The sequence below is a fragment of the Sebastes umbrosus genome, chromosome 2, assembly GCF_015220745.1.
Source record: "Sebastes umbrosus isolate fSebUmb1 chromosome 2, fSebUmb1.pri, whole genome shotgun sequence".
In the NCBI taxonomy this organism is placed as follows: Eukaryota; Metazoa; Chordata; class Actinopteri; order Perciformes; family Sebastidae; genus Sebastes; species Sebastes umbrosus.
The window spans coordinates 12,489,187-12,777,544 of NC_051270.1; the positions used below are offsets into that span (position 1 = coordinate 12,489,187).

At 40.4% G+C, this 288,358-nt stretch overlaps 16 protein-coding genes and 1 long non-coding RNA gene across 28 annotated transcripts in view; 6 read left to right on the plus strand and 11 right to left on the minus strand.

Moving 5' to 3' along the window:
• Positions 1–6,560: 6,560 nt before the first annotated feature.
• LOC119478831 (trans-1,2-dihydrobenzene-1,2-diol dehydrogenase-like) lies at positions 6,561–11,001 on the minus strand. The gene is made up of 7 exons (XM_037753837.1): positions 10,912–11,001; positions 10,674–10,785; positions 10,410–10,573; positions 9,445–9,697; positions 7,869–7,993; positions 7,522–7,672; positions 6,561–7,124 (listed from the first exon to the last, which is right to left on the minus strand). Exons 1-7 carry the CDS (start codon positions 10,999–11,001, stop codon positions 7,015–7,017), a joined length of 1,005 nt encoding a protein of 334 aa, XP_037609765.1. The 3' UTR covers positions 6,561–7,014.
• Positions 11,002–32,171: 21,170 nt separating this feature from the next.
• Positions 32,172–113,289, minus strand: hcn4 (hyperpolarization activated cyclic nucleotide-gated potassium channel 4). Of its 2 annotated transcripts, XM_037795582.1 has the most exons (9): positions 113,239–113,289; positions 109,630–109,670; positions 82,180–82,603; positions 68,509–68,670; positions 64,776–64,994; positions 50,601–50,747; positions 50,055–50,295; positions 39,225–39,389; positions 32,172–37,064 (listed from the first exon to the last, which is right to left on the minus strand). In XM_037795582.1, the coding sequence occupies exons 3-9, from the start codon at positions 82,582–82,584 to the stop codon at positions 34,747–34,749; spliced, it is 3,657 nt and encodes a 1,218-aa protein (XP_037651510.1). In that variant the 5' UTR covers positions 82,585–82,603; positions 109,630–109,670; positions 113,239–113,289; the 3' UTR covers positions 32,172–34,746. The 2 variants fall into 2 exon arrangements, with proteins under 2 accessions (XP_037651510.1, XP_037651504.1); XM_037795576.1 differs by lacking the exons at positions 109,630–109,670; positions 113,239–113,289 and adding an exon at positions 106,312–107,751.
• Positions 112,829–122,603, plus strand: rec114 (REC114 meiotic recombination protein). Of its 2 annotated transcripts, none has more exons than XM_037795642.1 (6): positions 112,829–113,016; positions 116,132–116,221; positions 119,639–119,722; positions 120,045–120,218; positions 121,324–121,389; positions 122,203–122,603. In XM_037795642.1, the coding sequence occupies exons 1-6, from the start codon at positions 112,936–112,938 to the stop codon at positions 122,365–122,367; spliced, it is 660 nt and encodes a 219-aa protein (XP_037651570.1). In that variant the 5' UTR covers positions 112,829–112,935; the 3' UTR covers positions 122,368–122,603. The 2 variants fall into 2 exon arrangements, with proteins under 2 accessions (XP_037651570.1, XP_037651562.1); XM_037795634.1 differs by having other exon boundaries at positions 112,831–113,016; positions 121,321–121,389.
• A 5-nt stretch (positions 122,604–122,608) lies between these two features.
• On the minus strand, positions 122,609–158,355 carry nptnb (neuroplastin b). Of its 5 annotated transcripts, XR_005210376.1 has the most exons (11): positions 157,711–158,355; positions 140,498–140,845; positions 134,818–134,992; positions 133,562–133,656; positions 132,175–132,222; positions 129,922–130,055; positions 129,507–129,780; positions 126,143–126,173; positions 124,013–124,034; positions 123,828–123,901; positions 122,609–123,735 (listed from the first exon to the last, which is right to left on the minus strand). XR_005210376.1 is itself a non-coding variant. In XM_037795600.1 (10 exons), exons 1-9 carry the CDS (start codon positions 157,790–157,792, stop codon positions 123,841–123,843), a joined length of 1,227 nt encoding a protein of 408 aa, XP_037651528.1. In that variant the 5' UTR covers positions 157,793–158,354; the 3' UTR covers positions 122,609–123,735; positions 123,828–123,840. The 5 variants fall into 5 exon arrangements, 4 of the variants coding, with proteins under 4 accessions (XP_037651528.1, XP_037651519.1, XP_037651548.1 ...); XM_037795600.1 differs by lacking the exon at positions 126,143–126,173 and having other exon boundaries at positions 124,013–124,022; positions 157,711–158,354; XM_037795591.1 differs by lacking the exon at positions 126,143–126,173 and having other exon boundaries at positions 157,711–158,353.
• A 1,691-nt stretch (positions 158,356–160,046) lies between these two features.
• On the minus strand, positions 160,047–171,997 carry LOC119479996 (UDP-glucuronosyltransferase 2C1-like). Of its 2 annotated transcripts, XM_037756063.1 has the most exons (2): positions 170,256–171,997; positions 160,047–161,697 (listed from the first exon to the last, which is right to left on the minus strand). In XM_037756063.1, exons 1-2 carry the CDS (start codon positions 171,760–171,762, stop codon positions 161,594–161,596), a joined length of 1,611 nt encoding a protein of 536 aa, XP_037611991.1. In that variant the 5' UTR covers positions 171,763–171,997; the 3' UTR covers positions 160,047–161,593. The 2 variants fall into 2 exon arrangements, with proteins under 2 accessions (XP_037611991.1, XP_037611983.1); XM_037756055.1 differs by lacking the exon at positions 160,047–161,697 and having other exon boundaries at positions 169,824–171,997.
• Positions 161,956–166,630, plus strand: LOC119480021 (calcium homeostasis modulator protein 6). Its single transcript, XM_037756087.1, has 2 exons — positions 161,956–163,144; positions 164,657–166,630. The coding sequence occupies exons 1-2, from the start codon at positions 162,680–162,682 to the stop codon at positions 164,807–164,809; spliced, it is 618 nt and encodes a 205-aa protein (XP_037612015.1). The 5' UTR covers positions 161,956–162,679; the 3' UTR covers positions 164,810–166,630.
• A 403-nt stretch (positions 171,998–172,400) lies between the features above and the next one.
• Positions 172,401–175,500, minus strand: LOC119480011 (UDP-glucuronosyltransferase 2A2-like). The gene is made up of 2 exons (XM_037756075.1): positions 175,435–175,500; positions 172,401–174,828 (listed from the first exon to the last, which is right to left on the minus strand). Exon 2 carries the CDS (start codon positions 174,809–174,811, stop codon positions 173,231–173,233), a length of 1,581 nt encoding a protein of 526 aa, XP_037612003.1. The 5' UTR covers positions 174,812–174,828; positions 175,435–175,500; the 3' UTR covers positions 172,401–173,230.
• A 3,203-nt stretch (positions 175,501–178,703) lies between these two features.
• LOC119500625 (UDP-glucuronosyltransferase 2A1-like) lies at positions 178,704–182,468 on the minus strand. The gene is made up of 2 exons (XM_037790460.1): positions 182,365–182,468; positions 178,704–180,430 (listed from the first exon to the last, which is right to left on the minus strand). The coding sequence occupies exon 2, from the start codon at positions 180,428–180,430 to the stop codon at positions 178,847–178,849; it is 1,584 nt and encodes a 527-aa protein (XP_037646388.1). The 5' UTR covers positions 182,365–182,468; the 3' UTR covers positions 178,704–178,846.
• A 496-nt stretch (positions 182,469–182,964) lies between these two features.
• LOC119481939 (UDP-glucuronosyltransferase 2A2-like) lies at positions 182,965–189,107 on the minus strand. Of its 2 annotated transcripts, none has more exons than XM_037759265.1 (2): positions 188,031–189,107; positions 182,965–185,392 (listed from the first exon to the last, which is right to left on the minus strand). In XM_037759265.1, the coding sequence occupies exon 2, from the start codon at positions 185,373–185,375 to the stop codon at positions 183,795–183,797; it is 1,581 nt and encodes a 526-aa protein (XP_037615193.1). In that variant the 5' UTR covers positions 185,376–185,392; positions 188,031–189,107; the 3' UTR covers positions 182,965–183,794. The 2 variants fall into 2 exon arrangements, with proteins under 2 accessions (XP_037615193.1, XP_037615186.1); XM_037759258.1 differs by lacking the exon at positions 188,031–189,107 and adding an exon at positions 185,999–186,070.
• Positions 189,108–189,411: 304 nt separating this feature from the next.
• LOC119480608 (UDP-glucuronosyltransferase 2A1-like) lies at positions 189,412–193,671 on the minus strand. Its single transcript, XM_037757056.1, has 2 exons — positions 192,904–193,671; positions 189,412–191,085 (listed from the first exon to the last, which is right to left on the minus strand). Exon 2 carries the CDS (start codon positions 191,083–191,085, stop codon positions 189,502–189,504), a length of 1,584 nt encoding a protein of 527 aa, XP_037612984.1. The 5' UTR covers positions 192,904–193,671; the 3' UTR covers positions 189,412–189,501.
• On the plus strand, positions 192,304–201,796 carry chrna5 (cholinergic receptor, nicotinic, alpha 5). Of its 3 annotated transcripts, none has more exons than XM_037757078.1 (11): positions 192,305–192,824; positions 192,931–192,992; positions 193,811–194,310; positions 194,397–194,530; positions 194,625–194,765; positions 197,714–197,865; positions 198,011–198,055; positions 199,497–199,606; positions 199,893–200,070; positions 200,148–200,834; positions 201,311–201,796. In XM_037757078.1, the coding sequence occupies exons 5-11, from the start codon at positions 194,675–194,677 to the stop codon at positions 201,467–201,469; spliced, it is 1,422 nt and encodes a 473-aa protein (XP_037613006.1). In that variant the 5' UTR covers positions 192,305–192,824; positions 192,931–192,992; positions 193,811–194,310; positions 194,397–194,530; positions 194,625–194,674; the 3' UTR covers positions 201,470–201,796. The 3 variants fall into 3 exon arrangements, with proteins under 3 accessions (XP_037613015.1, XP_037613006.1, XP_037612998.1); XM_037757070.1 differs by having other exon boundaries at positions 194,409–194,530; XM_037757087.1 differs by lacking the exon at positions 194,397–194,530 and having other exon boundaries at positions 192,304–192,824.
• Positions 201,797–203,829: 2,033 nt separating this feature from the next.
• Positions 203,830–205,653, plus strand: LOC119481446 (UDP-glucuronosyltransferase 2A1-like). The gene is made up of 2 exons (XM_037758346.1): positions 203,830–203,879; positions 204,044–205,653. The coding sequence occupies exon 2, from the start codon at positions 204,051–204,053 to the stop codon at positions 205,644–205,646; it is 1,596 nt and encodes a 531-aa protein (XP_037614274.1). The 5' UTR covers positions 203,830–203,879; positions 204,044–204,050; the 3' UTR covers positions 205,647–205,653.
• Positions 205,654–220,440: 14,787 nt separating this feature from the next.
• Positions 220,441–221,645, plus strand: LOC119481454 (UDP-glucuronosyltransferase 2A2-like). The gene is given in 2 exon segments (XM_037758358.1): positions 220,441–220,603; positions 220,606–221,645. Coding segments are annotated over 2 exon segments (1,035 nt in total). The 5' UTR covers positions 220,441–220,516; the 3' UTR covers positions 221,554–221,645.
• A 6,108-nt stretch (positions 221,646–227,753) lies between these two features.
• LOC119500605 lies at positions 227,754–229,109 on the minus strand. Its single transcript, XR_005209645.1, has 3 exons — positions 228,991–229,109; positions 228,867–228,902; positions 227,754–228,048 (listed from the first exon to the last, which is right to left on the minus strand). It is a non-coding gene; the product is annotated as an uncharacterized LOC119500605 (long non-coding RNA).
• A 1,013-nt stretch (positions 229,110–230,122) lies between these two features.
• LOC119500596 (neuronal acetylcholine receptor subunit alpha-3-like) lies at positions 230,123–239,868 on the minus strand. Its single transcript, XM_037790415.1, is given in 7 exon segments — positions 230,123–231,388; positions 232,184–232,760; positions 232,762–233,404; positions 233,739–233,848; positions 235,580–235,624; positions 239,069–239,207; positions 239,654–239,868. Coding segments are annotated over 7 exon segments (1,605 nt in total). The 5' UTR covers positions 239,734–239,868; the 3' UTR covers positions 230,123–231,377.
• Positions 239,869–243,142: 3,274 nt separating this feature from the next.
• chrnb4 (cholinergic receptor, nicotinic, beta 4 (neuronal)) lies at positions 243,143–252,885 on the minus strand. Its single transcript, XM_037790270.1, has 6 exons — positions 252,599–252,885; positions 248,969–249,114; positions 247,326–247,370; positions 246,992–247,101; positions 245,590–246,643; positions 243,143–244,159 (listed from the first exon to the last, which is right to left on the minus strand). Exons 1-6 carry the CDS (start codon positions 252,645–252,647, stop codon positions 243,995–243,997), a joined length of 1,569 nt encoding a protein of 522 aa, XP_037646198.1. The 5' UTR covers positions 252,648–252,885; the 3' UTR covers positions 243,143–243,994.
• Positions 252,886–275,708: 22,823 nt separating this feature from the next.
• ube2q1 (ubiquitin-conjugating enzyme E2Q family member 1) overlaps positions 275,709–288,358 on the plus strand; it is an 18,857-nt gene continuing 6,207 nt past the window's right edge. The window contains exons 1-11 of one of the 2 annotated variants that reach the window (XR_005203642.1): positions 275,709–276,569; positions 279,441–279,545; positions 283,365–283,487; positions 283,857–283,910; positions 284,308–284,448; positions 285,473–285,557; positions 286,296–286,356; positions 286,447–286,537; positions 286,633–286,691; positions 286,841–286,889; positions 287,031–287,139. Coding sequence is in view for 1 of the 2 variants with exons in the window: in XM_037746957.1 (XP_037602885.1) it covers positions 276,411–276,569; positions 279,441–279,545; positions 283,365–283,487; positions 283,857–283,910; positions 284,308–284,448; positions 285,473–285,557; positions 286,296–286,356; positions 286,447–286,537; positions 286,633–286,691; positions 286,841–286,889; positions 287,031–287,126 (1,023 nt within the window). In the remaining variant the exon portion in view is untranslated. The remainder of the gene's footprint in view (positions 276,570–279,440; positions 279,546–283,364; positions 283,488–283,856; positions 283,911–284,307; positions 284,449–285,472; positions 285,558–286,295; positions 286,357–286,446; positions 286,538–286,632; positions 286,692–286,840; positions 286,890–287,030; positions 287,140–288,358) is intronic. The other variant, XM_037746957.1, reaches the window with a different exon arrangement.

Here is a 288,358-nt window from a genome sequence, read left to right on the forward strand (position 1 = left end):
ATCACTTTTATTCACGTACCATACTTTGACTTTTATCACTTTTTTCGACATACTTAACTATGACTTTTTTCCGACGTACGATACTATGACTTTTTTAACACTTTTTTCAACATACTATACTATGACTTTTTTTTATCACTTTTTTCGACATACTATACTTTGACTTTTTTCCGACATACTATACCATTACTTTTTCTATCACTTTTTTCGACATACTATGACTTTTTTTTCGATATACTAAACTATTATTTTTTTCACTTTTTTCGACGTACTATACTATGACATTTTTTTCCCACTTTTTTTTACATACTATACTTTGACTTTTAATCACCTTTTTTGACATACTATACTATTACTTTTTTCCCACTTTTTTTTACATACTATACTTTGACTTTTAATCACCTTTTTTGACATACTATACTATTACTTTTTTACCACTTTTTTGACATACTATACTTTGACTTTTTTTCAATATACTACACTTTGACTTTTTTACCACTTTTTTCAACATACTACACTTTGACTATTTCTCAACATACTATACTATGACTTTTTAATCACTTTTTTCGACAACCTATACTATGACTTTTATTTAATTTTTTCAAAATACTATACTATGACCTTTTTTCCCACTTTTTTTATATACTATACTATGACTTTTTTTTACATACTATACTTTGACTTTTTAATCACTTTTTTGACATACTATACTATTACTTTTTTACCACTTTTTTCGACAGACTATGACTTTTTTATCACTTTTTTCGATGTACTATACTTTGACATTTTTACCACTTTGTTTGACATACTATACTATGACTTTTTTCCAACATACGATACTATGACTTTTTTATCACTTTTGTCGACATACTATACTATGATTTTTTTTCGATATACTACACTATTATTTTTGTACCACTTTTTACGACATACTATATAATGACTTTTTTACCACTTTTTTCAACATACTATACTATGACTTTTTTTTCAACATACTATTCTATTACTTTTTTACCACTTTATTCGACATACTATACTATGAATTTTTTTTCGATATACTAAACTATTATTTTTTTCACTTTTTTCGACGTACTTTACTATGACATTTTTTTCCCACTTTTTTTTACATACTATACTTTGACTTTTAATCACCTTTTTTGACATACTATACTATTACTTTTTTACCACTTTTTTGACATTCTATACTTTGACTTTTTTTCAATATACTACACTTTGACTTTTTTACCACTTTTTTCAACATACTACACTTTGACTATTTCTCAACATACTATACTATGACTTTTTAATCACTTTTTTCGACAACCTATACTATGACTTTTATTTAATTTTTTCAAAATACTATACTATGACCTTTTTTCCCACTTTTTTTATATACTATACTATGACTTTTTTTTACATACTATACTTTGACTTTTTAATCACTTTTTTGACATACTATACTATTACTTTTTTACCACTTTTTTTGACATACTATGACTTTTTTATCACTTTTTTCGATGTACTATACTTTGACATTTTTACCACTTTGTTTGACATACTATATTATGACTTTTTTTCAACATACTATACTTTGACTTTTTTTCGACATACTTAACTATGACTTTTTTCCGACATACGATACTATGACTTTTTTATCACTTTTTTCGACATACTATACTATGATTTTTTTTCGATATACTAAACTATTATTTTTGTACCACTTTTTACGACATACTATATAATTACTTTTTTACCACTTTTTTCAACATACTATACTATGACTTTTTTTTCAACATACTATTCTATTACTTTTTTACCACTTTATTCGACATACTATACTATGAATTTTTTTTCGATATACTAAACTATTATTTTTTTCACTTTTTTCGACGTACTATACTATGACATTTTTTTCCCACTTTTTTTTACATACTATACTTTGACTTTTAATCACCTTTTTTGACATACTATACTATTACTTTTTTACCACTTTTTTGACATTCTATACTTTGACTTTTTTTCAATATACTACACTTTGACTTTTTTACCACTTTTTTCAACATACTACACTTTGACTATTTCTCAACATACTATACTATGACTTTTTAATCACTTTTTTCGACAACCTATACTATGACTTTTATTTAATTTTTTCAAAATACTATACTATGACCTTTTTTCCCACTTTTTTTATATACTATACTATGACTTTTTTTTACATACTATACTTTGACTTTTTAATCACTTTTTTGACATACTATACTATTACTTTTTTACCACTTTTTTTGACATACTATGACTTTTTTATCACTTTTTTCGATGTACTATACTTTGACATTTTTACCACTTTGTTTGACATACTATATTATGACTTTTTTTCAACATACTATACTTTGACTTTTTTCCGACATACGATACTATGACTTTTTTATCACTTTTTTCGACATACTATACTATGATTTTTTTTCGATATACTAAACTATTATTTTTGTACCACTTTTTACGACATACTATATAATTACTTTTTTACCACTTTTTTCAACATACTATACTATGACTTTTTTTTCAACATACTATTCTATTACTTTTTTACCACTTTATTCGACATACTATACTATGAATTTTTTTTCGATATACTAAACTATTATTTTTTTCACTTTTTTCGACGTACTATACTATGACATTTTTTTCCCACTTTTTTTTATATACTATTCTGTAACTTTTTTTACATACTATACTTTGACTTTTTTTCGACATACTTAACTATGACTTTTTTCCGACATACGATACTATGACTTTTTTAACACTTTTTTTGACGTGCTATACTTTGACTTTTTTATCACTTTTTTCAACATACTATACTTCGACTTTTTTCCGACATACTAAACCATGACTTTTTTTATCACTTTTTTCGACATACTATGAATTTTTTTTCAATATACTAAACTATTATTTTTTTTATCACTTTTTTCGACGTACTTTACTATGACATTTTTTTCCCACTTTTTTTTATATACTATTCTATAACTTTTTTTACATACTATACTTTGACTTTTAATCACCTTTTTTTGACATACAATACTATGATTTTTTTTCGATATACTAAACTATTATTTTTTTATCACTTTTTTCGACATACTATACTATGATTTTTTTACCACTTTTTTCGACATACTATACTTTGACTGATGTCGAAAAAAGTCATAATATAGTATGTCGGAAAAAGTGGTAAAAAATGTAAAAGTGAAGTACGTTGAAAAAAATGATAAAAAAGTCATAGTATGGTATGTCGAAAAAGTGATAAAAAAGTCATAGTATAGTATGTCTGTGAGTCATGTACTGTGATTTTTTTTTTAAACTTTTTTCGACATGCTATACTATGACTTTTTTTCATAAAATTTTTCGACATACTATACTATGACTCGTTCTTGGCATACTATACTATGACTTTTTAATTAAATTCTTCGGCATAAATAATATACTATGGGTATTTTTTCATGAAATTTTTTTACATACTATGCTATGACTCTTTTTCAACATATTATATTATGACTTTTTTCGACCAACTATACTGTGACTTTTTTCATGAAATTTTTCGATATACTATACTATGACTTTATTCAACATCATACATATGACTTTTTGTCCAGAAATATTTCCACATACTATACTATGACTTTTTGGACATACTATACTATGACTTTTTTTCATGAAATCTTTCGACACACTACTATTATTTTTTTTCTACATACTATAATCTGACTTTTTTTCATGAAATTTGAATATACTGTAGTATGACTTTTTTCGACATACTATGCTATGACTTATTTTCGTGACATTTTTTGACATACTATAGTATGATTTTTGTTCGACATACTATACCATAACTTTTTTTCGAAAAACGATAAAAAACAGTTTGAGAAATTTTTCAACACAGTACACTATGACTTTATTTTCGATATATTATACTATGACTTTTTCGCTTGTTGAATAAATATCTGCAAAATGTCAACATTATTCATTAACCAAGCAAAACAGTAGGCAAAATAATGTTATTGCTTGAAAATGTGTCATTTTGCATCTATGGACTATATCCTGTATCAACAATGAGTTTTAAGTGGCCTAAAGTATGAGCCCAAAAGGTTGGAGAACAAGTATTAAATGAGCTATGTTCTTTGCTGACTCATAAAGGCCTTTCTCTGTCATAATCTTGAAAAGCCGACCGTGCAACCTAATTTTGTATGACGCTGTGAGCGTGAAGTTATCTTATCATGAGTTGAGTTGTATTCAGTGAAAGCCAAATTAACTGTCTGTTTCTTTTGTTTGTATATATTTTTGTTAGACGTGTAGCGTGGCACTGTAAATAAAACACCTTTTTTTTCCACAACCGGACAAAGTTTCCCGAGTCTGCTTCCTATACACACTAAGCCACTTTGGTCAGGCTTCCTAACATGGCTGATGAGCTAAATGTGTTTTACTGCAGGTTCAATAAGCCCACACTCACAACCCTCACCCGCTCTAACATCAAACAACCACCTACACCCTCTGCCACCCACTGACCCCCCACCTGCACTCAGGATCTGTGAAGAGGATGTGTGTCAGCTCTTTAAAAGCCCAGAGACACCAAGCCGACATCAAAGAACTAGCGACGATGAAGGCCGACTGTTCGCCTCACGTCGCCTTTGACTTGGCCAACAACTTACATTTGAACACGCTGCAAAGACTACAGTCGACGGCCAGTTAGCACGCTCGTTTGGTGCCTGCGTAAGAGGAAATAACGCTCCAAGCAGGCGATGATAATCTATATTCTTCATTCAAAAAGGGATACCGGAAGACTGAGGACGACAGATATACAAGCCGTCGTTATGATACGTACAGTACATGAAACAAAGTGCCTTTTGTCAACCTATTTCATACTACTCTCACTCACCATTTAGCTTCTATTCCAGATGCCCATGTTGTTCTGAAAATATCCGTGTATTGGAATGATCAAATGAGATAAAGATGAAAAATGAGAAGAGCCTTCTGTGTTTGCCCTCATAACTTTACTCACTTACTTGCTTCCGTTTGTCTTCTCGTGCACTGATTCGCTTAAAGCTGAACAGCCAGTGATTTCTCTCACAGACGAGCTCCGCTGCCGATTCCGAAAAACTTCTGACATGGGCAGACTAGAGCCGACGGTGCGGGACACACCGCAAAAACTAGGCCGACAGAGGCTCACCAACTGCCCCAAACTGTCCGACAGTGAATTATGCAGTCAACATGGGACTGCACTACATCCTGCAACACCTAGACTCCGCAGGGACATAATGCAAGGTTTGTGGACTTCAGCTTGGCGTTCAACACCATCATCCCAGACATTCTTCACTCCAAACTCACCCAGCTCACTGTCACCCAGCCTCCACCTGTCAGTGGATCACAAACTTCCTGCCAGACCAGAGGCAGCAGGTGAGGCTGGGGAAAATCACATCCAGCACCCGGACCATCAGCACTGGCACCCCCCAGGGATGTGTTCTCTCCCCACTGCTCTTGTCCCTTCGCCCTTCTCCCCTTACCAACGACTGCACCTCAGGAGACTCGTCTGTTAAACTCCTGAAATGAGACCGATAGATTGAGTTGCTATCAACAGTGGCACTTCTCTGCCACCGGGTGGAGGCACAGTATTATTTTTACTGTGTGACATTGCACAAAAATAACATGATGATTTTTTTCAAAAACGTGACCTCCAGATAGTGATAATTTTGACAAATATCACCTGAATGAAATACTTTTTCAATTTTGTTTTATATTATCTTATATCTTCTTTCTTCCCTACTTGTACTCAGAGGGGCAACTTTATTTATTGTAATTTTTTATATATTTTATAAAAATCTACTATGACTATAAAATATGTCTTGTTACCTTATTCTGTATTTTATTTTGATGTGAAAAGTTGTGTATCAAAATGAAACAGCCTTCTTGGTTCTAGTAAGAGCTGACATGTACAGGGACATTGTGTTAGGCCTGCTATCGTTATATTGCTTGAGGCAGAATGGTCCATTTATTTGACCTCTTCATTAAATCGGTAAATGCAATAGGTTAAAGTTGCGGCACAGAAACAGCACAAAATGTATAGAAAGAAATTGTTTATAATTTCTTCACAACTTTTTTTCTCTTCTTGAATAAATATCTGCTAAATGTCAGCATTATTCATTAACCAAGCAAAACAGTAGTCAAAATAACATTACCGCATGAAAATGTGTCATTTTGCATTCATGGACTATATCAGGTATCAACAATGAGTTTTTAGGAGACCTACAGTATGCCCTTTGCTGACTCATAAAGGCCTTTCTCTGTCCTAACCTTGAAAAGCAGACTGTGCAACCTATTTTTGTATGAAGAACGTGGGTCTATTTGTACACGGCTGCAAGGGTCAGACACGACGGAACACTTTGATTCAAATGTGCCACTCGAAGTCTCTTCTCTCCAGCGGATGATATTTGAAATGAAACAAGGCTTTCACAATCAATCCTTTATTGGATTCATCAATCACACACCCCACAGTGACAGCTGGGTTTGTCTTTAAAAGGCCTTGGACTTGATTACAGGACATTGTTGCTCTGTTTGTTTACATTGTGATTTATCTGGTTTAAGACATTTTTAATCTGACAGTATAAGTGTTTGTCCTGTACTGTATCATAAAGACATACAAGGCGTTTACTAGGTGACTCTAAGGTAGAATCTAGAGATCCAATGGGTCTATAAGATGCAAAAAAAGTAAATACAAAAACAGTAATAAATGTAACCAAGATTTGCATGTTCCAATAACTTGTAGATTGTATCTAATTCAGTGGCAGCTCACTATGTTATCCGAGTCACAGTTGCCTCAGTGACACTGCGTCTGCTCAGGCTTTGTCACACAGTGCCATGAGGGATCTGCTTATATCAAAGATCCAAAGCCTGCCCCGAGCAGCTCCCTTCTGTTCCATCTGAGTAGGTCTAAGTCAGGTGAAACAGCCCAGTTTTGAAGTGATGTCACTGACTGTCCTGGCTGAAGGCAACTCCCACCTGTTTCCTGATTTCATCCATGATCTCTGTCAGTAAGACAGAGTCTGCCAGAGGCATCCGTGGGCTCTCCTTAAGTCCTGCAGATGAAGAGGAGTTTGACAGGAAAAGCAGACTGACTGAAAGACACGTCTGTTTATAACCACAGTTAAATTATGCACATATTCACAATGAAGCATAAATTATGTCAAAGCAGGGATGTAAAGATTATGTAAATCCATATAGGAGGTAAAAACCAATAGGAGTGTAATACTGTTTAAGCTAGAGGACATTCCAAGGACTGATAACAGTATTGATTCTGAATCAATCTGATGAGTGCATTTGTGTATTCATGCAAATTCTCACAAGAACCTCCAGGAAAGCGACTGTTTTTCTTTCTTTCAAACTCACCTTATCTTTGAAACGGTGGTTTCGGCCGTTCAAACAACTTCCCCCCTTTGAAGACAAATACACAACTTTCCTTCTATCATGACCTACCTTTAAGCAGGCACTGCCTCACTTCCTCTGCCTCATAGCGAAGCCCAGTGCTGTTGGGGAAATACAGAGGGAGGCAGGGTTCAGGCAGAGGGTACTCCGTCTCCTTGTCGTTCACCACGAGCGCGGTGGGGCAGTGCATGGGGCAGAGAACCTGGAGGGCAAAGAGGAAATGCATTCTTGTATTAATCCAATCGCTCGAGTCGTAAATCATCAAATGCAGTGGATCCTTGTCTGAATACTTCAGTTTAATTAAATGTGAAAGCAATTAGCAGTGAACTCGGTTTTTGCGCGTCTCAATCATTTCTTAATTAAGTCAAATGTTCCTGTACAAGAGTAGCATAGCATACTTTAATGGAGCCCTTAGTGCCGCTGATGACAGCATCGTTCGGAAGTCGAGCAGCAATTGAACAGACGCAGAGGGCCATTCTGTTCCTGGAGAACTTCATCACCACAACCACTGACTCATCCACTCCTGTCAAACATTTGAATACGTAAATCATCAAAACATTGGTGGACAGCAATTGGATTAATGAATGGTATCAATACTGCAGTTGATATCAGTTAAATTGCCTTTCAAGGTTCCACTCAGTTCAGTACACTTCAGGTCATTTCAATACACTGCTCATTAATGCTTCAATTAGGTCAAATCACTTCAATTCTATACAGCTTTATACTGGCATGACCTGATAAAAACTAGGTCACAAAAACTTTTTATTTCCTGTATAGTTATTAAAGCTGCAGTGGGTAGAAATGGAGCAAATATGATTAAAAAAAGGTTATTTTATAAAACGGTCACTATATCCTGACAGTAGTGCATGAGAAGTAATCTGAAAAAAAAAAAAAAACACGTGCCCCTGTGTCCTCCGGTGCTCCTAATGGCATCTGCAAGATTTCACATACCGGAGGAAAACAACCAATCAGAGCCGAACTGGATCCTGCCGTCTCTGAGCAGCTGTCAATCACTCACGAATTCTGATAAATCAGTCAAACTAGGCAGCGCTGATCAAATATGAATCAATATTCTGTTACTGTAATGCCTATTTCTCGCCTCAAATGTTTTCAGAAATATCTTGTAGTGTACTGTTTAGCTGTAAAATAAAACAATTTGTGAACCGGCAACCATGTTGAGATCAGTTGAGGAAATACCAAGCTAAGCCAACCAGTCGGTGCAAACTTCTTCATTTTACAGCTTAACAGTACACTACAAGATGTTTCTGAAAACAGAAATAGGCATTACAGTAACAGAATATTGATTCATATTTGATCAGCGCTGCCTAGTTTGACCGTTTGATCGGAGTTTGCTAGTGATTGACAGCTGCCGCCGTTGAATGAACAGCCATTAGGAAAGCTCTCTCTCTGAAAAGTCTCCTGTCATGGTAGATTTTTTAAAGCCTGAAAATTATAGCCATGAGGAAGTCCTGATAAACACTTGAATTACAATATGCTGAAAGGTTATTATTGAATTTTTGCCCAATGATGCCAACAACATTCTGCCTACTGCAGGTTTAAATTGTCAAATTTGTTACAAAAAGGTAAGTAAAAGATAAGAAAATGCTCATTACATGTATAGTGTGATGTGACGTTCTTACACTAAAGGATATCTTGCTGTGAGACATGCAGTTACATATTCCCCAGTCAGTTTTACTGTATTACTGTATTCTCCAGGGAGGATTTGGATTAGTCTGACATTTTAAAGATAAGTCTGGGATTTTCTGTGTGTGAAGAATTCTTCCTGGAGGTGTTTACATTTTGGACAGTTCATTTAGAAAAAGTGATTCTCTGTCGTTTCTTGTGCATCACACTAGGGATTCTTGTGTTTTCATGGTTTCAATAGCCAGTTTGTGATCACTGATTCATGCAGTGTGGATAATGATACTAATCTACATCCCACCTCTGCTGCGTGACCTGTGTGCTGAATCATACCTGAGTCAAGCAGCACCCCTGTGGCCTGGATGGACTCCGGCCTCTCTCCATTGAACACCATCAGCACAAACTGCAGGCAGTACACTCCGATATCCAGCAGCGCGCCACCGCCCAGCTCTTTCTCTACCGAGCGGGGGATGTGGAGCTGTGGGGAGCCGAAGTACGCCTTTACCAGCTTCAACTCCCCTACCGCCTCCTCGGCCAGCAGCCTGCGTACCTCGCCGTGCACGGGGAAACAGCGGGACCAGATGGCCTGAGAGGGACAGAGCAGACAACCTAGCACCACTGCAACAGTAAACAACTTATACTGAAGGTTCACCTGAGCAGCTGTTTATTACCACAACTCTCCACTTCTTCCTCCACCACCCGTGAGTGCTGTGGCAGATGCGCTGGTCAAACATGACGTGACAAGATGTTTTTGCTGCACAATGAGTCATATATATTCCCAGGACATTCAGGGTTTTGCTTCCTACATTAATCTCCTGCATGTGCTTAATAAATCTGCACTCAGCGCCCTAAAATTCAATGGGAATTTGAACATACTTAGACCGCAATTACATCTGCTTTAATACTGTTTGTCACAGGTTAAAGTTATGAAGAGACATTTTGGGAAATATACTTATTTGCTTTCTTGCAGAGAGCTAGATGAGAAAATCAATACCACTCTCAAGGTATCTACATTCTCATCTAATTCTTGGCAGGAAAGCAAATAAGCCTGTTTCCCAAAATGCAAGGAAAATTCATTTAACAGCAACATAAACAAAACCTGTTTCTGCATTTTCTACATTTGCATTTCACAGGATACTAAAGGAGAAGATATCTGTGTGTTAAGATTATTACCTTCCAGTTTTAATTCCTAAACACACCTTCATTTTTGTTGTTGTGTTGACACCAAACCTGCACCTGCAATGACCCCCTACTGCCAGCAAGTGGCCCCTTGGCAAAGGTCTACATGAATGACTTACCTCCATCAGGAAGACATTGTTCTTCTTGGCTGCGGCGACGAGGTCTTTCACCTGTCCGGCGTTCATAGCGAAAGGTTTCTCGCACAGCACGTTCTTCCCGGCCTCGAGGAACAGCAGACCAACTCGCCAGTGCTCCGTGTGCAGCACTCCCACGTACACAATGTCTGTGAGCACACAGATGTTCCAGGCTCAGCTTCAAACGGCAACACCAACAAGCCATTATCTCTGCCTGTGCAGCCAGGCCGCTCACCGCTCTTAACTCACCAACGTCTGGGTCTCTAGCCAGCTCCTCATAGCTACCGTAAGCCTTAGGGACACCATGCCTCTTGGAAAACTCTTTGGCACGCTCCAAGCTCCTCGCTGCAACGACTGTTATCTGTGCGAAAGAGGGAAAAAACACACACATTCATCACAGTGTCGCTCTGTTGGCAGCTCTGTTCAGTCCAACGGAGACACCTCTGTGTGACAATGAAGATGTAGTAAGCTTGTTTGGATAGAGTACCTGGTGATCTCCAGGAGGCAGAGTCTTCATGGCCACGCTGAAATCGTGGCTGATTTTCCCCGCGCCACAGAGTCCCCATCGGGTTGCCATGTTGAATTGGATGGTAAGTGACAAATGAGCGGGATGGTGCTTCAGTAAAGATCTGAGCTGCTGGCGAGTTGTGACCTTGGGAGAGGTTGCACGTTCAGGGGAAGAAACGCACTAAAGTGTCATGCTTTAGAGCCAGCGGCACTTCAGCGACAAGGCTCTTGAATTTATATGCTGGGGAGGCAGGATGTGTCACCTTCCTTCTGCTCCCACCCTGAGGTAGAGGGTGCAACACACACACACACACACACACACACACACACACACACACACACATAAACTCACACAAATGCTGTGTTGTTGTTTTGTTGCTGATACAGGCCTTTCAATCCGGGCTGAAGTGGTTTGCACCAGTTATCTCTAACAATCTGTAACATGACTATCAGTGGGGCTTTCATCATTAACACGCTGAAAAGGGTAAAGTGCACAGTTTAATGTGTACCGGTCGAGGGCTCACCTAGCCCACAGATCAGCACTCTTCACAGTAATACAGGTCAAGTATTGGAACCAAGAGCTGCTTTGTTTCCCACTGAGAGAGGCACTGATTAGCCCGCGATGGTCCGCCAGCCGCACAGAAGCCAATGATTAAACCGGAGTCTCGTGGGAGTTGCTGGGATAAATAGATATGCTGGGTTCACAGAATGCTCATGGTGCCCACAGCAGGGCAATTTAACTGGCCAGTAAGCTGAGCCAGGATGACTATGGAAAAGCATCAGCTCAGTTGCCCTTGAGCTAAATATTATCCGTTTAGACAGACAGGCGGTTGTGTAAACTTCCTGCCACATGCTGCCAGTAGAGGACACTGTGTTGTCAGCGGAGTTTACTTTCTCTCTCTCTCTTGAGCTCTGAGGATTTGGCAGGGCTCATTGTGAGGAATTATATAAAGGTTTGCAAAATCAGGTGAACTAAGGAGAACACAGATGCACTCTGGAAAGTATCTGCCAGAGGTCATATCAGATTTGTTGAGTTTTTTGTACAGAAAAAACAAGGATTTTCATGTCAGGATAGTTACATTCTTTGTCAGTAATTCACCATATTTTAAACATATTTGTTGTAAATATATATGGGTAAATATATATGTACATATATTAATATTGCAATCAATTTTACCTACATTTTAGTTATTATCTTGTCCAATAATTCCATCCTTGAGTATATGATTTCTTTCCTCATTTCCTGCAGGTACTATACGGTGATTGGATTTACATGAGAACACAGTGTCAGTGTCAGCAACGTCATCATTATAAAACAAAAGGAATTTTATCAATGACTCTCCTCGCTGGCTGCTTTCCTTTTGTATTTCACTTCCAAATGAATTCTGGGAGCTGTGTGCCGTTGTCATAACAACAAGGTGCCAGCTGGGCAATTTGTATGCAAATGGCATTGGGCTTGGCCCGATATCCCTGTCTATACCACAGGACCTGGTTGCCATGGGAATGCCCAACACCTCCTTGAGTAATTTGTACTTTTTTCTTTTTTTACTTTAAGGACACAAGCAGCATTTCTCTGGCAGGACTACATGGTGACATCACCACAGGTGTTAAGAAAAGAGGTAAAAGTGTGAGGGAGGAGGTGTAACCTGACAGGGCAAGTGCAACTAGATTTTGAATTGGTGTGAAGCAATGAATTGGTTCTGTGCTGCCTGACTTGACTGCCAGCAGACAGGCAGCACACGGCACAGAGGCTCAGGTGGTCAGAGAAGGGAGTTCTGGACAGGACTCGGACAGGGTCGCCCCGGCAGACGTGCACTGGGACCCCGCCGCTCTCGCCCTCAGCTGAGCCATGGATGCCTACTTCTCAGCGGAGACTGAAAACTCAAAATGTACAGCCGAAAGCCTCCCTCCCTTTGAATGGGCTCAAGGTCATGAGGAGAACAAGCCGGTAAACTGATCGGTCTTTCAGTTTTAATGAAGAGTGGCTGAAGAGTGGATATCACAGGACGGAGTATGTTTGGGGCCCTGGGTTTCATGAGCCTGGCCCAGGGATGGAGGCGGATGGTCGGCTCCGGAAAGCGAACGGTGATGAGCCGAGTCATTCAGAAAGCTGGCATGCGGAAGGAAGCCAGCGCCTCATTAATTCAGCACGGTCAGGACGATTGCCTTCCACTCCTATCACTTCTCACTGTCTTCATTTGATTAAGAATTCATGCATCATCTCTTGCCTGCGTCCCTATTCCACCAGGACATGGAAGAATGGCATCCGATGGGTCATGTGGCCGGCGGTCACAACAGTTTCCTTTGAGGGGGTGGATCGTTTTGCCTGTGAAGGTGGTTGATCACAGCCGACAGTTTTGTTTCACACATTGTCACGTCATTTCATGTGTGTATCATGCTGTCAAAAAGACTCCCCTCCCCCCTATGTCATTGACAATGGCAATGTATCAATGTTACAATAAACACTCTAAATTATGTTATTGATCTTGTCTTGTAAAAAATATTATTTGGAAGGGAATAAAAGAGGGTTACAACCCAAACACTCAAAACTTGCAAATCAGTAGGATTCTTATAAAGCCAGTCTGTTATTTGATGTCGTTTAACTCTTTCTGAATTTAAAGTGGCAATAGGCAGTATATGTTTGGCATCATTGGGCAAAAATTCCATAATAACGTTTCAGCATATTGTAATCCAAGTGTTCTGAGAGATAACTAGACTACTGCCCCTCATCATAGCTCTGTTTTAGGCTTTAGAAAATCTAGCCTGTGATGGGAGACTTTGACCAATCACAGGTCATTTCATTGAGAGAGCATTCCTATTGGCTGTGCTCCGGTCATGTGACCAGAATTTGGCGTTCCTTTACCAGATTTCACAATGGCGGTGGCGTCATAAACTTTCTCATTTTACAGCTAGACCGTGAACCACAAGATGATTTTGAAAACATTTGAGGCGAGAAATAGGCATTAATGTAATATTGATTCATATTTGATCAGCGCGGCATAGTTTGACCGTTTGGTCGGAGTTTGTGAGTGATTGACAGCCGGCTCTCATAGACGCCAGCTGGATAGCGGACCTCAGATCAGGTCTGATTGGATGTTTTCCTCCGGTATGTGAAATCTTGCAGATGCCGTTAGGAGCACCAGAGGACACATGACTTTTTTCAGGTTACCTGTTTCATGTACTACTGTCACGATATAGCGACCGTTCTCACCTACTTCAGCTTTAACGGAATTATTGAACAAGCTACATTGTGGCTCTGCAACCCCAGTTACCATGTAACAGCTCCGTATTTCATCAGCAACTTCAAGTTAATGGGAAATAAAAAGGACCAGAGAGAGGCACCCTAATCCTATTTTGATTGATGCGGATATGCAGAGGGCTTTTCCCCCCTTCCTCCAGCTGTCAGTGTAAGTGAGAGCCATCTTGCTGCTTTGTATTTTTTTTTTTTAAAAGGGGGGAGAGGAACAGTATTGCAGCAGCAATGGGAGCACCATCATTCCTTCATCTCTGTCTCAAGGTCACTGCAGAGGAAGGCTGACAGGCTAGACAAGCGCCAGGAGGTGCCAGCCATTTTGAGGGGAGGTTGGGAGCTTGATGAATCCCACGGAGGGGAGAGGGAAGTGTGCAGCGAGGAGTAATAAGTCATTTTGTCAATGCTACAGCATGTTCTGATGTGTGGGCCGGGTTATTTTTTTTTCCATTAGAAAAAGTGTGATAGAGGGAGACTGAGAGGAGCGAGCAGAAATGGGAGCCTTTGAGCCGCCCAGCATTGTGCTGGCCCTTTGAGAGTCCTATCTTTGTCTGCAGCACACACACACTGGGAGGCTGAGCTGTGGAGCAAGAGCAGCCTGGACCAGAGCTGACTTAGCAGCCCTTCATCTGGATGCTAGTGCTGATAGGGAGGGGGGAGCAGGATGTAGAGAGAGTACAGACCGACATGGAGCTATTACAGCGAGTTACCGTTCTTCATTTCGACCCACTCTCCATGTGTTTTCATGGTTTTTGTCAGCCAAATCCCCATTTGCCATGGTGAGGCGTGTTTGGCTGAAAATGTAAGTGGACAGGAAAGACACATTAGGCAGCGTGTCAGCAGGCTGGTTATTATATGGTTGATAGTTTTATTCTAGTCAGTATTGTGCATTTAGTCCCTGATGCTTGGTTGCCTGTTGAAGGTCCAATTTTTGCACTGTTAATGGCACAGCGCAGAATAAGCTATCACTGGTACCAACTGGGCACATTGCTACCCAAATGCCCCTGAGCAATATGACCTAATCCTCACATCTGTGAACCAACACACTCCAAGCACATTCAAAATTTACTTTGCCAGGCTATTAAAAAGGCATTATCGGTCGCTTTAAGCACCATAAATGTGGGTCAATAGGGGCCTACTACACCAAATATTAGGTTATATCGTCTATTCACATGGTAGATCACCGAAATAAGGTATAGGTGTTGCTTTTACGTTTTGCTTTCACTTTTACAACGTAGTAGGCTCCTAATGTCCCACATCTATAGTGCTTATAGCGACCGATAATGCCTATTTAATGGCCTAATACCAGTCGAATTGGGTGAATCTTTATACATACAAACTAAGTAATACCAGTTATTTCTTACTCTGACCAAAGTTGCAGGAAGAAGTTCAAGGAGAATGGATTTACCAAGGTGACTTTTCAGGATTACGAATGTGCCAAAAATACTTCTCCTCTTTTCTATAATGTTTACACCTAATGGGGCTGAAAGAGGTTTTTCCAACCATCAAATAAAGCCCTTTGAGAGGAGGTTTTGCCCCTGTGGTGAATGTTTATTTCTGTTTGAGTGCTAAACAAGGTGTCTAGTCTATCAGTGCTGTTGTTCCACTGGAGTAAGTCCTATCTGTCTCCATTAACTGCAGCCTGAATCTAGGGAACATGGGACACACACTGTCTCTCTTTGTCTCACACACACACACAAAACCAAAAAGAAGTTGCGTCTCTATCCAAGTCCACTGCAACCCTATATCGGCTGGCTGAGATTGTGTGAGGCGATATGGAGTCCATCACGGAGCCCCTGCTGAGGTGAGAGTGGTAGACATGCCAGGAGCCAAGACATAGGGCAGATACCAAATTCTATCACCCAGCTGATAATGGCCATTATGGAGTGTAGATCCATCGCCTCCATGATGTTCTGCATGTCTCGAGGTGAAGCAGGATCAGGGATATGAACCCTATATATAAAGATAGACGATATGACAGCTCCACAAAAGTGAAGCCAAAACATCTCGATCGCCCCCTGGTGGCTGGCTGCAGTATAGGTCATAAATCCCACCCTCTCCATGTTAGCGGATGGGACATGGGCCAAACTAAAAAGTCAAAGTACACGTCAAATACATTTTCCCAAAGATGGTTTCTATCACGCTGATGTAAATTGTTAAAGTGTTCTTTTTTCTGATAAGTTGGTTTTAATTAGTTATTTAGATTAGTATATTAGATCTGGTTCCAAATGAGGTTAAAATCTCAGGATGGCAGCTCCCGTTTCTGGATATTTTGGCTTCACATCTGTACAGTGGGAGGAAGTGGAGACGCATCGTCCATCTATATACACAGTATACGGGTTATCCAGAGACATCAGACTGTGGTGTTGGATACAGAGCCGCAGCATTAGAGCTGCTATTAATGGCTTATTACAAATATTTAAGGTATTGATAAATGACTTATTAACTATTAATAAACCCATTAGTTACAACTTACCATTTGTAAAGAGCTACAAATAAGCCAAAAAAACAAAGACTCTTATGAGGATGTGCACCAGCCAAAAGTATTTTTCACAACCTGGCAACCCAAGCGTCCTCATTAAGGGCTTATTATGGATACATAAGGCATTGCCAAATAATTCATTAACCATTTATAAACCCACTATTTGAGAATTTATAAATGATGACTCATTGTTATTTGTACAACTCAAAAGTTGCTACTTTTTCCCCCCCATGAACATTTCCTCAGTACATGGTAAAACCTCCCTGAGCCCACTTCTTCTACAAAAACTGTTCACTGAAACCAATGTAGCTGCTTCACCCACCTTTTTGATTTCCCACTCCATCAGTGGTCTGTATCCCCCCTGTTGGCCAGCCACACTGGCTCCTCTGCGGGGAGGCCGAAGCCATTAAGCAGCCAACACACTCCGCTGCATCCCCCTGTTTAATTGCCCGATAGGGCTTGTGATATTTTTATCAGCCGTCCTGTGGCGGACGGCTGCCGGGAGGGGAGATGTGTGTGTGTCTTTATGTGTCATGCCTCGGTACACCTCTGACAAGAGAGCTGCCTGCTTGATGCAGGAAACCCGGGGCTTCTGTGCACCTGCATATCAAACTGTGTGACCCAGCCTCTCAGCCGTGACATAGCACAGAACGTCCATACCTAAATTCGGCTTTGGCTTTGACGCCTCATCATCACTGTGCTACAGATAATGAACCATGTGTTCAGCACTTTGGAGCTGAAGACATAAATTTCCCACATGCAGTTGTTCCTCCACTGTGACGATAGGAGGATGTTTTGTGAGGTTTAAAGGTAGCTCTGGAAAATATGGTGGATGGATTTATCACTCCAAGCTGCTATCGGTATCAGATATGCTGCTTTTTTCTTGCCTAGAGACTTTATATATAGATGCAGTAGAAAGGTTGCTCTGGCCCTCTCTCACATGCAAACACACACATGCACACAATGCTAGCACTTCCCTGCCGGCTGTTAGGTTTATCAACTGCATGCTCGTCCACAGTCAGAGTGATTTAGGGCTTCGGAGGGAGGTGAAGGGAGGAAGAAGTGTCGGTGGGCGAGCCAGAGAGAGAGACATCCTTATTGGAGCTCCGGAGCCTACTAACTGCCGACCAACATAAAACCAGGGGAAAACCAATTTTCTCATTTTTCCAGCTGAGTTTTTGGCAGGGGATTAGGAAGTGGATTTCACCTCTTTGAGTGCAAGCTCTGTCTCATGTGGGAATTATTGAATTCGTTCAGCAACTCCCTCAATGCGGTTTAAGACATTTCACTGCGGTCACTCCACACACTGATTGGATACAGCCAGTTAGTCACACTATCTCACACAGCAAGCACAATTTCTCCCAAAACAGGGTAAGTGTAAAACTCTGAATCCTTGGATAAATACATGAAAGAGTAATATGCACCACATTTCATTGTCAGTCATTGATTTTTCTTTACCATATTGTCTCAGTGGACAGCAATGTTAGCGATCTTAGACGACAAAATCAATTAGAATCCTAAGTTACTGTTGCTACACCTGTCAAGCTATCCTTTCTTGCATGGCACATATGCAGTTTACAATGTTAAGATTTTCCCACTCAAAAGCTGGCTTCTCGTTTCTAGCTGGTGACCCAAGACGTTCTCATCCCACCTCGTCAAATACTGACACTTTAACAGATCCCCGAATGCCGACGGCCGTGATTAAGGGTTGGTTGGTTTAAGTTGGTTTAAAAAGCTGTCTCCAGCAGACTTTCCAATGGTTCTAGCTGACTCGTTTTTATACAAGAATCTTGTGAAAGGGGTGTTAAATCTGCACTTGATGGCTACATACTGTACATGATATAATGTTATTTATGACTGAGGCAAAAGCTGCGTGTTCCAAACAAAAAGTCCAGCATCCTTACCAGTTAATGATCCATGTAGAAGACCGCTACAAAAAGAAAACAGAATTGTTATATTGCAGTGCAGAGACAGTTAGTCTTGGTATTATGAGTACAATAAGTAAAGATATAATAAATAAATGAATTAATTAATAAATAAATAAATAAATAAATAAATAAATAAATATCACTCTTCAGCTGCCTTCAAATGATAAGAAATTAGCTTTTCACTCACCATGAGGTAGGGCGCGGAGCTTTGGAGAGGCAAAGCGCAGCGCAAGTATAATACGCCATCAAAAAGTGTGCAAGGAACGGCATCCACTGCTTCTAGGCAACAACAACAGTTGCAGCTGTTATCTCATTGGTTGTGCTTTGAAAGGTCATGGCAACAGAGGTCAAAGTTTAAATCATTTTAACCTTGAGTGCAGCGCTGGGTGGCGATTTTGAGAAAAGCGCCACGCCAGGGGTTTGCTTCCACCTAGTCAGGTGGCGCCGCTCTCCCGACAGGAAAAAAAATGTCACAGCCAGCGCAGAGCGATTTTACCGCTGATCATGTGTAGGTGGAGGGATGGGTTTAGCGAATGGTCAATTGGGGCGAAAAGAAAACAGGAGATATAGAAAAACAACAAACACTTCTGACTCTTCTAATCATCACAACAGAAAGGAGCATGCTAATTCTCTAAATTACTTTGTGGTTGAGACAAAAATCATGAAATATTCAGAGTTTAACAGCCTCCTTTAATCCCGATGGCGTTGCCAGGATTAGAAAGGAAGCAGAACTGGGTGTTCAAAAACACCGCCTCTTTCTCTTCCTGTTCGTCCGTCTCTTCCTCACACTCTTCAGAGAACACACACACACACCTACAGCGCACTCACCGTGGCCACAGACACACTCCATCGCTCGCCCATCACCTCACAGGTCTTTTCCTCTCCCCTGCACAACTCTCTCACATCCTCCTCTTCCTCCCCCTTCCTACACTATCTCTACTCTGGGTTCTCTCCTCCCCCCCCCTTCCTCCATCCTTCTTATCACACACAATACACACATATTTGCACATACTGACATACTTGCAGCTACCTACACACACACTCAGAGGCACAGTCACACGTATAAGAAAACACACACATTCACACAATACAATTTCCCCCACTCCTCCCTCTTGTTGTTTTTTTCTCAGATTTGCTCTAGGGAAGTTGGCACCGTACTGTAACTGTCTATTGTATCCACTGCTGTGAGCTATGTGGTTACACGCTCACACATACGCAGACAGACAATTACATGCAATATAAATCTTGCACATTTTGCAAATAAAAAACGAATCCCTGTGAAACACCTGAGGAGGAAACATCAAAGGTACAATTGCTGAGAAGGATCCACCTCTGCTAATGAAAGTGAGTCATCCTTTACACAAATTAGCATCTGCTTCCTTCATGTTATATAAAGACTCTATAGCCTCTGTGAGACCGGCTTCATAGATGGCTGTTGGAAATGATACAGACAGGTAGATCAAGTTTTGTAGGAGATACCTGACTCTCAACCACGTCAGTTTTTTAGAAAAACGACAGAAAATACCCCAAAGCTGCATTATGTTTACGTTCAAGTGACATACTGTACGTCGGGAGCAAAGAGGAAGTTATGTGATAACGTTCTTCAGCCATAAATTCCACAGACTTTGACATAGGACACAACTGTTCATTTTCCTGTTTTCTACCGACACCCCGATCATTCCCTAACTTAAACAAAGTATCTGTGACCTCAACACTCCGTAGGCTACATCACTCTGGTGTTTGGCTCATATTTGTTTTTTACTTAACCCTTAGGGGAAATATCAAAAGTTATTTTTAATCTGTTATAAGGCAGAGTGAGTAACGTCTCCACAGGTACTTCACTGATCCCACATGTCTCCTTACATTAAGTAGCCTATTCCATGCTAATCTATGGAACACCTTTGATGGATAACAGGTGTATAAGTAGTGAATACTATATGACTAAATCAAGTAATGTATGCAGTAGTGAGATCACAGATGGGACTAGATGTTTCCTTAAAGTGGCTATAATCAATCAATCTCATCAAATGACAACGTAAAAACAATGAGACTATGTGAAGTGGCTTGTAATGACGAACCCGCAGAGAATAATCTTGCAAGTCTGCAGCTTTCCTCGGCTTTACAGAGCTTTGTAGCGAGTTTCAGCTAATTGTTCATCTGTCCGACCAACAACTTTATTGTTTTGGTTCACATTCATCGCTCGCATAGAGTAGATTTTTTGGCCGCAATAGGCAGCTGTTTTCAGCAAAGCTGCTAAAATCCAACCCTGTCTCATATAAAATTACGTTCCCATGCAACTAAACTGCATTCTCAATTACGTTTGTCGCAGATTATGGTTGCAGTTTTAAACAGTTTAAACACAGGGTTAACGTTGTAAACAAAACAGATAATGCAACAACACAACTTAAGTTTAGGCAACAAAACTACTGGGTTAGGTTTAGTAAAAACAAAAACAAAACATCATGATTTGGCTTAAAATTGATACGTAAATGAATGATGAACTGTGGTCTCCTGGGAGAAAGTCCTGTGTTTGTTTGACCCGTCCAACAACTCTCCCGCCCGCCTATCCGTCCGTAGTGGACTTTCTGGCTTGTTATACTCGTTATTATACCACGTAACTTTCAATAACGTCATTATTCCATGAAATTTTCTTTAACGGTCGCTCTCAATATACTGCATCACCTGCTCTGTGAGTTGCTCGTTGTACTACGTCACTTGCTGCGTGCGGCATTCCACGGACTATTTGTGATATGTCAAAGATAAACATAATCCGCAACAAAATACGTAATTGGGAATGCAGTTTAGTTGTATGGGAAAATAAGTTTTAGGAGACAAGGCTGCTAAAAACCCACAGCAGAGAGACACAATTAGTGACTAGCTGGTGAACATAGTGGAGCATTTAGCAGCTAAAGCCCCAGATATTTCCCTCAGGAGTGGGTGGTGACCAAAAACAGAGCTAAAAGATTGAATATTGGACTTAAATTCACAGGGTGGACAAGTTGGATGCTAAAGGTGCTCTGTAACTGCTGGATGTGTAAATAAGGAATTGTTTGCAATATGTCAATGTTGTGTTCACGACTTGTTTCAGCTACTCCAAAGTGACCTAAAGTATGCTATTGCAGGTTTAACCTTATTCAAGTAGTTATTTAAATGTAAACCATGATCTTTCCCGAACCAAGTCGTTTTTGTACCTAAACGTAACCAAACCTTAACCACAGCCGCGTAAGGTCAGTAAGTGGTTTATTTTTTGCAACAGTGATTTTGAAATGATATTGGGAAGCGCGGATTCGTTGCACATTTTATTTTCAATGAATACAACTTGAATATTCCTCAGTCAGTCACATGGTAGTTTTTTTTTATTTTTACACATGTAGCTCTCTCTGTTGTCAAGGAACTGACATAAATGGTACAACTTTGCAGTGCTGACAGGCAGGAGAGAATGGCAGCATCACCAAATGCCTGAATGACCTGCACATCTCCTAAAGCGCCGTGTGACTTGATTCTTTCTGAAGTCATATTGGCAAAAGCTCAGAAATCATTTCAAACTGCCCTTTGCAACGGCAGCCAAAAGAGGATTAGACCTGGTCAATAAGGAATGTCAATCAAGTCTAGGTGTTTCATAATTTAGACCATGTAGCCATTGTGTTAAACTTGATTAATTTTGCTCGAGGTCTCTCTTTTCTCACGCCTCTCATTCTCCTGTCTCCTCTGCCTCGCCTCCTTCCTCACCCACCCCTCTCCTCCTCCTCCTCCCACCACAGCCCTCTCTTTGTGAATGTGCAGCTGATTGTTCGACGGCCCTTTAAGCCATATGGTGAGCTCTATTTCTGACTCTTGAGTACTCCAGAGGTGGTCAGCAAGAGGGAATTTTTATGTTCCATAATGGGAAAAGAAATCATTCAGTGAAAGGCCTTTCAGGCTGCCATTGTACTAAGGTCTAACAATCACAGCTGATTCAGACTTCACTCAGTGCTGGTATATGTAACAGCTCTCCTGGGCTATATGACATAACATTACAGGCCACTTGACATAAGGAGGATCATCGCAATGTTGGCTGTGACTCGTTCGCCATCTGTTACCGTGTTGTTGAGAAACATTTTGTTTGTGGATTTGGTGCATGCACCAAGATGGCCACCGCAGGAACGCCTGTTGCATTGACGCAGTGGATTCCAGTCACATTTGATATGGGCCTGGAATCCACATACATTAATGGGCTGCATCCTCCCTTCCCCCAACCAGTAGGTAAGACATTCATTTGCAGGTGAGATGAAGCATGGAGGTCAGTAGTGTGACATTCAGTTCATTGGCTGGCTGACTCCAAAATTGCTCCTCTTCTCCGTTCCCCTCCGATAGTGCTTCTGCTGAGCAGACTCTTCTGCAAAGTTATAACTATGGGAGTCTGTAATGACACACCTTAATTACTGAACAATGGCTAGGTATAATTAAGCCTTTCTACCATGCACATGGTGGATGATAATTTGATTCTCCAGCTCTCACATCGACTTGATTTTAACCTACAACATATTGTGTTGCTAATATTTTTTTAGTTTTAGTCAAAATGATAAAAGGACAGTGTTTTTCTGATCTCTCTCAAGGCTGGAAGAGGAGCCATGGCAGGAACACAAGCCTACCACCACAGCCAATCAAGACGCTCCATTCTGAAGCCTGGCGACGGTTTAGTACAAGGCCATTTACTGTCAGAATTTAAACCCACATGATTTATGGTATGGCCGCCCTGGTCTGCTTTCTCTCCTTAGTTCAAAGGATGAGTCTGGCTGCAAAATGCTCAAGGGCACGGGCTAATATGATAAACAGGGAACAGAGACTGCAGGCTGGGGGTTGGGGGGGAGGTATCTGCACACTACAGTTTACCCTCACCCTGTGAAAAAGCAAGCGCTGGTGCATGTTGAGGGATGCAGCATCTCCGGGGAAGAGGGATGAGATCTTTTCCCCCCTATCAACTCTCACTGGGGGAGAGGATGAGGAGGAGGAGGAGGAGGAGGAGGAGGAGGAGGAGGAGGAAGAAGTGGAGGAGGATGGTATTGCAGGGATCACCAGTCATGGAGGATTACCATTGCTAAAAATAAGGAAATGGTATTTTCCTCTCTTTCAAATGAGTTCCTCTGGGTTTTTCTTTCTCTATTATTATTTTTAGAAGAGAGAGAGAGGGGGGTTTTATGAAATATGCAGGAATCATCCACTGAACGATACAGCATGCTAATATATTGAAATGTATTTGGTTTCTTTGCAAAATGCTGTTTGTTGTTCAGAGAAAACTATATCAGCTTACTGTTCAGCATTTTAAAAAACAACAGCACACTCTCCGTTAAATTGAAAGCCCGAAAATATCCACTGGATATATTTTACTCTCATGCCAGCAATCAGTTAAGCAGAGTAGGGGTCATATTTTGGAAATAGCGGATATCACATTTTGGAATTAATCTCTGCAATTCAATCTCAAGGGCCAATTCAATAAACAGTATTTAAACATTTTATGAGCACTGCAAGACGGATTTAAGCCTCCCTAGTCAGAAATAGGCAGCTAACTGTATCAGCCTCTGAGGGTTCGTCTGGAGGGGGGATTGGCTGTGCTTAGAAACAGACATTTAGGACGGACTGTTAACAGATGGCAGGGTGACAACTTGAGCTGCTGGTTCTTGTGTAGACGTATCACAGTGAGGTCGCAGCTCAAGGCAGCACATCATCACATCAAAGTCTGTCTCTCAGTTCCGATTAACACCCAGCAGATAACACGGAAATGGCCAAAAAAAGGTTAAGAAAACGAGTGGATTTTATGGGATATGCTTTCAATCTACATCACAGTATGAATACAATATGAACAGCAGTGGTAGAAGAGGTACTCAGATCCTTTACTTAAGTAAAACAACCAATATCACAATGTAAGAATAATCTATTACATGTAAACGTCCTTAATTTAAAATCCTAGTTTAAGCTGCAGTTGGTAACTTTGAGCAAATATGATAAAATGTCACTTTATCCTGACAGTAGTGCATGAGACAGATAATCTGTGGGAAAAAAAATCATGTTCCTCTGTGTCCTCCTGTGCTCCTAATAGAGAGGCAAAGTCCTGCTCTTCCGGTGGACCACCATGGGACCTTATTTCGTAAAAATATGAACGGTAGTCTACGTGCGAGAGACATATACATTTTTTTTGATCCCGTTTGAATTGCTCCATGAATCACACATATGACGTTTGTCAATTTAAAACATCATTTTGCAAGTCAAGAAAGTGGCAGTTTGTTGTAAAACTGTTGAAGTATCAGGGTGTGAAAATATGTCATTAGAAAGACTACACACCCAAAAGTTGCATAAGTGACGTCTCTCGCTGAAGCTACGATGCCTGGATGTACTCGCACGAGCATCAGGTCTCGCTTATTCTTTCTATTCCCGGCTGATAAAAAGACCAGGAGTCGCTGGATAAAACACATCAGCTAAGATAACGTGACATTTGTTAACTAGCTAGCTTGTTGGTGATGTATATTGTGCGAGACGAGAGATGTAGTTCACTGAGCGGTTTCACACAAAACTTAATGATACTACGACAAACCTACGACAAACTGTGACTTTCTTGACTTGTAAAATGATGTTTTCAATTGACAAAGTGTGATTCATGGCGCAATTCTGACGAGATCAAAAAAAATATTTTGGTCCCGTGGGTCCATCGGAAGGGGAGGGACTTTGCCTCTGTGACATTTGCAAGGTTCCACCACGCCTGAAGGAAAACAACCAATCAGAGCTGAGCAGTCTCTAGGGCAGCTGCCAATCATTGCTCGCAAAACTCGCAAACTCCGATCAAACGGTCAAACTAGGCAGCGCTGATCAAATATGAATCAAGATTCTGTTACTGTAATGCCTTTTTCTCACCTCAAATGTTTTCAGAAACATATTTTAGTGTACTGTTTAGCTGTAAAATTTGAAAGTTTGCACCTCCAGCCAGAGCAAAGATTCTCATTTTACAGCTACACAGTACATTCAAATGTGTGCCAACTTCGCACAGATTTTTTGTGAGGATTCACAACATTCCAAAAAACACTGGTTTAATCTTTCATTTCTACTTTAACAATACTGTATTTCATAATCTTATTTTTAATTAAAAATCCTAATATGAAAACTAACTAGAAGCCCCACTTGTCAAATAAATATAGTGGAGTAAAAAGTACAATATTTCCCTCTGAAATGTAGTGGTATAGTTGTATTAAGTAGAATAAGATGTAAATACTAAAGTACCTTGAAATTGTGCTTAAGTACTGTTAATGTACATGTTACTTTCCACCCCTGGAATATAGTGTTTCCTCCATGTCCATGTTACTCATGGACAAGGAAATCCAATTTGACAGGCGTGCATTCACCGCTGGGCTAATCACATTTCACATGTCTTCTCCTGATGATGGGAGCTATCAGCTTAGACCTTAGCAGCCTTTTATTTCGAACACTACCCCACACATAGTTCAGTCATTTTGTCAGCATTTGCCTCTACCTCTAAGTAGGGCACATATGGCCCATTTCTGACCATCATGATATTTCAGCAAGGGAGGGAAGGAGCGACCAGAGGACCTGGGCTTTTTGGGCGGGGGTTTGGCAGAGCAAGAGGCAGAGTGGGGACATCAGGTTGGCAACCTGTGGCCATCTTTCTGATGTTATCCATGCGTATGCTTTCATGAACTTAATCCCAGGAGGCATACACAAGTACACAAAGTCACCCACATGCATGGAAATACACATACACATTGATACAAAAAAAGAAAACTTTCAGCCATGCGAATCAAAAGCTGGAGCGTTGCAGAGTTGGCATTTGGACAAAATTTGTGAACAAACTGGCACATGTCAAAAGGCTTTGACGGCAGGGTTTTAGAGGAAAAAAATGCACTAATACGGATATGTGCGGTAGTTACTGTGTGTGTTTCTGAGTGCTCTGGGCCCTGGGCTGCCAAAAAATATAGTGCCAGCCAGCCAGCCAGGCCTGCATGCTACGAGCGTGAGAAGATGTGGGGAAAGTAGAAGCATGTTCCTTAAAAAACGAACTTAGAAATATAAAAGTCAGATAAAGAAAAAGAAAGGACGTGATAACAAGATAATGGCACTTTTTATGTACTGACTTTAAGTAACAACTCCACTTTTGATGCTCTGTAAGCTACAGATCTTAGACTTTCAAGACACTCAAGTTTCCCTGAAATCCACCCTAATCCCCATGTCCCTCTCAAATGCCATTATTAAAACATTTTAATTTATGTAAAAGTCGAGGCTTTCTCCCTCTTCCAGTGCCAGCGTGGAGTTGAAAGGGGCTATCTGGAAACACTTGAGACACACGCATATACAGTGCTTTAACCCCGAGGCCTGCAGGGTAATGGTAGGATTAATTACTGTTGAGTTTGACCCAAGGAGAACTAGAGCAGATTATCCCAGATGCTGCAGAGGAAGGCATTAGTGCTGGTCGTCCCTCTATGGCAGCAGAGAGACAGCCACCTCAAACCGCGAGGATGTCACTGTGACCTCGCTGATCTGCAAAAAAAAAAAACACACAGAGGCGGCATATACAGGAGGGCTCACGTGGCATCAGCAGCGGCGGCGGGCCATGCGGCGTTCACACCACGCTCCCGTGTGCTCTTTTGTCGCCGTCGGATGCCGAGTGGGCGACTGTAAGCCGGCTCCTTTGCTCTCAGCAGGCAGGCATCAGAGAAGGAGAATAATGTGTAATTACAATGGACAATCTAAAACAAAGCACTTCACTTTCAATGAGTTGCTCTTGGAGAAGGGAAGGTTACCTCAAGGGGGAATTCTAATGAAGCAGATGGCTGAGTGCTCACAGGGGCAGACGCAGACTGTCCTGCTTTTTTTTTTTTTCTGCCAACATTTCCAGTATTCTGAGGAGCTTCACCAGTCTCTTGACCGCTCATTGTGTGTGCAAGACGGAAGGGGAGAAAAAATCAACAAAATCACATTTTCCTGCACCCAGCTGCACACAGGTAGGCACAAAAAATAAACAATGCGGTCAGAATGCCCTAAAGAGGTGCACATATTGCACCGTGCTATGTCTGAGCGACTCTGTGAAGTGCAATTGAGAGCATGTTAACAGGGAGAAAAAAACACTCCAGGCAGGTGTTCCTTATATTTTATTCTATACCGTTTTATTTCATCCAGTATGTGTGCTTATCGACAAAGCAGTTTCTGCCTCACTCCTTTCACCGCCACACAAGCCACGGCTACTGTGGTGTGTGTGTGTGGTTGTCGTGTGAGTCAGTGCAATGTCCCCCCCGCAGGTACACATCCAGTCACACCATACCTGTACAGTTCCCTTATTGCTTTTTTTCCCCCCATAGTTCCCATGTTAAATGCAGAAAAAATAGATATCCATTGATCAATAGCAAAGCGGTCAAAATACTGTCCTCCCCAAAAGGTCGCGCGTGTCCTCGTAAGAAGTGTTGAACCAGTCACTGCCTTCACGAAAAAAAAAAAAGAAAAGGTTGAGCCTTCAGGTAGAAAGTCTTGGTGTGTAGCATCATGAAAAATGTCCCACTCCTGCGCCGCACCAAAGTAGAGAGATTATACAATGCAAATGACATGTTTCCTTAAAAAATCATGGACATGTTATTGACTCTGTACATACACACAATTTGGTGAAACATTGCTTATCATTGTCTGTTATGGTGATGATGACATCACTTATTAAGAGAGTCTAAAATAAATACAGAAATATAAATAGGTCCTATGGAAATATATAAATCTGTATAAGTAAGTCGACATTATGTTCCCAACATCAGATTAAGTGGAATTATAATACATACTTCAGCAAATGAAGGATAGCTTCGAGAGATTGTTAATGTAAACCTTCATCTCTCCAAATGTAGTATGAGCCTTTCTGTTCCCCCCCTTCAGACTAATCCAGTAAAGAGCAGCGTCACCTTTGGGATTTTCTGATCAGCTACAACCAGTAGACAAACATATGAAACCATGTATTTTTTTTAAGAGCCTAAAGCATCTAATTTGTATATTTGTTAGTTTACAGAACCATGTCAGATATGACATATGAACAAGCTGTAAAGTAGAATGAATCGATGACTTTATATTGACAAGCTACAAAGAGAGACACCTGCCTGCTAGCTGTGTCGTTACCCTGAAGGATCTTTAGGTGATACAGTCTCACTGTGAATTTAATGCTGCTGCATGGTGTCCCTAAACTGGGTCATATCCAGGTTACACTGCCCAACAGCTCACTTTGTGGTCAAAATAACATTACTGTCATGTTATTCCATCTCACTGGAGTGGCGGCAAAAGAGGTCAGTCGCATTAGACGCTACGATAAACACAACTTTTCACCACATATAGCAATCTTCCTATCATATCCAATCACTCTGAGGTACATTGTCACACGGAACACCTGATTCTGGTGCTTGTTGTACGAAATAAATTGAGCGTTAGTGGGAAGGGTGGGAGGGATTTGTGGTCATGAATGAATAACGAGGGCCTCGGAAAAAAAAAAAAAAACGCACGTGCTTTTTTCTCCCTGGAGAAATTGCAGGTTCGATTCCGCCGCTGCTACATCTAATCCTCAATCACAGCAAATGATTTCATTAGTGTGCATCGCTGATTCACCAACCCATATTCATGGGCGAGTAGGGCTGCACAAAGGGAGAGAGAGGCTAAGATTAGGCAGCGAAATTGGAAGTGCACCAAACAGAATCGGAGAATGCCGCTTTACGGATACAACCGTGAATTTGGAAATGATACCGAGGTGCCATGTGGAGCTCCACCAGAGCTCTGGTTACGCTGAAGCAACTTACAAACCTGCTGGCTGCTTCACAACACATCTGGCTAGTGCAAACAGCAGGGCCAGAGCCAGGCCTGGCCTCAGGCAGAGGGTAAGATTAATAACTTCTGCCAGACATTATGAATTTATATTCATTTTCCTTTTTTTTACCCCAAAACACACAGTCTCATTTTCAAGACTAGCTAGCCCTGACCTAGATTAGAATCAGATAAAACAGAGCAACCAATTCATACCAGTGCAAGATATTAAAATGAAACAATAACACGTAACAGGATCAAAACACAGACATGTCAGGTGCTTTTCCACGATTTCCTCTGAGCTGATTTTCTGACTAGCTTGGAGCGTTTGGACACAACGCTGGCAGCTGCCCTTCATTGCCATTTTCCTCTGTTGCTCTCACACAGCCGTTTTCTTTCCCATGTTTGGATGGGTGACACGGGGAGACATCATGAAAATAGTTCCCCCGCATGAGCGAGTGAGTCACAGTTGTTTTTCTTTATTCGCGTCTCTCAAAAGACACAAAGTTTCAAAGCCTCCTTATCTAATTCCCAGCTGATTCCTCTCAAAAACACTGTCTCTATACTACATTACGCTACATATGAGGCTGCAGCAAATAGTCTGGGAGGATGGAAATAGCAAATCCCCTTGAAGAATAAACATCGCTGTCAGGTGAAAATCTTGTTACTCCAATTTTCATGTCTTTACTCTGAATGAAGGATTACATGGTCTTCTGTGAGTTGAGAAAATGATTATGAAACCTCTTTTCATTTACGTTACATCATTTCAAAGCGGCACGGTCATCAATCAAAAACGTCTTTTTCTTAATTCCGTAAAAGACGTCAGTTTTCTTGCATAAAAAAAAAGATCAAGACGGGAGATTTTGCAAAGATGTCGGTCCAGATGAAACAGACGGGACATCATGCAGATTGTGTCAGCTCTCTAACTGACAGTGACAGATTCAGCTGATACACTGTGCGCCCACCCAACCCTCCCCTAAACCACTTATCTGTGATAATGGACCAGACTAAGTTCAGGCCAACTAATCAATCCCTGTCCAATGTCTATCTCTCCGTAAGCTATGACCTGTGCCTCCCTGTCCCACCCTCCTCCGACAGCATCCGGCCCCAGGCATCGACCCTGCCAGGCAGCGTGGGGGAACACACACACCAGCTGCAAGCTACATATCAATGCTCAAAGCTTTCCCTGATATCCGTCCAATCAATACCACACTGACAAACATCCACTAGCACTCAGGTACAATCATAAGGACGGGGGCGACATGCTACACGTCTCCCGAGAAACAGATACCCCATCAGCATGAGTACCCCATAGGGTGCCTGTCTACCTGTCTTCCCCGTCGCTATAAATCTTACTACGTCACTCCCTCAGTGCATCAATGTCTCTTCACATCTACACCTTTGTCTCGCTGACCGCCTTCAAACTGTTCTCCAACTCCACACCTTAATAAGGTCATATTGTGAGGGAAGATGGGGACTTTGTCCTGATGTGCGAGACACAGCAGTCTGTTTATTTATGTGCAGTGCAAGGCTAGCAGGTACAGGAAGACCAAGGTTTTAACACCTACACCGTGTGCAGACAAACAGTATTCTTCAGGTGAAACACTTCTATGTGTTTACTTACTATCATTTCTGTAGCTATGTCCCTCCCAACCCCTTAGCCCCTCTGGATGGTGGTCTTAAAGAGTCCTGGGCTTCCTACCACGAGGCGCAAGGCCAATGTGTTTCAGAGCCTCTCAGACAGCTGTTTACTGCAGATGTAGACACGGTGTTAAATGTGGGAGAGGTGAACAAAACACTGCTGTAGCCATTAGTAACGCCTGCTCCGTCTGTGGAGACAAGCATGAAAAGGTCATGCATATCCAGATGATAAAGCTATGATCCATTATTGATGTCACTTATGTAATCTAATTCAAGAGTAATTCTGTAATGATAAGCTAATCATAGAGTTCTTGCTGCGTCCACTTCCCCTCATTCCGCCTGGTTTAATCCTATGTCAGTTGTTTTTCTACATGATTAGTAACACAGATCATGCCTGGACTTACTGTATTGAGCTGTTGGTTTTGCGTGTACTAGCAAAATGAGGCATTTCTGATAGAAAGACAACAAAGCCATATGTTTACCATTGTTACCACTGATAATTTTTTTTGGACTGGAATGATCTTGACATCACGTAATAATGTCTACATTTGGCCAGTTATCCAAACAAAAATAAGAAAATACATAATCAAACAACACAATAGAGTGGTGCAGGGATGACGTATTTTTGAAGGCCAAACTGGAAGTTGGAATCGGCCTGGTTCCCTCGACAACAAGTAAATAGGATTTTTTTCATTGGGTTTTGGATTATTGCAGAAAATAAGCTCTGCGGCAAAGACACGTTTATGATACTTACACGTTTTGTTCTGTAAGATAATCTTCACAAATGAACACCACTTTTATGATTTTTGAAGAGTGAATGCAATCGCCAGAAGTTAAAAGCTAACGTTAGGCTATAAACAAACTACACCACGGTCGCAAAAAGCGCGAGTATACAGTACACAACGACGCTGCAAAGGCGGACATAATGTCGGCATTATGATGTTTTGTAGTCTCATTTAGCCACTTGTTAGCAACCGCCTTTTTAAAGACACGTAAAAGCTTCAAAATTCACGAGTGGGATGTTTACTCTTATATTTTATATTGTAGAACAAAATGTGAAAAATCTCTTAAGCTTGTGTTAACCACAGACCTTATATTAGGCATCTAACTAAAAACCCATTAAAAAAACCCATTGACTTCCAGACGAGGGAAGCGGAAGTGCTAAAATGCTAACTCATTTCTGGGTTTTAGGACTCATTCCTGCACCACTCTATACACCCTAAAATGTAACACTTAATCAAAAGTGTTGCTTAAAAAAACCCAGAAGATTAAAAGCTGTAGTTACAGTGCATGTTTTCATGTCTTCAACAAAAATCATACATTAAATCACTAATCATAACAGTGGTAAGAGCTGCTGGCTATATAAACTGGCCCGGCGGATCTGAAGGAAGTGGAAAATCAATTGGTCATAGATTAGCTTACTGCAAATTCAGTCGAGGATATTTTCAACAACATTAAATGCTCCGGGTAAAAAATAGAAATGTTGAATATTTCTCATTTTTGCCAGGAGCAGTATATATATGTCTTGTTGTTGTGTGCGTGTCTGTAAATGTGCATACGTGCAGCTGTGTGTCATGTCATGTGTATCGCTATACCTTATTATAGGGACTTCTGGGAGCTGTAATGAGGGGAGAGAGCGTGGTCACTGTGCACCTCTGTGTGGGAGTCCATGATAGCCTGCGAGGGTCAAGGGATTACAGACATGTCTTGTTAAATTAGGCTGCTGTGGCTGAGTGCTGTGACTGAGTTAGGGACTCAGCTGTCTGAGTGGGACCCGGGTCTGTCTTGGTGATGAGCTACAGACAAACATGTAGAAGCATATCACTGCTCCTCTCCTTGGGGAGTTTAGTGATACCTTCCTCCACTGTGTATTCAGTTTTTTCTTGACCACTGTGAAACTCTCTGGCAGTGCCACCAGATTCTGAATGAATACAAATCTTTGCTTTTTGACTGCAGCTAAATCTAGATGTGCTCCGTGTATGTATATTATATGAATCAGATCTCAATTTTCAGATTCAATCTTTCAATGATGTTGACAAAACTCAAACTAATGGTTGTCAAAGTCTTCCCTGCACCTTCATGCAAGCAATTTCTCTCAGAGTTACAGAAGCAGCGCAGCAATATAGCAATCCTTTATGGAGAACATGCAGTAAAGAGTGGGCTGTTTTAGGCAACATACTGAGTCGTATATCCAGATTGCCTCACAACAATTGAGTTGGTTCTGTGTCTTGCTAAAGGACACTTTGGCAGGAGAGAGGGCTGCTGATGAAAATGTCTGTCAAAGATATTTAACCAATGACCTTGCTTAGTTACAGAACAGTCTCTTAAGCTCCGGGGACACCGTGTCTTCAGTGCATCCACCACAGCTACAGTACTTACTTTTAGCAACACCAAATGTACATACATTCATCATCTCAAACTCAAGCACTGGCCTTCAATGAATGAGGAACCATGTCCATGTTGATCACATAGCAGCTACAGTAGAAGAAGTAATGCACAAATCAAATATCAAGTGGCATATTTCCGTTTCCAGCACTTTTCGGATATTTCAGCTTGTGTACTGTATATGTAATGCATTTGCTCAATGACTGAAAGTCTAGTTTTGGGGCTCGACTATTTTCGAAGTGCTACACAATGCAACACACAAGCTGTGGTTAATGGAAGTTCTAGGTTTTGTTCGAGAAAAAAAAAGGCAAACATCCTTTTGATCAGTCCAGGGAAAAGTCTTTTCTTGCATCCGACTGTTTCCACTGAACCACACACGTATTCTCACCAACACTCACACATTAACAGTTGCACACAGTCAGGAAGAAAAACAACACACGCTTTCTACACACATTAGCGGCATGAGCTTGGAAGACAAAGTGAGCTTGTTAGGACATGGTTGAGGACTCTGCAGAAAGCCAGTCGCTCACATACTGTTACGTCTCAGTATTGAAATGGAGGGTAGCTCGCTGAACCCCTATCCCCCTGCTTCAAAAAACAGTATTATAACGATAAAGTGGTATAAAATAAGGATTGACGGGCCGAGAGGAGGTGAATCATTACCCCACAGGAAAATACTTTTTTTTTTGGTTTCCTAAAATCTCTTCTCCATCTCTCATTAGGTTTTGAAAAGTTTATACAGAGGATAAATAAGTACAATCTAATAGATACATTTAAGGATCAACAATATGTGATCCTGTATGAGATGGTACAAGAGTCAGCCTGTCTCGAAGCATGTTCTTTTAGCTAAAAATGTAGATAATTTTTTTGAAACACACAAAAAGCATTTATACATGCAGGTATTAGTGCATAGGTTCCTGCAGAAAAAAGAGTATTATTGTGTAGTCCATTGAACTGTCTTCCCAAAACGTCACCAGATGAATTTGGCATAGTTATAGAAATAAAGATAATGACTTTAAATGGAGATCTTTTTTTCACACCCTCCTAGTCCCTTGATTAACTTATCATTTAAATATATCTCTATCTATGTACAGTATGTATGAATAAAAAAAAGAGGACAACGCATAAAACAAATATAGAGTATTCTAGAGATCCGAGTTACCCGGGAAAGTGTCTTTTTAAATCACAGTAATTTTTAAGATCTTGGTAAAAATGAGAGGTGGAACACAGTGAAGTCTGAAGACAGAAAGAAAAAGAAAGCCACACACGGAGATAGTTTGTGTGTGTGTTTCAGTTTGGAGGAGCACAGGAGGGTGTGATCAATCCTCACAAATTGGAAGGGAGTTTAGAGCGGACAGTTTGAGGTTCTAGATCTGATGAGTAGGCAGCAGAGGCCCTCCGTAGAGGCAAGGCCGGGGACGCCCCGGTGGACTGAGTCTGGTGAGGATGCCCCGGAGACGTCTGGATTGGAGGAGTCATGTGCCCTGGCACTGAGCTACAGGGTTTGGGCACAAGAGTGGGTGAGGAAAAGGGTGAGGGGTAATATCCGGTTTCCACAGAGGAGCAAGCAGTATGGTGGCCTAAGGTCTGGGCCACCTCCTGGGGCAGGGATGGGTGCGAGCTGGATAAAAGCTTTAGGTCCTCGGAAAAGCGGCCCAGCGGAGAATCTCTCCCTGCTGTGTGTGGCTGGCTGGGAAGCTGCGAAGGGAAAGAAGGTTGAGGCATGAGCAGAGAACTGTGGGATCCGGTGGCACTCGAGGGGTCGCTGTAGTGGAAAGTCCTGCCCGCCACTGGGCTTTGAACAGTAGGGCTGGGCGCCACCGGGGTAAGGCAGGGGGAGGCGTTTGCTGAACCATACTGGGCCAAGGAGGCCAGAGCAGACCTCTCCAGGGACATCTGGTGAGGCAGTAAGCCAGACTGGAGGCCTGCCAGGCTAAAATGGCTGAGGGAAGATGGGGAGCCCTCAGCAGGCTGCTGGCTGTGCTGTCCTCTGTTAGAGGATGGGGAGCCATGGGGAGGGGAAGGGAAGAGGTTTAAGCCACTGGTAGTCCTGCCTCCCCCAGCAAACTGCTGCAAAGGAGCCACTTGAGGAGGCTTGGGAGGTGGCTGGCTAAGGAGTAGCTGACCTGGCATTGGGCTGGACGAGCCGGTAGATATAGGACTCTGACAACGAGAGGAACTAAGAAGTCCAGCTGTAATTCCAGCAGAAGTTCCTCCTACAGGACAAGCTGTAGACCCTCCTATATGGCTGCCTACTGCCCCTCCTGATGTTCTACCAATATGCCCCCCAATCACCACTCCCCCTGGCCCACTCAAACCTCCAATACCTCCTATATGGCTAGTTGTGGATCCACCAACAATCCTTCCCAACAATCCTACAGGATTCCCTAATATGGAATCACCAGAAACGCTACCAAGCGTTCCCCCAGAGGCCCCCCCTGTCAATCCCCCAGAAACCACTCCCATTGATCCACCAGAAGCCCTCCCTAACGATCCTCCAGAGGTCGTCACTACCGGTGATTCTCCAGAAGACCCTCCCACTGATCCCCCAGAAGCTCTTCCTATTGATCCTCTAGAAGTCCCTCCTATTGATCTCCTGGCTGCATCTCCTATTGACCCACAGGTAATGCCCCCCGCTGATGCACCCGATGCCCCTCCTGCCACCCTGACACAAGCAGCACCCACTGATCCTTCAGATACCCCTACCAATGATTCCCCTGAGATCTCTACTATTGATCCACCAGTAGCTCCTCCCAACCCAAAGTGCCCCCCAGGCGGTAGCCCCGTCGTTCCAGTTGTAAAGTCCTCTCCAGCCCAAGCAGTGTCTCCTCCTGTGGCTCCTTCCACAGACCCTACGACCGCTCCACCTGAAGACCACCCTGTAGCACCACCACAGGCTCCAACTGCCCCTCCACTTATTCCTGACCCTGTGCTTCCACTTGTAGATCCTTGGTGGAAGAGGTTTGAGAGAGGTGGGGTGCTGGAGCGAAAGGGATGTTGATGCTGTGGTTGTGGGTGTAGCTGGGCCATGCTAGATGAAGGTGAATCAGAGGAAGAGTAAGGTCCGAAAGGGAAGGCAGAGGCCCCTCCTCCACTGGACCCAGAGCCAGCCCCACTAAGTCCACGCTGGCCTCCGCTACCTGAGGCCTGTTGGCTACAGCCAGTTGGCCCCATACCTGACGTCATGTGCAGGGCCCGAAAAGAGGCCAGCAATGGCATGTCCACCGCAGCGCGCAGTTTAGAGGGTGTGCTAGAGGGAGAGTCCCCAGCAGAGCCAGGTGTTCTGATGGGGGGAACAAATGTGGGGAACTTCTTAAACCGGCTGGAAGGGTCCTTTTGGGACCCCAGAAGAGAAACCGGGGGCCTGAAAAGAGTTTGTGGAAGGAGGGGATGGTGTGTCAGGGCAATGGCTACTGAGGTGGTGGCGGCTGCTGCCTGGAGAGGGGCCTGGATGAGCGGGGCCCAGATGACAGGGGTAGGTGAAGGAGGCGTCGGCGGTGGGGCGTTCTGGAAGAGGTGGGCGCAATGGGCTTGGTCCCTGTCGTGCTGCACAATCTGCTGGATGATCTCATTCTCCTGGTAGTTGAGTTCACCAGAGCTGAGGTCGTGGTCCACCTTGTGCTGCAGGATGGAGTTTTTCTTGCCTGTAAAAGCCCACACAAACACAAAAACAGACTCATAGCAAGTGACAGGTGAGAGAAGAAAGCGATGAAAGGAGAACGAGCATAAATCGTGTAGGCAGTTAGAACCAGGTTGACATTTGGGTGTACTCGAGTATCCACTATATTTTCCAACAACCCTTTCCAAAAGGAGAAGCTGGCACAGCTATGAAGGGAGAAAATAAAAATAAATAAAAGTGTACCTGAAAATCACAAGTTGGATAAAGGAAGGAAAAAAAGATTTAAGAAAGAGACTAGGGGGATGGAACAGAAGGGGAAAGACAAAGCATAAAAGAGCACAGAATAAGAGAAACAACAAAAGATAGGTGGGAGATAACTACCCGGAGACAGAAGCTCAGGATGACAGCCTAAAGTGTAGGCGGTGTATGTTTGACTAACTCTTACTGTGATTCCCTAGGTGACAGGGACAAAACATAAAGCAAACATTGTACCACATAATGCAGGTTCAGCCCGTGATAGAGTGTGAGCGGCTGAGATAATAGGTCAAGCCTTCAATTATCTCTTTGGTGTCATATTTTCTTTCCTGTTATTGGCTATTAATATCAAAGGGAAGCATCTTAAAATAAATTGTTCTAAAATACTACTAACTTCTGTGGGATAAGCCACCTTATGACACAAGACTAGAATTACCGCCTCACGGTTGTATGCCTCAGTCAGCCAGTCCAGTTGCAGTTTACATCCATGTCTGTCTATAATTTCATCACTTTATCATTTTAGACTTTTGTGTGAAATTGTCATAATTAGTGTATGTATTCTTGAGATACAGCCAAAAACGTTTTTTGTGAGGTCACAGTGACCTTGACCTTTGACCACCAAAATCGAATCAATTCATCCTTGAATCCAGGTGGATGTTTGTGCTTAATTTGAATAAATTCCCTCCAGGCGTTCCTGAGATATCATGTCCACAAGAATCGACCGGACAGTTCTTCTTTTTTTTCGGTTTTCCCTTTTTCACTTTCCACCCTACGACCACCCTGAAGTCTCTGTGAGCTGAGCCCAAGGTCAAAGAGACAAGTTGGAGTTGCGTCACTATGACAGGCATACTGACTGCTGACCCAACCTCCGAGAGAAATGTGTGTAACTCTGACCGCAAAGTCCATTATTCATTGTTGAATGGCCGAACTAGCGATGACAGGGTTAATTCACATGGCTGCCATTTTCAATTTGGCGCTAACAAAAGGCTGTGAAATCCGAAGATATTGTAAATGCAATTAGACCCAGATCAATCTCTCCATTTTCTGGTATGACTGGTGGCAGATTAGTAGAGATGTTTCATTGAGCTATTGTATCTACATCCAGCTTGACCCTGGCGCCACCTAACCCTTTATCACCTGCACACCCCCAATCACATTGTGCAAAGTCCATCAAGACACTAATTAATTTGTGGATCATTGCTGTGTGAGTGACTTAATTATGGAAGAAGGGGTGTACACGAGCATCGAGCCCGGGAGAAAGGACGTACGCAGGAGACCATCTCACAGAAACATCACTATCAGCCCACCACATCTTTTCAAAGCAGCCATTTTCTACAAAGAGACCCCCTGAAGCAATTTCTCTATCTTCCATTCTAAACATAGCTGAGGATAAAACAGAGCATGCTGTGATGGCTGAGTGATGATACAGGCGTGCCTTTCATTGTGAATTTTTCATCTACTCAGGCTGAGCCTGGGAACAGCGATGGATATGGAAAGAATATCAATTGTATGCGTAAGAGAAGTCACGCAGGGATTTCAGAACCAGAGCGCTATCTGCATGTTTATATGCAGATGACTTTGAAAGTAATTTCAGTCATTGAGTATCAGTGTGGACATTTTTTTTTTTACAACCCTAAAGTTTTGTCTGAGAGCTTTGGCTCTGGTTTGAAATATTTTTATTGGGCCATGCTGAAACTAAATAAATCAGAAACTAAAACAGAGATACATCCTCTCCTAACATATACACTCATTGATATGCTGACTTGGTAAATCAATATTAGTCATAGGCTTTATTTGCAAATATTAAAAATGCACACTGAAGGGTTGTTAAGGTTTCCATTTCATGTCCTCATAAAAGTTTGTGAAATGCAGTAATAAAAAGTCTTCATGATTTCCCTCTGAAATTGTTGTTTAAATTGAATTTCCTTACCAATACGGTCCAGCCTGTCCACGGCAACAGTCTCAAAGGCCCTTCTCATCATAGGATACTCCTCCAGCACCTCATTGAAGTTGTCCACAGACAGCGAGTACAGGCGACAGTACGTGTCTGCTCGGACACTCGCTGTCCTTCTGCCCCGCGTCAGCAAACAAATCTCTGCAACACAACACAGCAGACAAGAGACGGTAATGTAGTGGAGTTAAAACCCAGAGGCTCAGCTGTCTTTGAGTTTAACTGAAAATTAAAACAGTTATACCAGTTTATAACAGTCGATTTCTCTATCTGTAATTTAATCTTACCTCTTTCAACATATCCTAGCGAGTAGTGTTGTCAAAAAATATCGATACATATTGATACTGAATATTTGAAATGGTATCAATACTCATTTTCTACAGTATTCATATACACGGTACCAGCTGCGCTTACTGCTCTCTCTTCTCTCCAACAGCGAGTTGACACACACACACACACACGCTATTTATCTTTTAATAAAAATCCAAAATGTTATGGCCTCAATGTGGTCAATTTTTCCCTGTGGTATCAAAAATATTATTGAATATCAATATTTTTCATGGTATTGTATTGAAGTTAGAAATTCCAGTATCGTGACTACACTATACTAAAGAGTAGGATTATACAGCTTTATTATTTTCCGCAGCAGATGCTGTATGCTAAGTGACAAAGTAAAACACAATACACTTTCTAAGCAAAACGTGAACTCAAGAGTTTTTTTTGTTTTTTTTAGCATCAAGAGAAAATAACTTTTCTGTAATCCATCGTGCAGCACTTAATGCCATCTTCAGAGCTTAGAGGCCTGCCAGCCCTCCTCTGCCATGCCCACTCAGGACAAATAATGCTCCATTACACAAGCTGCACTGCTGTAGAGACCTGGCACAGAGACGGTGTGTGTGGGTGCAAGTCTGTCTGTATTGTATGCAGGTGTCACATGTGCATGCATGCACTATTCAAGCAGATGTGAGAGCCAGTGTCTGCACAGGGTGTTTGTGTGTGTGTGCACGTACACAAATGTATGTCAAAGTACTATATTTGTGTGCATGCATGATGCCAGTGTTTTATTCATGAGAGTAAAGCAGTATGGGAGAGGTACGGTATAGTGAAAATACAGGTTTTATATTCTATATATACTTTAAAATGTAAATGAATATACGTATATGAATGTACGGTTTGCATCTATAAATTGCTATATATTGTATGTATGTGTGTATTTATTTATATGGACAGGGGTTAGGGGATTTTGAAGTATGCATGTGTTGGTGTGCTATGTGTTCGTACACATTCCCTAATGCCTTTTCTCTTTAGCTTTCATCTCATCTTCCGCCCTCCCTTCCTGTGTTTGCCATCACACTCCCTCTTTCTCAGAAACCCATTTCCAGCTCATCTACACACACACATGCTCTCAATTCTCTCACAGAATGCACTTTCCTTCTCCCTCCGCCCCCCTGTAGCCTACATCAAATCAAAATTTTAAAAGAATTCTTCAACTTATCTCCAGAAATCTCATGCATAGTTTGACTCTCCACCATCACTGTCTCCATTGTCCCATTTCCCCTTTTGGATATTCATCTATAAAATGTTGGTGTTTGTGGGTTTTGCATTTACATTTCCTGACCGGCAGCCATACACACACACACACACAGCAAAAGCCTCCGTGTACAGTACGTCTGCTTTAATCAAAAACATGAGTAACCCTGTTTTTTTTGTGTACATTTTATATGTGGGTACGATGACATTGAGCTGCGTGTGGGTATGTGATAAAAAAACGATGCTGTCAATGAGCCTGGGTGTGTTAGGGGCTAGTAACAACCGTGGCCAATCACGACAGCTCCTCTCATCTCCTTTAAAAGCAGCGCTCATCAACATATTAAGAAATCTACACATTAATCTGGACAGTGTGACATTCATACTCAACCCATATGCATGATATTCATACTGTAGGCAAATGTTACGGAAACATCATAGTCCTGGTTGAATATTATAAAACGTGAAATGCCTTGAAAAACCAGATGGAAGATGAACCCTTGATTTTGTTCAACCACATCATGTTGTTCATCAGCCATAGGTTGACATCTATTGTATCCTAAGGACGTCACAGTTTTGTTGATTTTTTTCTGCATTAACTAGGGAGCTGTGTGAAACAGAAAGATAAAACTGGACAGTTTGATGTCAACATGAGCGTAGGAGTCTGTGTGGTTACTTTGCAGCAGCCTGGTGCCGTTTGATCAAAGTAGCCACTTGCAATTTGACAATGCACACCACTCACATTAGGAACTGCAGATGGAAAACTTTCTGTAAAGGATAGCCGTATCAGGCAGCTGCATGAGGAGATAATTAACTGAGAGGGAAAGCCTTTCAGTTAATTAGCCACAGCATGCTGGCTGTTGTCTATGACAGATGCTGGTAAGCACCAGATATTTAATCTTCACTCTGCCTTCCTAGCATGAAATAATCTGAATTAAAAAAACAAAAAATCTGTGTCCTGTACACGTAGAAGAAAGTGAAAAGACAATTAACACAAAAATAAAGAAAAAGTTGGACATCACAAAGATGACTGAAATCTTAGAATATATCACAGAAAATATAAACGCCTGGTCAACAGCCTTAAAATAAAAATATTTTGTCCACAGGTAAAAGAAAGTGAAAAGACAACACATGAACTATAGAGCTGATTAATCGATTGGTTGTCAACTATTAAATTAATCAGCAACTATTTTGATAATGGAGTAATCGGTTTGAGTATTTTTTTAAGGAAAAAAAAATCTAAATTCTCTGATTTCAGCTTCTTAAATGTTGATATTTTCTGGTTTCTTTACTCCTCCATGACAGTAAACAAACAAGACATTTGAGGATGTCATCTGGGAAACAATGATTGACATTTTTCATCATTTTCTGACATTTTATAGACCAAACAACAAATCGATTAACTGAGAAAATAATTTAAACGACAGATTAATCAACAATGAAAATAATCATTAATTGCAGCTCTAACATGAACCTATATGGAGGGACTGCAAAAACAACTCTCAATATGATTAAAGGCAATAAAAAAACACCAATAAACATGACCTCAAAAATTGCCTTAGAGCCGAGTGAACACAAAATAATGTCAACACTGCACGGTTCACATGCGTAGCATTCACTACACAGCGATTGCAATTAGATTGTATTGGACTTTACATTTTTCTGGTCACTGAGTGTGAAGTAGCTATAATTGTATGTGATGGTTTGAAAAATGAGATAGGTCAACGGATAAAGGGAGAATGCATGATTTGACAGCGCAGAGAATGAGGAATATGTACTCTGTACGAAGCGTAAGAGCAACCTTATGTGCAGTGTGTGTTACTGTTTGTGTGTGTGAGAGAGAGCATGGGTGAATGGACAATCGCCAAGTTAGCAAGAGAGCTGTGAGAGAGTAAAAATACCATGCTCTTCTGTTTGTGCATGTGTGTGTGTACCCTGTGTGTTTGCACAAGTGTTTGTGTGTGTGTACTGTAAGTGTGTGTTAGCGGGGCAGCCCTGGCTGCAGCCGTGGTGGGGTTCCATTTCCCGAAGCACTGCTCCAGTAATCCCCTCTGGAGAGGAGCATCACAGCTCTGTATTAAATCCTCTTGTCCCGTGGCTTTCTGGATGAAGCCCACACTGCCAAGATGAGGCGGTGAGCTGCAGTGAGCCCTCTGGCCTCGTCTAACTGTCTTTGCAGAGAGCAAGCGAAGCCCAGACACTTAGCGGTGCCATCTGAACTACAAGTGCGGGGAAAAAAAAAATCCATGGCAAGGTCCGGGTCTGGTGGAACCCGTTCCGAGCTCGACAATAAGAGATTAGCGGATATCTCTGAGTGCTGAGGGGCTAAATGCTGGCGGCTGCCCTCGAGCTCAATACTGTCCTGAATATCAGAAAATTAGGAGCCAAGTTAAATGTGACGTCAAAATGAGTGATGGCTTTTTTTGCTAAAAGTGGATTTACTGTAGTTGTAGAAAATATATATGATGATGATGATGATGATGTTTCACACAAAATGGTAAGTATTATTTTAGTATTATATATTTGGAAAAAAAAGAAAAACTGAAACAAATCCAAACTTACTTATCAAATTCTAGCTAACATTTAAGCAAAACATATTTTTGGAGAAATAATAATATAACAATAATTATAATAATAATTTCGGGTTTTGATTTCTCTCAGTTTTTCTATTTCTCTCCAAAAATACATTTACTATTTTTTATGAAATAGATCATATTTATTTTCTACTTATAGTAATATGTAAATGTAACAATGCAAAAAGTTTAATATTAAATAAATAAACAAGAAATTATGATTATGTATAAATTGTGTAAAATATATAAATTAACCAATAAATTGTTAAATAATTTAATGAATTATTAAAACTTAGCTCATTAATTAATTCAGTCATTTCATAAAATAAATACATTTCATAATGGAATTTGTTTTACCAGTGACACTTTTATTTCATGTTATTTTTCATGACAGTGGTGCTGTCATCACTCCTCAATTCAGCCAACCACACTACGCTGTTCAACACTTTTATGGCTGGTTCGTGAGTTACATTCAATTTATTTATGAATGCTCTACTCCCACTGCTTACTCACATCTGCTGTGACTCATCGCAATGCTCCCCAAATCCTGCATGAAATCACAGGACAGGCTTAGTTGGTGTAGCTCTGCCTGTATTCTGTAAGGGGGCGTTTGTTTCTCCTCAGACTGACTGCCGCTTCTACAATTACCCATTTTCTGTGTGGTCCTCACCAACAATGAGATGATTCATAATCAGCCTAAAATTGTGGGCTTTTGTCAGCTCAAATTAGCAAAGCTATAATATCGCACAAGATGAATGATTGGTTGTGAATTAAATGTCATCGTACCCACTATTTTTTCATTCTAAAAACAGCATTTAGGAAAAGAATGAGTAAAAACAAAGATGCAACTCTGAGAATAAACGTTTTAAGGTCTACTTGATAAGTCTCCCTGTCTCCCTGCTGTCCTGCTCTGCTTTGAATAGTTTATCTGGTTCAGCTGTGATTGTTCCCAAAAAGCGCTACAGACACAAAGATGCCCCACTTTCCAGGAGAAAAAGTACATCTGTGCACTAGAGGACGTAACCTCGCCATAGCCATGATGTGTTTCTTTTTCACATTTAAGAGACAATGCATTCATCAAAATTGAATGACACCAATTAAAATTGGATGCTGCTCAGGGAAAGGAGGACTACGACATCATGTGCTGTGACCTTAGTGAGGACACACACACACGGCTGCTCTTTTGTTGAATGGTGCAGCCCACGTGTCCTGGGCTCTTACTTGAAAGATGCTTCCCCCGAGTCCCACCAGCTCTTAAAGTAGAGAGCAGACTGCATGCCATGCAAGATGTCAGTGGGTGTGAATGTGTGTGTGAGAGAAAGCAAGAAAAGAAGACAAAATGAACAGTGCAAATGTGTGCATTACTGTCTTTACATTATGAATACCGCATGCTCACAGTGTAACGACATGTCTACATGTTGTACAGATAAATAGAGGGTCAAAATCTATGCTCTCTATATGACTTTTTATTGACTTTCGCTTGGCTACATCCGCACTGGGAGCAAAAAGCTGAGCAAAAACAGTCAATAAAAAAAAACAACTCATTATGAGGTAAATCTGGTGTAGCACTGATACAAACATCAGTGAAATGTTAAGCTCTGAAAATCATTAATGCCCAAGAGATACTTCTCTAAGAAAGACAGAGCATCAGAGAGTAAAGGGTTAAACTTATCCAGGTGTTCATTTTAGACAATGAACACATTGGTAACTGGAAGAAACTTGCCAAGTTAAAATGTAGGTATATACAGTAGGGGTGTTTGAAAATATCGATACACATGAATATCTGTGAATACTGAATACATGAATACTGTATTGATTCTCAAAAACTCTATCACATTTTTAATTAATAGTTTACAAGCTAAGATTCTTGGCAGACAGTGGCTCAGATTGCATAAAAAGTAGTGCTGTGATGTTGGCTGTAACAGGGACTGTGATAGATGCAAATGCAGATCCCACTGTTCTGATTGTATAGAAAAAAAAATGAAAACATTTTTACTCAGATCTGATGCATATGGTGGTGTTCTTTATACTATGACAGTTTTCCTAAAATTAGATTTTAAAAAAATCGCAATATATCTCCTTGCTTATAGTACCGCAATATACTGAATCAGAACCCCTGTATCATGATACGTATCGTATCGCCAGATACATAGCCCTAATAAACAGTAAATTCTGCTCAAGTTATCGCTGAAAAATAGCAAATGATAACTTGGTTTCCAACTACAGCTGGCCACACTGAGTATAATGTATGTAGAAAGGATGTAAGTGTGATAAAGATATTGAAAACAAACTACCCTAACGGCCAGGGTTTGGCAATATATTTTATGAAAATCGCTATACGTGCATGTGCAAATGGCTGCACCTGCAAACTCACTGTGCATCAACCTGAGTGAATGGAAATTCTGGCCTTTGAATGTGCTTTTAAATAAGCCTCAGTGTGCATGTATCTGCATGTGATTCTATGGGTGTACCTGCCTTCCTCTCTGCTTATAAGTGTGCATGGATGTGAATTAATGAGCATGAGCAGGACTGGTCCTGTGATGAAGTATCTGTGTCCTAAAGCCTGGTCTGGCAAAGCTCACCTGGGCTCTGAGTCCTGCTGTCAGCTCCCATCTCCCTCCCCGATGCTGCCCCCCGGCCCACGGAGAAGACCCTCTCTAACCTCTGAAACATCCGCAGTGGGCGGCCTTATTCCCCGTGACATGCCATGCTCACTCCCTCACAGCATTAGCATAGCTGAGCAACACCTTACGTTTGGCTAGCATGCACAGACAGTTCGGGGAAATCTGGTGTTTTTCTGCACCGTGGCTGATACCGAGGTCCCGTTTCATCTCATTGTCTCTTTGTTACCCCCTGAACTGAGGCTGGTTATGTTGGTGGAGGACAAAAGCTACAATAAAACAGCACTCAAGGACCAGAAGATGTTTGTATATGGATGCAAATCCAACATTTTTTGGTTTAATACACCTAAAATCACATAGGCATACTGTACTTTTCAAAATATAAACAATCAAAACAAATGCAAATTATTGACATTTTAGCCATTAATCCAGGTGAACCGTATACAAAATACAGAAATAGGCTCACGCATCTAATACGAATAAGCAAGCGAAGACACTACACCAACCTTATTAAAGCTTCTCAGGGTGATAAAAAGCAATCCTGGTGGTGTTCAACGAAGTCCTCAGTCGGGGTCATAAAAACACTGTTCACTTATTCCGACTTATTCTCCCTCGCATACATATAAGACTAGGAAAAAGCATCTTATAAAGGGTAAAAAGAAACTTCAATGTCTGAGCTGTAGCGTGGTTTGCAGAGGTCAAAGGGTATGGAATGAAATTGATGACACTTTAAAAATGTCTCTACAGTATCTGTGTCTGTTTGTAAAAAGAGCATGAAGGTTGTAACTACTGTATAATACGTGCACTTTTTCAAATCTAGACAACATGTTAGTATCTAAAATATGTTTATTATCCACTTAGTGTCTGGGCCCCTATTTTCAAGCTTCAGATTGCTTATCAGGGTGTCCCATTTCACATATCTCCATTATGTTTTATGATTGTACTTGCACCTTAACTGTGTTGTGAATAATCTAAATTGGACTGAACTGAACTGATGGCAACTCATATTCATGATGGAAAATGGTAATGTAATTGCTACTGTAAGTATTGCTTTGACCAGTAAATGATCAATTTTGATAAATATCCTCCTGCATTTCATTTTATTTTATCACATCTTTGTGCTATCCAGTAACACCCCAGGCTGTTACCCCAACAATAAATGGGCATCCAAATAAACAATAAACACCATACATACTTGTATGAATTTGTATAATGGTTTTGTGTATTATGTGGCATCCCATCTTATTCCCTATCTAGTAGACCACATTGCGTCCTTAGTGTTTGGATGACGCAGCCCAACAATTACTCACAACCTATTATGTCGTATCAAATCATACATTGTATCAAAACACGGCATTGTATCATCTTATTCTATCCAACCTGTCATGTTATATAAGGCTACTCTATATGTCATCATATCCCCCATTCTGTCACTCAGTCAACTTGCTGCAGTGCCTCGATCTTCAGCTGATGCTGCTCCAGAATAAGAGGTGCAGGGGTGTTAACTGGGTTAAGGACCGGGAGGATTACCTGGGCCTTTGCTGCTGCCAGGCTCTCTCACTGACTCACTCTGTCAGGGTGGCCATTTGGCAGCTCTATAGCACAGCCAGTCTGAGCTCTTGAGAGGGGAAACAAAGGTAAAAAAACAAAAAAACATAGTGAAAGACAGGGGAGATGTGAGGAGGAGTGTTATTTCCCTGACCCAGGTCTTCACAAGACTACGAATGAAGAGAGCACCATTCACAGAAAACTGGTCAGAGATTGAGATGTCACAGGAGATTGCAAACTGTGCAGTCAACTTACTTCACTCCTTACTCCCACTCTCTCTGACTCTGTTTCACTTTCCTCTTTTACCCCCACTCACAAAGCTGCTACAAGCACACTCACTCAGAGGCAAAGTGAGCCATCTTAGAGGTGCAATCAAAGGCAGCTTTTGATAAGCACCTCTGACTGGCATGTAGGGCCACCACAAGGTCACTGAGCTCTGCTCCAACCAAAGGAGAGGCGCAGTCTGCACTGGCAACACATCACTTTCTGCAGGCAACAAAGGATGAACTATAACAACACAATAACCTGCTCTGTCTGGGCACTGAGAGGGCAGCGGAGATGCTGTTCAGATAAGTGTTTCAATACTGGACTATAAGGAGAGAAAGAGGGAAGTGGAGGCGAGGGGTGGGGGGTGCATGTTTTCATTCTGAGCCCAGAGCAGTGTCCAGAGAGCGGGCTTGGCAGCGATCCATGTGTCCCTTGGCGTTAGTACTGCAGTCACATTACATTTCCCCTCTCCACTGGATCGCTGTGTGCCCAGCCGACGCTCCCATCCAGGACATGTCGTGTCCACTTTAGACTTTAGGCTCTCTGGCTCGAGCTAATCCAACAGCTAACAAACTGGAGCAGACTGCTGAGTATATAATTGAGTAAATAATTCAGGTCGTCTATGAATGAAAGAGTTACGGTGGTTTGATGAGATGTTGATGAGCGTATACGCATGCTGTACTATAAACGGGAGCCTGCTGACGCTGAGTGTGTTAGACAAAAAAAATGAAAGCTCCTCGACGACTGCTGCCGTACATTCACACGCTCACACATCCACATGCACGATAGAGAGAGTCAAAAGCTAGCAATCCACGTGGAGCAGGTCTTTGTGTTCTGCACATGACGTAAAAAAAAAATATTTATTGCTTTTGAATTCCTGCTTGTTGATACTGACAGCCACACTGAGATCCACATGTGCCACATACTCCCTGTGCTGATCCTGTACCAATTAATTTCATGAATGACTAACTCGTGTTTGGTAACAAACTCCCAGTGGCTCTGGGCTTACCTCACTGCCCCCCCAACCCCCAACCCCTCCAGAGGAGTGGCACTGCCAGGAATAGTCACGGGATAATGGAGTCAAAAGCCTTGTGCCTATAATGCGCAAGAGGGGAAAATAATTACTGATCCAAGGCTTAAGATTAAGGCGAGCAAGCCAGTTTCTGTCCCAAAACCAGTGCATTTGCACTTTTTGTGGGTTACACTACTCATGTTTACTCAAGGAAAAAAAAAAAAAGTCAAATGTAGATGCATTCACTCGAATGCGTCTAGAGTACACTCAGTTCAGCATCTTTGAGCGGCAAAGTGTCCAAGCTGTCGCGCAAACTGTGCCACCACTACCACGACTCCTGTGCTAGAAACTCGTCTACGAGCTCTCTTTGAATCTGAATTCTGCCTTGCCGAGGAGGGACCGAAGGATGGAACATTTTGGACAACATTTTATACAACACGGCCCCTGAAGCGGGCTGGGGCCATGTTGTCTGAAATGTTGATTAGTTTTGGCATGTGTAGAGATAGATTGCCTGCCATCCTTTCATTATTTCTCTGGAACTCCCCCGGAGAGAGGGCATGGAGATGGACTTGAGCAGGCAAGGCGTAATTAAACTTCCACAGGCGGGTCATGTGCTGTTAAACGCTTTGCCACCATTTCTCATTACTTAACAGTGTAGTCTAAATGATACGCTGTCACTGGGCAAATTAATTGGTATTTGGTGAGGGCAGTATGGCAGCATTGTCTCCTACATGTGTCATAGACTCTGTGGAACCATGAGAGGGCTACGCATTATCTGACCCCGATTAAGAACATAACACGAGTTAAGTACATAACAACTCTGGGCTATTGCGCAAGTCTTAAGCATCCATATAGTATGTAATTTCACAGCTTGCTCACCCCTTTGACCTTTGAATGCATATTTCTTAATTTGCGCTACAGCAAGTACGGCTTTCTTAATTTGGATTTGCCCTACATTTAAGAGACAGCTCATGATGTGAATTAAGGGAAAAGTCCTGCATAAACCATGAAACAGAATTTTAAGTGAGGTGACAAGCACTGCACAACATACCACTTCCTGCTCACGACCAGCTAATATCAGAGCCAGAATAGCACCATCCAAATGCCTCACAAATAATAATTCAAACCCAAGCCAACCTCTTAAGGTGCCGGTGGACAGCATTATTAATATTAAAACAGAGCAGATTTAAGCTCCTCAGGAAGATGTGTGTGTATGTGACCTTTGAGTTTGTGATTCTGGTGCAGCGCCAGCTCGTCTTACCTCCGAAGTAGGAGCCATCTGACAGCTTGGTCTCTTTATTGCCTTTGGTTAGTACGCTGGTAACCCCATGCTGTATGAAGTACATTGCCTTGCCGATGGTGCCCTCCCTGATGATATAATCCCCAGGCTGGAACACCTGAAACCTCAGCTTGGTGAGCATGGAGGTGACAAAGTTGGGGTCGGCGTTGGCAAACAGAGGCATGGACGCCACCAGCTTTCGACAGTTAAAGTTGATGATTTCCTGCGTGAGCACACAGAAAAAGCAGTTAGCAAGAACGGCAGAAAAGAGCTGGCGCTTTACAAACGGCATTGGCCTGTCACAATTTCAGACAAGAGGGATATTAGTGGAACAAAAGCAAGAATGTCAGCTGTGCAAACATTTGTTTTTGTTTTTCTGAGCTTCTCTCAGTTTTGCTCTTGTTTGGATTTGGCCTCAAGAAAAAAAAAACTGAACTGAACCGAGGGGGAATGTTAAGCAGTACACAAGCTTTTGAAAGCATCACATGTTTGTTCAGAAGATCCCCCGACAGGAAACACTCATCCCACCTCTCGGAGCGGCTCGTTCAGCTCCCCCAGGATGCTCTCCTCGTCGAACATCTTGCCCTGGTAACGGTGCTCGTAGTAGTCGTGGATTCTCTGCCTCATATCTGCCGGCAGCTTGTGGAAGGACATGTACTGCTCCACCTGTTTGTACTGCAGGGACACAGAGAGACACACGACAATCAGGTTACTCAAAGGCCATAGTGCCGTAGCACAGATACACAGCCACCGGGAACAGCTGGCACCGAGGTCACACACATACAAGGAAATGGAGACAGATACATACAGGCCATCCGGGCTCTTGCAGGTTACGCCCAACAAGATAGCACTTTTCCAGTCTTTGGTCATGCTTCTTACAGTCTGTAAGAAAGCAATCTGACATAATGTACTAACTCCATATTTGCTGTAAGCACATTAAATATTATTTGAACTATCGTATCGCCTCTCTACAGATATTGGAGAGTTTAGAGAGGTGTGATCATTAGTCATGCTGGTAATTCACTGGAGCTTGTAAAGCATTCACCATTGTGGCTAATCTGGATCTGGATTGCATCTGAAACATTCTCAGAGTAAAGTAAATGTATCACGTCAATATCCAGTTGGAGTTGTCAATTTCAACACTATATTAATATTCATTCAAATATTTTGCATCCACATATGGTACCTAATAATACATAAATCACATAACTGTATGCAGAATAATATAGTGTCTTAACTTAGTGTGTATCTGGAGGATACAGTACAAAGTAGAAAGTGGGAGAAAGAAGGAAAGGTATGATGTGATTACAAATCCAAATAATGCATTTAAACCAGTCACAGGAAAGAGAAAAGCACAGTCAGGAAAACAAGGCAACCACAGATGAAAGAAAAAAATAAGTGTCATTAGGACAATGTGCTTCAGACACTGATGGTGTGTGTCTGTGAGTGAATGCAGGTACTTATGTACGTGTGTGTAATTAAATGTGTCTGTGTGTGTGTGTATGCATGTGATTCTGAGGTTTAACATCATACATCACAACTAAATAATACTACGAAAAACAGAAATATGTTTGTATTATTATTTACATACAAAGCATACAAATGTAGGAAATGACTAATATGTACTGTAGGTGTGTCTTAGGCCCTGTTCAGACCTGGCATTAACATGTGTCCTAAGTGATCGGATTGCAAGTGGACAGCTTTAAATAGGTCTGTTTACACCTGGTATTAGAATGCGTCTCCACATGTGTCTCCAGTGACCACTTGTGATCACTTTCCCGATCTGTATGCAAATAAACATGTAGTAAACACATGACCCAACAGACCCGCGGATCCCAGCGGGACATCAGTTGAGTAGGCGATCCTTAATGTGGCCCAGGAAACATTTGCGTACACATTGCTAAAAGAATGTGGCCATTATGCGGCCCAGACCACCTCTGAATGTGGTCTGAAAGATCATATCTTAATGTGTCCTCTTCTTGAGTGCGTTCACACCTGTATTTAGAGCCGTCCACTTATGATCCGATCACTGAGGACGCATGTTAATACCAGGTCTTACTGTACATGTGTTGCAATTAGTATCAAACAAACATACAAACAAAGCCCTGTGGCTCTTCAAACACCACGTACACAAAAACACTTAATGCATTTACTGTATGTTTTACAGTGAAGACTGTGTGTGTCTGCACCCTCCAGTCTTTATGTTGCTTGTTAAAAATAAAAGTATTAAAATGCATTAGATGGCCTTTCATTGATGCTACGCTATAGGAAGCGGAGATTCAGATCAAAGCACGCTGAGTGCACCTCGGGAATAATAACAGGTAGAATCCTTGACCCTTGGTGAAAGAAAGAAAAAAAGAAGAAAAAAAGAAAGAAATTAACCATTCATAGGGCGACGCCGGAGGTGCTCTTTGATCACCATTTCTACACTGCTTACTGCCGACAGCCTTACCACTCAGCGACGTGGCTGACCTTAGATGTCTCCCTCTTTGTTATCCCACTCTACTACTCTAGTCGCCACTAATCTTGCAGGAGATCATCAAAAGGCCAATCTTTTGGAAATATAGCACAGTAAATAAAGACAGCTGTCTCATGCAAGTCAGATTGTTTTTTTTGTGAAAGCAGAAAAGCTGTCAGCCTTCCTGAAAATCAAGGGATGCGAGTAGAGTTGGAAAGCAACACATAGGAGGGTTAGAATCCAGTGTTATAAAACATGTAGGCAGGCTAAACTACAGTAAAACCACTTTGGAAAGAGTCTGATCAGGTGCCAACAACCCACTGACACCCTGCTGTGTTTTTAAAGCCTCTACAACGCTCAGTTTTGCAGCTGCATTGGTTTCTTTTTTTCTCTCCTCTTTGCCAAATTTAGATGGATTTTAGTTGTGTTTGACCGAGTCTGAGTCCCTCACAGACAAAGAAAACAGTCTGGAGTCAGTCTGTGCGTACAGATGATGCAGCTCCCTCGACTGTGCCCAGTTAGCTATAAACTGTTGCATGCCCCGGCTTGTAATAGGGATTTGTAATGCATTGTTAGCTGCACAAAGACAATCATAAACACAACAAGGTATACATACATATCTGCAAGTGCAAGGGTATATTGTGTCTATATGAAAACACGTGCACACACAGTCTACAACAATAAATGCTGCAGATAAGGCAGATTAGTTAAACTATCACACTGCATGTACTAAGACATTCCTCATCTGATATACTTAAAATATCCGTTCACCTCTTAGGAATGTCAAGTGAAATATTTGACAATTTATATGCGCAGATGCCGTGTAAAGTTAAATACTTGCAGAAGCGAGAATAAGATGTGGAAAGAAGCTTTTACATATCCGATCTCTGTGCGTCTGTGGAGAGATGGATGAGTTCTGTCATGGGGTAAGGGTTTGAGTCTTTATCCCCGCAATCCCTTTGGCATAAAATTGAGCATTTACTGATCTGATGATGAAATAGAATCCTCGCACAGAGAGGAAGTTTTGCTCCTCTACTCCGGGAGACAGAAAGCTCTAGAAAAACAATCACACACATCTCCAGCTGCAGCCCGATTGGCTGCAGAGTAGTGCGGCGAAGATCTGCGTGTGACGCCAGGGTGAAGATGACAGGTGTAACCCACATTCTGCATCTTGTCTAATGTCTTTATGTCTCCTGCATTAGACATGCCACAGCATGGCGCTCTGTTTCAAAGGATTATCATCTCCTTCAGAATGTCTTTTATTTATTTTTTTTACATTCATAAAAAAACAACCATTCATCCTCAGCTTTGCAGCATGTTACAATTTGATTCTCCCAGCATGAAAGGGCATTAGTCAAGTGAACAAATGCAAGATAATGTGCTTTTATATTGTTATGAGTACAACTGTACTGCATACAGTAGCTAATCACTGCTGAGTGTGAGAGGAGGAGCTGAAAGGGATGTAAAGACACCGACCATGGGGTGACGGCGCTCTCCTGATGCTGCAATGGGCTGATAACACCCCCCCCCTGTGATGGGGAATTATCTTATTGCTGCACAGCCGCCATCACACTGCCATCAGGAAGATCCCTGCTCTACTTGGCTAAATCAAATCATAGTCAGTATTAAGGAGGTAACCATTTCACCATCAGCCTCCCTCGCTGCACTCTGAAAACCAGGGGGGTTCAGGCTGCAGGGGGGCTGTTCACAATGTAGGAGCAGCTGATGAGATCCATAGGACTGATGCTTTATTTCGACATTTTGGGAAATACGCTAAATCGTAAAAGATTAATACCTCTTTTATATCCGTATGGTATTGACGAGCAACCTGTTAACTTAGCACAGGGGGAAACACTAGTCTGGCTTTGTCCAAAGGTAACAAATCTGCCTACAAGCACATCAGCAAAGTATGGCAATCTCACACTTTTGGTTTTAACAGTGCAACATTTGGCTGTTGATGACGACTTTTGATGTTGAATTTCGATATTTAAATGTATTAGCATAATTGAAGGCATTCACACAATGCTGCCTTATTCCAAATGTTTTGTCCTTTACATGGCACAGAGCCATGTAAAGGAACAGTGTGTAACATGTTTGGGGATCTTTTAGCAGAAATGGAATATAATATTCATAACTACGTTACATTATCGTAATCTAAGAATCATTGTGTTTCCGATAGCTTAGAATGAGCCCTTCATATCTGCATAGGGAGCGGGTCATCTTCACGGAGTCCGCCATGTTACTCCGCCATGTTTCTACAGTAACCACATAATGAACAAACCAAACACTGTCTCTAGAGAGAGCCTTTTGTGTTTTTACGTTACCTGAAGGCCACCGTAGTTCTCCGACCCACTTGTGAAACTGCGCTAACGTGAGCCACAGAGTGCAAAACCGTGGTATTGCCAGCCACAGTCTGACTTCCGTTGCTCCTAAAGTAGTGTTATCATGGTAGGGATGGCCTCGGAGCGAGACGAACAGTGTTACCATGGTTTTGTACCCGGCGGCTCATGTTAGCGGAGTCTTGGAAATGCTGGAGTGAGCGGAGGGACCCTCAGGTGGTTGCAATCTGCAACCACATCCCTAGATGCCGCAAAATCCTACGCACTGTCCCTTTAAAGGGATAGTTTGGGTGTTTTGAAGCAGGGTTGTATGAGGTACTTATCCATAGTAGGTGTATTACTTACAGTAAATGACGGTTGGCATGCCCCCAGCATCAAGAAACAAAGCACCGGCACCGGAGCAAAGCAATACAGTAAAAAATAAAGTAAAAGGAAAGAAAGGCTCACCTAAAAAGATTGATATCTATTTGAGTGTACGCTATATTTAGAATATTTTCCAACGGCAAACTGAACTGAAAATGAAACGTATCTATACTGTTTTTGTCATCTGAGCCTGCTGGCTTTAGAGAGAGCATAGATAGGTTTCACTTTCAGTTCAGTTCCCCGTCAGAAAGCGCTGTCTGACGGCAAGATAAAGCATGAAAATATTCTACATAAAGCATACACTATACACTAGCATACACATTTCTTTTGGTCGGCCTTTCTTTTAGGTGGCTCAAATACATTTTTCTGCCGTCCCCGTTCACAGCACTGTATTGCTTTGCTCCGGTACCGGTACTCATGTCTGTTTCTCCAAACAGAGGGCACACTAACCATCATCTACTGTAAGTAATACACCTCCTATGGATAAGTACCTCATACAACTCCACTTCAAAACACCCAAACTATCACTTTAAGTAAAAAAGTTGTCTTCGCCATCTCAATGACACTCTGTATACACTGTAAGTACCTTACTGTAACTTACCGTCTTCTAAGTACATTACAGTAGAGAGGTTTTGAGTGTGTGTGGGTGAGCCTATTAGCTTCCCGTCTTGGCAATATTACAGAAGTAGCATACTCTGCCGACTGAGCCATACAGAGTTGCATCTCCGTGCCATTTCATTTCAAAAATCCTTTCTCTCCCTTTCTTAGTTTTGATCTCTCTCCACATGGCCATTCTTTGGTCTGTTTCCCATTCGTACTTTTCTTTTTCTTTCTTTCCCTCTACTCTTTTATCCTGCTATTCATTTTTCCCCCAATTCCCTTCTCTCTCATGCAGCTCTCCAAGCAGATGCAAATTTTTTACCAAATATAATATGAATAATTCATTTCCCAACAGCGATGTCAGCCACTTAATTATACTTCCTAAACATTTATTTTTCTCCACTGTTCTGTCTCCTACTCCATAACCTTGTGTTGCACGGTCAAAAGGTATGGGTCATAAAATAGGCACTTTTCACAGCAGACATTTCAACTTGTCATTGTAGGAAAAGCACACGAAGGCTCTGTGCTATTGAAGTGTGCACGATATGCTCCACCTGCTTCGTTTGTGATGCAGGAAGACAGCTCAGTCTTGTGCATGGGAACGCGCATGGGAAGCCATTTATATACTGTAGTAAATATTATGCTACAGTGAGACAGGTGGTCTCATAAAATGACTGAAACTCATTCAACTAGCCATGGATTACCAATTACATGCTAGCAAACTGAAATGTCTCAATAACCATTGGATGCATTGGAATGACATCTTATACAGACATTCATGACGCCCAGAGGATGAAGCCTAATAACTTTGGTGATTTTTTCCTCTGGTGCCACCATGAGGTTCACATTTGTTGTTTTTTGGTGTCAATGTTTTGACAACTACTGGTTTGATTATTGAATTATGTACTGTATCATGTATTGATCATTTAGTGCTGTAATATTTAGTGATGTAATCATTAAGAGGGTGTGCTTTATTATTGGTCACTATGGTGTAGGGCTGGGCAATATGACAATATATATTGTCAAAACTATAAAAAAAATCGATCGTGTATATTTTTTCTATATCTTTTTTATCACGATATAGCCTAGACCTATATTAATTAATTTTTTCTCTATAATTTCACATTATTTGTCAAGTATTTAATCCACACAGGAGCACACAACAATAGGCTTTACCATGTGGTTATTTCATATAGACGATTCAGTTATTGAATTACCAGAAAACATGTTATATTGTGATATATATCGTTATCGAGATATGAAATGACCTATATCGGTTTAGAAGATTTTGGCCATATCACCACCCAGCCCTATGGTACATCCTAGCCTACTTAAGCACAGAAAGTCCTTTGCTCTTCACAAACACCATGTTGCTACTGCATATCTAATAAAATGCTTTACGTCTGTTGGAATGACAATCTGGACATGAACACTGCGGATGCTGCAGAAAGCGTAAATTTACCGTGATATTAAATATACAGTACACTGAAATTGGTTGCACTTTTGATTTGGTCTGTGGTTAGACTATTATATTACCTCTAGGGCATGTCAACAGTCCTTGACTCAGCAGTAGAAGTTGTGTGGCAGACAGGGAGGAAGAGGGAATGTAACAGGGTTTAAATTAATGCCATCAGTCAGGTCCAGACTAATGAGAACGGCTCTTACTGTAAGGCAGAATCAGACTTAAGCTCCTCCACATGTTGACAGCTGTGTCCTTGGGTGGACTGTATGGGGAAATCATGACTTAACCTCTACAAGGCAGGCACCACAAAGTTAGTTCTATTGTTGGCATCTTTTTATACTCGGGGTATTTTAAGGCCTTAAAAATCAATCAAAACAGACATGACTGAGTAAATGTTTAGCTTAAATAAAGAAAACACTAAAATTGCATGTTTTACTAGTTTTTTTACGACATTAATCCATTTCTCTCCATCTTGGAAAGAAACGGACAAATCTATAAGTGCAAATATAGTCCTCCTCTGATGACTATTTACTGTATTTCCAAAGGTCTTGATTGGGGGATTGAAGTGGGAGAACAAAAGATCTCTAGAGCCTCTTCACCCACAAATAATCAGCTTTGGGCCTCTTATTAACTATTCCCCAAAGAGCCATGTTTAATTGCCATGTGTTAATTAGAGACTTAGAGGGGAGGGGCTGCAGCACCCAATTGCCATTTCCTTCTAAAGCCATTTGGGACTGGCATGCCACAACACGCTACTCATATTCAAGTCCCTTCTGGGCATCCCTGATTTCATCACTAACTACCAACAACAAACAGAACATCATTCGGTTATCCCACGCTCAATAATATAAATAATATACTATTAAAAACCTGACAGGAGAAATGCTCAAAAGGATCAGAGAGCATCGAAGACAACGTGGATCACAAGTCACCTACAAATGAATGAGATTATGTCTTTTGTTCGGTGTCCCCATCCCCATCTCTGCATACATTTCCTCTGTAGAGGGCCGTAGTGACAGATAAGCAGCGGCTTAGAAGAGAGCTGGAGTGGCAGGCATACCCTGTATGCACAGTCACATGTGCAGCCATCTTGTGCCCCCGATCTGGAGAGATGTAATTCTCTTTGTGTGATAATGGTTCTCAACATGCCTGAGACAAGCGGGAGGAATCCTACAGGGAATTTGGCAGATGCTAAACCCATTCCAGCTCACAATGTTTTAGACTGTGGTGCAGCAGATCTGCACGCTGGGTGATACAGGAGGTCAATGTGGGGATGAGAGACCCCAACAGATAATTGAATACTACTATTACTGGGGTACTAGCTCATATCTTTTGTCATATTTTACTAATAGATATCCAATTCTGAAACAATTTGAAGAATAACCATTTCGTTAATTTGACATTCGACTAATTATTTAAGTCATTTATCAAGCATCAAAATGCCAAACAATAAATGGTTTCAGATTTTCAAATGATGGTATTTGCTGCTTTTTCTGTTTATTATCATTGTAAACTGAATATCTTAGGGTTTAAGACCATATTGTTAAATGTTATTTGTACAAAACAAGTAATGTGAATGATTCATATTGGGAGATTTTTCACTATTTGCCTATTTTATAGATTAACAATTGATCTTGTAATTTGAAAAGTAATTGACAGAACAATGAATAATGACACTAAATACCATTCATGTCAGAGCACCATTTGTTACAATTTAGAGCTGCAACGATAAGTCGATCGACAGAAAAATAATCGCCAACTATTTTGATGATCAATTTATTTTTAAAGTAATTTTTTCATGGAAAAATGGCAGAAAATGCTGTTTTCAGCTTCCGTTTTATATTATATTAAACTGAATATCTTTGGGTTTTGGACTGACAAAGCAAGACATTTAAAGACATCACCTTAGACTTTGAGAAACTGGGATGACATTCTTTTCTGACATTTTTTAGACTAAACGATTAATCGATTAATCTAGAAAATAATCAGGAGATTAATCGTTAATGAAAATAATCATTAGTTGCACCCATAGTACAATTGAACTCAGCTCAACTAGCATCGAGTACATACTTCAAATAAAGATACCACAGCGTGCATCACTGCTTGAAAATGTAACTTACATCAGTGACTAGCACCTCTAGCACATGGGAGTCACTGAGTAGAAAAGGGAGCGCTTAGGAAAAGCTAACATCATGTCCAGATTCAACCGGTCTCTTTTCCATTCAGATCTGATATGGACCCAACCTAACCCATGCAGTCACATACATCTGCAACAAATTGAGTTGCAAACAGATAGAAAATGCACACACTTTAACATTCTGCACCCACAGCCTCTGTTTACACACAGCAAAAGACTGGCAGATATCTTTTAGCAGAGTGAAAATGTATCTAATAAAGTAATTTTTCATCTCAGTGGGAGCCACACTTCAGCCCTTAGTATTTAGTGTGATTGTTGGGCTCTCTACTTTGTGTAACAGTTAACAGACTGCCTGATTCCCATTTAAGAGCTCATTTAAGTGTGCTTGCTAGCTTCTGACAGCCCGGGCATTTATCACATGGTGCCACATTGTAATAGAATTCTATTCAGAAAAGATTATACCCAGGCTTTCTGATGATAATTTTCACCATCTTTGAGGACTGAGCTTTTTTTTTTTCCTCCCTCTTTTCCTATTTCTCTTCTGTACTCTTCTCAGATTCCTTAATAGACTGATTTTCTTTATCATAGTCTCCCAGAAGGGTTTCACTCATTGGTTTCCCATCTAAATTTAATCGCTACCTGGACCGCACCTCTGTACGCCAACTGGACAGATGGCCTCACATCTTGGCCATATAGTCATGTGTACGAGAGCTCCATGCTTTATCGTTTTACAGCTCACTCACAGTGAATGAATGCAGAGCGTGTGTCACATCAAAACCACCATGAGGCATTTAAATATAGCGATGGTGCTGCTCGGCTCAGCATTGATCTGCTTTTAGAGTTCGTTCCCTAACTAAACAGTAGTCGATATCTACTCTCCGTACCACCATGGCAGTAGTGGGTGTGAATTTGTGTTGTTGCCCATCGGCTGTTTACCCGCTAGCAGACTCAAATGTCATACAACACAACTGTAATACAGTTCCTTGGTAGCTAATGTACATTTTTATTTATACTCCCATCCCCATTTTAATTTTGTAATTAGTGTGTAATAAGCACCACTACCAAAATACATGCCAGAGGTTTATGGAGCTGCATTGCAGATAAGTTAAGTCACAATTCATGCTACTTCACAGACTGGTGGTGTATGCAAATGATGCAGTTTTGTGGTGTTGCTGACAGCGTCGCTGGAATATCAACACGGGCGTATTTGGCTTCCGAACACAAAAACTCACAAACTGCTAACTACAGAGATCCATTCCAGCTTGCCAACAGAAAAGAGACCGGTGGCTTTTCCAGCATTTGCTAATGAGTCAAAATGTCTAATTCCTCCTATTTCACGGTCTGTAATCTGCAACATCAGCTATGCATGTGTCAAGTCAGCACGCCAAGTTAAGCATTAAAAGTGTCTCTGAACCTTGCGATGTTGTTTCGGAAACCAACAAAGGCAGTAGGACCAAAAAGAAAAAGAAAACATTTTATGGCAGAGCTGTAGGAAAACAGAGTTGAGAGTTTTTTCTTCTTAATTTTCATGACACACTAAAAACACGAGCAACCACTTTGTGCAATCCCGTTTCATATAATGTGTTACAAATACACACTGGTTTATCCTTGTACTTCAAGTACCCACTCTGAGACTGAGTTTGTGAGTTCAATAACACTCATAAAAGTGCCCTGACAGGAGAGCACCGATTAACATAAACACATATACTATTATTTAAAGTATCCACCATACATTATGCAAATATCTAAAGAGATTTTTTTATTTTCTTTGAACAGTGGCTCTATTTGATATTTCAAAGCAGAGGATTTAATGGGTTTTTTTTATGCAAAGTGCATTGATACACAATTAATGTTTACCCAATGTGTGCCACATCCCTCTTCTCTTTAAAGAATTATATCTGTTATATGCTGCTGTGGATTTTGATCTCTGTTTATCATCATGTATTTGATTGTATTGTCATCATATTACCATCCATACATTGTGTATGGTTTATTTAAGGTCTATAAACAGTAAGCCCACCTGCAAATTACAAATGCCCTTCCGTCACATCTTGCTTTAAAGGTGCAGTGTGTAGGATTCGGCGACATCTAGTGATGCAGATTGTAACCATCTGAAACTTGTCCCGTGTGCCTAGCGTGTAATGTAGGAGAACTACGTTGGCCGACTTGAAGACGTGAAAATGCGATGACCCTATCTAGAGCCAGTGTTTGGTTTGTCCGTTCTGGGTTACTGTAAAAACATGGCGGCCGGCTCCGTGGAGAGAACCCGCTCCCTATGTAGATATAAACGACTCATTCTAAGGTAACGAAAACACAATGATTCTTATTTTTTAGTAAATTATACATTAAAGAAAACACACTTATTAATATTATATTCCATTTCTACAAATAGATCTCCCTAAATGCTACAAACCATTAAGAGATATGACTCTTTAAGATGTTACACAGAGCCACCCCACCTTAGTTTAACTAATAGCATAGAATCACTCTGATTCTGTGTAATGTCTTGGTGTATGATGGCTGCTGTGTTGGTGGTGTCTCAGTTAGCAGATTTCCCTCCAGGCTGAGCCCTGGGAGACAGGAACAGCTGTCTCTGTCATGGCGGCCCAATGGCCATCTGAAAACAACCACCTGCCTTCTGCAACTCCAGGGATTGACCAATGGATTGTCCACTTCTTGAGTGCGCGGATTATGGTATTAGTCTAACACGGAAAAGCAGAGTGAAATCTCCGGGAAGCAGATCCCATTGTCACACAATGACAAAAAGGTTTATGTCTTTGAAGGAACTAACCCTGATAAGGGAGGAGGGAAGAGGAGGAGTGGGTACAGTACAGTGTAGTAGTAATGACTACTATCTGGCTCCCACAGCCAGATGAGCACGTAGTGACAGTGCACCCGGAGAGCGTCTTATCACTGAGGCATGTGGAAAGATAAATGAGAGAATTTGCACTCTTAAAAATTAATTGCAGTCTGCAGTAATAACCTTTCTGCAGGCAGGCACCGTGGGAAGCAGAGCGAGCACAGGGGAGCCTTTTTAGCTGGCTGGGGGATTCTTAGGGCGCCTTAGGGGGTGATCCCAGAAACGGCAGAAAATGGCATTGGGACCACATGCTGACTGGTGCTGAGACAGGCCAGCTGTTCAGTCTTCTTGGCAGCGAGGCATCTCTAAAGCAGAGCAGCAGACGAGTGGAGAGGGCTGAGAGCGGGGAGATGGTTTGCTCCCCTTTCATTAAACAGCTACTCAGATCAGCAGCATTAGTCATGTACCTCATCGCATGTTTTACTTTTTGGATTTTTCACCTTTGAAGCTGGTGAGAATCTGGTGGAAAAACTAGTCTCTTTGTTACTCACCCCAAGATTAGTGAGGCATTAATTTATCCAGTGCCCTGTTTCTCCTTTTGAAGATGTAGTAACACACACCCATTACGTCAGCTAATCTGTTCCTCTGCTTGCCTGCCTGTTTTTTTTTTTCTCTGCCCTCTTTCACTCCCTCTCTCCCTCTTTCATTCGGGTGGGGTCTCTGGAGCCTTTGCCTCCATTTCCCGGAGGTCATTCTCTCCTGTCTCCTCCTCGCCACAGACGGTGGGCAATGGGGCAGCCTCGCAGCTCAGCTCATTATCGCCCACGCTGAGCCCACAGAGGGCATGGCACTGAGGAACCCGGCGCGGCCTTCACAGACAGCTGTCAGGGCTTTCCTTTCCCTGAACTGGGGAGGCTGGGGTCCCTGTCTCTAGACGGATGGTTCCACCTCAAAAAACCCATCCAACCGAAGATAAAAAGTCGACTTGCAGGAGCTGAGAAGACACCGAGCTCAGTAAGCCCTAATATCTAGCAATAGTGCTTTTTGTGTTCGTTGGTGTCCAAAGAAAACCATGTATCTCCAAATAAAATGTTCCGTCTTCCCTTGCAGAGTGAGAGATGTCACGTGAGACAAAGATGCAATAAAGACAATAAAGGTGAAACCCTTAGCACCCAATTGCTGCAATTTGCGTCAAAACTAATTCTCTTTCTCACAGTCATAACTCTGAACATGCAGACATGATACACATATTTTCTGATTAAGTGTGACTTACACTCTCCCGGAACTTACCTGGGAATCATCACATTTTTAAGTTTTCTTCAGCATCAAATTAATCCAGCAATAGCTGTCTGCACATTTATGGGTACATTGCAAACAGAAACTGATAATTGCTAATTTGGCATACTTTTAATGGTGCCAATTTGCCAAAATATATAAACAAATATAGGCGTAAAAGAATGGTATAGAAGTGTATTGCTGCCATGCTAGAAAAAGAAAAACGGATCAGTAACACGTTATAACGTGAAACGTTTCAAGTCATAACAAGATAAATAGTATATTGTTATAACAAGAAAAGTTTCTTGTTATCACGTGTCATAATAATAAACAACACGTTCTCATCCCAACTCATCACATACTGGCGCTTTGTCAGACCCCTCGGCGTCACGTTTCGCTCGCAGTAAATGTGCTTAACGTTGTGAATTAAACAAAAACACTTGCTTAGGTTTAGGCAACAAAACCACTTAGTTAGGTTTAGGAAAAAAAGAACATGGTTAGGTTTAAAATGACTACCTTTCTACAGTGAAAATGTGACTTGCCATTGTGAACACGGAACACGAACGAACAGCTGACTGTAACGTCAAAGTTACAGTCAGTTACTTAACGCACGGGACACGAACAGCGGTTTCCTGGATGAAAGCCTTGTCTTTGTTGGACCCATCCACCTTCACTCCCGCCCGCCCGGTGTGTGTCTCTTTTGCTCTTTAAACTACATCACCACAGTACTTTCCCTGAGCGTTTACTGTTGCCGCGGATGGGTTTACATTGAAGTTAATAGAAAGCCTGGTGCCTTTACTGGTGCGCTTACCTAAAGGGTGCCTTGTGCGTTGGTATCACACGCCAACAGCTGTGACAAAGTGTCGGTAATTTACACTTCAGAAATGAGATCCGGCTGTAATAAACTTTTCATGTAATAATGTGACACTGATACGTTTTTTTCTTTTTCTGGCGTGGCAGCAATACGCTTCCGTAGTAGTAAGTTGTAGCCCACATTTAACTAACTGGGTTTCTAGGACTCTGATGATGATTGTTTTCCCTTTTTGGAAGAGTTATGATGAAACTGCAACACCTAGATTTCAGTGTGTGTTTAGCGGCTGCACAAACATCAAGGGAATTCAATTTTGGGGTGAACTGCTGCATTAAACGACAAAATGAAACACAGAATTCAAGCTGAGGACGAGCCAGCATCCTGCCTTGCCGCCACTGTCCTCTCTTCAAAATAAATCAAGGCAACACAGCTGTCAGCAACACGTCATCTTGACTCACCTTCTCCTGGTACTGCCGCCGAGATGAGTCCAGGGATTGGATTAGCGCGGTGGCGTGGCCCACGAACATGGCGTAGCAGGTAGCGCCCACAATCATGCTGAGGATGGTCAGCCACACGTCTGTCATGCCCACCGGGGGGTACATGCCATACCCAATACACAGCATGTGGCTCATAGCTTTGAAAAGTGCGTAGGAGTACTGCTGTCCCCATGTGTCATTCTGGATGAAACAGAGGAGATGGGGTGAGTTAGGGTGAGCACATTGGAACACTTTATCTTTCTATCTTGCTCACTCTCTCTCTCTCTCTCTCTCATAAGGGTGTTGATGGCACATTAAAAGGTCAATGAGCGCCCTGACAGCTAACACATACACGCACACAGCCAGTTACTTAAGACAAAACTAATGGCAGACGTCCACTTCGGTCCGCCTTGGTTCAATACAGAGCAGCTGGCAGGGTAAAACATACTTTTCAATATGCAAACATTTGGAGCAAGCAGACATTTGGGCAGGAGCCTAAAACAGAGCCCTGAGAATGGGCGGATGAAGCGTGAGACACTAGAGGCTTGCATGACAGAAAGTAGGTCAGCTATTTAGAAAAATGTGATTTCTCTGTGAGTTTTCTCATTTGTAGATAAATTGCCCCTTTTCCTTTAGATCCCGGTGGTAGTTCATGGCAAATCAATATCAACTCTCTCCTGGGGGTGACATGTCCAAATTGCTTTCAAACTCATTTCCACAGCGGAAAAAGCCGAGAGAGATAGCAATTTTATTAGTGCCCTCCTGAAAAGGTAAGGAGCGATGACCCAGCAAGATAATGGGACAGCTACTGTAAAAGAAGACAAAAAGTGTCTCCTAATGATTCTAATCAGAGCCAAACCAACCGTGACTTGAGTCAATACAAACTCTTTGTCTGGCAGGTAATGTGAGCAAAAACACGAGCCGCTTTCCATCAGAGAGGTGCCTGCCCTCGAGGCTTGAATTAATTCAGAAAGATATATTTGTTATTCTGTCACATTGAGAGCCATTCTTCTACGTAATGCAATTAATTAGACAGTGTTTACTGTGTGAAACAAAACAAACTCCATTTTGATGCTAATGAGAGGCTACATCCCTCACACAGGGTTTTTAAACTAAGTACACTATGAGAGTTCCTCATCACATCTGAGGGCCTCTGCACTCCTGGATGTAAAGAAGGGCAGTTTGTGGGTGCAGAAATGTGAGGAGGCAGACGGTGTAACGTGTGTGGAAGTTTTGGAAATACGAGAGGAGTAATGAGGAGTAAAAAACGCCTAAATATAATCTAGTCAGAACTGCATTAAATCATCTTGTGAGAAGGCATGTGAGCCCATATTGCTGAGATGGAGCTATTAAACATTTAAGAAATGGAGGACCACATTTTTAAGTTTTAATGGTAGTAAGTATAGGGCTGGGCGATATGGAGAAATTAAATATTACAATATTTCTTACAAACTACTTTGACATCGATTTTGCGACGATATTGCAGGGTTGACCATTGGTGCTTTTACAAAATATTTACAGATTTTTGATAAATAATCATCAGTAATGTGGATATAACGACTAAGTGGGTAAAGGGAAATAATAGAACAGCTATAACAGCCTGGTGAGTTCAGAAAATGACATCACTTTACTATAATGCAGCCTTTAAAACCAGGAAAGGACTATAAACAATAAGAAATGACTTCATTACTTAATTTGCTGTAGGTTTTATTTTAGAAGAAATGTGATTTAGTGCCCAACTTCTCTGTTAAGTTATTATTTATAAAATTTATATTACAGTATTGTCTTTTTTACCTTTCTCTCTTTTTAATTTATTATTATCATGTTTTCATTAACATATGTCCTGATACATTGGTGAGTGTATCAGCCTAGTAAGTCATGCCCGTTTTGGCACTGTACCTGTATATCAGTATGATGCCCTTTGTTTTTTCATATTGTCACACATTGTAATTAATGATTTCTACAATACAGAAATGTGGTAAAATAAACAGGAAAAGTCAACATATGCCATATTATGAGATTATGATATCCAAAATCTACCGCTATACTGCTGTCCAGCCCCAAGTAAGTAAAGGTAAAAGTAGGACTTGTTATTAAGAACATAAGAGTAAAGGCAGTATTTCTCTGAAAATGTAAACATATAACAGTAAATTGACAGGAAATGTGTCGTATCGCTCTATAGGACTACCTCTCTTTGCTGTGCAGTATTATTTCGGCATCTACAATGCACTTAAGGTTCAAATGTGTTTTTCAGAATAAAACAAAGAGATATAGCAAATCATATCCTTGTTTTCTCGGCTGCAGAAAAAAACATATTGATGAGCCACTGTTTATTTTATGTTGCCTGACAGCTCAGCCTTATGTAATTTAAAATAATTCTCTTGCAATATTGAACCAGCAGTAAAATGCATCTTTCATAGTGGTGAAGGTAAAATAAATTTAAAGAAAAAATGGAAGAGGAAATCCAGATTGCTGAAAGACAACAAGGCTGCTGGTTTGATCCCCAGTACTGACGCAGTCCCTGAGCAGGACCAACCTCACCTGAGTATGCGCATCTCAGCAACAGACAGGTACAGAAAAGAAGCTATAATTAGCTAATGTGTGAAACATCTCAAGGGACAGTGGTTTGCAACATCTGTCATTTCTTATGATTAAATATAACAAGTGAGCATGTCAGGGAAGCAGTGAGGCATGATGAACCAAATGCATCATACCTTGAGCGATGTAACTACTCATGTGACATCTGTTCTGGCACGGAGAGCTGAAAACACAGCGGACTAGAAGCTGGTTTGTGTATAACTCAAAGTTGGCTTCCTTGAATTTGTTGTTTTGCTGCCACAGTTTAAGCTGTCATCTTTTGGTTAATAAATGAAGTATTCTGTCTGCATGACTTGAATTATTATATGACTTAAAAAATATAATTTTAGCCTGCAAGTATTAAATTCTAATGAAAATAAAGTTGTGTATTTTTTTACAAAGACAATTGTGACAGAGAATGGCACTTACATTGACATGTATATTGATAAGCTATCAGTTAGGGAACCACTCTCCTCAGCTGCATTCCTTAAGGGTTAAATATATGTTGATTTATCGGTATGTTGTGCTGTAAAGAGAAGCATTCACTGATGTTTATTGAGGGCCCCACCACAATAACTGGGGACTCCTTTGGAGCTACACTCTTTTATAACATGCTTATTTAGCATGAGAGCCATCAGCTGCGGGTGATTCAGAGTCGCACATCAGGTGTGACACAGTCCGCCTCCATAAGCAAATAAACGATAACTCTATTATGAGTCACGCTTTAACAGAGACCCTACTACAGCAGCTGTTTTAACAATACAGCAAAATTAAAGCGCAGCATGAGTGCTCACTGGAAACATGTCAATATTCAACCAATACTGAATAAGTGCCGTCTGTCCTCCTCAGAAAATCAATGTTCCCTGCACAGCCTCGGCGTCTCTCTCCTCTCACAATATGGACAGATGTCGGGCGCTCCAAATAAATAAAAAATAATCAGCAAATTGAATAAATGTGGGCAAACGCAGCGGATAAATATATTTGATTTAGGGGCTTAAAATGACAGATATGCGAGGCAGTCTTTCCCAGGATGCTAAAGGGTTTTAGTACAGTAATTACTGAAGCTGACGGATGAGATAAGACAGGGCATAATCTGATTCCAACATGCAGAGGGACTTGGTGCAGGAGAAGCACTTACCACCATCTTATTTTTGGACACCCAGCAGTCGGCGGGGAAGTCCTGCAGCATGGGCACCAGGAACTGCAGGCAGCCGTCCCAGTGACACAGCAGCAGCATCATGCCGATCAGGTTGACTATCCTCACCATGGCGCTGGCCAGGTCATAGGTCATGTGGAAGATCTGAGGGGTGGGAGAGGAAGGGCCCAGGAAATGGGTTAGGGTGGGATGATTCAACATGCTGATGGTCAAATCCCTGAAATCTCTCTAGATCACAAAGCGCACACACACACACACACATCCTCAAGGGAGATTTTCTTCCTCTACAAGCAGTTCAATAACCTCGGGATCTTTTCTTTGATCACGTCATGCACAGGATTTAAACAACAATCTACTTAGCCTGTAGAAACCATAACCTTTTTTTACATTGCACACAGATGAGCTGCTGGTGGATGCAGATGTTGCTGTTCTGAGAACAGTCCACTGGGGATGGTCAGCAGACTGGGACCAGAGCTTTATCTCCCCTGCCGCTGAATGGCTCTTATCATCGGCCACTCAGCCAAACACAATAATGGTGCAAGGGTAGAGGTGGCTGCGCTCCTGGGGTGAGAGCGTTCACAGGCTGGGTTTGTTAATCCTAATGATAAATATACTCATAAGGCGCTCCAGGACTTCTGGGCTGGTGTAGATTTTAATGGCCTCCACCATTCAAAGCCTCTTAATCCCATTGAAGACCACGGTGTGCACTGTTAACCGCTCCACTCCTTATTAAAATCCACTCAGCGCCTTTTAAGGGCTTGAGACTGAGAGGGGATATTTCATCTTCACATTGTTGTTCAGCGGTAGGTGAAGAGGAAGATGAAGACATCAACATATTTGACACCCAAACCTTAGTCCTTGTTCCTAAAGCACTGGGTTTGTTTATTTTTCTGTTTCCATCTGAATGCATACAAATGTGAGTACGCATCTGTGTATTTCTGTGTGCGTGTTAAGAAGGAGGCTGGCAGGGATCAGTGTGGTGTTTGTCTGGGACAGTGTGGGTGCTGCTGCACCATCGAATCACATCAATTTAGCTGCTTCAACAGGCCAGCATGAAGCCAGAGGTATGCCCGGGAAAATGTGCCCGGGCGAGGAGGGGAGCCAGGCTCTCTCAGAGTGGATGGAGACATCCCCACTCATGCACTCTCTGTCTGTACACACAAATACACACACACGCACACACACACACTGAAACTCAACACCACTCTGTCCCTTTCCTTCTTTTCTTTGGGCTCTTGTTCAAAATGTTTGGCCTTAGGCTCTTTTACATCACCGAAGGTGAATCATTCGCTCAGCTGCACCTTTTTCTCGCTCAACCCACCAAATCCCCTAATTTTCTACACTTCTGTTCACAGCTGCACAGCAAATGTGAGCTATTGTTTTTTTAGGAGGCATTTTTTTTTTCTTCAAACGCAGTGCTAAATAAAATATGTTATCTAAAAAGCAGCGTTGTGTGATGTCAAATTTCTTGCTGGAAGCGTAATGGCATTCCTGAACATTAAAGTGTTAAATTCACTCTGTGGTGAATGAATAAATCACAAGGTACCCCCCTTTTCATCTCCCACACTGAGCCTGATATATTTTTCATTTATGAAATCGTATTTCCAGACAGGAACGGGAAGCTTTATAAGACACAGGCTGCTTCTAAAGCTATAAAAACTTGCTTAGCAATATGTGAATTCCAATACAGCAATTCCTGGGACATTAAGGATTGATAAAGATATAAGGATATAAAGCTTAAAAGCGCACAGTGTATTGTTTACATTTTAAATCATTATTTTCAAATTAGTCATCTGAGACTCTAGCAATCTCAATATTGCAATATTACATTTACCCTCAGGCTGTCTACAAGAGGAAGCTGCATATTATGTCTCTATGCCTAATGCTACACTATAGAAGCAGGATATGTAGGTGTCAGAGGGAGATATCAAATTGTCAAATGTCTTAATGGAGCTGTTATTTTTTCCAGATTTGTTTTATTTCCAGCTTGCTCTGATAGAGGACAAAAATTAAAGGGGCAATCCACACATCAAAATCAGCTTACTTGTCACATAGCATGTAAAAAATTTTTCTCATTCATCAATCTTTTTTCAGATAGCTTTCGTTTTAATAGATTTGATTAAATGTTATTTATTTGATGCTATGAAAGGGGGGTGTGACGTCAGTGAAGTAGAGTGAAATAGCTGCGGCGCCAGAAGCTCAAGAATTGTACGTAGAGTAAGAACGTCGAGAGGAGATGTAACTTTAACTTTCTATAACTGTGATTGTCTGTTTCAAACACAGACTGTATAAAAATATCTTTATATACAGTCTATGGGTTCATACAGTCACTGACTGTGTTACTGACTGTGTTACTGACGGTGTTACTGACGGTGTTAGTGTCTGTGTGGCCGTTCTCGCGATTGGGTCGGTAGGGTGTATGGGCAAGACCTCGGTATCATGTCATCAGCGCAAGATGGCAGCACCCGTATCAACATAGAAAATCACAGGTGAAATCAATTAGATAATGTACATCTATGTCTATAGGCTCACTGTTCAAGTAGGCAAATTTGTCCAAATAAGATTCCCTCATTGTAAGCAATTAGCTTACGTACATAAAGGGTGCTATTACTAACGGCCGGTCCAATTAATTATGCTAACATCGGATCATATTACAAAGTAAATGATGCATAATGAGTCTCACATGGTTTCACTTCATATACCGTTTCTGTCCAAGCAGGTATTTGATTAAGATTTTCGAAGATTTACCTCCCTTTTCATCCAACATTTGCTTTTGTTTTTTTCCGTCAACCTCAGGTTGAAACAGGAAGAAAAACCACATTGAGCAGCGCCCCAAATTGCACACTGCAGTGAGGGACTTCTCGGCAGAGAGGGTCAAATGAAAGACTATCGAGTTACATTATGGGAAATGTACAATCTTGACAATCTTTTATAAAATTTATCTCTTGTGAGTCCACCAAACTTATGGATTAACAATACTAAATTGCTAGAGGACCACTTTAACAACTACACAAAAAAACCCCACCACTATTGCTTTTGAGTTAGATAAACAGATGTTACCTCTAACATCTATAATGGTGCACTGGCTCATTTTGGGGAAATGACTGACTATATATAATGATACTGTCCCATTGCACTGTGTGGGTTTGGTTGTCCTTGAACCTGTCAATGTACTGAAAACTATTGTACTCTCCACAGTGTCAGTATATTTCTGAAGCAAGATGATTTCCTTTCAATATCTTGTGGCGCAGCCTGAATGAGTCATTACTGTTCAACAATAACACCTGCTACAGTCTTACTGTAGATGTGCCCCCAAAAGACCTCCGGCACTTAACCACCGTGTGGAGAATAAAGCCTATGAGAACTGTCACGGGTAATGCCATGCAAATCTCCGGTTTGTAACCCAACGTATACTGTCACTGGAGGAAGGTGATGCCCCTATCTCTCCTCACAGCTGTAATCAATTCAAATACACCCATGCCAAGCAGGAACAGACTTTCCACTTAGGAAAAATTGTTCCCAAGATTGGTTCTGTTAGAAGGTTGTTAAAGGATCATTATTCTCAGGCAAAAGAATGAGGTGTCTGTATCTCTTCTCCCTCTCCTTTTGTTTCCGTCGCCTCTTGTGAATTCGAAAATTGCCACATACTGCACGACGTCTGTGCTCTGTGTCATTTAACATGTGCTTTACTATGAAAAATACAGACATGCAGTATGTAACGCAAATACACAAATGTGAATTCACGCAATGTTTGCATGCACGGCAATCCACGACATGGTGTGCTACATGGAGGATGATGGATTGCTGACCACTTTCTTTTAATTGATAGGGACACAGAGAGAGCCTGGCAGTATTAGCATCAGCATAAACAAGAGAGCTTTGATTGATGAGGGCACGGAGACGCAACACAACAGCTTGTTGTTACTCTCACTACCCTCATTAGGCCTCTCCATATGAGAGGCCATGCGGATATCTGCTTGCCTTTTTTTTTAATCAAAAACATGGGTCGGTTCACGTAACCTATAGTAAGTCGACGCCAATGTCGTGGTTTCGTAAATGCAACTAATGAAATAGCAGTTTCATGGTTCTAAGCACTTTGAGATGGAGGAGGAGTAATCGTGTGAGAAAAGCCGCTTTAACCACAGTCAATGTTACAAGGTAAAAAATACAAAAATGGAAATGAAACATTGATAATAATACTACAGTACTATTAGAAATACTATGATCATTACAGTCTCTTACCCTTCTGACTTCCACTGCTGTCAACTAAAACTACACTATTACTACTATTACTACTACAGCCCGTTCGCACGAAAAGGCGTAGGAATACCATGATTATGGACAAGGCATTTAGCGTCCAATACTAACACCGTTCTTGCTTTTGTTGTGTCATTTGTACGCCATGTAGTCTGCACTGACTGCAATGTAAATGCATCCGTGTACATCTGCTACTCTCAGAGCTAGTGATGTGGAATAAAAAGCGAGAAAGGACGCTTAAGGTGGGCAAGAAGGGAGGTGGATAAAAAATGTGTGATTACATATTTTAATCGATTGACAGCCCTACTAGAAATACTTTGATTACTACAATTTCCTACCGTGCTGACTGCCACTGCTCTCAACTAAAACTACACAACCACTACTACTACTACTACTACTACCACTACCACTACTGCAAATATCCTAATGTACACAGTTTTACATTTCAATGCAGCTCAAACACATTTGAACACAAATTGACTTTTTCTATACTACCAAAGGGAGAGATAGACCAAAGATATTCACAGCGTTTGACTGACAAACAAAACAAAAGTAAATAAAGACCAACAAACATGACAGGGGTCAAAAACACGGTTACGTGCTAAAGTCTTAAACTAATCCGTATCCCTGTGAGCCAGCGATCAGGCCCACACAGGCTCAGAGTGGGTGACGGCAGCTGCCGAGTCATCTCAAACAGATGGAGTGAGAAGAGTGCGATCCAGGTGAGAGAATAGATGCATATGTCCCATGGTGCTGATGATGGTAGCTGCCCAGACACATTTGATGTAGCACTATACCGAGGCATCTGGTGTTTGGTGCTTGCGCTGCTAATGATGATGAATGTTTGGCATGATGGCGACCTGACACATAAGAGAAAACAAAAGATTCTTCACTGCTATTGTTTTTTTCTGATGTCTACCTCAAATCTCCCCCACAGACCCCTTTGCTTTTGAGTTTCACCACTATGTACCAAGACATATCCTTCATAAAGTTAGTTGGATTCACTTTAATTGGTTTTGCATAATTCGTGTAATGATTAAGTTCACAAGTACAATCTAAATTACTGCAGCAGTTATTTAATAATTAGCAACACCGTGCATATTTTATTTTATCACACAGTTTTATATATTTTTTTAATTTTATTCTGTATATAATCGGTATAATTACTCTGCACTTTACTGCTTTTTGCACTTCTGGTTAGATGTTAAATTGCTTTTTGTTGTCTGTACTCTGTGCAATGACAATACAATTGAATCTAATCTGATCTTTTGTTGTAGTGCAGTCCAAAAATCATGAACAGGACAGCTCTCCATTTAAATAATTTATTGTTGTGCTTTAATGCACTAATAAATCCTATAATTTTTAGTGATTTCTGAGTTTTGAAGATTCAGCCACCAACATACAGTGGATGTCAGTGTGTTGATTCATTATCATTTTACTTGTACTACAAAGACATAGTTTTAAATATACATCAACATAAAAATATTTTATTTTAACAACTGTTGCTGAGTTTTAGTTTCATACTTGTAAATGTACATTTAAACTTCTCATTATAAATACACAAATAAAAACCTTTTGATGGATATGCGGGTTATTTCCATGTCATCTATCTGTTATCTAGAATTTGTGCAAATGTAATTAATTTACTGCACTATATATACACAGTATATATAGTGTGTTAATTGCCACATGCTGCATCTTCCCGTTTCTGAGCGAGACTTGATGAGTAACAAAGTTTATCAGCTAAATCAATCCACGCATGTCACAGTATTATTTTTAATCATCCTCAACATGATGGCAGATTCTAGGAGCAGGCTGTGGAGCAGGGGTTAGATTTCTCACTATAAATGCCTTGACCAAAATGTCATGCTCATGCATGCTGTCATGGTGGATGAAGCACATGTGGAGAATGAGAAGTAGGCCTGGGAGTGGACCACTGGGAACACCCTTCCATCATCTGTCTAAACAGGCCTGGAGGGCTCGGATCACAAAAACCACTCTAACTCTGCTCCTTACCAAGATGCGCCATTGGGTTTGTGGAGAATTAAACATTTTTTTGTGTAATAGTTTTTTAAAGCTAATCCACTGTGGGTATTGATATCACACGAGGCTCATTCAGAATGTTGAGGACCTGTCACTGTTGCTGGCGAGCCTCATTGTGCTCTCAATAATAGCCCATTAAATCTATTCTTCCTTCTTTTCTTATCTCTGAAAGACCAGCCATCGGCCAAGGTAATGGGTCAGTGAGCGGGGGGCTGATTAGTTGATTTACCTTATTTAAATATTTTTGTATAGATTTACTGGGTGGAAATGAAAGGCGCCTCGCTCCTTCTCTGGACCCGCGGGGCAGCCACATGGCTGACTTCTATCAAAGCACCTGAGCTTTTTACTGACGTATCGCTTTGTTTCTCCCTTACTGCAGCACACATCCATTTGGGCAGGCAGAGCCATACATCTTCACAATCCAAGACGACAATATTAATAGAGATAGACGCTCTGCCACCTTGTAATAAATAAGCACAGGTAGTGTGATGTAGCTCCTTACACCTCAAGTCATTTGACTTCACACCTTACCATAAAATATCTTCTTTGTCTTTTAAACCCCCCTCCGTAAAGGCCTCAGCTCTTATCTCATAAATTCATCTCCATCCACGCTAAAAGCAATGTTTGCTGGGTCGGCCAGTTGAAACGGTTATGTTGTAGGCATCAGGCACTATGGGAGGAAGCCCTCAGAGCTTAGTCATTAGTGCACTGCCTTGAATCTGATTTAACAGGATGACTAATCTCATCCAAGTCACTGGTTCGTCAACAGGAGACAATTCCAATGAGGAGAATATCCGGTCACAGTCTTATTTTTATCCCGATGAAAAGTGACAAGAGGAAGCTGACAAGAGGGAGACAGGGGAGACGCCATAACGGCAGTCTGCTCTGTGTGTGTGTGGGTTTGTGTGATGGATATCTGCACACCATGTTGAACGCCACTATGCATGACAGTGTTATCACTGGCGTATAGCCACCACCACCAAACCTCCTTGTTTGTAAACAACATTCTGCCAACATGGCGCTTGTAAAAAAAAAAAAAAAATCTGGAGTGCTTGGAGAGGAAATGGAAGTAATCACATAATTTATGACAGCTGCGATAAAAAAGGACATAGAAGATGGAGATTTATGAGCCGGTGGGGGATCAGGGCATTGCTTCAGTTATGCAAAAGGATACTGCTGGTGTTAGCGGTGTTCGGATTAGAGTCTTTGAGGAGGTGAAGATGATATGATGGCAGTTTAAGATGTCACTTTACTTGCTGAAATGTCCAAAGAGCATTTTGTGCTTTTAAATTAATATTTTGTCCCTCCCAAATTGTGAGGATGTTAATAAAGACTTTAGTTCTAGTTAGTTAGCTAGTGCCAAATAATCTTAAAAATTACCTGGAGATACATTATAATGCATGGAAAAGAACTACTCTGATTACTTAAGTAAAAATATATATACCACAGTGCAGAAATACAAGTAAAAGTCCTGCATTTTAAAATTGACTTGAGTAAAAGTACAAAAGTATTAGCATCAAAATATACTAAAAGTAAAAGTACCCATTAAGCAGAATTGTCCATTTCTAAATAATATATAATATATTGTTGGATTATAATTATTGATGCTTAATTGTATGTATCAATTTAACATTGCAGCTGGTGTAAAGTTTGATCTCATAATTACTTTATATACTACTGGGTAGTTTAATCTATAACAATACCCCATGATTCATTTGTTGATTATATTTTGTATTAAATATCGGAATCTGTATTTAAAGCTTTAAAATAAATAATGAAATAAAAAGTACTTTAACAGTCAGATTTGAAGTTATTTATTTATACTGTAGCTATATTCATATTTTTAAAAAACAATTTCATTGAGCTGTAGTTTATGTTTGATGACAATTCATTAAAGAATGTGGCTCTGCTTTGACACAAAATCCCCTCGGCTGTCTTCTGGGAAGCCCCATTGGAGCAGTTTGGGGGTCAAGCATCACACTCAAGGACACTTCAGCAGTTTGTGGTTATGTGCCAACATGTCTGAGCTTCAGGCTACTAGCACAGTATGCTCTCCTAAGGACATGCAATTATAGTCCATGTCAACAAAGCCAGCAAAAGCAAGCCAGCAAAAGCAAGCACACGGTCGCGTGCAGGAAAATGCACTTGACATACACACAGAATATTACAATGAATGGACATGTACAGTATATTGACTGCACTCGACAACTAAATATTTGCCAAATATGTACGTACATGTGTGTATGTTAAATTATGATCTACTCCCTCGATCTGTCAAGTAGTTTCATGAAACCAAAGCCAAGGAAACTTCAAAGATAATATTCTTTTTTTGGCTCTATGGAGGCATCAGTAGATTCACCACCTTCATGTCTCAGACAGAGTCGTTATTTCACTTATAAAATACTGGCGCTATGACCGAGGACGATACTACCTGTGGGAGTTAGTTAACTGTCCCCAAAGGATTATGAAACAGATTTATGACGTGCTGGACCGGCTGGCCTATTGCTGTGAAAGTCCAGGTCACACTGGTGCAGTTTTTTGAGTGAGGATGTGAAGCAAATTTTTAGCTTTGTCACCCTTTGTTAAATATTTCTATTTGTTTCTATGATAAGTATGCACCTATGATTTTGAGAATCTATTTTTGATAACTTGTGAACAGCCCTGAACTCTTTGACGACCCCCCCTTTAGGCACTTCACCTGTAATACATTTGAGCTCTGTTTTGTCCCTGATTTTGGTATGAATTGCTTCTGCATCTCCTTAGTACATTTTACTTTGTTTTATTCTTTTGTCTTCTTCTGAATTCCTAAAAATCTTTATTCACCGCGAGAGAGTACACGAGAAAAGATTCTAATTTTAAAATTTGGTCCCAACAGTATCACTCTACGAGGCATTAAACCATGCAGTACAGTTCACTGAGCTGTATTCAACACTTCCCGGAAGAAGTGTCCTCTGTGTGACTTCTTGAGGAGGAAATGAAACTCAAACAATAACACTCCAAATGAATTTGTGCAGGACTATTTATAGCTTGCAGATACTTGTGAAATATGAGTAAAATAAATCCGCTTTGCCTTTTGGAGGACATCGGGACATCGCAGGTCTGCAGCTTCTGCCATGTGATGTCAGAGCAGTGCATCTCATTGCGGCGCCATATTTAGAGTGGCAAGCAACGCTGAATTTTATTTAGTGATGTTACAGGGGCTAAAAATGATGCAGTGTCATGGATCATGAGGATCCTGCCTCAAGTCTGTGAAAACCAGGGGAAATAATATTTTTTGCAGTTGATTTATTTTTCAGTGTATTACTGTGTATTTATCTATGGAAGTAAAAACTAGAATGTCAAGCGATTCAAATATTTACATCGCGATTAATCACATGATTGTCCATAGTTAATCGTGATTATTTGCAAATTAATCGCATATTTTTTATCTGTTCAAAATGTACTTTAAAGGGAGATTTGTCAAGTAATACTCTTAACAATATCAATTTGAGTGGGCAAATATGCTTGCTTTATGCAAATGTATGTATAGATGTATTATTGGAAATCAATTACCAACACAAAATGATGACAAATGTTGTCGAGAAACCCTCATGCTTAAATCATAACATGGCAAACTAAAGACCAACAGGCAACAGGCGGTGAGTCGTGTCGATGCCCCTGATTTGCATAAAGTAGTCTAGAAATCAACTTTATGCAAATGAGGAGTGGCCAACGTGACGCCCCGTCTCTCGAATCGCGCCACCACGCTACCAGAATGCATTGCACGGATGTTTACATAGACAATGAATGGGAAGCGTGGGAAGGACGGAAGTTGAGGACATGTACCATAACACCGGCCTCCTGGGGGATAGTCCTGTGTTTTTTGACCCGTCTATCCACCTCGACCTCCTCCCTATGCGATCTTTGTTGCTCTTTATACTATGTTGCCTGACTTCCTCATAGTTTGAAGCATGGGGCCACTGACCAAGCTGCCGTAATTAACGACTTAGGACTGAGAACGGTCTCAATATGCCGATGAATAGACCAATAGTTAGGTCAGTGTTTGCAAAATATTCAAATGGCGATGAGATACATACACGTTGTCTGAAGTGTAGCTGTCAATAGGAAAAGTCCAAAAGTCAGTCAGGTGGTGAGATCTTGGCGACAAGTTATTCTGCACTGACAGATGACATTTCTGTGAGGTTGCATCTGGAGTACTCTGGCGCTGAGGCAAAGCTGGCCTTTCACTCTGTCTGCCTAACTAGTATTCATCAGCAAACCTCACACACACACACAACACACACACACACACACACACATAAAACATGTAAATGGCAGCTGGCTATGTGTGTGCAATGTCCCCTCTCTTTATCGTACTGTTTCCGTGTTTTTTTAGATGCTGTAGTCATCACTTTCCAGCAAAGTCCTTGCAAGTTGTTTAATGACATGAAAATGAATTATTGGTCTTTGTTTTCTTCTCATCTTACTGTCTTCCTTTCTTCCTAAAACGGAGAGCTAGTCTGGGGTAACGGTCGACAACCAAACAATAGCCAGAGTCTATAAGCTTGTTCAGCAGGATATACTGTCTTCTCTCTTTTCCTTCCTTTTAGTTCCTTCTCTCATTTCCTCCTCTCTCCTTTCCTTCCTTTGTTGCCTCATTGCACAGGCTGAACATGTGACAGCTCACTGTCAGTGAGGCCACCCTATTCAAATGAGGGCTGGCCTCGACTGCATGTATCTCTGCCTTCATTTTGGGTTCAGACGTACAGCAGCAGGCACGCATGGAGGCACAAGGTGGCAAAGGGATTCTCCCCAAGTGATTCATTTGAACTTTTCCTCTCTTTGAAATGGCATCACAGAAGCCTTGCATGATTAATGTCGCCGCGCTTATATACACTGTTCTACGCAGAGTGCCAGCTGAATATTTGAAAACTAGGAGCTTTCCACAATGCCTGTGGGCAGGTCTGGGGATATTGTGGTTTGATTGGCAATCAGCTTGCTATTCAACCTTTCCAATTGTCCATGTAATGTCATGCACTCAGGTGAACACACCCACCGTCTAACAGAGTGGCACTGCATTTTGACAACAGTGTGCAAACAGGCTAATTAATAGATATCAATACAGTGTTGTAAGTGTGTGAATGTAAAATTAGGGTAAAAGTAGTTCACACAGCCGAGCCAAGGACCTCCCATTCTGAAAATGTTCTTGATTTAATACATTGTTCCATGATCTTTTTAAAGTTTGCTTTATATTTGTTTATAAGAACCTAAATGATGTGTACTTGTGTACCTTTCATAAATAAAATCAAAGGGCTCCAATCAGTGGTTAATAAACAGACTCCCATTGAAATGATTGTTTAGTTAAACAAACAGCCCTTTCCTTTGTTAATACTGAAGCCAAATGAAGCTGCATCAAAACACAAATAATACATTTCCTATTCATTGTCATGGAGTAGCTCTGCTCTATGTGCTTTTATAGTTTCTTTGTAAACTTAAACAGAATTTTCCCATTAAATACTATATCAAAACTGAGATAGAATTCGAAAAATATAAGCAAATTTAAGGTTATTCTTATGGCACCTCTACAAGTCATCAGTTTGCTGTACTGATCACATTACACAACTGTCTTATAATGGGATATCTTGAAGTTGTTGTGGTATGCACATGACACAAGTAATCGGCGACAGGGGGTCACATGTTACAAGACTAGAAGGAATCCACGACAAGTCTGTCTGGTCCCCAAACTACGTCTTAACACGCGCGAGAATTGATACGGGAAAAGACACAAGACCACGCGCAAGACAGGAGTTCTTTACTCTAAAAATGGATGTCCGCAAAAGCTAGTGATCCAAGATGTTTGAGCGCTGCTTTGAAGCAAAAAAAAACCAAGGAAGAAAAATAAAAAAAATATGAAGGAGAGAATAGTTGGGGTGACAAGGGCAGCAAGGATTGTCTGTTCTGCAGAGAGAGTTGGAGGTAAATAAATAAATAATTACGACTCCTTCACAAGCATCATCCTTCATTGCTGAGAAATTAAGCCAACGCGGAAGTACCAAAAACTGCAGTTCTTCAAATAGCCACTGCTCCAAAGGCGAGTCAATCTCCGTAGACCCCCATGTTAAAATGCCCAACTTTATAGCAGAAGTAAATATGTTTACAGCCTGGTACAAAAAACGATTTTGGTCTCTATAGCTAATATCTCTTTCCTTGATGCAAAATAAAAAAGTAATTTAGTGATCGGGTGAAATGTATTTGGGCATTAAAGTCGTTGCTGGTTAATAAACAAGATGTATGGACTGCTTGCATTAAGTGCACAGCCCATCTGTTAAATGGCCTCTGGGCCTGGAGGTACACAAACTGACTAGTAACGGAAATGTTGCTTTGATCCCTGACATCAACAACAGTGTGAACTAAAGAAAAGCAATATAACTTCTGTATTATGACCATGCAGACTTCATGTGTCAAAGTACTCTTCATCAAGACACGAAACCCTGAACTAAAGCCTCCACCCTGCACCGCCCTTCGCCTCAAAGAAATACAAGCTTGTAGGGGGCTTTGATTATTTTTAGGGAGGATATGTGGAACGATAAACTGCAATTTTATTATGAAGAACTGAGCCTCCAAGAAGTAGTCCTACTCGAGGGTTGCATTTATTAATTTATCCAGTGTTTTTCCTTATTTTGTGACTGACCAACATAGCCCTGACTGTCCCACATTATCCTCTAGTGGAGTGCCTTCTTGTTGACTCCACGCTGAGACTCTGATGCTTCACTTTGCACCTTTTACCTCCGAGACTAAACAACAAGATCCATCCAGTGAGCAATGGGAACTTTTCTAATTATTGCCGCAATTATAATCATGCTTGTGTCGCAGCAATGCCTCTCTGGGCTCTGTGGTCCCGTCGCTCGCTGGATGGGCACACAGAGGGAAAAATGCTAATCAACATCCGGCCTCATCAACTTATTGGTGACTGGGGTACAGCAAAAGAGCCTCTTCACTCCTTTCAAGGGTGGATGTAATCAGAAGCAGCATCTATCCATATTTCCTTCCCAGGAGAAAGGGGAAGGTACAGAGCTCTGCAAACATACGCGCAGTAACTCCCCAGCATGGGAATACCATTTGGATTATAATTGGATTTAAGAAGTGAAGCCCTATGTGTTCATCAAATAGTATGCTTGTATGATTGTCAATCATTTAGATTTCCTTGGTATTTTCTCTAAATCTCTGAGTTCGCTCTGTGTGAATCCACTTGTCGACATCGAGGGAATCCAGTTTGCCAACTCAAAATAGCACGCATCATGCACATCATACAGGAAAGTGGCCAACATTCAGCTATACACATACATTAAACACACAAAAGGTGCAGTTTCCTACCTCTTCCCATTGGTGGATATAGCGAATGAGTCTAGAGAGGCGCAGGAGTCGCAGCAAGCTGAGGATCTTTGTGAAGCGGACAATCCGCAAGGCGCGCGCCGTCTTGTAGAAATCTGAGTCGATGCGCGTCTCCACGATGAGGAAGATGTAGTCCACAGGGATGGAGGAGATGAAGTCCACCACAAACCAACTCCGCAAGTACTTGATCTTGATCTGTTGCGGATCCAAGATGATCTCCGTGTTGTCCTCCTTGACAATACCCGTCCTGAAGTTGAGGACCAGGTCCATGAGGAAGAAGGTGTCGGAGACCACGTTGAACACGATCCAGGGGGGCGTGTGCTCGTCCTTGAAGAACGTGATGCCCACGGGGATGATGATGAGGTTGCCCACCATCAGCAGCAGCATGGTCAAGTCCCAGTAAAACCTTATGAAAGAGAAAATGTAGAAAGACAGAGATGGGATCATGAAAGAGAGTCAGAACATAATGAAATATAAAAAAAATGTTTTATAAAATATGACAGGAACTATACAAAGCACCTTGTTTAAAGCATACACTACTGATGTCTTTTATAGTCATCCAACAAATTGAAAATAATAGAAATATAATCTATATTCTATAACTCACACTCTTAGACTCATCACACAAAAGACTTTCAACAATACATTAATAAGACAGAATTCATTTGTAAATGTTAACAGAGCAATGTCTTCTTATTGTGACATTTATGTCTAACATCTATAGTATAGGGTTTTTTCACAGAAGACATTTCACAGTAGGAAAAGTGTTGAAAATAAATGATATATGATTTTATGTATAATGTGGTATTATGTATTTTTATTTTTTCTTAAAAGCCTAACCAGGCACAAGGTTTGCAAATTAGCTACGGCTAGAAGTCCTATATACATTGCATCGGTTGCACTTTAAGTGTAACGATGCCTACATGTATTGTCCCTGTCAAATAAATAAATAAATTAACAATTTTCATCAGGGTTCAACGTTAATGCATTTTTAATCTACTTGCCCAAAGTCAATTTTTACTTGCCACGATACAAGTTGTTTTATTTATTAGCGGTTATCAAATAAAAACAACGACCAAAGTTAATTGTCATAATTCATACTTGTTTATTGAGAAGGAAGCGAGAGCTACTTCCGTCATCAGCTCTGGAAAAAAACAATGTGTTTAATTATTTTTAGTTGATAGATTTACTAGCCAGACGTGGCATTTTACTTGCCCTGGGCAATCGGGCAATCCTCATTGTTGAGCCAAGGCATGCTGGCTCATTGTCATGGTTTACTGAGAAACCTGAATAGTACAGAGTCATTAATGTTAGTAGTAACCCCTGTGCTTTTCTTATTATGACAAGTTAAATGTCTGCTGTTAAAAAAGTCAATTAGATGTAATAAAGTTATATGTTCACTTGTGATGGCTTGTTCTGTTATAATAAGGCACCAATTATTTATACTGTTATATGTGGCATACTGAGATCATATACATGTTTATTTATTTTTGTAAGAACACAAGCACATTAATTGAACTTAAATTCCTTGTATTTACATTCACATTGTTCTGCTGTTAAAGTCTTTGAATTACTTTACTATACTACATTTTCCTTGATGAGGATCAATAAATATGAATCCTATCTCATCTTTTCAGAGTGACTTTTTAGAAAATGGCCTAACCGCAAAACACCGAGGCAAATACACACTGCAACAATGCAAAAGTATCTATCTAACCACAGACTTACTGTACGAGCAGCCAGTGCTGGGACCCACTCTGTGACTCATCACAAACCTATTTTAACCTTAGGTACCTTTGGGCGTTGTGCATGTGTGGTGGAAGCGAGCGTATACACACAGGGTGTAGTGTAATAACCTATAGATGTGTAACCTCCCCACCATGCCAGACGGCAGCTTGCCATGAAAGCTATTTGTGTTTGTACTGTAAATCACAACTTAAAGGTCAATGAGGGTTAACTGTTAATTACAAAGCGTACTGTGACCTCGTCCGTCTTCCAGGCCCGAGAGTTTGGATATAAATTGCACTCTCTGCTGGCTTGGTAATTGAATTCAGATTGGCTCTTTTGTGTTAAAGGTGATATATCTTGGATTCTCCATAGATCGCACCATGAGGGGGTTCTGCATGGTGGACTGGCCCAGTGAGCTTGGATGATTTACCCACCCACCTTTAACTGGGCCACAAAGATTTGTCTCTGCGCAAAACCAATTTCGAGGACAGGGCCATAAGACACAAGGAAGAAAGGATACTACATACATAACCAGGGTAGGATATTCATTTTACTGCAAGCTAGCAAGTCTACAGCGAGTAATTACTGCTCTTTCACTTCCTTGTTGCAGCTGATGTCTATTGATTTCATGGTTGATTCACAGTGTGTTGACAAAAATAACTCTTTACAATGAACTGCTGCTCTACGGGATGACACAACCTGATTCAAAAAGTCCTCTGGCAAATACTGTATCATGTCAAGTTGAGTAAAAATAACCTGGCATATACCAGCCAGGTGTCTTCCATTTCTTTCATCATGAGACTTTCTTGAGATTCTTGTGTTTTTTCTCTGCTTCCCTGCGTTGGCTTTGTTGGATGATGTACAGTTCATCACTTTATTGATCATTATTTAGATCTAAAATGGCCTTTTCTCTTCAAAGTCCTTTGAGACATGCTTGTGATGAAGCACAACAATTTCATTAGGTTTAACTTTATACTCTACCTTCATATTCCCATTGATGCTACTACAATCACTGCTTTCCCCTGTTGCTATAAAAGAAACTTTATCATTTAAATGTTCTATTTTCTTTCCGTGAGCATGACTAAACACCATTACTGATGCATTATGGAAGCAAAACAAAAGACTTCAATGATGGCCAGCACTGTATTCTGCATGTTACTGTTTGTCATGGTTGCATTTGGATAGAAAAGGTCTCATTGCCTCTAACAGATATATCTGTACAAGGACTTTACATCACTTTGAATATATAATTACTGTAAAATACTGCAAACGGGCTGCTATGTAGCCGACGCTTGAGTACTGTAACGTGCTCAGGTTACAGTTTACAAGAGCATCTCACACTTACACATGCATACATGAATATACAGTATACACAGACACACCGCTCAGTTTCATGCCTATTGCACACACAGAAACATACACACACACACACACTGAGGAGACGTTGACAGTAATTGGAATTCTTCAAAGTAAGAGGGTATCTACTGTTCAAGCTTGTTGTCAAGTGGAGTTATATTTAGACAGACCTTGCCACCACTGTGTTTGCTCATGTGAAAGCCCAACAGGACAAGAAAAACTTCAAAGGAAGAAACGCAAACGTAGGTAATGACATTTGTTCTTCATATTGCTATGTTTCCTAATACTATAAATGATAGATAATACCCTTTGCATTTGTTGCATCCCCCAAGCTACACAGCTTACTAATAGGATGTAAGTGTGTTCCCAGCACTTGACAGGGTCTATCAGCGATGAATTAAGATTCTATGTTTCTTTGAGTAACAGATGCAAATCATTGCCTTTGTTTTGCTATTGTGATGACTCAACTGCCAACCCAGTCGCCAGAAAAATGTTGGCACTGTATATTTCTGCAACACAATATATTGAATGTCATTGTTTGTGAACCAAAAACACATTTCATAAATATGTTTCATATCAGCCTTGCATCACACTTTCAGAAATGTACAACATCACACATGGTTAATGTTGTGAAATGATTGTTTAGGTTTAAACAACAAAACAACAGCCGCCATGAGTGGACTTTCTTACGTAACGTTACAAAACAAGCGTAACAACGTTACATAACTAGCGTCAACGTTTACTTTTGGTTTCACACGGGACACGAACTGTGGTCTCCTGGGTGAAAGTCCTGTGTTTGTTGGACACGTCCACCACCCGCCCTTAGTGGTCTCGCTTCCTATACTCGTACCACGTAACTTTCAATAACTTGCTCTGCGTGTTGCTCGCCGTATTACGTCACTTGCTGTGACCGAATGCAAAAATTTCCACATTCAACGTTTCCGTGGTTTGCAGAAATGTACAATGCCAACGTTTTTTTCCTGGTGACTGGGCTGCAACCACATATACTACTTATTTTCACATTTAAGGCACAATGTCTTTTTTTTGCATTTCTGCAGCTTCTTTTCTACAAAATAATATCACAAATAGCGACCATTTTCAGAAGCATACCATAGAATTTAAGTTAGTCGACTGTTTTTCCATTATTTCAGGCAGACATGGCTTTTCATTTAGTTCACCATAGTGAAAATCAGTTTAAAGAGACTTGAAACTTCCTTGAGTTAAATAACTCATGTGCTGTACAAATGTTACAATAACATGACAACAAGACTAAGAGTCTACAGCAGTGATAATCAAGTCACGGCCCGTGCCCGGTGGCCCGCCGACCATTTTCTCATCCACAGTGAAAATAAAATGATTCACAATGGCATTTTTTTTTCACTTTTAATGTAAATAAGGTATCAGAGAATGTAAAAAGCATCAAAATAGACCAATAGGGTTTCTATATCATAAAAAAAGTGCCAGGGGAGGATTAGCCCTGAATGTCTTCAAATCCTACATTTTTTTAACCTGCCCTTGGCGTCCTGTCATTTAGCAAAAGTGGCCCCCAGGCAAAGCAAGGTGAGTATCCCCGGTCTACAGCCACATTTGTGGTTCTGTAAGGCTGCTAGCAGTGCTTCAAGCTAAATACTAATGTCAGCATGATTACCATGCCTACAATGACAATGCTCAACATGTTCCTGTTGAGCAGGTACATTTACCACGTTCACTAACTTAGTTTAGCATGTTTGCATGGTAACATTTGCTAATTAGCACTAAACACTAAGTACGGCTGAGGCTGATGGGGATGTCATTCATTTTACAGGTATTTGGTCGTAAACCAAAGCATTGGAGAAACGGACTTTTACCTGATGATGCAGACAAACCGACACTGCGATCCGAAGAGCCACGCCACTAGCCTGGCTCATAAAAATAACTGCACTGAGTTCAACAACTTGGTTTCGTTCAGCACCAGAAAAGAACAAAACGAGCCATAGAGGTGGGGCCTGACAAAGATATCTGCCTTCAGTAAGATGATGCTGTTTGAATGAACGAGTGAAGAAACAGAATGAAATAAATAGAAAAAGTAGTGCCAGATGAGAGCTTCTTAACATCTTTGCAGAAAGAATACAATACAGAATGCTGTATGAGACCTCTGGACGTCACTCTGGCAGAACTCAGCTACTGCTGCCACCTGTTTGACCAAGCCTCACTTCTTATAGGATGGTGGGGATTGGTGAGATTAACAACAGCAGCTGCTGTATGCTAACTGTGAAAATGTACCATTCTAAATATGAAGGGAAATGCAAAACGTTCCTACACGAAAAAGAGAAAAACAAATCAGAGCTTTTTGTGGTACCACAAAGACATCCCATGACCAGTAGTCAGATAGAGTTTGAGGGAAACCCTTAAATATTGCAACTGACCTACTACAATGTTTTGGGATAAGGAAATCGCTCGGTATGCAGAATTTCAAAGAGCTGTGCAGGAATCCTTGTGGATTCTAAGTGTTTTTATGTGTAGACTGTGGTTTTATATTCGTGTGTGTATGTGTGTGTGTGTGTATGTGTAGAGTAAATGCTCAGGATTTCTCCTCTTCACTCTTGTGGTTGCCTCCTAATGGAGGTCAGGCCACCTAAACATAGCAGGGATCCATTTACTGTGTTTTATTATTCACTGGGACCCTGACATAGAAGAACATTGTTCTATAAATACAGTTGGGCGAGTGCGGGATGTTAGGCGGACATTTCAAAGGCATTAAACAATCCCATATCTCTGTGTGTATACCAAATCACCGACTCACGCTGTGTGGTGGTATACCACCTGTCTTGAAATAAAATGAAAGCAAAATTCAGCGACAGAGCAGTGGCGATGTGAAGGTGATATTCCCAGGTGTTAGGGGAGGGAAAAACATCTCATTTTTAATGGTTTTATTAGATAAATAAGCATTATGTATGCAATATGTATGTAATATGCACGTAACTGTATAGTAAAAAGTCCAGTTCATGTTTATTAAAGCTATGACAGAAAGTAAATACTTATTTTATGAATGACAAATAATGAGAAAAAAGGTGGAAACGGCTGATGCGGCTGACATTTTTTTCTACATGAATCAATCCTTTCGCTTGCATTTGGTTGTAAACACAAAGTGCAAAAATAGACGTGACAAAGTGCTTTGTAAAAAACTAAATAAAACACATGACAACAAAAAGATATAAAAAACAATCTATGGAAAAACTTAGCCAGAGCTAGTGTGTGTGCTCGTACAATTATGTAACCACCGGGGAACATCAGAGCTGTCAGCAAGACAAGGAAGTTGACAAAAAAAACTTAGAAAAATGAGGCCCAGCAAAGCAGAGAAACACTGGAAACATTGAGAATAACAAGCAGCAGAATAGCTCACACATAACTTGTTGTGTTGCTGAGAGTTCAATGTACTGATGAAGGGAGCCCTGACATTTTGCTGTCTGTAGGGACAGAGCCATAGCCCACTCTGCTCTCCGGTGGGGTGACCAGGGACAACAGGAACATGTTGTCACCCTCAGAGTGCATCTGACTACACGATAAGCCTCTCTCATTCTCCTCACCCTGCCAGCCAGGCTACCTGAAAGGGACTGTGGGAGCCACCACTAACAGCCCAAGATGGACACACACCATACCTTTCAGGTTAGCCTATATTTAAATTGAGGGGGCACGGGGCATACAATAATAGGGTATATACACTGATCAGCCATAACATTAAGACCACTGACAGGTGAAGTGAATAACATTGACTACCTTGTTACAATGGCACCTGGCAGAGGGTGGGATATATTACACAGCAAGTGAACATTTTGTCCTTGAAGTTGATGTGTTGGAAGCAGAAAAAATGGGCAAGTGTAAGGATGTGAGCGACTTTGACAAGGGCCAAATTGTGATGGCTAGACGACTGGGTCAGAGCATCTCCAAAACTGCAGCTCTTGTGGGATGTTCTCGTCTGCAGTGGTCAGGACCTACCAAAAGTGGTTCAAGGAAAGAAAACCGGTGAACCGGCGACTGGGTCAGACCCAAGGCTCATTGATGCAGGTGGGGAGCGAAGGCTGGCCCGTGTTGTCCGATCCAATAGAAGAGCTACTGTAGCTCAAATTGCTGAAAAAAGTTAATGTCTGTTCCGATATAAAAGGTGTTAGAACACACAGTGCATCGCAGTTTGTTGCTTATGGGGCTGCGTAGTCGCAGACCGGTCAGGGTGCTTATGCTGACCTGTGTCCACCGCCAAAAGCGCCTACAATGGGCACGTGAACATCAGAACTGGACCACGGAGCAATGGAAGAAGGGGGCCTTGTCTGATGAATCACGTTTTCTTTTACATCATGTGGATGGCAACGAGTTCGACGTGTTGACTTGGGCCTCCAAATTCTCCAGATCTCAATCCAATCGAGCATCTGTGGGATGTGCTGGAAAAACAAGTCCGATCCATGGAGGCCCCTCCTCGCAACTTACAGGACTTAAAGGATCTGCTACTGACGGCTTGGTGCCAGATACCACAGCGTACCTTCAGAGGTCTGGTGGAGTCCATGCCTCGACGGGTCAGGGCTGTTTTGGCGGCAAAAGAGGGACCTACTCAATATTAGGCAGGTGGTCATAATGTTATGGCTGATCGGTGTATAGACCAGCATATACAGGGCATATAGAGTGGGTATATGTTTGTATTTGTGCATGCATGCATGTGTGTGTGCACTTGTTCACATTTCCCTTGTAGAGACGTCTATGTGTTGGCTGCCATGCTGGGAGAGTGACGGCATAGCATGCAAGCAGATCATCTGTCATGTCAGGTACAAGTGGCAGACAGCATTTAACAGTGCCTCCCTTTATTCTGCGCCACACTGACTGAATGGGAACAGCAGAAGAACAGTGAGTGCTCCCAGACTGCACTTCCACGAGGGCACCAGCCAACACTGTGTGTGCACTGTAAATGTGATTTGGGCTGATTAAATGATTGGAATTTATCTGTTTTTTGCACGAGAAAGCCATTTCCCTTTGGAATAATTAATTTGTGTGTGTGTGTGTCTCTTTTTTTGTCTAACAGCTGACTGTGTGGAACAGGGTTGAATGAGTAAGGTGACTTTGGGGGTCTTGAAGTAGAGATTTTAGGTTTGTGCAAATTTCATGACTAAGAAACAATATTAAAGGTCATTCATGTCACGATCTGGGTAGGACTGTCTAATCTCAGCTTGTATGTCTTTATTTATGTGTCAGTGTCTAAATGTGTGTTATGCCAGCACAGCCAAGTCTCACGGCAAAGCGTGTGTGATGGACCCACCTGTACACCGGAAGAAAGCGTGTCAGTGTCACATTTTGCCTCACCGAGACGTGAATATTACACGCCTGCATGAAGGTGCAGTGTTTGTTAGTGACGGTTGTCACGTGACGTTAAATGTTAAATAGTTAATGGGCTTGCATTTATATAGCGCCTTTCTAGTTTTCCGACCACTCAAAGCGCTCTACACTACATGTCAGCATTCACCCATTCACACACACACACACACACACACACACATCCTTCAGGGGCAATTTGGGGTCAAGTAACTTGCTCAAGGACACTGCGAAATGTGGACAGGAGGTGCCGGGGATCTGTGTGTGTTTTACTTAGTTTACATATTTATTTTAAGCCGAACCATGACGGTTTCCCTTAACCTAAGTGTTTTTCTTGCCTAAACCTAAGTCAGTAGCTTTGTTGCCCCCTGCTGGTACTGCACTTTAATACAGGTGTGTAATATTCACGTCTCTGCGAGGCAAAACATGACACTGACACGTTATCCTCTGGTGGACAGGCCGGTCTATTACATGCTTTGGCGTGATATTGGGTTGGCCGGTACAGTCAAGTTTTTCTAGACAGAAATCTGTAAAAAACATTGTGTTTTGATTAGGCGCCTAAATTTTGAAAGTTTAGAGTGCATAAGGGCTTAGAACATTATGATAGAAGTATATGATGGCCATTCCCACGCTCTATTATGTCTCAAAAGTTGCAGCAATTTGTGTGTTGATATCATTTGTTATACAGATTTGGTGCAAAATGTAACCAGTTCTGTTCACATGATAAAAAATGATCTATAATCTCTCCAAAATACTATATTAAGACACCAAGACCTTGAGGTACACCATAGAAAAAGTCATGCTGTGATTTTGGTATCAAAAACATTTGACATTTGGAGATTTCTGCAAAAATTGAAATTTTTGGCGATAGGATGGCGAGCACTTCTGTTCTGGAAACTACTCAGAAACCCCCTTAAGGTCAGTATACCTAGGAAAGCCATATGTCCTCTGAATGCGCTAAGTCTCTAGTTTGTGGTTGGTTGTAGTTTCACAAGCCTGTGATTATCCTAGAGGTCACAACAGGTCATTTTATACAGTGAGCTCAAGGTTATAAAAAATGGTCTCACTATATGAAAAGGCTACTAGGGGGACTAACATCATCACACATGAATACAATTGGGCTCATTGGATCTAAAAGAGTCTCTGCTTTCCAGTCATACACAATTTATGCAATTCTAAGACTGTCTAGGGACCCCAGTATGCAGTAATATTCAAACACACCATTTTTAGAATAGGCAAAAATAACACATTTATACTACATTCAAAAAAACGGCATGGTTTTTAGCCCTAAACTGCATATGATTATCATAAAGTGGGCATGTCTGTAAAGGGGTGACTCATGGGTACCCATTTTCATTCAGATATTTAGAGGTGAGAGGTCAAGAGGCCCTTCACAAGCTAGCATGACATGGTTGGTACTTAAGGATGCATGGATTTGATTTTACTAACTTATTGTTCACTTTACTGTCTGGAGCTAACTTCTGAAATAGCTGGATTTTGAGCTTCAAATAGCTGTTGCAGCACCAATTTAAATTGCAGTTAAACTTAAAAGATAACTGACAGAGCAACAGCCTCATTAAGTCCATTGCCATTTTTGAATGAATAAATGAGGAGGATTGAATGGAAATTAAGCATGAAAGACTCTTGTGAGAAAGAAAAAAAAACACACTTAATTTTACATAAGCTACACTCAGCCAGAGGAAGAGGTAATCTATGAAAAAGCCTGTCACACTTAACGGGAGAACAACATCTGTAACAGCAAAAAAACGGCTCTGTATTACCGATAAAAGAGCAGCCCATTGGTTTACACAAGCCAGTTGGCACACAAAGCAAGATTTAAGTGTCTAGGAGAAGAAGAAAAAAATCAGGTTAAAAAGGGTTAATCCTATTTTTGTTGTCACCCGCTCCAATGAACTGTCATAACGGCACTGTCTTTGCCAAGCACAGCCAGCAGGCACACTGCAAGCACATCACTGACACTGGGGCTGTGCAGTTGCAGGTGGCTATATTTAGGTGAGGCACGCTGTTTTATCAAACCAAGGCAGATTTCATCAGAGGAAGAGGCAAATCTCCCCAACCTTAGGCTACGAGAAAACAGAGGGATTTACTAAATACCTACAGAGGGGAGAGGCAAAATCAACTGAAAGGAGTCAACCTTACCTAACACTGCTCAAAGAGATCCAGAAATAAGATTACAAGTAGTTCTATAGTAGGACATGAAGGGAAAGGATACAGCGTGTGATTTTTCATTCACCTCTAAAGCTCCGTCTAGGACTGTTATTCAACACAGCCAAGAGAAAGACAATGCTAAAGGCAATGTCACATCTGCTGCAAAAGAACATTTTCTAATAGATAGAGGTCTGACCCCTTAAAGGTAAGCACTGACAAATGTGAAAGAAGGAGGCGCGCAACCACCAACATTCAAAACACAAGAGTGGAGCCTGAGATCACTCGGAAATTGATCGACAGGTCTTTTGAATCAGAGTAACACTGAATCAAAGTTGTTAGCATTAACATCAGTAATTATTATAAACACAGCAGGGAAAGCAGCCTGTATTGATCATAATTATCATTTATGATCAACTGGCAAACAGAACGCAGGTTCTTTCGTCTAGAGTTCAAACTCTAGTTATGTCGGAGAATGGCATTTCACACGCATATGGTCAGAAAAATGTTTTTATTTGAAAAAAAAGTCCTCACTTCCCTCTTTTCTTCCACAAAATTACAAATTTACGATACTATTTTATATTTACTTATGTTTATATTTAAGTCCTATAATTTAACTGTACTATTTTATGCCTTATATTATCATTTTTGCTTTTACTTTTGTGATTTCCCCTTTTATATATACATATTTCATGAGCATTGATGAAGGAACCTGAGACCAAAGATTTTCATTGCCAATGACTGCAAATAAAGGACCTTAAACCTCTGTCTGTCTGTCTGTGGGTCTCTTAGTGTTTGGTGCATTATATTGCTCATAATATGATGCCACCACAATATGTACAGTATGATCACTGTACATTTGGCTTTGGATTTAAAATGATCTAAAACCTACAGAGGTGTTATTGCTACAACTCTTCTCATTTGATCACAGGGTGTATTTACAACAAAAAAAAAACACGGCACTTTCCTTTAATGATGATTCTCTATTACTTGTTTGAAGGGATCATTTAAACCATTCAGTGGCGTAATGATCACTGAATTGCTTGTTTCTTTCCACTTCATCTCCATTCAAAATCCGAGATGTGGGCAACAATTCAGAGGTCCGGAGCCAAGCTAACCATCTCAGGGAAACTCTAAATGCCACAGTGTCGGTCCCAGGACTCTAAAGAATATGCCCCAGATCCACTCATTGAAATAAATCCAGCCTAAACTTGCTGTGATGTTTGAATAGCTCAGAAGTGTGCACTTAAGAGCTCTGACTAAATCATGAAATCACCAAAGCCACTTTTACAAACTGACCAGATGTAATCAGAGAGTCCACTGAGAAGAATGCTCTGAGAAGTAGCCAAGTCTGTCCCCTTTTCATACCAATGGGATTTTTTTTCCTGGAGAGGCTGTGACTGGCGCCACTAGTGGCTTCTCAGTGTCCCTGTCCTTGTCTCTGCAGCCCCGCATAGTCCTTCACAGCTTCCCAGAGCGCAACCTGCTACCTTTCTGCTCAGAGGTACTAAAACTGTACACAGGTAATGTCTGCGGTCAGCAAATAAATATGCCCCATGTGGGGAAAAAAATAGAGACAGTGAGCTGTATTGTAGAAGACACAGAGAGGACACAAAGCCAGTTCCATCAGTATGCACTTATCCTATAGCATGTGCCAGTATCTGCACTCAAGCTTTGAGGACTGTCATCCTGCCACTAATTGCATCTGTGTTTTATCATGATGCCTTGTTATCTCCCACAAGGTCCTTAGGGTCATGTCAAAGGAGTCCCCTGTCAGCCAGCCACATAGTGTGACAGAAAAAACACTGGCCAGTGCCTCCCAACTGAACACAAAAACCCCTCCCCCCGCCGCCGCCAGCCCGCTGCTCTGTTGAACAGGAGAGAGCCAGAGAGCGAGATGGGCTTTCTCTTAACATAGATGAAGTGCGAAGATAATGTAATGCCTATAATACCAGGAGCTGGTGGTCACACTGTACACCATCACCTCATGCCCTTGCTCTGGGCTACACCAGTACGGGGCCATTATCTTCACTTCAGGTGCTGCAATCAGCAAATGTAGCAGCCACAATGAAAGCCTTTTTCTATCCATCTCCAAAGCGGCGATCCGAGGTCAAAGGGTGGCAAGGAGAGAAGGGACACGAAAAAAAGAAGAAATACGGGAGAGTATGTATGTAAGGGTAGAGAAAATGTGGAAACAGTGAGAGAAAATGAGACACTGTGTGACATATTAGGACAAAAGGACACGGACAACCAAGAGAGGAAGTGTATGAGGAGAGATCCATGTCAGTGTGGTCTTCTGGAGATATAGGTGTCATTGCTTTTTCTTTCCACGTTGTTGTTTTGAGCAACATTACACAAAAGTAGAGAGGTGAATGAAACCAAAATTAATACAGCTTAAAAGCTGATGGAAAAGCCTTGCAAAGGACACACTCGGAGCATGAAATCAAATCAAATCGGAGAGGAGATGCAGTTTAGCTGATTTTTGCTGGTCTGCGTGAGTAAGCAAAAGCGGAGGCTTATCTGACTGTTAAACCAAACAGGGCAGGATTTATCATGTTTATTTGTTAGCTCTATAATTTCTCGATTGTACATGCTAAACAGGGTCACGGGTGGATTTATACACATCGGCTTTGCTGCTGTCCCCCTATTCAATCAAACATTGGGTAACTTGGTACAACCACAACTGGTGAGGGGAAAAAATAGGACATGCTATGGAGATGATACTGAAGATAAATCAGGAGTCCCTCCTTATAGCAGAGGGGAGAGAACAAGCTGTCTCTCACTACTGCATGTCTCATAATCCAACCATTTGTCTGAGTCTTCTAGACACCCAGCATGTGGCAGGGCCAGGCCAAACACATTGATCCAAGGAAGCATTTCTTGTGAATCACGCCAGCCACACACAGGGTTTTTTATTCAGCGCACTGGACTCTGGTCCTCTCTGAGTGGAAACCCCACTGTTCCCAAAGTGCTTTAGCCTTCTATACATTCTCACAGAGTACACCTGGAGAGGTCGTCTAAGGAAATGCCATCCTCCTGCCATGTCTGTTCTGCACAGATGGCTGGAGAGAGAGAGAGTGATATTAGCAATGGAATAAGCTAAGAAAAACAGAAAGATGATGGAGACGCAGGAGAATGAAATCTGATGACAGTCTTGGCACAATGCTATCTCTGTTAAAGGACACATGGTCGTCCACCTGAGTCACCTGCAGTTGGAACTGATTATTGTTTCTGGCACATTCTGCTAATTGGCTCTGAATGTAATAGAACTTGTCTGTGAAGCCGACTTTTTACCGGTGAGTGTTTAACATTCAATTTAAAGTAATTTTTAATATAGTGTTTCTCATATAGTGTCCACCCTCTGGAGCAGTTTGACATCTTGGCCATTTCCTATCTAGGCTGATAGGAAAAAAAGCAATCCAATTTCAGAGAGACAGGGGGTGTGAGAATCCACCTGGGACACAGGCAGGGCTGAAAAGGTCAACCTGTGTGTACTAGATATAGCTGAATCTGTGCAAGGAGGAATGGACAGGCTGGGGCTGCAGAGGTCAACACAAAAGGAAGTTGAGATTTGGTTAAACTATGCATAAAAACATAGGGTATTTTTTTGAGAATTTTTCTCCAGCTTAAAGCTGCAGTGTGTTGAATTGGAGAAAATATGATTAAAAAAAGTTATTTTTATAAAACGGTCACTATATCCTGACAGTAGTGCATGAGACAGGTAATCTGAAAGAAATCATGTGCCTCTGTGTCCTCCGGTGTCCTCCGGTGCTCCTAATGGCATTTGCAAGATTTCATAGACCGGAGGAAAACAACCAATCAGAGCCGAGCTGGAGCCTGCCGTCTCTGAGCAGCTGTCAATCACTCGCAAACTCCGACCAAACGGTCAAACTAGGCAGCGCTGATCAAATATGAATCAATATTCTGTTACTGTAATGCCTATTTCTCACCTCAAATGTTTTCAGAAACATCTTGTAGTGAACTGTTTAGCTGTAAAATGAGAAAGTTTGTGACCCAGCAGCCATGTTGAGATCTGTTGAGGAAATACCAAGCACCGCCCACCAGCCGGAGCACAGCCAATAGGAATCACACTCTCTGAAATGACCTGTGATTGGCCAAAGTCTCCCGTAACGGGCTAGATTTTTTAAAGCCTGAAAACAGAGCCATGAGGAGGTGCAGAAGTCTAGTTATCTCTCAGAACACTTGAATTACAATATGCTGAAAGGTTATTATGGAATTTTTGTTACCTGCATGTGGTGCAGAATGATGGGCTTTCTTTCATATATCAGACCATTTTGTGTCTCAGGTGAAAAACAGTGGTGTACTGCCTTATAATGTGAGTGTTTTGGACCCTTGTAAGCAAATCTCACCCATCTGGCTCCTAACTAGGCATGAACAGAAACCAAGAAAGTAGTTGCAAACATTATTTCACCCATGTTTGAGTTTGACTAGCATGTCTGGACACTGACTGTAAGACATCAGAGAGAAATCGATAGCACACAGGAGGTATTTTAACCCGAGCAGTCTTAATTATTCATTCCAACCATGCTGATATTTACTGTAAAACACAGCGTGCTGTGCTTTCTTGATTGCTGGAAACCAAGTGATTTCTTCTTTTCAAAGTTTTCAACATTTTTTTTATGTGCAATAAATTCTTCAGTCATTACACATGGGTTAGTAAAAGGGATAATACCAGAGATAATATGCTTTAGTCTGGTTATCAGTTAGGTGACGATGCAGAAGGCTGAATCACTGCAGTAATCAAAGTAAAGAATGCCCTCTTGGGTATCATTGGAAGATTACACCTACATAATCTGTGTTGATGTTGATTGCTTTTCGAACAGCGCTGATTACATGTCAAATGTCAGATTGACATTAAAACTAAATATGTAAAATGAGATTTATAATCATAGCCACTATTTTGATGGGAAATAACGGTTACAGGCCAAAAGAAGAAGCATACAGTAAGGCATCAAATTCAGTAGGGGTGTAAGAAAATACCGATACACTTTAGTATTGTGATACTGTTTTGTGATACTGTATTGATTTTCAAAAACACCACTGTTTTTTAGTAATAGTGTAATAAATATATGTATGACTGTTTACACTTTTTTATTTACTTAACTTGTTTACCAAAAGAATCCTGAAAGTACATTTTACAAGATAATTAACTTTTTTGCACAAGATAAAAATATCACTTTAGAGGACTTTAGGAGCTCTGTAGAATTCCTTTGCTCAGATAGCACAAAACATAATGTTATGATGTTGGAAATTACAGGGACTGTGAAAAAGCAAATGCAGATCCCACTGCTCTGATTTCATAAAAAAGCTTTTACTCAGATTTTATGTATATGGCGGTCTGTTCTTTATACTATGAGTTTTCTTAAAATTAGATTTAAAAAATATAAATATAACGCCTTGCTTATAGTATTGCAATATATCGCAATTAGGGGTGGGGGAAAAAAATCTATACAGCACAGTATCATAATATTTTGCCTGTCAATATTGTATCGATACACCGACGTCAAGTATTGATCTTTTATTATAAACTCTTAACCTCTTAACACTCCGACGGCCCACCAGAGGTTGCAGCAGGCTCATTCTTAAAGCTAGAGTAAAGATACTAGTAGATATCATGTGAAACTAGAAAACTGAAGGAATCAATTGGAACCAACCGCTTGGAGCCAACCAGTCGTGTTAGAATGCAAAATAATGCTCAAAAGTTACACTAAATTTTGGGGCCAGAAGCAGAATGTATGAACAGGAATACAGAAAGGTCAACAGAGATCACTCTAATGTCACACACAAGGCACTTCAAACGTGACTTGACTATAAGGTGATCAGTTATAAATAAATACACATTTTCTCCATCAACTACCCTGAAATGTTGATGTAAGTATAACTGACATATTTACCTTTGGTCAGTGAAACAATAATCACGTCTGTCCAGTGGCAAGAGAAATAAATTTGATGTGTTAAAAGAGGAAAGCTCTTGTCTGACTAGTGTTGTGTATCCACCTGGAGAGATTATAAATTGATGTTGCAGTGCAGAGGATGGCGGTGCGGGAAGGACACACCACATTACATTTGTCAGGTGACCAAAATACATCAAGCATACCAGCTGGGTGACGGCACTTAACAGAAAATGCTTTCTGGCAGGCTTTCCCATTTTCAAAATGTATATGATGTCCAATCAATCAATATAATCTCACCTCGAGATTACCATCACTTTGCCAAGGTTAAACTCAGCTCTCTGCCTAATACGTAAAGCTGAATTAAATGACATATCAGGAGGGTGGAAAAAAACACTGACATGCAAAAAAAAAAGGGGGAAAAAAAGGCCATTCTCTTACAGTTGTGCTCTCGTGTCCTGATTTCACACTCCCACACAAGTGTGCCTGGCGAGGTCACACGGTACCGTTCAATCATTCTGCCACTATGACAGGCAACCTTCCACCCGCCGGCCACGCACATCCCTGGGCTCCCTCCATTAAATAAATTGTGTTGTAATAATCTCTTGGCTCCTAATATTCGTGGATGAGCACAGCAGCCTATTTTGATTACCCCACTTTCAGGCCTAGCCAGAACCATCGGTAATCCCCATGTTTTACCCTCACTAAATTAAAAGGAGGAATTATTTAATGGAGACCGAAAGGAATAGACTGTCATTCATCCTATGTAGTGTCTTTTTTTCTCCACCTTCCCATGTAGATTAGCTCTACAGTACAGTGAAGAAATGGTCCGTGAGTGCGCATGCTAACACTCTACAGCCTGGACTCATGCATTTTGTATTAAAAACGTTTTGATCTTGTATGAATCCTGCAATCATCACCATTAAGACTTGCTGCACTGACAAACTGTCAAAAAAACGGTTTAAAAAGGGTTCTGAATGTCCAAGCTTTACATTCCTCTACTGCATCTCCAGCACCTCACCTTGACCTTTGTGTAACTCTCATCCAGACTATGACTCCTGCCACCGCCACAAGAAGGGGGAATCACCCTCGCTGCAGCCGCGTATGTTTCTCCATCTCATTTTTCAATAAATCCACCGATGGCGAGCAAGAGGCCCCGCGAGACCCAAACAAATCAATAGCGAAACATACTCTCAGATCAACTGTAATCAACCTGACTGAAATAGAGAATGCTGTTATTAAATCTGATCCCGTACGCTCACAAACATAATACACAAGGGCTCACGGGTACCCATGCGCACACTCCGGTACAGTAAGAGTACTGTAACAAAAAGCCTGTAGCTGTTGGTGGCTGCTAATGCTTGATAAGGGCTGTAAAGCTAAGGAGCGCAATTTGTGCAGTATTCAAATATCTCAAAATTCACCAAGGGAATAATAACTCTGGGATTTATTTCCCCCAGGTTCCCCACAAAGGTATAAGTACAGTAGCACAGCTATCATTCTCTCTTTATTCTTATCAAGTACACTGAGCTTTTCTTTACCAATTTAGTCTTTGCGTACATGCAACTTTGCTACAGTATCGTGAGAAGCTTTGCAGAAAAGGTTTTTCTATTTGGGCTAATGGAGGACATAACAAATGCTATGACTCACTGTAGCAAGAGAATGAAACATCAAATCAGAAACTGGTTATATTAATAGGTAAAAGCTTTCAGGAACGCAGTGCACATTTTCATTTGGTCAACACTTTGCCTAAAAGTTATTTCCCTTCAACTATATCACAGCCTTAATGTGCACATCAGCGACTACATCTGCTCTACTTTTCTTTAATGTATTCTCTGCAAAAAAATAAAAAAATAAAATAACAAAAGTTGTAAGATGTCTTTTCAGAGGATTTATTTTTGCCACTGTCTAGGTAAGTGTCTTCTGGGAAACCGAACTGGATGTGTGGGAGGAATAAAAGGCTGTTTAAAAAGTGGACTTTGCAGAGGGGATGGAAGGATTCACCCGACTGTTGCAAAGGGATTTAACTGATTGACAGAAACTGCAGGACAGCTGACGCCCCCTCTGTGATAGTGTTGGCGACGCGGCTCTAAAAGGAAAAATGGGAGATTAATAGAGCTTTCAGTGCTAAAAAAAGTTCTAATGTGCGACACCTTCTTTTCTATCTCTCCAGGGAAATGTGGAAGACTTTCCAACAGATGTGTCCTCTGGGCTCTGAATCACAAGATAATTAAAAGGCACTTGACGATCAGAGGGCTGCATTCTAATATTGCGCCGCATCGTTTGTCTAGAACTCGGCACAATGCCGCTGCATTGATAGAATCCACTGAAAAGGGCTCTATGCAAACAGGTAAGGAAAAAAAACATCACCTGGTTTTCATCATGCACAGATGGAGGATCCATTGTGTGAGAAGGGTATCATTTTGTCAATCAAGCACTGAAATATTCTATTATCTTCAAATGGGGCAATACATGACTTTATCAATCTCTATTTAGCAGAGGAAGGCTGATGGGATGTTTTACAAACTATCGTTAGCGGTGGAACAGGGCTCCGATAGTGGCCGATGGCTGTGCAGCCTCCAACAGTCACGCAGGGACGTACATCGTCGCTTTACATGGAGGCTTCAAATTAAAAGTCAACCGTATATATATATACTGTATATAACAACACTATCAGCTCTTTGTCCATGATAAGACAAGCAGACAGGGAGGAAAAAAAGAAAGAATTCAACTGCTCCTTTTGCGTTCTCTCTTCCAAATAATCCAGCCCGTAACCATCCATTCATGAAATGAAATTGCACACTTTAGGATCCTCCTTACCCCGGGAATAAGCACCAACATTAATGGTTTGTAAGAGTGGCATTTAACAATGTAAAGGGACACGCAACAGAAGTAATCCTGGCCAGTCATACTGTAAGCCACAGAACGGCATCGCCCATTGCAAATAAACAGAACATATTCCAACGATGTAATCCACCAAATCACATTTCAGGTTATTCTCTTACTAATGGTTGAATTCAGAGCGACAAAAAAAATGATTTATTACAATCGGTGTATACAAAAGTAGCCGACTAGGCTTCTGCAGAAGTAAAGAAGATATCGGCCGATTATCAGCTTTTTCCTACTCAAAACTATTGTTATTATATCAACATTTAAAAATTCACTATCGGTCGACCACTACTATTTACTACCACAGACATTAAGTCACGTTTTTATGGCGGTAACAAGCATGTAGCAGAGCAGAAGCATCCAGTGAGGAGCAGGGCAGACGGGTCAGTAATCTCAACACCATTCAATCATACAACAATCCTTTCAAACCCCCACAGATATTTGGTCAGCATGAGCTGAAGGACAGTAATAATCGTCCTTATTTAAAAGGCTCCATATGAATCAGTCATTTCATAGGAACGCTTGTTTTTCCCGTTAAGTGACCACATCTGCTCACTGGGAGATGCTTGTTCAGAATCGAAGAAGAGATGTTCAGCTTTGGATCTGGAAATGAGGCTGTAGATTGGATTATGATGCCATTTTTAATCCGTCCTTTTCCCTTTTGCAAGATATTGCTCCTCCCTTGCTTCTTAGCGTTATACAATACTTGACAAGAGGAGATTTTTGCTGAATTCCGGCGCAGTGATGACTAGTGATTCCTTGTGACACTCTAATTTGAGCTTATAGTGCCAAAGCTTTGATGCAGACATGGGAATAAAACTTTTAGTCACAGAGACCCTTCTCTTCTCTGGGCCCATTAAAAGGTCCCCCTCATCTCCTTGTGAGCTTTAATTACAGTCATCTTGTCCCGTCTCTGATCCTGATTTTGGAGGAAGTAGGCGTCCGAATATCAAGTTTCTCCTTCAGTTCATTAAAAATAAAGTACTGACTGTAACTCATCTAAATGTGTTGTGGTAACTCACTGACATAATGTACTGTGTTTCTCCATCTCACATGGAGATGGGTTTCAAATGTTATTTAGAGCATTTTAATACTGATAAAAAGGTATCATACATGTTGGGCCGTTATCCTTTGATCTGTTTGTGAATTAAGAAGACTGTATGCTTTGTCTTTTTCATGTTAGTCACAGAAAGATGTACAAGAATGTTTTCCCATACGGAGTTAGCCAATGCTCAATTCTTCTACTCTCCAGACTGAGTGCCACATCTGTGGTTTTAATTGTAGTGCTGATTGAACCACAAGCAAACTGCTCTCAGATGAGCAAAATGTTTAATTATGGTAATATACAGTATCCACCCTCAGACCCCGAACAAGTGGGTGGCTAACCTAATTTTTTAGAGCACTTCTCTCTCAGCGCATTTTCATTTATCTATTTATTTTGGTGCATCTCACTGAGAGGGTCACAGGACCATCTATTCCACTGAGTGCAGTGTGGAGCCCCTGTTTCAGCATCTTGCTCAAAGACACTTCAAAACTGATGACTGGCGCCAAATCTCTGACCTTTTCGGTATCAGGACAGTCTCCCCGAGCCCCAAATCACCCTTCCTCATGACATTTAACACAGTGAGTAAGAGAGCAGAGGGGGTCAGAGGAAACACAAGCAGCTGGGAGGAGCATAACAAAAAATGGCAAAGCTGTCTAAAACATGTTTCCCTTCCTGATGATGACCTGTCTAAACTGTGGGTTTGGAAATAGGAATAATAATCGGTGTAGTGTTTTAGTATCTGCAAACAGTTCCCGAACAACATTATGCTGGAGATGCCTGGGACAGGCTTGCCCTTGTTTGCAGGTTTTGCCTGAGCAGACACTGGCAACAATCACCTGAGTCAGGTTGTACCTGAATCAAGGTAAGGTTAGCTGATATGTGATGTTACAAAAACAGCCTTTACCTTGAATTTACAAAAAATCTTATCTTTGTATAATGTATCTCTCACATACTCACAAACAGCTCAATTAAAAAATACTTTTCATGACAGCTGAAGACAGATAACACGGATGAGTCAATCTTAAATATAAAATTCAACAGAACACATCCAGCAACGTTAGCCACCACAGTGTGTTTGTCCCTTCTCTCAGGATAAACAGGCAGATAAAATGTGTCGGTTTTCTATTCTAGGAAGAGTCTTATTTAGCCTTTTTCCACTGACACCCCGGGCCTGTACGCAACTCACACTACAACTCACATGTCTCTCACAAAGTCAGACATCTTGTTCTCGAGGTAGAAAAACACACTTCTGTGGTAAGTGAGTTTCTAGATCACATACCATTACGCCATCACAGCCAATCAAAAACACCAGGCAGGCTGGACAACATTCAATGTCACGGACAAGGAGAAATACAGTATGTGTAACGGTGACGACGTTGCTCCATAAAATTTTACAACACAGACGTCTCTGCATGATTTAAATGATTAGGTGCATATGTGGACTACATGTAAATGCAGAGGCTCACACAACTTGTGACAAAACCATTTTATCTATATTATTAAACCATAGGAAAATGTATTCAATTAAAATGAAAGTTAAGGTTCATTACCTACTTATAATACACGCCATGAAGTAGTCAAAATGTGTGTATTTTTCCCCCAAATTTGATTGAATTGGATAAGTTTAAGGAGGCAACTATATGAGCACTTTTCAATCAAAACCATATCATTATATGAGGCCCATCTAATAATACCAAGATCATATACACAACTGTGTGTACTACAGTATTGTGTACAGTAGTTCAAGCCACAGTATTACTGTTTTGGCAATAAATAAGTACACAAACAGCACTTCTTAGAAATGATTCATCAGAGATGCTAAAAAAAAGTCCATACGCATTCATATGCATTTAATTTCACCAGGTGCTTAAAGCCATTGTATGACAACCACTCTCAAATCCTTAAAGCAATGATGAAGGATCTCAAATCTTGTCTTGCTTAGTGGTTAAGAGCCTCCATGTGGCCATGAATCAGATGCATACGGCCAATAACAAACTCAAGGGCACTAACAACACAGAGGAGTCTGTAGGCCAACAAAAGAGTGCTCATGGACTTTCTCTATGCAGTTTTTGCAGCTGCTGCTTGTCACGAATAGACAACACTATTAAATACAGTGTGTTGATCATTTTTAAAATTGCTCTAGAACTTTAATCGAAATAAAATGAGTGGTATGTTTTGAAATACCATGAATTAAAGAATAATAAGATCAATAAGTGAGGCTGTAAAGACGATGTGAAGTGAAGGCCTCATCACTAACCCTAATCAATGATAAATGACGTCCCCTGAGCTCAACTTTTTCTCAAATAAAGAAGAAACCACTAAAGGGCTTCAATTATGCATCCATTTGGATAGCATCTGCCCAAGATAGGTTGATTGGCCTAATTAGCAAAGGTTGTGTTATCTGTGTGTTGTTCCATAACACAACACAGTGGATCTACAGTGCCTCCTGAATAACATGTCCATACCCTGAAACTAAATGAATATAATTATTCTACTGTGTTATGGCAATGAGGAAAAATAATCAATGAACTACTTGGTAAATCGTAAGGATTTTTATAAAGCAGATTACAATAATTGCTTTGGTAAAATGTCATCTTTCAAAGTGAATTGCAGATTAGTGATGAAGCTGAATAAAACAATGAAAACATGCTCTTGAGCTGATTATAAAATGATAAACACAGTGAGAAAAACATCCAGACCTGTGAGAGAGTATGATGCCTAATGTTCTCTGTTTTTTCATATTGTTACGCATTGTAATTAATGATTTCTACAATATAGAAATGTGGGGGAAAAAAACAACAGGAAAAGTAAACACTTATGCCATTTTATGATATTATGATATCCAAAATCTACCGCTATACTACTGTCCAGAGAAAAATAATCAATGATCTACTTGGTAAATCATAAGGATTTTTATAAAGCAGTAAAGTCAATTGATTACAATTATTGCTTTTGGTAAAAATGTCATCTTTCAAAGTGAATTGCAGATTACGTGATGGAGCTAAACAATGAATTGGCTCTGCTCTTGAGCTGATTATAAAATGATAAACACACTGAGAAAAAAACCATCTGGACCTGTGAGAGAGGCTTCGACGTTCACGTGAAGATCTCCACATCAGATCTGCTCCCTATACAGAGTCTTTCAAAGCACAGCTCAAGACCCACCAGTTTATATTGGCTTTTGGAGGTACTTGAATTGTGATTACTAATTGGCCTTTTATAAATGCTCATTATAACAGTCTTTTACTCATGGATTTTATCTTGGTCTCTGTCTGTGAATATGTGTGAGATTTTGTTGTCTGCTCTTTTGACCTGTTTTTATTCTGCACTATGTCTGTAAAGCACTTTGGTCAGCTCATGTTAAATTAACATAAATAAATTTGACTTGACTTGACTAAATCATAAGGATTTTTATAAAGCAGTAAAGTCAATTGATTACAATTATTGCTTTTGGTAAAAATGGCATCTTTCAAAGTGAATTGCAGATTAAGTGATGAAGCTGAATAAAACAATGAATGGGGCTCTGCTCTTGAGCTGATTATAAAATGATAAACACACTGAGAAGAAAAACATCCGGACCTGTGTGTGAGAGAGGCTTCGACGTTTACACGTGATGCTTAACACTAAAGCTTTGGGGAGAACAGGAGTATAGGTAGGCCTGTAAGTAAAGGTGTCTAAATTTACCTGAAATCACTGTATGGGTGAATTATCCAAAATCCGGCGGATTTAACCCGCTCTTGTTCTCGTTCTACCGCCTTCTCACTTCCAAACATCCTCAGGGAGAACTTGTTGACCCCCGGTTGAAGCATTGCTCCGAGCTGTCTGTGTATGAAGCCAGCTTGATATAATCTCTCGTCGTCCGGCAGAATTTGATCAATGCCATCCAACTTTATAAACTGCTGGTCTGGTGGGGAATCGTTTTGGGTACCATCTCCATCACCTCCACCGCCTCCACCAGTGGCTCCTTGTTGCGCGTCTTGATCCGGCGGCCCATCATCACCTATAGCTCCGGGAGGGCTCTCCACATCTCCCTCGGTGATGAGGCGCCTCTCCTCCGCAGAGTCAGAAGAGTCGTGCACATGGCGACTTGTGATGGACGAGAGGCTGCCTCGAAATCTCCTGCAATCTCCGTTTGAGCTGGTTTTAGTCGGTCTCCCTATGTCCGTCTCCATGATCCCAGACTGATGATCCCCACTTTTGGTGCTCTCCCCGATCATGCCTTTGCAGCTTCCTCCTCCAGAGGTCGGTGACGGTGACGGTAGTAGAGGCTTCATCCTGAGACTCTTCCTCCGGGTGTCCTTGTTGTCTGCGTCTTCTTCTCCTTCTCCATCGCCCATCATTATGGATGCTTTCTGTCCAATGTGCTGTGGCAAACTGTAGAGCCTTTTACGCATGGAGGAGTGCAGCCTTTCCATTATGACATTGAGAGGAAATTAAATAAAATCCAGATGTGTTAGGCTGTATAGTAACGAATAATGCCACTACATCTGTTTGTGAGAGCGATCAGTCTCTGAATCCCTGCTGCACATGACATGGAAAGCCAGTGGCTCCTACTGAAACAGATGATGAGAGATGCTCTTCCTCATAATTAGACTACCTTGACAGTTGTGCATGTGTCCTCCTCCTCACGCACAGCCTGGCCACTGCGTCCTCGATGAACATCTTCCGACATTTGTGCGCAAAAAAAGTGGAAAAAAAACTGCTTGAAAGTCACCTTTAGCGTGACATGTGAGGAGACGTGCCGACGGACGGTGGTGATGATACAGGAGACGAGAGAAAAGGTCATGCACGACGATTTAGGATGCTCTTTTTCAACCAGATGTCTTTTGCCAGCTTGCCATTAAAACAACGCGACACACAATCTTGCAAAAAAAAAATACAGTAGAGAGCATTCTTCCAGGGACCGCTGGCTGACATCACTGATCCATAGTCATGGTGCGTTTCTTTTGGCGAATTGTGAATATTCATGATGCTGATCTATTGGGTTGCCATAGGAGCGAGAAACTGCAAATAAGCTCAGCCCACCTTGTTTAAAGGGGAATGCTCTTCCCATTCTTAAAAAAAGGCTCTCCTGTTCTCTCAAGTTAAGGCTACAGGTAGGAGGCGATGCAAAACCCAGTCTTGTTCAGCCCTTGCTGTGGGCTTCACTGGGAAAACAAAAAACAAGTATAGCCTGTTTGTCATCACTATTATCAGTCTCATCCGCATGCGTAATTTGCGCACACAAATACAGTTGAAGCTGGAATATAGGCTCGTCTATAATTTGGCAAAAGTTGTTTTATCAAACAGACTCCCATATGGAACTATTAGTAAGGAAGTAAACTCTCAAATGTCAATACATATAAATAAGTAACAAATACATAAAAATATGTATTTGTTACTTATTTATTTTTATTGTTACTTACTTTTTTATTTATGTATTAAATAACAAATACAATCACATGTAGGCATGTAGCAATGCCTACATGTGATTGTATGTGTCCAATTAAGGATTTATAATTCACAACATATTAATCTTACAGATGGTGCCACAACACACTTTCTGTTAAAATTAATATATTTTTGAAATTTGAAATATTTGCTTCCCGTCTAGGCTGATGCCAAACAAAAAAGCTATGAATATTGTCTTCAGAATAATTCAAATACACCTATATGAGCATATGGGTATACCCTTTCTGCAAATAGTTCGTTATGTTTCCTTGTCATTCCTGCAGTTTATCTAATCGCATAACTCAATTTTACACAATTCTGATCTGTAATATCAACAGTAATGATGGTAATGTCCATTAGACCTGTAGTAGGCAGAATGTTTTTTGGCATTATTGGGAAAAAATTCCATAATAACCTTTCAGCATATTGTAATTCATGTGTCCTGAGAGAAAACTAGACTTGTGCACCTCCTCATGGCTCTGTTTTCAGGCTTTAAAAAATCTAGCCTGTGTTGAAAGACTTTGGCCAATCACAGGTCATCTCAGAGAGAGAGAGTTCCTATTGGCTGTTCATTCAACGGAGGCAGCTGTCAATCACTGGCAAACTCCGATCAACCGGTCAAACTAGGCAGTGCTGATCAAATATCAATATGTATTATGTTACTGTAATGCCTGTTTTTCGCCTCAAATGTTTTCAGAAACATCCTGTAGTGTACTGTTTAGCTGTTAAATGAGAAAGTTTGGGACCTGGCAGCCATGTTGAGATCAGTTGAAGAAATATCAAGCACTGCCCACCAGCCAATAAGAACACTCAATAGGAATGCTCTCTCTGAAGTGGCCTGTGATTGGCCAAAGTTTCTTGTCACAGGCTAGAATTTTTAAAGCCTGAAAACAGAGCCATGAGGTGGTGGAGAAGTCTAGTTTTCTCTCAGAACACTTGAATTACAATATGCTGAAAGGTTGTTGTTATTATTATTATTATGGAATTTTTGCCCAATGATGCCAACTGAAACTTTAATTAAAGTGGAAATTGTAGTGAAACTGACTAAACACTTTTAAGCCAACAATATCAGGGACCAATTTTTAATTTATATTATAATAAATACAGTTATTTATGTGTGTTTATGAATACAAATCTTAATTTTGTCTACAATCATTGTGATGTCTGATGTGTGTTGCGATTTACGGGGCTAGGATTAAGGTACTGGGGTGTTGAACCCTAACCCTAAGCCTTGAGCAGCACCACCGCCATAGTGAGGCGGGGGCTCCAAATCCGAATTTCGCCTAGGGCACCAAAAGGGCTAGAGCCGGCCCTGCAAAGTGGAACATTGAAGGAAAGTGGACATTACCAACCATCAAACACTTGGCGTTCAAATAATTCAAATGCCTAACTTCTGTATTATCCAAACATATTTTTTTAAGACATTAGTTCGTACACTTATGACATACATGCTCAGGGACAATATTGATTAAAGGTACTGTGAGTGATCACAAATTTAACTTATTCAGTTTGTTGTGAAACTCTTTGAGAGCAATCATCCCTTTTCTTACTAGCTTCTGTCTTATGTCCTACCTGTGCTCTGTCTCTCTTGTTAGTCAAGTTAGCACCTGGATCTGGGAAGAAAAACATACAGAGGAGAGATCAGCCTGGATGTTGACTACCTCAAACTGCTTTGAGCAAAACATGGCAGACATCTATTAGAGCTGGACCAATAAATCGGCTAGGCTGATATATCTGCTGGTAATAGCTTATTGCGGATACAATAATAAACTTTATATATACAGCATTTTTCAAAACAAGGTTAGAAAATTTTGTTGAATCAAGAACAAAAACATTTCAGGACTGTAATGAAAAAAAATCAATTTACAACAATACAAAATAAAATGGAAATAAAGAACCCAAAAGTGATATACAAATATTATATAATAAATAAAAAGCAAAAAGCAATATAACATTAATAAAAAGATAAGATATAGATATTGGTGTATAAGTTGTAAAATAAGTAAACAAAGAAATTGTGGATCTGAAAAAAGAAATTTGTTTTAACTGTAAAATGTCCCCAGTGTGTATCTTAGTAAAAAAATAGAAATCTAAGGGATCTGTATCAAGATTGTTTGTTTATGTTATGTTTACAATTAAGTGCTCCTTATTACATTTAATCATATTTGTACATTGGAGACTTTTCATTGATGACTACATTTGTCACAGAGCAACACATCTGTGGTTCTCAAACATAAATTCACACTAAACTTTGAAAAGAAAACCCCAAGGTCATTTACCAAAACATAACCGCTGTTTGAAGACACTCAAAAGACTTCTCTATCCAGCTGGAAACAAAAATGTTCAGTTGTTTCCCCAAGTTACTGAAGCCAAACAAAGATGTTTTCTTACTTTGTATAAAAACAAGAAAACTATCAATGTATATGTGCCCTATTAAAGGGACTGTTTGTAAGAATCAGAAATGCTTGTTAACAGTGACACCTATGGCCGTTAAGTCAACGGAAGTCAGCGTCGGGTTCGCGATTGCTCGCTCTAAATAGACATGAACGAGCGACACACGTCATCTAAAACCACGACATCACTCTATATTTCACCTGCTTGGCAGTAATGTTAGCTGACCAGACGAAGGTCTCTCCATGAATCACTGCTGATCCTAGTGTTGGCTTTTCCTGCTTCAGCCTCCCGACCGCGGCCGGAGGGAGACACCGGCAACCGGTCGGAGACGATAATGTTTCTTGCTGCGGAGCCCCGTCACTTCGCAAGACACGGAAAACCTCTGTTGGTCTGGAGGAGCTGCAGCAGTTATTTCTGCACAAACGTCCACTGTACATTCGCCAGATATTCTCAGAGCTACGAAGTCTTCTGCAGTGTGTAGTGTGCATGCATGCACGTGAGGTGGAGCGAGCTGAGTGAAGGCAAGCAGGCAGGTAGAGGAGCAGAGGAGCAGAGTACAGCAGAGACTCCGGCCCTGGAGACCAAAGCTACGGTCTCCCCCGCGTACTACGACCGCGGCCAACACTGTTTTGCAAGACGGGCTTCACTAGATATAACTTTGCGGTTTTGGTGCTTCCGTGTAGTTTGTGTTGGAGTCTCGTCTGAACAGCGTAGCCACACGCGAGCACGCATATGGGAGCTTGCATGGGACACCGACCCAGGTGATTTATACGTGTAAGAAGTTACAAACAGTCCCTTTAAAGGGACTGTTTGTAACTTTTTAAGCGTATAAATGTAGCGGGTCAGCACACATGCGCGTTCGCATATGCGCGCTCGCGTGTGGCCGGAGCCTCGTCTCCGCTGCCTGCTCTCCTTCAATCAGACGGCACGCGCGTCCTCGCTGTCTCGCTCCACCTCTAGACATGAACACGCGCTCACTCCACACTGCAGAAGAGTTAGTTTAGCTCTGAGAATATCTAGTGAATCTAGTGGACGTTTGTGCAGAAATAAATGCTGCAGCTCCTCCAGACCAACAGAGGTTTCCCGTGTCTTGGGAAGTAAAGGGGCTCCTCAACGAGTTACGTTATCGTCTCGTTACCGACCGGGTGCCGGTGTCTTCGGCTGCCGGCTGCGGTCGGGTGTCGCTGTTAAGCAGCATTTCTGAATCTTACAAATAGTCCCTTTAAGTATGATATAATATAGACATTGTGCAAGACATAATGTAGTCAAATTTTCAAGAGACTGTATGTGCACTGTATCACACTTAAAACTAGTCATAGGGCTACATACTGTATTATCCATACAATGCGTATTCCTTGCATTGCATGTACTGTTGCAAGACTTGTATAGCACAGTACCAACCCCAACTTCAAATATAACTTTATGTCAACACATACTTCCCTGTAAATAGTTAGCTATACATTTGCTTATCAAATTCAAAGAGGCTTTAATGTCATGGAAGTTTCAAGCTTAGTTTCAAGCTTTCATGCTTCAAGCATTAGCTCCCTCACCAGTAAGGCCCAGCAGAGGATGTACTTCCTGCGGCAGTTGAAGAAATTCAACCTGCCACAGACCATGATGGTGCACTTTTACTCGGCCATCATCGAGTCCATCCTCACCTCCTCCATCACCGTCTGGTTCGCCGCTGCCACCGCCAGAGACAAGGCCAGGCTGCAGCGGGTCATTCGTGCTGCAGAGAAGGCGATCGGCTGCAACCTTCCCTCCCTCCAGGAGCTATACACCTCCAGGACCTTAAGGAGGGTAAGGAAGATTGTGGCCGACCCCTCCCATCCTGGACACCATCTCTTTCAGACTCTGCCATCTGGCAGGAGGTTAAGGTCCATCAGGACCAAAACCTCACGCCATAAAAACAGTTTCTTCCCCATGGCAGTGGGGCTCTCCAACAGCCCATCTGCCCCCCTGTGACTGTCTCTCCCTCACACACACACTACTTCCCCCTCTCTCAATATTTGCACTATCTTTATATCATGTTTATAGCTTATTTGTAAATTGTACATTTTTATTATTTTATTCTAACGTTTTTATCTATTCTTTTGTTATTATACAGTTTGTCTTGCACCAACAGAGCCAAAGAAAATTCCTAGTGTATACCTCTTACACCTGGCAATAAACACCTTTCTGATTCTGAAGAACAATGTTGCAAAAGCATCAAAAATACAATTTGTCCAAATATTTTGGACAATACACAATAACAGTACATTAACAGAATTTGTTGTTTCTTTGTTTACCAAAAAAAAAAAAAATGCTGCAGGTGTTGAACAATGTAAAAAGGGAGCAGAAAACAACACAGTCTATCCACCTGTCTATTGCTGCTGTAAGAATGTAACTAGCCATGTTTACCAGTTAACCAGGCTCACCCACTCGCGCTGTTTGTTAGCACAGCTGTTGGTTAGCCAGAAAACAATATCTACAAAGAACTTGGAAATGGCCTACATCAGTCAGTCATGGAAGTTAAAACGCTACGGGCGTTTTGATCCCGGCTCTACAGAGACAAAGCACTGGCAGGTAACAGGTGTAACGTTACTGAAGAAGTAACGGCATCATGCTAGCAGCTAGCTCGCTAGCTAAGATGAGCTAGTTTTCCTATAAAGCTAACGTTAGCGTCTCGTTGCATAGTCTGACATTAGCTGCCCTTAGTCCTAATTAACCATAGTTCAGCAGCTACCTTTACAACATAAGTGTATGAGTTCAAACTTACTTTATATTTTAGTTTGACTTTGGACCTACCTGCTAGCTAGGACACACACCTGAGTTGGTGCCTCCCATGTTAGAGCCCAGTCACAGAGCTACTGTCTGTCTGCTGCACAATGTTATTATTATACTATTTTAACTGGCTGCCCTAATCAAAACTTTTTATTCTAAACATTGTAGCACATATATGACACATTTTATTTATTTTTTATTTATTTATTTCCTGGTAAAGATCAGCCACTAAAGACATGATGATAAATATATTTTATCAATAAAAATCAATATATTTACTGTAAACATAGTCACAGTCTGGCTGCATACATTTAAAAGAAGTCTCTAATTATAATGCATTGTGTTTGCTACTCCAAATGATCTCTGGTTGAGTATTTTATTTATTTATTTATTTTTTATTTATTTATTTGCACATATATAAAACTGCACAAAATCCAGTCAATGAAAAAAAAAAAAAAGAAATGTGTCAGGAGAGGTCAATATACAAGGCTTATATACAAAGGACTTCCCCCCAACCCCAGGAGAAAAAAAAAACAATAATAAAAAAGGAAGAAAGATCTAAACTAACATAATTTTAGAAATACAACAAAAGTTAAACAACAAGAAGTACACAAAATGTGCAGAGAAACCTAACCAAACAGTGGAAAACAATCCAATAAAAACAATGAAATACATACAAAAAACAGTACAGAAGAAAAGAAAATATATCTAAACATATCAAAAAGATAATTGGACATCATTAATTAAATGTGATGATAATTTCCTTTAAAATGTTCTAAGGATGACGAGCTCTTGATAACATGTATTTTGGTGTTCCATAAAACACATATCCTTGTGCACTGTAACATAAATAAACGTTTTATTATATGCGCATCTATTTATATTAATTTCTTCAATTAAAAAAAAAACATAGTTTCCCATAGATATAATGTATGTATTGTTTTTGTCTTGTAATGCCCAGTGCAGTGATACTGAGGTGCAAATCGGGGGAAAGCAGGTATAGACTTCCTGGTAAAGTCCAGCCACAAAAGTCATGTTGATAAATATATTGTATCAATAAAAATCAATATATTTACTGTAAACATAATCACAGTCGGGCTGCATCAATTTAAAAGAAGTCTTTATTATAATGCATTGTGTTTGCTACTCCAAATGATCTCTGGTTGAGTACAAAAGTAAAGTGAGCAAAGATAAGTTATAGGATGTTGCCATACAAGTACCTATTTGAGGTATTGGTTAGTCTTTTTTTTTCTGTATTTCTTGTGTAATCAGTTAATGATTAAGTGGTTAAATATAAAGAATAATAAAACCATCCCCACCATGTTGTTAGAGCTGAAATCAATGACTTGAAAAGGCTTATTTTGCCCGAGCAACAGTCAGAAAAGCAGCTTTCACTGCACACAGCATTCATTGGGGAAGCAGTAAATAATAATTTAGAGCCGTTTCACTTTATGTTGGAGAGAATTCATGTCGACTGATCAGACCTTTGTTTGAAGCAGTTCTGCAGTGATTCCCAGGCCTGTTTTAAATTCAGTTTTGGTACTCACATGGCGGTTGATACGAAAAACAAAAAACTCAACTTACACTTCAAGACACAAAAACAGACCTCCAGAAATAGATTGAAAATACAACAGTGGTTTAATCAAAATAATGTGAAAGGGTTAGCGACGGTAGCAACATATAGGCCTATTTAACACCAGACATCTTGACTTGTTAAAGTAGAAAAAGCACTGGTGTTACTTTTTCCTGCTGTCACATGTCAAAATGTCTTAAATGAAAAGGCCTGTTGTAACACTAAATGAGTAACCTTTGGGCCTTTTGGCTGTGGGTCAGGCCAAGTGAGCAAATTAAATCACTGTCATGATGATCATCTGCATGGTCATTATTTATTATATTTTGTAGACTAGACATTTAATACAAAAAATAGACTAGTTGATAATTTCTTGATACTAATTAACAGCTCTTTTTAGTTGCATTCCTTATTGAAGCGCCGTTCTCCTCTTGGTCAAACTCAAACCACATGGAAAGTAAAACTTATATATATATATATACTGTATATTAATACTCACTTATTGTAAATAGCTTTGGATAAAAATGTTGGCTAAATTAATGTAATGTAAAACCATTTTTGCATGAACACATAAATAAATAAAAATGTAAAAATAAACAAATACCTTCTAAAACTGACCACAGACTAAGTGACTAAACCTTTTCACTGTTTCATACATGAAACAATAATTTGGCATCTACTGTGTGGAATACTTGCGGAAGTCTGTATGTCACATAATCAGGTGTCCTAATGTTTTCTTCATTTTTTTCATCTTTAACTGTCCATCTATCGGTGTTGAGTTTTCAGCCGTGAGCTGGGAAAACAGAGATTTGAGGATGCTGTTGTGTCCTGTAACACGTTTAGGAAGTGTATAGCTTTAAGGATTGTGGTTGTGTCTTTCATTAACAGCATCTGACTCTAGATGGCAAGCTGGAGCTGTATGTTTAGTGTGAGGACAGGGATGGATAAACTGTGTGACTCTCTGAGAATAGAACTGAAGTCATTTTCAATATTTAATATTCGTTAAAAATGAGTTAAGGTGCATTTACACTCCACCCCACACTCTACCATACATTACAGGGTGTAATATACAGTTCAAGGCAATTCGTGAGCCTGGAATTACACGATTTTATCTGACTGATTTTATAATAAAAAGTAATTATTCTCGACACTCATGATCTAATAAAACACCAGAACACATAGAACTGTATAATTCAATGCTCATGGACTGTCTCACTGGAAAATTCCACACTTTCATTTTAACCAAACATCCTCTATAATGTATCGATAGATCCATCATGAGTCGATCAGGAAAATTAATTACTCATTATAGCTTTGCACAGGCTAATATTCTCTTCTCTTCTCCAGGTATTTGACGCAAGTTGCAATAAACCTGAAATTTTCCTCACAATTGTGGACTCTGGATACTTGCTGGTATTGCAAGGACAGGAAAGCTTGGTAAGAAGACTGTGTGACTGTTTCTGTTTTGTTTTCCATGCATTGTCCCTTGTGATATGCACACACTTGAAGGTCAAGTGTTATTTTCCAAGTCCTGGTGACTCCATGACCTTTCAGGAAAATAAGAAAGAAACATGCAAAAAAAAAATCCACTATTTGGGGTTTCCATATGATATGTATTCTGAAAGATTAGTAATTATAGTTTAAATTATATTATAGATTAAACAGCACGTGGTTCAATATATAATGAGCACACAGTAGGTTATTCAAATGTTGACAAAAATTTAAATGTAGTCTCCTTCAAGATGGACTTAAGTCTTGCGAATACAGAGAAATCATCCTTTTAAAATCGCTGTAACAGTTCTGTGGTGTGCATCAATTCGTTTTGATGTTCACATACAGAATTCTACCTCATAACACCTTGACATTTCGACTCTGAACTGTAGCAAGTTGTCAGTGCACGAAACACTGTGTTGCATAGGTGTTGCAGAGCGTCTGCATTTGAAGCTCTGCAATTCAAAAAATAAATTGTCGCTATAGGGAAATTGCTTGGATTCATTTAAGGCTGCAGCTGCGATTGTCATGCTCCGACACTGGCAATCTGTAGTACGTCACAGTTGTTAATGCTGGTTGTCCTCCCCCATACTGTATGGAGGGAGCGGTGAATATGAATTCTATTAATTATTAGTAATGCTGCTTTAAAATGACATTCCTGGATTGGGCATGACAAGAGTGTACATGTATCATGTTCCTCTACATTGTGGCGTTTGTGTTTATTTTTATGCTTTGTTTTTAACAAGGCTTCTCTGTGAATATAAAGAACTGAACAATCTATATGTTAATGTGAAGACAGTATAAAAGTAGCATTTTTCAAATACACCTTTCATAAAATGGCTCTCTAAGCCATTCTCTCAGCAGATTTTCTGGGATGTAAATATGTAACAGAAATCTGCTTTCCAGATAAAAGGCCATATGAAATATTCTGCTGAAGAGTTTGACATTTCTGCTCAGATCTGATGGCATTTGACCAGATTGTTTTAGTTGGGTCATGCCAAATGTCCCTCAGAACTTTTTTTGGATACTGGTTCAAAATCAGTTAAAGAGTATTATTGGGGGAAAAATTCTGGTTCCAGCTCACATAAAGTTAAAATGCTCTTCAGGTTTGGTTCAGATTTTTGGGCGTGAATTTACATGCCTTGATTCAATTTCTATTTTATATGCCTTATAGAACATAGACTTGACATTTGTTGTCCTGTTCAACCATTGGTTTGTTGCCAACCTTGGCACAGCAGAGTACACTCTAAGCAAAAAATCTGTAAAATAACAGAAAAAGTACTGGCAGCTCATTACCCAGACTTTGTACCATTATCAAAAAACAGAAATGTGCCCACCGTGAAAAAACAAGATATTTTCTGTTATTTAATGGAGTATCTATAGTAAAAAAAAAAAAAAAGATAATTTTCTATTATTCAATTGTGTATCTATCGTAAAAGAAAATTGTTTTCTATTATTTAATGGTGTACCTACAGTAAAAGACATTTTCTATTTAATGCTGTATCTATAGCGAAAATACAGGACACTTTCTGATATTTAATAGCATACCTACAGTATAAAAACTGCAAATGTTAAATAACTACAGAAAATAACAGAAAATGTACTGGCAGTCATTATCCGGACTTTGTCCTGTAATTAAAAAACATCAACATTTCTGTTAATTTATTAAAAGACAAATTGTGTCTATTGTATCAATAGCAATACAAATCTAACTTTTCTGTTAGCATGTACATCTTAATTCCACAAGGGGGTCAATACTAGTTGTGGACAATCAGGGCAAGAAATAAATGACCACAACAAATAATGTGGCTAAGCCAACTTTTTCAACAGCTAACCCTCATCTAGAGTAAAGGTTACACTGCGAAAGTTTGGGTGAGCAGATAAAATAATAAAAGTAGAACATGAATCTGGGGCTTTGACCGGTTATTGTGGCCTTTAGACATTAAAAAGTTAACTTCCTGCCCTGCAGGCAACAGAAATTTGAGGGACTACTCAATGTCTCATTAATTGGAGTTCTGGCAGGTGACACAGCTATCTTGCTGCGCCAGGGTGCCGAGCCAGACAGATATTCAGGTCAGACGGCAGAGAGCTTTCACCGAGGATGATAGACTGGTCTATTAGATCGGTGCAGTGAATGCTCAGGAACTTCCAATAGAGAAAGCTCAGGCCTACAGGCTACACGATAAGGTCTGAAGGAGACTTTTAGGAATGAAAACACAACTGAAACTGTGTGTATTAGAGAAAATCAATAGGTTACTGAGGAGCTCCAGTGCTCTCCTTAAATATGACTCCTGACTTCACAGGCATCACCCAGCAAAGTAAAAGTCAACCATCTTATAAATCTGGCATTCATTCTCACTGAGATGAGACAACAGATGGTGACAGTTTAAAGGAAAAACCAGCATAAAGTGTTCTAGTAAACCGTGTGACCACTATGAGCCACCGGAGCAGATTCAGCACTCCATGGCATAGTTTTTGATGATGATGGTCGAGAGCACTGGTCCAAAATCTCCATATGTGCTCAACTGAGTTGGGAGCTGGTGACTGTGAAGGCCATAAAATATGATTCACATCATTTCCATACTCATCAATCCATTTAGTGACCCCTCATGCCTCATATGGAAATATCTACGTTTGTTAGATTTCTTCATACATTTATTCAGATTTTTCCTTTAAAATTAATTGCTGCACATTTGATCACCCGAGTTTGCATTTGAATGAAAATTCAAAATCCAATGAATTTGGTATGTAATAAAGCATTTGAATATCCCACAGAAAACAAGCGTATCCACAAAAATCACAAGTCTGTCTTAATTACAATGAATGTGAATGTGAAATGATGGTGCTACAGTACAGCAGAGCACCTATACTCTGGTGCAGTGACATTGTTCAAAGGAAAACCCTGTTGATACCTATATGCATTGTTATTTTCAAAGTCTAAAAAATATATTTTTAAAGCACATTTAACAAAATAGGCCGATAACAATATTGGGCTATTGTTGTATACACCTTCTTGTTTGATTCCCTGTGTGAAAAAGCTTAACATAAGCCTCAAAGCTGAGACTCGGAGGTTATTGGGTAAATAGAGACCCCTGCAGACAGTTTTAGGTAACTCTTTTTTTTTTCAAGTCAGCTTGATAAAAGTATAATACTCTCTTTCGACAATTTATTTCATCCAGTAATTCTTATGAGTGAATGAATGGAACTGAAGCTGCTTTTACTTGGAGTAGTACAAAAGAAGACAATGTTACATTCTTAAAAAAAAAAGTTTAATATATGTTATCCATGAGTCAGTGTAGCCTATGGATAAAACTGTTTCCTGCTGTGGCTGCTGAACATGTTTGTTCTCTTGTCTTTTCTAAGGACACAATCCCTTTGCTCTGTGGACACGATTGCCTCAAAGTACACCAGAAATCTGATAACCTGATGTTTCGATTTACTGTGAAGGTGAGTTGTGAGATCCATTGCAATCCCACAGTGGGCAGTATTTTCTCAAGGTCTGTCCTTGTACTTTAATTCCCTAGCAAGATCAAGATCATAGCATTTATTACACTTTAACAGATAAAAGGGAAAAGTAATAGCACTCTAGGTTTGGATGTTTTGTTTTTTTAATACTGTTTATTCAGGTACTGTGATGAACGGCCTTGCCGTAACATTGAATTTGGCAGTCTCCTTGTAAACACAATCCCTTTTCTTTTTTTTACTTAACGAGATGTTGATTTGGCACAGTTTAGATTGACAAACACAGACTGAATGTTTATTTCTGCAGGGAGAGAGCCGCATGATGAGGATGCAGTTTGATGGAAGTAGCAGAACAGAGGCAACAAAGGAGTGTTCAAGTGCTGTGGAAAAACTGAAGGAGTACGTGTCTGTCAGCACCGAGGATGACGCCCCATTGCCCCCTAATCAGCCCCCCGCTGAGGTCACTGCACCAGCGACACAGGTTGCCCACTTTACAATTTAGTAAATACAATGTCTATATTGTAACCGGTGCTGACGCCCGGATCCTTTGTTACGTTACGTTTAAAATGTGTTGCCCATAGAAATCCCCAAAATAGGCCTTCCACTATCAAAGAGCTACTGCTTTTTTCTTCCTGGCATAGTCTTTGTTTGAAATGAGACACTGATTTCCTATGTCACCATTTATTGTACAGCATTTTGTAAAATTTTAAAAAGTGTAATTTAAAGTGCCATAATTGAAGTCCATTCAAATTGCTCAATCAGCAGCATTGTGCTACAATGCTGAGGTCAGCTTCATCAGCAGTGGCCATATTATCCTCACTAGATGGCACTATTTACACTGCTGTCTTATTCTTAGAGGTGACACTACAGCTACAGTAGGTGGACTGACATAGAGTATATGCTACTGTACATGAATCATTAGCCAATCACAAGACAATATATGATGTAGAATACAGTGTATCCCGCCCCAAAGACACACGCACAGACAGGAATGTAGAACAATAATATAATTGATTTATAAAAACAAGCATGAAAGTGGCTTACTAGTACCATTTTAAAGCCACTGAGGAAATTGGTTCGTATTGCCTTTAACAGTCAAATTGATGATTATGAAAAAAAATAGTTTTGTCCCAAAACTAAAAACCAACAATATAACATGGCAGCAAGGCGTTTAACCAGTTGAAGTTCACTCTCTATGAATGACACTCTAGGGATGAGACTGTAGGTGCTCTGTCATACAGGTCTGCTTCATTTCAGTAGCGGCCTTTTATTCACTTTCAAACTTGAAAACACTCAGAGCATACGGTTAATCTGTAATTGGATTCTGAGTAAAATTTAGATCCAGCCATCTGGCTTTTACAACATTTAACATGAAGGACAGAGACAGAGAAAGGAACGGACTCTGCCACGGGTTCGAATGTGACCTTTAGTGAAACAGACACACTGAAGGAGTTCACAGTGAAGATGAAAGGGCTTTGAGGGGGTGGATGTGTTTCAATTAGTAATGAAGCCATTGATTGGCCTCTTAACCCCGTGGAGTCACGCTGTGTTCGTCAAATCTTTTTTTCTTCCTTTTGTGTCAGCAGGGAGAGGCTGCGGGAGTGGAGCCTGAGGTTGTCCAAGGATCATTGTCCATCAAGCGTCTCACCCAGGTAGGGATTGTTAAGCTAAAGGGATAGTTTGGGTGTTTTAAAGCGGGGTTGTATGAGGTACTTATCCATAGTCAGTGTATTACCTACAGTAGATGACGGTCGGGACGCCCGACAGGAGCACCGACACCGGAGCACAGCAATACAGTGCTGTGGACGGGGACGGCAGAAAAAATTCTTTTAGCCACCTAAAAGAAAGGCCTAAAAAAAAAGAGATCCGTTTAACTATACACTATATTTAGAATATTTTCCAATGACGAACTGAACTGAAACTTATCTATACTGTTTTTGTCAACTGAGTCTACTGGCTTTGGAAAGGGCATAAATAAGTTTCACTTTCAGTTCAGTTCCCTCTCGGAAAGTGCTGTCTGACAGCAAGATAAAGCGGTGAAAATATTCTAAATATAGTGTACACTTAAAAGGATATTGAATTTTTTTAGGTGAGCCTTTCTTTTAGGTGCTGTCCCAGTCCACTGCATTGTATTGCTTTGCCCCGGTGTCGGTGCTCCTGTCTGTTTCTACAAACTGGGGGCACGTCGACTATCATCTACTGTAAGTAATACACCTTATATGAATAAGTACCCCATGCAACCCCACTTCAAAACACCCAAACTATCACTTTAAAAGTGATAGCTAGCAACTGACAAAACTGAACATCACCTGTACAACATATTAATTGCGATTTTGTTAAATTTAATTTATGTTTTCATTGAATTAATTAGATTTACTGCCTTAAATTATGAATGTTAACACAGGCTTCTCAATTATGTGTTTTTGTTTTTAATTTCACTGAAGTATTTGTTGGACCTTCCACAGCACATGTTGGGAGAGACTGCTGTGACTCTGCCTCAAGTATACCGCCACGGTTCTGTGGAACAAGGTGACCTGGAGCCCATGTTGCGTGTTTGTCTGCTGGATCCTAGCTTTCCTGCATTTGTGGAGAAGGTGGAGGGGGAGCTGAGGAAACTGCTCCAAGAGTGAAGAATCTCAACAACCGCCGAAAGCAGAAAGGTCAATTCAGTGCTATGTGTTTTTTTTGTTTATGGTATAGTTTGTGTAGGCAGTGCCTGGTGGTGGTGGAGTGTTTCTCGCTGTGCTGCCGATGTTTTTTGAAATGTTACACACATTGGTTGTTATTGTATATGGCCTGAAGAGGATGCTCTGGAATGCTATTGAATTTATGTGGTTAAATGAAGAAATTGCAAAAAAAAAAAAAATCTGGTTTCATTTTTTACATTTTTTATTCAGAAAAAAAAATATTGGTCTCACTCATATGTTTGATCGTGGCTATATACTCTGGTCCCTCTGTTTCCCACCTTTACGCAGGTCCATTTCCACGGCAACACACATGGATACATTGTATTGAAAGAGGAGTCATGCAGCTACAGCAGTGAATTTTGCTATGCCAGCTTCCAAGTGATCCCACAATATTAAAGCTTCACTGAGTAAAACAAACTGCCCTCCATATATCTATTTAAGAATACATATTGCATAGGATTATAGCCATGCTATACAGTTAAAGAGAGAAAAAATAAATAAAAATAAATGAATGAAATTGGGAAATATAAAAAAAATATTATTTTTTTTACAGATTTCCTATCATTTGAACACTCATACTTCAACATATACAAGACACCTAAGTTACTCTGGAAAGAAAAAAATAATAATACACTTATCATTTCTGTTTAGATAGTTAAACACACATTAGTCATTTTCTGTAATCACTCTCAATTAAATTTAAATACTGCCAGTCATTGAAGCCGTTGCTTCACAATAAAAGTTCTGTTAAAAGTGGACTCATTGTCACAAAATCAAACATAGTTAAATGACCATGATATGCTGTACAAATTTTCAAGAATAAAACTAACTATATATATATGTATATATACATATACATATGTATATATATATATTATAAGGATGACTCCATAAAAAACATAGGTCATTTTAGATGCAAAAAAAAGCCACACGAGGGATAACAACAGAAAATGTCTATTCTGAGTATCCTATTGCGTAATTATCTTGCATGCATTGTACATGATATGTAATACAAAAGGGATCACCTCGTTTGAGGATATGATAAAATGAATAAAGGAGACATCAACAGCACATTAAAAATGTGTACACCTTTCGTGGTGGCTTTAGTCATTATTCGTCATCCTGAAACCTCCACGCAAGACTGAATAAGGCATGCTTAAGACAGCCATTATGTTCTTTTTGTTGCCAGTGTTATGCTGATATTGTTTCTCATAAAATGAGACAAGATATGCTTTTTTCGAAAACAGCCCGGAGCTCCATCCACCTCTGATACCTTCATGTAGTCAAAGAAATGCAGTTTAGCCATCTCATCTGTGAAGGGAGAATCAAGAGAAGGCGTGACTATGGATAATCCTCACAGTGAGTTCTATATTTAGCCCCCATCCCTTACAACAGTGTCTTACTTGAGTAAATTGCTTATTTCGTATTCCTCTGGCGAATGTTTTTGTCCTTGTGGTTGTTTGTTGAGTTCGTTTTCCTGGGAAAAAAGAAAAAGGAGTTATGATTTAGTGACCTACAGGTAATAGCAATACAAATAACAGCACCGTGTGAATTATATGTGTAGCAATACAAATATTTATTTACTTACATGGGTCCAACTGGTTCGTCATCTTTGACACGAGAGGAGAGCGTGACAAAAAACAGAGCACAGAAGTCAAATATGAGATAAAAGCAAAATATCCGTGTTGCATGTTTCAGCACATTTACTGCAAATAATGTATACTTTACGTTCCTTTATTTGGTGTAAAAATCTACTTACAGAAACCTAAAATTTGCCATCAGTGGACCTAAATATTGTGGGCTGATGCAGCTGAAAGCACAGATTGCTTTGTATACTGGTGTGGCAGAGTCGTGCACTGGTGGGAAGCTCTGACATCACATAGGAGTCAGCTGCTGCTGAACAGCTTCGTACGCACGGGCCTTGTGTCTGATAAAGACACTCAGAAGGAAAGCACTAAGCGTACACAGAATCTAGTGCATTAAAAAAAAAAGGGTTTCGGACACTAAAAGCTGCTAAAGGCTGTGACATATTTGTAGTAGAAGGGATGATATGTTCCCTAAATAACCACATTTTAACGCCAAGCGGGTAAACATAACCTCACATGCTATCGGAATCTCGTGGGGTTCCTGTTCATTTCAGAACCGAGCATATGTGTAGGAGGGTTACAGATGGCTCACTTAAAGCCGTCTTTTAATTACACTCAGCAATTTCATAGTGATTTTGAAAGAGCCCTGCACATGGGTGTGACATTGTGACTGACTTGGCATAAAAAACATGAATCCCTTCAAAGCTTTCTCTCTGCATCAAATCCCTGCAGCACACAGTGGTTAATATCTCTCTATCCACAGTGCTAATTCAGTGAACAATACACATTTTTTTAATAATAATTCTCTCAGTTGGACCAAGATATCAAATTGTCATTCTCTCTCGCCATTCAAAAGTGCAATGCACAGCATACATCACAATGTAACAGGAAGAAACACTGCAGGAAGAGGAACTGGTGGTGAATATTGTTGCATTGAGTGACAGGTTAGTTGAAAAACCCACAGCCTTGGGGGTTGACAAGGTGGTTGGTGTTTGGCATACAGATGAAAATGTGTCAACGGGTAATTAACCAGTCACAGTGAGATATTTTCCATGCAGTTATAAGTCTGAGTTAAGCAGCATTAGCAGCATTCCATGGCGTTAATATGGTGCAGATTATGGCAGTTATAATGTTAGACAAAAAAACATGGTTCTGTGATCACTTGGAGGAGGAACATCTGTCGGCATATCCCACCGTTTTCACACCTCACACCACAAAAGCTACGTTTACCATAATGCCTTTGCAAGCACACAACAAATAGCAGGTTTTTACTGTGTGAGATTGATAGTTGAACATTGGTAATAATCACTGTAGTGCATTAAGTCTGATTGCATCGGTTATCGTTAGCTTTTTATATAACTTATTCGTTTTTTTAGCTTAAAATTTGCATTATATTATTATTAAAGCGATCTGTTATTTAGCAAATCATCACACAGCAAAATCGGAAATTTTAGCAACTGGTTTTGAAACACAGACCAGAAATGTCAGCCTCTGCCTCAGAGCCCTTGGCTCTGGACTATAAAAGTGTTCAAACACGGCTAAGCCATCAAGAGACCAGAATTCATAATGCACGCAGGCGGGGGCCAAAACCTCTGGGAATCTGGGATGCTAAAAGGAGATTTAAGAGAGGCTGTGCATCGTGAGCAGGGGGTCCTCATTCCTGATTTGAATGGCATAAACATGACAAATATAATCCACCTTAATCGCTTCATTTTTCCGGTAGATGAAACCAAACTAGAGGCCATGAACAGAGCTCACTTGAGCTGCGTGGTTTGTGTATGTGCATGTAGTTTAAGCAAGTTAAGTAATTTTTTTTCTAATGATCAAGTAATTAACTATTTTAAAAACTCCAGGTAATGTTAAATGATAAGCTAATGTAATTTGAATAAAGATAACTACTTATAATAAAGATGATTATACTGTAGATGGGCTTAACCACCATAGTGTGTTATTGGTTATGTAAAGAAATAAATTCTACATTAGATCTTGGTTAATAATTAATCAAGTCAAGTCAAGTCAAACTTTATTAATATAGGACATTTAAAAACAACCGCAGTTATCCAAAGTGAATGATGTTAATGTTAATGTGTTTCGGTAGCTAATAAACTGATATCTCTAGCAATGGTACCCACCATATTGCCTTGAAGCCTCCACTACTTGCATCTAAGAAAAGCACACATATTTTCTGACATCACAAATCCTCAATTAGAATAAGGTGATTCAGTGTATTAAACGAGTTAGTCTTTTTTATTAAATCAAATTTCTTTAATAAATATAGCTAGTCAGTTTCGTCAATATAAATAAAGTGATGACGTCTTGATGGATTCACCAAGCGAATGCAGATACATGATTTGATCCTTTTTTTTTAACGACATCATTAATTTACTATAATAGTGTTGGAGCTGAAATAGATCTTTTGGAAAGGCTAAACGCCAACAAATTGGATTGAAGCAGAATATCCCATTAGATAACAAAACATTTCGGAAATTATTACATCTATCATTTTTCAATAAATGTTGACTTTTGGACTTTTGGACAACTCTCTGGAATATATCTTTTAAAAGTAGTTTTACATACAGACTAGTATGAATGATCCAGTTAGTGTGTTATTATGATTTTAGTTATACATGTGCAAATCTTATAGCAGACAAATCCTGGCGCACCCCCTGTGATCACTGGCGCCCCCCTAAGGGGGCGCCGACCCCAGGTTGGGAACCACTGATCTATAGTACTTAGTAAAACTGAAAGACATAATTTGAAGAACACTGAAGCCTAAAACAAGTTTATCTACTTAATATTCATCACACATTTGACTGGGTAAATCTTATTTTGTTTGGACTACTAGTGCAATTTTCGACAGCTCCCATGGTAAGTAAATGAAAAGCAGGATGCACCCTGAAGCTCTATTTGTTTAGTCTGTATTAGATCGTGGAGTACAACTGTTGTACAGTTGGAATGATTCATAATAGTGGTTGTGTGGTTTTGTCTTTTTTGCTTGTGTTCATGTTTTTATTCCAAAATGAAAAGAAGACAAAGCCACATAGAGTAGAGGTCAGACACAACCTGTGGTGACTGGAAACGCCCTCGGGCTTTCCGTACAATTTCATCTTGTCACATTCTTATCGTGTGATTTTGTCTGCCTCCTAAAGCACGGGCCATTTCTTTTGTTGAATGGAAGAGCTGATCTTAAGCAGGGGATTCGAGGCAAAAAAAAAAAAAAGTAAGTAAGTAATGAATAAATTGATAATATATGTTGACAAAATCATCAAAGAATGAGTAAATGGATTCAGAATTAATTATTGCTGTGTTTTTCCGGTGTTTACTTTTGCATTTCTTTGGCCACATTAGTGGTTCTGATATTATGGCATAATGTTCAGACACAGACTGCAGACGATTAGGTGTAACCTCAATTGGCCACTAGAGTAAAGGCCCTTGAGGTTTTGTTTTATTTTTATCTCTCACAGTCAAGTAGCTCTGTAATGCTACAACTGTATTGGCCTGAATAGAGTTCAGTGCTCTCTTTTATTCTACAGATTACATTGAAAAACAAGGGTCAGCCTGTATTAGAGGACTAAATATTTAAGTATTCATAACAGCAGATGTTCTTGTTGAATGAAGCAAACAGCAGTGTGTCTCAGAGTGGTCCTATTAATGTAAGACATTGTTATGGGTGGTTTACAGCCTTAATATTGCATCTACAGTGTGTCTGCTTGAGTGACTCAGTCCAAAATGATTAAATAATTTAAGGTTGTTAACATTTTTGTGTCTGTTAACGTTAAAAAAACAAAACTAGAAAGTCAGATATTCAGCAACCAGGGGCCACAGTTACCCAAATAATTGTGAAACTGAATCAAGGCACGCAGGTGATTTGGATCTGCATATCTAAAAGTACAATTAAATCTTGAGGATTATTCTGCCGCTAACTCCATCTTCTACTCCCAAGCCTGAAGGTTTGGCTCTACTTTCACTCACATGATTAGGTTTGGCTGCAAGATGTTGCTAACATGCTGGTACAGGCGTGCATTTTTAATTAGAATTAGTTAAGAAACGCAAATTGTTGATTGGGCTTTTAATATGCCTAAATATTATTTTTAAAATTTTTTATAAATATATTATTTTTTTTGGAGATCCTTATCCTTATCAAAACCTTTGAGTATCACCTTTTGAAACATGTCAGACTTTATGGGTTCCACCTAATAGAAAAGGAAATTAATGAAGGCATGTGTTCATTTCACCATAACTGGTATAAAACTAATTTACTGTGTTAATATCTTGGCAAAGATCATAATGCTTTGGATGGACGGTAGGCTCAGAAAAACATACAAATCGACAGAAAGAAATAAAATCTCCGAAACCATGCAGGATCTCTCACTTACCACCCATTTAGATTATGTTGCCATTTGGAAAGAAGGGGAAAAGAATAGTGACCGATTAAGATATATAGTCGGACTGATATGTTTTATAGCTACAGGCTGATAACCCCACATGTTCATGAACATCGTTATTCTGCTTTCAACATGGAAACAAACATGTGCTGCTACCATTCTCCATTAGCACAGCACACAAATAACCAAACTCTTGGAAAGAGAGCAAAGCTGTGGCCCTCTGTTGTATACCTAATGTGCATTTATAAAGGTCATATTTGCATGCATCCAATATGTGGCTTATGAGTGACAATGTTCTTCCTTTCTCCTTTCGCCACACGAAAGAGGGGCAAGCAGGCAAGTCCTCTGAGAGCAGATGCAACCTTCTTGCATCTGTAAACATCTCTGGATCTTAAAGGAACAGTGTGTACTGTAACATTTAAAGGGTATCTATTGGCACAAATGGAATATAATATTAATAACCTTTCTTTTGTGTATAAACACCTGAAACTAAGAATCGTTGTGTTTTCGTTACCTTAGAATGAGTCGTTTATATCTACATAGAGAGCCGGCCGCCATGTTTCGACAGTAGCCCAGAACGGACAAACCAAACACTGGCTCTAGATAAGGCTATTTGCATTTTCACATTTTTGCATCGGCCAGCCACCGTTGTTCTCCTACACGCTTGCCACACAGCAGAAATTTCAGTTAGTTGCAATCTGCAACCTCACCACTAGATAGCACCAGATCCTACACACTGCACCTTTAAGATCTGATAGATGTTCTCTTTTGATGACATTTTTTACAGCCATTGTCATTTTGGAAAACTGTAATTTCTGTACTTGCTGAATTTCTTATCTGACAGTTCAAACCTTTAATGATCTACCATAATTAAAACTTAGTGTCAGTTTCAGGGCAGTATGTACAGTACTTTGGTGATGTATTATTTTTAAATATTGCAATATCTTTATAGCAAAGATAAAAAAAACAGACAAAAATAAACTTGAACGTCTCAAAGGTTTCAAATTGCAATGTTGTAATTTGAACATAAATATAATGTTGTATCTGTGCTTTCATAGTTTATTATTTATTAGTGCCTACAGCTAGTAACAGAGAAAAAGGGTTTTCTTACCTTCAATAATGTCGTCTGGCGACTTGCGTTTCTCGTACACAACAATGATGACTACTAGGATTATTATTTCTGCAAGCACACCCAGGAAAGGCCAAAGCGGTGCCAGGTGGCTGCGCACCCGTAGTATAGTGGTCTCAGCGGTGTTTCCAATCACGTTGGTGGCATTGCATTGGTATATTCCAGGATCCGTGTTTAGATCCAGGTTTAGTATGTTGAGCTCTGTGTAGTTGTCTCTGATAGTGATGATAAAGCGTCCGGTGGAGTTGTCAATGTCCTGGAACACAATGACCATTTCAGGTTGATTAAGTTGAAAATGTTAATTTGGAGTATACATATAACATGTCTGCTATTGCACCTATATATGGGTCTGTCTGTTTCTCTCTCAGTTTTTGTATGTATATAAATAAACATATACCGTGTAGGATGTCCCGTCCACTCTGCGCCATGTCCAGGTGGGATGTGGGTAACCAACAGACTTGCAGTAAAGCATTGCGCTTTCCCCCTCGTTTTTATTTTCACTTCGTTTGTGGCCAGTGATGTCAGGTTTTGCTGGAAAGGTAAAATAAATAAATAAAATGCATCATTAGCTGAGTTGGCAGTAGTGAGACATTCAAAGGCACTTTTTAACTCCTACCAGATGGCATGAATGGAAGGGAGGAAAGCATGATCGTTGCATTGATACACTGAAGCGGCACATTTTTCATAACTTAACGCTATTGCAGTCAAGAAGAAGCATAGTTAGTGGTCTCAGATCATTTCAAAAATCACATGCATCAAATTACCTCATGGTGAATGCTTACAAAATAATATTGCCTTTACTTATATAAAGAGGTTTTGTTTAGTAGTAGATACCTGATAAGCTTAAAATATAGACACAGTAAACCCTATTTATAAAACTACATTGAGTCCAGTAGAACAGAGGCTTGCCTAGGAGTAGGGGTGGACTGCAACTCTTAATAAAAAGTATAGTTTTGGGTGTGCAGTTATTTTGTGAGCACGTATCTCCCTACCACCAAACCCCAGCAATTGGGAATATCACTCTGGAAGAGATAAAAGCATTTCAATACAATTCATAATGAGGTCAGGGAAGAGGGGGATCAGTATATGAGTTTCCAGATGTTCCCATTCAAAATAATTCCACAAAAGAGCCAAAGGAAAACTGTGTTAATTGTCTCTGATTAATGAATGCAACATAAAGGTTATGAATTTAATACATGTCGGCATATGTCATAAAGTACTGCAACAGATGCCAATTCAAACTGAACCGTCGATACAAGTCGTTCCCAAAAAGGTGAGACACAGACTCTCCGTGTGACTCTGCACAGCATCAGGAAGATAACTGTTCCTGCTTTTCCACTAATCCTCAAAATGACAATAATTCCTTCCATGCAATTAAGCAGAATGAGAGAGAGGCCTGGAGTGAGCATTTTTCAGCTGCGCATGGATAATGGAGCAGGAGGGGTCTGAGCTCTTTTGGTGACATCACCCCCACTCTAATTATGGTGCACACGTGCTTCTCCGAGCAGGGGAGTGGCCAAAGCTCATTTGTGCCTTATCCTGACTGTATTATGTCAGTGACAGACAGCGCAGAGACAGCCCTCAGAGTGGCGCTAAAACGGGCAGAAACCTCCATTTCACACTCCTGAGAACGATTACTGTGATTATTAATCTGTGTGTGTGTGCTAGACGGAGGTAAAGAGACGTGTGAATGTGAGAATGATGTGCGAGGAAAAGCAAGGTCAAAGCCGTCAGAAAGAATAGAAAAAAAATGATGACATCAGATGTTAAAGGGCCATTTAATCAAATCCTTCTTTACCTATTTTATGTTTTACCTGGACATGTTTTGGATTTTGAGAATTTGTGTAAAATTGTATAAACTTGGATAATGAATATAAAACATTTTCTTAGAGAAATGAGTTTAACATTTACTTTTGAGAAATATGAGGTACCAAATATGTATCTGTGGTAAGCTTAGTATCACAGACAATAAACTCCACTGCTGCCACAGAGATGGCTGGGACCGGATTCAGAGCCTTAATCCTACAACATCACAGAGCCCTCCATCTGTTGCCTCTGAGCCGAGTCCTGCAAGGCTGAGTGTGCCAAGGACACTGTAGGCGAGGGATCTCAGTGAACTGCTGCCAGTAGCGCAGTGCAAAGCTGGCTAGCATAACAGTGGGCTTGCTACCTGGGTCACAAAAGATCTCAACCACCCCTAGAAAATCACAAGAGTATTTAGGAACTGATAGAAAATGCTTTGTTTACGTCTCAGCAGTGGTACCTGCTCTAAATGTCAAAAATATTCATTTATTTTCATATTTTTTTGACATTAAATTGTAGGCCTATTTAAAGGGCATGCATCATCAGTTTGGTTAAAGGACTGACTTTTTCTCCAGGGGACAGGCAGCAAGCCTCAACACAGTCACAGGCCTGCAGTCCAGTGATGGCTACGACACTTCAGTTTGAATGCCGATGCGTCCCATCATCTCACAATCCGGCGAAGGCGGAACACACACGGTCATCACCCATGTTACGCAATCAGGCAGCGCTTTAAGACAGCCGCGGAGTAAGAGGCAGGGCATGCTCAGTATGCACCATAGCCATGCCATAGCAAATTGGCTTAAGCACCACACACAGGCAAGCTTCTCTTGAACAGGGTTGCACTTGCCCTTTCTCAGAGCAGATTCCTTATTCAAGTTGATGGCATTGCTGTCAGCTTGGATGAAACCAACACAGTAGTTTTTTGGTTAGGTTTTTGTTTTATTTACATCTATTACATAGACTGCCCTGGTTAACTTTCTCTACTTAAACCATTAATAGTTCTGTGGAATATACAGGTAAGTTACAAACCAGTTTAATTCAGTTTTCAAAAGTGTATAACTGCTCTGAAGGATGCCTCCTAGTAGGTTTTGTGTTAGCATGTTTTGGTGAGCATGCATGTGCAGTGCCTGTCCATTTTGCAAGACTGTTGTCTCAATGAAAGCCAAGAGTGACAAAAGCCTCAGGATTTCCCCCCCTGTCAACAAGGACCCTCTTCACACAGCTTTGGGTGGTTAACTTTTGTAGGACACCTTTAGCTCTCCATCTCTTTCATCTACGCTATCAGTTGTAGCTCCATCAATAGACTCCAACTGGTCCAGTACACATCCGCTAGACTGTTAACCTGCACCAAATCCTGGCACCACATCACCCCAGCCCTAAAAGACCTCCACTGACTTCCTGTCTCCCAACGGATCAACTACAAAATCCTGGTCTTCGCCCACAAAGCCACCCCATACCTCACAGACCTCCTTTCCTCCTACCAACCCTCTCAGTCCCTTATAGATCCACCTCAGCCTGACCTCTCTCCACCCCCAAGTCCAACCTTTGCAGCCTCTGGGACAGAACCTTCTCAGGTGGCAACCTCCGGTTCTGCAAAGTGAAGCCAATGCGGAAGTGCCTTAAACTTGCATTCTTTCTAATAGCCAGCAGGGGGCGACTCCTCTGGTTGCAAAAAGAAGTCTGATTGTATAGAAGTCTATGAGAAAATGGCCCTACTTTTCACTTGATTTATTACCTCAGTAAACATTGTAAACATGATATTTATGGTCTCAATCGCTAGTTTCAAGTCTTCTGGTTGCAAAAAACCAAGATGTTGACGACTAAAATGCTGTACTCGAGGATTCAAAACCGTAGTCCACAAACCAATGGGTGACATCACAGTGACTATGCCTACTTCTTATAGACCATTTCAACGGAATTGCATTGCTAGGCAACAGCTTGGGTCAATGTTTACTTCGCGTCAGCTTATGTCATGTCATGTCTCACCACAGCTCCTTAGTGTAAATAGTTCTAAAAAAGCGCTATACAAATGTAATTTATTATTATTATTATCTCTCAGTATAAAAACCCAGTTGACAATGGTAATAGCTAAAACTAAGGCCAGGGTTGTTTCGCAATTTGAATTCATCATGGAGGAAATCAACTGTCAGACATTGGCTTTTTATGAACAAGTGATATTTGTGTCATGCATGTAACAAAGGTTCAGGTGTTAACATGTCACAGAGAAATCTTACCTTTTACTTCAATTGTAGCATTTGCATTCGGTGCCATGTCAAATGTGTAAACGCACATGTATTCCCCAGAATCGTCCGCCCGTGGTTTATTGATTCTACAACAAAACACAAAACAACAAACTCATTCCATAGCTTTAATTTACCAGTCACTTCAACTGCAAGCAGTCAAGTAAATAAAGTCAACTAATCAGTTTGACTCTAGTAATTAGTTTGGACTACAGCGGTGACAGCTTGAAGGCCTACAAAGCCACAGGAGACAAAATGTTAGTATTATTCTGTTATATTACAGAACAGCAGCTCTGGATTCTGCAGGAAAGGGCACCACAGGCATTTTAGCTGTAATCCTCAGAGTATCACTGATGTAATGTGACAAGGAAGTGACCAATTGGTCTTATCTTGTGGCTAGGGAGAGTCTGTGGTATGTCTATGGGGGCGACAGTAGCTTTGTGCTCCAGTGATTATACTGTGTGACAGCAGGAACTAGTCGGTACTTTAGGGTATGGTAGTTTCTTTGCAGTTAAATGGATAGGTATAGTTCAATATTTGGCTCAAGGCAGTGATATGTTGCTTTTTGTTTTAATTCAAATGGCTGAGAACGCCAGGAGTTACTTCAGCATCGATCTCAATCAATAGCGGCCTAGAGAAATTTTAAACTTTTCATGATGATGAACACGGCCCTCTGGCAAAGCATTTGCCATCAAACATTAGTGTGTTTATTAATTGCCTGAGTAGCTGCTTGAAGATGTTGTGCGTTCAATCTGGCTTTGATGAGTTGTTCTCTCCCATGTCTGTGCAAAAACGTGCAAAACATGCACATTGACTACTTATTGTAGAAAAGAAAATGCCTGCAACTGTTAGTCTGACCCATTTACAAGCAAATACAATTGCTTTTACAATTGTTTTTATTTATAATAAATTGTCTTATCGAAGCAGAACATCAAAACTGAGTTACTATTTCTGAGAATTTGAGTAACACTCCTATTTTCGAATCAGTATACCACCTTTTTCTCAGCAAGGTCCTGCTCTCCAACATTTTCTGACACAAATTCCTCCAGATCCCCTCTGTTGGAGACCAAGATATGACTATGCAACATTACCTCAGCCTTGTTGTTTCTTGCTTGCATATCTACTTTCATTTGATACACTGTAGATAAATTCTCATTCTCACTTTCCATTGCTGGGAGCACTTATTGTCCGCGATGTCCCAAAATATGTCCTACCTCCTTACTTACTACATAGAGGCAAAGCTGTGTCACCTGTACGATGTGTTCCTCGGCTCTGTCCGCGTGTTTGCGATTTCCTTTCCATTCTTCATCCAGAAGCTTTCCCTGTGGGGGGTGTGGGCCGTGGTGAGGTTACACAGCAGGATGAGTTCTTTTTTAGGGGCGTCCGCCGACAGGATGATCTGATCGGAGGCATTGATCTTTGGTTCTGGAAGACAGAGACAGTCAAACCTTATCACAGAAGTGGGGCTCAACGCCGTTTCGCCGCTTCCTCCCATGCTGTAGTAGCTGTAGGCTGTGTGCTGTTTTTAAACGATCTGTGTGGGAGGGTGTCTATGAAGTGAAGACAGAAGTGCACACAACAAATAAACAAAAGACATAATAAGGACATGAAACAGCTGTAGAGCCTTGCATCAACCATTTATCTTTAGAGTAAAAAAAAAGTAGTGATTAAGTAGTATTTATGGATGGATCCACATTAAGAATATAAGAAATAACAGAACGTTTCTCTGAAACCGAGACAAACAAAATATTAAACCTATTTCACACCTATCTCTTGTCATTTTCGGAATCCTCTAAATATACAGTCACACAGTCTTCAAGAGGATATTTGACATATATAAGATATACTGTAGCTGATACCTGCAGTAGTTTTAACAGAGGAAACTAGATTGGCTCTCAAAGATGGCTAGGCTGAAGATTTATACGACACTGAACAGTCCTTTTGACATTTCACATTACTGCTGAATGACTGCCTACATTACTTCACCCTCTAAATTGCTAAGCACACTGGCTACTAAACAATACCAGGGTCCATTTCTCAAGGACGTTCAGGGAAGCAGGAGGTGTCATCTGAGAGCGAGGCGAACCTTTGCTCTGCTGCCTTGAGTAGTGAGCAGGAAGCCTCCTCCGCCCTGCCCCTCCTCCTCCTCCTCATCCTCCTCCACCTCCTCCTCCTCCTCCTCCTCCAGGGCGGGCCAACCATGGCAACGACGGAGCCCCCGAGGGGAGGAGCAGAGAGGAGAAGCATCATCATAATCCTACTACTGGCTGCTGCTGCTGCTGCAAGGCCACTAGCAAGGCAAAAAAATGAGGAGGAGAGGGGAAAGAAGGGCTACTGAGACCTTCTATTAGCATTCATGGCATCTTCTTCTTTTCAATTCTGTATACTCAATAGCTGAGGGGATATCTCTTCCCCCCCCCCCCCCCACCCCCCTCCCCCTCACCCTCACCATGCAGAATCTCATGTGCTATAAATAGTATCTTCCAGACATGCATACACACACAACATGAGGTACATAAATTAACATTTAGCAAACACGGCACAGTGGTCCACGGGCAATTTAACCAGAAGGTTGTTTGTAGGACATCTTGTCGCACCTTAAAATGTGGTAACTGTTGGATAATATATCGCCATATCAGTAACAGAATATAAAATGAGTCAAGATGTTGCGAAACCTGACCCCCTCCCCCCACCCTTCCCTCTTGCTTGTACTATAATACATTTAGATTTTGTACCCAAATTAACTGACATAATTATATGATACTTTTATTAAAGTACCAGTTTTGATTGAATGTCAAGCAGAGCTGCATTCTGTTACATTGTGCCAAGATGCGTTCAATCTATTAAACGAAACAGCTGAGACGTAGTGACCAACTTGGCAATGTCTATATTTAGGGGAGCATTATATCATTGTGAAAGGCAAGGCAGGCCCCTAAATCATGATATTGTAGCACATTACAATGCAAAAGGTGCACCGCCAGAGAGATGTCCCAGTATCTGTGAGAATAGTGGGCCTTCCTGAGCACGTGGTTGAGCTAAATGGTTTGAACCACTCATTCATAATAAGGATATTGCAATTTTCAATGCGTTCTTGATTTACAACAACACACTATTTGTGTTACTTGCAATACAAACAGTAGATCTTCACATATCATTGTGACTGTTATCAAAAAGCAAAGTCTCACAGACGTGCTTACTGTCAAATGGGTACTTTGCTTTGAAGTGTACAGCCTGTACAGTAGATCTATGTTATTAGTTAAGGTGATACAACATCTGTGTGTATGTATTTGAGTATGAAACACTCACCCCTTGGAGGTAAAAAAAAAAGGTTTGAGGTTTAAACCAGCTGTGGTCGGCTTGAATTCATGTGGTCCACAGTGAATTCCCAAAAGGTGAAAAGCTTTTCACGCTGGAAAATAATCATCCACAGAAACCTCACAAACCACTCCTGCATCATAATCTACTTTCTCTGGTGTCTATTTGTATGTTCAGTTAAATCCAAGCAGACATTTCACCTAATAAACAGCTAAATAAACTACTTTCATGGATGAGTTTCAAGAAGGGTTATGAATGAGGCCTATACAGAAAAACTGTATTAAAGCCATATGATAATAATAATAACATAATGATGCAAGAGCGGTTAGAGAAGTTTCTGCAGGCGTTTTGAAAACTTGTCACCATTGGAATCAATTGTATTTGACATGAATTGAAGCTGACCACAGCTGATGTTCTTTGTTAAAGCAATAGTGAAACATTTTGGGAAATATGCTTATTTGCTTTCCTGCCAGGAGTTAGATGAGAAGAACAATCTGCTCTCATTTCTGTACACTAAGTATGAAGATACATCCAGCAGCTTAGGTCAGCATAAAGACTGGAAAACAGATAGCCTGGCTTTAGGAAGTCGCTGCTCCCGGCCAAGAAATTTGTCTGGCCCACAACCCCTGGTAAAACCACAATGTGACGTTTTAGAGGTGGTTGTTTTTTTGCCTTTGGACAGGGCTAGGATAGCTTGTTTATGACTGTTTCTAGTTTTTATGCTGAGCTGATCTAACCGGCTGCTGGGTGTAACTTCATATAGAGTGGTATCGATGTTCTCATCTTAAAAAAAGCAAAGCTTTGGCAAATTTTCCCAAAATGTCAAACTGTTCCTGTAATAAGAAAACTACAATTTCTTTGGGAGTTTCATACTCAAGAGATAGATTTGGATAGAGTATCACTTTAAGTACATGTTTAAAAGATGCATCTTCAGAAGATATTATCTATCCATGCATGTTTTCTTTTTTCTCTTTTGTGTTGTTTAGTTTTTGGGGGTAGATTTTAATATTAAAATTGTGTTTGCCTAAAAATCCAAATGCCAAAATAAGTAGTGTTTAAAACTACTTTGTAATGGGAATGAATTATTACATATATAAACTGATTCTGGGTAAATTGATTAAGAGTGATTCAAAGGCCAAAACAAGACAATCAGACTTTCCCCAGCTACAAACTATACATTCATATCCATGTGCTATCATGTATAGCCTGTCATATACATGTAATAACTTATATTATAGTACATGTATATGTGAAGACCATTTACTCTTCTCAGTAATGACAGAATATATTTAGTGAGGACTTGAATTGCAGGTTTGATGAGAGACATTGTGGCAGGAAACAGGTAAATGTGAGAAGTGAACAGCTACACTTCTTCTATAAATTGCATCAGCCCTACACCTAATCAAAAGGTGCTCACACAGAAATCAAAATTTGTCAGTCCAATCAGAAGAGCCAGCGAGGATCAAACTCCTCTAAGCTTCTCGGAGAGCTTCACTATGACTAACAACATTCCACATATCCCTGTGCTCCAGTGGGCAGAGCGCTGAAGCATGTACGGATTAGAAGGGTCCAGTTGAAATTCAGTTTGTTTGAATGTTTGTGTGCACAGAGCAGAGGGTTAAAGGATATAATGTCATTACTGATTCACAGTCACACGCTTAATGGCTGAGAAGGCACAAGGTTACACAACGCACGGGCAAGTCCAGAGAGACTGTTTTGCAGAGGTGAAAATCACTGCCTCATCTGAACGAGAAATGAGACACTCACGGCCCTCTCACGTGGTCTCATCCTTTATTGGATTACCACACATGAATTTGAAAGCAGAAAATGTTTGCTTTTATCAGGAAAGAGTTGACAGCAGGAATCACTCTTTTTTTTTACACCTTAACGGATCCCTCCTTGTGTCTTCTTACAGTCCCATTTACACCGTGCCCCAGAGTGAGGAAGCCAAATCAAAAAGCACCGTTACTTCAAAGCGCCACACTAGGTTTCCGCTGCGTTCAGCAGGCAGGGCTTTGAAGTAAATAAAACAAATCCACGTATAACGCAAGAGACACAACATAATGTTAAGGGAATAGGTTTCACAAATAAATTCAGGAATAGGAAATGGGTGAAATTAGTATTCAGAGAAAAAAGATAATGATCAGAATATTGTAAAAGGACACATGAGACAGTTAGAACAAAGGTTTGGTGTGGGAAGAGAGAAGGAAATGTAGATAGAGTCTGGGTAAAGTTACTGGGTTTGTGGTCATTCACAAGAACATGCTCAAGGGATTTGGGGAGAGACAGGGAGTTTACTGGGTTAATAAATATTTAACAAACCAAGTTAATTACAACAAAAACACAAAAGGCAACCACTGGCATAAAGGATTTTGGTAACACTTTATAATCACCATCATTTATAAATGGTAAATTGATAGTTAAGTAAACGTTTCTATTTATTATTATTATTATTATTATTATTATTATTATATTGTTTTATAGTTATTTTACTCTAATGTTTACTAATTATTAGGAAGGCTATAAGTTATGTTATTTTATCATTAGTTTGTGTAAAATATAATAATTTCTTTATAAATGAGATATTGTATCATAGCTGATAAGATACGATAACAATTACATTCTGATTACATTCGTAAACTATTTATTAACAGTTTAGTGTTGCACACACTATAACATATTCGTTAATGATTACCAAACTATATGTAAACCTTTAAGAAATCTTTTGTAAAACATATATAAACATTACATAGATAAATGGCCCAGAAACCAATTATTGTCCATTGACAAAGTATTAACTGTCTATCCAAATAATGTTTATAGATGATTTACAAAGTATTTAATAACCAACCAATGTATTATAATCATCAGTTGCAACTTTACAATAACACCCAAATAATATTTATAGATGGTTTACAAACCAATTATTAACCATTAACACATGTTACAGTATCAATCTATGTAATTTTTCTAGATGTGTTACAAATCATTAGCAAATACTTAATATAGCGGCATTGCCCTGGAGGAGTTTATTTCACAACAATGACCCGCTAGCTGTACATTATCCCCCTTATTACACGGCTACCTACTTAAGAAATCAATAATTTGACACAAAAACGGTTAGTCAGAGTCCGAGATCAGAACTGCGCCCATAGCAACAGTCTGTTATACATAGCAACGGTCTGTTATAAAGAAATAACAGACAGTAGAATGCCGTGATTGACCAATCAGAATCGAGTATTCAACAAAGCTGTGTAATAAAATGTTATGCAACAATAAACTGTTAAAACAACAAATTATTGCATTACTAATTAATAAAACATTATTAATCATCATTTCATTGTTTGTTAACATTAAATAACTATTAGCTAAATTGTAATTAACTATCAATTTACCATTTATTAATGATGGTTATTATTAAGTGTTACCTATTTTTTCTATCAATACTTGTAAAAATTAACTTAACGTGACTGGTGTTTGTTTTATTTATGTCTGGCCAGTGGCAGCCGAGGTGAGGGTGGGGCTCTTGAGAGGTTTTTTACGTGCTGGAGTGGTTGGGACAGGGGATTAGTAGTTCGTTCATCATCTAGGTACTACAGGACATAGACCACTCACTCTGTAGCACCGAAATGGTGGCCTGGGCGCGGATCCAGGTGGTGGCAGGGTTTTGTCGAAGGTCATTGCGCTTGGGGTCGTTGCTGGCCCGGCACTCATAGGTCCCAGAGTCCTCCAGCGTGAGACGCGTGATGCCGAGCACACTGACCCCATTGGTGCCGTAGGCCGTGTTGATGGACACCCGCCGCTTGCGGGCCCCGTCCCACAGCTGCTTGAAGGAGTCAGCTCGGTTGATCTCGGCATACCACCACTGGATCTCCGGAGTGGGGTTGCCGACCACGTCGCAGTACAGCTCAAAGGTGTCCCCCGTGAGCTTAGTCTCAGACATTGGCGACTTCACAAACCCAGCTGGAGAGGAAAAGTGATTCGGGATGGCAAGGGAAGGAAAGGGTAGAAGAGGGTTAGAGCAGTAGGAAGGTGTGAGAAGGCCAAGGGATGGAGAAGGAAATTAAATAAGATCAGAGTACATACAAACAGAAGAGTGGATGATTAAAGGCAAAAGAAAAAGAAGCAAGCCTCAAATCATCGATAGGTGGGAAAAAAAAGGTTAATGATTAAATCCAGTCTGTTCAACGTCAGGGTTCCCTGGCCCAGTAAGGCCATACAACTGTCACACAAAGTCAGAGTCAACCAGTCCCAAGTCCATGCCAGCAAGTAGTGCTGGTATCTTTCTTCGTCTCTTTCTCTTTCGCATTTAACCTTTTAAAGATGAGTGCAACAGGATTTGAAGTGTACCCTCATGTGCTTACGCTTGAGCAAACAGTGTAAACATTAGTTATAGTTGAATGCAGTACATGTAAAGTAAATATATGGTGAAGGGGAGAGCTATTTGCGCGAGTTTAATCAGTCTCCTTAAAGGTTTGTTTATCAGAGAGCCTTGTCAAGTAGGTGAACAATCACTCAAGCCTTTCCTACACTCGCTGCGTGGCAACAATCAGCGGCACCACTCCTACCTGACCCCGTTGACATGAAAACTTCTTACAAGTACGCCTCACATTTGTCAGTGCGGAATAAGAACACTGCATAGAAAAATGATACGATTCATCAAAATCATTGGCTTGGAAATGTTCCCCTTGAGCTTAAGTCTCACCGACACCACTCTGTCACAGGAAATAATGTCACTGAAGAGTTATTAGACCTGCTGAAATTAAAAAGGTACAATAATGTGGATTCCTGGGTATAGTGAGCGCTGTCAGTCGTAAAACAATCAGGTTATTGCCTCCACCAAAGATGTTAGTAAGTTTGTTAGAAGAATATGTTATCAATAAAATCTTGAAAGTTTGGCCACAGGCAAAGGAAAATAATGTTGCCATTTACAAAACAATGAAGCTTTTTTTTTGCAAAACGTATATTTCGCCCCGCAAATTTGTCTCAGTCTTGACCAAATTTGTATACTGTATACGTACAAGCTTGTATGAGTTTGTATGAATTTTCATGAAAGGTGGTAAATGTGAGATTGGGAGCATTTCTATTGTCTCAGCACGGCTGTCAACATGGTGACAGCTGAGCCGGCGACTCGTAGCTAACATCTCTAAGCAACAATGCTGACTGAGATAACAGTGTTGACCTGGGGGAGAACCGGAGAGCGGGTATGACGCTTCTGCGATGGCTTTATCATTTGTAACCGGCGTAGGAGAGCAGTGCTCTCCTAAAATGTGTAGCATGCTTACATAAACAAGCATGCACTAAAAGCACATGCAGCCGGCCCGGCTATGTCAACAAAGCATGGAAAAGCTCAGATTACAACACACACAGAGGGAGAGCGACTTCATTCTCTGCTCAGGTAGACATTACTCCTCTATATCTTTACATAGCAAATAGTTGTTTGCTGTTATATTAATGCTCTGGATATCATATAGAGAACCTTACATTTTTTTATATGCTACACCAGTTTCCTATAATCCATCAATTCATTTTCTACACCCGCTGCTTGTCCTGCTTGTCACGGGGTGTTGGAGTCTATCCCAGCACACACATGGGTAGGTAGGTACACACTGGACATGTCGCCAGTATATCACAGGACTAACACACACAGACAGACAGACAAACACATTCACACTCATATTCACACCCTACAGGCAATCTAGAGTCACCGGTTCACATAACATGCATGTCATGGAACTGTGGGAGGAAACTGGAGATCCCGAAGGAAACACATGCAATTATTGTATATGATATTGTAGCTTGTTAAATTAACCTGTTTTGTTTGTTTTTTTAAGGTGCTAAATACGGGATTGGGAGCATTTCTATTGCCTATCAACGGCTCTCAACATGGCGACGGCGATCTGGCAGCTCGCAGCTGACAGTGCAAACAACAGTAAAAGTGCTGACACAGTGTTTACTTGAGGGGGAACCGGAGGGTGGGCACTACACTTCCGCAATGACGTTGCCGGTTGGGACGGCGTTATCAGCTGTAACCACCGTATGCAGAGCAGTGCAGAGCAGTGGCCGAGAGCTAGCCATTTGGGCACGCTCACATGCACGAACATGCACTAAAAGCATGCGCAGCTGGCCCGGCTATGCCAACAAAGCACGGAGAAGCTCTGATTACAGCACACACAGAGGGAGAGTGACTTCATTCTCTGCTCAGGTAGACATTACTCCTCCATATCTTTACATAGCAAATACTTGTTTGCTGCAATATTAATGCTCTGGATATCGAATTTGGCATTTTTAAACATTCGCAAAAGAAAATGCTCACATCAGTTGTAAAGATCTGCATTCTGTGTTATCATACGGATATTTTAATACATTTCAATCCTGATGCCAATCCTCATGGTTTATCGTTTTTTTTCTCAGTGCTCGAAATGCCTATTAAAAGCAAGATTCACAGAAATCATCACAAATAGATGTAACTGTATGTCTGTATGTATAAACCTAATCTCTTCATCCATATCAGCTCTTGCTGGTAACGCCAGAAATTAGGTCAGCCAGTTCTCATTTTGGATAAGCTGGACTTTGAAGAGAAGGTTTTCAAAATTTAACATATGGTCACAGTGGAATAGGATAGTCAGGATAGAATCACACACAGTTGACTTGTGCTTTTAAAGCAAAATTAACTTAATTTAAAGAGGACCTATTATGCTCATTTTCAGGTGCAAGGATTTATTTTGGATTAGAACATGTTTACATGCTTTAATGTTCAAAAGACGCTTTACTTTTTTCATGCTGCAGTGCCTCTTTTCACCCTCTGTCTGAAACGCTCAGTTTGAGCTCCTGCCACGCCCTTCTGAAAAAAGCCCACTCTGTTTTGATTGGTCAACCAAACCAAACTCTTTGGACTCTGCTCCAGCTCCTCTTTAACTAGCTTTGTTAGAGGGCTTGCCAAACTAGCTGCTAGGCAGGATTCACGCAAATGTGTTACTTGGTGACATCACCACGTTACAGAAGAAAAGCCAGGACTTCAAGCGAGGCGTTTCAGGCATTTCGGACGTTTCTGTGGGGGAGAGTAACTCCCTTTGGGCTTTGTAATTTTGCAGACCTTTTATCTGCACAAAAACAAAATCTAACACACTAAAGGAAAGGGAAAAAGCACAAAAGCATAATAGATCCTCTTTAAGTAACATGTGGAACCTGAATATGCAATCATATCCCCAATATATCAAGCCACTGCATTTAATCTTAAAAAGGGAGTTGTACAAACAAACCCCATTTGTTTCTAACCACCTTACTGCCACGTGGAACAGGAAACACATTTCAAATGTGAAATGCAGTGGAATTCATAATAAAATAGGATCCATACGCATTATTACCGCAACTGTGAGTGTACCATGCAGCGTCTGTGCCTGATTCATGACCCGGTTTCACATCAGTAGTTAGCCCAACAATACACTGCCAGCCCTAATGAACCTCATCTAATGACAAATCACCTGGACCACAGACACTGTTCTCTGCCGCCCCTGCAGCCTGTCAGCTGTAAACCACACGTGCTTAAATAAATCAGAAAAAAAATGCACACTGCCTTAACTCTGCCCTGAAATGTTGTAGAGGAAATGGGAACAAAGAGCCTGTGGTCTCCTGAGTGTTAGGCTGTGTGTAGTGTCTAAATACAACAGCTTACAGGCCCTCCCAGATCTGTCTGCCCTGCTCTAAGTAATGTATCATAAGCACATGAACAGATAAGCCTGTGGAAGCCTGAGGAAGGAGTGTAAACAACTACATCCAGCTCACCCTCACAATGAAGCCAGTTACATTTCATTTAAATAAAGAAGATAAATCCCATTCGCAAGGGTTTACAGTACATTATTATCTGCACACTGGACTCAAAAGGGGCTGTCAAAGTACAGCCAAAATATTTCACGTTCCTTAATTAACAATACATGGATTCTAGTTAGTACCATGGTGACGCGTCTGTTGCTTAACACCAGTTTGTGACTCACAGCCACATGAAAATGAATTAGATGATAGGAGAGGGAGAAATTGTGAGAATTGTGCAAATAATTGTTGTAATAAATGCAGTAAGACATGATGTGTCTGAGGATATTTGGTGCTTACAACTTGTGTTTCTCTGTGCAATGCCTGGAGATACGCAGAGTAATTAGCATTTGTTTCTTTTCTCTGGAAACATCTGGGCCCATCAAGCTCACCACATAATCCCAGAGGGTGAATCCAAGCCTATCCGCCTACACTGTTAAAGCAATATTTCAATTTGACAGAACATTTACTATGACTATTCTTTACTATGATTATGGGTATGATGACAGTAAATTGTCTCGGCACATGGCACAGATAACTATTGTCAGCCGCGCGTAAGTGCTCATAATCACTGCATAGTATCTGCTTCAAAAAAAATAATGAATGTCCTCCAAGGTGACGGCAAATTAAATCAGGAAAAGGAACAGATGACTTCATTTAAATTCAGGCTCAGGGAGGCTCAGTGGAGAAATACCCACAGAACAAACTACAGACAACACTCGGCCAATGAGCAGACCAATTTTCGTGTTGTTTAAACAAGGAGCTTATACTGGCAGTGAAAACAAAACGCAAAGCAGCCAGCCGGTACTCATTCATTTCAAAGGCGTGCTGGGAGACAAGAAGTGACAAAGAGAGGAACAGTGGATGGTGGTCCGATCTCAGCAACTTGGTGACAGAAGAAAGAGATCATCTTTATGCATCATCTTATGTTATGATGATAACACTGTCACTATTGTATGGTGGATTTATACATATAGTAGGCACATCTCGCCGTTGATGTACTCATCAGTAAAATGTTTTTAGGGCTGCAACAAACAGCAAGTCTTAATTCTTAAGTCATCTGCTGGTTATTTTTTTCAATGAATCAATATATTGTTTAGTCCAAAATGTCAGTGAACTGAAAATACTGGTTTCAGTATTTCACAGAGCCTAAGGTGATGTCTTCAAATTGATATTTCTGTCTGGCCAACAGTCTACACTCAAAGATATTCAACAATATAAAACTGAGAAATGCAACAATTCCTCACAGTTTTGCTTGGTAAATGACTTTAACACTTAATTTCTAATCAAAATAGGTGACTAATTTTATGAACTAATCAACTAATGAATAAATAAACTAATTGAATGGCAAAAAAAACCTTCTGTAAAAAAAAGTTCTAAATGTTTCTATGCATTTAACAACAATTTAAGGCTACTTTCACACCTGTTTTCGGTTCATTTGGTCCGGACCAAGGGGAAAAAATGATACATTGCTGCATTTTATTTCTGGTCTGGTTCCTGTTCACGCTGACTTTTTACAAACGAGGAGTAAATATGAAATTATACAGACTGATAACTCGTTGATTGGACTGTTTTAGGGATTGTCATCCTACATCATCAGGACCCATGTGGGGAAATCAAATTCTGGTGATTGACAGAAGTTTATGCAGCACTTTAATGCTTCTGATGTTATGTTTGTTTTAACAACTGATGACCTATTAATCAGGGGAATACCTGTGTTGATGTGCTAATATACATGGCCTTAAATATAAATCAATAAGATCACTTCCTGAACAGATTTCACAATCAGCAGATGGATTTATTAGTAGTTTCACTTTTGAAATCATGCTAAAATCACATATCTGCTATCATAAAATCCTGTGGTTTGAATGAGCTTTCACACCAGCCCAAACGTACCTAACCAAACACGTTAGGTGTGAAAGTACCCTAACAGTACTATGTGTGGTTTGTGTCATTCCTCAAAATTCACGGTATTGACAGCAGTGCTTGAAAGAAACAGCAGCACGGCTGACTGCAAGAGACTTTGTGAACTTGCAGCACGTGACAAGGTCACTTACAGTTACACAGTTGATGTACATTTGTGTGTGCAAATAAAACAACAAGCTCTCTAACACATAGACAAAAGAAATAATAAAACATAAAACAATAAAGTAAATGAATGCTGGTAGCGATAATACTCATGAACTACTAAAGGTTGTTTAACTGAAACTAACCTTAAATCTCTGTACATCACCTAAAATCTGTCTTTTAAAGGGGACATATCATGCTCATTTTCAGGTTCATACTGGCATTTTGGGTTTCTACAAGAACATGTTTACATGCTTTAATGTTCGAAAAAAACACATTCTTTTTCTCATACTGTCAGTCTGAATATACCTGTATTCACCCTCTGTCTGAAATGCTCCGTTTTAGCGCCTGTTTCTTTAAGCCCCACTCCTGACAAAGACCCGTCTGCTCTGATTGGCTTGCAAGAAAAATCCATTTCTCAAACCGTGGGCGGTATATTCTAATGAGCCTACATGTGACAAATCTGAATGGCTTGTTGAATTACATTTTCTGATCCAGGCAGCCCACAAAAAAACTGACTGGCTTGTCTTATTTCACAGTTTGTTGTTTGGTAGCATAGACTATGTATATAAAGATGGACGACGCTTCTCCATTTCCTCCCACTGTACAGAAGTGAAGCCAAAATATCCCGGATACGGGACCTGTCATCTTGAGATTTTGACATCATTTGGAGCCAGCGTCTGCGCGGTAATGATCAGACTGTGGAGCCGCTGTATCGAGGTCACCCGCCCAAACCAATCGCGAGCCGAGCACGGCCCCATTTTGTGCGAGAGAGACACACAGCTGCCGATCACATGGCGTCTCAATCCCTTTTTATAGCATCAAATAACTAATTAAAACCAAACTTATTCGAAAAATGAACACTTGAACATACATCAGCATGATAAGAACTACCTTAAATAACAGAAACCATCTTTGGGAAAAATGTATTTGACGTGTAATTTGACTTTTTAGTTTGGCCCATGTCCCATCCACTAACATGGAGGGGGTGGGATTTATGAGCTATACTGCAGCCAGCCACCAGGGGGCGATTGAGATGTTCTGGCTTCACTTTTGGGGAGCTGTTATGTCGTCCATCTTTATATACAGTCTATGGTTGGTAGGCACTTCAGATATCCAAATGTAGGTGCACAATCACTGAAAAAGTGAATTTTTGATGTATGACATGATATGTCCCCTTTAAGTAAGTACTCTCTGTCTGTAGGCTTTAAAAGTAGCTCTGAAAACCTTGTGGCTTGGTTCCTCATAGTTGTACTTGCAAAATTAAGGCCAGCGATGTACAGTATTTGCTTAGTTGCTAGAAGTGTCTAATTGCTAATGCTTGCGGAACTAACATGGGGATGTTCTGTTTCCACTAATCCTTGCCAGTGGCTGCTCTAGCTGTTGCGTATTGTAATGTTACATGTTATATTGTCTTTGCACATTTGCATGACCAACATAATGCTTGTACCAACACAAATGAATACAAACTAATAGTATTAGCCAAACAGACCTAGCTGTGGTGGGGGTTTCTTGCTGGTCAGTGTCACAGAGTAATTTGGGGGTTGTTGCATCACTAAATGCAGCATTCTCAAAAGAATATTATAGGTTCGTTGAAACAACTGAGAGCTTCACAGCATGAAGTGACATGGTGTTTCTCTCTGTTTGAATTCACAAAGAGGCCAACATCTACAATTGAATGTGTGCAGAGGTGTAGTTGCTATGGTGGCACTTGAATGTAATCAAACCGAGGAGGTCAAACATTTACATGAGTAGATGGCTTAACAGAAATGATTCAACATAAATAATGATAATGAAGTCCTTCAGAGTGCCATGTCTGACTTGCAGGCTTTAGCTCACTTTGCTCCATCATGACATGTGCACCACAGTATTACAAAATCACCTGCAGTTTTCTGTGACAAGCTCTGTGTACGGCTGTGTGGAAGTCACGGTCATTACAGCCTACATACTCCACTGATGTAGGTGGAGAAGAGAGCTCCCCTGAGGTCTGACGGCAAGCCACACAAACCAGCATCATGCAGGCTGAGAGTGAGTCAGCTTCCTTCCTACAACCAGTGAAAGCAGCCAGTGGGATACCCCCTAGGGCTGCCGAACTGGTTACGTGCTAGGCAGGGAGTTTGTGGGTGCGGGTGCATCGTGTTTGTACCTGCATGGTACTCTGACAGATATATGCATGACACAATAGATCATATAGTTGTGACGACCGTTTCACTCACTGTTGTTAGATGAGGGAATTGGTAGCAGTTGTGGTATATGGTACAATATTGCATACAGTATTCCAAGTCACATGGTTATAAAAAGTTAAACTCATGTTTGTCCCTCTGAATTAAGTTTTTTTTTGTTTCACTCAAACAAAATCAAGCAATCAGGATCTAATCTAGTGACAGATTTTGGTGAAATATAAAGGCCACCCATATCAACAAAGGTGTGTTACTCTAGATGATTTAGGCTCCGTTCACACTGCAAGCCTTAGTACTCAATTCTAAATTATTGCTCAGATGAGATTTTTTTGTTTGGGTGTTCACATAATTTTTTAAATGTGGCCAATAGGATGCTCCAAGGATTACGCATTTTTGTAGGCCAACCAGGAAGTTAGCACTGCCCTGCTGGGTTCCCTCGACAAAAAGCCAATAATATTTTCCCATTGGATTTTGGATTATTGTAGAAAATAAACTCTGTGGCAAATAAGCATTTATGATACTTACAAGTTTTTTTCAGTAAGATAATCTTCACGAATTAAAACCACTCCTATGATTTTTGAAGCGTGAATGCAATCGCCAGAAGTAAAAAGCTAACATTAGGCTATAAACGAACTACACCACGGTCGCATGAGCGCGAGTATACACAACGAGGCTGTAGAGGCGAACGAGTCGGCGTGATGATGTTTAGTAGTCTCATTTAGCCACTTGTTAGCAACTGCCTTTTTTAAGACACATAAAGGCTTCAAAATTCAGGAGTGGGGTATTTCTTGATGTATTTTATGTCATAGAACAAAATGTTAAAATCTCTTCAGCTTGTGTTAACCACAGGCCTTATTTCAGGCATCTAACTAAAAACCCATTGATTTCCGGACAAGAGAACCGGAAGTGCTACAATTCTAACTAATTTCTTGGTTTTAGGACTCATTTCTGTGTCACTCTATATCGAGTGTGAACTGGTCACGGTCCTGAAGTGACCCACATGCGCAAAAGATCAACAACAAAGACGTCACGCGCAGCAGCTATGTCATACGGAAGTAAACATGGAGGCCACTGAAGTCAGCGTTTACAGTTTCATTTATACATTTCTGTGCAGTGGAAGCCAGCGAATTTGTGAGCAGATGACAACAAGGATGAGGAGAGCAATGGAGGCTACTTCTGTACGGAGGTGTGTGTAGATGCAGGGTCAGAGGCAGGAGTGGTGGGATTGTGATGTGAATGGCTTCACAGCGCAGAACTGTGACGGATGTCAAGATCTAGATTGACGAAAAAGTCGTATGAATTCCGATATAACTGCTCAAACTGAGGTCACATTGCAAAAAATCTGACCTGTATCTGATTTAGTACCACATATGAAAGTGATCAGATTCCATGTGACATGTGCTGTTCACACAAAACAGATCTGAGTCACATACGCGCAAAACAAATTTGGATTCGGTTTTGGGCCACCTTTGCCTGCAGTGTGAACGTAGCCTTAGATCTCATTTTGGGTTGAAGGTGGGCAGAGCTATCCTGGGAATGTGTCAAGGTCACCAGTCTCCGAATACCTGAAAGAATCAGACAGGTATAATAACTTAACAACGTGTCCTGCCCACAAAACAAATAAGGTGAGTCAGGGAGTCGTCAGTCAGGAAGGTCTGTACACACCGACACTGTCCACACGGTTATCTGAAAAGGTCAAATTAGGCATAAATGAGAAGACCTGTGTAACACTGTTTCCCACAGGCGGTGGTTGACGGGCGGACGGATGATACTTTATGCTGTATCCTACTGGCTAAGCTTCTTACATGCTTGCTAGTAACTTACTTTGTCAAACACTTTCCCAAAAGACAACATTTCAGAATAGGCTATAAAACTAAAAAGCATCTCTTATGCTATCAAACTGAAAATACAAAATAAATAGAATAAAAAAATTGAAATTAAAACTTGTGCATTTTGAATGAAGAGTATTACAATTAGTTTCCACTCACATCCCCTAAAATGGTGGAGCAACACCAACACACCATTGTACTTGTCTTATACAAAACAACAGTTTTTTGCTGACCGGGTCGCTAAATTACGAATCCTGCTATAACGAAGGAATGACCCTACTCTGCCTCTGATTGGCTAGTAGTTTGCTGCCTTCGTTGGTTGGATTGGTTTGGTATAGGTATGGCATACACCTGGGCAGCCGGCCCAAGTAAAGTGTATGTTTGGGAAACACTGTGTGTAAGTTCATTATGTGTATCTGGATCAGCCACAATATATTGAAATGTTGTCATAATATGTATACTGTATATAGAACCAGCCTTATTCTTCTCATTTCTTTTTATCTTTATTTGATCTACATGAGGGTAGCTAACACTTTTTTTAACACTGACTTAAGTTAAATGTGCACCATGATAGCCTCTTGGTGTGTCAAAAAGTTAAACCTTGTTAACGTTTTAACAGCCATAGTGGTGTTTTTGCACGTTATACCCCATTAACTATGAGTGACAAGGACTTCACATTACTGACAACCATTTATTTAAAGTCTACCATTTTTACAGTTTGAGTTTTTAAAGGAATTTCCCATTTACCACACAACACCCAGTGGTTTCTATTGATTTCTGTTCTTCCGAAACCAATAACTTGTTTGACATAAGGGATAAGCTGAACTGTACTTTCTGTTTTTACAGTCCATTTACAGTTTTTCCTGTGTGTGCACACACAAAACAGGTTTAAGAGTTTGCTGTTGAAAAATTATGTCATTACAAGCTTTGTTGCTGGAATCCAGAGGCCAAACGATACTGAGTCTGGTACATACTGTATATTAAAACGGTTGCTGTTTGACGGCTGAAACATACAGTACACTGCTCGCAACTGAATTACCAAAACCACTTTGTCAAGAAATTGATAAATACATAAATGATTCGAATGTTTACTATGATGAATTACATGCATAAATATTCATAAACATTAAATGAACGTAAAACATTGTATGCATGGACAGAAGGTAATTGCTAAATTGGCAGTCAGCAGTAATGTTCAGTACATGTCATCATTTTTGATTAAGAAGCTGATACATGCAAGTACTAGAAGGCCATTTTCTGTCCCTTCAAGCAAATGTAGTGAAATCAATATTGGCGATCATACAGGAAAATGCTATTCAATGTGTAGAAGTCAATGTAATATACTGTTTACAACTCAATTTAGATTTCATGTCATACTAGCATGTTGAGAAGGAGGCTAAATAACGCTCCAAACTTACGCTAAATTTTGCCGAGGAAAAACTGGCATGGCCATTTTCAAAGGGGTCTCTTGACCTCTGACCTCAAGATATGTGAATGAAAATGGGTTCTATGGGTACCCACGAGTCTCCCCTTTGCAGACATGCCCAATTTATGATAATCACATGCAGTTTGGGGCAAGTCATAGTCAAGTCAGCACACTGACACACTGACAGCTGTTGGGCTTGAGTTTGCCATGTTATGATTTGAGCATATATGCAATGCTGAATGCAGTACCTGTGAGGGTTTCCAGACAATATTTCTTATTGTTTTGTGTTTTTAATATATTTCCAATAATAAATATATACATACATTTGCATAAAGCAAGCACATTTGCCCACTCCCATGTTGATAAGAGTATTAAATACATTTTGAACAGATTAAAAATGTGCAATTAATTTGTGATTAATCACGATTAACTACGGACAATCATGCGATTAATCGCGATTAGATATTTTTTAATCGATTGACAGCCCCTAAATAATAGCTTTAGAAAATGGATTATTTGCTGAAGAAATTGACAAATTCATCAGGTATTCATATAAGAACTTCCAATACACTTATGAGTGCACTTTGTAGGTGTGCAGCTTAATGTGTGTCAGAGAGGCTGCGATGATGTATAGCCCTGAACACGCTGATGACAGAGTGGTTATAGCTTTCCTCTCTGTCTTTATCACATCACTGATATACAGTATATACCTCATTTGATGCAACTGCAATGGAGCAACAATGTGACAAAGTGTTGCCATTATTTGCCAAGCTGAATTTCCAGAAAAAAGGAGACGATCATTTCCATTCTGCTGCTAATACTTGAGTCTGTCATTCAGATCACAGAAGAGAGGCAACAGTTTAATGAGATTTAAATCCCAATAACCCCTGTGCTGGGTAGACATTCTCTAATCCCATCCTCTAATCACAACCCAGCGAGCACTTCCTATTCCTCTTTCAGAGGTCAAAACAAGGGAATTCAAATGATTTGATGTAAAACCCAAGAAGCACGGCGACAGATGCGTCACGGGACACTGATTCTCATCATCGCAATAACACAATGATTCTAAAATTAGAAGAGCAACACCTTCGGAGAGTCTCTTCCACTACTAATTGTTCTTTGCAGGGGTGACAAATGCTATTCCTCAATCTCCTTGTATTATTATTTGGCAACTTAAATGACCCTGGTATGCTGAACAACAGCTGGCATGAGCCTCTTGGTTTTCAAAAAAAAAAAAAAGCAACCTTGTGTCTGCTAGGTCACTAGTGGACATACTCAGGCCGATGGGAGAAATCAGGCCAGGTATAAATGAAAGTAACCTCCCTGTCTCTGAGCTGCCCTTGTGCAGCACACTCAACCCGAGCTGTTCCGCCAGAGCAGCCAGTAGTACAGGGCTGGGGCTAAATTGGGGAGCTTCCAGCTGTGAATGAGTGTAACTCTATGAATGTGAAGCAGGGCGGTGCTGAAAGAAACAGCATGCACGCTCAGCAAAAACCTTCCCTGGACCAATCGCGATTAAAAAAAAACAACCATCATCATAATGCTCACCTTACAGTCGTGCATCAGTATATACCTGCAGTGTGTTTTATACTACCGTGTGATGCTGCTCCCAATCAGTGCAGTCCATATCAGATTTCACAGTGTGCAAGCGTGACTCAGTGTTAGAGCTGGCTCGAGTCCTACAGCATATTTTCCAGACTCACAAATGTGCCTTTGTCCAGAGCTCGGACAGACGCGTGATAATGGACCAGCTGGTGCATCATATAGGGGCTATTGATCGAATGATATGTAGCTGTAAAATGCTTCCTCTGTTCATGATAATGTACAAGTGACATAGAGAAGAATTAGAGGGCCACGTATTGACAAAAATAACTGCATGTACAGGGTATGACATAGCTCTCTCTACTATATGTCTCAATACTTCGATTGTGCAACCTTAACAAGAACAATCTGTTGTGTTCTGTTGTGCGTGCTCAATCTTAAGCAACTGCTCACCAAACAGTTCAATGTGAGAAAACTCATATAAATAGTTCACATGGAAGTAATAATATCAGCTTGTTATGCTAAAGGTTGGCAGCAGGAGCCGGCTACATGCCTCCTGGAGGGGGGTGGAACTTATATAAGACACAAAAAGCACTTCCTTCCTCGGGTCAGCCCCATGCAGCCAACTCCTCAACAGCCTTTATTTCCTTTGCATAAAGATCACATCGTCTCCTCAGCTTAAATCGTTCACACAGCCACCTAGCGAGTCTTCAGAAGGCTTGCGCAGCTGTGCACAAGGAGGCCGTCCATTAAGAGTTAATGAATTCACTTTCACAAAAGGACCTTAAAGCCACAGTTCTCGGCGCTGTGTCTCGGTGTGTAAAAATAGAAACGAGGCAGAATGGACGGATGCTATTTACAGTCCTAGTCCGAATATCTGTCGCAGGAACCCTGCCACCTATAGTAGAGTAGGCCTACTTTTCCCCCTGAACATGAGGAAATAATGATGTGAATTCCCTCAGCTTCCCAGATGCAGTGATTACATCTCATGCACTTATAATTATTATTCTCCCCCACGCCGCAGCCTGAACTCTGGAATATCACAGGGAAATCTAGGATTGCATAAGAAGTCATGTCATGCACCTATTACCCTTAATGTGAACTGTGAGGGGGAAATGAAATGGCTTCTGGATGCATGAAATATGAGCAAATTCGGAGTATTACCAACTGTGTTAAACGCAAACTGTAGCTTATTAAACCTGTGATGAATGGAGGGTCTAAGTACTGAAAATGACATGCATGTGTAGAGTAGCTATGACTTATTAAACAGATAATAAACCCACTGTCTCCCACTGACACATGGCTGTTTCTGTGGTATGAGCTGGGCCTCAGGGAGGGGGCCCCAATACTAGGCAAAGACCACAAGAAATGTCTGGAATGCCTTTGCTTGAGCGTCATCAAACAATGGAGGGCTTAATGGGTATTTGATTTTTTCCAGATAGCAAGATCAGAGAACACCTCACCGTGCGTGCACACGCTTTCAAACACCTCAGAGAAATTAACAAAGAAGAAAGAGGGATAATATTTTGTTATATAACCGCCGTGGTATTTTAGTTTCTTTGTCTCCTCGCGAGCTGAAGACGTAGGTTGCTTCTGCGCTTGATCTAGATTTTTACATATTGTGCTTCTTCTTCTTTTATGTCTGTATATTGTGTTTACTGGCGTTACATAAAACAGCACACACCGTTCCAATGTATTACACTTAGTTTGGTTGTTTAGACATAAATAATCTGGAAGGCAGGACGGCGCCGGAGTGAGGTTTTTACACGAGCTTCTCATCAGAATGCATGTCTTAAGTCTGGCATAGTGGGCGTCCGATTATCCCACAGAAAAAGACGAGGTGGACATTAAGCGTTAACATTTGAAGTATGCGGAGTAATTCCCTGCCTTATTTTTCTCCAAAAGGGGATTATATCATGTCAGAGATATTCATTTGTCAACACAGGTGTCTTGGAGGCTTCTTAAGTGACATGAATACAGGCAGTGATTGTTCCATTTGTGTATATTAAAAGCGTCTTCATAATCATATCAGGCTTGCTCAAGGGAGGTTATCTTAAAAATTGGAAAAAAAATAAACATTCAAAACATCCCTCTCATCATGAATGGCTGCTGATTTGTGCGCCCCTCTGGGGTGATGTGATTCAACAGAATTCTGAAGCCAGGACATGCTGTGTGTGTCAGAGAGAAGGAACACCCCAACAGCATGTTACTGACATTTACTTTACCCAAACCATGTCAGTTTTATTATGATTAATGCGCGTTGAACTTTTAAGTCACAAACGAACATCCATTAACCCAATTTCGTATTCCTTATAGTCTGTTTTTGAAATATTTGGAAAGGAGGAGAAACCACTGGTGCTCAAATATGATAATCAGAAAAGTGAATAATTATGCATTTAGTTTTGCAATAAACACATTCTTGAACCAGTTAGAGGCAAGAGAGAGACAAAGATCCACTTCATGACATCCATCCATCTTTAACCGCTTATTCGCGGTCGGGTCGCGGGGACAACAGCTCATGACATTTCATGACAGGAAATGTGGTATAATAGAGCATCAAACAGATGCATGTGACCCAGAAGGGGCCTGGCATTTACAGTAGGCCTATTCACACACACTTGGCGAGTCTTAAGCCTGTGTTGGGTGTTGATAATATGTCACTGGATCAGCATCCAGAGCAGGTTAGTCTTGCCTGACACACTCTCTGCTACCCAACCCCCCTTTCACTAAACAAACTGCACACACTGGCAAGCCCAAGGCTACCCAGAGGCTACTACTACTACTACTACTACTAGCCTATTTGTAAATATTAATTCCATGAAAGTACAAATCTTTGCAAAACATTGATTATGTGAAAGCACATACTTCCTCTCATATACACTGTAAACAATTGTTGTTAATTTACAGCAGGATTTCAACAGTATTAACCTGTTATTGCGAAAAACAGGGCTTTACTGTTAATACAAAAGAAAACCTGTTAAATTACGCTCATAGGCCGTTTTTTTTAACTGAACTATAATGCATTCTTAAAAAACGGCACTGTACTGCTGATCAACTGTCTAAAGTATCATCAGTAACAGTTTCATGCAGTATTTTTTTTTAATTCTGGGACCTGATCTGCACATGTGAGGCTTGTACATTGTACATGATTGGAAAATCAGTGAATTAGCTTTATTGTTTTTCACTCACATGTGGTTATGGTTTGCATTCTGTGCTTGTAGCAGCTATAGACAGACATTTTTGGGAAAAGTGTCAACAAGTCTATTATAGCCTTTTTCATAACAAGTGCCTTTAATTGTATTTAGTGTGACTATTCCTATGTCTGTAACCTGCTAAGTCTATTCATCTAGGCAAAAAAATAATGTTTATTAAAAATGTATGTAAAAAATACAACCAAAATAGTGCATTAAAACAAATCAGTAAGATAATGTAAAAGAAAGGTGAAAAAAACAGCTATATAATGTATCTTTAAACAGTAAATGAACTGTAAAATACTGTGAAATTAATGAAGATCAAACTGTATTTTTCATTAACAGTATAAAGCTGTAAATTTCAGCCACAGTATAATAATGTTAATTTTACAGTAACATAAAGGCAACCCTGCTGCCATCAGTTCTTTACTGTTATTTTACTGGGAAATTCTTAACAGTGTATAGGCACACCTACATTGCAGGCAGTTGACAGGAAATAACCTTGCAAAAAAAAAAAAGAAATGTCACCACAACAGTCAGTTTGCTCTCTTGGTCCAGTAGTTAGGAGTTCCTGTTTTGTGGTCAGTTATTTGTTGTGCGTCTAACTCTGGCCTTGTTGTCGAGATATGCGTAAAACTATCATTGTCATTCTCCCAAATCCTCTTTTTACAAACATTGCAGCTCCTCCTCACGCACAATAGTCAAGTCACTTTCCCTCAAAAACTCAACGCGTTTGTTTACAAAGATGCCACGGCTGGTCGCATCATTTGCATCATCTTCTTACCGTTTTGCGCCGAGATGAAAGGCAGCATCAAGTTCCCCAAAAGGACCACCACAGTCAGCATCATCACTGCGTTAGGATGCATCGCTGCCAGGAGCTCAGTATAGGAGAGTACCAGGAGGTCTCTCTCTCTCTCTCTCTCTCTCTCTCTCTCTGTGGTCGGTTTGTGGACGAATGTGGGAGGACAGATCGTGTATTTAATCACAAGATCTTACAGAGATGGGCCCAGCAACATAGCACCTACCGGGCTCTTTAAAAAAAAAAAAAAAAAAGATGATTTAAAAAAAAAAATGTGTGGAAATGTCTCCCCTTGATTCAGAGACCATTCGAGGACAAGTAAATGGATGGAAAAAGGTCCAGCTCGGCTCAGGGATGCCGATGATGATGTGCGGCCATAGGCGGTGGTGAAGAAGAAGAGAGGATTGCAGAGGAGAGGTCTTTGGATGTCAGGGAGAGATTGTCCACGGTGTTTTTCTCCTCTGAAGACTCAAAGATGCGCACGCCGATGCGCATTTGCTTGCGCTCTCCAGCAGTCACGGTTCGGTGATTAAAATGAAAAAAAGGAGCGCAGGAATGATTCCCCGACGACGAGAAGTAGTGGTGATATGTAGCCGACGACACATATAAGTCTGTTTCCTAAAAAAAAAAGAAGAGGAACAGATGCTGGTGGTAGGACACATTCACGACAAGCTGCGCGTGCCCTATGCGCTCATGAGCGTGGAGAAATAGACGCACATACATACACATATATATATCACACTGGATGGAATTGGTGTTTGTGAACTCAGGCAACTCAAGCCTTCATTTCCTTGTTGGATAAACTTCAATTTTTATTTTTTATTTTTTAATTTCACATTTTCATCACCTGCCATTTAGAGGATGTTGTTCCTGTTCATACAGTATTTACTGTAACTACAGTAACAGCCTATAATATGCTTTCCTTTCACTCTTTTCTCTTGCAATATTATATAAATTGTCATTTAAAAAACAACTTGCAATGGTTTTACGCATAACGAATGCAATCCAGTCACAATTTTTTTTTTTTTTATAGTCTATTTTGTATATTGTGTATTGGTAGAATTTTTTTATTCTTATTTTATTGTAACGTTTTTATCTATTCTTTTGTTATTATACTGTTTACTTGCACCAACAAAACCAAAGCAAATTGCTAGTGTATACCTCTTACACCTGGCAATACATTCTAATTCTAATTCTGATTCTAATTCTGATTCTGATTCTGATTCCGATTCTGATTCTGATATCTCTCCAAGCCTGTTTTTTCAACACTTTCTTTTTCTCTTGTCAGGTTTTTTTTGAGCAGATTATGGCGATGCTCTTGAGCTCGCTGAGGTCATTTATAAATTATGTCATCACATCACAGTGGCCCGGGTGTTCTCAAGCTTGCATGTACCACTACACCACCACATCCCCCTTGCAAAGTTCAACATGGCCTCCTGTAATCCTCTATATATCCTCAATCTGCAGCTACTACACGCGCGCCCTCATGTGGCCAAATGAGGTCAACTGAAAAGAGTCAGCACTTTATTTGTGTTTGCAGGCAATGACTCTTTAACAAATTAACCAAAAAACACCTGAGCACTTTGATGCATTTATAACTTGTAGTTTAAAATGTGATGAATTTGGCATCCTTTTATGAAAAATACTTTTTAATTGTAACCTTCTTTTGTTTAGTTTTAGTGAACTTTTAGGTCTGCAACTTCATTTTTCAATGTAAATGCAACATTCTGTAACAGAATTTTCAGCATGTTGTTTTTTTTGTTGTTGTTTTGTAATAAAATAATTTATTTATTTAAGAAAAAACCCTCAGGGATTTTGTACAGTCATGTCATAATAGCATTTAGCTAGCACAGTCCTCACAAACCCGCAGTCTAAGGAATTTGAGTTTGTCTTAAAGTGTGATCAACTCAGTTGTGAAACCAGGTTTCACAGAAAATAATCATTTGATTTATAAATACTGTGGTTTTGTCATTCAAAGCAACATACAGTATTGTAACATTGAGAATATCAGTCCAACTTTGGGCTTACATTAAATGCCAGACATTCAATACCTTAACATAGCTAAAACGGGCCCTTTGCTAAAAACCCCAGTAGAATATTCAGTGTAACACGTGCTATATACAGCATGATATCTACATAGAATACAAAGATTCTCAGGTGAGCAACACCTTTGTGTCTGAGGACAGCCTTTATTCAGAAGAGACTGTGGTTTGATGGCTTTATTGGATGGAGCCTGGAGATTCAGTGCAAAACCGACACTTACAGCTGCTCTGACATGTATTTCTTCTTATTTACAAGATTGCCCAAGCGCCAGTTAAGCCCATTAAGTGTAGAAATTGGGGCAGACCCTGAATGTTCATCCAAATTTATAACTTGTAGTTTAAAATGTGATGAATTCGGCATCCTTTTGTTTTGTAAAAAAAAGAAAAACTTTTTAATTGTAGCCTTCTTTTGTTTAGTTTTTAGTGAACTTTTAGGCCTGTGACTTGATTTGTCAATATAAATGCATGCCTTTTTGATGCACGCCTTCACCTCCATGCGTGTGTTTTTTGCTTGCCAAAGTGGCAAAAAGGGCCATTCTGTGCTCCACTGCAGAACAAACTTCCCTCCACTTAACAGCCCTCCCTCCAGTTTGTCCACGAGAGACCACATTTAAAATGTAAGCATTTTTAAAACCAGACCAGTTGTTACATAAAGACAAAGATGGTTGCATTTTCTCAGACATGATAGACTAAAAGTATATCATAAGCAAATAATTAATATTTTAAATTACACCCCATACTGCTTAAGTAAAGATCGTCATCCTTGCTGTCCTTCACACTATTAATGAAGTTGATTTTTTTTGTGACATTTATGTTGACCCTCCCTTCAAGAAGAAATCAGAAATACATTTGTGAATAGCATTCAAAATCACTTGAACAACTTTATTTTTAAAATGTGCAAAAAGTCATTAGAATTTCAGCATTCATTATCTCAACATATTGACTTCTTGAATGAAAGTCAAATGATCAGACTAAAATGAGAGACGCTCCCCATCATCACTGTTATTAATGTAATTTCATGTGTTGTATCAAAAACCAAGACTGAGCTTTATAAAAATAGTTCATATTAATGTACAAAACCCTACAGGTAAAAACATACACATTAAGGTTCATATTAAGAAAGGATTTAAGCATACAAGAGCCCAATATATCCCGGGTGTGGTGTGTCACTATAATCTGTATGTGTGAAATTGGATATGTTTAAACAAGCCTACATTTGGCTTGGAAGACAAGAACATGAATCTTCATTACTGTGCAACATTGAGGAGAAACCGTAGTCGTTTAAAAATGTAAAATGCAAGTATATTGTGCTGCAGTGTAAGAGTGAATTTGAAACGTCTTGGAAATCAGAGAGAAAAGAGCAAAAACATACATGGTTCTCTCCACAAACTCACGAACAGTAGCCACATATTTTGAAAATGCTTTTATTTTCTTCCCTCTAAAGCAGCAGTGTTACGGTACATTTTGTTGACCCTTGCTCCTAAAGGTCAACATTTTATCTGTGTGGACTCTGGTCTGAGGTTACAGGTATCGAGGGGCCACATGTTCAAAGAGCATTACATGCATGTGTAATGTGACTAGATGTTTTGTTCAAAATCACTTGAACAACTTTATTTTTAAAATATGCAAAAAGTCATTCTTAGAATTTCAGCAACAAATTGACTTTTTGAATGAAAGTCAAATGATCAGACTAAAATGAGAGACGCTCCCCATCATCACTGGAATTAATGTCATTTCATTCGTTGTATCAAAAACCAAGACTGAGCTTTCTAAAAATAAAAAACTTTTTTAATGGTAACCTTCTTTTGATTAGTTTTACTGAACTTTTAGGCCTGTAACTTGATTTTGCAATGTAAATGCATGTCTTTTTGATACATCACCTCCATGCATGTGTTTTTTGCTTGCCATTGAACCAAAAAACACCTGAGCACTTGATGCATTTATAACTCGTAGTTTAAAATGTGATGAATTCTGCATCCTTTTGTTTTGTAAAAAAAAAAAAAAAAAACTTTTTAATTGTAACTTTCTTTTGTTTAGTTTTAGTGAACTTTTAGGCCTGTAACTTCATTTTTCAATGTAAATGCAACATTCTGTAACATAATTTGTAACAGAATTTTCAGCATGTTGCTTTTTTTTATTGTTTTGTAATAAAAGAATTTATTTATTTAAGAAAAAACCAAGTCATGTCATAATAGCATTTAGTTAGCACAGTACTCACAAACCTGCAGTCTTAGGAATTTGAGTTTGTCTTAACTTGTGATCAACTCAGTTGTGAAACCAGGTTTTATAGAAAATAATCATTTGATTTACAAATACTGTGGTTTTGTCATTCAAAGCAACATACAGTATTGTACCATTGAGAATATCAGTCCAATTTTGGGATTACATTAAATGCCAAACATTCAATACCTTAACACAGCTAAAAAAGGGCCCTTTGCTAAAAGAAAAAATATTTTTTAGTTGTAACCTTCTTTTGTTTAGTTTTACTGAACTTTTAGGCCTGTAACTTGATTTTTCATGCCTTTGGATACATGCCTTCACCTCCATGCATACGTTTTTTGGTTTCCAAAGTGGCAAAAAGCACCATTCTGTGCTCCACTGCAGAACAAACTTCCCTCCACTTTACAGCCCTCCCTCCAGTTTGTCCATGAGAGACCACATTTAAAATGTAACCCCACCTGAAACCCTGCACAGACCAATCGGCTGGAGAAATGTCAGAGCCCTCGGCACACCCTCCTTTGTCCCAAACCAATCAGAGTGGAAGTGTGGCACATTTTGCCCTGAGGGGAAAACTTACCCCTGGATGAGTTAATTACGCATCACTTAGCTGTTGCGCCAATGTGTTCACAACGGTGGACCCTCTTTTGGGCTTTTTTTAGCAGCGTCTGCCTTCATTTCTCGGTCAATCTAGTATGGAAAGTAGACAACAATGGCTCACCAGGCTGAAAAATGAACTTAGCAACAGTCCTCTGGTCTCAAACGTGGCTTTCGGCTTCATCCTCATGGGACTAGAGAAGCTGGTGGAGCTGGAGTTTGAGTGTCCTTGCAATCCTACGTGGAACGGAGTGTTTTCATCCGCCTTCTTCATCATCCCTGCAGTCATGGCCTTCACCTTGATGCTGATCATCCAAGGATGCAGATGTGACACGTGGTGCAGGAAAACCGTGTCCTTCTCCAGTTTCGTCCCAGCTATCGTGTGGCTCATTTTGCTCTTCCTCGATGGCCAGTACTTTGCTTGTGCAATGACAGACTGGGAGGGGAGGTTTGTACTAGTTGACAAGGCGGCTCCGCAGAAGTGGTGCGAGCCAATTAGTGAGGGAGATGTCACCCCACAAGAGCTAATGATCAGATCACAGCAGCTCTTTGTTTTTTCTCAGGTGAGTTGAATATTTTACTAGTTTACAGGGGGATTTTTATGTGGGATGATGAGTGGAGAGAGAAAAAACACCTCCCTCCTCAGCACTGTACAGAATAACATCTATAATGCAAAGTATTATTATTATAGCTCTGTTAATGGACTTTGTTAATTAATAATAATACACATTTTTTTCTGTTTACTAAACAAAGTGTTGCTTCACTCTCTTGCACCCCAGGTTGTTTATTTGTTTATTTGTTTTGCACAATTTAAGACTACACAACATAACAAAAATGAATAATATACAGTGCAGGAAGAGGCAAAAAAAACCACTGGGCTTATCTGAAGCCTCCACCTAGAGACAAAATTAATATAAGGAAATAATATGACTATATATAAAGAAATAGTATGACTATGGTTATAGGCATAGTCCTCCTCATTTTCATCTGTGTAGGTCTCGTAGTGTATGTCATCAGAGAGAGCTTTTGTAATAAAATTATTTATTTATTTAAAAAAAAACAACTCAGGGATTTTGTACAGTCATGTCATAATAACATTTAGTAAGCATAGTCCTCACAAACCTGAAGTCTGCTCACAGCAGCTCTTTGTTTTTTCTCAGGTGAGTTAAATATTTGCTAGTTTACAGGGGGATCATGTGGGATGAGTGGAGAGAGAAAACAGCACTGTAGAGAATTACATCTATAATGCAAAGTATTATTATAGCTCTGTTAATGGGACTTTTGTTAATCAATAATAATACACATTTTCTGTTTACTAAACAAAGTGTTGCTTCACTCTCTTGCACCCCCCAGGTTATAGGCATAGTCCTACTCATTTTCATCTGTGTGGGTCTCGTAGTGTATGTCATCAGAGAGAGCTTTTTTTATTGTTTTGTAATAAAATTATTTATTTATTTAAGAAAAAACCCTCAGGGATTTTGTACAGTCATGTCATAATAGCATTTAGTTAGCACAGTCCTCACAAACCTGAAGTCTGCTCACAACTGTAGAGTATTACATCTATAATGCAAAGTATTATTATAGCTCTGTTAATGGACCTTTGTTAATTAATAATAATACGCATTTTTTTCTGTTTACTAAACAAAGTGTTGCTTCACTCTCTTGCACCCCCCAGGTTATAGGCATAGTCCTCCTCATTTTCATTTGTGCGGGTCTCGTAGTGTATGTCATCACAGAGAGCTTTTTGTAATCAAATTATTTATTTAAGAAAAAACCCTCAGGGTTTTTGTACAGTCATGTCATAATAGCATTAATTAGCACAGTCCTCACAAACCTGAAGTCTGCTCACAGCAGCTCTTTGTTTTTTCTCAGGTGAGTTGACTATTTGCTAGTTTACAGGGGGATTATTATGTGGGATGATGAGTGGAGAGAGAAAAAACACCTCCCCCTCAGCACTGTAGAGAATTACATCTATAATGCAAAGTATTATTATAGCTCTGTTAATGGACTGTTGTTCATCAATAATACACGTTTTATGTTTACTAAACAAAGCTTCACTCTTTTGCCCCCCTCAGGTTATAGGCATAATCCTCCTCATTTTCATCTGTGCGGGTCTCGTAGTGTATGTCATCAGAGAAAGCTGCCATCAGGAGGTTGAGATGCAGGATGCAGATGTAGCCGAGCTCACGGTGCTCAGGATGAGCTCTCTAAGGACCAGGACATCATGAGAGGAGTACTCACACCGCCCACCACACCTGGACACTTTGTAAATACCCTCAACAACAGACTTTACTAGGACTTTTCATAACTATTGTGGACAAGTGTTTGAAAGTATTTTCCCTCCCCCATACAAATTGGACTTGAATGGTCATGAATGATGCTGCCCTATGAAGTTTCCGTAAATATGGATATTATTGATATCCATAATACAACAGTGTTTCTGTTTTTGTTCCTGTATTGCCAGTGAATATGTTACCGGTCTTATGTTTGTGTTCATGCAGCAACTTGTTAGTTTTTACCTGTATTTAAAGGAATGGATTGATATTTGGGAATTATTAGTTTTTTTTTTAAGTTAGATGAGAAGATTGATACCAATCTCCATGTCTGTCCAGTAAACACAAAGCTATACATCCAGCAGCCGGTTATAGCTTAGTTTAGCATAAACACTGGAAATAGTTTGTAACAGCCAGCCTGGTTCAGTTCAGAGGTAACACAGCCAGCACCCCTAAAGGTCACCAATTCATGCGTTATATCTCGTTAGTTTGACCCACATAAGTGTAAAAACAACAATTTCCTGTTTTATGGTTGTTATGTCAGTTATGACTATTACTTTTATGGAAGCAGTTGCCAGGCAACCGGCGGAGATTCCAGGGGCCTCATTACAGAAAAATATCCTATAACTGCTGGTCCTATCTTAACTTAAGTGTCACAGATAGGATAAATCCTATATCTTCCTATTACAGAAGCCAATTCTAAACTCATGGCCGCGTCCTATCTTGTCTCAGACTTCCTATCTTGTCTTAACTTCAGAAATCCTAACAATAACTGTAAATTCAATTATTCAATCGCCACAGTGCTGCTGTTATTTTGATTTTAGATCCATGCCATCCTAATATAGGATTCCTAACTTGGGAAATCCCTAAGTTAGGAAGTTAATAGCTAAATTCCTATCCTAAGATAAGATAGGATTTTTCCTAAATGCAGCTAGGAAACATGTTTCTGTAATACCAAAAATCCTAAATGTCATCCTAAACTGAGATAAGATAGGATTTCATATTTAGGAAGTTTCTTTAATGAGGCCCCAGAAAAGTACTGCAAGGAACAGTCCGGCACATAACCCCCCATAAAACGGTGAATTATCTCTTTTTCCAGTCTTTATGCTACGTCCAGCTGACTCATACTGTATCTACCGGACAGACATGAGTGGTATTGATCTCCTCATCTAACTCAGCAAGAAGGCAAATAAGCATATATCCCCAAAATGTCAAACTATTCCTTTAAAGTGATATTTCACTTTGGCACATTGTGTGTGTTTAGTGGAATTGTCAGCCAGCAACTCTGAGAAACTCAGTCAGTACTGCTCTCTTACTCTCAACTTTTAATATATTTTTTGAGCTATATTGACACAAGTGGAATACACCAGGCAGCTAATATTGATCCGACCAATATTAGTTGACTTGTACTATTGTTTGAGATGTGTTTGCCCCAAAAATGAAAATGTTCCATCAAGGTGAAATTTAACTTGAAATACTTTTGTTTTCCCTCCTGGGTAGCAAATGTCTCCAGACCAATGTAAGGTCGGACTCCTGTCACGTCTAATCCTACCTAACAGTGATGATTCAGACTGAACTGATATCCCTAATGATGATTTACCTGTTTGACAGCTAGACATGTAAAAACATGTACATGATTTGTATCGTGGCTGCTCACACCAGCCAATAGTAGGATGTAGACACAAATTCTGTAACAGAATTTTCAGTATGTTGTTTTTTTTATTGTTTTGTAATAAAAGAATTTATTTATTTAAGAAAAAACCCTCACGGATTTTGTAGTCATGTCATAATAGCATTTAGTTAGCACAGTCCTCACAAACCTGCAGTCTTAGGAATTTGAGTTTGTCTTAAAGGTCCCATATTGTAAAAAGTGAGATTTTCATTTTTTTATATTATAAAGCAGCTTTAAGTGCTTTATAAATACTATTAAACTATCAAAACGCTCAATATACAGAGAAATACACACAGTCCGTATTCAGAAATTGTGCGTTTGAAACAAGCCATTAGGATTTCTGTCCATTTGTGATGTCACAAATATACAATATATAAAGCTCATTACACAGTTTTAAACGTAAGCATTCTAAATGTGTCCCAGTTTATTTCCTGTTGCAGTGTATGTAAATTACATCAGCTGACAGGAAGTAAACACGGATCCAAACTGTTGCCTAGCAACTCAATTCCGTTGAAATGCACTAAAACGGAGCGTTTCAGACAGAGGGTGAAAACAGGTATATTCAGGCAAACAGTATGAGGAAAATAAAGTGTTTTTTGAACATTACAGTATGTAAACATATTCTAGTAGAAACACAAAATACAAGTATGAACCTGAAAATGAGCACAATATGGGACCTTTAAAGTGTGATCAACTTAGTTGTGAAACCAGGTTTCACAGAAAATAATCATTTGATTTACAAATGCTGTGGTTTTGTCATTCAAAGCAACATACAGTATTGTACCATTGAGAATATCAGTCCAACTTTGGGCTTACATTAAATGCCAGACATTCAATACCTTAACACAGCTGAAACGGGCCTTTGCTAAAAATAACAGCAGAATATTCAGTGTAACACGTGCTATATACAGCATGATATCTACATAGAATACAAAGATTCTCAGGTGAGCAACACCTTTGTGTCTGAGGACAGCCTTTATCCAGAAGAGACTGTGGTTTGATGGCTTTATTGGATGGAGCGCCTGGAGATTCAGTGCAAAACCGACACTTACAGCTGCTCTGACATGTATTTCTTCTTATTTACAAGATTGCCCAAGTGCCAGTTAAGCCCATTAAGTGTAGAAATTGGGGCAGACCCTGAATGTTCATCCTGTGGGAGAGCTTATTCAGGACTTCCTGTATGGCCCTGAGGAAGTTGTTGTATTTATCCACTCCACTCCCCCTCATTTTTAGACACAGCAGGGCGTCATATTCATCTGCAAACACATGAAGAGCCAAAACTGGGACTCAATGGTGTCTTGAACTACTTTTCTTTCTTTCTTTCTTTCTTCATGAGCTATAAACTGCTTGGACGACCTTGACGGTAACTTGTTCTCGCCCAGCAGAGTAGCTGGCCTATCACTCTTATGATTCTCAGAGGTAATTTGGCAAAGGCTGCAGCCATCTTGCTTTTTTTGTAACAAGAATTTCACCCATAAAAGTCTCCAGAGACATATCCACTTCCAAGAATTAGGAGACAGCTTTAGGGGAAATGGGACAGGGAGATTTAAACACTGGCAAATATCCTAAGCAATATATATAACAAGGGTCCAGGTCCAAAGTATCCATCATAAATAACGTGCAACTCTTGTTGGCAAATAACTCACCCTCAGCTTTTATGAGCATTTTTAAAACCAGACCAGTTGTTATGTCAAGGCAAATGTTGGCTGCATTTTCTCAGACGTGATAGACTAAAAGTATATCATGAGCTAATATTTAATATTTTTAAATTACACCTCATGCTGCTTAAGTAAAGATCGTCATCGTTGCTGTCCTTTACAATATTAATGAAGTTTTTTTTTTTGTGACATTCATGTTGACCCTGCCTTCATGAGGGGACAGTCAAAGAGGCCTCATGCCCCTCCAGACCACAGCTAGAAGAAAATCAGAAATACATTTGTGAATAGCATTCAAAATCATTTGAACAACTTTATTTTTAAAATATGCAAAAAGTCATTCTTAGAATTTCAGCATTCATTATCTCAACATATTGACTTCTTGAATGAAAGTCAAATGATCAGACTAAAATGAGAGTCGCTCCCCATCGTCACTGGAATTAATATCATTTAATGTGTTGTATTAAAAGCCAAGACTGAGCTTTCTAAAAATAGTCCATATTAATGTACAAAATCCTACAGGTAAAAACATACACAGTAAGGCTCATATTAAGAAAATATTTAAGCATACAAGAGCCCAATATATCCCTGGTGTGGTGTGTCACTATAATCTGAATGTGTGAAATTGGATATGATTAAACAAGCCTACGTTTGGCTTGGAAGACAAGAACATGAATCTTCATTACTGTGCAACATTGAGGAGAAACCGTAGTCGTTTAAAAATGTAAAATGCAAGTATATTGTGCTGCAGTGTAAAAGTGAATTTGAAGCGTCTTGGAAATCAGAGAGAAAAGAGCAAAAACATGCATGGTCCTCTCCACAAACTCATGAACAGTAGCCACATATTTTGAAAATGCTTTTATTTTCTTCCCTCTGAAGCAGCAGTGTTACTGTACATTTTGTCGACTCTTTCTCCTAAAGGTCAACATTTTATCTGTGTGGACTCTGGTCTGAGGTTACAGGTATCGAGGGGCCACATGTTCAAAGAGTATTGCATACATCTGTAATGTAAAACCCTGACAAGATGTTTTTCAAAATAATGTGCTTGCCAACTTTCAAAAAATATTTGCATGGTAAAGGTATGAAATGTTTGTTTATCCAGAGTACAGAGTAGTTGCGATTTATAGGTTGTAGCGGGCTCAATTTTAAAGCAAGAAGGAGTGAAGATACTGGCATCATATGAAACTAGAAAACCTAAGGAATCAATTGGTACCAACCATGTCATACCAGCTTGTCGCGAAGGAGGCTAAATAACGTTCCAAATTTATGCTAAATTCTGGGGAGGAAAAACTGGCATGGCCATTTTCAAAGGGGTCCCTTGACCTCTGACCTCAAGATGTGTGAATGAAAATGGGTTCTATGGGTACCCACGAGTCTCCCCTTTACAGACATGCCCACTTTATGATAATCACATGCAGTTTGGGGCAAGTCATAGTCAAGTCAGCACACTGACACATTGACAGCTGTTGTATCCTATTGGGCTTCAGTTTGCCATGTTATGATTTGAGCATATTTGTTATGCTATGCAGTACCTGTGAGGGTTTCTGGACAATATTTGTCATTGATTTATGCTATTAATTGATTTCCAATAAGAAATATATACACACATTTGCGTAAAGCAAGGATATTTCCCTACTCCCATGTTGATGAGAGTATGAAATACTTGACAAATCACCTTTTAAGGTACATTCTGAACAGTTAAAAAATGTGTGATTAAATATTTTAATCAATTGACAGCCCAACAAGAATATAGTGAAATCAAATATAATCAGCCTTCCTTGTTGATCAAATAAAGAATTATAAATTGCTGATTGATTTAGGCTTTTTATTTGTTATTTCTTTTACTAAAATTAGATTTTTTTTTCAATTAGCATTGGAAATGTTTTTTTTTTATTTTATCCCCATTAAATTATAGTACAAATAGTTAAAACCAACATTGTCATGTTTTACATATTTAAATCATATTTGTGGTTTAGATTTCATTGTGATTGCTAGTTGAATTTTCTAAAATCACTTTTACTTTTTGTTCTCAGACACACGGAGCATAAACACCTTACTAAGGCGACAAAGGTGCCAAGAATTACCAGCACAACTCCGAATAAGAAGAGCACCACATCAACAGAGTGGTAGGAATACCAGGGCAGTCTGTAGGACTCTGTCCTCAGGTGAGCTGTACCTTTATGTCTCATGACAAACTCTATCCAGAAGAGGGCGGTATCCAGCGGCTTCATTGGCTGATCTCTGTGCAGCCTGGAGAGTCTCTGCATGTTCATCCTGTAGGAGGGCTCGTTCAGGACTTCCTGTAAGGCCTGTAAGAAGATGGCTTCATTCATACTGAAAAAATCAATTATCTTCCCAGCTCCTCTTATGTCAATTCTAAGTAGATTATCACGCTGATCAAAAATCAATGGAAGTCCTACGATAGGGACTCCGTGGTACATCGCCTCCTGAACGCCGTTTGTTCCTCCATGAGCCACGAACAGTTTCATCTTGGGATGTCCTAGGAGGTCATTCTGTGGCATCCAGTCTACTATTAAAGTGTTGTTGCCCAGAGTGGCTGGTGTTTCACCTTTATATCTCCAGATGACTTTCTGGGGTAATTTAGCAAAAGCTGCAGCGATCTCGTCAGCGAGGTCACGTGGAAGCTCTCCAATCAAAGTCCCCAGAGACATCATGACGACCCCGTGCTCTCCAGAACTCTGCACAAACTCCTCCAGGTGTTCAGGAAGAGGTTTCGCAGGTTTACACTGGAACCCTCCCATATAGATAACATTAGGCATGGTTGGACGAGGGAACTCAAACACAAAGTCCACTCTCATCAGCCACAGGTCTGCAGCTTGAAACAGGGATAAAAAGTCTACGTCTGGACCTAAATATTTTTTGACCAAGCCATCATAATGTGGTAAAATATAGCGTGCAATTTGATATTCTGTGAAGCCGAAAAAGAATACGTTGAGAAGTCTCTCTAGAAAGCTCATTTTATCTGAAAGCTCGGTGCCTGTCATTGGAACATAAGAAAGAGGAGAAGGCGCAATTGAAAAGTGGCCTTCGCCTTGACTCGTCCATCTGACGTTGAAAACAAGAGGCAACCTGAGGTAGTGGGCGAGTATAACCCCCGCTGGCATAGCAGGGTCTGTGAGGACGAGGTCATAATTGGCATCCCGTAGCGACTGTATAAGATCTTTGTTTTCAAAAAGCAGCTCAAGCATTTTGCACGATGCCTCAATCATCTCGCTGCTCTTTTCCGCTTGTTCCATTTCCAGTTTAAAACGTGTCCAGACAGACTTCCCTTCTCTCTGGATTGCCAGCAACTGGGCCACAAACTCAGTTAAAAAGTCTTCACTGAATCCAGAATTTGTATCGAGTGCAATTGAAGTATAGAATGGGGAGGTTTCCTTGATGTACCAGCTGTCTGTTGATCGCATAACACAAACCTGGTGGCCCCTTGAATGCAGCTCCTCAATAATTACTTTCATGTTCACCCAGTGGCTTCCGTCCAGTGGGAAAACTAGAACTTTCCCGCCATAAATCACAGTGGGACATAGCAAGCAGAGAGTGATCCAGACCCAGGGCAGATGCATTTTTATCCTAAAGTTAGGAAGAAAACATATTATAACTTAGCAAATGCATCATTTATCAAGTGTTTTTATCAAAACACATTTACGGAAATATACAGAATGAAGGTTATGTCATTTATATTAATTATTTGTCAATGAAAATCATGCTATTTAACCTCTATCTTTAAAAATAAAAATGTATAATTGTAAATAATTTTTTCCTTTTAATAATTTTGCAGTAGCATTCGTAGCCTGCCGCAGTTAGTTTCATTGCGGAAAACTATGAACTGTGCAAATGCATTATATCAGTTAAAAATGAACTTTTGGAAAAATTCAAATAGATAGTCAATTATATTGACAAAAGATTAAACAAATGCAAGTGTTACCTTTTTGGCATCCAGTCTATTTTTGTTCAATATTCTCCTTTGCCAGAGAGCAGAACACGGGTTCTTCCTTCCAGGTTACAACCGGAGCAGGACTTTGTTACTGCAATTTCATGTTCTTAAACGCACAGGTGATAAGAAAGTAGTAAAAAGGGGGAGTATAAGTTGCAACAAGCAGTGACAAGACTAAATGATTGGAAAACAAAATCACTTTGAGAACAGCAGGATTGTGTTTCTGTGTGACAAATGTTTAGTCACAAAAAAAGGTTCAGATTAACATTTCAGTTTAAATTGTTTATTTATTGCCATAATAATAATAGTCCATAATTCAGTCCCCTATAAACATCTACAGCAACATGCCTGGATGTTGTGACCAACTAATGTTGTTATGTGGCCTACAAAGCTCAGGTGTGTGTTCTTTTGTCTTCTGAAAAATGCCACATTTTAAAATAGCTGGTATTTTTTTATGTCATTGGGAATGCTATAAATGGCTGAACAGCATCACCTGCTGGCTGGTACAGGTATCAACAAATCCTCATTTAGATCAGTTTTTCTTAAATACATCATCTATTGCAAACCTATGCTGGTTGGGGGAAAAAAAGAAATACAAGGGAATAATATTTCTCCAGTTTTACAATGCACATTTTCTGTAAATTACTGACAATGTGAGTCTTTTTTTTTATTTTTCAGGCTCCTTCCTTTAACTGTGTGCTTTTAGCATCATGTAATATACAGTAAAACATAGTATAGAAGAGTTGAAATGTGCATCTTGGCTCATGTCATCAAGTTAGTCTACTTTCTTATGGTAGTTTGCATTTGCTTTGAGTTCTCAGACTTCCATTTGGTTAGAACCAAAGTAAATGTTTAACTGATTTTTATACAGAGCAATTAAAATGACTCTGCTTTAAACAAAGTAACCAAACAGGCTTTGCTTTTTGCAAGTTGTCAGTCAAAACTGGTAGTTACGTACAATTTTTTACAGTACACATTTTTCTAGAAAACTTTGAGTGACTTGCAGTAAACTCACAGCACAGTTCAAAAGTAAAACATTGACTCTTGTGTAAGCAAATATTAACAAATGTGAAAAAGTATCATTCCATCTTTCCTGGTTAGTCAGATTTCACTTTTCTTTTCAAACACAATCTAAAGCATCTACAGCATGACCATACTAACCCAACAAAAAACAACAACACAAGTAGCGCAATTGTTAGTAAGAACAGTATGACATCCACAGAGTGGTAGGAATACCAGGGCAGTCTGTAGGACTCTGTCCTCAGGTGAGCTGCACCTTTGTGTCTCATGACAAACTCGATCCAGAAGATGGCGCGGTCCAGCGGCTTCATTGGCTGATCTCTGTGCAGACTGGAGAGTCTCTGCATGTTCATCCTGTAGGAGGGCTCGTTCAGGACTTCCTGTATGGCATTCTGAAATATGTTCCTGTCCAGTTCAGAAACGTCTATGACCTTTGCGACGCCCTTTGCTCTCAGTCTGGAGAGGTTGTCGGCTTGATCGAACACAATGGGAATGCCTACAATTGGAACTCCGTGATATATGGCCTCATATATCCCATTTGTTCCTCCGTGACTTATAAACAGTTTCATCTTGGGATGTCCTAAAAGATCATTCTGTGGCATCCAGTCTACTATTAAAGTGTTGTTGCCCAGAGTGGCTGGTCTGTCACCTTTATATCTCCAGATGACCTTCTGGGGTACTTTAGCAAAAGCTACAGCGATCTCGTCAGCGAGGTCACGGGGAAGCTCTCCAATCAAAGTCCCCAGAGACATCATGATGACTCCGTGCTCTCCAGAACTCTGCACAAACTCCTCCAGGTGTTCAGGAAGAGGTTTCGCAGGTTTACACTGGAACCCTCCCATGTGGATGATATTCGGCATGATGGGCCGAGGGAACTCGAACACAAAGTCCACTCTCATCAGCCACAGGTCTGCAGCTTGAAACAGAGAGAAGTAATCAACATCCGGGCCAAAGTAGCGACTGGTCAACGGAGAATAGTTTGGCCCAACTATCTGCTTGTACAGATGCATCCTCATGGTGTAAAAAACAACATTTTGAACCCTCTCAAAGAAGGTCATTTGATCTGTTAGTTCTGACGGTGGAAGTGGGACGTAGGAAAGCGGAGAGGGTGCAACAGCAAAATGGGCTTCGCCGTGAACAGTCCATCGAGCGTTAAACACTAACGGCAATCCAAGATAGTGAGCCAGCATCACCCCTCCTCCGTTAGCAGGGTCCGTCAAAACCACATCGTACTTGGCGTCTTGAAAGGATTTCATTAAGACTTTATTTTCAAATAAGAACGTGACCACTTCACAGATTTTCTTGTGCAATTCAAAGAACTTGTCTTTCAACTCCATGTCTAAAGCAAAACGGGCCCACGCCGACTTGCCGCTTCGTTTAATTTTAATGATTTCAGAGACAAAGAGACGAAAGAAATCCTCATTTCCACCACCGGCAATATCCACTGTGAAAGTGTCGTAATGTGGAGACGTTTTGCTGATGTACCAGCTGTCTGCAGCCCGAATGACAGTCACAGTGTGTCCCCTTGAGTGCAGCTCCTCAATAAGTACCCTCATGTTCACCCAGTGGCTGCCGTCATATGGAAACACCAGGACTTTCCCACTGTGGGCAGCTGGAATAATGACAGCCAAAAAACAGATGATGGAAGACAACAACATCTTCAAATCGGTGCAGTCTGAAATACAAGTAGAACAGGAAAAAAAAAAGCAGAAGCTGTCACTTAAGTATTCCAGGAAACGTGTGCTCAAAAGGCAGATGATATGCCCACAACAGAGAGCTACAATGATGTTCCTTTCAATTGTCTCTCTATTTGTGTGGAAAGATTCCCTCTGACAGCCCTCACGTGGTTGGAACACGTGCCGCCTCTCTCAGGAAATTAGAGTGCAGTTTGGTGCCAAGAACTCCGCATGCATTTTGTGTTGAACCCCAATCGCCCTGAGCTGAAGTGTTTTTACAGCCGGAACTGTGTTCATTTGGCATTAAAGAAATATTTAAGAGCTTCCATCTAAAACAAAAAGACATAATCCCTGTGGAACAAATCCCATGCACCTACTTTCCTATTGATCAAATGTCTAATCTGTCAACAATGGACTTGATTCAATAACATTAGCTGGCACTAAAGCTAGAAACAACTGTTTTTTCCGCTCAGTGCCGAACAGCTGCCCACAACCCTCTCCGCAAAGATCAGTTACTCTTTTGTCATGAACCGAAAACAAAACCTTTAAATGTTAAGATTACGGTGAAAACTTTCCAGGCACTCATGTAAACAAAAGCTCCTCACCAGAGAGTCACGACCCAAACAACACAAGGCAGACCGCTGAAGTGCATCCAGTCAAACCAGTGTGGCTATAAAACACTTCCTGTTTTTTTTTGTCATACCCACATTACAGTTGTTGCAAGACTCTTACTTAGAAGAAGCTTAGTCCTCATGGTGCAATAAGCCAGAGCTGCAGCGTTTTATTAACAGGAAATAGTTACTATTTAATGGATATACGTGTGGTCTCCTTTACATTTTTACCTTTCACACAGTCAGTGCACCATATTGTTTTAAAATGCAGTGGGACCTTTTGTATTAGAACTAATGATATATTAAAATACAAAGACAAAGAAATATCTATAAAACCATGTTTCTGTTTATTTATGCAGCAAGATTTTGTGTTCTTAAAAGGGATGCTCTAAAGTAATAGGGAGCAATAATTCACCTCTACTACTGGGTCCATACAATCTAAATTTACAGTCATCAATTATATCAGCCGATTAAACTGTTGTCAGGCTACTAAATAGGCGTTATCAGTCGCTATAAGCCCCATAGATGAGGGTCAATAGGGGCCTACTACACCCACTATTAGGTATTCACATGGTAGATCACCAAAAGAAGGTATAAAAGAGCACGACAGCGACCTCTGGCTACCGTAGTAACTATGACAGGAGCAGAAGTGGAAGTCAGGTGATATATCGGGGGATGATGGATGAGACGCAAAACACAGAGTTTTCACCCAGGAGACTAGAGTTTGCATCCCATGTGAAACCAACAATGTGTAGTTGTCTTTGTAGTTATTTTAAACCAAAACATTATGTTTTTCCCTAAACTTTTTTTGCCTAAACCTAAATAAATTGGTTTTTTTTTTGCCTAAACCTAAATAAATTGTTGTTTTATTGCCTAAACCTAAAGAAGATGTAGTTTTGTTGACTAAACCTAAAAAAAAGTAGTTTTATTTGTGTTCAAAACAAAACATTTCATTCCGTTTTACGTGTCGCTTTGAAGTTTCACCTTCACTTTTACAACGTAGTAGGCCTCCTAATGACCCACATCTATGGTGATTATAATGACTGATAATGCCTATTTAATGGCCTGATAAATTATGTAAAAAAAGTACAAGTGGTATTACAAGACAGGATGGGCCGGGGCTATCTGGTTAGCATGCTCATTACAGTAGATATCTCTGCAACACAATACATCTATGATGTCTTTGAGATAACGTCAACACTGTAATTTCTTCACATTCTGTTGATAATGTTAGTTTATTTTTTGAATGTTTTGAACCGATCTTACGCATTGCACCTTTAAATTACAGTGGATTTTAATTTTGCACCACAAAGAGTATAATTTCGATGGTCCACTAACTGACTGAGCAGTTTAACGACATTTGCGATGTTACATTAGGTGTGACATTTGTGCAAAAACAGCTCATGAAGCATTGACTTTTTTTCAGTATAGCCATTTTACTCCATATAACAAAACATTTAAAAATCTTATAACATGAAGCGAGGAACAAATCAATAAATAGCAGACTTACATTAAAATCTTCTCTAACAACTTCTGCTTCATACTGTTGAGGCAGGACTGTGCACGGCTGAAAAAACACTTCTTGATTTTTTTTATCTTTCTGCCTCGCTCCTGACGACATTTCTGCTGTACTAAAAAACATTACTGTCTCTTAAAGGGACATTCACTCATTATAGTGCAATGAAGCAAAACTCCAAAGTAATCTACAGGATAGTGCTTCTTTACCATGGTAACACTGACATAAGACATTATATTAGAATTGAAGTAATCTGAAACTACAAGACAACAATAACAAGCTGTAAAACTAATAGAGATTAATAGAACTCACTCAGTTGAATCTTTGGTCCAAGGTCTACATTAACTTTATATTGAGTTTTGGATCTGTAATAAAAGGCAGGCACTGATCACGCCTGTATAATCATAGTACCCGCACAGACCTGTGCACACCCTCTAGGGAAACATGTTCATTGTAGAAAGTCAAACATTATGAAAACAGGTATAACAGAGTGCAGTATTATCCACCCCTAAAAGTAGTATGTATTGCATTATTTACAGCTCACATTTGCTAATCCAATATTCTCAAATGTTTCCTTTGCAAATGTTCCACGAAAAGTACAAACCACAAAATTGGGCATAAACAAAGTCTGTGGCTCAGCGTGGCAGGAGCACATTCAAAATCTGAATGCTTGTTACACAACACAAAGCAGCAGCACATGGAACTGATTTCAGTGACCTCATTTAGTAAACATAAATCATCAGTTGTGTCAAAAGACAGATGAGCCACCTGCTGGTTGGAGGAGTAAATCTGAAAAATGGCTCACAACACACAGAACAAAACTGAAGTCATGAATTATTCATAAAACATATTGTATTTCAGGTCTGATTGATTTAGGATGAATCAGAGCTGGGAAATCAAAGCCTGTCAAATCTCTTTAGTGACTGGTTTTTCATAGAGCTACATTTAGGTAAATACGGACAGCTTAGGTTAGCTGTTTAAACTGGGTTTTTTCTTTGTTCCCATGAGCCCCTGCTATCTCACGATTGCACTTGAACAAAGGTCAAATACAGATCTAAATATCCCCACTGGGACCAATTACATACAACTGCATTTACATTAATTCTTAGTATTTTACCTGTAGTGTTGGTTATGAAAATAGTCACAACTTCCATTTAGTTCATAGAAATACTTTACTAAAATATGATCACACAAATTAAAAAAACATACAGAATAATACCATTGTTTGATAACTGTCAAAATATATGTAAATATGGCATACAGTCAAACAAATCTTATATCAATCTCTTATATGAATCCTAAAATCATTTTTTTTTATAATTGTACAAAATGTATATCTCTTGAATGATGGTCGTGTCTAGAAGGTAACCCTCAAATTGTAGGTCAATGTCTAACCTTAACCATTCAAGGTCAATGCCTAACCTTAACCATTCAAGGTCAATGTCTAACCTTAACCATTTAAAGTCAATGCCTTATCTTAACCGTTCAAGATCAATGCCTAACCTTAACCATTCAAAGTCAATGCCTTACCTTAACCGTTCAAGATCAATGCCTAACCTTAACCATTCAAGGTCAATGTCTAACCTTAACCATTCAAGGTCAATGTCTAACCTTAACCATTTAAAGTCAATGCCTTACCTTAACCGTTCAAGGTCAATGCCTAACCTTAACCATTCAAGGTCAATGCATAACCTTAACCATTCGAAGTCAATGCCTAACCTTAACTGTTCAAGGTCAATGCCTAACCTTAACCATTCAAAGTCAATGCCTAACCTTAACCATTCAAAGTCAATGCCTAACCTTAACCATTCAAAGTCAATGCCTAACCTTAACCATCTTCGTGAGAGTTATGCAATTTGCGTGTTACCCTCTTGACACGACGTTGAATGATTAGTCCCGTTTGACTTTACGTTTACACATTATAGTGTATAAACACCTGATGGAAATGAAAATAGTTAAAAGCATGAGCAGCACAGCTCCAGCCAGGAACAAAAACACATCAACAGAGTGGTAGGTATACCAGGGCAGTCTGTAGGCCTTAGCTTTCAGGTGAGCTGCACCTTTGTGTCTGATAACAAAGTCTATCCAGAAGAGGGCGGTATCCAGCGGCTTCATTGGCTGATCTCTGTGCAGCCTGGAGAGTCTCTGCATGTTCGTCCTGTAGGAGGGCTCATTCAGGACTTCCTGTATGGCCTTCAGGAAGTTGTTGTCTTTGTCCACTGCAGCTAAGGTGAGAATCTTGGCCGCTCCTCTCTCTTTCCGACGCAGCAGGTTGTCGTATTGGTCGAAAAACAAGGGCAGACCCACAACTGGGACTCCGTGGTAGATCGCTTCTTGGACGCCGTTTGTTCCTCCATGAGCCACAAACAGTTTCATCTTTGGATGTCCTTGGAGGTCATTCTGTGGCATCCAGTCTACTATTAAAGTGTTGTTGCCCAGAGTGGCTGGTCTGTCACCTTTATATCTCCAGATGACTTTCTGGGGTAGTTTTGCAAAAGATGCAGCGATCTCATCAGCTAGGTCGGCAGGAAGTTCACTCACAAAAGCCCCCAGAGACATCATGATAAACCCGTGTTCTCCAGAACTCTGCACAAACTCCTCCAGGTGTTCAGGAAGAGGTTTCGCAGGTTTACACTGGAACCCTCCCATATAAACAACATTAGGCATAGTGGGCCGAGGGAACTCAAACACAAAGTCTACTCTCATCAGCCAAATGTCTGCATCAAGCATTAACTGGTTAAAGTCATTATCGGGCCCAAGATATTTGTCACATATTTTCTGGTATACTACCTTGATCACCAGCCGATTTTGAGCTTGGGTCATTAGATGCAAAATGACGTTTTTAACTCTCTGAAAAAAGGACATCTTATCAGTGTGTCCAGATCCTGTTATAGGAATATATGACACAGGTGAAGGAGCAATAGCAAGATGAGCCTCTTCAGCTATTAGCCACCGAACATTATAAACCAAAGGAAGGTACAAATAATTGGCCAAAATGACTCCACCGCCCCAGCAGGGGTCGGTGAGTACCATGTCAAACTTGCTGTCCTTCATGTTTCTCATCAACTCTTGGTCATCTAGCATTGCTGATACAAATTCACCCACGACTGCGTGAGCATCGATAAATACGCCCATCATTCCTACGGCCATGTTGAGAAAACTAGTCAAGGGAATGGCCCCCCTTTCAATTTCGATGGACTTCGACATGATTTCTTTAATAATCTTCTGATCTATGCTCCTCTCCACTTGAACTGTATAGGTATTGTAATAGGAGGATTTCTCCTTGATGTACCAGGATTTGCTGGAACGAACAATAGTTATATTGTGTCCTTTCGAGTGCAAAGCTTGAAGTAGAATATCCATGTTTACCCAGTGGCTGCCCTCAGCGGGGAAGACCAGGATGTTGCCACCTTGGCAGGCTCTGGGAATGAGGACGAGCAGCAGCAAAACACTGCAGCAATACATCAGCCTCATCTGGAAGGAAAACAATGGACAATCAATTGACCATGGTGAAAAAATCTCATTACAGTGGAAATAAACTGTTCATTTCAAACTAACTTTAAAAAACAAAAAGAAGTTCTTGAACACTTGTGATGCTGTCCATGCTGCAGGAAACAGGATTCTGTTCACAGGACAGCTACTATTTCTTATTTTCACGATAATTGATACTGTATACCTCCGTCATTTTCCATTGCAACATCAAGTTTTTTCTTTTTTTTTATAAAACCAGCTCAAAGTTTCCAATTTGCGAAAAATTAAATGTGAGGCAAAAATAAATGTGTGTTTTGAGTTTGTCACACCACAGGAAGATATGTTATTAACCACCCAACTAAATTTGAATGCTTAAGGAAATCGGCAAGTAAAAAAAACCAAAACAGTTTTGTCTGCTCTGAAACACTGGGGGCGTGTCCGCTGAAACCATGCCAAACATGGGTGAGGGTTGATTATATATGTACAGTATATATGACACTTCTTGTTGGCAATCTTACTGCAGCGCGTTACTTTTGCAGAATGTTAACTTGCTAACTTGGAGGGAATTTGGATGGATTTTTTGACGGTCCACTGTCCCACCAATGCAGCGGCCCACCAGCATTTGTCAAACACAGTACACTAAATCCCATTCATCCAAAAGATTGCTGTAGCAAATTAAGTATATGGACTAATTTTTGTATTATTTATAATTTGGATAGACTCATAGTACTTTTCCAAATTCAGTCCTGAAGGGTTAAAATGATAATATAATACATTTTATTTATAGCACCTTTCAAGACACCCAACACCCACTTTACAAACAAAATAAGACTAGAAGTCTATACAAGATTACAGTGGAAAGAACAGAAAAAATGTAATTTAAAATAAATACAGATAAATGGGTACATTCATAATAAACACATTACGAATTACCGTGAAAGGCTAAACTAAAAAGATGTGTTTTCAATTCTGATTTAAACGAAGCAACAGATGAGCACTGGTGCAGACCCTGAGGGAGAGGGTGATGGTATATGGTAAATGGACTTGCATTTATATAGCGCTTTTCTAGTCTTCCGACCACTCAAAGCACTTTACACTACATGTCAGCATTTACCCATTCATACACTGATGGCAGAGGCTGCTAAGGTGCCAATTTGCCCATCGGGATCTAATCTAAATACTCATTCATTCACCGATGAGTATGCCTTCGGGAGCAATTTGGGGTTAAGTGTCTTGCTCAAGGACACATCGACAAGTGAGCTCGATCGAACCAACAACCTTCCGATTGGTGGACGACCTGCTCTACCCTCTGAGCCACAGCCACCCCAAATGATGGGTGAAACCTTGAGAACTTGGCTTTATGGATGTGAAATTCCCCAATAAAATGAATAAAAAAAAAAATAATTGTTTTTTGTTTACATAGTATAATTGTCAGGGGAGGGGTTATGCAGAGGCACTAGTTATTACGTCATCAAGCCATGATTTCAGCCCCACCCAAAAAAATCCAAAACACAACAATGGTGAAAATTGTTTAACGGTCTAACTCCAAAATTCAGTAGTTCACAGTCTTTTCACATGTTTTCAGTAATTATTTTCTAACGTGTTTAGAAACAAATCTCTGATTTCACTTTAAGTGTCCTTTAAACTGACATAATGATTATAAGACATCTGTAGTCAGTTACAATGGGTCTGACGCAGATGCTCCTTCACACGCATGCACACACACATTAGATGGATATTATAGCTTAAAACAAACTACTACACTGCAAACTTCTGAGCACTACTCTTCACTTTTCCACCAATTTCTGATCGGCTTTACTGAGATCACTTTTCCACTGACTGTGCAGCAAATTAGCATCTAAATCCCATTTACACAGGCGTCATTAATCTCACATATTTACTGTCAAACATCGTCAACACGGAGCGTGTGTACTTACTGTGGTCTGTATTGTTGCTCCACACAGGAAAAGTCACTGTTTTCGGGAACTGCGTTGTCCAGCGCCAGAAACACCAAAACGGAAAAGGGGTGAGTGAAACTATAATAAGGAAGTGAATACTGATGACAGCTGTCATCAGTATTCACTTCCTCATCAGTGTGTTTGGAGGTTTGCACGATAGATGGATGTATAAAGAGCACTCATACTGTAGCTGATGTGTGCGTGCAAACACCGTGATAAGGAAGTTAATGATTGATCATGGGATCATTACATTATGAGGCTATTTCAGTCAATGCCATGTGTTTATCATTCATGTATCAGCAGGCACATTTTATAAAACATACAGTAGGTCAAATTGAACTTTGTTTCATGCATGCAATATTGAAAAAGGCAGCTTATCATATTGATGCAACAAGATTGTTTTTTACACACATGTAGCCTCTGGAACTTTGTCACTCACTGGATGGAAAAGTTACTTCAGGAACAAAAGTGTCCTGGAATGATCTTTTATTTTTAGGTTGGTCTGAGGAATCCTTCATGGCTTTAAAGACTATGTAATTATAGGCCTACTGCATAGAAAATTCAAGGTTCAGATTAACATTTCAGTTTAAATTGTTTATTTATTGCCATAATAATAATAGTCCATAATTCAGTCCCCTATAAACATCTACAGCAACATGCCTGGATGTTGTGACCAACTAATGTTGTTATGTGGCCTACAAAGCTCAGGTGTGTGTTCTTTTGTCTTCTGAAAAATGCCACATTTTAAAATAGCTGGTATTTTTTTATGTCATTGGGAATGCTATAAATGGCTGAACAGCATCACCTGCTGGCTGGTACAGGTATCAACAAATCCTCATTTAGATCAGTTTTTCTTAAATACATCATCTATTGCAAACCTATGCTGGTTGGGGGAAAAAAAGAAATACAAGGGAATAATGTTTCTCCAGTTTTACAATGCACATTTTCTGTAAATTACTGACAATGTGAGTCTTTTTTTTTATTTTTCAGGCTCCTTCCTTTAACTGTGTGCTTTTAGCATCATGTAATATACAGTAAAACATAGTATAGAAGAGTTGAAATGTGCATCTTGGCTCATGTCATCAAGTTAGTCTACTTTCTTATGGTAGTTTGTATTTGCTTTGAGTTCTCAGACTTCCATTTGGTTAGAACCAAAGTAAATGTTTAACTGATTTTTATACAGAGCAATTAAAATGACTCTGCTTTAAACAAAGTAACCAAACAGGCTTTGCTCTTTGCAAGTTGTCAGTCAAAACTGGTAGTTACGTACAATTTTTTACAGTACACATTTTTCTAGAAAACTTTGAGTGACTTACAGTAAACTCACAGCACAGTTCAAAAGTAAAACATTGACTCTTGTGTAAGCAAATATTAACAAATGTGAAAAAGTATCATTCCATCTTTCCTGGTTAGTCAGATTTCACTTTTCTTTTCAAACACAATCTAAAGCATCTACAGCATGACCATACTAACCCAACAAAAAACAACAAAACAAGCAGCGCAATTGTTAGTAAGAACAGTATGACATCCACAGAGTGGTAGGAATACCAGGGCAGTCTGTAGGACTCTGTCCTCAGGTGAGCTGCACCTTTGTGTCTCATGACAAACTCGATCCAGAAGACGGCGCGGTCCAGCGGCTTCATTGGCTGATCTCTGTGCAGACTGGAGAGTCTCTGCATGTTCATCCTGTAGGAGGGCTCGTTCAGGACTTCCTGTATGGCATTCTGAAATATGTTCCTGTCCAGTTCAGAAACGTCTATGACCTTTGCGACGCCCTTTGCTCTCAGTCTGGAGAGGTTGTCGGCTTGATCGAACACAATGGGAATGCCTACAATCGGAACTCCGTGATATATGGCCTCATATATCCCATTTGTTCCTCCGTGACTTATAAACAGTTTCATCTTGGGATGTCCTAAAAGATCATTCTGTGGCATCCAGTCTACTATTAAAGTGTTGTTGCCCAGAGTGGCTGGTCTGTCACCTTTATATCTCCAGATGACCTTCTGGGGTACTTTAGCAAAAGCTACAGCGATCTCGTCAGCGAGGTCACGGGGAAGCTCTCCAATCAAAGTCCCCAGAGACATCATGATGACTCCGTGCTCTCCAGAACTCTGCACAAACTCCTCCAGGTGTTCAGGAAGGGGTTTTGCAGGTTTACACTGGAACCCTCCCATGTGGATGATATTCGGCATGATGGGCCGAGGGAACTCGAACACAAAGTCCACTCTCATCAGCCACAGGTCTGCAGCTTGAAACAGAGAGAAGTAATCAACATCCGGGCCAAAGTAGCGACTGGTCAACGGAGAATAGTTTGGCCCAACTACCTGCTTATACAGATGCATCCTCATGGTGTAAAAAACAACATTTTGAACCCTCTCAAAGAAGGTCATTTGATCTGTTAGTTCTGACGGTGGAAGTGGGACGTAGGAAAGCGGAGAGGGTGCAACAGCAAAATGGGCTTCGCCGTGAACAGTCCATCGAGCGTTAAACACTAACGGCAATCCAAGATAGTGAGCCAGCATCACCCCTCCTCCGTTAGCAGGGTCCGTCAAAACCACATCGTACTTGGCGTCTTCAAAGGATTTCATTAAGACTTTATTTTCAAATAAGAACGTGACCACTTCACAGATTTTCTTGTGCAATTCAAAGAACTTGTCTTTCAACTCCATGTCTAAAGCAAAACGGGCCCACGCCGACTTGCCGCTTCGTTTAATTTTAATGACTTCAGAGACAAAGAGACGAAAGAAATCCTCATTTCCACCACCGGCAATATCCACTGTGAAAGTGTCGTAATGTGGAGACGTTTTGCTGATGTACCAGCTGTCTGCAGCCCGAATGACAGTCACAGTGTGTCCCCTTGAGTGCAGCTCCTCAACAAGTACCCTCATGTTCACCCAGTGGCTGCCGTCATGTGGAAACACCAGGACTTTCCCACTGTGGGCAGCTGGAATAATAACAGCCAAAAAACAGATGATGGAAGACAACAACATCTTCAAATCGGTGCAGTCTGAAATACAAGTAGAACAGGAAAAAAAAAAGCAGAAGCTGTCACTTAAGTATTCCAGGAAACGTGTGCTCAAAAGGCAGATGATATGCCCACAACAGAGAGCTACAATGATGTTCCTTTCAATTGTCTCTCTATTTGTGTGGAAAGATTCCCTCTGACAGCCCTCACGTGGTTGGAACACATGCCGCCTCTCTCAGGAAATTAGAGTGCAGTTTGGTGCCAAGAACTCCGCATGCATTTTGTGTTGAACCCCAATCGCCCTGAGCTGAAGTGTTTTTACAGCCGGAACTGTGTTCATTTGGCATTAAAGAAATATTTAAGAGCTTCCATCTAAAACAAAAAGACATAATCCCTGTGGAACAAATCCCATGCACCTACTTTCCTACTGATCAAATGTCTAATCTGTCAACAATGGACTTGATTCAATAACATTAGCTGGCACTAAAGCTAGAAACAACTGTTTTTTCCGCTCAGTGCCGAACAGCTGCCCACAACCCTCTCCGCAAAGATCAGTTACTCTTTTGTCATGAATCGAAAACAAAACCTTTAAATGTTAAGATTACGGTGAAAACTTTCCAGGCACTCATGTAAACAAAAGCTCCTCACCAGAGAGTCACGACCCAAACAACACAAGGCAGACCGCTGAAGTGCATCCAGTCAAACCAGTGTGGCTATAAAACACTTCCTGTTTTTTTTTGTCACACCCACATTACAGTTGTTGCAAGACTCTTACTTAGAAGAAGCTTAGTCCTCATGGTGCAATAAGCCAGAGCTGCAGCGTTTTATTAACAGGAAATAGTTACTATTTAATGGATATACGTGTGGTCTCCTTTACATTTTTACCTTTCACACAGTCAGTGCACCATATTGTTTTAAAATGCAGTGGGACCTTTTGTATTAGAACTAATGATATATTAAAATACAAAGACAAAGAAATATCTATAAAACCATGTTTCTGTTTATTTATGCAGCAAGATTTTGTGTTCTTAAAAGGGATGCTCTAAAGTAATAGGGAGCAATAATTCACCTCTACTACTGGGTCCATACAATCTAAATTTACAGTCATCAATTATATCAGCCAATTAAACTGTTGTCAGGCTACTAAATAGGCGTTATCAGTCGCTATAAGCCCCATAGATGAGGGTCAATAGGGGCCTACTACACCCACTATTAGGTATTCACATGGTAGATCACCAAAAGAAGGTATAAAAGAGCACGACAGCGACCTCTGGCTACCGTAGTAACTATGACAGGAGCAGAAGTGGAAGTCAGGTGATATATCGGGGGATGATGGATGAGACGCAAAACACAGAGTTTTCACCCAGGAGACTAGAGTTTGCATCCCATGTGAAACCAACAATGTGTAGTTGTCTTTGTAGTTATTTTAAACCAAAACATTATGTTTTTCCCTAAACTTTTTTTGCCTAAACCTAAATAAATTGGGTTTTTTTTGCCTAAACCTAAATAAATTGTTGTTTTATTGCCTAAACCTAAAGAAGATGTAGTTTTGTTGACTAAACCTAAAAAAAAGTAGTTTTATTTGTGTTCAAAACAAAACATTTCATTCCGTTTTACGTGTCGCTTTGAAGTTTCACCTTCACTTTTACAACGTAGTAGGCCCCCTAATGACCCACATCTATGGTGATTATAATGACTGATAATGCCTATTTAATGGCCTGATAAATTATGTAAAAAAAGTACAAGTGGTATTACAAGACAGGATGGGCCGGGGCTATCTGGTTAGCATGCTCATTACAGTAGATATCTCTGCAACACAATACATCTATGATGTCTTTGAGATAACGTCAACACTGTAATTTCTTCACATTCTGTTGATAATGTTAGTTTATTTTTTGAATGTTTTGAACCGATCTTACGCATTGCACCTGTAAATTAGAGTGGATTTTAATTTTGCACCACAAAGAATATGGTCCACTAACTGATTGACAACATTTATTTGACATTTGCGATGACACATTAAGTGTGACATTTGTGCAAAAACAAGACACCTCACGAAGCAGTGAGTGTTGTTGAATAATGAGGAATCTAAATCACAAAAATATACTGCATGCATTATATATACAGTATATAAAACTCCCTCAGCAGTTGGAACACATTTCTTTTTTTACATACATCTTCTGATGTATGTAATCCTCAAATGATGATTTAGTAAAATTATAAAGTCTTTCAAAAGCTATGAAACAGGCCGAAGATATTTACTTTTCAGTTTTTTCAGTATAGCAGTTTTATTCCATATAACAAAACATTTAAAAATCGTATGACATGAAGCGAGGAACAAATCAATAAATAGCAAACTTACATTAAAATCTTCTCTAACAACTTCTGCTTCATACTGTTGAGGCAGGACTGTGCACGGCTGAAAAAACACTTCTTGATTTTTTTTATCTTTCTGCCTCGCTCCTGACGACATTTCTGCTGTACTAAAAAACATTACTGTCTCTTAAAGGGACATTCACTCATTATAGTGCAATGAAGCAAAACTCCAAAGTAATCTACAGGATAGTGCTTCTTTACCATGGTAACACTGACATAAGACATTATATTAGAATTGAAGTAATCTGAAACTACAAGACAACAATAACAAGCTGTAAAACTAATAGAGATTAATAGAACTCACTCAGTTGAATCTTTGGTCCAAGGTCTACATTAACTTTATATTGAGTTTTGGATCTGTAATAAAAGGCAGGCACTGATCACGCCTGTATAATCATAGTACCCGCACAGACCTGTGCACACCCTCTAGGGAAACATGTTCATTGTAGAAAGTCAAACATTATGAAAACAGGTATAACAGAGTGCAGTATTATCCACCCCTAAAAGTAGTATGTATTGCATTATTTACAGCTCACCATTTGCTGATCCAATATTCTCAAATGTTTCCTTTGCAAATGTTCCACGAAAAGTACAAACCACAAAATTGGGCATAAACAAAGTCTGTGGCTCAGCGTGGCAGGAGCACATTCAAAATCTGAATGCTTGTCACACAACACAAAGCAGCAGCACATGAAACTGATTGCAGTGACCTCATTTAGTAAACATAAATCATCAGTTGTGTCAAAAGACAGATGAGCCACCTGCTGGTTGGAGGAGTAAATCTGAAAAATGGCTCACAACACACAGAACAAAACTGAAGTCATGAATTATTCATAAAACATATTGTATTTCAGGTCTGATTGATTTAGGATGAATCAGAGCTGGGAAATCAAAGCCTGTCAAATCTCTTTAGTGACTGGTTTTTCATAGAGCTACATTTAGGTAAATACGGACAGCTTAGGTTAGCTGTTTAAACTGGGTTTTTTCTTTGTTCCCATGAGCCCCTGCTATCTCACGATTGCACTTGAACAAAGGTCAAATACAGATCTAAATATCCCCACTGGGACCAATTACATACAACTGCATTTACATTAATTCTTAGTATTTTACCTGTAGTGTTGGTTATGAAAATAGTCACAACTTCCATTTAGTTCATAGAAATACTTTACTAAAATATGATCACACAAATTAAAAAAACATACAGAATAATACCATTGCTTGATAACTGTCAAAATATATGTAAATATGGCATACAGTCAAACAAATCTTATATCAATCTCTTATATGAATCCTAAAATCATTTTTTTTTATAATTGTACAAAATGTATATCTCTTGAATGATGGTCGTGTCTAGAAGGTAACCCTCAAATTGTAGGTCGATGTCTAACCTTAACCATTCAAGGTCAATGCCTAACCTTAACCATTCAAGGTCAATGTCTAACCTTAACCATTTAAAGTCAATGCCTTATCTTAACCGTTCAAGATCAATGCCTAACCTTAACCATTCAAAGTCAATGCCTAACCTTAACCATTCAAGGTCAATGCCTTACCTTAACCGTTCAAAATCAATGCCTAACCTTAACCATTCAAGGTCAATGCCTAACCTTAACCATTCAAGGTCAATGCATAACCTTAACCATTCGAAGTCAATGCCTAACCTTAACTGTTCAAGGTCAATGCCTAACCTTAACCATTCAAAGTCAATGCCTAACCTTAACCATCTTCGTGAGAGTTATGCAATTTGCGTGTTACCCTCTTGACACGACGTTGAATGATTAGTCCCGTTTGACTTTACGTTTACACATTATAGTGTATAAACACCTGATGGAAATGAAAATAGTTAAAAGCACGAGCAGCACAGCTCCAGCCAGGAACAAAAACACATCAACAGAGTGGTAGGTATACCAGGGCAGTCTGTAGGCCTCAGCTTTCAGGTGAGCTGCACCTTTGTGTCTGATAACAAAGTCTATCCAGAAGAGGGCGGTATCCAGCGGCTTCATCGGCTGATCTCTGTGCAGCCTGGAGAGTCTCTGTATGTTCATCCTATAGGAGGGCTCATTCAGGACTTCCTGTATGGCATTCAGGAAGTTGTCGTCTTTGTCCACTGTTTGAATGGTTAGCAGCTTAGCTGCTCCTCTCTCTTTCAGACGCAGCAGGTTGTCGTATTGGTCGAAAAACAAGGGCAGACCCACAACTGGGACTCCGTGGTAGATCGCTTCTTGGACGCCGTTTGTTCCTCCATGAGCCACAAACAGTTTCATCTTTGGATGTCCTAGGAGGTCATTCTGTGGCATCCAGTCTACTATTAAAGTGTTGTTGCCCAGAGTGGCTGGTCTGTCACCTTTATATCTCCAGATGACTTTCTGGGGTAGTTTTGCAAAAGATGCAGCGATCTCGTCAGCTAGGTCGGCAGGAAGTTCACTCACAAAAGTCCCCAGAGACATCATGATAAACCCGTGTTCTCCAGAACTCTGCACAAACTCCTCCAGGTGTTCAGGAAGAGGTTTCGCAGGTTTACACTGGAACCCTCCCATATAAACAACATTAGGCATAGTGGGCCGAGGGAACTCAAACACAAAGTCTACTCTCATCAGCCAAATGTCTGCATCAAGCATTAACTGGTTAAAGTCATTATCGGGCCCAAGATATTTGTCACATATTTTCTGGTATACTACCTTGATCACCAGCCGATTTTGAGCTTGGGTCATTAGATGCAAAATGACGTTTTTAACTCTCTGAAAAAAGGACATCTTATCAGTGTGTCCAGATCCTGTTATAGGAATATATGACACAGGTGAAGGAGCAATAGCAAGATGAGCCTCTTCAGCTATTAGCCACCGAACATTATAAACCAAAGGAAGGTTCAAATATTTGGCCAAAATGACTCCACCGCCCCAGCAGGAGTCGGCGAGTACCATGTCAAACTTGCTGTCCTTCATGTTTCTCATCAACTCTTGGTCATCTAGCATTGCTGATACAAATTCACCCACGGCTGCGTGAGCATCGATAAATACGCCCATCATTCCTACGGCCATGTTGAGAAAACTAGTCAAGGGAAGAGCCCCCCTTTCAAATTCGATGGACTTCGATATGATTTCTGTAATAAACTTCTGATCTAAGCTCCTCTCCACTTGAACTGTATAGGTATTGTAATAGGAGGATTTCTCCTTGATGTACCAGGATTTGCTGGAACGAACAATAGTTATATTGTGTCCTTTCGAGTGCAAAGCTTGAAGTAGAATATCCATGTTTACCCAGTGGCTGCCCTCAGCGGGGAAGACCAGGATGTTGCCACCTTGGCAGGCTCTGGGAATGAGGACGAGCAGCAGCAAAGCACTGCAGCAATACATCAGCCTCATCTAGAAGGAAAACAATGGACAATCAATTGACCATGGTGAAAAAATCTCATTACAGTGGAAATAAACTGTTCATTTCAAACTAACTTTAAAAAACAAAAAGAAGTTCTTGAACACTTGTGATGCTGTCCATGCTGCAGGAAACAGGATTCTCTTAAGAGGACAACTACTATTTCTTATTTTCATGATAATTGATACTGTATACCTCCGTCATTTTCCACTGCAACGTCAATTTTTTTCTTCTTTTTTTTTAAAACCAGCTCAAAGTTTACAATTTGCGAACGGAAAAATGTGAAAATGTGAAGTAAAAATAAATGTGTGTTCTGAGTTTGTCGCACCACAGAAAAATGGGTTATTAACCACCCAACTAAATTTGAAAACTTAAAGAAATCGGCAAGTAAAAAAAAAAATACACAGTTTTGTCGGCATTGAAACACTGGGGGCGTGTCCGCTGAAATTATGCCAATCGCAGGTAAGGGTTGATTATATATGTACAGTATATACGACACTTCTTGTTGGTCATCTTACTGCTGCGCGTTACTTTTGCAGAATGTTAACTTGCTAACTTGGAGGGAATTTGGATGGATTTTTTTGACTGCCCACCCTCCCACCAATGCAGAGGCCCACCGGGATTTGACATTTATCCAAAAAAGTACTGTAGCAAATTAAGTATATGAACACATTTTTTTATTATTTATAATTTGGATAGACTCATAGTACTTTTCTCAATTCAGTCCTGAAGGGTTGAAATGATAATATAATAAATTTTATTTATGGCACCTTTCGAGACACCCAAGGACACCTTACAGACAAGGTGGAAAGTTTACAGTGGAAAAAAACAAAAAAAATTCATTTAAAATAAATAGAGATAAATTGGTACATTCATAATAAACACATTACGAAGTACGGTGAAAGGCTAAATTAAAAAGATGTTTTCAATTCTGATTTAAACGACGCAACAGATGAGCACTGGTGCAGACCCTGAGGGAGAGGGTAATGGTATATGGTAAATGGACTTGCATTTATATAGCGCTTTTCTAGTCTTCCGACCACTCAAAGCGCTTTACACTACATGCCAGTATTCACCCATTCACACACACATTCATACACTGATGGCAGAGGCTGCTAAGGTGCCAACTTTGCCCATCGAGATCTAATCTAAATACTCATTCACACACCGATGGCTATGCCCTCGGGAGCAATTTGGGGTTAAGTGTCTTGCTCAAGGACACATCGACATGTGAGCTCGATCGAACCACCCACCTTCCGATTGGTGGACGACCTGCTCTACCCTCTGAGCCACAGCCGCCCCTAATGATGGGTGAAACCTTGAGAACTTGGCTTTATGGATGTGAAATCTCCCCAATAATTGTAATAAATTGACAATCTGCTGAATTTTTTTTTTTTTTTTCATAGTATAATTGTCAGGAGAGGGGTTATGCAGAGGCACTAGTTATTACGTCATCAAGCCATGATTTAAGCCCCACCCAAAAAAAATTCTAAACACAAAAATGATGAAAATTGTTTAATGGTCTAACTCCAGTCAGTTACATTGGGTCTGATGCAGATGTTCCTTCACACGCGCACACACACACACACACACACACACATTAGATGGATATAATAGCTTAAAACAAACTACTACACTGCAAACTTCTGAGCACTACTCTTCACTTTTCCACCAATCTCGGATCAGCTTTACTGAGATCACTTCTCCACTGACTGAGCAGCAAAGTTAGCATGTAAGTACCGTTTACACAGGCATCATTAAACTCACATATTTACTGTCAAACATCGTCAACACGGCGCGTGTGTACTTACTATGGTCTGTATTGTTGCTCCACACAGGAAAAGTCACTGTTTTCGGGAACTGCGTTGTCCAGCGCCAGAAACACCAAAACGGAAAAGGGGTGAGTGAAACTATAACTGTCATCAGTATTCACTTCCTTCTTAGTGTGGTTGGAGGTTTGCACGATAGATGGATGTATAAAGAGCACTCATACTGTAGCTGATGTGTGCGTGCAAACACCGTGATAAGGAAGTTAATGATTGATCATGGGATCATTACATTATGAGGCTATTTCAGTCAATGCCATGTGTTTATCATTCATGTATCAGCAGGCACATTTTATAAAACATACAGTAGGTCAAATTGAACTTTGTTTCATGCATGCAATATTGAAAAGGCAGCTTATCATATTGATGCAACAAGATTGTTTTTTACACACATGTAGCCTCTGGAACTTTGTCACTCACTGGATGGGAAAAGTTACTTCAGGAGCAAAAGTGTCCTGGAATGATCTTTTATTTTTAAGGTAGTCTGAAGAATCCTTCATGGTTTTTAAGACTATGTAATTATAGGCCTACTGCATAGAAAATTCATAATTATGTTAAAGCGTTAGATGATCATAAGATGACAAGGAGATACCGCTTTTTCTTAAGATTGAAAATATATTGTGTGGCATGACTCAGTGTGTGTTGGACTATCATAGCTCCACACATTAAAGATGAAATTAACTAAATAAATAAATAATAAAAAAAGAATCAAACAGAAATGCAAAGGTCAGATTTTCTCATGCAACATGTTTTACAAGCCAAAAAATAAAAAAAGGGAAAAATAAAATTATAATCCAAATGAAATATTCAGAGGTGATGGTGCAAATTGCTTTTTCAACACAAGCTGGATCTTGATTCTTTTTCATTTTTTTTCATTTCCCATCCTATACAGCATCTCTGGGTCCCCCAATAGGCTGTCGCCATGGTAGCACACACACTCACACATACAGAGAGACCAACACTGGAGAGGCTGAGAGGGACTGAGAGAGGTACAAAATGTAACATCACATCACAAGCACAATCTCAGGGGCAGAGCTGCACTTGCCATTCTCCTGATGCTGCTGTGGAAAGGCAGTGAGGTGGCTGCATGGAGGAGGCGAGGCGACTACTCCTGTCTGTGATTAGTGACCACGAGAATGCTATAGGAGAGAAGGGGAGGAGTGGGGGGGATAGGGCGGGCTCTCTGTAGGACGAGGAGGAGGAGGAGGAGAGGATGCGTTGCCTGTGCACAATTGGAGGCAGCAGAGAGTGAAGCAGCATCTGTATGAGGAGAGAGAAAGGACCTGCATGGAATGGAGGAGCGTTAGAGCAGCACTGTCGCTGTCGTCAAGACTCCCACCGCCTCCACTGCCACTGCTGGGTTGTTGTGTTAATGGAAAACACTCAGAGCAGGTATGGATGCAGCATTTGCATGCTTACTGTGTTGAGATGTAATGATTACCTTGGGGAGGGTCAGGTTAAAGGTGTGATGAATGCAGTTTGTCATTTAGTATGGACGACATCAGGATTTTCAGCTCTGCACAGCCGATTCACTGAAATCAGTTACTGTGATGTAGCTTCACCAAAAGGGGTGCAGGGGTGGCTGCCTTGGGATTTGAACCCTTAACCCAAGGTATGATGAGAGCCATAGCTCAGGTGATTCAGCCCATTGTGCACAAAAAGCTAAGGTTTTTCCATAACCACTGTTTTTAATATTCATTTTCCAGCTCTGTGATGCCCGAGGGACCAGCTGTGTGGATTCGGTGCCACCTCTGATATGATGCTGAGAGCAGGAGGGGCAGCCACCTCTCTCGCACTGCTGTTGCTGCTGCCGCTGCTGTGCTGCTGCCACCTGTGCCACTCACTGCGTAAGTCTCCCAAGGACTGGGGATGCCTCGTCAAATTACCATGGTAGCATGTTACAGCCTCAGTGTGACAGATGGCAAAGTCGAAGAAAAGTTGGTGGACTCTAGTGGATATATAGAATCAGAGAAAGTAGATGTAGGAAATTGGCAGATGGTCAGTGAAGATAGTACTGATGTCAGTGTGACTGCTTCTCATATCAAATTTGACAGTTGTTCAGGTAGTTTGAAACCATAATATTTGAGCTCACATATATAAAGTAAGTAAACTATCCAGCTATTGAACAAGCAGCACATTTCTAATAACTGAAAAAACAGAAACCCAACAACTACAAATGTACTTTATAAGGAGATTTATCTCTTATCTCTTATACATTTTGGACCTCATCCTCTAGCTGACTTTGTGGGAATTTACTATTACCATGAGTTTTTTTGCTACATGATGAAAAATCAATGATGCAGAAAACCAGGAAAAAAGCTAGTGGGCTTAGACATTCAGGTCATGTTGGATGGATGGAAAGATTCCCATGGTTACACCTTAGGGGGCGTTCACGTCACAGGACTTTCACTCTGTGATGGCAGAGTTGTTCATATGAGAGTTAAAGGTACAGTGTGTACTGTAGGATTTGGCAGCATCTAGCAGTGTGGTTGCAGATTGCAACCAATTGATTTACTCTCCGCTCAGGCTCTGTGTTTGGTTCGTGCAACATGGCAGACGCCGTGAAGAGGACCCGCTCCCTATGTAAATATGAAGGGCTCATTCTAAACTAATGAAAACACAACGATTCTTAGTTTCAGGTGATTGTACACTAATGAAAACATAGTTATGAATATTATATTACATTTCTTCTCATAGATCCCCCAAAGTGTTACACACTGTTCATTTAAAAAATAGTGTGCATCAACAATGTAACACGTTTTTTCTGCCACTTACGTATTATGAAGCGCCAAGTCAGATATAACTCTGCAATACTATGAGGCTTGCAGGTAGTCGTCAAAACAGTAGAAAAACAAACGGTCATCAGTACACAAAAGGAACAAACAACAGAATAAAATGTGTGAGCTGAGGCAGTAAACTCAGTAGTGACAGCTCGTGGGCAGGTAGGGAACGATGGGAGAGGTTACTACAGTATCCACAACACAGAGATTAACCGTATGTACTAGCAGGAGAGGAGGGAAGAGAGGAACCGCTGTTGCCATGACAGTGTGCATATATTTGTGCACATGTATCAACTGTGCGGTGCACTTGTATGCATGTATACAGTATGTTTATGTTCGTATGAACCTTATGGGTTCCTTAGCCTTCTGTTACACATTCTATTGGTTTCTGTTTATCTCTTTCTGTTATCGGGGTTTTGCATATTTGGCTGGCCGTTGCAACGTGTCATCTCACTGTAAACCTCACCATCTGTACGGCAACGCACCACACATTCATCATATATTCCATGTTTAATTTATATTGATTGATTTTTTTGTCATGCAGACAACATTGACTCGGGTGTCCTTGAAATTGTAGCTAACATTTAAATATTAATTTTACTCAGCATTGAGGCGCAAATGAGCCTTTGTATATTAGTGTATTTCTGACTCTATATATTCCATTTATCATACACTAAAACAGAGTCGTTGATGTTGAATCCAGCAGACTCTGCAGCTTGCTTTCAGTCAAGCATGATAGTGGGGGGGAGGCTGAAGAGATGATGGATTTGCTTATCACACAGTCATTGATTTGGGGGGTGTTGCAGCCTTGTTTTTATTGATCCACGTACACTGAGAGGGTGACACCACACATTTGTGGTCAGTCTTAGTGGTAGATTTCCAGCCACATTCTCCGTCCATAAATTGAGTTTATAACCACGAGGGTGAATGATTTAAAGACCGGGGGTGAAAGAAATGACGTGTAATTCAAAATGTAATCAATATTTTGTTACACTGTACAGGAGCTCTGCTTCAGCAAAACAATGCACCAGTTGGACTGTGATTAAAACACTGTCTCTGCTATATAAAACAGGTCCGTTACACTCATCTTGTAACTGCTCATAATGTGATAACTATATGTCTTGTCACCTAGTCAGTGTGTGCTTTTATGCATGTACGGATAGAAAAAAATACAGTTTATATCAATTTTTAGGAGGATAAAGGAAGCTCAAACGGGATTAGACAGAAATATTGGTCAAGTTGGCACCATATTTTTTGTAGACTTTCTGTCCTTTTATCAACCAATGCCAGTTTTGAACCGGTTGTTTCATGTCAGCTGGTCCAAGAAATATTTCTACACAATTTGGGGTCAATATTATACAACAATTCTTCCATCACCACCATTAGTCCAAAGTTCAAGTCATTTATTTGACCTGTAGTTCTTGACCTTTTTGACACATCAGCACACTTCACTGTCCCATTTACAATATCCTATGTTTACCTTTAATTACATGCACATATTCTCCCAAGATCCATTGGTAAGAAGTGATTTTTTTTTTTTAATAAAAGGCATGCACCTTGAATTGAGAGTGCGTGCATTATTTACAATCACCGACGCATATGAGTCACAGAGCAAAGGGGGTAAATTGGCGCATCAGTTTCTTACTGTAGTGAAGGACAGGCAGTAATAAATAGGAACCTCTGTAATGCTTTCTCCAATCATATCCAGGCTTTCATGCATTATATGTTATAAGGACTATCAGTGTGTGGTGTAAGGTTTTGTTCCTCTGCCACTTGAAAGCAAACACTTTACCACCGAGGTCATATCTAGAAACTCTAGATGACATAAACACTGTAGTAAGGTCAGAGAGGTGAATGCTGTGCTGTTTGAGAGCAATGCAAGAAACAGAGCTGGAAATGGATTCAATCATGGGGCTGCTGAATAAATCAAAGGTGTGCTTGTATTTGCAGAATTATCTTCAAGTTAGTATGAACTTGTAATTTTTCGATTTAACCTTTTAATTTTTTTCACATAGGGGTTCCAAAACTCTCCTCCTTCGCAAAAGCAGAGGATAAGCTGTTCAAATACCTCTTCGTAAACTACCAGAAATGGGTCCGTCCAGTGGAATACCTGAACCAGACGATCCGTGTGAAGTTTGGACTGGCCATCTCCCAGTTAGTTGATGTGGTGAGGATAGAAAAGCACTGATTATTGATATTGTTTATGAATGTGTGTCACTGCCCATGAATGTAAATATAGTACAGTTGAAAGACAGAATGGTATTTAAATGTTTCATTTTGATTCATTAACCTTTGTTCTTTCGTCATTCTAGGATGAGAAAAATCAGCGGATGACAACCAATGTGTGGATGAAACAGGCAAGTAGAGCTACACATCTAACCTAAACATTACATTTCACCATCATCAGTAAACATGCAGGTAAAGTTGTTAGTGTTTACTTTATGGGTGAGGAAATATCCTAAAACAACCTCTGGCATTACATGGCATTTAGAGGCAACCAGTCACCCCTTTTTTAATCTGGTTTGGTGGCATTTCACTGACAGTCCTCATCTATATGAGTCCTTTCGGCCCTGTGCCCACGCACCTGCCACCACAAGCCGCCGCCTCCTCCCCACTCCTGCTCCTGTCAGCCTTATTCATGGTCTCAGTGTCCTGTCTGTCATGCATCTTTTGAGTTATCCCCGCAGACCGGGCTTGGCCATTCGGGTCAGATGCTCCCTTTCACAGTGATGGATTGCATCATGCGAAAAGGGTGATGGAAGGGCAATGGCCCCCCGGCAGTGCATACATGTCATTTGCAAAGTATGTCAGATTTAATAATTGTATCTCCTCCGTTGGGCAGTCACCTTTTTGATTTAGAAAATGAATACTAAACTTAAGCTTTTTTTCAGACACTTGTTTACCCTCCAGGTTATTCTTTCACAAGGTACTTGCCATGTATAGCGTATCTAAGCTTAATCAAATAGATTTGTTTGTTAGTGATCTAATAATAGTAAAGTGTGTTATACTTACTGGTTCATGTACCTTTTCCTGTGGCCTAGAGGCGCTATTATGAATCCTACTATAGCGAAGGCATGCCCGCCCTACTCTGCCTCTGATTGGCTTACCCCATATTCTTACCCTAACCCTAACCAATCTCACTACGCATGCCTAAACCTAATCAATCCAACCAAAGAAGGAAATGGGTACTAGCCAATCAGAGGCATCTGATCATGCTGTGCTAGCATGTTAGCAAAACATTACAGCACACAAAGCATACCAACAATAAGGAAAATGTTTACATTTTGAAAAAATGTTGATTGAAACCACACTGTACAGCAAATACGAAGCTACAGCCAGCAGCCGGTTAGCTTAGCTTAGCACAAAGACTGGAAACAGGGGGAAACAGCTAGCCTTGCTCTGTCCAAAGTTAAAAAAATCAACCTACCAGCACCTCTAAAACTAACTAATTAATTTAAGACGTAAACCGGCTCCTAACCCCCCGTAAAACAGCGATTTGTCATTTTTACACTTTGGTTTTTGTATGAATTAAACAAATGAGATACAACGTGTTGATTAGTTAGCTTTAGAGGTGCTGGTAGGCAGATTTTGTTACCAAAGAGCCAGGCTAGCTATTTCCCCATTTTAGTAGCTCTTCTCTTCTTCTCAGTAGCTTCTTAGTGTACAGACAGATGACTGTCATCAATATTCTCATCTCGCCCTCGGCAAGACAGCGAATAAGCCTATTTCCACAAAATGTCAAACCTCTCCTTTAAAGCCCCTTTGATGAGTTTTTAACTACATGTTTCCTCTACGTAGGAGTGGATTGACAGGAAACTCAGATGGAACCCTGATGACTATCTGGGCCTCACAATTATCCGTGTCCCTTCTGACAGGATCTGGCTCCCTGACGTTGTACTGTATGATAAGTATGTGTCATTATAACATAAGAAATTACGTGGATGTCAAGCATTTTATATTTTCCAAAATGTACATGATAGTCATGACCATACTGATATGCTGACAGCACTGTATCATAAAGTGTTCAAATGATTTCAAAGGACCTATACAGAAATGAAAAGTAAACTAAATATTCTAAAAGTCTAGAAAATCATGTAAACCTTAAAAGAAACATGCAGCTATGCATGCAATAGAAGTTCTAACAGCTAATGTGAGTTAATCTGTTAGATGAATAAATGTTATTTCTTTCAACAGTTCAGATGGGCGTTTTGAGGGCACTGTCACCAAGGCAGTCGTTAAGTATGATGGAACCATAACGTGGACGCCACCAGCCAATTACAAGTCAGCCTGCACCATTGATGTCACCTTCTTCCCTTTTGACCTCCAGAATTGCTCAATGAGGTTTGGCTCCTGGACGTATGACGGCTCCCAGGTGAGTCTCTACTCCACAGTACATTAGTGTTAGTCGTGGCCAGTGATTGACATGAGATTTCACTCCGTATTTAACAGGTGGACATAATTCTGGAGGACTTCCATGTGGACAAGCGGGACTATTTCGACAACGGTGAATGGGAGATAGTGAAGGCCACAGGCAGCCGTGGCGTGAGGACAGACGGCAGCGCATCCTATCCCAGCATCACCTACTTCTTCGTCATCCGCAGGTTACCTCTTTTCTACACCCTCTTCCTCATCATCCCCTGCATTGGCCTGTCCTTCCTCACCATCCTCGTCTTCTACCTGCCCTCCAACGGCGGCGAGAAGATCTCCCTCTGCACCTCGGTCCTGGTGTCGCTCACTGTTTTCCTGTTGGTCATTGAGGAGATTATCCCTTCCTCTTCGAAGGCCATCCCTCTCATCGGGGAGTATCTGGTCTTCACTATGATCTTCGTCACGCTCTCAATCGTCATCACCGTCTTCGCCATCAACATCCACCATCGCTCCTCTTCTACGCATCACGGCATGGCGCCATGGGTGAGGAAGATCTTCCTGCATCGGCTGCCCAAGCTGCTGTGCATGCGCAGCCATGTGGACCGTTACGCCACGGTTGGAGTAGCGAGCGCAGGAGGAGCAGTAGGACAGAAGGACTCAGCACCTGAACTGACACCTCTGCTCTACAACAGACACAACCTGCAAGCAGCTTTGGATTCTATTCGCTACATAACCATGCATGTGGTAAAAGAAAATGAGGTCAGAGAGGTGAGTATGTCGCATTTTGTGTATTTGTTCATCCATAGGTAATAATAGAAATGGTCAACATATCCTTATACAACGGTTTATATATCTTACGAAAAGTTAATCCTCATTTTTCATGCGTTTTCCTATGAATGTCCAGCAACACGTGACCCACGTGTCAATTTAAGCTCCGCTTTTCAAATTAAACTTCCGTCTTCACAGGAAACAACTTGGTTTATGCAACAAAACCATTTTGTTAGGTTTAGTTAACATAACTACTTAGTTAGGTTTAGGAAAAGATCGTGGTTTGAGTTAAAATACCTCCGAAGTGGTGTAACTTAATTACCAGGTTACGTGAAAAATAAATTTACTTTGACTTCTGGTTCCACACAGGATACAAACACCGGTCTCCTGGGCAAAAGTCCAGTGTTTTTTCACCCTTCCTTTTGAGTACATACCTTGAAATTGACTTGTGCTTCTTTTTTTTTTGTGTGTTCCAGGTGGTCCAAGACTGGAAATTTGTAGCCCAGGTCCTGGATCGAATGTTTCTTTGGGCTTTCCTCCTGGTGTCGATCCTGGGCTCTGCTCTCCTCTTCATCCCGGTTATTTATAAATGGGCCATTATCATCGTCCCTAACCATCCTGGAAGTACCCTGTAAGAGAGTTCAACTAACCACAAATGGAGGCAAAGCACATTGACAGCTCGTTATGGGTCTTTTGTTTGAGATTTGAAAGACTGAGATACTGTGATTACCACTCACATACGGCCCTGTTCTGCTTATCCAATTATTCTGTAAACCACAGCTGTGGCAGAGATCAAGCTGCAGATTTGGGGTCCAGTTTTGCTGAGTGTATCTCACAGAGACTTGTTTTTTCGTTGTTGTTTTAGAGAGATTATACAATTCTGTATTTCTGAGTTTAAAGATAAATGAAAAGACTCAATTGATGTATTACTTATGAAAAGTATTACATATGATAAGAAACATCAGCCGTGTCCCATCCATTTTTTGTCCACATGTCACACATCAATACATTTCAATACACCCATTTCACCTGCTATACTTGCTGCCATCATAGAGTTCAGATTTATCTTTGGGTCTGATAGAGATTCGTAGATAGAAAATGGCAGGGCAACATGTCCCCACAGCATAATTTCAGATAAATGTCCCACATGGCTCTCTTGTTCATGCAGGTTGCAGGACACAGTGTCCAATATCAGTTTGGTTCAATTCAGTTCATTTCAGTACAACTTTATTTATCTCTGTAAGGGCAATTATATGGCAGCTCGCCACTCAGACCAACAGTATCACACACATACACAATAGATAGTAGACTTTCATTCTCATTTTACATTCCTCTCTATGTCTGTATATCTGTTATGTATAGCTTTTGGAAAGATGACCACTTTATCTGTGGGGCATAATTCAAATAAAAGTCATGGTTCAACTTTGCTTTTCTGTAATTGTAGTTTCACAAATTGTGATGAAGCGCAAGGACAGGGAAGTGAGAATAGAACCACATGTTCCCTCTTATAACAGAACCGTATCTTTTAAGTGAAGAACACAGTTACATGATGAACATGATCTATAGATCAGAATTCAGAGTGGCACGCGGGTCAGACACTCCTCTTTAGTGACACACATATTTTAATAGTTGTTCTATTCATTCTGCCTGACGTGTGCGTGGGAAGGAGAGGTGGACTTTCTTGCCCAGACTTGAGTTTCTCTGGCAGCCCTTCCTCTCTCTGCCTGAGGACAAATCCTGCATTCTTTACAGGGACTGTAATACGATCCCTAGTAAAGTATACTGTACGTGCAGCGCTGTGGGTCCTGGATGTTTTGAGCCTTCTGTAGCTTAGCACAAGACCTAGCTCCATCAAAAGTGGAAAAATAGGTTTATTTATAACAACTCCAAATCTGTCTTGTTATCTGATTGATGTTGCATGCAGATACCTCAGATGATGTAATGCAATAAAGAGCCTAAGGTTCACTACACGACTATCAACATCCCCCAAGCACCAGGAAGACTCTCGGCCTTTGGTTGAGCTTGCACTGCCTCTGCATGGCCATGTCCTCACATTACAGCTGAAAAAAAGGCACCACCAGCACGAACATGTTGGTGGGTGTAGTGACACTCAAGTACAGATAAAGAATGTAAGGCATTTTTATTGTCTTTTTATTTAAAGCAAACAAAGATGGATGAGACAAATAAAGGGGAAAGAGATCCAGAAGAGTCCAACAGAAAGTGAGGATTCCTAAACTGAGTCGGTCAAATTAACAGTTTAACATTAGGATGCTCTTTATCTGTTTCTTTGCCCAGGATTCTTTCAATTCCTTCATAACAGCCCTATATATTCCTTCCCTATCTTGTCTCCGTCTGGCATACAACCACAAGGCGGTAATTCTAGTTTTACAATAGGTAAAAAAGGTTTTGCATGGAATTCCAAATGGTGAAAAACTCCTACGGCTGAAATCAAAACCAAAACAAGCAATGCATCTGAGGCAGAGTTGCACACCACAAGTGGGTTGATTGGATTTTCTTCTTGGCAATAGTAGTAGCAAATGTACTGAGATGTCAGATTGGTCTGGTCTGGGATCCTGAGGGTAAGAAGAGAATGAGAAAACCCTGAATAAAGCCAATTTATACGGATTTTGACATCTAACAATACATAAAAAATAAATAAAAAGACAGTCCCGGACAACTAGGCATTGCTTCTGGTTTGTCAGTATCATTGGCTGTTGAGAAGTTTTGATCTGAGCATACCTTCTGCCTCTAAGAAAAGCATGTTATTGACTATAAATATGAAACACTGAAGGTGACTTGCTACTTAGAATAAAAACAAATTCAGAACATAATTAACCCAAGGAGGTACAAATAAGTAGCTCTAACACTTTTCTGCCCATAGCTTCCACAAAGAGGCCACATTGTTATCCGTTCCTGAAAAAAAAAGCGTACCCATAATCCACTTATGTAAACTCTCCTGGAATTTTTGGTTACATATTCAGTGACCTTTGGTATTTCACTTACATCTCAGCACATGCATGCACGGAGCTACTTCATGTAAAACAGGTATGTTACAGATAAATCTTGCATGTAATTTAATATCACTGATTTTGCCTTTGTTAAAGGAAAACTTTATTGTTAAAAAATACTTTGTTTCAGGGTATTTTTAGGGCGTTTATTGATAGATTTCTTACCCAGAGTGATTTAGAAAGCTTATTTTTTCCTTTCAGGTTAAAGATGAACCCCCACGGAAATGCAACTTTCCTTCTCTTATTATCCATCGTGTTCTTGTCATGGAGAATTTGTCATGGAGGGAAGATTTTGATCATTCCTTTGGAGGGAAGCCACTGGGTAAACATGGACATCATGATCCAAGCTCTCGACTCTCAAGGACACTCTGTTGACGTGGTACGAACCGACAAAAGCTGGTACATCCAGGATGACTCTCCGCACTACAAGGCAATCACAGTTCCTGTCACTGAAGCCTTTAATCACGACTTCATTAAGCCGATCCTGAAAAACATCATTGATATAGAGAGGGGAGAGAGCTCGTTTTGGAGCTTTGCGAGTCTTCAGGCTGAGATGTTTAGCGCGATGTTTGACATACATAGAATAATGTGCAAAATGGCTACCAACATGTTTAAAGATAAAGACTTGATGGATAGATTAAAGGAAAGTAACTACGACCTGGTTCTTACTGATCCGGCATGGGGTGCAGGTATTTTGTTGGCTCACGCTCTTAAGTTACCTCTAGTGTATAATGCGCGGTGGATAACTAGCGGAGAGGGACATATGGCTTTAGCACCTACTCCTATATCTTATATCCCAATGACCGGCTCAGGACTGACAGACAAAATGACTTTCACAGAAAGAGTTAAAAATCTAATTTTCTCCCTCATTTGGCACGCTCAGGATGAGTTTTTAATCCGTCCTCAGTATCAAGCTGTTTGTGATCACTTCTTTAGCCCAGAAATCAGATACAGTGACTTACTACAGGGAGCAGACCTGTGGCTGATGAGAGTGGACTTTGTGTTTGAGTTCCCTCGGCCCACTATGCCTAATGTCGTCTATATTGGCGGGTTCCAGTGTAAACCTGCCAAACCTCTTCCTGAACACCTGGAAGTGTTTGTGCAGAGTTCTGGAGAGCACGGGGTCATCATCATGTCTCTGGGGACTTTTGTGAATGAACTTCCGGCTGATATAACAAATGAGATCGCTGCAGCTTTCGCTAAATTACCCCAGAAAGTCATTTGGAGGCATAAAGGTGCCAGACCAGCCACTCTGGGCAACAACACTTTAATAGTAGACTGGATGCCACAGAATGACCTCCTAGGACATCCCAAGATAAAACTGTTTGTGGCTCATGGCGGAACAAACGGCGTCCAAGAAGCAATCTACCACGGAGTCCCAATTGTGGGTCTGCCCTTGTTTTTCGACCAACACGACAACCTGCTGCGTCTGAAAGACAGAGGAGCGGCCAAGGTTCTCACCTTAGCTGCAGTGGACAAAGACAACAACTTCCTGAAGGCCATACAGGAAGTCCTGAACGAGCCCTCCTACAAGACGAACATGCAGAGACTCTCCAGGCTGCACAGAGATCAGCCAATAACGCCGCTGGATAACGCCCTCTTCTGGATAGAGTTTGTCATGAGGCACAAAGGTGCAGCTCACCTGAGGACAGAGTCCTACAGACTGCCCTGGTATTCCTACCACTCCGTAGATGTCATACTGTCCTTTCTGGCTACTACTGCAGCGATTACTTTTCTCCCTCTTGTGCTTTTCAGATTTGTGTGTCTTGAGAAATGCTTGAAAAGAAAAACAAATAAAAAATGACAAGACACTGAACTCTGTCCTGCTTGTACTGCAAAAAATATTATACATAATCATGTTTGGGATTTTTTATTAGCTGAAAAGAAATGCATTACATTTTCATAAAATACAACCTAAACAGGTATCCCCATGTCCACTGGCTATAGTCCTTGAGGTGCAGCAGGGGAATTGTTGTAGGGTTTAACATGTGAGCCTTTAATGAATAACAGGAATTTGTTTAAACAGGCCAACCCCTTCCAAGAAAGGGCAGGGTTAAAAAAACAGTGTGACACAATCCAGGTTCAGGTTTAGCAGGCACAGCAAGAACTTAGAAATGCTGATTAGAAGTTAAACCTGCAGTAGGCAGAATGTTTTTGGCAAAATTGGGCAAACAATTCATAATAACCTTTCAGCATATTGTAATTCAAGTGTTCTGAGAGAAAACTAGACTTCTGCACCTCCTCATGGCAGGGCAACATGTCCCCACGGCATCATTTCAGATAAATGTCCCACATGGCTCTCTTGTTCATGCAGGTTGCAGGACACAGTGTCCAACATCAGTTTGGTTCAATTCAGTTAATTTCAGTACAACTTTATTTATCTCTGTAAGGGCAATTATATGGCAGCTCGCCACTCAGACCGACAGTATCACACACATACACAATAGATAGTAGACCTTCATTCTCATTTTACATTCCTCTCTATGTCTGTATATCCGTTATGTATAGCTTTTGGAAAGATGACCACTTTATCTGTGGGGCATAATTCAAATAAAAGTGATGGTTCAACTTTGCTTTTCTGTAATTGTAGTTTCACAAATGTGATGAAGCACAAAGACAGGGAAGTGAGAATAGAACCACATGTTCCCTCTTATAACAGAACCGTATCTTTTAAGTGAAGAACACGGTTACATGATGAACACGATCTATAGATCAGAATTCAGAGTGGCACGCGGGTCAGACACTCCTCTTTAGTGACACACATAGTTTAATAGTGTTTCTATTCATTCTGCCTGACGTGTGCGTGGGAAGGAGAGGTGGACTTTCTTGCCCAGACTTGAGTTTCTCTGGCAGCCCTTCCTCTCTCTGCCTGAGGACAAATCTTGCATTCTTTACGGGGACTGTAATACGATCCCTAGTAACGTATCAGTTCAGAAGCGCTGTGGGTCCTTGTGAGGAAGCAACAACTCCCTCAGTAACTGTTTGGTAAAGCCAAGTGGGGTTGATCACAGTTATCTTTGTTTTTCCTTATGTGGGTAGTTAAGGGGTTAATTGACTGACAGGGACTGAGTGGCTCCAAGTGTAATCAGGTGTGCTCTGATTTCCCAGGTTCTTACTGCAGGTGTCTCCAGTCTGAGCTGATGGCAGCATTCGCCTGATAAGCCAGTTTGAACTGGAAAGGCGGGCTGTTAGGTTATATGACCATGTGTGAAAGTAGAGTTTGAAAAAGAGAGTGGTAAAAAAGAGCAGCACCAGGCATGTGGTGAGCAGTGTAACTGAATGCAGAGGATGATTTTCCCTCCATGTGTTTTTTCCTTTGTTTGATGGAATTTTTACAGACTGAAAATAAAAGTCTGCCTTATTTTTCAAGCATACTTACCTGCCAGTGTGATGATTTCTCTTCGTGACTTTTCACCTTGCTCTCCTGCACCTCACCTTGCAACAATTGGTGGCAGTGGTGGGATCTAATACGCCTGTGTCGAGTTGGTGTTGGAATGCTGACTAAATGAGAGGTGCAGTACGTGGAAGAGGTCGGCCGAAGAAATCCACCTTGGCAGAAATGGAGAGAAAGAATGCTGAAAGGACAGTGGAGTTTGAGCCACCACTTGATGGAGCCATGGCCGCTGGAGATGAAGAAGAAGAACCAGTGGTACGGCCAAAAATACTTATAGACCGTGTTGCTAGTGAAGAACTCTCTGCCACAGACTTTTTTGAAGAAATGAGAGAGTTTATGCGACGGTCTAGACAAACTGAAGCGGTACTTTTTGATCAGATTAAACAGCTAAGAGGTGAGATGGGAGCAAAGTCGACGCAGGACTGGATGTCAGATGAACAATATGAACAGCCTGACCAACATTATCCTCATGCTATACCTGCTGGTGTTTTAAAGCTGCAAGCTGAAACCTCCATGCACCTGCCCACAGTTAAAGAACCAAAGAAATTCATTCCACTTCAAGCTAGTGGGCCTGTCTCCTCATTACAGCAACTGTTGCCTCAGCAGCAACAGCGTGCTTCTCCACCAACCCGGTCTGTCAGGCCCCATGTCAGTGAACCAAGAATACCTGACTTCAAAGAAGATGAAGATCCAGAGAGCTTCTTTGTTCGGTTTGAGCGGATGGCCAGAACATGGGGGTGGCAGCCAGTGGAGTGGGCAGCCAGAGTGGTCACCTTATTGACGGGAAAAGCTCTTGATGCTTATGCTGGAATGGACGAAGAACAAGCTGAATCCTACGAGGCCGTTAAAGCAGCAGTGTTAATGAAGTTCAATGTGACAGAGGAGACTTACAGACAGCGTTTCCGGAGCACTATTGTGCCAGTGGGAGAAACAGTCCGTGAAACCTACAACCGGATAAAGGGACTTTATAAACGATGGATGCGACCAAACAGCCGCACTAAGGAGCAGATTGGTGAGTCTATTGTTTTGGAGCAATACCTCCGTGTGCTCCAACCAGACATTCGCACCTGGGTAAAGGAGAACGATCCCCAGACAGGAGAGGAAGCAGCGGACCTGGCAGAACGCTACACAGCTGCTCACGGGGACCCTTCAGGAAAAAGTTGACTGTTGGGAAGTCAAGGTTTGGGGAGACCAAACCTTACGGTTTGCCTGTTGTGGACAATAAGGACATTGGGGTTGGTAAGAAACCTGTACATTCAAACTTGAAACCTAACTTCACATGTTTTTTACTGTCAGCAACCTGGCCACAAAGCTTCATTTTGTCCTTTAAAAGATCAAAAACAGTTGAGTTGTGTTCTGTACCTCGTCCTGATAATGATGACCATGATGATGTTAATGAGAATGAAATGATTCCACATAGACATGTAGTAGATGTCACAGTTAACGGTCATGTGGCAAAGGCTCTGGCTGACACTGGTAGTTCGCAAACTTTGGTAAAGTCCAGCCTACTCCACAACTCACTGACTAACTTTGAACGAAATGTAAATATCACATGTGTTCATGGATGTAGGAAAGATTACCCAACTGCAGAAGTGATCATTGAGGTTGAAGGGCAAGCCTTTATGTTAACTGTTGGTGTGCTAGATCACCTAGCATATGATGTAATCCTTGGAGAAGATTTGCCTGTGCTAGACAATTTGGTCCAGCAAAACTCCAGAGCATACTCTTGTGCTGTAGTGACTCGCTCTGTCACCAAGGGGTTAGAACCCCTACCTGATGCAGATGATGGTTTGTTTAAAGGGGAAATAAGGTTAAGAAAACAAAACGTCAGCGTCGTCAGGAGAAAAACAGAAATCTTGATAAAGCTAAATGTCCTGACCCTTCTCTCCCTTTAACTCCTCCCATTGAACCACAATGGCAAATCCCTGACAATTTCAGAGAGATTCAGGAGAATGACTCCTCTCTGAAACCTCTCTTTGCAAAAGTTTGTGAAATAGATGGGGTCCAAAAAGCTGGCACAGGGGGGCTGAAAGGTGTAATTGGGGATCCCTTTGTCATAAAAGAAAACCTTTTGTATTTGGCAGACATTGAGAATCCCAGACTTGTTATTCCAAAAGAGTATCGTCAAGTAATACTGCATTTGGGTCATACTATTCCATGGGCTGGCCATTTAGGGCAGGCCAAAACCTATAACCGCATTGCTGAGCGCTTCTATTGGCCAGGGTATACAAAGAGGTACTGGAGTATTGCAAGACATGTCATGATTGCCAGGTGGTGGCCCCCACCAAAATTTCAGACCGAGGCCAATTACAACCATTACCTATTATGAGTGTGCCTTATGAGAGAATAGCCATGGATATCATTGGTCCCCTGCCAAAGAGTAGCAAAGGACACAAATTTGCCCTGGTGATATGTGACTATGCAACCAGATATCCAGATGTTTATCCACTGCGCTCCATTCAGGTCAAACATATAGTTCGATGTTTAGTGGAGTTATTCTCTAGAGTTGGCATCCCTAAAGAGATCTTAACAGATCAAGGTTTCAAACTTTATGTCACATCTAATGAAGTCACTGTATTCTCAACTTGGTGTGAAAGGGATAAGAACCACTCCTTACCACCCTGAAACCGATGGTCTTGTCGAGCGATTTAATGGTACCCTGAAACAAATGGTTGAGAAAATTTGTTGATGATACTGGCAAAGACTGGGATAAATGGTTGCCTTTCCTTTTGTTTGCATATCGAGAGGTACCCCAGGCTTCAACTGGTTTCTCCCCTTTTGAGCTGTTGTATGGCAGACAGGTGAGAGGCCCTTTGGACATGCTGAAGGAGAACTGGGTGGCTGGTGTGGCAACGTCACCAACAACGAACATCATCTCCTACATTCTGCAGATGCGAGACAAACTGGAAAGTTGCAGAGAAAGAGTCAAAGAAAAACATGCTGGAGGCTCAACATAAACAAAAGGTATGGTACGACAAACATGCTCGAGAAAGAGAACTGAAAACTGGACAGAAAGTGTTGGTACTGCTCCCTACTGGGCCGAGTAAGTTACTAGCGAAGTGGCAAGGCCCCTATCCTGTTACCAGAAAGGTGGGCCCAGTAACATATGAAATTTCCTGTCCTGATAAACAAAAACACAAGCAACTGCTCCATGTAAACCTATTAAAGGAATACCATGAAAGAAATCCCTTGGAAACAGGTGGAGAGCATGTTCTGATGGTCCAGGATGTCCAATCTGAGATGATGTGGCGGAAGCTGAGGAAGCGGACATGATGCCCTTCAGAGAGAAGTGTAAACCCCAGATCCCTCCAGAGCACCTGAGTGTGATCAGTGCATCAACTGGGTGAGCTTAAACAATCTTTCCCATCATTGTTCTCAGAAAAACCTGGCCGAACTGATGTGATAAAACACAAAATTGTTCTGAAGGACACTAAACCTGTTCGCCTGAAGCCTTACAGAATTGCAGAACAAATGATGGAACCACTGAAGAAGGAGGTGCAGATGATGTTGGACATGGGAGTCATTGAACCATCCAGAAGTGAGTGGTCAAACCCCATAGTGCTTGTTCCCAAGAAAAATTGTACTCAACCTCGGTTCTGTTCCGACATGAGGAAACTGAACAGTATTTCCTGTTTGATTCATATCCCATGCCCCGTATTGATGAGCTGCTAGAGAGAATCGGGAAAGCCACTACATCACAGCATTAGACCTTTGTAAAGGTTACTGGCAAGTGCCTCTTGACCCATCTTGCAAAGAATACACAGCGTTCCAGATTCCAGGAATGGGCTTGTTCCAGTACACTGTGTTACCCTTTGGCCTTCATGGCGCACCTGCGAACCTTTCAAAGATTAATGGACATTGTTCTTAATGATTGCTCCAGGTTTTCAGCTGCCTATCTTGATGATGTGGTAATCTACAGTAAATCCTGGGAAGAACACTTGCAGCATCTTGAAATCGTCCTAAGCAAGATACAGGAAGCCGGGCTGACCCTGAATGCAAACAAGTGTTCCTGGGCTCAGGAGGAGGTGAAAATACCTTGGGTACCTGGTCGGCCGTGGGCAGATAAGGCCACAAATAGAGAAGATAAAGGCCATACAGATGATTCCAAGACCCCTGTCCAAGAAGCAAGTGAGATCCTTTTTAGGACTGGTGGGGTGGTACAGAAGGTTGTTCCCCATTTCTCTACATTGGCGGCACCACTCACCGAACTAACAAAAAAAATCAACCTCGAAAGTGATATGGAATGATGAATGTGAACGTGCCTTCCAGGCATTGAAAAGGCAGATCTGTCAAGCTCCTGTGTTGCAGAGCCCGGACTTCACGAAAGCATTCCTTGTGCAGGTTGATGCCTCCGGTGGTTGGACTAGGAGCGGTGCTAGCTCAGGGGGAACCTGGTGAAGAGAACCTGTCCTGTTCTTAAGTAAGAAACTGTTTGACCGGAGAAAAAGTACTCTACTGTGGAAAAGGAGGGACTGGCTATAAAATGGGCTATTGATTCATTGAAGTATTACCTTTTGGGAAGAGAGTTTGTATTGCAGACAGACACAGACCTTTGAAGTGGATGCAATCCAAGCAGCATCAGAATGCAAGGATTCTGCGTTGGTGCCTAGCCCTCCAGCCATACCAGTTCACCATAGAGCACTGTCCTGGTAAGAAAAACCTTATTGCTGATTATCTGTCACGTTTGCCTGACTTATGTAAGCCAGAGGGGGAGGAGGTGTGAAATGTGAGGAAGCAACAACTCCCTCAGTAACTGTTTGGTAAAGCCAAGTGGGGTTGATCACAGTTATCTTTGTTTTTCCTTATGTGGGTAGTTAAGGGGTTAATTGACTGACAGGGACTGAGTGGCTCCAAGTGTAATCAGGTGTGCTCTGATTTCCCAGGTTCTTACTGCAGGTGTCTCCAGTCTGAGCTGATGGCAGCATTCGCCTGATAAGCCAGTTTGAACTGGAAAGGCGGGCTGTTAGGGTTATATGACCATGTGTGAAAGTAGAGTTTGAAAAAGAGAGTGGTAAAAAAGAGCAGCACCAGAGCATGTGGTGAGCAGTGTAACTGAATGCAGAGGATGATTTTCCCTCCATGTGTTTTTTCCTTTGTTTGATGGAATTTTTACAGACTGAAAATAAAAGTCTGCCTTATTTTTCAAGCATACTTACCTGCCAGTGTGATGATTTCTCTTCGTGACTTTTCACCTTGCTCTCCTGCACCTCACCTTGCAACAGTCCTGGATGTTTTTAGCCTTCTGTAGACTTAGCACAAGACCTAGCTCCATCAAAAGTGGAAAAATAGGTTATTTATAACAACTCCAAATCTGTCTCGTTATCTGATTGATGTTGCATGCAGATACCTCAGATGATGTAATGCAATAAAGAGCCTAAGGTTCACTACACGACTATCAACATCCCCCAAGCACCAGGAAGACTCTCGGCCTTTGGTTGAGCTTGCACTGCCTCTGCATGGCCATGTCCTCACATTACAGCTGAAAAAAGGCACACCAGCACGAACATGTTGGTGATTGTATGGACACTCAAGTTCCAGTTCCAGTTACATTAAATATAGACACTGTAAATAAAAAGCACAGATGAAGAATGTAAGGCATTTTTTATGGTCTTTTTTATTTAAAGCAAACAAAAGATGGATGAGAAAAAAACAAAGGGGGAAAAGATCCAGAAGAGTCCAACAGAAAGTGAGGGCACCTAAACTGAGTCGGGTCAAATTAACAGTTTAACATTAGGATGCTCTTTATCTGTTTCTTGGCCCAGGATTCTTTCAATTCCTTCATAACAGCCCTATATATTCCTTCCCTATCTTGTCTCCGTCTGTCGCCTTTTTATGCCTTCGCAGTCCGTCAGTCTGTACCATTCTCATGAATGCGATATCCCAGAAACTTCTGTAGGGAATTTCATCAAATTTGGTGCAAACGTCCACTTAGACTCAAGGATGAACTGATTCGATTTTGGTGGTCAAAGGTCAAGGTCAGTGTGACCTCACAAAACGTGTTTTTGGCCATAACTCAAGAATTCATATGCTAATTATGACAATTTCACACACATGTCTAACAGGATTAAATGATGAAGTGATGACATTTTGGAAAGCAACTTGACTGGTTGGCGGAGGCATACAACCACAAGGCGGTAATTCTAGTTTTACAATAATGTAAAAAGGTTTTGCATGGAATTCCAAATGGTGAAAAACGAGAGTTACGTATGTAACTACGGTTCTATGAGTTCTGGATGACTGCCAGAGGCAGTGTTTAACACTGGATGTTATCCATCTCGCACACGCGCAGGTTCGAGTATTTAATATCAACAAAGTCACATGTGACCTGGGATGACGTAGTTTATATAAGCCCACGTCATCATCAGAGATGTCCCTCCAGAATCTTCTCCCCAAGATTCCGAGTGACAGCCAACTCTGGCAGTCATCCAGAACCTCATAGAACCGTAGTTACATACGTAACTCTCGTTCTATTTCGTTCTTCCTGACTGCCAGAGGCAGTGTTTACACTGGATGACGACTACCAACGTAGTCACGAGGAAAACCCACCTCACCGGGAACGGCCTGTGGATTCCTGAAAGACCACCGATGCTACTGCATGGGGAGCAGCAACATTGACCCTGTAAAAACGGGCAAAGGTGCATGGAGTAGCCCAGCTGGCCGCAGCGCAGATCTCACTTAGAGGAATCCCCCGTAGCGCTGCCCAGGAAGTGGAGACACTCCTGGTGGAGTGGCCTCTGATATTAAGAGGTAAAGGCAAGTCCTTTTGACCTGTATGCTTCCTCAATGGCCTGAACAATCCACCTGGAAAGCCTCTGCTTGGACAGGGTGTGCCCTTTCCTATGGCCCCCATAGCAGACAAACATACTATCAGAAAGGCGAAAGCTCGCAGTCACCTGTATATAATGCCTTAAGGCCCTCACTGGGCAGAGCAGTTCTGCTGACTTAGCATATTCACCCTGTAGGCATGAAGGGTCATAAGCTGCCAGCTCAATGACCTGATTAGAGTGGGCCGGAGCCAACCTCTTCGGGAAAAATGATGGGTTAGGCCAAAGTGCTACCCTGTGCCATCCGAGTTCCAGCGAATACACGTTTCACTCACTGACAAGGCGGTGAAGTTCACTCACACGTTTTGCTGATGCCATCGCCAAAAGGAAAGCAACCTTTACTGAAGACCACTCCAGCCCCGACTGCGCCAGAGGCTCGAAGGGGGGAGACAAAGGGCTTCTAGCACCAGAGGCAGTTCCCACGAGGGAACCTTAACAGCCTGCGGGGGGTTCCGCCGCTGGGCTCCTTTAAGAAATCGGGTCACCAGAGTGTGAGACCCCATGGTCTGGTTATCCACTCTGACATGCCCGGCTGAAATAGCAGCTAACATAGACCTTCAAGGTAGAAGGAGAGAGTTTCTTCTCCAGCAAAGACTGCAAAAACTCAGTATTATTGGCACAGAGGCACTCTGAGGTACCTCCTCATGAACTTTACACCACTCTGAGAATATTTTCCACCTGTTGGCATACAGTGCCCTGGTGGAGGGTGCTCTTGAGTCAGAAATGGTTTGAATTACCGCCTGGTCACATACCCTTAGGAGTGGGTCCGGCTCCTCAGGGGCCATACCCAAAGCTGTAGGCGATCCGGGTTCGGATGCCAGATGCGGCCCCCCAGCTGTGAGAGCAAGTCTTGCCTCTTGGGCAGGCACCATGGAACTCCGTCCAGAAGCCTGTGCATCCCCGGAAACCAGGGTCTCCCCGGCCAGTTTGGGGCGACCGACAGGAGTCTGTTGTTGCCGTGCTGTATTCTGTGTAGCGTTACTGCTATCAGTGGGAATGGTGGGAAGGCATAGAGGAGGCAATCTGGCCATGGGTGTGCCAGGGCATCCTGTCCCCAACGGGCTTGCTGTCTCCATCAGGGAGAACCAAAGAGGGCAGTGCGTTGAGGCTTCTGAGGCAAACAGGTCCACCTCTGCTGCGCCATATTTGTGCCATATCTCCTCTGCCACCTCTGGGTGGAGCCTCCACTCGCCCGCGGGGGGTTTCTGGCGGGAGAGAAAGTCTGCCACCACATTCTGTGGGCCCTGGCCAGATACATTGGCCCTGAGGCTGGAAAAACAAGGGAAAGCCCATACCAGAAGTCTCCGTGCCACCTGTAGCAAACCGGGTTGATCTGGTGCCCCCTTGCCGGTTTACATGGTAGACAGCTGACTTGTTGTCGGACCATACAACAACATGCCTGCCTCTCAAATGTGGTAGGAATTTGCGAAGTGCCAAATATATAGCACGGAGCTCGAGCACATTTATGTGCTCCGCCGCTTCCTGTGCTGTCCAGAGCCCCCTTATCGCTCTGTGCTGCCATACTGCCCCCAGCCGGAGGGCGAAGCATCGGTCACCACCACCTCGCGACGTGAGGGAATCGAACCCAATGAGATGCCCCTGGCCAGATATGCCCCGTCTCTCCATGGCCGCAATGCAAGGAGGCATCGGCTGGACACCCTGACTCTCTTGGATCTGTGGGACTTTGGATCTAATTGGAGACCATTGATCCAAATTTGGAATGGCCGTAAGTACAGGAGGCCCAGTGGCACTGCTGCTGTTACTGACGTCAACATACCTAACAGCCTGAGAAACAGGCTGTACCTCAACCTCCTGTTCGTCCGGAACCGGAGGAGGAGCTGGAGTATGGCGTTTACCTCGTCTTGGTGTTGGGAAGGCCAGCATATGGCGGGAGTCCAAAGTTAAACCAATGAACACTACCCTTTGGCTGGGTATGAGACAACTCTTGGCATGGTTGACGGTAAGGCCCACCCTGTCACATGATGCAGAAGGGACGCAGTGTCCCGCTCTGCCTGTTCCCTGGTCAGAGCACAAATTAGCCAGTCGTCCAGGTATGGGAGGATAAAGCATACCCCTGGCTTGCATCGGGGCGAGTGCCGCCCTCATGCACCTTGTGAAGACCCGTGGGGCAAGGGAAAGACCAAATGGGAGCACCTTGAATTGGAAGGCCTTGCCTTCGAACAGCGAAGCGCAGGTACTGCCTGTGAGGTAGTGCTATTGGGACGTGAAAGTATGCGTCCTTCAAATCGATGGATGTGAACCAACTGTGCCGTGTCACGGTTTGGAGCACATCTGCTGTACTCAGCATGTGGAAGGGCAACACCTTCAGAATGTGTTCAGCCTCGTAAGTCCAGTATAGGGCGAAACCCACCCTCTTTCTTTGGAATCAGAAAATAAACTGAGTAAAACCCAACTTGCTGTGTCTGCAGACCCAGCTCTTCGATGGCACCCTTCCCCAGGAGGGTGGATATTTCTTGTCTGAGTGCCTGGGACTTTGTGGGATCTCTGACCGTGGTCAGTCTGATCCCACTGAAAACTGGGGGCCGGCGTCGGAAATTGAAGATTGTACCCTTGGGAAAGCGTAGCCACCACCCAAGGGTCTGAAGTGCTGCTTTCCCAGCAGCTGAGTTGCTGCTGGAGGAAGCGTCCGACTGCCGGCCCCGGGCATCAGGATCTTCCCCTCTGGCCCTTTGGGTACCTGGGGGGGGCGATACCCTGACCCCCGACCCCTTTCTCGCTTGAGGCACCGGCCGTGCCGGAGCCTGCGAGGTCCTCGGGTACGTATCAGGACGAGCTGGAAGCCGGAGGGCGACTGGTACCACCACCCTGTGGGGGCCGCTGTCGCAATAAAGGCGTAGGTTCCCGGAAGCTAGCAAACTGCTGCCGAGTCTGATCGCCTGGATTCCCCGCTCCAAGGCCTGCTGTGCTGCTGGGCCAAACAGCTCCCCCGGAACCACGGGGAGAGTGCGGAGGGCTCTCCGGCCCGGCTCCGAAAGCGGAGATTGGGCCAGCCATACCTGCCGGCGAGTCAGCGTAAGGGTCGACATTAGTCTGCCAAGATCCCTTGTGATAAGACCGAACGCCTGCAGGGATGCATCACTGAGGCTCTGGACGGAAGCATCCACGCCAGCAGCTTGCAGGGACTGGGACAAGGATAGTATCAGGTGGGAAAGAGAGTTTTCCAAGACGGCCCATGCGTGCCGCTGTTTCATAAGCCTTGACTAGAAAGTCGTCTGTGATGCGACACTGGGGCCTGGGACAGCGAGCATCAGGCCTCAAGACCTCATTTGGAGACACAATAAGGGCGGCAATAGATGGCTCCACTGCTGGCATCTTACCCAGTCCGTAAGTGTCAGCGTTCTGCATGGAAGCTAAGGCCCTGCCGTCAGTGGTGTGGTGGGAAAGCGATTTCGGGTCTGGCCAGCATTTGTGGAGCTCCTCAATGTATGGCTGGGAGGGTGGAACAGAGAAACCCGCCAGGGGCGGGGCCCACCTAAAAAATGCACTGGATGAGGTGCCCGCAGTCGGGGCCTCATCCAAGCCTAAGCGTGCCAGAGCCATACGGACCACTGGCTTAACTGTCGCTGAGCAGGACTCTGAGCCTGCCCCGGACCCACTTCCTGACTGCTAGGGAACAGATGTCAGAAGCGTGGGAGGAGGCTACTAGCTCTCCCTGTCCAGGCCGGTCCTCACAGAACTGGCTACAGGAAGCCCTCGTAGACAGGGCATCCTCATCCCATCCCAGTGGGGTAGGTGTCATAGCCTGCGGGCTGTCATTCTGGGTTGCGTTCACCCTGCCTGGCTGAAGGTTAAGGAGCAGCGCTTTAATCTCAGCAAACTCTGATGTTAGCGTGTCGACCTTAGTTGCCAAACAGTCCACTTTCCTTGCCTTTTTTGTAGGTGAGGCCCCCTCAGGTGGGGCGCGCCTCCGCCAACTCCGTGCATTTGAAGGTACACCCGATAGGGGCAACTGGCACTCGAGCTGCTCTTCTAGCTCAGCTAGTCGAGCTATCTTCAGCTCCCGTGGCATAAAGCTACAATTCATGCACTGACTGTCGGACAGCCCCCTCCCTCAGGTGTACAACACCGAGCATGTGGGGCATTCATCATGGCCATACAGTAGCTAGCAGTGGAGCCATGCAGGCACGGCAAACATGCTCTCCTAACATGGTGATGCTGATATTATAATAATTCTTAGTATTAATTTTATACTCTTATATTAATTTAATTAATTAATGTAGTTATCTACTTATATAATGTGTTTACTTAGTTATGCAAATCATTGGTTACACTGGAGTGAAAGCACTCTCTAGTAACAGAGAGAAAGAAATTACATCAATTTGCTTAACAGCAACTGTCTCAGTAACTAGACACTAGCTTTGAACTAGGACTGTTATTATACAAAAGACACGGAAGATAATAACTTCCCCTTTAACAGCAGCCACAAAATAAGTTAACCCACAAGCGAAATCACTTACTGGGGAGCGGTCGCTCTATCTATCAACAAAGGAGATGTCTGCTTAACGAGCGAAATCACTCGCTGCTGAGCAATACACACTGTAAAAGGAAATGAATTAGCCGACAAACAGCCCAACGGGGCTCGTTGTCCGACGGAGGCTTCGCCGATACTGTAGCGCAAACACTTAGCTCGGCGGCAATAAACAATAGAGGAGACCGAAAACAGACTCCTATCAACAAACGTAACTTAAACTCTAACGACGGGAGGATATACTCACCTTGTTATCCTAGCTCACCTGTCGTTAGCCTCGCTGAATTTAACCGGCGAAAACACCGGTGTTACAGCGTCTAAAGTGTTAGAGTGTAGCCGTGATTAACTAATCGCAGCCCTTGGAGGACGAAAACCGTAGCTCCAACCATGCGGTTGCAGGGCTTCCAGCGAAAAGTCAACGGCTTATCTTTTTAATCAACCTGCATTCGCGGATTACCTGCCGCGAGAAGATTCAAGGGACATCTCTGATGATGACGTGGGTTTATATAAACTACGTCATCCAGGTCACATGTGACATTGTTGATAATAATACTCGACCTGCGCGTGCGCGAGATGGATAACATCCAGTGTTAAAACACTGCCTCTGGCAGTCAGGAAGAACAAAATGGAACTCCTACGGCTGAAATCAAAACCAAAACAAACAATGCATCTGAGGCAGAGTTGCACAACACAAGTGGGTTGATTGGATTTTCTTCTTGGCAATAGTAGTAGTAAATGTACAGAGATGTCAGATTGGTCTGGTCTGGGATCCTGAGGGTAAGAAAAGAATGAGAAAACCCTGAATAAAGTCAACTTATACGGATTTTGACATCTAACAATACATACAAATAAAGTAAAAAGACAGTCCCGGACAACTAGGCATTGCTTCTGGTTCGTCAGTATCATTGGCTGTTGAGAAGTTTTGATCTGAGCATACCTTCTGCCTCTAAGAAAAGCATGTTATTGACTATAAATATGAAACACTGAAGGCAACTTGCTACCTAGAATAAAAACAAATTCAGAAATAATTAACCCAAGGAGGTACAAATAAGTAGCTCTAACACTTTTCTGCTCACGCTTCCACAAAGAGGCCACATTGTTATCCATTTCTTAAAAATATTTTACCCCTAATCCACTTATGTAAACTCTCCTGGAAGTTTTGGTTATATATTCAGTGATCTTTGGTGTTTCACACTCACATCTCAGCACATGCATGCACGGAGCTACTTCATGTAAAACAGGTATGTTACAGATAAATCTTGCATGTAATTTAATATCACTGATTTTGCCTTTGTTAAAGGAAAACTTTATTGTTAAAAATACTTTGTTTCAGGGTATTTTTTAGGGCGTTTATTGATAGATTTCTTACCCAGAGTGATTTAGAAAGCTATTTTTTCCTTTCAGGTTAAAGATGAACCCCCACGGAAATGCAACTTTCCTTCTCTTATTATCCATCGTGTTCTTGTCATGGAGAATTTGTCATGGAGGGAAGATTTTGATCATTCCTTTGGAGGGAAGCCACTGGGTAAACATGGACATCATGATCCAAGCTCTCGACTCTCAAGGACACTCTGTTGACGTGGTACGAACCGACAAAAGCTGGTACATCCAGGATGACTCTCCGCACTACAAGGCAATCACAGTTCCTGTCACTGAAGCCTTTAATCACGACTTCATTAAACCGATCATGAAAAACATCATGGATATAGTGAGGGAAGAGAGCTCGTTTTGGAGCTTTGTGAGTCTTAAGGCTGAGATATTTAGCACGTTGTTTGACATACATAGAATAATGTGCAAAATGGCTACCAACATGTTTAAAGATAAAGACTTGAATGGATAGATTAAAGGAAAGTAACTACGACCTGGTTCTTACTGATCCGGGATGGGGTGCAGGTATTTTGTTGGCTCACGCTCTTAAGTTACCTCTAGTGTATAATGCGCGGTGGATAACTAGCGGAGAGGGACATATGGCTTTAGCACCTACTCCTATATCTTATATCCCAATGACCGGCTCAGGACTGACAGACAAAATGACTTTCACAGAAAGAGTTAAAATCTAATTTTCTTCCTCATTTTGTACGCTCAGGATGAGTTTTTAATCCGTCCTCAGTATCAAGCTGTTTGTGATCACTTCTTTGGCCCAGAAATCAGATACAGTGACTTACTACAGGGAGCAGACCTGTGGCTGATGAGAGTGGACTTTGTGTTTGAGTTCCCTCGGCCCACTATGCCTAATGTTGTCTATATTGGCGGGTTCCAGTGTAAACCTGCCAAACCTCTTCCTGAACACCTGGAAGTGTTTGTGCAGAGTTCTGGAGAGCACGGGGTCATCATCATGTCTCTGGGGACTTTGGTGAATGAACTTCCGGCTGATATAACAAATGAGATCGCTGCAGCTTTTGCTAAATTACCCCAGAAAGTCATTTGGAGGCATAAAGGTGCCAGACCAGCCACTCTGGGCAACAACACTTTAATAGTAGACTGGATGCCACAGAATGACCTCCTAGGACATCCCAAGATGAAACTGTTTGTGGCTCATGGAGGAACAAACGGCGTCCAAGAAGCAATCTACCACGGAGTCCCAGTTGTGGGTCTGCCCTTGTTTTTCGACCAACACGACAACCTGCTGCGTCTGAAAGACAGAGGAGCGGCCAAGGTTCTCACCTTAGCTGCAGTGGACAAAGACAACAACTTCCTGAAGGCCATACAGGAAGTCCTGAATGAGCCCTCCTATAGGATGAACATGCAGAGACTCTCCAGGCTGCACAGAGATCTGCCAATGAAGCCGCTGGATACCGCCCTCTTCTGGATAGACTTTGTTATCAGACACAAAGGTGCAGCTCACCTGAAAGCTGAGGCCTACAGACTGCCCTGGTATACCTACCACTCTGTTGATGTGTTTTTGTTCCTGGCTGGAGCTGTGCTGCTCGTGCTTTTAACTATTTTCATTTCCATAAGGTGTTTATACACTATAATGTGTAAACGTAAAGTCAAACGGGACTAATCATTCAACGTCGTGTCAAGAGGGTAACACGCAAATTGCATAACTCTCACGAAGATGGTTAAGGTTAGGCATTGACTTTGAATGGTTAAGGTTAGGCATTGCCCCTTGAATGGTTAAGGTTAGGCATTGACTTTGAATGTTAAGGTTAGGCATTGACCTTGAATGGTTAAGGTTAGGCATTGACTTCGAATGGTTACGGTTATGCATTGACCTTGAACGGTTAAGGTTAGGCATTGACTTCGAATGGTTAAGGTTAGGCATTGACCTTGAATGGTTAAGGTTAGGCATTGACTTTGAATGGTTAAGGTTATGCATTGACCTTGAATGGTTAAGGTTAGGCATTGACTTCGAATGGTTACGGTTATGCATTGACCTTGAACGGTTAAGGTTAGGCATTGTCTTCGAATGGTTAAGTTTAGGCATTGACCTTGAATGGTTAAGGTTAGACATTGACCTGCAATTTGAGGGTTACCTTCTAGACACGACACATCATTCAATGGATATACATTTTGTACAATTATAAAAAATAAAAAAAATACATCAGTAAAAAAATGGATTTTATGATTCATATAAGAGATTGATATAAGATTGTTTGACTGTATGCCATATGTCCATATATTCTGACAGTTACCAAGCAATGGTATTATTCTGTATGTTTTTTTAATTTGTGTGATCATATTTTAGCAAAGTATTTCTATGAACTAAATGGATGTTGTGACTATTTTCATAACCAACACTACAGGTAAAATACTAAGAATTAATGTAAATGCAGTTGTATGTAATTGGTCCCAGTGGGGATATTTAGATTTTTATTTGACCTTTGTTCAAGTGCAATCGTGAGATAGCAGGGGCTCATGGGAACAATGAACGAGCCCTCCTACAAGATACAGTGATTACTTTTCTCCCTCTTGTGCTTTTCAGATTTGTGTGTCTTGAGAAATGCTTGAAAAGAAAAACAAATAAAAAATGACAAGACACTGAACTCTGTCCTGCTTGTACTGCAAAAATATTATTCATAATCAGGAATTTGTTTAAACAGGCCAACCCCTTCCAAGAAAGGGCAGGGTTTAAAAAACAGTGTGACACAATCCAGGTTCAGGTTTAGCAGGCACAGCAAGAACTTAGAAATGCTGATTAGAAGTTAAATCTGCAGTAGGCAGAATGTTTTTGGCAAAATTGGGCAAACAATTCATAATAACCTTTCAGCATATTGTAATTCAAGTGTTCTGAGAGAAAACTAGACTTCTGCACCTCCTCAGGGCTCTGTTTTCAAGCTTTAAAAAAATCAAGCTTGTGACGGGAGACTCTGGCCAATCACAGATCATTTCAGAGAGAGAGAGAGAGCGTTCCTATTGGCTGTTCATTCAACGGAGGCAGCTGTCAATCACTCGCAAACTCCGATCAAACGGATAAAGTAGGCAGCGCTGATCATATAGGAATTCATATTCTGTTACTGTAATGCCTTTATTTTTTGCCTCAAATTGTAGTGCCGCCCACCCCATATATAGGGCAGATGAGGTGGTTTGGCAACTTTAAAAAGGGATGTTGAAGAACCAGGTTGATAAGCAGGAGTAGTACAAAAAACAACATTTATTAACAAAAAAAGTTTACTGAAACAAAGGGCAAAAATTAAACCTGGGAAATTTAACAAAAATACATTTAAAACTGAATCAAAAGAACACCAAACAAAAGCTCAGAGTAAGCTGCCTCCTCCTTTTTCTGTCCCCCTTACTCCAGTGAATGAGATTGTATCTTCTCAGCCTCACCTAACTGGAACCTACCACCTGACCAAGGTAAGTAGAGGGTGAACTAAACTGAACAAGCATCCCAAATTCACACAAAATAATGAACAGACCCTTAATACAAGATCTCTAAGTTGCAAGCTGACATCTCAATCTATCTATGGGCACCCACACATACCAATGAGCACACCAAACATTATAGAATGTTATTTACTGCAGAACTATCTTACCTATATCAGCTGATCCAACCCTCCATCCCAGGTAGAACAACAACATCCTATGAACCCATAGAACAAACTAAACCAGCTTGTGTCATTTATACACACTTCTTGACAATATATCAAATAAACTGAAACATTTGAGGTGAGAAATAGGCATTACAGTAACAGAATATTGATTCATATTTGATCAGCGCTGCCTAGTTTGACCAGTTCGCGAGTGATTGACAGCTGCTCAGAGACGGCAAGGCTCCAGCTCGGCTCTCATTGGTTGTTTTCACATGATTTTTTTCAGATTACCTGTCTCATGCACTACTGTCAGAATATAGTTTTATAAAATCACTTTTTTTAATCATATTTGCTCCAGTTCTACCCACTGCAGCTTTAACTGAGACATGTGCTATCTGATTAGATGTTTGCTTTCAATGCAGGCTGCTAATACTGCAGTCACTCCTTATAAGTAACAATTTTATTACATTTTCAAGCTGAATGGCAGGTATGTAAGGTGACCTCACATATTCAGAAAGAAAAATCACAGTGGAAAACAGTCAACATGGCTCACAGTTATATACAGACGTTGGATATAATTTACAGCAATGCACACTGCTGCTGCCTATTTTTCGATGACAAAGTCGTAACACCATTCTTTTCATCAGCTCCTCCGTTGTATTTCCCAGAGGAGCTGCAGCAGTAATGGGAGACGGGAGGAAAGCAGCAGTGACAAATAGATTGGATGCTCCTCTTGATTGGTAGCTCATCAACTGACATGGTTAGTCATTACAGTCACTGCTGCTGCTGCTGATGAGTGGCTTTCTTATCACATAAGGTCATTGAACTCTTTGGTTGAACTTCCATGAGAGGGACAATAGTGAAGGCAGGCGGCTGGCTACTGGATTACTGATTAGACAGTGTTGAATTATTACAAAATGAGAGACAGAGGGTCTGTGTATATGAAGTGCAGTTCTTATACATTATTATATTATAGATATTGTGTAAGGCTTTTTTTTCTGTGTTTATTCACATCTGCACTTCATACATTGACCATAATCCCTATACAGGTATATTGTATAATATATAATCTTGGATTTAAATTTAATTCTCTTAGCATATGCTTTACATGATGATTGGACAATGGAAACAGCAAATAATAAATGTATCTGATTAAATGTAACAAGAGGATACATTTGTTTTCTACAATGATTAATCAGTCAACGCAATTTTCAACACCTGCAGTGTTTATTATTGAAAAGAAACTGTGGTATATTTATGAAGCACTGATTGTTCAAAACGGCAGGAACTCCCACTATTATCATTAAAAGGACTAAATGTAATCTAACTCCTCTGCAACAAAGAAAGGATCCATGTACGAATGTAATGTATGAGGACATTTTGTTATCCTCTTCCTGCTACAGTATATTGCTGTTCAGGTGGACGCTTTCAGAAAACAACTTCATTCATTCATTCTAAATATCAACATTTCCTTACTCTCGTATATGAAATATGACACAGATTAAACAAAACAGGGGTGCATCACAGACAGGTGTTTCAGTTATGCATTTAAATTCAAATCGGGAGACCACTGGATCTGGTGGTTCTCCTTTTTGAGCTGGCGTACACACATGCTGGATTCTGTCTTGCAGTTGGATCATCTGTGGTTGAGAAGTTCACAGTTAACTAGTTGGCCCTAAATATTTGTAGGCGTTTGTGCATTTATTCTTAGACTCTTTCTCTTCAAATGTCACAACAGAATTAGCTCTTGTGAGTCAGAGAACATGCTACAAAATGTCGTTCACATCTGTGATGCTGCTCCAAATGAAGATGTGGTTTTCCTGTAAGATGCACTGAACTCACTAACAGAAAAACCTGCTAATCTGAAGTGACAAGGCAGCATTGTACTGTGTAATGACTTCTAAGATTTATTATAAATATTTTATTATTTTTATTTTCATATAGTGCCTTTTTTTAGCGGTGTAAGTAAAGCAAAAACATGCATGCATTTGATGAATGACTCTACTACTTCTCACATTGCCATCTGTGCTTTACTTACTATGTATGAGAATATTACACTATAGTGACACACGTTACAGTACCTTTAGCAGTCAAAATTTGTCTGTGGGCACACATCTGATCAATATCATCGTACTCATCATGATTTTCATCTGTAAGTCAGAAATCAAGGACATCTACTTAACCTTCAATATGCAAAGAAAGCTACTTCTGTAATAGCACAAAGTAGGTTATCACTTACTTGCCATACTGTACGCTCCCTCATAATCATCAGTGATAGACGACTCCTCAGCAACCTCAGCATTCTGATACCTGAGAAAATAGTTTCAAATATTAATATAATAATAATACACAATACATTATAAATAATAATAATAATGGTATGTCTTTTTTATTAAGAATTGTAGACAACACAAAAGGTGAAACATTTATTCAGATAAAATTCAAGTTTATATATTTCAGAACAGAAGTCAATTTCATCTACCAAATTGTTATTTCTTATGTGGTTTAAATGACACATTTATAATAAATCACATCTTACTGTGTGTAAAAGTGACACTGAAATAATAATTTGTATTAAAATGAATTTGTGTTCTTACTCTTCTTCCTCCTCCTCCATGCTAAAAGAGTCTCCTGATAATTGAAAAAAAGTAAAATATATAAAAAAAGAGAAACAAATCGGTTAATTGTTTTCCATTATCATTTTATATCTGAGTATACAGTATGTCATTCTAATCAACAATTAATTATAACTGTTTTATATAGCAATTTTGGATGACCACATGATTTCATTTTCCATATATTTTAGGTTTTGATCCACAGACAGTTGGCAAAAACACAAAATGTAAAAACAAATAAGGAGGTGTCTCTAATGTTTTATACATCCTGGGAGAGGGATTGATGCATCTAAACAGACCAGGATGGAGATAGATTATGTTTTCTTTCCAAGTCATCATAGGTAATTGTATTACAGACTCCCCAGAGTATGCCTTTACTGTAAATCCATTTTCAACATACCGTCTTGTGCTTCCAAATCCTCTCCCTCTGTCTGCACCTGCTGTTCCTCCGCCATGTCTGCAATTAGCCTGCTGACTCGCCGCACTGTAAGAAAACACAACTCAAGCCCTTTAATCAACTCTGCATTGGCAGATTCAGTCGTGTATCCAGTATGTTTTAGTTTACTGTAGACATCCTTCATGTAATAAAATGTCTTAGAGCACAAATCACTGAACAGCAATGAACAATTAAAACCAAATGACTCTTATCTTATACTCATAGGTTTGGGAATGTTCTTAAATTCACCAGCATTAAGTGAGACTGGGTCAAATGTTAAACTCACCATGGATTGCATGAGCCTGAGCCCGCTGAAATAAGAAAAAAACTAATTTAAAAGTGAAAAAAAGCCTGCATACTGTATGTTCAAATTCATAATGTGGTTAGTTTGACAAGCCAGTGTCATACAGAATAGAAGTTTCATCTGAATACCAATAATAGGTCTTTTTTTTAGTGTGTCAGTCAATGATAATACTACAGTACATACTACAAAATATGAACTCTAAAAATGAGTGATTTTCCTTTTGATTTCCCTCCAGTCATCTGACCTCTTTTGTTGATCCACCACAGACACAGACCCAGTAACAACATCAGGGTTATCGGTCCACAAAAGACACTCACTAGGAGGACCAAACTTCCTGGAAAGCAAAAACACACATGGTGGACATCACTATGTTATGTTTCAAAGGACTTTTAACATTGAAGCACCATCAAAAACAAACAAAATCCTTTTTTTACTGCATTTTGTAACCTTAAACATTAGAAACACTCACTTTGACCTCGAGTGACACCGCATTATTTCCATGGAGGGTTCTCTCGTGCTCTTGGATGCATTTCGATGGCAGCACCACGCAGCTGTAACGGCCTGAATCCCTCGTGACGGCACCTTGGATGGTGAAAGTTGCCTCCATCCGGGTCACATTAAATGCTTGCACTTGGAGGATGGTCTCGTCCCTCCTCAGGTAAGAGTGGATGAGTTGACATTCGCCGAGTGTTTGCAGGGTGTCAGAAACAGTACACCTGAACGCAACATCGTCTCCCTCGGTAACAGCGGATGGCCCAGCTACTGAAATATCTGCAGGGAGAAAATTGGCTGCGTGGCAGGAAGGACGAAATGAGTGGATAGAAATAACGCTGACATATAATGCTTTCATTAATATTAACAAATCCTTACATATAACCAGAATCTGAATGACGTTGAGTCCTCTCTGGGCTACTTTGGAAAGCGAATCATTGTTTATGGAGTAAACACCAGCTGTAGTTTCCACTGTGATGAAGACCAACTCTGCGTATGATGAAGATGGTGTCATCTTGATCCCGCTTCTGCTTCGTTTTCTCGATACAAAGGTCACCGTTACACAAATAAACATAAACCGTGATCTGCTCCTTGAGCCCAAATGTGCTGCAGGTCACGTAAAGGTCACTGTTCTCGCTTATAGTTTTCTGTTGGACCAGGATCTTTGCAGGAATAACATCTGGTTGTTGAAAAAGAGACAGAGGTAATACTTCATTTTAGAAATTTCATGGTAATTAGGTGAAAATTAACAAGTAACCTATTTGAAATTTCTTTGGAATTACTGCCAAATTACCCCAATATTTATCTAAAAATTTATCGAAAATTACTTTGTTTGGCTGTCTTGACTTGGGACTTGACTCTGGACTTTTATTATTATTATTTTATATCTATTATAAATATTATTTAATAATTATATTCCGCTGTTTCCCAATAAGCAGTAATAAATAGTTGGTAATTTATTTATGACATTTCCAGGGAAAGAATTCAAAGTTAATTGATATGCTTTATTTCCATGTCTGCTGATAAATAGATAATAATTACCAAATAAACTTCTTTGAAATTTCTTTAAAAAACTCCTTGAATAATTACATTAGCTACCAGGTTACATTTATATCGACAATAAGTCACACAATGGTGAGATTTATGCCGGATCAGAAGTGTCTTCTATTAGTTTTGTTTTTCCACCTCCGATGACGAGGAGTGCACAGCCGCTTCTCAAGCCTAAGGGCCCTATTTTAAGCTATTTTAGCATATAATTATTAATTCGTATTTATAATAAATTCATTTTTGATCATTTTTTAGGTAAATATTGGAGTAATTTGGCAGTAATTCCAAAGAAATTTCAAATAAGTTACTTGCTAATTATCACCTAATTACCATAAAATTTGTGGACCTGTGAAATGAAGTGTTATCGAGACAGACGTTGAATTGATAATGTTACAATGCAAAATATTGAGAATACAGCACACAGATGTGTTCTCTTAAAGGAAAGCTCACCATTAGTTTGGCTTTTGACCTTATTTACGAGAGCACCTTGAAGGGAAAAAAAAAAGTCAAATTAATCCTTTCTCCTTATACAAACAATTAAATAGTTAAATATAACACTTGTTAATGTACTTACACAGAAGAATGGTGATTATAATCATGATTATGAGCAGTGTGACTCCCATAGACTCCACAGCACCATGTGAAACACTGAACAGGTTCTTATCTACACCCACAGACAGCTGTAAGAATACATATGCAGAACCTATAACGAAGCCACTTCCTGTGGTGTATTGTGACACTTGAACAGCTTCTGCTCCAAAATTAAACATCACCTGTTCAAAATAGTTCATGCGTGCTTTCACTGAGCTATTGTTGGCAGGTAAAACTTGTTCATCTTATTTCATTTTTGTTCCTTTTCATAGCCAGTTTTTGCAGAACGGAACTTCTTAAAAGGACGAAAATATCCACTGATACCTTTAGAAGCTCGTTCATTCGGTACATCATACAGTATATCTGCTCGGAAGATCTCCTGCCCTCCTGCAGATCAGCCACACACGGGTCCTGAGTGAGCTTTAATTAAATTCATTAGCCAGGGGTTTCTTATCAGATGTGACAGAGAGCTAATACAATATCTGTCTGTGCTTCCCTGCCAGCATTCAATTAAATACAGGCTGGATTCTCTTGTAATCACATAGCTCGCCATCTGCTCTCATTTTTAGCTGTATAATAAGAATCAGACAATGACATACTGAGAGTCAGGCCCCATGCAGGACGCTTACACTCTTTCAGCACTGATACTCACACAGTACATGGAGGAGATTATGTGCTTTTGTTTCCTTGTACCTAACATGGAGACTGTGATATCCATCAAAACATTATAACTATAAATTAAAGGCAACAATGGTGCCATATACCTTTAAGTACATGTGAGAATTTGACCCCTAACGACTGACAGCATTAGACCTGTTGTGAGCTATTGAGAGGCATTGCAGGCAATGTGTATTAAGAGCAGAAAATTGTGTTTTGGCCAGGAAGGATGGTTAAAGAAAAAGAGAGGAAGCCAATAAGGTCCTTCATCACTCGCTCTCTATATTGATTGTGATCCAATAAACTGAGTTAGCTCCAAGGGGGACACAGAGGATGTGGAACAGAGTAATAAACAGAGCCTCCTTCAATTGCATCTACATCCCACAGCTTTTGTTATCAGTATCAGACATACTGGTAGTTCAGAGAAACCACAGATACACATTACAGCTTTATATGAATATTTTTTAAAGATTTATTTACAGAAATCTGCAAGTTAAACAGAACTAAAAATGTGTTTTTTTTTTCTCTTTGCACATAGAATACTTTTGTAAATATTCAATTTGCAAGGTCAGAAGAATTCTAGATGACATTTTCTTATGTCAGCCTTTCCAGAACGTCATGCTATCCAGATCAAACAGCGTTTTATGCCTTAAACGCATCAAGTACTAGTATAACTCAGAAAATGTTACAACTGGGAATATGTTACAACAGAGATGATGTCAGAAAGCCTTGTTATCATTTGTAGTAGCAAAGAATCACCACATGATGTCACTCTTTGAGCACAGTCCTGGCTTGGTTTTGAGAAACATGGAAATCCATCTTTAAATGCTTTTTTTTCTGTTATCTCAATACATTTCTGGCATGGCATTCACTGTGAAAAAAAAAGATTTTCTTGTTATGGGACAATTATCGAGCTTTCTGGTGGCATAATGGTTGCATTTTGTGAATGTATGTACATGCTTCTTTAATGTGAAATAAGGTGCTTCAAGTTTGTCAATTTAGTTACTGTTCCCATTAATTGCTCTTAAATAATTAAATTCTGCAAGGGTGTTGCCTTGGCATTATAGATTATATTCAGGAGAGGGACCAAGTGTGTGCATAATCCAGGCAACGATACTCAGGTGCAAGACAAGAACTACTTAACTGCAGGGCACAAAGTTGCTGACCAGCAGGTGATAATGATTGGAGTTGATTACTGCCTCTACAAGAAATGCCTGTTGGTCTCTTTTACACTCCTCTGAGGAAGATCTTACAGATCACCTTAAAAAAAGAAATAACTTTATTTGGAGCCTAACTATGTAGATCTCCTTTGTGCCCTGCATTATAGATTATATAGCCATTTACTGCAGATTTGTACACAATTAAATGACTAACAACTATGGTCTTTGCCGTTGCTTGTTTACTATGTCCTCAGCATTGGAGAGTCCTTAAACCACTTTCCTCACACATCTACTGAAAACACAGTCACTAAAACATTTGCATTTTGGCAGACACACAGTCATCAGTTCTTGACTTTGGATCCACTCTGGATGTCCTCATATGTAATGAATGCTGTGCAGTTCAACAGCACTGAAGTGTTTGTTTTGTCAAACTGATTCAAATGTCGTCCCAGAGTAATAGAGGCTGGAGGAAGAGGCCGGCTGTCCCCAGATGCACACAAGGACAAAAACCCAAAGGAAGATCCTGTCGATAACCATGGCGACGTACTTCCAGTCATCCTGAACCTGGGAGAGGATCACAGTGAAAACATTTTCAGTGATGTGGTGGTGGCATTGTCAAAACAAGTTTAATACAAAGCATAGAAATAGATTTAGGAGTAGAACGGACATTCCCATTCAAATCAAAGTAGCAGGATGGTCAGAGCGTTGGCCATTTTTTTTTTGGGTACCATTGCCATAGCGACCGTTGTAGCGGGCTGACTTCCGTATAAACTCAACAGACTTGCGGCAAGTCGCTGACTCACTGAGGTGAGATTTTGCAGAGGAGCATTGACGGATACGTAGCACAGAGAAAATGTAAATGAGTCAAATTGAACAACTTAATGCTTCATCCACACACTCTTGTCATCTTGCTATCGCCAGATGAATGACAACTTTGTTCTGCTCATTTACTTTATCCAGTGTGGCGTTGAAGCGAAGAACGAACCTAACGGACAGCTGGCTGGTTAGCTCTTGGGTTGGTTCCGTCATGCTTTGGTGCTGCACTGATTACGGAAAATGAGCCGAACAGCGGGCTGGTGGCCGGTCTAACGGTCCCTCCTCCTGGGGACAAGTTACCTATCTAACTAGCCAGCCAACTGTCTCCGGAGCTGCGTCCGTTCTCTTCCCGGCGAGCTGCGACCACACTTGAAGGCCCCACTGACGTGGGTTCTGTTGTCACCATAACAACTAACAACAATCGCCATTTACTTTTGTAGCATTCAAAATACCACAGCAAAGAGTTCATTGACCCTTCTACTCCTATTTCATTTCTATGTTTAAAAGTTGAAACTGCTTGTGTATATGATTGTGATCACTCACCTCCTTTGCTTTCATTCTGTAGTCTCATGTTCTCTGCTATGTATTTGACGCTCTCAATAGCCTCCCTGACCTCAGGTGAGAGCGGCAACAGGGACAGTATTCCTACATCCAGAGACTCGGAGCTTGAGCATTGACTTTCCCCTCCGACCCCGGCAGCACTGCCTCCAGTCAGCACTCCCAGGCTGCCTAGCGCTCCCAGGCTGCCCAGTCCTCCGCTCCCTCCACCAGAGTCTACGGGCAGTTTGCTGGATCTCTGTTGCCAGCAGCAGTTGCAACGACCCTCGCAGCACAAGAACACGGAGCCCGCACCTTTGGCCGGATCTCCGCTTAAGTTATTGAGGTTGGAGAGCTCCGTGTTGTTGAAAAGCCGTTGGCGGTTGGTCAGGCTGGACACCACGCTCGAGGCCAGTGCCTGAGGTTTGTGCTGCTTCTGCAAAGTAGCTGACGAATGAATGGCACAGGGCCTCGAATGCATCGTCTTAGCATTGCCGGCCACCACCACCTTCTCGGGGTCCCTCTCCGGCCTCGTCATGAACATCACCTTGGGCAGCATCCCCAGGAACACCGTCCGCACCCAAGCAGGGCATGGTGTGGGTCTTTGGCGTGCGGTAGTGGACGTTCAACACAAAAACAGTGATGACGATAGAGAGGGTGACAAAGATCATGGTGAAGAGGAGGTACTCGCCAATCAGTGGGATGACCAGCGAGGTGGAGGGGATGGTCTCCGTTATGACGAGGAGGAAGACAGTTAAAGACAGCAGGACGGAGATACACAGGGTGATTTTCTCGCCGCAGTCGGACGGCAGGTAGAAGACGAGCACGGTGAGGAAGGAGATGAGGAGGCAGGGGATGATCATGTTGATGGTGTAGAAAAGCGGCAGGCGGCGGATGTACAACGAGTATGTGATATCCGTGTAGATTTCCTCGCAGCAGTTGTACTTTATGTCGTGTTTATAACCAGGGGCGTCGATGATCGTCCACTCGCCGCTCTCCCAGAAGTCCTTGAGGTTGATGGTCGAGCCGATTAGCACCAGGTCGATCTTGGCCTTGTCATACGTCCAGGAGCCAAACTTCATGGTGCAGTTTTGGTAGTCGAAAGGGAAGTAAGTGACGTCGATCTTGCAGGAGCTCTTGAATATGGCCGGAGGGATCCAGGTAACGTCGCCATTGTAACGAAGCAAGGCCTTCGTTTTGTCATCAACTTGGAAATCTCCGACTGCACTGTAGGCAGAGAAAAAAAAGAAAAGAGTGAGAGAATAAAAGAGGACAGATTGAAGGTTGCAGATGAGTCATTGAAGATCAAACTGAAGGATATAATCGATTGACTATTGTGTCATGGAGATATTAATCAAAAAAGATGCATTGTGGTTTCATTAAATTGCACACTCAGATGTTCCTCATACCCCCTTAAGAATATGCAAACACAAAATTACCCATGCAAAATGAGCAATGGAGAGTAATATAGCTTGTCACTGCCCGGAAACCTTTTATCATAAATGCACCCAACAATCAATGGAGATTTTGAGCCAGATTTTTAATGTGTTGTCACGCTCACTTGTTGTAGAGCACAATGTCTGGCTTCCAGATCCTGTTGGACGGCACTCGGATAAACTCCACGCCTCCAAAATCCTTCGGATTCCATCTGAGTTTGTAGTCGTTCCAGATCTGAAAAAACGAAAGAGAATGAGTCATTTACATTAAAAACAAGTCAGAGGAATTCATTAAACAAATATTGGACAAATACAAATATTTGACCCGATGATGAAAAAGTTAAGGGTTCAACAAAGTTAATACAACTCATTCTGTACCAAATTCATGATTTTCTATCCAATGGTTGTTGAGACATTTCAATCAAAACCCCAAATATCCACCTTGTGGTTGCACAAGAGGAAATGTCAGGGGATCACCAAAGTCTTTAGGATGTGTCCTCTGTAGAGCTGCAACGATTTATCGATTAGTTGTCAACTATTAAATTAATCGCCAACTATTTTCATAATTAATTAATCGGTTTGACTAATTTTTTAAGGAAAAAAAGTAAAAATTCTCTGATTCTAGCTTTTTAAATGTGAATATTTTCTGGTTTCTTTACTCCTCTATGACAGTAAAAACACTTGGAAACACTGATCGCCATTTTTCACCATTTTCTGGCATTTTATAGACCAAACAACTAATCGATTATTAAAGAAAATAATTGACAGAGTAATGGACAATGAAAATAATCCTTAGTTGCAGCTCTAGTACTCTGGGGACCATCAATGTCTGTATAAAGTTTCATGGCAATACAAATCGATGGACTGATCAACAGACAGATGAACAATTCATTCCTAGACCAAAATTTTCCTTTAAATCAAACCCAGTAGCAAGTACCAGGATGCCAAGCATAATTGTGTCAAGTGCATTCTCTGCATCCAAGCGGTTTAAAACAAAACAAGTTTGTCATAAGCAGCTTTATAAAGCTACAAAACGGATATAAAAACAAGAGGGTGCCAGTTGTTTCCTCCTGATGATTATATTTTACAAATCTACTCTGATTTAAACGCATTGTCTTGTAAAACGTCCCTCATAAAAACGATGAGGAGTCGTCATCTCCTACTGTGGCATATAAACAGAGCTTACACAGTATGTAGTCTGAGGGGGCGATATAACGGACCACAGTTTACAGCGTGTTTTATGGACCTTTTGGCCACTGTTTTTGACCCGCTCTTGAGGACAGCCAGCGATCCCCGTGAGACTCATAAAGCAATAATAGTAAACATTTCACTTAAGAAACATTATGTATCTAGAGTGTATTGATAGATTTTGATGGTCAGCGGGGGAAATGTACACAGCACCAAAGAGCAATTACAGCTCAACCTTTTAGCATGAACACGGCTCCAGCACAGATGTGTATTTGCTCAGCAAAGTGGGACCTGGAGACCTGCCGTGCCTCATTTGATTCCAAACTGCACTACGCATGATGGCAGCAGAGACGCCATGTGGGACTGAGTACATGATAAAACCATCAAGCCATACAGCATGTGTGGACACAGCTTATTTTTGTTGTATGTGATTATGAAATAGATTAAAACGGTTTAATCTTTAAGGTTCGGTGTGCTGCAGATGCTTAGAGGTTTCTGTCACACTGTCAGAAAGAATATTATTGACAAGTATGATATAAACTCCATGACCACTGTCAAATTATTTAAAAAAATCTTTATAAAATTGACCATGAAATCTCAGTGTATTTGGATTCTAAGGTTTTTTTCTTTCAAAAAACAGGACTAGAGGGATCAATGTGTTTATGAATAATTCAACTTGTCAGTCCAGCCTCAAAGAATCATGTATGACAGGAGGCCGGATCCATACTTGATGTCCTTGCTCAAGGTCCATTTGCACAGCCATGCGCAATAAACTCACATGTCTCAGCCACAGATTTGTCTCCATGATCTGATTGACTTCATCCTGAAAACAGAGCAGAACAGAATTGATAATGAAGACAATTAAGCAAAGAAAAAAAACAATAATTGTTAACTTAAAGCTACCGTAAAACAGGAAAAACACTGTCACAGGCGATCATCCATTTCACCAGTGAGGATTGTCTGTGTGCTTTCTGCGGGGTCAGACCTTCGTATCACGGACAAGAGGATTAAGAAAGGCACACCTGGGTCTTCCACGCCTGGAGCATAACCCACATGACAGCTGGAGCCACAGCACATCCTTAACTTTTATTCTTACAACTAAAGGTGGAGCAGAGGGACCAAGGTGTGTGCGTGCGTGTGGTGTGTGTGATTTAGACCGTGAACGAGCCAATCTCATGACCCAGTGCATGGCGTTAACCATTCATGTTACCATTTAGCATCCAGGAGAGGTTCTACATGGCTGGTAAGCACAGGTGGACAGAAGGCCGCGGGACAATCTTTATTGGATTATCTTTGGGGGACTGGTGATTTTATTGCACCTTGATAGCGAAAGCACATGCCCTGCATCTTATCACCGAATCAGTCAGAGTGCAAAGACACAAAGGAAATACACCATGTTCTGGTTCAGATCAGATTAAGTTTGATATTGAATTTAGTGTGTTTATCAATATGTAGCCTACAATTATAGCTTGGATATTTATTCTCTGGCTGCATAATTGTTTGTTGAAAGGGATGAGTAGCACCATTTCACCAGGTACTGTATCTTGGGAGTTTATGCTCCAAACACAGCTGAACACAATATCTGATGTGGTGATCAAACATAAGACTTACAGTAGAAGGAATAGTTGGAAATTTTGAGAAATGCGCTTATTCGCTTTGCCAAGAGTTAAATGAGAAGATCGATACCACTCTCACTGCTAAGAGTTGTATCAATCTTCTCATCAAGCCTTTGCAAGAAAGTGAATAATCACTTTTCTCAAAATGTTAAACTCTTCAGTCTGTTACCACACTGCCACCTGTTCTGAAACCCACAAGCCCAGAGCCTGTGTGATGATCCCTGATCAGGAGATGATGATGACCGAGCCACCTCGCGCGATGAGCTATTGATGGTCTAAATGAGCTCATTTAGCCCTACTGTAATTGGTGTAGGCTGACCAATAGGCTACCGATGCATCTGGGTTAGGAGCACCAGGTGTGGGAAAGAAATAATCCATCAGCACGGGGAGCGCTGCAGCCTGCTACATCCACTGAGTTAAGGAGAATATAACAAAATATACTCTATCTCTTTGACACCTCTAGATCCAGACAGGTCTTCAATACTTATCTAGCTCTACAGAAAAAAAAAAGATTGCCTGTGGGAAATAGGCAAAGGCAAACAGATTGAGATGGACTACAATGTGTCAGACCACACATTATCAATTGAAACTGTCTATAACAAACCTTGTGTATAGGCTACTATACTGGGTACATACTTTTATTAGCTACTATTGGCTGATAACATTTTTTATTGAATATTACAAATTAAAGGAACAGTGTGTAGCATTTAGGGGGATATAGTGGCAGAATAGAATACAATATTAGTAAGTATGTTTTCTTTAGTGTATAATAGGGATGTCTCGATACCAGAAATTTAGTAGTCGATACCAATACCAGTGAATTTCCACAATTCTCGATACCAATTCGATACCACGGTAAAAAAAAACAACAACAACAATAAATCCCATGTAATTCAACACGCACTCTTTTATTAAAAACATTTGAACATTACAAAAAACCGAGGCATGTAGCCTTTTTGTTCATTTTGGCTTATCAGCGGCATGTTATCAATCGATAGTCAGACGACGGACGCTACATACTGACCATGAACGCATCTGGTCCGTCAGCTCAGAGTAGCAGGAGCAGAAGGCAGAGGATTTATTGTGGAAGCATAAAGCAAACACACCTATTAGGCAATATTACACGTTTAATCCCAATGCTATAAGGGAACCATAACGTTAATGAGGTAATCGCCGCAAGGTGGATGGAGCTGTCACAGCCGGTGTGCATGGAGCAGCGGCGCCAGTAGACACCTGCAGTGGAGCCCCAAAGCAAAAGCTCTACCTGAGAGGCCAGACACACCGCCACTCATCAGTAAAGATCAGAGTCCAGCGCTCTGCACATGTGACCGTAATCTTTCTTGTAAAATGTCTGGTGTAATCGGTAACACCGGTGTTGTCACAAGTTTATTAACCGGTGGGAAAATGTTCCTCACTGTCACATTCCTACCAACGACCGTTACAGGCATCGTACGGTACCTTCGGTACTGTAGAAAAAGAGTACCGTCACTTTTTAAAAAATGTTGGCATCGACTTGGTACCGAAGTTTGTTTCAAGTCGATGCCAACATTTTTTCGGTTCATCGGTTCTTGTGACATCCTTGTATAATCACCTTAAAATAAGAATCATTGTGTTTTCTTCAGCTTAGAATGAGCCGTTTATATCTACATACGAAGCCGGCCGCCATGTTTCTACCATAGCCCAGAACGGACAAACCAAACACTGGCTCTAGAGAGGGCCGTTCGCGTTTTCACGTTTTTGCGTCGGCCACCGTAGTTCTCCTACATGCTTGAGACACGGGAGAGGTTTCACTACTAGACGCCGCCAAATCCTACACACTGCACCTTTAAAGATATAATTCAACATTCGGGAAATAGCCTATACATTCAATAGCCTACTTAAGCTAAGCTAAGTTAACAAGTTTCCTTGTTGTAGTGTAATATTTATTTACAGCATCTCTAAAGGCTGTTTTCTTGTCAATAACATAAAAAGATGATTTTGGTAAAATGTCTCAAATAAAAGAGCTGATGAGCATTTCCTCTTGCCGTTCAACACAAGCAGCGGGACGGATGTGATGGAGAACAATATCAAGGCTGTTAATTTTGTGAATGAAGCTGTCCTCCCTGTCCAACGCGAGCCTCTTTGCTTAATTATCGACATCCGCAGGCTCTAGATCTGTCTGAGTCTCAGTCTGCCCCGCCAGTCAGTGAAACCTGCCGTTACATCCAGAGGTGCTCATCTGAAGTGGCAGTGATGGAGTGATAGAGGCTGCCTCAACTGAGAGGTACTCAGACAGCTGACATTCCCCATCTTGTCTTGGCCAGACAAACAGCCACACTGCCCTGTCTTTCATCTACTAGTTCCCTCCTCAGGATACTAAACCAGGATCTCAGGTGTCTCTGATGGCATCCCAATTGTCCACCTTCTTTAAAACTTTGTTGCCCAAAGGCCACAATTCAACACAATCTACCTCTTCTTATGCTCAGATCCTCCACATTCAATGCTGTTTATGTTGTTCCTTGTTTTTTTTCTTCTCTCAAGTCATGACTGCTCATTCGGCAGAGTGATATATATATATGTATGTCTGACTGTGGTGAAGCAGCAGCCCATAACTCACATGTACTAGACAACAGCACTTGTCACAGAAACAGTGAATAAAACCTATTACTTACCACTTTGACCAGCTGTGACATGGACACCTCGAACTGTACAATGACTGGGTCGGTCACATTTCCACCGGTCGTATGTATTGGTTGTAGCGGGAGAATATCACAGAGAAGAGCTTGTGCTCTGCATCTGAACAGGAGCCTCCTGGATGAGAGCAGAGGATCAGACACTGCAATGTGGTTTGATTTGGTTAAACAGTACAGCCTGTTTACAAGGTGACACAAAAGGCCAGATCATTGTTGTGTTTGTCACCAGTCCTGTGGATGCCTTCATATTGATCTATTTCAGTGCATTGATTGTAATTAATATGTTTTGGAATCCCAGGGTGTTGCCTTTTGGTTTATTTTTTAGGTTTCCTTCAGTTTTAAAGAATAATAATTGGCACCAATACAAATACATGCATCCCTTAAATTAATAACAACAATAGCCTAAAGTTCTACAAGCATATTTTTGTTCATGCATGAGGTTAATTGATAATTTTTGTACAGGTAGCCTATAAAAAAAGTGCATCTTTAATTGTGGCACTATTACACACATTTATGTAAAGCAACAAGTAACAATATGTTAAAGTATAGCAGCCTTTTACTCACCTGGCAGGAGAAACAGGAGGAAGAAACATGTGGGCACAACGAAGCAAAAATGGTCTCTCATCCTGTTTCAAATGGCACATTTAAGTCGTATCCAGGGTCAGCAGCAGCAGCAGCAGCAGCTCTGTGCGCGGCAGACAGGAGGAGAAAGTGTGCAGAGTGAAAGCAGCTACAGAGAGCAGCAGAGAGCAGAGAGAGAGGGAGGCACTCTGAGGCACACGGTCACTGATAGGAGGCACACTGCACTGTGAAAAAAACACAAAAACATGTGCAACCTATAGCGACCTAGTCTGCTATTAAACAAGAACTAAACTGGTTCACCAAGTTTTACCAAAGAGGATGTCTCTGCGTAAAAGTCTACACACCAAAGCCACGGTTTTCTCTTGAAGTCTTGGAATTGGAAAAACGCCAACCGACGCACTTATTGGAACACACTATATAAAAACAAAACATAAATAAATATTTTTTTTAGTACACTGTAAAACAACCCATTTTTTTTTACAGTTTTTTTCAAGAAAATTTACATTTTTTGTCTGTATCTCAAAATGACAGAATTTTTTTTTTTTAAATTACATGTTTCATTTATGGTTTGTATGTAAATGGTCTTAGATTTAAAGTATTTTTTGTAATCACAATCGTAATTATCTGTATTTAAGCTTTACTTGATCATTTTTGAAAGATAATTATTCTGTTTTTTAGATGTTTATGACTCTAATTTAACAATTAATTTATGTTAGAAGAAAAGGATTTCATGGAATTCTAAAAATATTTCTTGTAAAAATACAGATTTTCTTTGCCAAATTTCTGAGGGTTAATGTAAATTTGGGTTTTTGCAAAGTGAAATTACATGTTTCATTTGTGATTTATATGTAAATGGTCTTAGATTTACTGTGTATGACTATTCTAACAATAAATATATGTTAAAAGTAAAATATTTCTTGTAATATTACAGTAATAAAGGCTAATTATATAAAGATAATTACTGGTTTTTTTTTACAGTTTATTTATGTTAATTAACGGACAGTATTTTTCCGTTTTTTAACAGACATTTTCTGGCGCCCCTGGTGCTGTTATTTTACACTTTTTTTTTTTTACAGTGTAGGCTATATGTTCCTGAAGTGGGAGGTTTGAGGGACATAACAAATTTTCCTTTTAAAGACCCTAAAAACATGTTTTCTCAATCAGCTTCTAACTATGAGTGATGGGATCCTACATGAAAATATTATTTTTGGCTAAAGTTAGAATCGGTTTTGGAAATTTTATATGAGAGATTTCAGCATTTATTTTTTTCGCTGTGCTTATCTCACTGGTCTGAAGTGGGCGGGGCTCAGTTGGAAAAATAGTGATGTCACATACTTCCACGCACCAATCAGGATTTGTCGGATGTTACTGTTAAATCTGATCAAACCACACCCACACAGTCTTGACGAAACAGATGAGCTTTTAAGTGATTAACTCTTAACAAATAATACTTAATGACTTTGTTGTTTATTTAGTCATGAATACATAATGTTATAAAAAAAAAAAACACTGAAGATTTGAAGCCAAATTTTCAGGGGTTTTAAAGGAGCAGTGTGTAGGATTTAGTGGCATCTAGTGGTGAGGTTGCAGATTGCAACCAACTGAATACCCCTCCACTTACTCCTCGCTTTCCAAGTATGTCGGAAAACTACGGTGGCCTTCGGGCAACGTAAAAACGCAAAAGTCTCTAGAGCCGGTGTTTGGTTTGTCCATTCTTGGCTACTGTGGAAACATGGTGGTTCAACATGGTGGACTCCATGAAGATGACCCACTCCCTATGTAGATATGAAGCTCATTCTAAGCTAACAAAAACACGATGATTATTAGTTTCAGGTGATTATACACAAATGAAAACATAATTACAAATATTATATTCCATTTCAGCTAATAAATCCCCTTAAATTTACGTCCTACACATCTATCTTGTCTTCATTTTTCTGGGACTTTTTATCAACTTCCGTCATCTTTACAAGCAGAGGAAGAGGCGTTTCCGTACCAAAAAGAGGAAAGCAAATTGAGATATAGTAGTAAGAACACTCCTCAAACACCTTTGCTGCCTGTTTATTTCTGGATAAAATGTTTTAAATGATGCTCATAAACCATGCTCCAGTCATATCAGTTCTAGTTTTTGTATCTCTTGCATGAGGATATTTTGGCATCAAGGTTGTGCAGAGCGTTGATAGTGAACATGGACCCAGGTTGAATTCACACATATTTTCCCCTCACAATGTAGGCATCTATATTTAATCACCAAATAGCCTTCAACTCATCAAACAAGGTCAAACTGCATGTGTGCCACTGGGTTGGGGTTTGGGTGGCCTTCAGCAGCAGCTTATGAGCATAACAGAATTCATCTTGATTGATAGAATCTGTATTGATTTTGGTTTTCACATAACATCCTGTGGGTTTTTTTTTTTTAAATATGTCAATATCTGCTGGAAAGCCCACTTCTAATTGGGATATAGCTCTGTCTTTGACTCTGGCTTCTTCTTTTCTTTCTTTTTGTTAGTCCAGAGAAGCATTTTTCTTTCCTCTAGCCAGCAGGATGGCCCAGTGGTTTGACAGTTGTGTCCTTCAGCCGGATGAAGGGGACATCCAAGTGCTTTACAGCAAACATCCCCCCTGCTGAAGTGCCCTCCAACGATAAATAAATCCCTACCAGCACCACAGATGCTGTTTGGTGTCTGACCCTGCACTCTCAACTCCTTTAAGTGGAACATGTGAAAAGAGAATTGCTCCCAAGGGTTGATTTATATACAATTACATCACATAGAAGAAGAAACAAATGTTAATTTGACCGTCATTCTCCCAGACAGCGCAGACATTTCCCATGCTGCAAAGGCTGTCCTGGAGATTTAAACATGTCATTTTGCCTGAACCCTCGTATTTTCAAGGACTATATTATGGTAGATCTTTGTTGGAAACTCAAAAACACTTGCTTGTGTGGCAGGACAGTTCTCAAGGACGATGCTTCCATTTATATCTTATTGAAGACTAACGACAAAAGGCTGCCGACATGAGACGTGTGATTTATGGAACCTTCCGTCGTGTGTTGAATGACGACTCCTCCGGCTTTGTTTGGGCCGAAACAGATGATGGATTGTTGATGGATATGCTGTGACACTTCACTCTTCACTAATGACAGGAAGCTAACAGGTGAATGAGAATGATCTTGAAAAGCTGTAAACAAGAGATTAACACATAGTTGCTGATTGCTTTTTCTTGATTTCATTTCAATGAAGGTCTCACAAAAGAACCAACAGTCTGCAGAATCCCTAACGAGCCCACTCAGCACTGTTTATTGAGCAGTAAATGTTGTGTGTGTGTGGGCGAGGGTTCAGTTCAGCATGTGTTTGTGAAGCACCATTTATGTGTGTGCCAGCATTTGCCCTTCTGTACAAATAAGCCTTTAACAGAGATCAACTCTAGCATAAAGACACAAATGAATGGCCATAAGATTGCAGCGTCTGAGCCATTGTACAGATTAACATTGCTTAATATCGTAGGCCAGATCAGCTTCATCTCCATCAGTTTTTGTTGCGTCAACATTATTTTTTTTGCCTGGTCACACACTCTCACATTTCAAGTGAACAGCTGTCTTTATCTATGTGATGAAATGTTCTAATTGGCACATCTTCAGCGAGCGTATTGGCTCCGAGGACAAACTTTATCACCGGCAACACAGATTAACTAAGCACTTTGGCAAGACCCTGACAATTTTAAGACTTTATTGGGGAATTGATACATTTTAATCAAACTTAAAGAGGACATTAATCATTCTTTAATCACACATCACATTCCAATGACATGGTAATATAACTTAAACACAAATAAGGGAGTCAACAACATCTGAGAGCAGAAAGATGCTCCACAAATCTCAGACAGAATTGGGCATATTTCTGCGGAGTGAAAGCCACATAAAGTCCAGTTCTGCAGCTGTCCTTTGTAGACATGAAGGGAAATGACCTCAGTGCAATGATGCCTCATTAGGTCCCTTGCAGATGTACCATTTCCTCAAAGGGTGCTGTAGATGGTTGTAATGTTATGGACCATGTGGTTTTGATTATTAAGAGACATTTGATCCATATTCTATCTCACACAAATATCCTGTATGTTCCACTGATGTACACAATGAGTGGTTGCAAATACCTTTTTTTATCTGGTTTAACCCTCTCAGATGCCTTATTGGTGGGGTTTGGCACAGACGACGTTGCTGTCACTGCTTTTTGACCCCACCAATATGGCACTAAACAGACTTTACAACTACAACATGATCGCTGAAAAAAAAAAAAAAACTAAAACTCGCCCTGTCTTCTTTGTTGCTCATATGCGAGGAGTCTCTGTGCTGGGCTTCTGGTTGGGAACAATCTGAGTCTGAAAGACAGGCTGAAGAAATAAACCCAGGGTGCCCACCACACACACTATCACAAAGATCCACAGGAACATACGATCCACCACCATGGCCACATACTTCCAGTCTTCTATCACCTGCGAATATACAGAAATTAAAATGAGTCAGTGTACAAGTTTTTTTTTATCACACAGGCATTAATTATAATAAGCCAGCTGTATTGCAGAATGGTGAAATGAACAAATAATCCGGCTTCAGTGTGTCATCTGTGGACGCTGCCATGCCTCTGTGCAGCCACTCGGTGGCAGAGAGTGTAACTGAGTGAATGAATGAGTGAATGAGTGTGAGAGTGGTTCCCTTTCTGAATCTAGAAAACAAACAAACCCTGTTTACATATCTTACATACATCATGTCAGTTTTGTAGTCTACTGTGTTTGCTAGCAATTGAATTGGAACATGAAGTTTTCTGTAATATACTTTTTCATATGTGTTACATCCATTCATGCCAATACTATTGCTTATAGGTAAGTTTATTCTTAGGAGGCTGACTGCTGGCATAGTTAAGTTATATTCCTGTAAGGACGTTCCCATACTGAAATAGCTATTGACCCTTTCACCCCATTTCCAGTGCCGCCGACCTTGGTAGTTTTTGAAACAAGTCATTTCTCATTCCTGGTTCCCTCCTTATTTTATTGATTTATCAGAAAAATAGATTGACTACCAGAAGTCTGCCTTCTGTGAACAAACAAATTAAGGTTAGTGGTATTCCTCCTTACTGCGCCTCAGGGGGTCACAGGGTGTTCAGTAAATGTTATCACACCAATACAAACACCTTTAATCCAGTTTACTGGGATCAGGATAGATGGAAGAGGAGGGCACTGACAGTGGAGCCTGATGCACCTTTTGCAAATACCTAATTATTCATTCAAAAATGAACATGTTTTCATTTTTTTAATCCATCCACACAAACAGAAATATAAAAACAACAATTTGTGGTTTTAGAAGAAGTTATGTGCAGTTACTATAGTGTTTCTTTATGAACATCCTTGCACCCATTACTTTTTGCAGCGTCTTATCCTGGCTGACACATTGGCAGCACCTAACTTCCCATAAAACCTAGCTAGCTATTTCCTTCTGCTTCGGTGTCTATGTTAAGCTAGGATAATAGCATCCATACTTAAAAAAGTACTCCACCAATTTAGCATTGCATTCCTATAGTATTTTCAGGCTCATTATGGACAGTTTTGTCTTTTTTATTCAATGCATTCTTCCTCCTGGCTTAAAATCTGGTGCCTTGTTTACCCACAATGCATGATAACCTCACTTCTTTCTAGACTGAGAGGTTTTCTCAAGTGCACTGGTGAATGACTTAGAATATATGTGTAAGCATTTACAGTACTCATTCAATATATAATATACTCAATATTAGATCAGCAGAATAGCATAGGAAATGTTCAAATGTTTATGATTTTGTTCATCCAACATCCATCTTTCTCAAATTCTTAAATTTCAGAAGTGTAGTCATTCAGTGACACAACAAATTTAGCAGAAACTTGTGCATACATACACTCTGATCATCATCGTCTCCCATCATGTGCTCGGCCACAAAGCGCACCCCGTTCACCGCCTCCTGGACATCAGCAGCCCAATCTGAGCTGCTCTTCTGCTGGAGGTCCTGGGTGGAAGTGAAACCACTGGGAAGGTAATCAGTGGAGCGCAAGTCCCCCTTCCTGTTGGAGTGGCCGTAGCCCAGCGGAGGAGCTACATTTTTGTGTCCTGGGGTGGAAAAGGCAGAGTCAGAAGACAGCAGGGCAGAAGACGACATGGTGATGCCTGTTTTGGATGCGACTGGGTAACCCAAGCCTAAAATGGTTCTCCTCGCCCGCAGACACCGCTGTTGGCGAAGTCTCTTGCATGCAGAGTTATCCTGAGGGCGTCTCATGAACAGTAAGGCGGGCAGTTTGACGAGAAATATCAGCTTGACCCAGGAAGGCATGGTGTGGGTGCTGGGAGAGCGGTGGTGGACGTTGAGCACGCACACACTGGTGATGATGGAGAAAGTCACGAGTACCATGGTGAACATCAGGTACTTGCCGATCAAGGGCACGTCCAGCGAGGTGGGAGGAACGATCTTTGAGATCAAAAGCAAGAACACGGTGAGAGCCAAGAGCACGGAGATGCAGAGGGTCATCTTCTCCCCGCAGTCTGAAGGTAAGTAGAAGACCATCATGGCCAGAGAGGTGATCAGAACACAGGGGATGATGAGGTTGATGGTGTAGAAAAGGGGCTTCCTCTTGATGATGAAGTCATACGTGAGGTCCACGTAGGTGGGATCCAGAGGGTTGACGGTCCGTCTGCCTGGCAGCGCCAGGATGTCCCACTCTCCACTGGGAGTAAAATCATCCATACTAGCAACGTCAGACTTCAAGATCAGGTCGATCTCCGTGTGGTCGTACGTCCAAGAGCGGAACTTGAGGGTGCAGTTCTGCTGGTCGAAGGGGAAATGCTTGACCTCGATCTTACAGGCGCTTTTGTAGATGGCCGGAGGTAGCCAGTTGATGCTGCCATTGAACAGGACAATGACATTGGTGAAGACTGTCACCTCATAGGTACCATCAGCGCTATGAGAAGAGGAAGAAAGAGATTGAAAACTTTAGAGAGCTTTTGAATCAATGTCTGAGGCTTGTGTAATCAACCCTGCAATCACAGCGAAGTGAAGATAACAGGAAAGCTACTCATTCTGAAAATTTGTATTGGTTATTTCATACAACCAAGGACAGTCAAATCAATATCAAAATCAAAAGAGGCTTCAGAGAAACAGCTGGGAAAGATATTGATGGTGAACAGAAACCGTGTTAATTCATATTAATTCTCAAATGTCTCAAATTCTCACATGAACCGATTCTTTTATATCTTTTTTTAATACAAACTTTGCCATTGTTTGAATTTGACATTCCAGTGATGCTTACTTGTTATACAGGACAATGTCTGGGAGCCAGATGTGTCTGGAGGGAATGCGCAGCTTGTCGATACCTTCGTACTTTTCAGGGTCCCATGACAACCTGTAATCCACCCAGTGCTGGAGAGACAGAGAGACCTGGCCGTCATGTCAGACCCCCACACACTCTCTCTCAAGACTCTCAAGCTCATTTCTAATTACATGCTTCATTATCAGCGAAATATGTTTGGAGCACAATTACAGAAGTTCCACACGGAGAGAGGAAGAATGGATATGGTTTAATTCAAGTTCAGGGGGAAGGACATTTAACAAGACATGACGACTCTGAGCTTCATCACACTTACCTGAGTGAGCCACACATTTGTGGTCATGATCTGCTCTCTCTCATTCTGAAAATGTACAAGTGAGGTGGAAATTACTTTGAGAACAGTTTTCATGCACAAATACAGAAATTGAAATTGTATATTGAGATATGACTGCATATATTGGCTGACCCTGAACACTGATTTAAGCCATGGATTGTTCAGGACACTCTAGCAGTGATTCAGGGGTATTAAAGTCCGCCTCAGGGGGGTACTACTGTAGTTCACAGGGCAGTGGAAATATTGTGGGATAGCTCAAAAAATTAACAATCATGTGAAAAAAAAAAATGCACAGTACCTACAAGTAATAGTTAGTTGTAACACCTTAACACCATGACAATTGAGAATGCATGGAAACACGTTAGCCAGAGAGCACAGAAATCAAAATACTGTAGTTAGATAAAAGTAATGGTTTATATTGTTAGGTAAAAGTAATGGCTAAAAGGTTGAAAAAGTTAGCAAAAAGTAATGGATGAATGGTTAAAAAAGCTAAAAAATGATTAGAACAATATCCACTTTTATATAATCTATAGTGATAAATAACATCCAGTTCAAAGTCCATTAAAAAAAAAATATTGTAACATGACGGGTGGTGTTGATCAAGGGGCACTTGAGTTCATCTCAATATAGGGCTGTGAGGTATGTCAGACAAAGAAAGTTGGGAATCACTCCTGGTAGGACATGATAGTAATAGCTTACCAAATTACATTTTCATAAAATATTTTATTAAAAAAAAAAAATGCTCTTATTCATGGTCTGTCACATAAATAGCCTCAATTAACTATAACCCTGTTAGCCTACATAATGCGGATGACTTAGCATGAGTTTATGACATAATAAACTCATTTAAGATGCTAAAGGACAAAGAGAAGGCAGGAGTCTCCGCTGGTGTGCACAACAAGGTTTTGCACACAGAATGAATTACCATCTCGATTGGACAGTGTCTGCGTCTAAAGACACCTTCTGGCTCCTGCAACTTTCATTGCAAAGCAAAAGTTATCGAGACATGAGGACACTATTAGCTTCAGATGAAACCTTCCTGCTTGCTGTCATCTTTACTCTCTGGTATCTAATTTGAAGCGAGGTCAAATATAACTGCATTTAAATCCGCCCCTCTTCTCAGATTGCTTGTTAACATGTTTGTTGACGGCATTCTCATCACATTCCCATGACATACACATCCAATAAAGTGACACCAAATGCCAATTACTCCACGGGGTGCAATGCAAACTCATAAAGTGATGCTGTGAATGAGCCCTGCTGCCTTGGTCTGCAGCTGTGAGGAGCCGCCACTGTAAATCAGCAGAGGGCCTCTATCACTGTGGCTAAAACAGCTTTATGGCCCCTTTTAATCCAATGTGCTGAAGTTTCAATCTGGACATAACAGAGGCAGAGATCACAGCTGACCACATCTATCCTCTTCTACTTCATCCATCCGTTTAGAACTACGGCCTCTCTGCACAGGCTGCTTGGTAACTAACTGCTTTACTCAAAGCTTCAGCTCTGTCTTTTCTATCGTCCTCTTTCTTTCACTCAGTCTTTCTTTTTCTGTGTCCCTCTTTGTCTCATATTCACTCCCTCACACACATGTCGTCGTGGTCGGCAGAGGTATTTGGTGCCTTTACCACACTGATGAGCTGAGCCAGAGACACTTGCAGCTTCACTGGGACTCTCTCGGTCCTGTTGGTGGCCGGCCGGATGAGCGGATTGTAGCGATCCTTTCCCAGCAACCAGTTCATGAGACGCTCCTCTGAGTCAGCACAGCTGCTACCTGGTGGTGACACAAATTTGTTCAATGATTATTTTCATGCACAGGTAGTGTATAGCCTACACATCCAACATAACTGCTGAGATGGTTGTTTAAAGCCACTACACTCAGCTGTCACATTGAACTACTTTTGAAATGGAGGATGGAGCTGTCTGGAAATCATAAGTGGCTAAGGGTAGTGTAGTAGTTTCCCACTATGGTCCAAACAATCCAGATTTCTGGCCATTCTGGGGATTCAGACCTGGGGGACCAAGTGTTTAAAACAATTTGAAAACATGCTGGATGGGGTGTACATACAATCAGGATTTAAATCAGACTCTTGACATCTGATTGGATCACTCAAAATGGGAGTGGCTTAGTAGCTGTATATGGACTATTGGCCTCCAGCCACACCTCCCATAGGAGGCGGAGGATGAACCTGTATTTTTTATTTTACTGTCTTTAAAGGTAGCTTACAGTGTGTAGGATTTGGAGGTATCTAGTTGTGGTTGCAGATTGCAACCAACTGAGCGCCCCTCCGCTCACTCCTCCCTTTCCAAGACTGCCGTAACGTGAGTCGCCGAGTGCAAAACCCCAAAATGTTACACACTGTTCCTTTAAGGTTAGGGTAAGATTGTGGTTTCAATTTTTACAAGCCGACATTAACTGTTGATCCATGACAGTACATGGACTCACGGTCTACTACATGAAAGCCAGAAGCCGCAAGACCACCATGACTTTCTCCGTCTTTACACTACTTCCTGCTTTGGCGCTAAGTGTTGGCATTATATGATGCTGGTCCAATATCAGTGTAGTTCAGTGATACTGGGCAACATGTAGACATGTATACCCTCTCTGCCTGCCCCTGTGTGAAACACTATGAAAAGAAAGTGAACATATCTGTTTAGCAGAATACTGTTCCTCCGTCCACCCGAATGTGTCAGACTGCTTCATACAAACTGCACGTATAGTCTGGCAATTAAGAAAGCAGGGATGGCTGTGTTGTGGAAATTACACTGCAATGTAATGAAGGCCCGAAAGTCATTTCCAAATAAGTAATTACATTTGGGATGAGGGCAGGTTTTTCCACAGCATGTTAATAATTCTGCTTTTGCCTCAAGCCAAACCACTGGATGTACCTTTCAAGTGAGAAGAAGCCAGGAATACCAAGACTTAAACTCCACCTCCTTCCCTCCACCCCTGATAAATGAAGCCTGTGTCAGGGGTGAAGACAAGCCTGATTGAAACTGATGATCAGTGCTTCTCATCTGGAGCAGAATGAATACATGTAGTGCAGCCTCTTCCATTTTCTCTACATGCAGCTGGTTATTAATGCCCCCACATGGTCTGGAGTAGCTGAGTCAACTCAAACACACATGAAGTGAGACTCTTACTGATGGGCCCGTCGAAGAAGAATCGCTACTGTTGTCAATATTCAGTAGAGTGATATTCATGGCTGCAGAACCTCAGCGATGCTTCTCTTCTTGCTCAATATCAAACTGTGTGTGCCATTAGCGGCCCACAGACTCCTGGAGCTTTGCAGGGCGTGGCATGCCGACAGTCTGGCCCCACGGATCAGCTCATGCTGCCACGACTGTGCCTCTGTCAGTCACTTGGCTGAGGTCCCATCCAACACAGTCAGACCTCCACAGCGCTCTCTAACAGATGGCATTGTTGTCAAAGCCCTCAGAGACCTGAGTCAAACATGCTCTGCCTTCCCCAGAGGTAAAGGCCACTGGCAAACCACCCAAACTTGTGATTTCCTGCTGCGGCGATCGTATCTGTGTGTGTGTGCGCGCGTGTGTGTGTGTAGGTGTAATGTGTAATGTGTAATGTGTAATGTGTAATGTGTAAACAGCGCCTCATAAGTGTTGTGTTGACATTACGTTGATTGCGAGTGAGGCCAGGCGTGTTAATACAATGCTAGAGTCAGCCATTGTGGAGCTGATAAGGTCACTCTGCACAGCACGCTGAAAAACATTATTCTACCAAAATGTAATACTGTTAGAGGCCCGAGAGCATAATGAAGTGTGTGAATGGACCAAAACATGGTGCAAAGGTTGAGTGAGGCGAACACAGATTTTGACAAATATGATTAAATAAAGTTATTTTTATAAAACGGTCACTATATCCTGACAGTAGTGAATGAGACAAGTAATCTGAAAATAATCATGTGCCTCTTTGTTCTCTGGTGTGCTCCTAATGGCGTCTACAAGATTTCACAGACCGGAGGAAAACAACCAATCAGAGACGAGCTGGAGCCTTGCCGTCTCTGAGCAGCTGTCAATCACTCGCAATCTCCGATCAAACGGTCAAACTAGGCAGCGCTGATGAAATATGAATTAATATTCTGTTACTGTAATGTCTATTTCTCACCACAAATGTTTTCAGAAACATCTTGTAGTGTACTGTTTAGCTGTAAAATGAGAAAGTATGTGAGCCGTGTTGAGATCTGTTGAGGAAATACCAAGCACCGCCCACTAGCCGGAGCACACTTTCTCATTTTACAGCCAAAGTCTCCCGTCACAGGCTAGATTGTTTAAAACCTGAAAACAGAGCCAAGAGGAGGTGTAGAAGTGTAGTTATCTCTCAGAACTTGAATTACAAAATGCCTAAAGGTTATTATGGAATTTTTGCCCAATGATGACAACATTTTTCTGCCTACTGCAGGTTTAATAAGATACAGGGCGAATCTTCCTCTTTGTCTTTTTCCTCCTCCGTTTTATAGAGAGAAAAAAAATAAAGTAGAAAGAATGGTCTCTGTGACACACATGAGGATTCATCTCTAAAATGTCATCAAAAAAACGTACGCAGAGTATCACAGTATGAGGTAAGAGTCCCATTGATCTCCCAAAGTAAACCTATACTTTGGTCATGTGAAATAGTGATGTTGAAGAAATTAAGAAGAGGATGCCAAGTTTCTGAAACTGTTACTTGTATATGTTCAGAAAGCTGATTATACACTTCTCAAGTGTGTGTGTATAGCCATATTGCACTAAATATCACAAACCTTCAGTACTGATTGCTGGTTTTGTTACTACAGGCCACTTTTGATAGCAGGCCAGGACTGACTTATCAAATTGCCCCTATAATGACACAATGTGAAATACAGCAGCCAAATAGTATAATACTGTTTTATGCTATTAGTGTATGTGTTTTTGATTTATATTAAATGTACTTTAACATTTAAAAATTAATTTTATCCCAAACCTGCAAACCTTTTTTTATTTTTTTTTAATCAATAAAATTAATTTTATTGATTAAAATAAAAATAAAAAAAATAAAGCAAAAACATTTGGAGTATTTGCATCTTTTTGTTATGGTTTTTAAGCTGCAACAACTGAGCCACTGCACTGACAACTTATAGCTGCACTCCACATTCAAATGATTCCACTTTGGGACATTAAAAGAAAGAAACAGTCACACTGAAACACTTTCACACATGTAAAAAGCACAGCCTAAATTAACAGGTTAAGTACACAGAAGGTAAAGAAAGAAACACACTTACAGTGAACCAAACAGAGAAAGTAAGCGAGGATGGAGAGAGCCCGAGTCATTTTTCCGGCACCATCTGCTCCGCGGGAGTCGCCGGTGATGAAGCTTCAGAGCTGCGGTGTTCAGCGCTCTTCCTCTCGGACATGCCGGCCGGAATCTACGGCTGATCTCATCTGCTGATGCCTGAAAAAGAGATCCACCGAATATCTGTTGCTCCGTCCGCTCACTTTACAGCAATCCGCCCGATATGCACATAGTCTCCTCTAGGGTCTTTGAACGCAGCAGCAGCAGCAGAAACCTGTCCTCCTGGCTCCTCTCTCTGTCTCCAGCAAGTCCTGCAGGTCCTCTACTCTGTTTTAGATGCTAGATTTCATTATGCTGCATGCACAGCTGAATGTTATACACTGTATTTTGCTAATTTAAAGGGAAAAAGGGGTTTATTCACTTATACTTTTGCACTTGTGTTAATCCCATCCCTAACATCTCAATGGATAAATACTTAATTAAAGGGACTGTTTGTAACTTTTTAAATTTTTAATTTTTTTTTATAAATGTTTACCACTGTGACCACCAGCAGCCCTCGTCCCATGTTATGTTGCTTTTTCATACGTCAGCGGACTAGTTTGCCATATCTTTGCAGGTCTTTGGACCGCTGTGGAAACACACAAACACAAAACAGTGGACTGCAGGAACCTTTTTGTTCCTTGAAAAGTAGGAACTTTTGATGGAAACACGGCTTATATATTCTACCTTATAAACCAATAAAAAAGTGCCAGGCAGGTGAAATATAGTGGTATTGTGGTTTTAGCTGACGTGTGTCGCCTCACTGTTTTGAGCGATGCTCGTTCAGGTATATTTAGAGCGAGCAAGCGCGAGCCCAACGCAGACTTTCATTGACGTAACGGCCACAGGTGTCGCTGTTAACAAGCATTTCTGAAAGTTACAAATAGTCCCTTTAATTACAAAAAGGGAGGTTGCAGACTACCTGTTAACAGGTCTTTGGGACCATTCTGGTTTTCCTTTTATCAACTTCTTAGAAATCTTGTTGATTCAGAAAGAGTAACTTGAATTTGAGGTGGTTATTAGAACTGCTCAGTACGCTGCATTAAGCAGCTCCCAGGAATGAATGTGTGTAAATGTCAAACAAGAAATTTAATCAGTTGTGCTTGGTCAAACATCCCAGGATGAATAAAGGATAAAAATGGGCTTTTGGTAATTAGATTGATGACAAGTGTGATGCAAACTGACTTTTGTGTTTCAATAGCTCAATCCCAAGCTGCTCTCCTCCCTGATAACGCCTTCTAAATGGTTGTATATATTCACACACATTACAGTTAATGGTAAGCAAACACACAGACTATTTGAGAGAATCAAGTGGGACGTTGGCGCGCTGCTCTCTCCGTCCCCAGCAAGTCCTGCAACTCCTCTACCCTGGTTTAGATGGTAGGTTTCATATGCTGTATGTACAGCTGAACGTTATACACTGCATTTTGCTCATTTAAAGGGAAAAGGGGGTTTATTCACTTATACTTTTGCACTTGGATTTGGTGAGGACACGCCTGAATATTAGGAAAGTGTCAATATACACATCCGGGCCTAATTCTCTTTCCACCAGCAAACATTTAGTTGACGATCCTTGGTGACTTGCCACCATTTGCTGACTTCACACTGCTGCTTTGGCGAGTGTGCTCAGGAGAGGACAATAAATTATTCTCTGGTCCTGGATGGGAGATTTAGTGAGGTGAGGTGAGGTGAGGTCCAGTCAGACCAGGAACAGTGCAATCTTAGCCAGGCAGATTTACAGTTGCCACGCTGCTTAAAGCCTCATTATAATGGCCAGTAAAGGAAGTGTATCGGACATGAAGAGCAGCCCCAAGGACTCGTCTGGGGTTGTAAATTTCAAATCCAAAGACTTCTATTCTGGATGATTGGGAGCAGATCAATGGGGCTGATTAGGTTTTGACCCTTGCATGTCTTTTTTATCAGGTCAAAGGGGACAGGACAATGGACAACACAGTTTGTCCACTTGTTTACAAAACTGTATGTGTCAGATATATCACATTATACACATATACACATCATATTTCAATAATATCACACATTTAAAGCGGCATTGTATTTTTAAATCCAGATGCAGTCAAAAACAATAATTGGATCTATAGAGAAGACAAAACTAGTATTTTTGTTTTTTGTCTATTTACTACAAACTACAGTACAAGCAATACAATTAGTCAGCTCTAATGTTTCAGTAGAACTTTGATCCTATACTCTGAATATAAAATGAACTGCAGTGCAGTCAAGAGTGGTGAAACATGACAGCTCAAAAATGAACCATGGGCCAGTTCATTTCCTAAATGGCCGCCTACCTCATCATATTACACACTGATGACAATTTACAGGGACACATTCTGTGAAATACTCAATATCTACAATATAATTTTCTGATTAGAGAGAGAAGGTTATTTGGACTTTGGATTAAAACCAAATATGATCCCATTCCTAACATCTCAATGGTTTGATGGATAAATACTGCATTAATTACAAAAAGGGAGGTTGCAGACGGCCTGTTACAGGTCTTTGACACCATTCTGGTTTTCTTTTTATCAACTTCTTAGAAATCTTGTTGATTCAGAAAGAGTAACTTGAATTTGAGGTGGTTATTAGAGCTGCTCAGTACGCTGCATTAAGCAGCTCCCAGGTATGAATGTGTGTAAATGTCAAACAAGAAATTTGATCAGTTGTGCTTGGTCAAACATCCCAGGATGAATAAAGGTTAAAAATGTGCTTTTAGTAATTTTGTTGACAAGTGTGATGCAAACAGACTTTTGTGTTTCAATAGCCTGATCCCAAGCTGCTCTCCTCCCTTATAGCACCTTCTAAATGGTTGTATATGTTCACACACATTACAGTTAATGGTAAGCAAACACACAGACTATTTGAGAGAATCAAGTGGGATGTCGGTGGCTCTCTTTTATTAACCCCAGTAACGAGGCCCTGGGGAACAACAACACTCTCTGGCCCTTCTAAATCATGAAGTGCAAGCTTTCCTTTTTCATCAGGAAGGTGCAACATTTATAAGGTTGAAGTGCCACTAAGTGAAAGCCCAGCCACAAAAAGAAAAGCTTTGTCACTACACAATATACAGCATTAGCAGTTCAATGGCTTTAATGCAAAAATATATTTGCCAATTTCTGGTCACGTTTTTTTTTGTTTTGGCTCGATGAATGGCAACGTTAGTCCGTCTGTTGGTTGGTCGGTCCAACACTTTGGATCACACTGAAATATCCCAACAACCATTTAATGGATTGCCATGAAATTTGACATTCATGTCCCCTTCAGGATGAATTGTATCCAATTTGGAGATTTTTTTACTTTTCATTTAGCACCAACATCAGGTCAAAGATTTAATTTGTCCAACAATTTGGTTTGGCCACACAGAGCTGCTAGCATGGCTGTTGACTCCTAGAAAATAATAAATTATGTAACTTAGGCTTGTTAAAGAAAACTTATTTTATCTATTATATGTGCATAAAGTAGGGCTGTCTTGATACTTCATAAGAGTATTTAATACTTGACACATCTCCCTTTAAGGTGCATTTTGAAAAATGTGTGATTGATTTGTGATTAATTTGTGATTAATTATGGACAATCATGCGATTAATCGCAATTAAATATTTAAAGCCCCCTTCCACTCAAAAATGTGTTTTTCTTTTTGCTACGTCTCTCGGAGGTTTGACCTTGTGAAGAATGAGGTTTGTGCAGCTTTCACATGCACCTGCTGACAGGGCAAAGTTTATCTACACCCTCCTCAAATCTGAGTTTGAGACGTCTATGTACAAGATTTTGCGACATCACAACTAATTTAGTTTGGTAGCATGTACACATAGGCTACAGTACACTGAGACTGGACTACTTCAGTGTAGGAGACACTTTGTGTCCTGTAACTAATTGCATATTCATATATTCTGGTTTAATTTTAAAAGTAAATTAACTTTTTTGTGGAAAAACCTTAACAAGACACAGAACAAAACATTATTTGCCAGGATTTCTGTGGTTGCACCCAAATGCAGACGCTGGACAACAGGTATAGGTGAAAAGGAAAGTACTTTATTACAGGAGTTTTTGATATTGTAGTTATGAGGGGTGGTGAGGGTGAAAGGGATGGTTCCGGGGATGTGAGCTGGAAGGTGGGCAGGAAGAGAGCTGACTGGCGAGTTGGATGTGCTGAGGCGGCAGGTAGATTTTTCCTGGAGGTAGGAGAGAACAGTTAGTTGAGGTGAGCAGGCAGGCATTAACTTTACCTAATAGTTGGATTTCCCTGTATATATTTACACAATTGGTGTAAGAAATGTAAATCATGTTTACGGCAAAAACTATAAAATAAGTCCCCAGTTTAAAAATGTCTTTTCTGACACTCGTATCCAGAGCCACTTAAGCAGTAGAATAAAATGTAGCAATATATGTTATGTTCGGCAATATGGCAAGCAGCCAATAAGAAGTTCAAGGGTCACAGCATATATCATCTAAATGGTACGTTGTCTAGAAGTCTGGTCTGGTGTGCTGTTGTTTTGTTGTGGATGTGAAGTGTTATCAGCTTATACAGCCTTTTGTGCACGTCTCTAAATCATCTTAATCAAGTTCACTCTAGCGAGGAGCCTGTCTGGATTCTCAGTGGACACAATAAAAACAGGAAACAGCTCCGAAAAAGATTGAGGATCCAATCGTATCTTTCAGACTGACAACCTCTCAGTGCTTTACATTTCAGTGGAGTTCAATAGAGTTTAGTAAAAAAAAAAAAAAAAGCTGCTCTACATACAAAGACTCATTCTCTCTTTTTTGTTTTATTAATTTATGTATTGTGTATAGGGATTGTTTGACTTCTTTCTGTCTCTGCAGTATAAGGGGTGGTATAAACTCTGTGAGCGTCCTGGTTTGACAGTGGACACGTTGACACGTCGACAGACAGTTATTGGATGTGTGTGAGAGATTTCCCTGCGTGCCAGGGAAGCGTGATGGAAGAGAAATGGCTAATCAAAGAACTGCTGTTGTTGCAGTACCATGTTGCACCACCGCAGTACCACCCTGTGAGGGTTATATATCAAGCAGGCAGTTCATTACCTGGAGTGCTTGGCTCCTGTACCAGAGAGTCGAAGCCTCATGTGAAGCTATCGATTGCCCACAACCCATTGCCTAAAGGGTTGGTTCATGCAAGATGTTTCAGTGTTTTCAAGCTTTTGTGTGTGCATAAATATGCTCTCATATCATGTTTCTTCTGAATATTGCTTAACTCAAGCACATTTTTGAAGTACAGCACTTGTTCTTTACTTGAGTATTTCCATGTAATGGTTCTTTGTACTTTATACTACTCCACTACATTTTTATAAGGAAATATTGTACTTTTTGTACTCTTTACATTTTCGAAAGGTAAAATTCCAATTAAATTGCAGATCAAGATTAAAATACATGCAGGAATGAATCCTAAAACCGGTTCGCTCCTCTGGAAGTCAATGGGGTCTTTTGAATGGGTTTTTGGTTAGATGACTGAAATAATGTCTGTGGTTAACACAAGCTTAAGAGATTTTAACGTTTTATCCTACGATATAAATTGCTTCAATAAATACCCCACTTGTGAATTTTGAAGCCTTTACACATCTTAAAAAAGGCGTCTGCTAACAAGTGGCTAAATGAGACTGCTAAACGTCATCACGCCGACATGTCCGCCTTTACAACCTTGTTGTGTATACTCACGCTCATGCGTTCGTGGTTTAGTTCGTATAGCCTAACGTTAGCTTTTTACTTCTGGCGATTGCGTTCACACTTCAAAAATCATTAAAGTGGTGTTCATTTGTGGAGATTATCTTACAGAACAAAATGTGTAAATATTATAAATGTCATTGACGACATTGGCTTTTTGTTGAGGGAACTTCCTTGTAGGCCTACAAAAATACATCATCCCTGCACCATTCTATACATCAAATTAGCAAACCGTGTTTCAACAGAGATCCAAATGTGGTGCTCTGAGCTTTAACACATAGGTTACCTAAACTACATGTTGTATTCACTATAAAATATCTCTATTATGCTGATATCATATGAAAGCTTTCTGATTGTTTGAGATTGGAGCTGCTCATCAGTGGCCACAGCTGGCCGGCATCCAAAGTTTAGCACTTCCACTTTGGCCTGAACTACTGAAACACCATCCACAAACTCTGCAGAAATGCATCATACACTGACCACAAAAATAATTACTTATTGTTCATTGATTCATATTCCTGCAAGCAAACCATTTTCATAGGAAGTATTTTTAAAAGGCAGTGCGGTGGAACTTCAAAAAGGACATGAGGTGAAACTTGGGGAACATTTTTGCACATGTAACAGAAATTGGAAAGGAGAGCAAAAGAATGCCGAAAATAGGAATTGTTCAGAGGGAGGTTTTATCTCAGCAGTTCATATCTGTTGCGTCAGGCTGGTCAGTAATGAATAGTCTCAGGAGAAGACAGATTAGCCGGTTCATTAATGTATTCAGCTTCTAAGTGATAGACAGGATGGCGAGACTGCTCCCAAGTGGAGTGTCCAATATGTCATACTGCAAGACTGAGGAAGAGAAATCGTCCTCTGTGACGCCTGCGGATAGACCAGGGTTTAATGTGACCTGCTGAATGTACTCTGCAGTGCCATTCTTTACAGCTCAGGGAGGGGTATTAAACCACACCTGTCTTGAAGCACAACGCCACAAATCCTGAAGGGCTTCATTGGTCTGGGCCATCCCTGATTTCTTCCCCCCCAGAGTTCTGATTTAGAGGTGGCCTTCTCCAAATGTCCACATTCAAGGAGCTTGTCTGGTCGTTTTAGCTGTCAAAGCCTCCACCGGAGTGGATTGAAAGTTGAAAGGCTGGTTTACCAAATTGTGCGTTGCAGATTAGAAACAGACCAGTAACTGCTAGAAAGAGCAGTCATAAGAAATTACAGCTTTTTAAATGGTGCTCTGGGGATGGAATAAATAAAAAAGATCGAGAATGAAGAAGCAGCGACTGGGTCATAGATCTCAATGTTCACACTAAAGTCAGTGCATGTGTTTAAGAGCATTTGCACATTTGAGTTTGTGTATGTGCAGCTGTATTGTTGACTGACTGCACACTTTTTCCTGCGTGTGTGTAATTTAAATGACAAACTACCTCAACGGTCTTTCCGTGTTAACAGAACTTATCCCATTTGTCACCGTGAGGTCTTTTACACAGGCACTATTTACTGACATGCATCCCCACGATCACCGCCGACTACAATCAATTCTTCCTGCCCTAGATGAGATCTCAATGTGCTTAGAAAGGTGTGTCCAGGAGCTCCTAGACAAGAGCCCGATCGAAGCAAAGCCACGCAAACTGTGTCTATCTGTAAATCTTTTCTTTCTGCTTCTTTGGTCACAAGGAAGGGTTAGATGTCGGTAACGAAATGAATGCTGGGATAAAGACAGAAGGTAGATAGATAGACGGTGCTGCTAAAGAACCCAGGTCATCACGGCATAACCTCAGCTGTCTGAGGAACTGTGACTTCATCATAAAATCCAAATGATTTAAAATCCTCAATGTCCACAGACATTGTGAAATCATGGCAAGAGAAAATGTCTGACACGTTGAGAGAGAATGCCTTCATGATTATAAAATAAGGACAAATCTGGGGACAAATCTCTTGTACCACCAGGCCTTAGTAAAGCAGAGTTTGGACTGACAGTAACAGGTTAAATTGTAGCAATCAGGCTTACTCTGCGCAACTGGAAGAGCCCACATACCCCAGAGTTTACTGAATGGCTTAAACTCATGACAGAGACTGTGATATCATTGCCAGGATAAATAACGTCCCAAGCTTAAAAGTATGGCAACGGAATATGGCAAATCTTATATATCTAATATAAACGGAATATGGCAAATCTTCCTGGCTTACATTAAAGGTGCATCTTAGGGAGGGTACAGGGTACTAGTGGACGGGAAGTTTATCTGTATGTATATGCTGTTTATGGGGGTAGTTATTTTTTGGCTGCCTTTAAAGTTGGGTGTGTGTGTTTTTTTGTTGTTTTTGCTCTTGTTTTTCTCTACTATTTTTGTTTTGTTTTCTGCCTTAATTGACTATGAATCCTCTTATATCACATATGTATCATCCGCACTTTTGCATAATTAATATGAAAAATGTAATACATTTAAATCACATTGATTTACAGCTGTGGTAGAACATATTAGTGATACATTCTTCTGTTTTAGTATTTTCCTGTAAAAGACAGGCAGGGAAACAAAAATGTTAGTTAGTGAGTAGTAATAGATGTGGGTGAGATGCTGAGTGATGGTGCAGATTAAAAATATTGATTGTTTCTCGACTTACACACAAAAATTGACAAAAGTATTAAAAACTTCCACTCCAAATTGTAGAGGTGGTTTATGACCGTAAATATAGCCCGTTACCAATATCTGTGAGTAGTAAAGATTAAATACTCCACTAACAAGATAATAAAACTTCTTATAGTATTGTAACAAAAACTGGAAGTCGTCACTTAGGCATTTAGTTTGGTCAAAAAAATGCAGTTCTCCAAAACTACACAAAATGCCAGTGCATTCCAGTATTGCACTGCACACAATCATGTTCACTCTGTTCATTTTGGAAATAAAATATCCTCCGTCTGCCATGGATTGATTTTGCAGAATGAAAAATCCTAATGCTACATTCGATCCTCTGAAAGCATTTGGGTTGAACAGGAAGAGCAGGAGACATTGGTTATGGCTGGACATAATTATGATGGAGTAAAACTGACAGTGCAAGTCTGGTGTTATTGGACCCTTGGAAGCTGAACTCCTCTCCTGGGACTCATAGTAAGGTCAGAGCTGTGCAGATTCAATCAATGCCTATCAACGCTGGACATGGAAATGACCCGTCTGGGCCTGACCAGGAGTGTGAGATGGGTAATACACCACTATGAGATATGAGGGTGGTCCCAGTGGGAGAGTGCATATTTTAGGAGTACAAAATTTAATCCACTGTTGGACGAGGTGGGAAACTCATTATCCATTAGTCCATCATCGATGGAAAAGAACAAAATATGCCTTGAGTCTTACTGGTAGAAAGACGCACTAGTGTTGAAGAAAATTGTTCAGGCTGCTATTACAAATAGCATATTTGTGAGTTCATTTTTTTGTATCCATGTGAATCCATTGCTACCACCATAAAACATCCCAGTCACTAAAACAGACAGAGTACCTACAAACTTCATTATAGGATGAAGAATTGTGTGATTGATGTTACTGACCTGTATGTGACTGTCATGACGCAACTATATCCTTTTAGCCGTTGCTCAGTAGATATCTCGGGTTAACGACGTTTGTACATTTGGCTGGGATTGTGTCTCTGTGATGATTCAATTCTGTGTTACCATCAAACCAACTCTCCAGGGAGAGGGATGGAGAGGATGAAGTCTGTCCGCCATCCATGGTGCCTAAGAGACCACAGAGGCCCTCATCATCGCAGAGAGAGCTCATCCAGGAGGGGCTGGGTTCAGATGGCGAAGTGACTGATAGCGGCGTGTCTGTCTGGACTGGCTGCTAATGATGCAGGGCCGAGATAATCAACTAACCACAGACAGCGTGGCTGATAGTTACTCCAAAATAAGTGAAACAGATTGGATGTGAAGCTGTATCTCCCACATGGAAATCCAACCATCCATCAATTAGCTGTAAGCAAATACCCTCAGGGCGAAGGGGATAGTTTGTTATTGGTGGAGAGGCTCTAAGGTGTACACACATAGATGCTTTCCATCCTGTGTCTGTCTGGCATATTGCACCAGATACTGTGATCTTGAATTATGGGGTAATATCATTTTAGCGTCTTACTGGTAGAAAGATGCACTAGTGTTGAGTGCTAACAAGTAAATATTGTTGCATTCCCCACCCAGCCAGCCAGCATTGCAATATTAAAAATGAAAGATCGGAGCAATAAAATACATATTTCCTTGAATTTCATGAAAAATAATTTAACAGCACCTGTCCTTTTGCTCAAATTACATGCAAATGTTACCTTATAAAGTGACTTTTTTGATTGTATGCAAGGTATGAGTAAAAAGCAAAAGTTTGTAATTTTGGTATTCACTTTCTGGCAGAGAATTAGATGAGAAAATCAATACCACTCTCATGTCTGTCTGTAAAATGTAAGGCTACAGCCAGCAGTCAGTTAGCTTAGCTCAGCACAAAGACTGACTAGCCTGACTATGTCAAAGGTTTACAAAATAAGCGACCAGCAAATCGAAAGCTCACTAAATACTATTTCTTGGCTCTGAGCAGTTGCCAGGCAACAAACAGATGGTTCAGTTCACTGGTTACTGGTCATGGTCAAAACAGTCGGACTATGATATATTACAAGAACTGGATATCAGACCCCAAGATGGCGCCTATTCATTCTAATGAGAATTGCTCGCCTGCATGGCGCATAGCCTGCGGCAAAAAAGGTTTTCTAGCTTCCGGGTTTACTTTGGGTTATGTCACAGATTTCGAAATTACTTTTCTCGCCCCGAGGAAAGTCTTATATTTATAAATACATATAAAATATATCAAATATAAAACCTCAGTGGATCAAAATTCATAAAAAAAAGAGTCATAATTGACCTTGTTTGCAGTTCAAGCTGTCCTGTGAACAGTTTTACTAATGTCTTTTTAACGATGTTGGTCCATGGGGAAAATACTTTTTGGGCCGCATAGGAGGATTTTTTGCTGCAATATCGCAAGTGGCCACTGGACAAAATTGGAAGCAAGGCTGAGTGTATCCAGGTCTTATTATACATCCATGAGTCGGACACATTACTCGCCATAAAATGGCAAATTATTGTTTTTACACTTGATAGCTTGCTGTTTCACCCAGATGTTGTGCTAAACTAAGCTGACTGGCTGCTGGCTGTAGCTTTATATTGAAAGCATTCTTTGTTTGTTTTTGTCGATATAATGTTGTCCAATACTGCTGTATCCCCTGTTGTTTACTTATTTAATGCATCTTAAAATAAAATAGCAAACTCTGCACAGATGTTTGAAGGAATAGAGTAGAAGATTGATACTGTTCAGATTAGATGCTGATGTTGGCTCGAAGTCGCAAGAAAATAAATCTTATAAGTCTTATGCCCTTGAGTGTTAAGTAGACATTTGAGACACCTAATGTAATTTGAGGGTGATTAATTTCTTCAATGTGGCGTTTTATTGCTTTCGTTCGATTTTATTTGTCTAATCTGAAGACATTTGTTTGAAAGTAAGCTAAATGACTGATTAGATGGAAATCTGCCTGCGATAAAATGTGACTGATGACTTTTCATCCCCAGTTGTACGATCAAGTTATGTGATGGTATGAACGAAAGATTGGCATTAAACTAGAGAGCGAGGTTAGGGCGATGTCCTTGAGTTAATGTATGTTGTAATCCTAGCATTACATAACTTAGTCTGGACTCCTAATCTTATAATTAATTATGTCCCTGTTCATTTACAGCATGGTAGTTAATGTGCAGATGTCCAAAGGAAATGTTTGACATGGCCTTTGGCTAATAAAAACTTTAGCAATTCTTGTTTTTATCGTTAGGTCCAGTAGGCTAACAGGATGAAAATTTACATCATTTCATTCTACATTGCCGATAGACATCAAAAGTCGATTCCAAATATCTTTAATTTTCTCCGCTCTACTTTAGAGAGCAATTTCACCTGTCTGAAAAGTGTGTCTTGTCAGGTGTGACTCCATCTAATCTCTGTAGCTGTTGCCCTGGTGAGGACTACAGAGAAGTAACACACTGGTCCACAGGTAGAGGTAAATTGGATGTGTCACAGCTCGCACGATTCCAGATGGTATGTAGCTCCCCTTGAGACCCTCTCCTTCTTCAAGTCTCCACTGTGATCAGAATCATTGGTGGAAAATGTTATCTGCCACATACAGCTTCTCAGCACAGCCACCATATGTCTCCCCACCTTTTCTCATTGTGTGATATCCCTCCCTATACTCCACACCCACCCACACTCACAGGACAGGAAGGCAAACGGGCGGAGGACAGAAACTGTCCAGATTGTCTTGCTCCTCAGTCACGATTCTCCTGTGAAAGAAAGTCAAAAGTTCAAGCAGCCTGTCCCAAGATTTGTTGGGTTGGTCAACTAACTTTAGCTCACAAAACTGACCATTTATAGCAAATTGTTATACTGTATATATCATTGGAAAAGTCTCTTTGAGGGAGGGTTTAAATAATCCAAGCAGTATAATCAGTAGGCGATTTGAAGGGGGATGAGTAGGGATCCCCTTGTTAGCAAAATGACCAAAATGCATCCCTCTTGATAACCTGCAGAGGAGTTGTTTATTTGAATATGTCTCTGGTTTGCCTCCCTCACTTTTGCCACACCGTCACTTTTTCCGTCGCATTACACACGTACATAATGACTCGTCTGCGTCACTTTACGGTTGCAGTAAACACATACTTAATATTGTGAATTAAACAAAAACACTTCCTTAAGTTTAGGCAACAAAACCACTTAGTTTGGTTTAGGAAGAAACAACATGGTAGGGCTTAAAACTATTAGGTTTTTACAGTGTAAAGGAACGAACTGAGATTGTAAAGTGAAAGTGAAACATAACACATGTGACACGGACAGCGATTTCCTGGATGAAAGTCTTGTGTTTGTTGGACACATCCACCATGGATCTATAAACTGTATAGTTTGGGGTGGTATTAAAAAAATACAGAATCAAAAGAATCATCGCCGTTCATGAGGCGGTTCGCTAATCGCAGGTGAACAAAACGAACTGGGTCCGTCCCCCCTGTTAAAAATTAACAAATTGCCTACTGAGTATAATGAATACTAATCCCCCCACAACACATCATTTACATTAGATCCTATGAACAGTAGTAAACAATACCAAAAGGGCAGCACATACATTAAGGAAGTGGTTGGGGTGGTAGAAGGAGTACACATTTACAGATTTTTGCACACATTCACAAATCAGAACACACATATAGAGATGGAGATACAGTTTCACAACTCTCCACACAGATTTGAAAATAATATTGCCACAATAATAATAATAACCCCATGGGCCATAGCCAAGGTGAGACGTGTTGAGTGTCAACCCATCAAAATGCACATAAAGGCCTGAGTATGCGTTGGACAAAATACATCATTGGTTGTTGGTTGTACACAGGAAAAGTGACAGAAATAGTTGTATGAAGAATATTAAGAGCTTTAGAGAGAAGTTCCTGTGTGAAGTGGGCATGATTGTCGAATTATTTGTTTTGGAAAGTCACAAAAATTGTCTGAAACAACCCCTGCACAAAGGACGATTTAGACATTATTAGACAATCAGACACACTCTTTCTTTGAAGCATATTGAAGTCTTAAACGTTTCAACTCTGGCTCAGTTTCACAGTGTCAAAAGGTTTAGTGGACATACTGTACATTCGCTCTAATGCAGCAGTGTTTTGATTGATGAGGCAAATGATTTACTCAAAGTTTGGTCTCCGATTGGACTTCTGGTGCCCGCTCACTTCTGAGCTAGTTGATACAGTAAGTGTATTCTTAACTGTCAGCACCTCAATCATAACTCCAGCCCAGGCTGAGTAAGTGCTACTCTCTGCCTGCATGTGCCTTCCATTTCAGGCCCGTTGCCCAGGGCCAGGCAGGGTATGATTTAGATGATATTTGTCCTCTTAGCTAATTGATTTAAGCTGGGCCTCCTTCCTCCATTGTCAGCCTGGCAGGGTCTCCCACTGGCCCTGTAAACTGTATTAGCATTACGACGGCGAGATTGGCAATGGTGCACTCATTTACGAGACCCCCTTCCACCGGGGCCCATTTTGCCTCTCTTGCCAGAGCAGCAGTGCCCCAGAAAGTAAATAGACTTTGGCTTGAATGTGATTAGGCAGCAGTTTACTTGGTTAGACCACATGAGGAACAACAGATCCCACTGAACAGCGATGCTCCACAGATAACCCTTATCCAATTAGATTGGCACAACACAGTCCATTTATCCATTACCCTGTAAAACTCATGAAAAATAGATGGCTTTACTAAATATTAGGACAGCCATCGAACTGTTTTTCTATGCGTCCTTTCTGGCTGTGTTATTGCCGTTTCACAATAAAGTTCTTCTTTAACCTGCCTCTTCCCACACCTTTACTCTATATATCAATGTGTATAATGGCTTCAATCTGGATTCATGCTTGGCATTTTATTATAGAAAGAGCACTTGAGGTACGAGCACTTGACTATCCTGATATCAAGCTATAAAACCAGCACACAACATCATTGATGAGATGGGTTACATTATTAAAGTTGATAGTATTTCTAGACGCTGTTTCTCTCATTGTTCTCGTACTTATTGCTGCTGTTCTTGTGTTGTCACCATAGACTTTATATAAGAAGTTGACATAGTCACCGTGATTTGGTTTGTGGACTGCCGTTATGATGCCTTGAGTTCGGCATTTGCAATTGAATCCATAAACTCATGTTTGCAATGTTGACTGAGGTAATAAATCAAGTGAGAAGTAGGGTCATTTTCTCATAGACTTCTATACAATCAGACTTCTTTTTGCAACCAGAGGAGTCGCCCCCTGCTGGCTATTAGAAAGAATGCAAATTTAAGGCACTTTGGCATTGGCTTCACTTTTCAGGCCTGGAGTTTGCCCACTGGGTGTCACTGCTGTCTCCACACTGGCAGTGATATAAACTTGATCAATGATCATTAACATCTTATGAATGTGATGCATCTGTTACCATCCTACATTTCCATATAATATGCTTTTGAATACAAAGTGCAGACTTCTCTTTCAAACCTGACTCCATCTACAGCTTGAACTTTTTTTACTGATGAAGTAATGGGACTGTTAAGACACTTCTGTTGATGCCACTGCAGTTCAAGGTGACATTTACTCTTTATTCAGTACTATTTGAGAGTAATGGCCCTCTGTGGGCTCATTGGAGAAACACTTAAGTCGACTAAGACCCGCGGAATTGACAAGTGGCTTTTAAATGTAATTATGTTTTGGAAGCAGACACTGGTGTAAAAAGTGTAGTCAATTCATAAAATATACTGCATACCTAATAGGCTACACCTAATATTTCTTTCTTTCTTTCTGTCTTTCGTAAAATACAATACCAGCACATAGGAGAAAGCGCATATAGCTCTGCACGGTATCACCAGAGTGGCAGACAACAACATTACCTCTGTTGAAAAGGGCATGAGATGAGTCTCTCTCTCTCCCTCTGATTAAACAGTTTTTTTTTGCCCCGAGTATATTTTCACAGGAGTACAAGGATTTAAACCTTTTGGCCCAAAAATCTATTGTTCAGCTTTTCTCATTATTACACATTGCTTGCTGTCTCATCATATCAGCGTTTCAGTTCATTTTCCAGCCAGTGTTCTGGACACGGTGCTCTTGCAGGGTTGAGGGGAAAGTGAAAAACGAGCATGGTCCCTTTGGTGGACAATTTCCCTAGATGCTTGTCAGTATCAAGGGGACACTTCCCATTAGATATTGGAGAAAAAGCTTGGAGGGCTGTGCTACTCGCTGGCCTAACCACTCCTGCCATGAAGAGTGTAGACTGAGAAGATTGCAGCTGATGCTATTGGACTCTGCTCCATAACCTGCTATATGTGTCAAGATAAGATTTTATTTTATATATTGATGAATTGGTGTTGCATTATTGTTTATGTTTCTGTCCTGATATAGTCTTGATTTTTACATATAGATGCCTGCACTTTCAACAGCCATTAAACATTTAGTTGTTTTTTTTTGTTTTTTTTAAATAGCAACAAACAGCTCTAAAGACCAAGGCAATAAAAGATGTATTGCAGCAATTCCAGCTGTTGGATTGATTTGAATCTATTTGATATTACATAGACACAAATTTCACAAATATCCCTTTTTTTCTTGACGTTCAGCACGACTTTCAGCAATGTATTTTTCTTGCATTTTCCTTTGAATGTACAGCAACACGTGACGCACATGTCAATTTCCGCTCCAGTCTTTTCAAAATAAAAGTTAGGTTTAGGAAAAGATTGACTTGGTAAGGCTTAAGTAACAAAACTACTTAGTTAGGTTTAGGGAAACATCTGCAGTTTGGGTTAAAATAACTACAGATGTGCTGTAATTAAGTACGGAAGTTACGTGACAAATACATCTACTCTAACTTGTGGTTTCACACAGGACATGAACACCGGTCTCCTGACCCACCCTGACCTCCTCCCTACACTTCCCAGTTCATAATTACGTGGATCACATACGAATTGATTTTGTGCAGACCATTTGTGTCTATGTACACTAATCAATATATTAAATTTCGTGAGTATTTCACAAACTGCTGTGCAACTGGGCTGGACAAGAACTTAGCAGGGTGCCATCGCTCCATCACGCAGATATGTGGCTCTTTTTTTTTTTACATTTTACAATTCAAATCAATCACATTTATTGCACCATGCACAGACTAAAGTACAGATGTGAACAGGTCTAATGTTGCCTCTAAATCTTTTGGTCTCAAGGACAGTTCTCATATTATGGTATAACAGACTTATGTATGTCATCACTCTGTGCAGCATAAACATTTAAAAGCCAACAGGAGAGATCATTTTCAGAAAGGCGTTACTAATGTACCGTATAGTCTATAAATGAAGCCTTTGTGACCGGGCGCTGAGTGTGAGACATAAATATTCTCTCTAATCTCTGTCAGTTAAGTGGATGATGCAAGGACACATGCCACTCTCACTATGAGGGCTCAGTGTCCTGGATGTGAACCGTTGTCTCTGCTCATTTGCTTGTACTTTTCCCTAGAAGAAAATTGAATATATCGCTCCTCCTTGGTGAGATTGGTGCAGTCTCCTCTGACAAACTGCCCTGCTGCATGTGGTGAATCAGCAGTAGGGGCGTTTGAAGAATGGCTTCAGCTATCCAAAGCTAAACATCGAAACACCTCCAAATCCCTACAAGACAGTGGTTTAACATCAGATGCGGCAACACTTATTTTAACTAACACTGCTGATGAGGACTAATGAGCTGAATGTGTCGACACAATACACTCTTCTGTGAAGCAGAGCTTAAGAGGGATCAATTGGTTCAGTTTCACGTCTGCTTTGCTATTAATTCCATGTAACTACAGCACATAGACAAGCCAGGGATTTTTAAAGATTAATTAGGAAAGAGCTACCTTTTATTCACATGCTAGCAGTTGTGCATTTACATCTTATAATGACTTAACTTAAAAAGAAGGCATGTAGAACCTCCATGCTGCCCACTTTGACCTCAGCTCTGTTCATAAATAAATAATAAAGGCAGTAAATGGTGGGAGATGATTTGCTCTCGCTGTCCCGGATGGAATGAGGAGACAAGGCAGGGTTTTAATTAACTTTTCGTCTATGGTGCAGATGGAGGACATAAGAGCGGGATAAATCACAGAGGACAACAGCAATCTGCCTCTTTATTAGCGTGTACACAGGCACGCCGTGACAAACTGCCCGTCAGCTGCTCAATCATAAAACAGGGCTGAAAAGACAATCAGGAGTCAACCGGAGACGTTTGTTTTGGTTTGCTCTGACCCTTGACAAGCTTGCCACTTGTCTTTGTGACATCCCTGGAGATATGCTCTGCCAAGAATGTTTTATATGCACTCAGGCGAAAAAATATATGAAGCATAATTCTAGCAATGACGTCTGCAATCCATTTCTCAATTGCCCGTCTCCTCCCCTTCATTTGCATGTCCTCTTCATGAGTGAAGTGGATGGTGCAATCAATAAGGAAGCACATAACATAAAATATGATAATGTTTTTCCATGCAAACATACATATGCATCGTGTATTTTTGCTTGACTTGATTTAAGAGGACGTACTCTGGAATTATTAATGCGGCAGTACGAAGTCAACCTCTCAGTGGCTGTCAGTTGTGTGAAGATGCAACGTGTTTAGCGTGGCGGGTTAATTGCTTTTTTCAGGATGTTATACAACAGCTATCGTCTATAACATGGCATCCTAACAGCGGACACATTTAGAGGACAAGCCCCTCAACACAGTCTGCTCAATAAATAAGCAAGGCAGAGTTATTACACACCAAGAAGAATGTATAGAATTGATTTAACCTGCTTGCGAAAAGTCAACTTGGGTAATACAGGTCTGCGACATTTAAGTGAAGTGAGGCATCTAGGTGGAAGTGCTGAAAGTGTGTGAAAGATTGTTAAAAAACAACACTTTAAAGGACATTTCTCTTCTTGCTTAATGAAAGTCATAGAATTAAACTTAAATGTAACTATACTTAAACTATAGGATAGGATAGGATAGGATAGGATAACACTTTATTTATCCCCATGGGGAAATTGCAGTTGCACAGCAGCACAGATTCTCAACAGCAATAGAAATAAGAGCATGAAATAAGACATGGCACACAATAAATATGAGTAAAAAATACCCAAACGATAAGAACACTAGTAAAAGTTGTATGTCATAAAAAATAAATAAATAAATATGTGCATTATAAGTTATGTGCACTGGTATGCATCAGCATATAACAAAACAGAATGAACAGTAGCAGTAGTGCAAACATTATACCCACATGAACAAGACAACAAAAACAGTGCACAAACAGAGACCACCGAGTTGGCTGAGACTGAGGTCATCAGGGCAGTTGCTATTGTACCAATATGACTATAATATGAGTCATAAACGGAGATAGTCTAGTTAAGGATTTTTTTTTATACTGTAAATGAGTGCTCTATCTTAAGCTTATTATAACTTTCAGCTCTTGTAATATCTTTTAACTGGCGTATCTTCTTATCTGGAAGTAGGCTTTGATATTATAATTTTAACAGGGAACCAATTAATTTCCCTTCATAATTACTCAAACCTTTGTGATCTACTCAGAATAAATTATTATGATCAAAGTCTGACCAATACCCTGTTTTCAAAATTGATTATTAATTGCACATGAACAGAAGTGCACATACAAAAGCAGCCACTACCCCTCACTCACGCACTCATTAATACAGATGCATACATAACCAAACAAAAAGAAAAGAAAATGTGGCCACAATTTGTGTTCTCCACATCCACCCTGGTTGATTTTACATCTCCACCTCCACCTCCACTCTCCCGGTCCAAACCCCCTCAAAAATGAGTTGACAGTGTTTGCTAGACTGGAACCTTGACCTTTCCTGAGGAACCATTGCATTAACAGTCCCTGACCTCACTGCACAGTCAGTGAGTTCAGGTAGATTGTAAGAGTTTATTTGCACATAGGGTATGAAAATGCTGTTAAGAGCAATCCGTGGTCATCACTGCTCACACTAGGCCCGGGTCTGCAGCTGTAGGCAGTGGTGGAATGTACCTAAATACATTTACTCAAGTAATGTACTTAAGTACACTGTTGACATACTAGTGCTTTACATGTGTATTTCCATTTTCTGCTACTTTATACTTCTACTCCACTACATCTCAGAGGTAAATATTGTTATTTTTACTGCACTACATCTATTTAAAACATATAGTTACTAGTTACTTTTTACAATTAAAAAAAACCATATACACTTATTTGATATGATGCAGTACTACTAATCTCATACATCTTAACTGATGGTATATTGTTGTTAGATTATTTTATCTTGTTTATATCTTAAGTTCTGGATCTTAATGACTTATCATGTTTTTATTGTAAAGCACTTTGTAACTTTGTTTTTGAAAGGTGCTATATAAATAAAGTTATTATTACTAATCTACACAGTTTCTTGGCTCCACATTTTGATGAACTACAACATTAAAAAGCTCTTACATGTACTTGTTAGTGACAAAAAGAGAATATAATATTCTATAATAATATAACACTTTTAAAGGAGCCATTCTGCATATCAAACACTTTTACTTCTGGTATTTTGAGTATATTTTGAAGTTAATACGTACTTTTACTTAAGTAGCATTTTGAATGCAGGACTTTTGCTTGTATTGGAGTATTTTTAGACTGTGTTATTTCTACTTTTACTGAAATGAAGGATCTGAGTACTTCTTCCATCACTGGCTGTAAGCCCGTACACATCACCAGTGGCGTGCATAAGTTTGAACAACAGGGCCAACCACCCCCGGCCGTTAGTTTATGAGCCTTTAAAATGGCAAATCAATGTGTTGTTCTTCAACACTGAAACCTCAAACTGCAACATACAGCTCCAGAACTGAAACTGTGGCTAACAACTTCAGCACACTGATATGAGTTGCTTAGCTAGTAGGCTATTTGCATTCCTCTGCTCAATCCACTGAATGCCAGAGGTATGACAGGGCTGATGTAATTAGACACCAAGCAACAAACTTCTACCAGTAATGTTAAAGTGAGTCACCTGCGTCCTCGCAGAATACTAATTTGGGGAGGGCCAAGTAAAAGAAAGGTTTCCCCCGTTGATAGGGAGACCTCCCCATAGCATAATTAGAGGTGACAGCGCGGCACTATTCTGGGCCAGTCAGCTACTCCCAAATCTTTCCTGATAACAGACTAACTCACAAAGAGTAAAGTTTGCTTTTAAGGTTCGGTGTGCTCCCTGAAACCCTCACAATCTGTCTAATTGAATTCGAGGACTAAAATAACTGCTTCCTGAAGACTTTCTGCCGTCTGCCTTATTGAACCTGTCTGGCTCCCAACCTGAAAGTCTAAATATTTACAAGTTTTAATACAAGATCATTCAAAGCGATCATTCAAAGAGTAGTTTCCCGGCAAACATGCAAACAATTTTGTCATTTGTTCAGCCATCAAAATGATGTCAACATTTGCATAATACATAAATATAAACAGAAGAGATATTCATGTAGCCTGAAACACAGTAACCACCAGTTAGAAGAGAGCAGCACCAACAACAACAACATCAGTGATTTCATAAGATAACCCTAGTTGTTCAAACATTGAGCCAACACTGCCTCCTAGTGGGCACCATGTACTACTACCGACATTGCACACTGTTTATGGTTTCTCAATTCAATTCAATTCAGACACAGAGAGTGGACTATATTATTTTCCTGGATCCTTGTGAGCAGAGTAGATTTTTATTTTTTTATTTTTTTTACAACCCAGTATGCATCAGGCGATGGGAAAATAACTGTTCCGTTGAACACCCATTAAATTACATATTTAAGGTCAATATTTATTATATTTTATGCTCATTAAGATGTAATAAAGCGTCTTTGAGCTCTTTAAAAGCGCTATATAAGTTTTAATTTATTATTATTATTATGATTATTATTATTATTAATAGGCCTATCTTACTCAAAATTCCTATAATTTGTGATTGGGCCTATTATACTTACAAAACTCAGATGGCTGGGCTCACACAAGTAGGCTTAGACTACTAATGAATGAACTCTGGATGTGTATATCATACCTGATTATTGTTCCTTAGCAAGACTATGTTGTACTACCTGGCCATCCTCATGTCTATTGCTCATGTCTATATATTGTATATATTTTTTTATATACAATAAACATGTATGACCTTCAAATCTTCAAAGTGTAGTCACTGTTATATTCTTCTTTTTAATAACCTGTTATGTCCAGTTAGTCTATTGTAAACAAGATGATACAGACACATTTCTTGTGATCATCTGTTAAGACATTAAAAAAGAAAAGAACATACAGATTAGAATTAAAATTAAAATTAGTTGTGATCATATAGCCTCATTCAGGCCAATTCGAACTAATGTGCTGAACTGAAATATATTAAAAAAGATAATACAGAAAGTCAATAAGAATGGTGTATTGACTATGTGCATTGAAATGTTCAATTGTTTAAATTGTCAAACAAAGCCTGTGTAAACTATTTACACAGAAACAACCTATATTTTTTGTACATTTGAGTAAACATATTTGAGTACATATATGAGTAAACACAAATGTATGTATGTGGGGCCCATGTGGGTAGTAAATGGGCTGAAAAATGGGCCCTATATGGGATTGTCCGCGGGTTCCATAATGACCCAATGTCAATTGCCCACATGGATTCCATGCAGGATTACAATGGGTGTTATGTGGGGCCCATCTGGGCAACATACCCAAGACCCATCTTGGTCCCAGCTTTAAGTTCTATGTGGGTACTACATGGGGACTACATGGGCTGAAATATGGGTTGTAAGTGGGTTTGTCCACAGTTTCTATGTTGGCCCCATGCACTAATTTCCCATTAGTGATCCACCTAGGACCCACATGGACCAACTTAGTTGATCCAAGTGGGCCATACCCACTTGGTACCGAGGTAGCCCCAGCATAACCCATGTGGGGCCCACATAACCATATTGGCTAAGAATTGAAAATGATGATTGTGTTTGATTTGGTTGTGTAATTATTGAACATTATGGCTGAGTCATAATATCAAGTACAGTATGTCCAAATTGTGATAGACACTGCAACAAACATAATGTCCATGGAAACGTAATCTAAATAATTTCAGCTATATTTATGGTACCAAATTAAAAAAAGATTCACTGGAAAGGCCCAACTCTATGTAAACTATTTACACAGAAACAACCTTTTTTTTTTGTACATTTGAGTAAACATATTTGAGTACATATGAGTAAACACAAAATTGAAAATGATGATTGTGTTTGATTTAGTTGTGTTTTATTATTATTGAACACTATGGCTGAGTCATAATATCAAGTCCAAATTGTGATAGACACTGCAACAAACATGATTTCCATAATTCCAGCTATATTTATGGTACCAAATTAAATTTTATCACAGGAAAGGACCAACTCTATTTAAGTTCTGTGCACCAGTTTTACTCTGTTATGTATTATCTGAAGCAGGAAATTGGTTATTTTCCTTTACAAAAAAGAAAAAATCGTAATCTAAAAAATGTCAGCTATATTTATGGTACAAAATTAAAATTAATCACTAGAAAGGACCAACTCTATCTAAGTTATGTGCACCAGTTTTACTCTGGTATGTATTATCTAAAGCAGGAAATTGGTTATTTTCCTTTACAAAAAAAAAAATCATAATCTAAATAATTCCAGCTATATTTATGGTACCAAATTAAAATTAATCACTAGAAAGGATTAACTCTATCTAAGTTCTGTGCACCAGTTTTACTCTGGTATGTATTATCTGAAGCAGGAAATTGTTTCTTTTCCCTTACAAAAAAAAAAAAAAAAAAAAAATCACATAGAAGCTCCTCTCCCTCTTTAAATGTTTGACTTAATGATTTTAAAACTTTTGCTTTATTCTCTTACACCCTGACATAACTAAATGTTGTCGCTCGCGCTGTATGCTGGGATTGCTGCTGCTGCTGCGGGTGAACGGTAACGGTACCGGGGGGGAGGGAGAGACGCCATCTTTAAACCCCCACCAGAGGCCGTCAGCTACAGTTGAACACCGGGAGATGAAGAAAAACACTAGAATCACCACAACCTACAGCAGGATCTAACTTCACATCGGCAGGGAGATGCTGTGATATTGTATCCCCGGGTTAAGCCAAAACAATACGGAACTGTCCGATGGCGATGTGAGGAGACGATCACGGGAACCTTTAAGAAGTGTTGTTATCACGGGCAGACAACAACAATAGACGGAGACGGAAAGACAACAACAACGGAGCTAAGCTAAGCTAACGCGCTAGCATAAGCTAAGCTAACGTTAGCTGCTACTTCGTTTGAAATTTGGACATAGCTGGTTCTATACATCCAGCTACCTATTTCTTTTGCCACATTTTAAGCAATTTTTGAAATAGAATAATTTAGAAATTGTGAGCTATAAGTCCCGACTTCTCCCCCCCCCCTAACCCTCACCCTCAGCGGCGGCCCGGCCAGCCGGAGATGCGTGGAGAAGATGTCGGTGTCGGGGCTGAAGGCCGAGCTGAAGTTTTTGGAGTCCATTTTTGATCCGAACCACGAACGATTCAGAATCATTGACTGGAAACCCGACGAGCTGAGCTGCCAGTTCAACGTAACTGGAGAAAAGCTGTTAATTATCCACTGTAATATCACGGTAAGAGAGGAAGGGGAGATAGGAAACACCCGGGTTTATACACACTTGCTCTTGTTGTTTCGTTAGCATGCTAGCCAGGCTAACGAAACAACTGTACAATCTGATGCTATGCAGGTTTTTTTGCGTAGTTTCCATAGCTAGTGTCTGCAGGAACTACGCAGTAACTCAATATTAGGGGGGTTTGTTTGCTAACAATCCGATATTAAACAGGATTGATAAGCAAACCCTGGCTGTTAGCTACACTCAATGTGAAATACATTTGTCTGTGCAATATATCCTTGATTGCTCAAACCACTGGCGCACTTACTTTACACTATACATCCTATATACAACCTACTTTACACTATACATCCTATATACACTTACTTTACACTATACACTTACTTCACATTATACATCCTATATACCACTTACTTTACACTATACATCCTATATACCACTTTACACTATACATCCTATATACACTTACTTTACACTATACACTTACTTCACATTATACATCCTATATACCACTTACTTTACACTATACATCCTATATACCACTTTACACTATACATCCTATATACACTTACTTTACACTATACACTTACTTTACCTTATACATCCTATATACCACTTACTTTACACTATACATCCTATACACCACCTACTTTACACTATACATCCTATATACACTTACTTTACACTATACACTTACTTTACCTTATACATCCTATATACTACTTACTTTACACTATACATCCTATATACCACCTACTTTACACTATACATCCTATATACACTTACTTTACACTATACACTTACTTTACATTATACATCCTATATACCACTTACTTTACACTATACATCCTATATACCACTTTACACTATACATCCTATATACACTTACTTTACACTATACATCCTATATACCACTTTACACTATACATCCTATATACCACTTACTTTACACTATACATCCTATATACCACCTACTTTACACTATACATCCTATATACACTTACTTTACACTATACACTTACTTTACACTATACATCCTATATACCACCTACTTTACACTATACATCCTATATACACTTACTTTACACTATACACTTACTTTACATTATACATCCTATATACCACTTTACACTATACATCCTATATACACTTAATTTACACTATACATCCTATATACCACTTACTTTACAATATACATCCTATATACCACTTACTTTACACTACACATCCTATATACCACTTACTTTACATTATACATCCTATATACTGTTAATTGTCCACTGTAATATCAAAACAGGATTGATAAGCAACCCCTAGCTGTTAGCTACACTGAATGTGAAATACATTTGTCTCTGCAATATATTCTTGATGCAATATACACCTCAAGTGCAACTACCTCTGTCTGTTTACATTTTATTCATTACATCTATACCCTACATATTCTACAAGTGCAATTACCTCTGTTTACATTACATCTAATTTTTATATATTTTATACTTCTAGTGTAAAACTTCTGTTTATATTTATTTGTAACATCTACTTTACCTGTTTTATTTGCTTTATAACTGGGTGTGTTGGGGGATTTGTTTGCTAACAATCCAACATTAAACAGGATCGTTAAACAAAGCCTGACTGTTAGCTACACTGAATGTGAAATACATTTGACTGTGCAATATATATTCTTTATTGCTCTAACCACTGGCACACTTACTTTACACTATACACTCTATATACCACTTACTTTACACTATACATCCTATAAACCACTTACTTTACACTATACACCCTATATACCACTTACTTTACACTATACATCCTATATACCACTTACTTTACACTATACATCCTATATACCTCTTACTTTACACTATACATCCTATATACCACTTAATTTACACTATACATCCTATATACCACTTACTTTACACTATACATCCTACATACCACTTACTTTACACTATACATCCTATATACCACTTACTTTACACCATACATCCTATATACCACTTACTTTACACTATACATCCTACATACCACTTACTTTACACTATACATCCTTTATACCAGTTTACACTATACATCCTATATACCACTTACTTTACACTATATATCCTATATACACTTACTTTACATTATACATCCTATATACCACTTACTTTACACTATACATCCTATATACCACTTACTTTAAACTATACATCCAATATACACTTACTTTATACTATACAACCTATATACCACTTACTTTACACTATACATCCTATATACCATTTACTAGACTGCACATATGTACATATTACATTTATTTATTGTACATACTACATTTATTTATTGACGGACTGCACACACTATGTTCACCCATTCACTCTGGGTATTAATAAAGGTTCATCTTATCTTATCTTATAATATATACCTCAAGTGCAACTACCTTTGTTTACATTTTATGTATTACATCTACCCTACACTATTCTACAAGTGCAATTACCTCTGTTTACATTACATTTATTTTTTATATTTTATACTTCTAGTGTTACACTACTGTTTATATTTATTTATTTATTACATCTACTTTACCTGTTTTATTTGCTTTATATAACTGTGTGTGTGTTTTACCTGATATATGTTTTATCTGCCTCGTTTAGTCTTGTCAAGTATTTGTTTTAAAGCACTGACCAGAAGTGGCAACTGTGAATCTCCTATTTAATACAATGACAATAAAGCTTTCTATTCTATTCTCACGATGCACTCTGAATGCTAATGTTTCAGTTTTTTGCCGCTATATCCTCTGATTTCTATGTTTAGCCCTGCGACACGCAAGTGAATATATAGGTCAAATGTATTGATGTAACTTGTCACGTTTTTGTCTTTTAGGAATCTTATCCATCTACGCCTCCAATATGGTTTGTGGACTCTGATGACCCGAGCTTGGCGCAAGTTTTGGAGAGGTTGGAGGATGTGAGAAAAGGCAGCACCCTGGTAGTTATCCTCTCTTTGTTTTTTTTTCACTGTGTCATTGAGGGAAAACTTGATGATTCATGCATACTTCGTGAGGATCTGCTGCTGACAATTTTTAGTATTCGTAATGAATGTTAACCTTGATCCAAAATATTGCCTGGACACATATAGTATGTTTTGTGTGAATACTTCCTACAAGACATAGGTTATCGTGTGATACGGCAGTTGGCTTCAAGTTAACAAAAATGAGGAAAAACTTGACGATTCATGCACACTTTATGAGGTTCTGCTACTGACAATTTTAGTATTCATAGTGAACCTTAAAACCTCGATCCAAAATATTGCCTGGACACATATACTAGGTTTTGTGTGAATACTTTCCTACAAGACTTAGGTTATCGTGTGATGCAGCAGTTGGCTTCAAGTTAACAAAAATTAACCATGATGAGCAGATTATTTATTTCCCAGCTGATTTATTTTTAACATATCCTTGTATATTAAATTAGAGCTGATGCAGCTGCAGCCAAAGGGCTTTCATGGTATGTCTGAGGTATGAAAAGACTACACTTTGTTTGACTTAAAGCTGCAGTTGGTAACTTTGAGCAAATATATGTTTTTTATATAACCGTCACTTTATCCTGACAGTAGTGCATGAGACAGATAATCTGTAAAAAAAAAAACATGTTCCTCTGTGTCCTCCTAGTCCACCTAATGGAATTTGCAAGATTTCACCTTGCCTGAAGGAAAACAACCAGTCAGACCCGAGGAGTCTGTACAGCGGCTGTCAATCACTGCTCGCGAAACTCGCAAACTCTAAGCAAACTGTCAAACTACGGAGGGCTGATCAAATATGAATCAAGATTACGTTACTGTAATGCCTATTTCTCGTCTTAAATGTTTTCAGAAACATATTTTAGTGTGCTGTTTAACTGTAAAAAGAGAAAGTTTGCTCTGGCGGGTGGGAGGTGCTTAGTTTTGGCTCGACTGTTTTCAACATGGTGGCCGGGTCACAAACTTTCTCAGCTCTGATTGGTTGTTTTTCTTCGGGCGTGGTGAAATTTTGCAAATGCCATTAGGAGTACAGGAGGACACAGATAAACATGATTTTTTTCACAGATTATTAATCTCATGCACTACTTTCAGGATAAAGTTTTATAAAAAAATGACCTTTTTATCATATTTTTAAAGTTACCAACTGCAGCTTTAAGTGAATTGCTTGGCTAAACAAAGGGTTTACCAGGCTGCCTCTCAGCAGGAGCATTTTCTTTGCATTATTGTTAGGACTGGATATCGTTTAAAAAATTGCAATACCAGTATCTTTTAAAGGGTCACCGATACTAATAGGGTTCTTCATTTGATACCTCTTTTTGAAACTTCATTTGATACCCTTCATGTGAATGGAAGCATTCAGTTGCGTAAAATGCCACCACCATCGCATTTATTTTTATCAGGTGCCACAGAGGTTTAGTATAGCCATACTTTCCAAAGTTTTAGTGGCATCTCGGCACGCTGAACTGCCAATTCCATCAAATACACCGCGCTCAACTTCACCACACCACAGACTGTATGGATTGTAGCTGCAGCTGTGGTGGGCCAATCACATGTCGCATTAAATCAAAGAACGCATGTGAGCAAAACTATATAAATAATACTTTTTTTCTAGATCTGGGTACAAAGGGATGAAATTCAGGTATCAATTGACTGGAGACATTTCGATACTACTTGGTACTGGGTTATTTAGGTCGAGGTATTCGAGTACCTATACCCAGCCCTAGCCAGCCTGCTGTGTTGAGGTTCAGCAGAAGGAGGCAGCTGATTGTGGTCTTAAATAATCTTTTGGAGCCACTCCTTTATTTTGGACTTTGGTTAGACAAGCCAGAGCTATCATTTAGATTCGTTATTCACTTAGTACTGCATTATATATTTATATTCTAGACTACATATCATAAAGTGTTTGTCCTTTAACATTTTTTGCACCATTGTTGCAAGGTGTTTGCAATGTTGAACTAGTTAAACAGTGTTCACCACAGGTTAAGTTAATGCCATTTTAGTCTTAAATTCACACAAGATGTACACAACTTGGAGCTTATTTAAAATTTCTTATGGGCTTTCAAGCATAAACAAACAGCTTGCATGTGCTGCATAAATGTGTGTGACTTTGCACTTGGGGAATGGGTTGAACGTGTATAACTGGCAAGTACAAACAGGCAGGTTTTCAGCAGACCAAATGGCTGTGACATTAGATCATTGCGACAACCTTTGAGGTCAAAATGTCTGTGACAAGCAGATTCTCATGTAATCCTGCGTGTGCAGTGACATCCTGATCTTAGTTAGCCTACTTATTCATGCTGCTCTGTTTGTAGGACACAAAAAGTGTTTTTTATAGAAGTGCTGTTGGATTTTTTTGGACAGAAGATTTTTTCATTTGCAGTTTGCACCATATCTTAGTCTACATTCAGATAGAGAAAACAACATTGTGAATGTTGTGAGTTATGTAAAGGGCAAACCTTACCTTCCTGTGGATAGATAAGATCAACCTATTTTCTTACTGTTGCACAGATGGTTTAGCGGTATCGTATATTTGAATTGCACCAAATTTGCAAAGGCAGAACACAAGCTGATGGCAGCTAAATGATTGTTGCCTTCCTCTTTTTTTGTATGAGTACAAATGTCAGTGTTTGTATGTGTGAATCCTTACTTTGAAGTCATATGTGAGAGTTATTGATCCTAATTGTATTGCTACTTATAGATTGCAAGATTTTACATTGTTCCACAGTTGGTCAAATGCCCTGCAAGACACTGCTTTGGAAATAATGTAATCATCCCATAACTTTTGTCTCCTACAATCACAAATTGCTAGTTTTGCATTCAGGATTCTGTGATTTAAGATAATCTAATATAATGTAACATATATTATATATATATATATATATATAATAAATAATGAGGCTAAACAATGGAAACCGCTTATAGTGATCACATTTCTCCAGGATGATTACTATAACCACATTTTTGATGGTAGTTCTTTATCATGCAGATTACCATCTAATTTGTAAATTTATTACATGAATGACAATGACAACTTTGCTATTTACTGGCTCGCTGCCAATTCTTCTGCCTTTTCCCTCACCAAGGGCGAGGAATTGCTGTTTTTGGCCGGCTCTGTGTCACTGCAGTGCGGGCGGTGCATGCAGATGAATGGCGCCCCTTTGCCGGGGCTCCTCGCTTGCTCACCCGGTGTGTGGCACGGAGGGAGGCGGGCGCCGTTCGTAAGCATGTGCTGCCCACACTACGGTGGCGCAGAGCCATTTGAGGATTGGCAGAGTTTCACTTTTAAGAGAGTATTACATGACCACTTGACAAGGGCGACTTCAACCACAGGTGCTTTTTCCGTGCACATTTGTTTGTCATTCAGAATAAATGACTTTGTTTTTCCCGTCATGATTTCGATGTGCACGCAGCTGTACTGTAAGTGGACTACTTGACTACTATAAGCAAATTATTTAAACAGCATTTGTATAGGAATGATTCTGTCCCAAGCTTTTTGATCCATATAAGCGATTGATCACTGTAACCAAGTGGTTTCCTCTGTGTTAATTATCTGAAGTGAGGGTCTAAGGACAGAGGGCTGTACAGATTGTAAAGGCCTTTGAGGCAAATTTGTGATATTGGGCAGTATAAGTAAAATGGACTTGGTAGTCTAAGTCTACTATTATTAATGAATGCGATAGTGTTTCTGTCACGTCTGACATGTGGCATTTGCTGTGTAGCTACATTTGCTATCTTGAATGTTTTTTTCTAACTCTGTATTCCCTCCTCTTTGTGGTTTCTCTTTCCTAGCTTTTGCAGCAGTTGAAGAAACTCATTTGTGACCTTTGTCGGCTGTACAACCTTCCCCAACATCCAGATGTGGAGATGCTAGACCAGCCCCTGCCTGCAGGCCCCGTGGGACAAGACCGAAAGGCAAGGCTGCATAGTTCGCTCTAGTGAAATACATCCTCATGGCATGACATGGATTGGCAGGGCCAGGACATGGCCAGTATTCGATTACTTTTAAGGAATAAGACATACATATTTAAATAAGGTGGTCTTTATTATTCACTTCCAAACCAATTTTGCTCAGTAATGAAATAGCAGCCTACATTACAGAGGGCCTTGGTGATTTAGTTGTTCTCTAAGCTGATCAATAGGCTCTTCCTGCGGTTATGGTCAGTAAAAGGTGGTCTTGTGTGAAAAATAAATAAATAAATAAACAGCTCGGGGAGTCTCTTTCAGATGACTTTATTCAGTTTGACTCAATGCCTTGTTAATGGTGTGTGTATGTGTTTATAGCATGGGACAGAGGAGGTCACATCTGAAGAAGAGGAGGAGGAGGAGATGGGAGAGGTAAGTTATCATCTTTGGTCTAAACAACTAACCTATGGCTCTTAGAAGGTTGGGCTATTTAATGAAATGTTATGATGTTATGCTTATCATTTAATAAAGATTCAGATGTTTAACATGTTTTTGATTGGTATGTCTGTCCTTATCCTCCACCAATACATACACATTGTTATTGTCTTTGGGTTTGATTTGATTATGATCTCGTCATCCTGGATATTGAGGAGCTAATGTTAATGTTTTCTTTGTTATGATGTTATTCTAGTGAACAAGGAAGTTTTATCACATCTTTTGACTTGGCACTGGCTTTGATCCCTGTGCCGTTTTTTTTTTTATGTTGCATGTATTGCTGGAGAACCAGAAAGTATTTGAAATGTCTAAAATATTGAATATGAACCAACAGGACATAGAGGATCTGGACCACTATGAAATGAAAGAGGAGGAACCTGTGGATGGGAAGAAATCCGAGGATGATGGCATCGAGAAGGAGAATCTCGCCATCCTGGAGAAGATCCGAAAGAACCAGAGGCAGGACCACTTGAATGTAAGTCTTTGGCGGTGTCTGAAATCATTCACTACTCCCTCCTCACTATCCAGTTGTGAGCTCACCGGCAAAATTTAAAAAACACTTTTGGATACTACTCTGGTCATTGTCTCTGTGCCGTTAACTACATCATTGCTGTCGCATAATAAAAACGTGCCAGATTGAACGTCTATAATAAATACTGTAATGTATTTTTGTGATAAATACATATTGTAAGTTATTTTGTTGAGTTGCCTCTTAGTTAAATGCTCTGAGTGCATTTAAGTTCCCTTGGTAAGCAGTGATGCTGTGTATATGTTTAGAGCTTTTATTGTGAAAGGTCAAAACGGAAAGAGTAAAGCGGTGGTTCGTTGCTGTCTGCCATTTTGGCGTATTTTCCCACACTAATAAATACAACGTACTTTGTGACCGTTTGTGTTGTGATGCGCCGCTCTGCTCACATTAAATACATTATTTTCATACTCATGGATTTGTCTCAATCGCGCTGCTCTCTCTCCTCTCATCCGTCTGCCATTTCTTTCCTTCAGCACATTGCATGATGGTATATAGTGCCTGTTTAGTGATCATCATTGTTCACTATTTTTCACAATGCATTGTGGGATAATTTGAGTCCACTATATAAGCCATAATAATTCTCACTATACATTAGGACAGCACTACAAAATGGTGAACTCACTATATAGTCCACTATATAATGAGTAGTGAGTGATTTTGGCCTTTATTCAGTAAAGTACATATATTTATTAAGGGGCTTATGGTTGATAACATATTGAATTATATCCTGAATATGGAACCTATCTTGCATGTTACAATTTTCTCTATAAATATATACTTTGAGGATCAGTGAGGCATTCTCTCAAGGGGTGCACCGATATAAATATTGATTGATGTCTAGTGGAATAAAGCTTTCTGTTTGATGTCGGCCCACGTTAAGTACAGATGACAGGTTTACCCTTACGGTGGATTGCAAAGCACCGTGTTCTTTGTCTTTTATTGTAACAGTTGTTGTTTTGAATTTTTGCAGGGAGCTGTGTCTGGTTCAGTGCAAGCCTCCGACCGCCTGATGAAGGAGCTTAGAGAGATCTACAGGTCTCAGAGTTACAAAACAGGTATGCACTCTGCACAATGGTCTGCTCTTTGGTGCAGATCTGAGTGAAAAGAACACTTTCAACTAACTCTACACGGAAACAAGCATACATACCTACAAACCCTCACACACAATAATCATCGATTCTATCCACTTGATGTGATTGACGTCAAGCATTGCAATACAAGAGCTGTGATGTTTACACGATCAGAGCTGAACATTTTAGAGCGAGTGTAGTTGTGTAGAATTCAAAAGGAACCTAACTTTGTATGACTTGTCCATATGACTTCAGCTCCACCCTCATGTGGGTGTACAGACAATACTATAAGGTTACTACACCCTTTATTGTAACTTGCAACCATCTCTTGTATGCTTAAGTAAAAGCTTTAAGTTCCCTGAGGCAAATTTGTGATATTGGGCTGTACAAATGACTTGACTTGACATCGACTCGCTTTCCACAATAGCTTTATGGCATTCCTTGAAACATAAAGGAACACATTATTAAAAATTAGGCAGAGACCCATTTTGAAGTATTTTATCTTGTGTAAATTATTCACCTTTGAACAAGGCTTCCAATTATTCAGGCTTCACAGAATTAACTGACAGTGGTATGAGAGTGGAGGCACCACTTAAAATACACTATGCACTGCATTACCTTTCAGTTTATAACATGAAAAGGGAGATTAAATCATTACAGTTTTTACCAGACCTCGCTTTGTGAGACATCTGAGAACTACTATCTAATCAATTTCTTTTGCAGGCATCTATTCAGTGGAGCTGGTTAACGACAGCCTGTATGAATGGCACGTCAAACTAAGGACGTAAGTAACTGTGTGATCTTGTGTCGCATATTATTTTTTCCTCTCTGTCAGCATAAACACAGACTGATTGCATGATTTAATGACCAACAGGGTGGATCCGGATAGCCCCTTACACAGTGATTTACAAGTCCTAAAGGAAAAAGAAGGAATGGATTACATTTTACTAAACTTCTCATATAAAGTGAGTAACATCGACTCTGCATTATTAAAATGAAACACCATTTTGGAGTCTTTGAAGTCTGTAAATTGAACATTTTTGCTGGTCCCGCTTTACAGGATAATTTCCCCTTTGATCCACCGTTTGTCCGGGTGGTTTCGCCTGTGCTTTCTGGAGGGTGAGTTCATTTAGCTTTTCACAATTTCTTCCATCCCCATTGACTGTTTTCTTAGTTGAGGCTGAGTTAGTGAACAAAATGATTAAACGTGTGCTTTCTTTTGGAAGAGGACTTCATTGTGTTTTTGTTTTTTTCTGTTCTTGCTTTAGTTATGTTCTTGGAGGAGGTGCCCTGTGCATGGAACTTCTCACCAAACAGGTATGTCAAGTGTTTTTTTCTTCAAGCCGTAAATGAAAGTGAATTTGCACTGCATAATATTCAATATAACCTTTATATAATATTTGCATGTTTTACATTTTTAGAAGCTACTCCTATTGACATTGGGTTTCCTGTTTGCAGGGTTGGAGCAGTGCCTATTCCATTGAGTCTGTCATCATGCAGATCAATGCCACTTTAGTCAAAGGAAAAGCCAGAGTGCAGTTTGGAGCCAATAAAGTAAGTAAGTGAGGTGAAGTGAAGCAGGTTTCTTTTCAAGTCAGGAAATGTTCTGTGATAATGTTGAGCTCACCTAAGGAATGATGTGGATCACAATGACAGTGCTTTGACACAAAGGCGTCCCTTGGCTCTTAACGGTGGCATGTTGTGCTGTGTGAGAATCTCCTGTTTCTGCAGCCGAGGCTGGTTATGTGCTATTTTTTTTTTTAATCCAATTGGAGTGGGTTTGGAGGTGCAGCGTGTCACCGCTGGGATGGCCAAGGTAGATGCTTATCTGTTTGTGCTGTTACTTGTCATGTCCTTCTTAATGAAACCTAATCTGGCTACCGGCTTCTCTCAGAGTTTGATAAGTTAAGTACCAAATAAACAGAAATATTTAAACCCCTCTCAGAAGCTCACAGATACAAATCCCATTTTAGTTTGTCATATGTTCTGACGCAGACTTAAATTAGTTGATATTTTTCACTTTTTTAGTTTCCTGTGTTTGACTTTCATCTTTTCCCAATCTGATAAATTCTGGGTTAGCATAACATGCAACTGGGATAAAGTTTATTTGGGAAACATACATGTTATTTCTTTACATTTGAACCTCTGCACTGTTACAATGCAAGAGGTACTTTGATTAGTTGAATACCAAGTGCCTCTTACAATAGCTACTAAAATTTGTTTTTTACTCGGAGAACTTTGAGCAAATGGGTCATTGCTTTTTTTAGGCTCTTTGCATAATGTTAGCATTATAATGAACACGTGAAGTTATTTTTATCGGAGAGTTGTATTTTTGTCAACCATAAAATTGGACCTCTAACAGTTTTCACTCAAGGCCTGACAGTAGTAAGGTGTCTGTGTTGTGTTTGAGGTGAAAATACTTGTTTTGAGAGTGTCATTTTAAGGAGAATGTGTAAGTTGTACACTATAGCTGCTTTAAAGCTCTGCCAGTACTGGAAAAATGCATTCATGAGGATCTTTACCCCTCATAGCACTTTCAGATTTACGCAGTAACCTGGGATAAACCGGTGTTTGCTGTCAGTGTGAATAGGTCAACCCATGTTAGACAACCTGGTGTCACGATCTGTCTCAACCGGGGCTAAGCACTTAATCTGAAACCACTTCACTTTAGTTTGAAAAGGTGAACGGGGGCTTCTTACACAATGGTTATCTACACAGCCCGCCCAGTGAAAGCAGCACGTAAGCAGAGCAGATTCAGTCCTCCTGTGTCTATACAGGATGCGTTC

Bases quoted from the DNA above. Each gene is read 5' to 3' on its own strand.
- LOC119478831 (XM_037753837.1), bottom strand. From the start codon at position 11,001: ATGGCAACCCGATGGGGACTCTGTGGCGCGGGGAAAATCAGCCACGAT. The intron at 10,574-10,673 runs GTGAGTTAAGAG...GTGTGCTCACAG, and splicing joins GGCTAGAGACCCAGACGTTG to ACATTGTGTACGTGGGAGTG. The intron at 7,125-7,521 runs GTAGGTCATGAT...CTTCATCTGCAG, and splicing joins GAGGCAGTGCCTGCTTAAAG to GACTTAAGGAGAGCCCACGG.
- hcn4 (XM_037795576.1), bottom strand. From the start codon at position 107,042: ATGGAAAGGCTGCACTCCTCCATGCGTAAAAGGCTCTACAGTTTGCCA. The intron at 50,296-50,600 runs GTGGGATGAGTG...GTGCTCACGCAG, and splicing joins TGAACGAGCCGCTCCGAGAG to GAAATCATCAACTTTAACTG. The intron at 39,390-50,054 runs GTAAGACGAGCT...GTTGTGTTGCAG, and splicing joins AGATGGCTCCTACTTCGGAG to AGATTTGTTTGCTGACGCGG.
- rec114 (XM_037795634.1), top strand. From the start codon at position 112,936: ATGGCCTACATCAGTCAGTCATGGAAGTTAAAACGCTACGGGCGTTTT. The intron at 119,723-120,044 runs GTGAGTTGTGAG...TTATTTCTGCAG, and splicing joins TGTTTCGATTTACTGTGAAG to GGAGAGAGCCGCATGATGAG. The intron at 121,390-122,202 runs GTAGGGATTGTT...GACCTTCCACAG, and splicing joins CCATCAAGCGTCTCACCCAG to CACATGTTGGGAGAGACTGC.
- nptnb (XM_037795591.1), bottom strand. From the start codon at position 157,792: ATGCATCCTAACGCAGTGATGATGCTGACTGTGGTGGTCCTTTTGGGG. The intron at 133,657-134,817 runs GTGACACAGCTT...GTTTTGTTGTAG, and splicing joins CCGAGGAACACATCGTACAG to AATCAATAAACCACGGGCGG. The intron at 132,223-133,561 runs GTAAGATTTCTC...GTTTCATCCAAG, and splicing joins TGCTACAATTGAAGTAAAAG to CTGACAGCAATGCCATCAAC.
- LOC119480021 (XM_037756087.1), top strand. From the start codon at position 162,680: ATGGAAAGTAGACAACAATGGCTCACCAGGCTGAAAAATGAACTTAGC. The intron at 163,145-164,656 runs GTGAGTTGAATA...TGCCCCCCTCAG, and splicing joins AGCTCTTTGTTTTTTCTCAG to GTTATAGGCATAATCCTCCT.
- LOC119479996 (XM_037756063.1), bottom strand. From the start codon at position 171,762: ATGCATCTGCCCTGGGTCTGGATCACTCTCTGCTTGCTATGTCCCACT. The intron at 161,698-170,255 runs GCACCTTTGTCG...AAATGCATCAAG, and splicing joins AGTTGTGCTGGTAATTCTTG to TGCTCAGGTGTTTTTTGGTT.
- LOC119480011 (XM_037756075.1), bottom strand. From the start codon at position 174,811: ATGTTGTTGTCTTCCATCATCTGTTTTTTGGCTGTCATTATTCCAGCT.
- LOC119500625 (XM_037790460.1), bottom strand. From the start codon at position 180,430: ATGAGGCTGATGTATTGCTGCAGTGTTTTGCTGCTGCTCGTCCTCATT.
- LOC119481939 (XM_037759265.1), bottom strand. From the start codon at position 185,375: ATGTTGTTGTCTTCCATCATCTGTTTTTTGGCTGTTATTATTCCAGCT.
- LOC119480608 (XM_037757056.1), bottom strand. From the start codon at position 191,085: ATGAGGCTGATGTATTGCTGCAGTGCTTTGCTGCTGCTCGTCCTCATT.
- chrna5 (XM_037757087.1), top strand. From the start codon at position 194,675: ATGATGCTGAGAGCAGGAGGGGCAGCCACCTCTCTCGCACTGCTGTTG. The intron at 197,866-198,010 runs GTGAGGATAGAA...TCGTCATTCTAG, and splicing joins TCTCCCAGTTAGTTGATGTG to GATGAGAAAAATCAGCGGAT. The intron at 198,056-199,496 runs GCAAGTAGAGCT...TCCTCTACGTAG, and splicing joins CCAATGTGTGGATGAAACAG to GAGTGGATTGACAGGAAACT.
- LOC119481446 (XM_037758346.1), top strand. From the start codon at position 204,051: ATGAACCCCCACGGAAATGCAACTTTCCTTCTCTTATTATCCATCGTG.
- chrnb4 (XM_037790270.1), bottom strand. From the start codon at position 252,647: ATGACTCGGGCTCTCTCCATCCTCGCTTACTTTCTCTGTTTGGTTCAC. The intron at 249,115-252,598 runs GTAAGTGTGTTT...TGTCACCACCAG, and splicing joins CTTTCTCTGTTTGGTTCACT to GTAGCAGCTGTGCTGACTCA. The intron at 247,371-248,968 runs GTAAAGGCACCA...GTACATTTTCAG, and splicing joins TGGCTCAGCTCATCAGTGTG to AATGAGAGAGAGCAGATCAT.